At 40.1% G+C, this 288,358-nt stretch overlaps 5 protein-coding genes across 11 annotated transcripts; 4 read left to right on the forward strand and 1 right to left on the reverse strand.

Moving 5' to 3' along the window:
• The first annotated feature begins 2,350 nt into the window (after positions 1–2,350).
• On the forward strand, positions 2,351–32,596 carry gprc6a (G protein-coupled receptor, class C, group 6, member A). Of its 2 annotated transcripts, none has more exons than XM_052024794.1 (6): positions 2,351–2,621; positions 15,442–15,745; positions 18,201–19,049; positions 21,708–21,911; positions 29,139–29,262; positions 30,681–32,596. In XM_052024794.1, the coding sequence occupies exons 1-6, from the start codon at positions 2,410–2,412 to the stop codon at positions 31,760–31,762; spliced, it is 2,775 nt and encodes a 924-aa protein (XP_051880754.1). In that variant the 5' UTR covers positions 2,351–2,409; the 3' UTR covers positions 31,763–32,596. The 2 variants fall into 2 exon arrangements, with proteins under 2 accessions (XP_051880754.1, XP_051880755.1); XM_052024795.1 differs by having other exon boundaries at positions 29,139–29,269; positions 30,681–30,847.
• A 49,223-nt stretch (positions 32,597–81,819) lies between these two features.
• LOC127574832 (protein FAM162B-like) lies at positions 81,820–116,768 on the forward strand. Its single transcript, XM_052024261.1, has 4 exons — positions 81,820–81,996; positions 86,591–86,696; positions 114,438–114,546; positions 115,713–116,768. Exons 1-4 carry the CDS (start codon positions 81,831–81,833, stop codon positions 115,830–115,832), a joined length of 501 nt encoding a protein of 166 aa, XP_051880221.1. The 5' UTR covers positions 81,820–81,830; the 3' UTR covers positions 115,833–116,768.
• Positions 116,769–116,880: 112 nt separating this feature from the next.
• On the reverse strand, positions 116,881–148,862 carry kpna5 (karyopherin alpha 5 (importin alpha 6)). The gene is made up of 14 exons (XM_052024260.1): positions 148,729–148,862; positions 142,892–143,022; positions 142,697–142,801; positions 142,518–142,617; positions 137,696–137,790; positions 134,225–134,356; positions 133,588–133,676; positions 131,756–131,855; positions 130,752–130,915; positions 130,196–130,274; positions 127,765–127,890; positions 126,435–126,562; positions 122,135–122,313; positions 116,881–120,634 (listed from the first exon to the last, which is right to left on the reverse strand). Exons 2-14 carry the CDS (start codon positions 143,018–143,020, stop codon positions 120,447–120,449), a joined length of 1,614 nt encoding a protein of 537 aa, XP_051880220.1. The 5' UTR covers positions 143,021–143,022; positions 148,729–148,862; the 3' UTR covers positions 116,881–120,446.
• On the forward strand, positions 148,036–186,378 carry zufsp (zinc finger containing ubiquitin peptidase 1). 6 transcript variants are annotated; one of them, XM_052024254.1, is made up of 12 exons: positions 149,189–149,340; positions 154,172–154,210; positions 154,753–154,848; positions 158,318–158,971; positions 160,278–160,388; positions 163,234–163,343; positions 164,904–165,072; positions 167,087–167,275; positions 167,851–168,016; positions 171,214–171,377; positions 178,779–178,993; positions 185,500–186,347. In XM_052024254.1, exons 4-12 carry the CDS (start codon positions 158,347–158,349, stop codon positions 185,545–185,547), a joined length of 1,797 nt encoding a protein of 598 aa, XP_051880214.1. In that variant the 5' UTR covers positions 149,189–149,340; positions 154,172–154,210; positions 154,753–154,848; positions 158,318–158,346; the 3' UTR covers positions 185,548–186,347. The 6 variants fall into 6 exon arrangements, with proteins under 6 accessions (XP_051880215.1, XP_051880217.1, XP_051880213.1 ...); XM_052024255.1 differs by lacking the exons at positions 149,189–149,340; positions 154,172–154,210 and adding an exon at positions 148,036–148,144; XM_052024257.1 differs by lacking the exons at positions 149,189–149,340; positions 154,172–154,210 and adding an exon at positions 149,039–149,136 and having other exon boundaries at positions 185,500–186,378.
• Positions 186,379–213,238: 26,860 nt separating this feature from the next.
• On the forward strand, positions 213,239–258,905 carry LOC127575115 (amine sulfotransferase-like). The gene is made up of 7 exons (XM_052024780.1): positions 213,239–213,376; positions 237,553–237,716; positions 241,104–241,306; positions 248,960–249,086; positions 252,011–252,105; positions 253,016–253,187; positions 257,016–258,905. The coding sequence occupies exons 2-7, from the start codon at positions 237,575–237,577 to the stop codon at positions 257,129–257,131; spliced, it is 855 nt and encodes a 284-aa protein (XP_051880740.1). The 5' UTR covers positions 213,239–213,376; positions 237,553–237,574; the 3' UTR covers positions 257,132–258,905.
• The last annotated feature ends 29,453 nt before the right edge of the window (positions 258,906–288,358 follow it).

The raw sequence follows: 288,358 nt of genomic DNA on the forward strand, positions 1-288,358 counted from the left end.
GCAGAAATGGTGAAGGATGATATGCTTGATACAGGCGATAGTGGTGTAAAAGGTGAGGACCAAGGGAGCTCTATCTCTGTTTTAACTGGTAGGAAACAGGATGAGAGCAGATGTCCGAAAATGAAAGAGATGCAGGTGAGGGCACGATCAAACCTACATCTGGGACACCTCTTGTGCACTCCACCATTTTGACAAGTTCTACTTTCCTGATCCACACTGGTGCCCTCCACCATTTAGAAGTTTTCAAAATGGTGGAGGGCACAAAAGATGTCCTTGACGTAAGTGGGAGGGACTGGACAAGGGGAGAGAGCATAGAGTCAAGGTATGAGGAGTTAAGTTTGATAGGGCAAGAGCAAGCAGAAACACTGTCTCTACCAGGACAGTCCTATTCATGGATCTTGGTTAAGAGAGAGAAGTGGCAGTGTGGGATTGGGGTTTTATCAGGTTGGAGGCTGTGAAGTGGAGACCTCCTGAGGTGATGCGATCTGTAATGGTCCAGGAGACAGTGGTGGGATCATGGTCTGGGGGAGGTATGAGGATGTATCCAAGAGCTATCATCCACCCTGTCTTCTGACGTCATCTGTCTTTGTGGAATGTTTTCAAGTGTGAAGGATATTTTTGTACATGTGTGGGTGAATGCAGGTATAGATGAAAGATAAAATACAATGAGGAAACAATACATGAAAAATTAAGAAAATCATTCTACATTCAGGAACTAAAATTAAACTGTGTCATTGATTTTGATTCCTTGAGGCATCAAGCTAAAAGTTAATCCGGCAGATGCAGTGTAAATGGATGGTAGCAGAGATAAATGGCCTTTGTGCATCTACTGTTAGGTTCCTACATCAATGCCTCATTCAGGTCATACAACCTGGTATTGTGGTCCTGCCTGTGAAACTGACACCATTAAAACTGAATGGTTGGTCCACTTGCTCCTCTGACTAGGTATCCACAAGATTAACTTTGGAGTCATTTAATATTTCATCATTTCACTCTTAGTGACAAAAATGGAAGATTTTACTTTGTATGAGTGGTGAAGATAACAATGAAAGCTATTATAATATTAAGCAGAATAATTTCAGTTAAAATGACTCAGGTCACTTAGCCATGCTCACATCTTTTGGCTTTTGCCATCTTGTGACCTTCACTCAAGTTTTCTTAGGTTGAGGCAATGTCCGGTGCCAATGAGGACAACCCATTCTATATGCTGATAGCTGGTTTGTGTGGGACTGACACAAATGGGTAGTTGTTGGTCAGTGTTGGCTCGATGGCCAATGGGCCTGTTTCCATGCTCTGTGGACTTTATGACTATCTGGATCCTAATGCTAATTTTTCTTGGGCTTGATTAGCACATCTTGAGACCCTCATGGCAAAAAATATCAGGACTTACTAATAAGAAGGGCGCCACGAAAGGTAGCTTTAAACAAAGAAAAATCACATTTTTCCCAATCCAGCACTCACCAGTCCCTTTCCTTACCAAGGTAACCCAAGACTTCCCTTTCCTACACTTTTCTGCCCTAGTTCTGTCCAATGTCTTCAAGATTTCTTCAGAGCACAAACAGTGGGCTGAAGGGCCCATTTCTGTGATGTACACATCCAGCCTGATACAGAAAGGATATAGATAGTAGATTAAAGACTCCTGATATTTAAAATCAAACTGTAGCAGCTTGCTAAGGAGCCAACTATAAAACTATCAGCTCTTCATGGAAATTGGCTGATAGGTAAAACATCTGTGACTTGTTAAACACATATTTCACATGTTAGTGATAACAACTCATTTAAACAAAGTGAGAACATTATCGAGGCAGCCAAGAATTAAATTAACCATACAAGCTCCTCCCATACTGACAGTCACAGCACAAATGCTAACTATCCTTCCCTCATTGCAAATCTCTGTCCAAAAGAGAAGCCAGGTTTCTTACTGAAACTCCCCCACATCTGCCTCAGCACAAGCTCCAAACCCTCAGCTTCTCCTCAGCCCCCTCTTTCTTACTGGCAAGTCCTAATTGGGTTTTCCTGCCAATGAGGCCCAAATAGTCCACTGCCTAAGCCTGAGTAAACATGGCTTTAGAATTCAATTTATGTCACTATGGTCCTGTCAGCATATGGAGAATTTGTTCCTTGTTTGGCTTTGGGCGTTTTTATCAGTCTAAGAACAACTGAGTAAAACATGATATGAAACCATAATCTAATACCTGCATAATGCTGATCCACAGAGCACTTTTGATTGACACTAATGTTGTTTCTGCAATCCAGGAACCTACCTGTCACACCAATAGGAGAAGCTGATTTAAATAGGGTGTGTTTGAACATTTATAACTTGGTTTCCTATGTAACCGTGAGATACAAGGAACTGTTGAACTCTGTAAAAGCTTTTTCGCAATCCAAGCTAACCATTCCAATTAGAAAATGTCAAAAATACTCAGAAGCACACTTCTATTTCACATTTTCTTTGTGGTGTATGCCTCATCGATCAAAACATCAAGTACCTGTGAAAATATGTATGAATCTTACAATATCTGGGTTCCAGGAGATATCATCATTGGAGGTCTCTTTCCAGTACATGTAAAGATTGTAAATGTAGTTGATGTCAAAAAACCAGAGGGTGAAACTTGCAAAGGGTAAGTAACTGATTTAAGACATTAGTAAAGGATAGTACGCATTTTTGGTTAACTAAAGTCTGTATGCCAAAGGAAGTCATTGACCTAAATTAGTCAGTCATAAATTAATACAATGGCATAACACGAGGAGTGGTACAAACTTGTTTCCTATCTTACTTATTTGTTACAGTGTAAAGGGAAGAGGAAACTTTTTTGTGCATTGTAATATATTCTGTAATACAATTAATTTTTGTAGTTTAGAGTTGCTACAGTCTCTTTTAAAGTTAGTAATACAAAACTAGATTTGACTATTGATTATTTTACTGTGTCAAATCAAGGTACTAATTCTGCCTTATGATAGAAATAAAGATTTATAAGATTACAAAATTCAGGTCAAAACTATCAAGGTTCCTTTTGTGCTTATGGGTAGTTATAACCTTTCCTTGGCAGCACGGTTACATAGGGGAACGTACTTGCTGTGATCCTGTTAGAGCTTGTAACTAGCATGTTTAAGTGATATATCTGAACAAGCATGCATGAATGTACCATAGAGAGCTAAGGATACCCATCCCTAGCTTTGGCCAACGCTTATTATTTGTAAGTTCAATGAAACCAAAGGGATTATGGGGTCACTTCAGAGATACTTAAGTGTAAAACGTTTGGGTATGGGGCTTTTTCTGACTGTACCAACTTTGCAAGTTTTCCATCTTTATAATGAATTCTGTTATTGCTACTTTTAAAATACTCATCTTTGTCTTCAAATCCCTCCATGGACCCTTCTCTACATATTTCTGTAGTCTTTTCCAGTCTTACAGCTCTCTGAGAACTCTGTATTCCTCTAACACTGAGCTTTCTTATGTTCCAATTTTCTTCAGTCTACCACTGGCACCTGAACTGTTTGCTGACCAGAAACTAAACTGCAGAATTCCCTCTTAAGCTTCACTGATTCACCATCTCTCTCCAGCTTGAAGATCAGTCATAAAGCTACCTTTTTCATGAAATTATTGATTATCTATCCTATTAGATCCTCTGTGGTACTAAATGAAATTTTGGCTGAAAATGCTCTTTTGAAGCCCTGTGGTTTACTTTAGTGCATTAGAAGTAAGAAATATGAGCACAAGGATGAGAGTAATTAATCCAAGGCAATGTACCAAGGATCAACATGGCCCAGAATATCCTTCTGCAATCTCTGCATCCTTGAGCCATATAAGTATAATTACAGGTCAAGACACCTTCACATCACAATGTACATTACTGATGATGATGCAGCCATTCAGTCATCTACCTGTTTAGGTGTCCCTACAATGTGCCTAGAAGGTTTCCTGCATCACTGTGGTGTGAACTAAATTATATTTTCCATATTAAAATGAGGCTTGCATTTGGAAGGGTCAAGAGGGGAACTAACAGAAGACAGGCAGTGGTGACCTCAATGCTTTGAGGAAAGGGATTAGGTCATTGCTCAGTGAATGCACTGTGCTTGGACCTTGGCCCTGACACACAGCATCCCTATGCTTCACAATCAAGATTATTAGTCCCTTCTATCTGTATTAAATAATGTTCAAACATTCAGAGCACTTTTGTATCATGATGCTCCAATGAAACAGCAACTGATATTAAACTACTCTGATGAACAGAAAACACCAAACACAATGGCCTTGAAGTTCTAATGTACCCAAGAGGATACAATAGGTAGGCTTGAGTAGAGCACCAATGAACATTTCAATCATGGGCCCCCCTCTGCAAAATTCATGCGTCAGAGCTCATGCTGGGCTTGGGCTGGAGGGAAACACTTAGAGCCTGTCTCCGCTACTCAATGCAATCATGGCCAATTACCTACCTCAATACCTTATTCCCAATTTCTCCCCACATCCCTCGATAAGCTTGTGCTTTGGCTTGGGGTGGGAGTGGGATCATGCCAAGGATTGGTCTGATGAAGTAAATGGCTGAGGAGGAGGAAGGTTGATCCCAATTCAGCCATGTGCTCGGAAGACCATGTTGTCCCAAGAATCCCCAACAGTACTTGCTCCCAAGTCAACATGTTTGAGTTTGCCCTGCAATGATCCAAAAGGAGAGTTGTAGAGCTGATGGATTACAGAGGAGCGAGACCACGGAGGAATTTGAAAACGACAGGAATTTTAAAATTACCAAGAGGTGATGTAGATAAAGGTGCACAGAGGGAAGAGTGAATAGGATGTGATGTGAGGTAGGACATGGGCAGTAGAGATTGGATGTCCTCAAGTTTAGGAAGAACAGGACAGGAGAGGTCAGGCAGGGATGCAATGGAATAGTCAAACCTGGAGGTAACAACTGAGGCATAAAGTGAGCAAAGACCGGTGCAAAGTTTAACAATGCTAGGTGGAAAGTGTTCATGTGGCTATATGATTGGGATATCATCTTACTGTTAATAATAATTTCTAAATTTAGCCCCAGACAATTACCTGGGAGGAAGAGAAGGCCAGTGACCAGGGAATGGTGTTTGCTGTGTTGGTTGAAGATAATGGCTTGGGTCTTGCCAACACTTAGTGGCAAGAAATATCTGCTGATCTGATATCAGACAAGCAAACCAACAATTTAGAGAGAAGGAAGTGTTCAGAATGAGAGTGGAGCAATTCAGTACCATAATCCCAAGTAAACTCATCTCCAAACTCCTGACCTGGGCCTCAACACCTCCTTGTGCAACTGGATGCTTGACTTCCTGACCAACAGAACGCAATCAGTAAGGATAGGCAGCAACACCTTCGCCACAATTATTCTCAATACTAGTGTCCTATACACTCAATACTGCATGGCCAGATTCTGTTCTAACTTCATCCACAAGGTTGCAGATGACACCGCCATAGTGGGCTAAATCTCAATTAATGATGAGTTGGAGTACAGGAAGGAGATGGAGAGCCTAGTGGCATGATTCATGACAACAACATTTTCCTGAATGTCAACAAAACAAAAGAACTGGTCATTGACTTCAGTAAGGGGTGCAGTGCACATGCTCCTGTTTACATCAATGGTGCTAAGGCCGACAAGGTTCAGAGCTTCAAGTTCCTTGGAGTGAATGTCACCAATAAATAGCCTGTCCTGGTCCAACTATGTAGACACCATGGCCAAGAAAGCGCACCAGTGCCTCTACTTCCTCAGGACGCTAAAGAAGTTTGGGTATGTCCCCAATGATCCCTCACCAATTTTTATAGATGCACCATAGAAAGCATCCTATCCAGTTGCATCACAGCTTAGTATGGCAACTGCTCTGCCTGAGACCGCAAGAAACCACAAAGTTGTGGACACAGCTCAGCACATCATGAAAACCAGCCTCCCCTCCATGGACTCTGAATACACTTCTCGCTGCCTCAGTAAAACAGCCAAAATAATCAAAGACCCCACCCACCCCAGTCCTTCTCTCTTCTCCCCTCAGGCAGAAGATATAAAAAGCCTGAAAGCACATACCACCAGGCTCAAGAACAGCTTCTATCCCGCTGTAATAAGACTATCAAATGGTCCCCTAGAATGATATGGACCTCTGACCTCAAAATCTACCTCGTTATGGCCTTGCACTTTATTGTCTGCCTGCACTGCACTTTCTCTGTAACTGTAACACTTTATTCTGTGTTCCATTATTGCTTTTTCCTTGTACTTCCTCAGTGTATTGATGTAATGAAATGATCTGTATGGATGGCATGCAAAACAAAGTTTACCTCAGTACATATAACAATAATAATAAACTGAATCAAACCAATGAATTGGAATAGGTGTGAGCACCATTCTTGCGGAAACTGTTGCTGGATATTAGGAAAATGTTTCCAAGCTATTTACAACTTGCAATTAGAAATGAGAAAGGCATTGTAAGTGTTCTCCAACTATCACTGAATAGATAAAAATAGAATCATCCAGGTGTAGTTTCATTGAGCTGGATGACAGAAGAGGGGGAGTAGAGGAAGGTGGTGCAGTCAAAGATAGAGAGACAACTATTGTCATTGCCACATAAGATACCATTAGTGACTTTGATAAGGGCCGTTCAGTACCATGGCAGAAACAATTAGTGTGATTCAAGCAAGGAAAGATGGAAGATCAGAGTTAGGGCTGTGGGGAGCCAGAATATGTTGGCCCATTGGGCTTGGGGAAGGGAGGGAAGGTGTGGACAAGGCTGATCAATCTTAGTCTTAGAGACAAAGGAATATATGTGTACTGAACCACTCTTGTATTGGAAGTTAATGCAGAGGATGCAGGCAAGAGGGGTTAAAGAAGATGGCTTGCAGTATAGTAATGATTATCTTCATTTATGATCTTCTCCTGGACCTTGGAAATGGTTGTTAGGCTGAGAAATAAAATGCTGGCAGAGCTGGAAACCAACATAAGATCCAGAGTGAGCAAAGAAATGTATTTTGGCTCACGAGTGTGAAATCCTAACCAGGAACTAAAATACAGACGAGGCTGAAAAACCAGTTGAACCAGTCACAAATACTGGCAATGACAGTTTCTGAGGACTGAGGAAAGAACAATACTGGGCAGAGCAATAGGCTAAGAAAAATAACTCTGAAAGTTGAGCAACTAAGCAAGCAGATCAGAGGCAACTGGATCATGTGGAGTATTTACGGCAGTTCAGTGCAGAACTCAAAAACAAAAGTCTGCAGACTCAAGGAATCTAAAACAAATTAGAAAATACTGGAAATAACTATCAGATCAGGCAGCATCTTTAAAGGGAGAAACAGGGTTAATGGTTCCTGTCAATGAGCCTTTGTCAGAACTGATGTCATCCCCTATAACCCTCTCAATAATTACATTATATCTATGCATCCTATCTTTCTACTGAAAGAAATAGGCCATGATTGCTTACTCTGTATGGGCCTCTTATAATTTCATACAATTCAATGAAATCTTTCCTCAGAATCATTTGTACCAAAAAAAAGCAATCCCAGCCTAAATGTTCCATCCTCATAACTACGATTCTCAAGAGCTGGCAGCACCTTCATAAGTTCCCTCTGCATTCTCTCTGGTGCTAATACATCTTTCCTGTGATATGGTGAGCAGAACCATATAGAGCTCCAGCTGTGGTCCAACTAAAGTTTCATACAGATCTAGCATGACCTCTCTGCTATTGTGTTAAGGATATTAAATTGTTTAGAGTCTTGGAGTCATAGAGTTATACAGCATGGAAATGTTTCTTTGGCCCAACACATCCATGCTGATCAAGGTCAGTTCCTGAACAAGTCCCGTTTGCTTGCATTTGGCCCATATCCTTCTAAATATTTTCTGTCCATGAACCTGCCCAGATGTCTTTTAAACATTGTAATTGTACCCACCTCTACCACTTCCTCTGAAACTTCATTCCACAGGCCCAGTACACACTGAGTGAAAAACTTGCCCCTGAGATCCCCTTTAAATCTTTCTCTTCTCACCTTAAACCTATGCCCTCTAAATTTAGAATCCCCTGCCCTGGGAAAGAGACTGTGACCATTCACCTTACTGTATCTATGCCCCTCATGATTTTATAAACCTCAAAAAGGTCATCCTCAGCCTCCTTTGCTCCAGAGTGGAGAGTCCCAGCCTATCCAGTCTCTCCTTATAACTCATGCCCTTCATTCCCAGCAACATCAATGTGAATCTTTTCTGCATCCTCTCTAGCTTAATCACGTCCTTCTTATCGTATGGCGACAAGAACTGCACACAGTATTCCAGGTGCAGTCTCAGCAATGCCTTGTGTAGTTTTTAACACAATGTCCCAACTCTGTACTCAATGCTCCATCCAATGAAGGCAAGTGTGTCATATTTTATCTTTATCAGTTTCAGGGAACTATGTCAGAGGTAAGTTTTTTACACAGAGAGTGGTGGGTGCGTGGAATGCACTGCCAGCAGAGGTTGTGGGGGCAGATACATTAGGGACATTTAAGACTCTCTAAGATAGACACATGAATGATAGTAAAATAGGGGGCTATGTAGGAGGGAAAGGTTAGATAGATCTTAGAGCAGGATAAAATGTCAGCACAACATCGTGGGCCAAAGGGCCTGTACTGTGCTGTAATGTTCTATGTTCTATGTTAGCACCCCTAGAGTGTTCTACAACACTCCCCAAGGCCCTTTAATTTACTGTGCCTGGTTTAACTTCCCAAAATGCATCATTTTGCACTTGTCTGTGTGTAATTGCATCTGCCATTCCTTTGTCCATTTTGCCAGTTGGTCTAAATCCTGTTGTAAGCTTTGACAATCTTCTTCACTGTCAACCATACTACCACTCTCGGTGTCATCTGCAAACTTACTAATCACGTCACCTACACTCTCAGCCAAATCATTAATAAAACAACAGGGGACCAGCACCAACTCTTGCAGTACATCACTGGTCACAGGCCTCCAATCTGAAAAACAACCCGCCACTACCACCCCCTGACTCCTTCCACCAAGTCAATTTTGTATCCAATTGGCTAGCTCACTCTGGATCCCATGTGATCTCACCTTCCAAACCAGTCTCCAATCTTCTGGTATCTCATCCATGGCTAAGGAAGATAGAAAAATCTCTGCCAGGGCCCAATATTTTCTTTTAATGAGGCTGAAATGTCAGCAAGGGAGCTCTTTGGAACCAATGACCACAATTATAATAGTTTTAAAATACTTATGGAATAAAGATATGACTGGTCCACAAGTTAAAGTCTTAAATTGGGGCAAGGCTAACTTTGATGGCATAGAGAAACAAAGGACTGCAGATACTGGAATCTAGATGAAAAACATGATGATGCTGGAGGAACTCAGCAGGACAGGTAGCATCCGTGGAGAAAAGCAAGCGATCAACGTTTCGGGTCAGGACCCTTCTTCAGTATTGCATGCATTATGTACTGCATGTATTGTTGGCATTAGACAGGAGCTTTCAAAGGTTGATTGGGAGAGGCTGTTAGCAAGCAAAGGGATTTCCCAACATACTAGGACATACTTGATCAGTCCCCAGGGATTTATCCACCTTTATGTACCTCAAGACTTCCAACACCTCCTTTATCATAATATCGATATGTTTCAGGACATCACTGTTCTCTTCCTGGAATTCCTTACCTTTCTTGACCTTTTCTATGGTAAATACAGATGAGGTACTCATTTAAGACCTCACCCATCTCCTGTGGCTCCACACATAGACAATCATACTAATCCTTAAGGGGACCTATTCTCTCCATAGTTACCCTTTTGCTCTAATATATTTATAGATTCTCCTTTACCTTACCTGCCAAAGCTATCTCATGTCCTCCTTTTTCTGTCCTGATTTCCTTTATAAATGTACCCCTACATCCCTTATATTCCTCAAGGGATTTGCTTCATCCATCTGCCTCTAACTGATGTATGCCTCCCTCTTTTCCTGACTAGAGCCTCATCAGCCAGGGTTCCCTAATCCTGCCAGCCTTGCCGTTCACTCTAACTGGAAACACGTTGCTCCAAACTCTCCCTATCTCACTTTTAAAAGTCTCCCACTTGCCAGACATCCCTTTGCTGCTAACAGCCTCTCCCAATCAACCTTGAAAGCTCCTGTCTAATGCCAACAATACATGCAGTACATAATGCATGCAATACTGAAGAAGGGTCCTGACCCGAAACGTTGACCGCTTGCTTTTCTCCACGGGTGCTGCCTGTCCTGCTGAGTTCCTCCAGCATCGTCGTGTTTTTCATCTAGATTCCAGCATCTGCAGTCCTTTGTTTCTCTATGCCATCAAAGTTAGCCTTGCCCCAATTTAAGACTTTAACTTGTGGACCAGTCATATCTTTATTCCATAAATATTTTAAAACTATTATAATTGTGGTTATTGGTTCCAAAGAGCTCCCTCGCTGACATTTCAGCCTCATTGCACAATAGGAGGTCAAGTGTTGCCCCCTCCCCACCCCACCTCAAGCTGGGCCATCTATTATCACCAGCCTGCACTGCTTGAAACTAGCTTACACCTATTAAAGGAGGGAAGTGTTCAGACAGAAGCTGCTAGGAATTCTGCAACTGAATCTGGTTTGGAAGACTGAATAATAGAACTGGATATTCTAAGAATTTAATGCCAGTTGTCAAATGCAGAGGATATGAGTGCAGTACTGCAAGAAGTTCAACAACCTTACAACTGTGGTTAAAGTCAATGAAATTATCTTCACATTCCATTGCCTCACAGTTGAACTACCATTCTCATACATCTGTAAATACACCACATACCCAACAAACTTGGCAACAAGGAGACAAGATGCTGGAGGAATTCAGCAGGTCAGTCAACATCTGGGAAGTAAATGGCCAATCAAAGTTTCGGGTCGAGATCTTTCATTTGGACTCTATCAATCAGCATTGACACCATACACGATCTTGTACAATTTAAAAGGTGTAAGGATGCACCTCTCACATTTCACCCCTACCCCCTACCTTAACGTTGCTCTTGTGCATTTGACCTTTCAGGCACCCAAGAACTTCTAACATGGCCAGGATGCACAGGAATTGCAAATAAACAATGATAACCAAGAGAGTGCTGTTTCGTGTTGGAGACACACCCACCAGCTCATTTAAGGAGCAAATGCAAGAACAACAGCTATGATAGATTCATTTTTTGGCACAAGAATACCAAAGGGAAAATGGCAAACAAAAGAGGTTGAGGATGTTATTAGATCCAAAGAGGAGTCAGATAAAGTTGCAAGAAAGAGTCACAGGTCTGAAAATTGGAAGTAATGTAGAATTCAGCAAAAATTAACCAAGAGGTTGATTAAGAGAACAAAAATAGAATGCAACAGTAAGCTTGCAAGGAATGTAATAATGAACTGCAAACACTTCTACAAATATGTTGTAAACTAAAGATTGGTGAAGACAAATATGGGTCCCTTATGATCAGAAAGGGGAGAATTCGTAATGGATAACAATTGGAAGAGCAATTAAAGAAATACTTTTGTTTTGCCTTCATGAAGAAGACATAAATACTAGCTACCTGGAAAAGGATAACTTATAGGATATTAATATTGTAAAAAACTGTGCTGGAAAAATTAATGGTATTGAAAGCTGAGACATTCCCGGGGCCTAATAATCTGTGTATTCTAAGTACTAAAAGAAGTAGCCATGGAACTAGTGGACACATTGATTGTCTCTTCCAAAATTGTATAGATTATGGAACAGTTCCACAGATTGTAGGGTGGCAAATGTAACCGCATTATTTAAAAAAGGGGGGGAGAAAATAACTAACAACTGCTTCACGTGGCAGCATGATTTTTATCCTACACACCTAGTGATGCAAGAAATAGGAAGATGGTGCAGTTTAACATGTGGTTAATGAGATGGTGCAAGAGGGAGGGCTTCAGATTTTTGGATCATTGGGCTCTCTTCCAAGGCAGGTGGAACCTGTACGAATGGGACAGTTTGCACCTGAACTGGAGGGGGACCAATATCCTTGCGGGAAGGTTTCTAGTGCTGCTCAGAGGGGTTTAAACTAGAGTTGCAGGGGGTTGGGAACCAGAGGTGGCAGGGTAGCAAGTGGAGAAGCTGTGGGGACAGCAAATGTTAAGCCTAAAAGCAGAGATGGAAATCGACTGGTTGATGAGCATGGTGGATTAATGTTCTGAGATGCATCGATTTCAATGCAAGGAGTGTTGTAGGAAAGGCAGATGAACTTAGAGCATGGATCAGCACATGGAATTATGATGTTGTAGCCATTAGTGAGACTTGGTTGCAGGAAGTGCAGGACTGTCAGCTCAATGTTCTGGGGTTCTGTTTTAGACATGATAGAGAGGGAGGTATTAAATGGGGAGGACTGGCATTACTTATCAGGGAAAATGTCACAGCATTGCTCAGAGAGGACATATTGGAAGGCTCATCTACTGAGTCAATATGGGTGGAACTGAAGAATAAAAAAGGGATGATCATGTTAATGGGACTATATTATAGACCTCCCAATAGTCCAGTGGGATTTAGAGGAACAAATTTGTAGAAAGATAGTAGACAGTTGCAAGAAATATAAGGTTGTGATAGTAGGTGATTTTAACTTTCCACATTTTGACTGGGACTCCCATAATATAAAGGGATTGGACTGGATAGAGTTTGTCAAATGTGTTCAGGGAAGTTTCCTTAATCAATTTGTAGAGGTCCCAACTAGAGAGAGAGCGATACTGGATCTGCTCTTAGGGAAAGAGACAGGGTAGGTGACGGAAGTGTGTGTAGGGGAACATTTTGGATCTAGTGATCACAATTCCATTAGTTTCAAGATAATCACAGCGAAGGATAGGACTGGTCCTAGGCTTGAGATTCTAAATTGGAGTAAGGCCAATTTTGATGGCACCAAAAGGGGTCTGGCAGGCGTGGATTGGAATAGGTTGTTTTCCAGCAAAGAGATGCTTGGAATGTGGGAGGCTTTCAAAAGCAAACTATTGAGAGTACAGAATATATTTGTTCCTGTTGGAATAAAAGGCAAGGCTAACAGATTTAGGAAACCTTGCTTATGGAGGGATATTGAGGCCCTGGTAAAGAAAAAGAAGGTGGCTCATATCAGGTATAGATAGTTAGGATCAAATGAGGCACTTGAGAAGTATAAGAAATGCAAGAGAACACTTAAGAGAGAAATCAGGAGGGCAAGAAGAGGACACGAGGTTGCTCTGGCAGGCAAGGTGAAAGAGAATCCCAAGGGTTTCTATAAGAGCAAAAGGGTAGCAAGGGACAAAATTGGTCCTCTTGAAGATCAGCGTGGTCATCTATGTATGGAGCTAAAAGGGTTAGGGGAGATTTTAAATTAAATTTTTGCGTCTGTATTTACTCTAGAGATAGACACAAAGAGTATAGAACTGAGGCAAAAGAGTAGAGAGGTCATGGACCGTATCCGGATTACAGAAGAGGAGGTGCTGGCTGACTTGAGGTGAATGAAGGTGGATAAATCCCCAGGGCCTGACGAGATGTCCCCTCAGACCTTGTGGGAGGCTGGTGCAGAAATTGCGGGCGCCCTTGCAGAGATATTTAAAATATCCTTAGCCATGGGTGAAGTGCTGGAGGCTGGAGGATAGCTAATGTTGTTCTGTTGTTTAAGAAAGGCTTTAAAAATAAGCTGGGAAATTATAGGGCAGTGAACCTGATGTCAGTCATGGGTAAATTATTGGAAGGTGTTCTAAGGGAGAGGGTATATGAGTATTTGGATAGACAGGGCCTGATTAGGGATAGTCAACATGGCTTTGTACATGGTACATCATGTCTAACCAATCTTATAGAGTTTTTCGAGGAGGTTACCAAGAACGTCGATGAAGGAAAGGCGATGAACGCTGTCTACATAGACTGTAGCAAGGTCTTTGACAAAGTCCTGCATGGGAGGCTAGTCCAGAAGGTTAAGTCGCTTGGCATTCAGGATGAAGTAGTCAATTGGATTCACATTGGCTCAGCGGGAGAAGCCAGAGAGTGGTAGTAGATCATTGTCTCTCTGACTGGAGGCTTGTGACTATTGTTGTGCCGCAGAGATCTGTGCTGGGTCCATCGTTGTTTATCATCTATATTAATGATTTAGATGGTAATGTGGTAAACTGGATCAGCAAACTTGCCAATGACACCAAGATTAGAAGCGTAGTGGACAGCAAGGAAGGCTATCAAAGCTTGCAACGTAATCTTGACCAGTTAGGAAAATGGGCTGAAAAACAGCAGATGGAACTTATTACAGACAAGTGTGAGGTGTTGCACTTTGGGAGGACACACTAGGATAAGACTTACACAGTGAATGGTAGGGCTCTGAGGTGTGCAGTAGAACAAAGGGACTTGGGAATACAGATCCATAATTCCTTGAATGTGGCGTCACAGGTAGAGAGGGTCATAAAGAGAGCTTTTGGCATATTGGCCTTCATAAATCAGGGCATTGAGTATGGGAGTTGGGAAGTTATGTTGAAGTTTTATGAGACATTGGTGAGGCTGAATTTAGAGTACTGTGTGCAGGTTCTGATCACCTACCTACAGGAAAGATATGAATAAACTTGAAAGAGTGGAGAGAAAATTTACAAAAATGTTGCCGGGAATTGAGGACCTGAGTTATAGCGAAAGGTTGCTTAGGTTGGGACTTTATTCCCTGGAGCGCAGAGGAGTGAGGGGAGATCTAATAGAGGTATACAAAATTATGAGGGGTATAGATAGGGTGAATGCATACAGGCCTTTTCCCCCAAGGGTGGGTAAGTCTAGAACTAGAAGACATGGGTTTAGGGTGAAAGGTGAAATATATAAGGGGAATCTGAGGGGAAACCTCTTCACTCAGAGGGTGGTGCGAGTATGGAACGAGCTGCCAGCTGAAGTGGTAGATGCAGGTTCAATTGTAACATTTAAGAGAAGTTTGATTAGGTGCATGGATGGGAGGGGTTTGGAGGGATATGGTCCAGGTGCAGGTAGGTGGGACTAGGCAGAAGATTGGGTGGCATGGACTAGATGGGCCAAAGAGCCTGTTTCTGTGCTGTAGCATTCTATGAATCTGTGAATCTATGACCAGCAATAATAGATGGAAAATTGTGAGATGTTGCAATCTTCAGTTGCAGCTGAAAGGAGACTGAAGCATAAAAGCTCAAGGTCACAATTACCTGAGCAGCCACCAGCAATGTAGTCCTTGACCTATTTTGACATGGCAATTATGGTTGATTCTTGAGCCTGCCTGTTGAAAGATTTTCTGCCACATTAACTACATTATCACTGCACATCAAAAATACTTCATTGGCTAACAACACTTTGAGCAGTCCTAGGGCTGTGAAAGGTATTACACAACTGGAAGTTCTTTATGTTGATCAGAATAATAATCATCCTGGCCAAAGTAGTTTTCAGAATAAAAATAGAAATAACAGGGATTATAATAATAATACTGTACATCCACTGCATCATTTGTAAATTTTATTTCTATCTACTCTACTCTCTGATATTCAGATTTGACGTGCGAGGTCTGGTAAAAGTTCTTGCCATGATCCACTCCATTGAGATGATAAACAATTCAACTCTGTTACCTGGAATCAAACTGGGATACAAAATATATGACACTTGTACGGAACCAACAATGGCGTTGAGAGCAGTCATGGAGTTTCTTTCTAAAGCCAACTCTTCAGACAACTGTGTTGAAGTTCACTGTAATTATACAGATTACTTGCCAACTGTTAAGGCAGTTATAGGAGCTGCTACGTCAGAAGTTAGCATTTCAGTAGCACGATTGTTGAACATAAACCTTATGCCTCAGGTAATGAAATCTTCTTCATTGGATAGTGACAGTTTACATTTACCTGTAAAATATTTATTTATCCTCCTTCTCTCAACTCACAGTCTTGCTGCTTCATTTATGTTTGCAATGTAGCAGGGTGGCACATAGCCAGAATTCTGCCAGAATTTGGTAACATATGCATGTTCAGAATCAAAAAAGATTAAAATTAGAAAGAGGAAAGACCATTCGGCTAATTCAGCTATCTCTTTCGGCGGTCTCAAACCTGACAAATTTCTCAGTGCTTTCTTTTCTCCATTTTCCTCCCTCCTCTTAAAACAACACAATATTATTAGCCCCAACATAAGTTCTGTAACACGGTATCTTAATCTTGTGAAAGAGAAGACTGCTCTCAGTTTTGTGAAAACATACAAGAAACACAGAACATTTGATGGCTCAATCCTCAATACCACTTATAAGTAACTGTGTAAAGATACACTTTCATTCCATTGAAAACTACTCTTAAATAACATATCTGGTAAAATCTGCCAACTCAGTCACATACCTGTGCAAGAGATGTAACCTGTTGGTTTGAAGTACAACATACTTTGCTATCATACAGTGGGGCAGACATTCATCGTAGTTCACCAGTGTTAAGTACAGGCTATAACAGTGGCATTCTCCCACTATTTGGTTCCATTGACTTCAAAAGGCAGCTGATATCTTTGCATCTGCTTAGTGCTAGTGACCAAAATGAAATATTTCCCTCAAGAATTTATCCTGGTGACCTTTTTACACAGGGTGACCAATATTCATACTTCATGGTTGCATTTTTATTTGAAGCAACATAGACAACCTTTCTTTTGTGAGGCTTCAGACAACTTTTTCTTTTATGAGTCCAGCTCTGTATTTTGTTGACTGACAAAATAAAACTAAATAAAATCAGAAAATGGTGAAAATACTCAGCAGATCAGGCAACATCTGTGGAGAGAGGAAAAGGGTTAATGTTTCAGGATGATGCCCCAAAAGAATATGTACATTCCAATGAGCTCACCCCTCAGTCTTTTAAAGTCAAGAGAACACAAGCACAGTATGCTTAATCACTCTTCATGCAACAAACCCACCATCCCAGGAATTAAAATTGTGAAACTTTCACTGTGGTTCCTCAACCACAATTCCTTGGGTAGTGACACCATACCTGTGCACGATAGTCCAGATGTGATCCCATCAGTGACCTATATAATTGAAACAAGATGTCATTACTCTTGTATTCAAATCCCCTTACAACTAAAGGTCAGCATGCCATTTGCTCTCCTAATTACTCACTATACCTGCAATATAGTTCTTGTGCAAGGACAGACGGGTCCTTCTGAACACCAACACATTTCAAACTCTCACCATTTAAAAAAGGATATTCACTTTCTCTATTTTTATCTGCCAGAGTGGATGTCATCACATTTTTATACATGATATTCCATCTGTTCCTGTTTATATCTCACTGAAGCCTCTTTGCATCCTTCTCACAGCCCACACTACTATCCTGTTTTATAACATCAGAAAACCTGAATCTTTTATATGTGACCCCCACCCCCTCATCCAAATCATTGATATAGACTGTGAACACTTGAGGCCCCGGCACTGATTCCAGGGGCAACCCACTAGTCACATCCTCAACCCCAAAATGACTTGTTTATTTCTACTCTCTGTTTTCTCCCCATTAACTGATATTTTATCCATGCCAATATTTTATCCCCTATATCATGAGTTCTAATTTTGTTTAATAAATTCTTGCCATTGCACCATTTGGAGGAAATTCTGAAAATCCAAACACACCACATTAACTATTTCAGCCTTATTTATTCTGATAGTTATGATCTGAAAAGCTCTAAAATATTTATCAGAGATGACTTCCTTTTCATAAATCTATGTTGACTGCCAATTCTATTCTTATTTTTTTAAGTACACTGAAACTACTTCCTTGATAATAGGCTCCAATATCTTCCTTCTATTGACATCGAGCTAACTGGTCTGTGGTTCCCTGTTTTCTTTTTCCCTCCTTTTTTAAATACATTTGCTACCTACAAATCTGTGGGAACCGTTCTAGAATATATGGAATTTTGTAAGATAACAACCAGTGTGTCCACTGTCTCCATAGCCAGTTCTTTCAAAACCCTAGGCTGCAGGTTATTAGGTCCTGAGGAATTATCCTCTTTCAGTTCCATTAATTTCTCCAACACTAATTTTTTCACTAATACTAATTTCCTTGAGCTCATTCACTCGAGAGCTATATTTCACTGCCATTTCCAAGAGTTTTTTAGCATCTTCTGTGAAACAAAATACACAAATATATTTATTTTCTCTCTCATTTCCTTATTCACTAATATAATTTATCCTGACTCTGTTTGCAAAAGACCCATTTTAATTTAATCTAATCTTTTCCTTTGAAATATAGACTTCAAAGTGAGACTTTGTTTTTGACCATTTGAATCTTTTACAGATCAGCTACTCAGCTTCTGCTAAAATTCTGAGTGATAAGACTCGATTTCCTGCATTCTTGAGAACTATTCCAAGTGACACCTTTCAGAGTAAAGCCATGGCTATGCTGGTTCAAAAGTTCGGTTGGAATTGGGTGGGAACTATTGCAAGTGACGACGACTACAGCCGTTCCGGAATAGATAGCTTCATTTCTGAAGCTGAGCGCCTGGGCGTATGCATTGCTTTTCAAGAGATTATTCCATTTTATTCATCTGATCGGGTCACAACTTCCAGAATAAAAGAAGTAGCAAACATTATCATTAATCGAACACGAGTGAATGTCATTGTTATGTTTGGTAGAGCCTCTCATGTCGTTGAGCTGTTTGAAATATTAAGTACTCATAACATAAGCAAAGTTTGGATTGCCAGTGACAGCTGGTCAAGTAACAATAATATTACTCGTTTGGAAAAAATTCAGAACATTGGGAATATTATTGGATTTGCATTTAAAAAAGGAAATATTTCAAAGTTTGAAAACTATGTGAAAAATTTGTCATTTAATTTGACAAATGGAAATATATTTTTAAAGAAATATTACCTGCTTTATAACTTTTGTACAGCAGTTCTACGTGAAGATCTAGACACATGTATTTCAAATGAAAGATATCAAGGCAAATATAATAAATATCATGATGTCAGCAATGACATGGAACTGAAAACCCATGAAAATGACTTCCTTTTGAGTAATGTTGAACCAGGTGTTACTTCCAGCATACAGTGGTCAGTGATTGCTCTTGCACACGCACTTCGAAATCTACTAAAATGCAATGAAGGAATTTGCCAAGGATCATCAGATTTTGCACCTTGGAAGGTAAGCCTTTATCTTATAGGTCAATAATAAGATATTCCCACTTGGAAATTAATTTTGTAATTCATGTAGATCCTGTAAATGAGATCACCTTTTACAAAAGCATAGTGTTTTGCACCTCCCTTTTATATGATGCAGGAAGATTATCATTAGTTGCATGAGAAATAAAACCAATGATTAATATTCAACAAATATTTCCTATCATTACTGTACATTGACATTCTGACACATGGAGTAGTATAACAATGAGGTAGTTTATGGATGGTTTTACCAGAATTGCTTCAAGATTCAGGTGTGACTGGAATTATTCTCACTCCTTTCATGGCCTGCTGAGATAGTCCAGGTAATTTCTCTCCAAAGCAGATTCTCTGGTTCCAATTAAATTTCATTCTGCTAGGTCCAATGAAAAGACAGAGAATTTGAAATGTTATCACAACATTTGGACACATTGTGCCATTCAAGTTCTTTGAGAGTCTGATCATGTGTTCTTTACGCACTCATGCACATTTTCAAGCATTCAATCGCATCCTTCCATGACACACTTGATGTCAAACTGTGTACATTGTACAAATAATGGTAATCTTGTGATTTTGTATCATAAATACACTGATATTGGTATTGGTATTGGTTTATTATTGTCACTTGTACTAAGGTACAGTGAAAAGCTTGTCTTACAAACCGATCGTACAGGTCAATTCATTACACAGTGCAGTTACATTGAGTTAGTACAAAATGCATTGATGTAATACAGGTAAAAACAGTAACAGTACACAGTAAAGTGTCACAGCTACAGAGAAAGTGCAGTGCAATAAGGTGCAAGGTCACAACAAGGCAGATCGTGAGGTCATAGTCCATCTCATTGTATAAAGGAACCATTCAATAGTCTTATCACAGTGGGGTAGAAGCTGTCCTTAAGTCTGGTGGTATGTGCCCTCAGGCTCCTGTATCTTCTACCCGTTGGAAGAGGAGAGAAGAGAGAATGTCCCGGGTGGGTGGGGTCTTTGATTATGCTGGCTGCTTCACCAAAACAATGAGAGGTAAAGACAGAGTCCAAGGAGGGGAGGCTGGTGTCTGTGATGCGCTGGGCTGTGTCCACAACTCTCTGCAGTTTCTTATTGTCCTGGGCAGAGCAGTTGCTGTACCAAGCCATGATACATCCAGATAGGATGCTTTCTATGGTGCATCGGTAAAAGTTGGTGAGAGTCAAAGGGGACAAACCAAATTTCTTTAGCCTCCTGAGGAAGTAGAGGCACTGGTGAGCTTTCTTGGCCTTGGCTTCTACGTGATTTGACCAGGACAGGCTATTGGTGACGTTCACTCCCAGAAACTTGAAGCTCTCAACCCTCTCAACCTCAGCACCATTGATGTAGACAGGTGCATGTACACTGCCCCCTTTCCTGAAGTCAATGACCAGCTCTTTTGTTTTGTTGACGTTGAGGGAAAGGTTGTTGTCATGACACCATTCCACTAAGCTCTCTATCTCTTTCCTGTACTCCGACTCATCACTGTTTGAGATACGGCCTACAATGGTGGCATCATCTGCAAACTTGTAGATGGAGTTAGAGCAGAATCTGGCCACACAGTCATGAGTGTACAGGGAGTAAAGGAGAGGGCTGAGGACGCAGCCTTGTGGGGCACCAGTGTTGAGAATAATCGTGCCGGAGGTATTGCTGCCTATCCTTACTGATTGCGGTCTGTTTGTTAGAAAGTCAAGGATCCAGTTACAGAGGGAGATGTTGAGTCCTAGGTCTCGGAGTTTGGTGACTGTAAGCAAAGGCCACAGCCCTCAAATGTAGAAGTAGACCTCACTGGATGTAAAGGTTACGTCTGTGTTATTTAAAGAGTGTGCCCCTTCTGAAGTCCGTTGTACAGTCCAGCCATGAAGATTTCACCAAGATAAGCTGGTTTTCCTTTGAATAAGCTTCTGCATGCTTCTTTTTTTTCTTAGTATTCTAAGTGGTCCTGGACAGCACCATCCTTGTCCTGAGTACCTGTGTTCATACACTGTGTTCCAACCCCAGCTACTTGAGGAGAGTAGTAGCCACAGTAGATCAACCTTGGCAGGAAATAGTGGCAGCAAAGTTATACTTCATGAGCAACTTTGAGCCTTCTCTGCAGATTGTGTACACAAGGCCTGGGATTACATTGAAAGATGCTTGGCCCTTTGTAGATTGTGTAGGTTGTAGTATCACTCCTTTGAAGTCAAGCACCAAACTGATGCGGGTCCCCTGGGCAGCACTGCTTCACCATGTGCTTTCTTATGGAATTTCCAGGGAGGAATCTTTGAATTTGTAATCCAATTAATTGACTCATTTAACTTTTCTTAAAAGGTCAGATACCATTTATGCTGATTGTAATGGCAGGGATATCATCAAAAGTTACCAGTTTATTGATTTTTTTCCTGTCAAAAGTGCCTCTAATTGCTCGCTCTATAGTCCGTACTCTAATTATAAAGGAATAAAAGTTGTTCAATGCTTTAAAGAATTGTTTAGAACTTCAATGAAGGAATTTTACAGTCTTAATATTAATCTTGAAAGTTATAGCATGAAATTATAGCAGCAATTTGAAGTTGATTCATGTTATTAGAAAACAATATTAACCAAAGCAGAATTCCCTTAACAAAAAAAAGATTTTTATTTTATTCCTTGAATTTTCTTACAGTTATTGAAAGAACTGAAGAACGTGAACATAACTAAAGAAGGCAATAGAATCCAATTTGATTCTTCTGGAGATTTTGTCTCTGGATATGATATCCTCATGTGGAAATCAATCAATGGCAAGATGGCATTTGATCACACAATTGCAGAATATGATATACGGAGCAATAAATTTAAAATTAAGGATCCAAAGTTCAATGCTTTTCAGGTAATTTTCTATAGTTTCTAATTTTTACATTATAGATGTAAATCTACACCCCAATAACTACAGCTGATATCACCAAATATAAAACTAACCTGCTTATAGCTATTATAACAAATGCACGTGTTAACAGAGGGAATAGATGAATGGTTTGAATTTCCTAGTGCACCACTCTGAGCATCACCCATGCCATGATCACGGTCCCCTTGTTCTCTCTAAACCTTTCTATCTCTATAAACTGTCCAAGCAAATGCCTTGATCTTGCCACCTCCCCTGCCCATTACTTAAAAAACCAAAAAAATCTTTCTTATCTCTTTCTTTCCCTCCTCTCGCTTCTGTTTAGACAGTCCCTTGGGGTTGAGGATGAACCATAGAACCATAGAACAATACAGCACAATACAGGCCCTTTGGCCCACCATGTTGTGCCGACCTTCAAACCACTCCTAAGACTATCTAACCCCTTCCTCCCACATATTCCTCTAACTTAAATTCCTCCATATGCTTATCTAACAATCTCTTGAACTTGACCAAAGTATCAGCCTCCACCACCACCCCAGGCAGCGCATTCCATGCACCAGCCACTCTCTGGGTGAAAAACCTCCCTCTGACATCTCCTTTGAACTTCCCACCCATTACCTTAAAGCCATGTCCTCTTGTTTGGAGCATTGGTGCCCTGGGAAAGAGGCTCTGGCTCTCCACTCTATCTATTCCTTTTAATATCTTGTATACCTCTGTCATGTCTCCCCTCATCCTCCTTTTCTCCAATGAGTAAAGCCCTAGCTCCTTTAGTCTCTCCTCATAATCCATACTCTCTAATCCAGGCAGCATCCTGGTAAATCTCCTCTGCACCCTTTCCAATGCTTCCACATCCTTCCTAGAATGAGGCGAACAGAACTGGACACAGTACTCTAAGTGTGCCTTAACCAGAGTTTTGTAAAGCTGCATCATTACTTCGCAGCTCTTAAACTTGATCTCATGACTTATGAAAGCTAACATCCCATAAGCTTTCTTAACTACCCTATCTACCTGTGAGGCAACTTTCAGTGATCTGTGGATATGAACCCCCAGATCTCTCTGCTCCTCTACACTTCCCAGAATCCTGCCATTTACCTTGTACTCCGCCTTGGAGTTTGTCCTTCCAAAGTGTACTACCTCACACTTCTCCAGATTGAACTCCATCTGCCACTTGTCAGCCCAGCTCTGCATCCTATCAATATCCCTCTGCAATCTTCGACAGCCCTCCACACTATCCACAACACCACCGATCTTTGTTCATCTGCAAACTTGCTAACCCACCCTTCCACCCCCTCATCTAAGTCATTAATAAATATCACAAAAAGTAGAGGTCCCAGAACCGATCCCTGTGGGACACCACTAGAAACAGCCCTCCAATCTGAATACACTCCCTCTATACCACAACCCTCTGCTTTCTACAGGCAAGCCAATTCTGAATCCACATGGCCAAGCCTCCCTGGATCCCTTGGCCTCTGACCTTCTGAAGAAGCTCACCATGTGGAACCTTATCAAACGCCTTACTAAATCCATGTAGACCACATATACTGCACTACCCTCGTCAATCTGCTGGTCACCTCCTCAAAGAACCCTATCAGGCTTGTGAGGCAAGATCTTCCCTTCACAAAGCCATGCTGGCTGTCCACTAATCAGTCCATGATTCTCTAAATGTTCATAGATCCTATCTCTTAGAATCCTTTCTAACAGCTTACCCACCACAGACGTAAGGCTCACCGGGCTATAATTCCCTGGACTATCCCTACTACCTTTTTTGAATAAGGGGACAACATTCTCCACCCCCCAATCTTCCGGTACCATCCCCATGACCAACGAGGATTCAAAGATCCTAACCAACTGTTCAGCAATCTCCTCCCCACCTCACGAAGCAGTCTGGGGAATATTCCGTCAGGCCCCGAGGACTTATCTGTCCTAATATTTTCTAACAACTCCAACACGTCCTCTCTCTTGATATCTACATACTCTAGAACATTACCCTTACCAACACTGTCCTCAGCATCATCAAGACCCCTCTCCTTGGTGAATACTGAAGAGAAGTATTCATTTAGAACCTCACCCACTTCCACAGCTTCCAGGCACATCCTCCCACCTTTGTCTTTAATCGGACCTACTTTTGTACAAGATAAAAGCCTTGGGATTCTCCTTAACCCTACTCGCCAAAGCCTTTTCATGTCCCCTTCTCGCTCTCCTCAGCCCTTTCTTAAGTTCCTTCCTTGCTACTCTATATTCCTCACAAGCCTTGTCTGATCCTTGCTGCTTATACCTCATGTATACTCAAGATCACAAGACAAGGGAGCAGAAGCAGGCCATTCAGCCCATCGAGTCTGCTCCAAGGAAAGGGAAAAAAGAAATGAGAAATGGGGAATGGGGGAAAGAAAAAAAAAACCCAATTCTGAACCCCAGTTCTAATCCCAATTTCTGGCCTTATCCCCAAATCCCTTGATATCCTCACTATTTAGATACCTATCTATCTCCTCCTTGAACGCCCCCACTGATCTGGCCTCCACTGCTGTGCCTGGCAAGGAGTTCCACAAATTCACCACCCTCTGGCTGAAGAAATTTTTCCTCATCTCTGTTTTGAAACTGTACCCTCTAATTCTAAGATTGTGCCCTCTGGTCCTGGACTCACCCACCAAGGGAAACAACCTAGCCACATCTACTCTGTCCTTTCCTATCAATATTTTAAATGTCGCTATGAGGTCCCCTCTCATTCTTCTGTACTCCAGTGAGTACAGTCCAAGAGCCAACAAACGCTCTTCATACGTAAGCCCTTTCATTCCTGGAATCATCCTCGAAAATCTCCTCTGAACCCTCTCCAACGTCAGCACATCCTTCCTAAGATGTGGGGCCCAAAACTGCGCACAATATTCCAAATGAGGCCTCACTAGTGCCCCGTAGAGCCTCATCAACACTTCCTTACTTTTATACACTACACCTCTCGAAATGAATGCCTTCTGCCTTCTTCTTCCTAACTAGTTGTTCCACCTCTCTCGTCACCCATGGTTCCTTCCCCCTGCCATTCCTTCTCTGCCTTACTGGGACAAATTTATCCCTAACATTCTGCAAAAGATCCCTGAACATCGACCACATCTCCATAGTACATTTCCCTTCAAAAATGTCATCCCAATTTACACTCCCAAGTTCTCGCCTTATAGCCTCATAATTCGCCTTTCCCCAATTAAATAGCTTCCTGTCCTCTTTGCTCCTATCCCTGTCCATGACAATTCTAAAGGTTATGGAGCAACGGTCACTGTCCCCCAAATGCTCACCCACCAATAGATTTGACACCTGTCCCGGTTCATTACCTAAAACTAGATCTAATATGGCATTCCCTCTAGTCAGCCTGTCAACATACTGTGTCAGGAATCCGTCCTGGACACACTTAACAAACTCCACCCTGTCTAAACCTTTGGCACTAAGTAGGTGCCAATCAATATTTGGAAAGTTGAAGTTTCCCATTATAATAACCCTGTTATTTTCGCATCTTTCCAAAAACTGCCTCCCAATCTGCTCCTCAGTATCCCTACTGCTACCAGGGTGCCTATAGAATACCCCCAGGAAGGTAACTGCTCCTTTCTTGTTCCTAACTTCCACCCATATTGACTCTAGAGAGGATCCTTCTACATTATCTACCCTTTCCGCAGCTGTAACAGTGTCCCTGACCAGTATCGCCACCCCCTCCTCCTCTTCTGCCCCCCACCCCTTTTTAAAACACTGAAACCAGGAATATTCAATATCCATTCCTGCCCTGATGTCAGCCATGTCTCTGTAATAGCCACAATATCGTAGTCCCATGTACTTATCCAAGCTCTCAGTTCATCTCCCTTATTCCTGATGCTTCTTGCATTTAAGTAAGTGCACTTGGCCCATCCACCTTACTACTTTTATAGCCTGTACTCTGCTTCTCCTTCCTCAAAGCCTTTCTACCTGTCAGATCTGACGCTTCCCCATCCACTTCTTCCTCTAACCTACTCCTCCGGTTCCCTTCCCCCTCGCAATCTAGTTTAAACCCTCCTGAACCACCCTAGCAAACCTGGCTGCAAGGCTATTGGCCCCCCCTCCGGTTCGGGTGTAACCCGTCCTCTCTGTACAGGTACCACCTTCCCCAGAAGAGATCCCAATGATCCAAAAATCTAAAACCTTCCCTCCTGCACCAACTTCTCAGCCACGCATTTATTTGCCATCTCCTCCTATTCCTACCTTCACTATCTCGTGGCACTGGCAGCAATCCTGAGATTGCTACCCTTGAGGTCCTGTTCTTCAGCCTTCTGCCTAGCTCGCTAAACTCACTTTTCAGAACCTCATCCCTCTTCCTACCTATGTCGTTGGTACCAACATGAACCACGACTTCTGGCTGTTCTCCCTCCCGCTCTAGAATCCTGTGGACCCGATCAGTGACATTCCAGAGCCTGGCACCTGGGAGGCAACATACCATTCGGGATTCATGCTCACTTCCACAGAACCTCCTATCTGTTTTGCTGACTATCGAGTCCCCTATCACTACTGCCTTACTCTTCTCCTTCCTTCCCTTCTGAGCAGCAGGACCAGTCCCAGTGCCATAGTCCTGGCTACTGCTGCTAGGACCCAGCAGGTCATCTCCCTCAACAGCTTCCAAAGCGGAAAACCTGTTATTGAGGGGAACAGCCTTCAGGGTCCTCTGCTCTATCTGCCTGTTTGTTTTCTTTTTCCTTTTCTCTCCCCTGACAGTCACCCTTCTATCTACTTCCTGGACTCCAAAAGTACCTGCTCTAAGGGGGGGTGACTGTCTCCTGATGTACAGTATCTACATAACTCTCCCCGTCCCTGATGCCGCACAGTGTTTGAAGCTGTGCAGCATCAGGCACTTACTGCAGATGTGGCCATCGTGGAACGCAGCAAGGTCCACGATTTCCCACATCAAGCAGCTGAAGCACACCAGAATGCCCTCCATCTGAATTATTTCTTTTTTTTATTCTCCCTAGTTTTTCCTACTTAAAAATTTATAACAGATAACAGTTAGCAGGTAAAACCTTACCTTTACCTAGTTATCAGCTACTCAATCACCCGCCTTGCCCCTTTACGCCTAAGCCCCTTAAGCCAAAGCCCAACCACTCTGCTCCCTCTCACTCCGCTGCCCGCTCCAATGCTGCCCGCTGGATATGGCGGTTTGCTTTTTAAACTGCCCGCGCCTTACCTGCTGACAGCACGCGCCTGCGCAGTCCAGCCCCCACTATTCCCGATTAAAACTTATATAACAACTTTTAAAAAAGAACCTTAAAAAAACTAAACTTTATAATAAAAACCCTATTTAAAAAAACTTACCTGCTCCAAAGTCCTGACATCTGCTGAGGCGAAACCCACGAAACTTGCTGCCATTCCAGTTTTGTAGGTTCCTGATGCACAATTGACTTATCTTTCTCACATCAGATTTTGTTGTACACCCATCGCTCTTCTGAAAAAATTACCTGCTACTTCAGGATTATCCTAAAGAATAAAGATAATCTCTAGCAACTTTACTCTTCTACTAATTGTCTCCTTAAATCTATCTCCCTTGCACCTTCTGTAACAATTAACAAGGACCAAGAGATCATAGACTCTTTGCATCTATGATTCTATTTGGAATTTTTTTGAAAAAATAGCTACCAAACTTCAAAGTTAGTTCCCTGAGCTTCCTTAAATGGCAGTGGAAGTAGACCCTTTGAATATTTTTAAGGTAAAGGTAGATATATGCTTGTTATGCAAAGGATGAAAGGTTACCTTGGGTAGGAAGGAATGTCGAATTGAGGTTACAATCAGATCAGCCACAATCTTATTAATGGTGGAGAAAGCTCAACGGGCCAACTCCCTACCTCTGCTCTTATCTAGTTTGTATGCTCCTAAAATTTTAATGAATTATAAATAAGACATAATTTAGAAATCTACAATATACTACATCTACTATATATGTGTGTGTGTGTGTGTGTGTGTGTGTGTGTGTGTGTGTGTGTGTGTGTGTGTGTGTAAGACAATTTTATATAAAGCATAAAATATGTAAAACAGTAAAATAGTTTCACTTGGATATGGCAGTCAGTTTCTTTATAAATTGGGTGAAAATAACATTTGAAGATTTTTACCTTTTGAGTCTTTGTTTCCTCTGCTGGGGTTAAAGGTTCAAAATAAGGGATAAACCATTCAGGAGTGAGACGAAGAGATATTTCTTCACCTTACGGTGTTGAACCTTTGGAATTCTCTACCCAAGAGGGCCGTGGAAGCCCAGACACATTATATTGAAGACAGAGATTGATCAATTTTTAACTATTAAGAGAACCAAGGGATATGGGATTATTACAAGGTGGTGCTGTGGTAGAAGACCAGTTTTGATTTTATTGAATGCCAGAGCAGACATGAGGGCCCAAGTGGTCTACTCTTGCTTCTCTCTCTAATGTTCTTCCTAAAAGATCCCAGAAACTCAAGCGGCACTGATTGCAAATTGCACTTCAAATTTCACAATCACGTAAATTGCTCTGCTATTTAATAATATCACAGTTGACCTGATTGTAGCCTCAACTTGACATTCCATCATACTCTATATTCAAATACCCTTCTTCCAGAAAACTCAAGGGATTAGGCCAGCTTTATTTAGCCTGCAGCTTGATTGCTACAGTCTCAGAAGTAACTCCGATAAATTTGTCAAACACATTTTCCATTCATTAAATTGTGTTACTCCTGCCCTCTGAACAATAGAGTTCCAAACACTAAGGTGCCTAGCCCAAGCCTCAGAAGAAGGTAAAGCAATAAATGAAGCTATTTGGGTTATTTATTGATGATGTAAATAATGTTAAGAATATTACACTAATTTTTATTGAAAGGATGTGATAATCAATCTATGTATGATTTATTTTGTGAAAGTAAGTTCATAAATAACTGTTTATAGCATGCTTGCAATTCCTCAAAGGATATAAGTCACCATTTTTCATTCAGTGCTTAACATTTACTTATTTGTTTAAATTTTTCACTCACTCTACATAACTTAAACTATGCTGGCCAAATTGGTCTCTGTGTACTCCAAGCAGCTTTTACTGAAAACGTATAAAGTTATCTCTTTTTTGTTTTAAGATTATTATTAGCCAGTACGTATCACCCCTGGGCACATATCACCCTTGTTGATGGCATGATGAGAGATCACATTTTGTGATTATTGACTTTTCTGATATTTCTAAACAGCTGTTTTCATTTTTTTAAAAGAATGTGGTATCAAAATGCTCGAGCCCCTGCCAACTTGGGCAACTAAAACTGTCCTCTGAAGGCCAACACACATGCTGCTATGATTGCGTAAACTGCAGTTTAAATATGTTCTCCAATATAACTGGTAAGAAGTAAGCAGACCTATCTGTAAATTATTTGTCTATGTTGTCTATTTGTGAAGCCATACTCTTTAGCATAGAGTAATAGAAGTGTACGGCACAGAAATGAGCCCTTCGGCCCACCACATACATAAGACAAGATATCTATTTATTAGTCACATGTACATCGAAACACACAGTGAAATGCATCTTTTTGTGTTACTGAGAATGTGCTAGGGGCAGCCCGCAAGTGTCGCCACTCTTCCGGCACTAACATAGCATGTCCACAACTCCTAAGCTGTACATCTTTGGAATGTTGGAGGAAACTGGAGCACCCAGAGGAAACCCACACAGGCACACAGAGAGAACATACAAACTCCTTACAGACAGCGAAGAATTGAACCCGGGTCACTGGCGCTGTAATAGCGTTATGCTAACCGCTACCCTCTTTTGCCCACCTACACAAATCCTATTTGCCTGCATTGGGACTGTATCCCTCTACGTCTTGCCTATTTAAGTGTGTCTAAATCTCTCTTAAACCTAGTAATTATATCTGATTCCACCACCTCCTCTGGCAACATATTCCAGCTATCAACCACGCTCTGTGTAGAAAAAACCCTCAGATCACTTTAGAACTCTTACCTTTCACCTTAAACCATGTTTGTGAAGTACAAAAATCCACAGATAGGGACAAGATTTTTGAAGAACTGTTGTTCTAATAATGAATGTAGTGGAAGCAATGGATGAATAGTATATTCCTAATGATGTCCTGTACTTCTCCACCCAGAGCCATTGTGACATATTGTATTTCTAAGCAGAATGGTTAAAAAATAAAAATCATAACAACATTTGCAATGGAAACACTTTACTCCTGGGGATTTCATGCATTTCATTTTACTCTGACTTATTCTGATAAATTTTCTCCCATCCTTCTCATCCCATTGAAGCACAGTTGTTTGTGCCCATAATACCTCAACTAAGTGGGCAATGCCAATGACAGTGACTGTAGGTAGGATATTCAACTAAGGAAAGTATCACAGTCAACCACCTCCAAAAGCACACTCATTTGTTTCCCAGGAAGAATTGCAATTATGATCTGCCCTGTTTCCTTTTTGTAAAATGGGGGAACTGAAGCTTATAATTACATGTCAACCACTGTTGTAACTATCATCATCTTAGTCAGCAGGGACTGGAGATGGAGCCTGGAATTCTTTGTGCTTCTCCACAAGTATAATGAATTTTCTATTATATTAGCCCTTTGAATTGTCTATATCTTTCTAATAATTGCTACCTTTATCAAGAATGTGTGACTGAACTGTTTCTTAGGCAAGTTCATTCATCAGTAAATCCCTTGGGTGGGCTGCAACAAACTTTTTCCACTAAAGTGATACTTAAAAAAATAATTTAATATATTAATTTGTATCATTTTTTACCTTCATTTCAGATGCACAGCAATGTTTTCATTGCTCAGAAGATGAATGGGCTCCAACTGGAAGTGCCTCATGCAAAAAAAAATCCATTGTATTTCTTGAGTGGAGGAATGCATTTTCTATAGTACTGCTAATTTTTTCAGCCCTTGGAATAGTCTTAATATTTGTAATAATTGTTATCTTCATCAAGAACATTGACACACCAGCTGTTAAATCCAATGGTGGTCACCTATCCTTCATTATGCTCTTCTCTTTGATACTTAGTTTTGCAAGTGTCTACTTTTTTATTGGAAAACCAAGCAATGTCACCTGCAAAATTAGGCAGTGTTTATTTGGCATCAGCTTTACTCTTTCTGTTTCATGTGCTCTGACAAAATCACTTGCAATATTACTAGCATTTAACTTTAACCCGGCTTTTCAAAAGTCTTTGAAAAATTTCTACAATCCATGGCTCATCATAGGTTTCTGTACAGGACTTCAGGTTATCATTTGTACAATGTGGTTGATTTTAAATGGTCCAAGAGCTGACAGGGATGTTAGAAGACTCCCAAGAGAAATTTTGCTGGAATGTCATGAGGGTTCTTATGTAGCATTTGCTGTTATGCTTGGGTATATAGCATTCCTTGCACTGATTTGCTTTATATTTGCCTTTAAAGGTAGAAAGCTGCCGGAAAATTATAATGAGGCCAAGTTTATTACATTTAGTATGTTGATTTACTTCATTTCGTGGATTACCTTTGTACCTGTCTACGTAACCACTAAAGGTCAGTTTCTCCCAGCAGTGGAAGTGGTTACAATTTTATCTTCAACCTATGGGATATTATGCTGCCAGTTTTTCCCCAAATGTTACATCATTTTGTTTAAGAAAGAAAATAACACTACTAGTTCATTTTTGAAAAATCTGTATGACTACTCACTGAAAAGTGCAAAAATTATTTCAGACAGTAAAATTTCTCCAAACTCTTCATTTAGCTCTCTTCCTCCCTTGTCCCTCACAAATAACAGCTTACAAAACTCAGTTAAAATAAATTCCAATTCTTTCATAGAAAGCAACAAAATCAATTGGACTCCAAGGAAGAGATTTTTCAGTCTGTAAATGTTTAATTGATGAAATGGATTTCTACTCAAAATATTCACTTCATATTGAGGGTTAGTCATCTGGATTTGAGCATATATTGTGGTCATTTCACTTCTGACCACAGTAGCACTAACGCACTTTGTTACATTTGAGCCTTGGCTTTTAGGAACAATTGATTGTACCTTAAGTGGTAGAACCAAAATCCATATTTCATTAAGTTCTTTCATCCTGTTTCCGTGCACCTCAAATACAACATATTAGGTAAAGATGAGTAGCATTGCTGCAGCAATTCAAGAGATCCAACAGCACTCCCTCCAGATTACACAGGTTGGGTAAAAAGTAGGTGTTGGCCACTATCACCCACAACTGCAGACAGAGTATCATACTCCCATTACCTGATAATGGTGCTATTAGTTGCCTTAGGAGATTCTTGGAGCAGTATAAAGTGAATCAGCTGCTGATTCTCTATCTCTACTTGTCTGTCAAAGTGAACTAATTGCGTAAACAAATCTTACTGAGCAAACACTTTGAAAAAGCTCATCAGTGCAGCAACAATCTGTAGCACCAGATTATTCCACAACTTCTCTCTTGTTAATTATAGTTCAATGAGAGAAAATTTCCAGCCTAATATTCAAAATGTTCTGTTTATTAACAACAAAAACACATTGGCCATGGCAGGCAGGTATTAAAAACAGACATGCAATTTATTTCACCTGTTCGAATATCAATCAAAACTACTTTTAAGTTAATATATTGGGTGTTTTGTTTGTGTAATTATACAAGTAAACATTGACCGTTCTGTGTGCGAATTTTTTATACCCATACAAATATAAAAGACTTTACACTTCATAAGTTTCTGTCTGTTGTGTATTCTTGTACAATAGTTCTGTATAATTATTAATAATAGTTCTTCATAAAGGACAAACTAGAGCAAATATGTAATATTCTGGCTATTATAGCAACTCAGAAATTATATCCAAACATGGGTAGTTCAATTGGTTCATATCACACTTGTGAATCACATACTTTATTGATATTGATTTATTTTTATTTTTAATTCTTCAAGATTATAGCAAACATTTAAATACCTCAGGAAGTGACACTTAAACGTTTAATATTATAAATTATTTTGAATGTATTGCAAATTGTGGTTTAAATAAAACTCAACTCAAATTAGGGCCTTCCTTGTTTGTGGCATCCTTGCACAAGAACTATCTAATTAGAAGAATGTGTCAAATAATTTCCTGAATTGCCTTTAGAGAGACATTTACATCAATTTCCACAATGATTTTACTTTAAAAAACCATTTACTGCCATTATACCTTGTGGCATAATATTGTACTAACCAAGTTCTTCATTATCCAAACAACATCTAAACTACAAAGTCCTCTTTTATTGTCATTGGTTTTTGAAATGTGATTATTCTTTTAGTAGGTAAAACATTTGGCTATTGTAAACTGATAAACCTGTGGTGGGTGACAGCTATTGCAACAATTGGATAAGTCTTACCAGTACTCTTTAGACATGATTCTATAGCTGTAGACTTTGTCGTGACTGTCTGACTGTAAACTATGGATTGACGGTTAATTGAGCAGGCAAACAGCTGATAAATAGAGTATACCATGGGAAAATGTGAAGTTGTCCATTTTGTCAAGAAAAATAAAAAAGAAGCACATTATCCAAGTGGTGAGAGATGGCAGGGCTCTGAGATGCAGAGAGATCTGGATGTCACAGTGCATGTTTCACAAAAGGCAGGTAGGGCAAATGTAGAGCAAAGAAAGCTAAAAGAATATTATTGTTTATTGCTAGGGGAAACAAATAGAACAAGTAAGGAGGTTATGCTTCAGCCAGATAGTACATTGGAGACCTCACCTCTGCAGTACTACATAGAGTATTGGCATCCTTATTTAAGGGTAATTAATGTGTTGGAAGCAGTTGAGAGTAACTTTACTGGACTAATATCTAGAATGGGCAGGTTGTCTGTGAGGAAGGATTAGGCAGGCTGGCCTGAATCCGCTGGAGTTTGGAAGAGTGAGAAGGGACTTGAGCCTAATGTTTTGACTGGTTGAATGTGGAGAGATTGTTTCCTCATCTGGAAGAATCTAGAACTAGGAAGTCAGTGTTCAAAAGTAAGAGTCCAGCCATTTAAAATAGAAAGGAGGTGATTTTTTTTCTCTCTCAGTGAGTTGTGAGTCTTTGGAACTTTCTTCTTCAGTAGAACTATAATCTTTTTAAGGCTGACCTAGGTAGATTCTTGATAATCAGTGGGGTGAAAAGTTGACGGGAATGTGAATGACATTATAATCAGATAAACCTGATCTCCTTGAAAGGAGGAGCTCCTAATTCAGTTGTTTGTGTATTTGTACTGTCCTTTGTTTGCGATGGATAAAATTTCATGGCAGTCTTGAAGGCCATTTTCATTCTCACAGTAATTCTACATGCAAGTTTAAATGTCAGGTTTTGTGTTCTGAATGGCTTTGATTGAATTTGTTTATTTATCCATCCACACACAATCCCATTGTACTAGGCATTATCCAGAAAGCAGCAAAATTGCAATGCAAGGATAACTCATTTAATGAAAGAACATACTCACTAGTTGTCTCGTCCTACTTCTGGATCCTTGCTCTGAACAACAATTTTCAGCTTTCCTAAAGGTGTCAGATTAAATTAATCCTCTGGTTTCCACACGTATGTTTCAGACTGTTTAGTATGAAAAGACTTGCCAGCATGCCAAGTGCTTCTAGTCCAATCTTGAAGTGTATTGATCTTTTACAGTCATATATCAGATCAATTTGGGCTATTATAATCTCACCTTCTCCATCAAGCTCCAGGATTTTGTTTTCTTTAAAAATACAGGTTGAATACTTCTTATCTTTGGGCATATGTGCTCTCAATATACCAGTCAGGGCAGCTATGTTGTCCCTTTCAACATTTGACACTTACATGGCTAAAAATTGTTTTTGTAATTGATGCAGTGATGTCAATACAGCTGTTCTTTCCTCTGTGGTTTGCTATGTTACACATTTGAATCAGTATACAAGCAGACCTTAGCCAAATAAAATTTGATGCAAGTGGTCACAGGAAAGCATTGTGAAAAAAATTAGATTTGGTGTTGCAAACTCACTATAGAAAAATTATCAATGTTCTTCAACAAATCCAAAGGAAAGCTACTATCCACATTACTAATTTGCAATATCTCCATAACTGCATTGAGTGACAGCTTGTCCAAAGAGTAGAGGTCTATTTTCATAACAACATTGTGATTTTATTCTGGTGCCTGCACATAAACGATTGGATTGACTGGACACGGCCTGCCACTTGCAAAAGCTGCCAACACATTCCCCTATCTCATACTTACCAAATGCAGTCATGAGGTTTAGTTGCTATCAAGGCCCTGCCACAGCTCAGTGGGCCTCTGGACCCTGAAGCTGTCCAGTGAGTTGTGGCAGGGCCTCAATAGCAGTTAAATCTCAGGTGATGTAGTCCTGAGGTTCCACTCTAAGAATACCACTGAAAGGCTCTAAAAGAAAGCAATGATATTGGAATAGTTTGTCTCTATTCATAGGCTTCAAGGAATTCTTAAGAGATAATCAAGAGATAATTAAAAGTATTAAAATTGGTGAAGATATAATCAAAATTATTTTGAAAATAATAGTAAATATGTCACATTCATTTCAAATACAAAATCACTTACAAGTCATTAAAATATTGAATTAAATTATATTTTTAAAAATATCACCTTCCTCATTAAGAATCCCCAACATGACTGGAGTCTTCTATTAGACTCTATGTGGTGTCCAGCAGCAGAGTGTAGTGCCAGCTTACATTCAGTAAGTTTTGGGCTTACACCAAGCCTGTGCATGTGTGGGACTTCCTTCAGAACCATCGACTGCAACAAAGGAGACTCAGCCTATTATCTCAAGCTTCACATATTGCCGTGGGTAAACTATGACCACTTCAAACGTCCTTGGTTACTTACTTCTTACTTTTCTCTTGTACTTTAACACTAAGAACCTATGAGGACATAGAAATACAGGTAATAATTTGAAAGCTGCTCCCTCACCAACGCAGCCCCAAGCTCCTGAACTATGCGTCAGAACCAGTTTATAGAAATGGTTGATGTTTCTTTTTCACAGTTTGCACAAATATTTAGGTTTTGAGAACAGTGAACCTTCTTCACAGTGGTTCAGCTTCATTACTAATGAAACATTGGGCCAGGACGTGTTGTTAGCCCTTTGTACATTGCTCATTTGTTTAAGCTGAAAGTTAAGCAAATGCTAAAAATGTTGTACACGGAAAATCAATCTTGCGAGTGTGTCACACTGGGCTTTCATTGCACTGAAGTATTTATATGCATTGGAACAAAATACAAATGTTAGTTCTTACACTCTTGTACAGTACTGACAACCCAAGATCATTTCCCATGATCAAGGATGACTTGCTTCCTCTCCAGTTCTGTTGGTTCTAAAGTGGCTGATGAGTCCAAAAGTGAGATTCGCAGACTCTGTCACAGGAGTCAGGAGTTGCATGATGGGGCAGGCTGATTGTATTGTGAAAATCAAAAAAAAATTGCAGATGCTGGAAATTTGAAAAAGAAACAGAAAATGTTCAGCATATCAGGCAACATCTGTGGAAAGAAAAATATAGTTAACGTTTCAGGTCAGAGACCCTTCATCTGAACTGGAAAAGAGTTAAAAAAAAGTTAGTTTTCAGTTACAGAATGGCAGGTAGACCAAAGGGAATATCCCTGAAAGAATGAAACCAAATTGGTTAATTTGTTTAGAAGCAGCTTATACATCTTTGCCTGTGTTACATCTTGTTAATAAGCTAGTCACACAGCAGGCCAGGCAGTACCAATGAAGAGAGAAAATCTGAAACAAAATCACAGAGGGAGGACTGGTAGAAATGTTCAGTTCTGATGCAGACAGAAAGAAAAAGCAAGTTATATAAAGCTGGAGAATTCAATATTCAGTCCAGGAAGCTGTGATGTGCCCAGATGGAAGATGGGGGGTTGTTTCTCAAGCTTCCATTGAGCCTTGTAATAACAGTGCAGTAAGCCACAGGCAGATAAGTCAGAGTAGGATTGGGTAGGATGAAAAATAAAAGTGCAGGGCCACTGGACAGTCAGAGACTTTTTCCCAGTGCGAAAATGGCTAACACGAAGGGGCGTAATTTTAAGGTGATTGGAGGAAGGTATAAGGGGGTGTCAGAGGTATGTTTTTTTACACAGAAAGTGGAGGGTGTGTGGAATGCACTGCCGGCAGAGGATGTGGGGGCAGATATATTAGGGACATTTCAGAGACTCAAGCCACATGAATGATAAAGGTATTGATATTGGTTTATTATTGTCACTTGTACCGAGGTACAGTGAAAAACTTGTCTTGCATACCGATCATACAGGTCAATTCATTACACAGTGTAGTTACATTGAGTTAGTACAGAGTCCATTGATGTAGTACAGGTAAAAACAATAACAGTACAGAGTAAAGTTTCACAGCTCCAGAGAAAGTGCAGTGCAATAAGGTGCAAGGTCACAACAAGGTAGATTGTGAGGTCAGAGTCCATCTCATTGTATAAGGGAACCATTCAATAGTCTTATCACAGTGGGGTAGAAGCTGTCCTTAAGTCTGGTTGTATGTGCCCTCAGGCTCCTGTATCTTCTACCCGATGGAAGAGGAGAGAAGAGAGAATAACCCCGGTGGGTGGGGTCTTTGATTATGCTGGCTGCTTCACTGAGGTAGCGAGAAGTATAGACAGAGTCCATGGAGGGAAGGCTGGTTTCCGTGACATGCTGGGCTGTGTCCACAACTCTCTGCAGTTTCTTATTGTCCTGGGCAGAGCAGTTGCTGTACCAAGCCGTGATGCATCCAGATAGGATGCTTTCTATGATGCATTGATAAAAATTGGTGAGTGTCAAAGGGGATATGCCAAATTTCTTTAGCCTCCTGAGGAAGTAGAGGCACTGTTAGCTTTGTTGGCCATGGCGTCTACGTGGTTGGACCAGGACAGGCTATTGGTGATGTTCACTCCCTGGAACTTGAAGCTCTCAACTCTCTCGACCTCAGCACCATTGGTGTAGAAAGGTGCATGTACACCACCCCCCTTCCTGAAGTCAATGACCAGATCTTTTGTTTCCCTGACATTGAGGGGAAAAGGTTGTTGTCATGACACCATGTCACTATGCTCCCTATCTCCTTCCTGTACTCATCATTATTTGAGGTACGGCCTACTGCGGTGGTATCATCTGCAAACTTGTAGATGAAGTCATGACTATACAGGGAGTAGAGTAGAGGGCTGAGGAAGCAGCCTTTTGGGGTACCAATGTTGAGAATAATCATGCCGGCGGTGTTGCTGCCTATCCTTACTGATTGTGGTCTGTTGGTCAGAAAGTCAAGGATCCATTTGCAGAGGGAGAGCTATGTGGAAATGGAGGGATATGTGGGAAGGAAGGGTTAGACAGATGTTAGAGCAGGGTAAAATGTCGGCACAACATCGTGGGCTGAAGGGCCTGTACTGTGCTTAATGTTCTATGTTCTACGTTCACTCCTGCAGACTGAATGTGGATGGTCTACAAAGTGATCAGCCAATCTGTCTCCGATGCAAAGGTGATTACAGACAGTCCTTCCAACTGTGATAGCAATTCACTGCTATTTTTCCAATCTTGTGTACTGCATACAGTGTTCACAAGAGACTGCAGATGCTTGAATCTGGAGCAACAAACAATCTGCTGGAAGAACTCAGTGGGTCGAGCAGCATCTGTGGGAGGAAAGGAATTGTCGATGTTTCATTCGAAACTCTGACTCATCCTGATGGAGGTGGGGGACTATGGGAGGTAGCGTGCTCCTTCTAGCATTTTTGCTGGACTCCTGCTTGCTCCTGATGAAGAGGTTGAGGTTTCTCACCACCTTACCAAATGTTCTTTAAAAACATTAAAATATGTTTTCAATAGGTTGAGGTGCTTGACGTAGGTGACCCATGTCTCCAAAACATTCTGGAGAGAAATCAATCATTCCTATAAACTGGTTCTGAACAGATATCTAATGCATGAGCTTGGGGCATGCTGGAGATGATGGCGAATAGAACATAGAACATAGAACAGTGCAGCACAGGAACAGGCCCTTTGACCCACAATGTCTGCACCACACACGATGCCAAATTAAACTAAATCTCTTCTGCCTGCACATGATCCATTTCCCTCTATTTCCTGCATATTCATGTGTCTATCTAACTGCATCTTAAACGCCACTAGTATATCTGCTTCCACTACTACCCCAGCAGCCTGTTCCAGGCACCTACCACTCTCTATGTAAAAAACTTGCCCTGCATGTCTCCTTTAAACTTTTCCCCCTCACCTTAAATGCATGTCCTCCAGTACTTGGCATTCCTACCCTGGGATAAAGATTCTGACTGTCTACCCTATCTATGCCTCTCATAATATAAAAAATTCTATCAGGTGTCTGACACTCCAGCCTCTGACACTTCAGAGAAAACAACCCAAGTTTGTCTAACCTCTCCTTTTAGCTCATACCCTCTAATCCAGGTGACACCTTGGTAAACCTCTTCTATACCCTTTCCAAAGCCTTCACATCCTTCCTATATTGGGGTGACCAGAATTGCTTAAGAACCTTTCCCACAGTATAGGAAATGGTCCTCCAAGGTCTTACCATGAACCTTTGTTGTCAGACAGCAGTGTTGTGCAATGGGGACGATGGGGTAGATTTCTTCTGCTTTGTGGATGTTTAGTTCAAATCCCGTTTTCTTGTACACGTCAGTGAACAAGTCTAAGTTGATCCAGAGCTCAAAATCTAAACGTGTGCATATGCAAAAATCTTCTGCGTGCTTCAGATTTAGATTAGTTTATTCTCATACACAGCAAAGTGCAATAAAGTTCCTTGCTCACATATTGATGGAAACTTGGGTGATCTGCATTAAGCACTGGTGGTGATAGCTGAATGGTGGATTAACCCCATGTTTGAAGTGAGGTGCAGTATTTTGATGAGAACAGCTGAGAAGAGGGTTTGTATAAATTGCGAATGGAATCAAGGCCAGAGTCGCAGTTCTACATGTTTTGTTTTTTTGTGTATTTTGTCTAGTGGCACGACTGATTTCTAGACATTTCTTAATCAAACCTACTAAACCAGCTGACTGATTAATTGCAATGGCTTGTGTTGATAATGCACATTGCGAGACACACCTTGTTCTGCTCTAAATATCCATTGGCTCCAACCCAGATTTTGAGGTAAGGAGGAGACTTCCTTTAGAATAATAATATTTTCAACAATTCATCGACATCTACAAGAACTCAACAGATCATTGATGAGAAACAAACCTTGAGGTCCTTTTTCTACTGACAAGGATATGGGTTCCCATGTAACCAAAAAAAAGGGGAAAGTAGTAATAGTCAAACTACATATTGGTTAAAGTACAGAGTGATGGGAAAGCAAAGCTTCTTGGGGGGAGAAGAGTGATTCAAGGAGGGGCTGGTGATGGGAGTAAGGGTTGTTAGAAGAATGTGGGGAAAGGGGGTTATTGGGTGCAATGGTAGGTTTATTGGGGGGCTAGAGTGGGAGTAGAGCTGGGAAGGTCAAAGCCTTGCATTTGTACTCCACTCTGACCTCCTCTATCTTTCCTCTTCTAAATCGATCTGTTTCCTTCTCTCTCATATGCCTGTCTAGACTCCCCTTAAGTGTATCTGTATATAGGCTTCTATCACTCCCTGTAGAAGTGAGTTCCACATTCCAACCACTCTTTGGGTAAAGAAAGATTATTGCTACTAAATTCCCTATTGCAGTGGTTCCCATCCCTTTTGAATGACAGTCCTATACGTTCTCACTTAATAAAATATGCCCATTCATCATTAAGGCCTGAGGATTTCAAGGGGTGTGGACTAAGCTGGGAATTACCAGGAACTGCGGGAAACTTTATGACCAAGGCAATTAGTACACCAAATATATCTTTATTTGTTTTTATTGTTATTACTTTTCTGAAGTTTCTAACTAAATTACATCATTCCACTCCCTGTCTGCCCTCCACTAATTAATTACTGCTGAGTCAACCAGCCATATATTTTTATTTCGTGATCAGACTGAACACATGTATTGACAAATGTAACATGCAATTGTAAGTAAAATAGTGTTAAAAGCAATTGATATACTGTTTAGTAAAGTTTTCATTAGGTAGGTGCTTGATCCCATGACTGCATTCACTAAACAATATGTAATAGTTCTCAAGACTCTACACTACAGATTGACATTAAGTGACCTACAGTGGGATTTTTGTAGAAATAAATTTTCAATCTGGAAGTTCAGCCATATATTCTATTTTTAAAGTATTCTACTCTTACCAATTTATGTTTCAGAGTAAACAATCATTTCATCCATAACAACAGGATCCAAAAGATTCCAGACAGTTATTTATTCAAATATGTAACTGGATTATTGGCACCCAATTCAATGAATTAATGGAGACGATTTGAATCAATCAGTTTCAGTGCCACTGCGGATTCTTACATTCCATGCCCTACAAAGCAAGCATTTAAATTAAATCCCACTATCCACTGGATGACCGTCCTGAAGAAGGGTCCTGACCTGAAACATTGACTGCCTGCTTTTCTCCACGGATGCTGCCTGACCTGCTGAGTTCCTCCAGCATCATAGTGTTTTTCATCTAGATTTCAGCATCTGCAGTCCTTTATTTCTCAAAGCAAGAACTGTTATTTAGTTGTCATATGAAATTGGTGAGAATGGATACCATGTGGTGTAATAATTTAACTAAGTATTTGAAGCAATTGAGTCTCATGATGTTCTGCTTAATTAACATAACAAAATATAGAAAGAGAAGGTAAGGATTATTTCAAAACATGTCAGCAATATGATTTAAATAAGACTGTTCATGACTGGTAATTTGAGGGAGCTATGTAATTTGATATCAGGATCTAATGTCTATTGGTTTTTCCCAATCTCCAACCCAAAGTCATTATAATGAAGGTCTATTTATGTGCCTCAAAACAAGATGATTCATATTATATTTAACAAAATGCAGAATGTGCAACAACTTTCATTTACTTATGACCTTCACATAGAAAAAGCATCTGAGATTCTTACAGAGGAATGATCAGAAAGAAAAATGAATACTCAGCTCGAGAAGGTACTATTAGGAAGTGGCTAAAGAATTGGCTCAAAGAGGTGCTTAAAGGAGAACTAAAGGAGCAAGCATTCTGGGAGGGTGAAATTCAGAGACAAAAGGGCTAAAGGGAATGGTTTGCTCATTAGGAGAGTGCTTAGAAGATATGTAACTTGAAGGATGTTACTGAGATGGGGAGAGGCAAGACCAGGAAAGGAATTAATCACAAATAAGAGAATGTTATGTTAAAATGATTGTAATACCAGAATCTAACACAAGACAGGATTGGACAGCAGAGTCAATATGGTGAAATACAAGGGTTTAAGATGTTGGTTGATCAGGACAGTATTTGAATTGTTGAGAAGGGGTGCTTGAGGCTTCCTGCAACTGATAAGCAGTCAGATGATCGAGCATGCTACAGCGTGGAGGTGGACATAGGCAGTCTAAGAGTTATAGAGGGTAAAATTGGAAGTTCAGGTTGGTTAAGTAGATGCTGAGGCAGTAATCCTGACCAAACTGTGACAGTAGCTGGAAGTAGAGTGTTGAGGGGAAAGAATGGAGTCAGTGGTAAGGATATGAAATGTATGACAAAGGCAAAAGAAAATAATTTGAGTCTTCTCAAGTACTAACTGGAGGAAATGCAGCTGAGTCAAGACCATATGTTGGACAAGTAGTCTGACTTCATAGGCAGTGGTGATAGGCAACTGGAACTGGCTGTAGTCATTTTTTATAAGGAATCTGACCCTAAGCATAGGCTGATGTTACCAAGGAAACAATCAAGTCAATGATTGAAATGATGAAGAGGTCAAAGCAGGATATTTAGGGAGTTGGGCAGAAAATCCTTTTGCTGGAATGACCTTAGGTCTGATTGGGTCAGTGTTACCAACAGGACTATGGAACATATAAGTCGTATACTGCTTGAAAACGTTAGATTGGGTTTTGGGCATCATGGCATTGTTTACTTTTGTCATTTTGGCCTTGTTATCAGCTCACTACTGCTGTTGAGGAGGGACGTGAATTAAAGCCCACTATCCTCTGGATGCGTACCACACAAAATTTATTTGACCTGCCACACCCTTGGTTAATATTCATGAATTAGTTAGCTAGCTCCTATGTTTCTTCCTAGTTTGAGTGTGATAAAACAACTAATAGAGTCTAGAATTTCCACTGGAACAGCAAAAAAGAGACTAGCATTCTTTAATGTAAGTAAACTTCCAGTTAAGATTTTATTTTTGTGTAAGTGTGTGAAACTAGGATGTGAACTACATACAATAAACTGAAAGCTTCTGGCAAACAGAAATTTGATGTCAGAAGGGATAATCCATTCAGCCTTTATAGAACTTGTTCAGTTGCATTATCTTATTTGGCTATTACAAACCCTGGAAGTCAGGAGCATTTTCATTCACATGTTGAAAACTAGGTGAGAATTCATTCTAAAAAAAAAACTTGCCACAGATATTATCCTGCCCCAGTTCTCCTCGAAAATTGACAGACCTTCGGTGCATTTCCATTATCTTCTATTAATATTATAGTCGACTCTTGTTTGGCTTGTCATGGGTAGTTTTCAACAAATATTAAAGAGATGTTTAATAATCCCCTTTCCTGCTTTTATTCCCTTCTTGTTACTTATACAGACAGTGGAAGCAATGGTCATCAATGGCAACAATGACCCAGAGGCACAAGATCAAATTCCATTCTGGCAACTGGGGAAATTATATTCACAAGACAAAATTAGTCTGGAATAAAACAAAACTAATCTCAGTAATAGTGTTCATAAACCTACCTAGTTATAGTAAAAATCTATCTGGTTTACTAGTGCCCTATAGGGTAGGAAATATATCATCTCCACCTGATTGAGGCCATAAGTGACTCCAGACCTACAGTAGCATCATTGACCCTAAAGTACCCTTTGAAATGGCTTAGCAAACTGCTACTTCAAGGACAATTTGGGATGAACAATAAATGCAAGCTTTTTCAACAAGGCCCACATCCAGTGGAAAACTGGAAAGAATGGCAAATAGAAACAGAATTAAATAATTGGGATAGAAATTCAGTCTCAATTACTTACACTAAATTGGGGCTAGCAGTTTGGAAAATGGGCTCATAACTGAGGAGCTAAGTCAATTGACAATGTGATAACCCTGGCTGAATGCTAAAACATTGCCTTCTATTATGCTGATGGCCAACTATCACATTCACAGCTTACTGTATCTTGTACACACCCACCTTAAACATCCACCTTGTACTTTCCATCACTCCTCCCATCTGCAACATGTTGATTGAGAAGCAAGACAAGGGTGAAGATCAAGACATGCCACTTGGTTTACGCACCAACCGCCAGCTCAGAGAGTGACTCATGAGGTACTTTTGAAGCTAGCACTGAGACAGGATCCGCCCATGTTAAGTGAAGCCCATTACTGGGGCAGGGTGAAACATGAGCACAGCTCCCCAGAGGGCAGGGTTGAGCAGAAGTTCTGCTGCAGAAGGCTTGGATCAGGCACTTTCATGGTTCAGGTTACAGAGGAAGGCTGATGGGTGTATGCGATGAAATGCTTCTTGTGGCAGACTGAACTGTCACACAGAGTCTGATGACCAATGCCTCAATGTCCAAACAGAAGTTACCCAAATTCTGGGAGCCGCTGTGGAAGCTTGGAATGTTGTGGAGCTTGCCCTCACCCTGCTGTGCCATGAGTCATTCTGTAGGTGCAGACGCCTCACCTGCTCTGAGCTTTGGGGAAGATGTTTGTTCACTGATGGACTTGTCCCTAGCTGAGCCTTTATCCTGCAATCATCCTTAATTCCCCAACCTCCTCCCTTCTAGCAGCTTGGTCTGCTCAGTCTACCTCCTGCTCATTCTCAAGACAGTGGGGTTGATGAGAGGCTGTGGGGCACCTCTGTTTTCATCATGTGTGGAAGTAACTGAATTGTGTTGAAACTTGAAGTCAAACCAAAGATCTTCAAAACCTTGGAAATCCCAGCAACTTTAGAGATCCAAACCCTTGTAAAACAATAACTATAGTGATGGCGTGAACACTGACTTTTCTAACTTGCTGTAACGGTTACCCTCCGTCCCTCCTGATCTACTTGGCCCCCATCGCCATGTCTCTTTCCCCTCCTCCACCCACTCCATCTGCCCATCACCCACACACCCCTCCCACTGGTTCTCCTGCCCCACTATTCCCACCTGCCCTCCTCACCTCCTTCCCTTTATTCCATGCACCACCTTCCTCACCTATCAGATTCCAAGATCTTCACCCCTTTGTCACTTCCACCTATCAACGCCCAGCTTCTGGGTCACTTCCACCCCCCCCTCCCCCATTTGCCTATCACTGCTCCCTCACCTGAATCCACCTATCGGCTGCTAGCTCTTGGACCACCCCTTCCTTCTTCCCTCCACCTTTTTATACTAGCTATCTCCCCTCTATCTTTCAGTCCAGATGAAGGGGCTCGACCCAAAATGTTGGCTGTCCATTTCCCACCATAGATGCTGCCTGACCCACTGAGTTCCTCCAGCATCTTGTGTGTTGCTGCAGATTCCAGCACCTGCAGTCTCTAGTGTCCACAATAGTGACAGTGACTAATGCATTAATGCTTGACTATTCCCTTTAATTGTGCTGGTGAGGGATCTGTCTTGTTGGTGAGCACAATCAGCTGTGTGAAGTAAAGAGATGGCATAAGTGCTGGCACTAGTGCTCACGGATTGGTGCCATAGATACTCAATGTGGTTCGGAGCTGAATTTCACAGTGAATAAATAGAATAGTGGAATCATTCAATATTAGACAGAATCACAGATTGAATTACATATGGAAGCAAACCATTAATAAATAGAATTAGATTCATATTCTGAATCATGGCATTATACATAGAATTGTAAAATTATAAATGGAATCATGGAATCGTGGATGCCAGGTAAGGCTCAGGCACAGGCAAGTTCCCAACTCCCAATTGCAGCAAAAACAGAAAATGCTGGAAGCATCCAATATATTTGTTGAAAGATCTACAACAGAAAGGAAGTAACTAGAACGTTAACTAGGACTCCTTTTCAACAGATGCTGCCCGACCTGTTGAGTGTTTCCAGCATTTTCTGTTTCTGTTCAGATTACCAGCATCTGGAGTTTTCTTGATTCCCAGTTGCACCTTTGAGTCGGGTTCCCTGCTTCTTGGATGGTGGCCCACAAGTATGTACAGAATGGTACAGGAGAGGAATAACAGAAGAGCTGTGATCATAGGAAAGAAGCAGCTCCCAGGTGCACTATAAAGCCATGACCAGCTCTCTTCTTTATTCCACAAGATGTTAAAAAAATTGCTTTAGTTGAAGACAGTTAATTGCAGCAATCTCAGTAAAACTTGGGCAGAGGAGACCCGGTGCTGTTGGATTGTACCCTTAATACAATGTTGGAATCCACAGTACCACATGTAAGGATACCATCTAAGGTACACATTGGCAATTTAAGGCAGCTGATGTAGCGCATGAAAGCCATTCAAGGCCAATATGGCATTGGATATAAGTGGGATTAACTTTAACCAAAGTTAAAGCAACTGAAATGGAGAAGGTATGAGGAAATTCTTAGTAATTGTGTTGCAGACAAAATAAGAATTAGGAAGGCAAAAAGAAGACATGAAGTGGCTTATTATAACATTATATATTTATAAAAGCTTTTGGGATTCTCCTTAATCCTGCTTGCCAAGGATTAAGGAGAATCCCAAAACCTTTTATAAGTATATTAGAATCAATATGATAGCTAGGGAAAGACTATGTCCATTCAGGGACCAAAGGGGAAATCTATGTGTGGAGCCAGGGGCGATGAGTGGGATCCTAAATAAATACTTCTCATTAGTATTCACCAGGGAGAAGGATGTGGAGGATGGAGAGTTAGGGGAGGGGCATGCTGATATTCTGGAACATGTCTGCATCAAGAAGTGTTAGAGATATTGGCACACATTAAGGTGAATTTGCAGGGCCTGACAGGATCTATCCCAGAATGCTATGGAAAGCAAGGAAGAAGATTGCTGGGGCTCTAATGGAGATTGTTGCATATTCATGGACAAGTACCAGAAGAGCTAATGTTCCCTTATTCAAAAAGAGCAGGAAACTACAGTTGGGGTGAGCCTTACATCAATAGTAGGGAAATTACTGGAAAAAATCTAAGGCACAGCATTTTTGTTCACTTAGAAAGGCAGGGACTGACTAGGAGGAGTCAACGTGGTTTTATGCAGGGGAAATCCTGTCTCACAAATCTGAATGAGTTTTCTGAGGACATAACTAAAACTGATGAAGGTAGGGTAGTGGACATGGTTTATGTGGACCTTAGCAAGGCTTTTGACAAAGTCCTGTACAGCAGGCTGGCCCAGGAGATTAGGGCACAGAGGATCTAAGATGTGTTGGCAAATTGGATCCAAAATTGGCTTGGTGATAGTAGGCAGAGCATGGCAGTTAAGGGGTGTTTTTCTGACTGCACGTCTGTAACCAGTGATGTGACACGTGGATCGCTGCTGGGACCATTTTTGTTTGTCATTTATATAAATGACTTGAATGAGGATGTAGGTGAACTAATTGGAAACAAGCCCTTTGGCCCACTGAGTCCTCACTGACCATCAAGCACCCATTTTTTACACTAATCCTATCCTAACCGATCTTATCCTCCCCATATTCATTGAGCGTAAAAGTTGGCAGTTTTGTTGCAGCCATACAAAACTTCAGTTAGCCCACATTTGGAGTCTTGTGTGCAGTTCTGGTCACTGCAATACAGGAAGGATGTGGAGGCTTAGGAGAGGTTTCCAAAGAAATTCACTGGGATATTGCCTAGATTAGAGAGTATTGCCCATAAGGAGAGGTTGGACAAACTTGGATTGTTTTCTCTGGAGCTTCGGAGGATGAGGGGAAACCTGATAGAAGTATGTAAAATTATGAGAGGCATAGATAGGGTAGATGGTCAAGAGTCTTTTTCCAGTGGTGGAAATATCAAATAACAAAAGGCATAGGTTTAAGGTGAGGGCGGTAAGTTTAGAGGAGATGTGTGAGGCAAGTTTTTTACATAGAGAGTAGTTGGTGCCTTAAATGCACTGCCAGAGGAGGGGGTAGAAGCAAATATGAAAGTGATGTTTAAGAGGTATTTAATAAGGCACTTGAACAGGCAGAGGATGGAGGGATACTGACCACGTGCAGGCAGATGAAATTAGTTTAAATTGGCATCATTGTCATTACAGACGTCGTGGGCTGAAGGGCCTGTTCCTGTGCTGTACTCACTAAATTATACAACTCTTCTCCATACCTACCAACCCACCCTTTCAAGCTTCTCTAGGTGCCTTCAATTACATGATCATATATCAGTCTCTGTAAGCCTAAAGTTAGCAAGCCACCATAGCCTGTCCGTTTCCAAAGTAACTGGCTCGTGGGATATTGATGAGGGCTGGGACTCCCACTGCAATTTCCAGGTGAATGATCTGCCCATCCCACCGATTTGCTGTGCAGGAGTTAAAGTCCAGCCGACCCTACCAAAGCCCTACTCTCACTGACCAGCTCCCTTCATATCAGACAACACTTCTAATGTAGCAATCCAATGCTCGGTGTTATTGACTCTGAGGGTAAATTGCTTTGAGCCTTTACTGGCTGAACAGCTGTAGCTTAACTAAGGCAATGCTTTGACGGGACTGCTGCCAGACTTACAAGTTTCCTGGGAGAATTCCAAGGAATTTCATCCTTTATTTTACAAACTTGTAGAATTAACTTATTCACCAATTTAAGACAAGGCTGGATATATTAACCAAAATGGTGTGCCCTGAAGGAATAGAAGGTTCCTTATAAACAATGTCAATAAGGAAAAATGTATAAAATTGTGAAATTTCAATGACAATCATCTGGAAAAATTCTGAAATTGCAACATCATTGAAATTAAGTTTGGCTAGATTAATCATCATAAATTACCCAGCTATAAATAGACATTCAGTGTTTCTGTTTATAATTTATCACGAAAACCAGCCTCCCCTCCATTGACTCTGTCTAACTTCCCACTGCCTCAGGAAAGCAGACAACATAATCAAAAAGCCCCCCCCCCCCCACCCTGGTCATTCTCTCTTCTCCCCCTTCCACCAGGCAGAAGATACAAAAGCTTAAAAACACATACCACCAGGCTCAAGGACAGCTTCTATCCCACTACTATAAGACTCTTGAACAAACCTCTTGTACAATAAAGATGAACTCTTGATTCCTCAGTCTATCTCGTCTTGGCCCTTGCATCTTATTTGTCAGCCCCCTTTTCTGTAACTGTAACACTATATTCTGCATTCTGTTATTGATTTTCAACTTTTACTACCTCAATGTACTTTGTTTGGAATGATCTGTTTGGGTGATATGCCAAAAAAAAAGCTTTTCACTGTATCTCGGTTCATTTGACAATAATGAACCAATTGCCAATTACCAATGCACTGAACCAGAAGAGATACACGTGGATCATCGCTTCACCTAGAAATAGTATTTAGGTCCCTGGGAAATGGAAAGGGAAGAGATGAAAGGACAAGTATTGTATTTCCTGTGGCTGCACAGGAAGTTGCTGGGAGAAGGGAAATGGGTGTTGACAGAGGAAAGTGAACCAGAACATCTAGGAGCAAACGGTTACTTTGGAATACTGAAAGGGAAGAGGTAGGGAAGGTATGTCTGATAGCAGCTGTTCATTTAAGTTAGCAGAAACTGCCAGTGATGATCTGTTGAATGTGCCTGCAGGGTGAGGATAAGGAGAATCTGCTCTTTTCCCTGAATGGTATTTGTGGAGAAAGCAAACAGAGATGTGTCAGATTGATGATCTTTTTCTTTCTTTTTCAATCTTTTTACTGAATTTCAAATTAATTCAAATTGATGTACATAACATTAATAATTATACATATGATACAAAGAGATCAGGATAACAATAATAACAGTTAATATTTATACTCACAAGGAGTAAAATATATAATCTAGACCTCCCGCACTCTTGCTAAGCGTACATGATGGGAAAAAAAATTGAAGAGAAAACCCCCAAATCAAAAAAAAAGTATGGTGTTAAACAAAAGCAAACCAAAAACTTCAAAGAAAAAAAAACTGGACTGATATTACTTCAATTAAAAAAAACACATTATTATGTCATCAGCTCCGCTCCTCTATATTCAAAGGTTATTGAAGGGGATTTGAAAAAGGTCTGCTCATGTCGTATGGAAATATTGAATAAATGGATTCCAAACTTCCTCAAATTTAAGCGAAGGATCAACAGAACCACTCCTAATTTTTTTCTAAGTTTAAACATGTTATAGTTTGAGAAAACCATTGAAATGTAGTAGGAGGTATAAGGTCCTTCCATTTAAATAGAATGGATCTCTTGGCCATTAATGTAACAAAAGCAATCATACAACAAGCAGAAGTGGATAAATGGCCAGAATCCATCATTGGTAACCCAAAAATTGCAGTAATAGGATGGGGTTGATGATCTTTCATCAGAATTGAGAAGAGTTAGAAATCAAACATGTTTGATTAACTCTGTTACTCTCTCCACCGGTGTGGCCTGACTGTTGAGTATTTTTGACACTTTCTGTATCTTATTAAAGGAATGAAAATGCAGGAGAGTGGTCATGGAACAAGAACCAAAGGAATGCCCTGGAGGTGGTGCAAGTGAGAAAAGCAGAATCATTATCTGAAATTACCAAAGTAAAATGCTACCATTGAATCATAGAATTGATATGGCACAAATAGAGATCCATTAAGACTATTACAATTCATGGTCGAACAATCCCGTCAGTCCCACAGGAATTTTGAAATAAGAGGAACTGAGAATACTCATTATCTGAAATTGTTGAATTTAGCATTAAATTCAGAAGCTGTAATGTCATAAGTTGAGGAGCTAGAAACTCATTCCCACAACTGCAAAAAAAAAGCCCATTGTTGTGCTACAAAACTTGGCTAACCTGAAGTGGGACAACTTTGCCTACATTTCTGAATGACTTAACATGCATCAGGAAATTTGATCCCTCATATTTTGGCAGATTTTCATTCTCCCTATCTCTTTTTTACCATTTCAAAATTCCCCAAAATGAGATCAACGGTGATGCAACATGTAAAATTAGTCTACAGAGAGATTCTTAACCTCACTGGTCTGAACCACAATGGTTTTTATTTTCTCACAGAACCTTCAACTTTCAGTAATCCTGTTTCCAATGAAATAGTTTTAGTTAAAGAACCAACACCTAAACAGTACTGGAGGCACAAGAGACTGCAGATGCTGGAACCTGGAGCAACAAACAAGATAGAACACAGAACGGTGCAGCATAGGATCAGGCCCTTTGGCCCACTATGTCTGCACCACACACAATGCCAAATTAAACTAAATCTCTTCTCCCCATACATGATCCATATCCCTCAATTCCCTGAATACTCATGTGCCTAGTTACCAGATTCTTAAACACCACTATCAAATCTGCTTCCACCACTACCCCTAGGCACCTACCACTCTCTGTATAAAAGACTTGCACATCTACTTTAAACTTCCCCCTCTCACCTTAAATGCATGTCCCCTAGTACTTGACATTTCTACCCTGGGAAAAAGATTCTGACCCTCTCATAATTTTATAAACTTTGATCAGGTCTCCCCTCAGCCTCCAACAGAGAAATCAACCCAAGTTCGTCCGACCACTCATTATAGCTCATACCCTCTACTCCAGGTAGCATCCTGGTAAACCTCTTCTGCACCCTTGCCAAAGCCTCCACATCCTTTCTGTAAGGGGGCAACCAGAAATAAATACAATATTCCAAGTGAAGCCCAACCAATGTTTTATATAGCTGCAACATGACTTCCTTAATCTTGTACTCAATGCCTGACAAGTGCCTTCTTTACAACCCTATCTACTTGCATAGCCACCTTCAGTGAACTATGGTCTTGCGTTGTCTTCAAATTTACTAATCCACTCATCTACATTTTCATCCAAGTCATTTATATATGCATTCTATCATGAACAACAGAGGCCCCAGCACAGATCCCTGCAGAACACCACTGGTCACCGACCTCCAGCCAGAATAACACATTTCCACCAATACCCTCTGTCTTCTATGGAAGCCAATTCTGAATCCAAACTACCAAGTCACCGTGAATCACATGCATTTTAATCTTCTGGATCAGCCTACCATGAGGAAACATGTCAAATGCCTTTCTAAGGTATATGTAGACAACATCTACTGCCTTACCCTCAACAATCGCCTTGGTCACCTCCACAAAAAACTCCATTAAGTTTGCAAGACCTGACCTACCCTGCACAATGCCATGCTAACTGTCCTTAATTACAAAAGACGTACAGGTTAGGAAGTTGTGGGCATGCTATGTTGGTGCTGGAAGCGTGGTGACACTTGCGGGCTGTCCCCAGAACACTCTGCGCAAAAAGATGCATTTCACTGTGTGTTTCAATGTACATGTGTCTAATAAAGATAAAGATAAAAGATAAAAGATGTTTTTCCAAATCACGTAAATCTTATCCCAAAGAATCCTCTCCAATAGCTTCCCTACCACTGATGTGAAACTCACCAGCCTATAGGTTCCTGAATTATCCCTATTTCCTTTCTTCAACAAAGGACTCCAGAGGAAGGGTCTCGACCCAAAATGCCAACTGTTCATTTCCCTCCAAGATGCTGCCTTACCTCGTGAGTTCCTCCAGTATCTTGTTTGTGCACTTAAACAGTATTCTTTGATCTCACTGAGATCCCTGATTTCGTACAACCTCAAATACAATCACACATGTGTGTCTTGTATTAAAGAATTAATTAGTTAAAAAACATCCAGTTTAGATATATTGGGCCAGATCTTCCATTTCCACACCACCACTAATTCAGGACATACCAGTGATTCCTGCAGAAGTCCTTGTTTCCTGGTATGCCTAAGCTGGCAGCAGCATCTTCCCTCCACTCAAGTTGCTGTCAGGTGCCCTTGCCTTGCACCAGTGGTTTCCCCACAGAGACCAACTGAACTAGCACAGACTTCCCAACTATTAAACTAGGAACAGTGTCCATTGAACTATACATAGCCAGGTTAAACCTGGCCCACACAGAACCATCCTGACTGAAGTGAATGGGAGAAAAGGATATGGGGGCTTATTTTATTGTTAATTTCAATGTTTGAATTGTGTTATAGTGTCTGAATATGTCATTTTAATGTTTTAAGTGAAAAAAATCTCAGTTTGTATATAATACTATTACTTTTTGGCAGGTCACAGGTGATTTGGAATCATCCAATGACATTGACAGCTTTAACAGACTGTGGTCCTGGAGGTGTGGCTGCAACACATGTCAAAACCATTCTGTGCTGAGAAAGACCCTAGCCAATGTTTAGCCGTGTCTAAGTGCTGGTAGCTGGGCTGCCGGCAAAATACAGCAGCAGGAGATCCTCACTGGAATAAATAGTGTGGCCTAGGACAGGTGGACAGTGATTAAGGGACAATGGAAAATCTGCTTTCACTGTTAATAAAAGATGCAAGTATTAGTATTGTTATTCGTATTGGTGTATTATTCGCACATGTACTGACATACAGTGAAAAACAGTTTTTCATGCCATCCACACAGATCATTTCAAAACATAAGTGCATTAAGGTAGCACAAGGGAAAAGCAATAACAGAATGCAGAATATAGTGTTACAGATAAAGGTACTGAGAAAGTGTAGTGCAGGTAGACGATAAGGTCAAGAAATCGTCTTTAATGTACAAGAGTCTTATAACAACGGGATAGAAGCTGTCCTTGAACCTGGTGATGAGTGTTTCTAGTTTTTGTATCTGCTTCCCAATGGAAGGGAGGAGAAGAAAGAATGTTCAGGGTGGGAGGGTTAAGGTTAGGGTTAGGTTGACTGCTTTTCCGAGGCAGTGAGAAGTGTAACCAGAGTCCACGGAGGGGAGGCTGGTTTTCATGATGGACTGAGCTATGTCTACAACTCTCTCCATTTTCTTGCAGTCCTGGGCAGAGCAGTTGCCATACCAAGCCGTGATGCATCCAGAAAGGATGCTTTCTAGGGTGCATCTATAAAAATTGGTAAGGGTCAACAGGGATTGCTGAATTTCCTCAGCTTTCTGAGGAAGTAGAGACACTGGTGTGTTTTCTTGGTCATGGTGTCTACATGGTTGGACCAGGATAAACAATTGGTGATGTTTGCACCTAGGAACTTGAAGCTCTCAACCATCTCCACCCAGCATCATTGATACATACAGGGGTGTGTGCTCCGCCCGCTTCCTGAAATTAATGACCAACTCTTTTGTTTTGCTGACATTGAGAGAAAGGCTGTTGTCATGTTGCCACACCACTACGCTGTCTATCTCCTTCCTGTACTCTAACTTGTCATTATTTGAGATTCGGCCCACTACGGTGGCGTGAAGATTTATAAAGAAGTACCGGTCAAGTGAAATGGACTCTCAGCTCTTCTGATGGTGTTTGGTTTATTCCACTAATCAAATAAATGCACAGCAGGACTTGGAGGTATATTCTAAGTGTGACGTTTCATATCCAAGAGGAAGACATGGACCTGATCTACCATCTCAGCTAAAAGATAGTAGGTTTGATTCTGATTTGGACAGTATTGCTTCATGGCCAAGAAAGGTCTGCCATTCTTTTTCAACTAATGAAAATCAAAATCAAAAAAATTTTAAATGCTGGAAATCTGAAGTAAAATAAGAAAATGCTGGAAATGCTCAACAGGTCAAGCATCATCTGTGGAACAACATTGACTGTTTCTCTTTCCACAAATGCTGCCTGACATGCTTTTCCAGCATTTTCTGTCTTTATTTCTGTTTCAACAAAAGATGTGGGAATATTTATGCTCACCTAATGAAACAGACAGTGTGTGCATTTAACCTTCTAACCAGAAACCTGACAGTACTGTACTCGTTCAATTCTCCATTGAATTGCCTCATAAGGACATGAACACAAATATAAGGAGTGAGACTTGAATTCATGACCTCACTCAGAAATAAATACTACCCCTGGGTTAGAGTCCATGGATCTTTGAAAGTGCACTTCCATACATGAGGAAGACCTTTGGCTAAGGAAGCCAATGATGTTGAGAAAAAAGATAACATAAGCAAACAAGAGGTTAGAAAAGAAAAATAAATGTTAATAACTTGGCGTGAAAAATTGAGCAAAGCAAACTGAGTTTCCTATAAGAAGTCACAGCACATGTTACAAATGGCAAAAAGGCATTCTTTTTCAGGGAGACAAATGGACTGAGTCAGAGTAAACAGCAAGGTAGGGAAATTTAAGGATAATGTGCCCACAAAGGAAAGTAAAATGATCAGCTATTTCTTAGATAATTGACAATACAAGGGAGGAACCTGTGCTAATATTTGCAAATCATTTCATGGAAGTCTTGTAAAAAAAGCATGATAAATGATTCCATTACAGCAGAATTTTACACACCATTTGTTTGCTGTCTTTTCAAAAATGTGCTTTTTATGAATTTTTTGAGGTCTTCAATTTAAAGGACAAAATGCACTGGGAAATAACACACATCTGATCTCATGTACATTAGCTCCCTGTGGAGAATCCCTCCCTCCATCCTTTCTGAAACAGTCATGCTGGCTTAGAAAGGAATGTCTTCTCTGCTTGTGGTTGAGGCACATTATTGGGGTTGTGTACATGAAATCTTACTCTGCATGTAACAAGTCTATACATGGCCTTGTTACCAGGAACCCTCACCTTTGACGAGAACAAAATATATTTAAAACATGTATCTGCTTGTTTACTGGGATCCATTCCTGATTGTGCAGTCCTGATCCTCCTAACTCAAAGGTATTTAAAAATTGCTCATTACAAGAATCTATCTGAGCCTGAAATCTTTTACAATCCCCTTAATGTTTGCCAAAACTCCATTTCTGAATCGTCAGCAAATTTATATCTCTACCTTAACCCTGGGGAACAACATTTCTAATCCTTCACTAATGCAAACAATATTAAATAATCCCGTTCTTTTAGTTTCTGCTTGTGCATAGCTCAGTCTTTCTAGTCTGCTGCCTGTGGGACATCTACGGAATATCTATATAAAAACTACATTTACTGAATTCCTTCCCTCTAGCTATCAAAACTTTTATTTCTTCAAAATTTCTATTAACTTTGTCAAATGTGACTTGGTTTTCTCAATTTTATGCTGCTCAAGCTAACAATTGCTTTGCAAACTTGATATCAGATTCTGCATTCTAAGTGGATAATTTTAAACCCCAAGAGCAAGTGGGCTGGAACTGCCCACACAGCAGCTAATTGAGCATCGCTCATTGGTATTGGGGCTGGGGGGTAGAGGGGGTGTTGGGGGGATGGTGAGGGGACATGGAAGTCAGTCACTTAAAGCTCTTTAAAAGTTTCTGTACATCTTCATTTGATTTTTCATTTTTCAGTTATGTTAGCTGAGTATTCCAGGGCTCAGGAATCCCAAAAGTAAAAGGAGATGAGGAGGAACAGATCGTGGTGCACTGCTGGTGATACAGGAGGAGCAGGGAGCAGGACTGTTTCCTCCAGGCCATACAAGCTCACCTTCCACGGTCTCCAACCCCTTTCTCTCCCCAACCATCACACCTATATCAATCCCTGGCCACTTCACCCCTGAGAATTCCTTGCAACCTATTATTCTTACCCTTCACTCTGATCAGCCCATACACCCCTGGCCTCTCTTCCTACTGTTGGATGCCTACCACTACCATTTATTGATCTCTGACCACCACCCACCCCTTCCATCCATTCTACCACACTCCCAACCCAGCCCACTTACCCAGCTTCCACACCTTGTCTGCTTTCCTCCAGTTTGCCTATCAGTCAGGCTGGGTGTCAGGTAAGAAACAAGGGAACAAACTTAAAAGATGTCCTGCATTTAGATCCTGCAATCTGTCAAGGAAATCTTTATTTTTAGCTTTCCCTCCCAGAAAGCCTCCCTCACTCCACATTCCTGTTAACTTGACACCAGATGTAGACACCAAATCCAAGCTGAAATCTGAGTACCACACTGCAAATTTGATCAGTATCATCTCTATCTTGTGTTTTAACATTTATCATTTTAGCTGTTTTTTTCTCTCTTTATTAATTGGTACTGTGCATGCTACATTTCAAATCTGCTAAATTCTGCAAGATTACCTGTAGAACTGGGGTGCAGTTCTGGTTGCCCAGCTATAGGGAGGATGTCATTAAGCTGGAAAGCATGCAGAAAAGATTCACGAGGATGTTACCAGGACTGGGGTGCTTGAGTTATAAAGAGAGACACAATAGTTTGGGGCTTTTCTCCCTGGAGCATAGGAGGTTGAGGTGTGACATTATAGAGGTACATAAAATCATATGAGGCATAGAAAAGGTGTATGGTCCAGGGGAAGGTAGGGTAGGAGAGTCTAAAACTAGAGGGGATAGGTTTGAGGTGAGAGGGGAAAGATTTAAAGGGGACCTGATTTAAAGTTTTTCACACAGAGGGTGATGGGTATATGGAACGAGCTGCCAGAGGAAGCTCTAGAGTTGGATACAATTGCAAAGTTTCAAAGACATTTAGAGAGATACACGGATAGGAAAGGCTTAGAGGGATATGGGCCAAATGCAGGTCAATGCTCAGGTATACAACTTGGTCAGCAGGGATAAGTTGGGCCAAAGGGCCTGTTTCCATGCTGTATGACTCTATGACACCTATAGATTCACTTTTAGTATAGGCTTCTGAGACTTGATGATCCACAGCAGATACCTGAAAGCACTTAGAGAGATACCACCAATGCTGTCTTTGCAAAATCATTCAAATTCATTGTCAAGGTAAGAGAACCAGCATCACTGCCCTCTCCCAGACTGACATCCTCAGCACTGAGGTCCAAGGTACACACAATTGGTTACATTGGACAAGCCACATTATTCAATGGCTGACATCAGGTTCCTGAAACAGATGCTCTATGCAAAGCTATGTCACAGTGAGTGATTACTAGGTAGACAGAGGAAAAGGTTCAAAGATCTGCTGAAATCTTCCTTGAGATAATGCAACATTCCCACTGACTTCTGGGAATCCTTGGCCCACAGCCACTCAAAGTGGAGAAGGAGCAGTCGGTATAGCACGGAGATCCTTGGGTCCATGTTTGTGAGCCCTATTGGAAGAGTTATCAGCCTTCTTGGAAGAGTTTTCAGTTCCCACATTGACTGCATCAGTCATCCAGGAACCCACAGAACCACAATAACATATATGCTCCATGATGGTATTGCAATTGTTATATATTCTTCTAAAAAAAAGACTTAAAAGAGTTCCACATGGTAGGTTTCTTCAGAAGGTCAGAGGGCATGGGATCTAGGGAAGCTTGGCCATGTGGATTCAGAATTGGCTCACCTGTAGAAAGCAGAGGGCTGTGGTGGAGGGAGTGCATTCAGATTGGAGGGCTGTGACCAGCAGTGTCCCACAAGGATCGGTTCTGGGACCTCTGCTTTTCATGATTTTTATTAATGACTTGGATGAGGGGGTAGATGAGTGGGTTGGCAAGCTTGCAGACTACACAAAGGTTAGTGATAATGTGGATAGTGTAACGGATTGTTGAAGATTGCAGAGGAAAATTGATAGGATGCAGAGCTCGGCTGAGAAGTGGCAGATGGAGTTCAATCTGGAGAACTGTGAAGTGGTACACTTTGGAAGGACAAACTCCAAGGCGGAATACAAAGTTAGTGGCAGGATTCTTGGTAGTGTGGAGGAGCAGAGGGATCTGGGGGTCCATATCCACAGATCCCTGAAAGTTACTTCACAGGTGGATAGGGTAGTTAAGAAAGCTTATGGGGTGTTAGCTTTCATAAGTCAAGGGATCGAGTTTAAGAGCTGTGAGGTAATGATGCAGCTCTATAAAACTCTGGTTAGACCACACTTGGAGTACTGTGTCCAGTTCTGGTCACCTCATTATAGGAAGGATAGGCGTTGGAAAGGGTGCAGAGGAGATTTACCAGGATTATGCCTGATTTAGAGAGTATGGATTATGCAGAGAGACTGGGGGAGCTAGGGCTTTAAAGTAATGAGTGAGAAGTTCAAGGGAGATATCAGAGGAAGGTTTTTTACCCAGAGAGTGGTTGGGGCATGGAATGCACTGCCTGGGGCGGTGGTGGAGGCAGGTACATTGGTCAAATTCAAGAGATTACTAGATAGGCATATGGAGGAATATAAAATAGAGGGATATGTAGGAGGAAGGGGTTAGATAGTCTTAGGTGAGGTGTAAAGGTCGGCACAACATTGTGGGCCGAAGGGCCTGTATTGTGCTGTACTGTTCTATGTTCTATGTTCTAAATAATATAACAATTTCAACACATTTGCAGAATGTATGTCACTATCCTATCTAATGCATGTGATGCATTCAAAAGCATAAAATTTCACCTACTAATGTTCTACCCACTTGAACATTCTGTCCAAATCATTCTGTAAAGTGTCATCCACTTTATCCACTGATAAAGGGGCAGGGAAGTCAAACAATCAAAGCATCACTCAACACCCAAGTCCATTGCAGTTGTCAAAAATTTTATTGTTTTACACTGGTGGGGAGTAAGCTGCTGGATGTCCCAGAAAACTTCTCCTTTAAAAAAAGGAAATCATATACCTTTTATACTTTTAAAGACAAATCATGGTCTAATTTTATTACGTACATTAAGTTAATCAAATTAATAATGAGGCATCCTGTAGCTGCAGTTATACAAGAATGTGGTCAAGTCCCACAATGCCTCACACTCAGTCCACAATGCTCCATTTTATAACACAATGTGTGGCTATACTTCATTTTATAACTTAATATGTGGCTATAGGTAGCTGTCTTCATCATTGCCACCCCAACCACTGTAACCCCTCACAGTTTTTATAACATAGCTTTGATAAAGCTGAAATACATTGTTCCATTACACACTGGATGTCCTGAGCTCCCCATCAAATGATGCTGTCTCAGACAACCAAAGGGGCATTCTTTGGCACCGCACTTTCAGTAACTCTGCCCTTTTTCACCATTTATTTCTTGCTCTCACTTCCTTTTTAAATTTTGCAGGTCTGCAGCTCTAGAAAGAACTTTTCTTTGTAACATTGCCTGCTGGCAGTATAAATGACTGCACTGGGTCACTGAGTAAATTTTCATCCAAGAGTCAGAAGATTGTGATTCAGATTCCACTGCAGAAACTTGTGTGCACATTTTTAGCTGACACATTGAAAATACATCTTTCAGGTATGACATTGAAACAAGGCCCTTTTTTTCCTTTCCAAAGTACCTTGCGGCACTATTCCTAGTATTCTGGCCAATTTATCAACTAAAACCAGTTAAAAAATACGTATTGTCTCTTCATTGTTTACCATGGGAGAGTGCTGGATTCAAATTCATTCCTACATACATTACAAATGTTACTATGGTGTAGTAGCTGCAGAATACCTTGGGAACAAGGTTGCTAACTCTAGTTGGATCTATGCCAGGAGGCTTCAACATGTATTCTATTATGTCAGATGTAGTTACATCAGATGTGATGAAACTCCACTAACGACAGATCTCCAGCTAATGTCTGAGCACCTCCGACCCAGGAGGGCATTCTGACCAGGGTTTCAATATGATTTAGACATCGGTTTCCTTCTGTGACTCACCATCAGTGAGGGTTGTCTCTGTCTGTTGCAGCATCTGCCTCACCCACACCTTATGCCCCCGATCGGGGAGGAGGAAGGATATCTCTGCCCCACTGCAACTCTGTTAAGGGTCCTGACCCAAAACGTTGACCGCCTGCTTTTCTCCACGGATGCTGCCTGGCCTGCTGAGTTCCTCCAGCATCATAGTGTTCTTCATCTACTATTGTACTGACACATAACGTCAGATGGGAAAGTCCAAATTCCCAAAATGCACCAGTTTCACTGGTTCATTCCTTGCATGTGTCTCCTTGGGCAGATTCAATCCATGGCCTGAATGTCTCCTATACTGGCAGAGAGATTTATGCCTGGGTTGCTGTCAGTTGTCTGAGGGAAATTTAATTTTATTCCGGGAGATCCCAGACATCTGGAATGGTTGACAGCCCTACCTTAGACATCTTCAGGGTGTGAAAGATACTGTGTAATTGCAAGGTCTTCAATCGAGCACCAGCCGGAGATAGATGCAGTTGTGCTGGGTTTACGATGTGGAGGGCTCCGAAAGATTGTGGGTAATTGCAATCAGTCTGCAAATGGAATAATCCCTATGGAGCTACAGTGAAGGCAACGATGAAGAGGGGGTCAAGGATATTGGATCATTTTGAGATTCAAGGAAGAATAAAACTAAAGGAAATGACCAAGCTGATAGAGAATAAAATGTAAATGCATGGATACTGTATACAACATCCACTCATTATATTGTGGCTAATGTGTAACATTGTGAACACACTTACTGGATTTGTCACTGTTTAACCAACAAACAGTAACGAGAGGAGGATGAAAATGGCTCAGCTTTCACTGCAGGTGTTTTACTGCAGGAAATATTAGTGAGCAGTTAATCCACAGGCAAGTCTGCATTTTTAGATAGATCTTATGTATGTTTTGTATTTTAAATCTTCTCCCAGGCATTATGCATTAAAACTGTAACATCGCACTAAAAGAAAATAATCTTGATCAACTAGGTATGTGGGCTGAGGATTAGCTAATAACTTTCAATTCAGATAACTGTGAAGGTATTGCATTTTGTGAGATCAAACCAGGGTAGGACTTATACAGTGACTGGAAGGGCCCTGGGGAGTGTTATGGAACTGAGGGACCTGGGAGTGCAAGTACATAGTTCACTGAAAGCGGCATCACAGGTCGATAGGGTGATGAGGAAGACGTTTAGCACATTGGCCTTCATCAGTCAGGGTACTGAGTATAGGAGTTGGGAAGCTATGTTGCAGTTATATAAGACATGGGTGAGGCCTCACTTGGAGTACTGTGGAGTACAGTTTTGATCACCCTGTTATAGGAAAGATGTTATTAAACTGGAAAGAGTGCAGAAAAGATTTACCAGGATGTTGCCTGGACTTGGGGGCCTGAGTTACGGGGAGAGGTTGCGTGGACTGGGACTTTATTCCCTGGAGCATAGGAGACTAGTGGGGTGAACTGATAGAGGTGTGTATGATCATAAGGGGCATAGACAGGGTGAAAGCACACAGTCTTTTTCCCAGGGAGGAGGTACTAAAAACAGGAGGGCATGGATTCAGTATTAGAGGCAAGATATTAAAAGGGGACATCAGGGCCAGCTTCTTCATTGCAGAGGGTGGTGCATATTCGGAAGAGCTGCCAGAAATAGTGGTTGAGGTGGGCACGTTAGCAGTGCTTGGGAGTCATCTGGATAGTTACATGGATGGAGGGCTATGGGCCGGGCATGGGCAACACAGTCAGCATGGACGAGTTGGGCTGAAGGGCCTGTATGACTTTATGACTCTAAATTAGAAACAGAAATGGCCCCCATTCTGAAGCCTAAAATAGCCCACTAATTTTATACAAATCACCCAACCCTCTACTTGGATTTGTATGTAGTTATTACTCATGGATTCAAAACCTTATGCCATTTTCTTATCCATTTCCAGAAATCTATTTCAAGTGATTACTCTGAATCTTCATTTTTGAGTTTATTAATGACATTTTATTTAATACTTTGTGAAAAGTTTTTTGGAAATCAAGATGGATCAAATATGTGGTCTACAGTATTGAGGTGTTACCAACAAGTGATACAATATAAGGGAACTATTCAGCAGTTCTAGAACAGAATAATAAAATAACTTGAAATTCTACCTATGATCACCTTTTAACAAATAAGAAAATGTGATGAGCTGGAGTTGTTTTAGTATTTTTGGAAAGGCAGCATGAAAGTAAGAAGTAATGGAGGCTCAAACCATTTAATATCAGTGGAAGCGGACTCCACAATTGTAATAGTTAATTTTAAGGACCATTGTTAAAGGGGTGTTTAAATTTGTCTTGACAGACTAACTTTAGTATACCAAGCAAAAGCAACTTCATAACAGTTAAGGCAGGTCAATGGTGAGAAGCTGTTTTACAAACCTGGTGACACAACTTTTAGATATCGGCATTTAACCACATATCTAGCCTTGATCTGAAGTTACTTTATCAGATATGCAGAGACAGCGGAATGTGCCTAGCTTCACCGTTAAGTATTCTCAGGAAAATTAAATCCATTCCTTGCTATGTGGCTTGTATCAAATGTCCTCTGGTGACAGTCTCTGGAATTGATTTAAGTCATTAAAGATCCTACATAGGTGCAAGTTCTTGCTCTTTTGAAGCATGGAGAGAAGCCACTATGCAGCTGGAAAGAGAAAAAAAATTACAGGCAAAAGAATATATGGAAGGGTTGACTAAAGTTTTGGAAGAAAACATAACTGACATACTAGTGAAAGATGATGATCAATTATAACTGACCACAGATGTGCTCCTGTGGTAAACCAACATTTAAGAGGGACACATGGCTGCCAGAAGCTGTAGCCACCTAGCCATGTTTGAAAATTGATTGTATGAGTTTAAGCAAGAGAAAGACTTAACAGCACCACCATGTGATGGTGTGCAAAATTAGTATACTGCAGTTTTAACATCAGCTACTATCAGTTGTGACTGTGATCTTAGTAACCGGAAAGACACTGAAGCTGGTGAAATAAAAGTCTTCATTCGTCTCAACAAGCTTATTTATTTCAAAAATTGACCTTATTCATAATAAAAATAAATATAGAGAAAGAAACAGTGCAAAAAAACTTTTACATTCATGGTCGTTTCATTCAGTAGTGTAATCTTTTAAAGAAAAACACAAACAAACATAACACCACTGCCACTCATGTGGCTTCCTGAGGTGATACCCTTTACATTGTTCAATGGGTTTCCCCACCCAACTCCATCCCTCATGTGCAGTAGCAGAAGGAGCCTATACTGCAGTCCTTCCCCACAGAGCCTTGGCATTGTCTGCACAGAGCTTCAGTGCATCCCTCAGCACGTACTCCTGCAGCCTGGAATGTGCCAGTCAGCAGCATTCCCTTACAGACTTCTCGCTGTGCTGGAAGACCAACAAGTTTCGGGCAGACCAAAGCACGTCCTTCACCGAGTTGATGACCTTCCAGCAGCACTTGATGCCTGTCTCAGTGTGTGTCCCCAGGAACAGCCTGTAGATCAGCGCAAACAGGCATTCTCTTAAAGACCTTCTCAGTAGAGTCTCTCAAACTCAAAGTACATCAGATTTTTATATCCTTAAGATCAAAGGTAACAGCAGGTGATTCAATATAATTTCAATAGCTACAATGACATCATTTGCTTCAATATTTTGAGTCTAACAATGCTGCCATTGGGTTACATTTCTACAATGGGAGACATCTCTGAATGTCTAAGGACATTTGCTGGGACAAACTAATTCACACGAACGGTCTAAAAGCTTCTGAGGACAGAGGTCCCAGACACTCAAAATTAATATTGTGAGGGCTGACTCTCTGAGAACACAAATATCCCAACTATTGTTGGAGCAAACATGCCTGTGACCACGTTTGATGGGCTAAGTGACAATATCAGTCTGGTCTGCAAGCTTCCTTGAACTTGGTCACAATGGTGCAAAATAGCTTAGCCATAGTTGCCTGGTTTGATGTAGCCAATTAATATAGCCCATTGTCTTACATTTGGCTGATGCATTCAAGAATGTCTCATGGTCACATCACTTTACAAACCACATCTCTTGATCAACCAGTCCCCTGCTGTGGGTCAGCAGCCTGTTCTCTGTAGACAGCGCTGTTTGTTTACAAATCTGTCCTTTTAACTTCAAAATGATTAATGCTTGCAATTTACATTTAAGTACTGAAGACTGGTTCTCGTTTGAATTAATAACTGTTGTATTCACATAATTTCATAACTCCCGAATCCTTAACACTATCATGAACCTTTAACATTGTTGCTAAGCTAAATAATTTCATTGTTGGGATTTTAAAACACATAAGAGTGTTTAAACAATGGGTCTTCAACCAGAATTATTAACTGTGTTTCTCTTTCTGCAACAGCTGCCTGGCTTACACATTGTTTCTAGCAGTTTCTGATTTAACTAACCTTAGATTTTGTAATTTTATTCTGTCAATTGCTTATAGCTAGTTAATAGTGCTATATGACAGACCTACTGGCGACAAACACGTCTTAATAATGTTCAATCCAATCTATTGCACATACTTGGTATCCACACTAATCCCATGACTGCTCTTGACACCCACAGGATACGCTATGCTGGAGGTTTCCATTCCACAGCCCTTCCTTGAGGACAGCAGGCAACTAGACCTCAAGTAGCAGAACCTCTCGAACCCTGTCTCCATCCATGACAACCTTTGACTTCTTTCTTTATTTCAATATTGAAAGACATTTGAAATGAATTAAAATAATACAAATATAACAAATATTTTAATGATTAAAGGTAAAAATAATGGATTCATTTAAAACTTATTGCACTGTTGTCATTTTATTATATGGACAATGAAATAAAGAAAAGTTAACCAAAGCTGAGCTTTATTTAATTTATTTTTCTTTTTAAGGAAGGTCAGTGATTCCATTCAAAGAGTTGGGGTCATTATTTGTATGACGGCCATGAATGATGTAGATCTGAGGGGTCAGGCATACTCTGTGTCAGACTATGCAGCTCAGTCCAATGGAACAGTCACTGAACTCAACACTACATCCACATCTGATCTCCAGGGCACAGAATCACATGTCAAAGACACACTGACAAGAGGGGCAGAGGGCAGATGTATGGTGGCTCCCTATGGAACTGCCCCCCTAAGGAAACACAGCGAGGGTTTATATATTTGGACTGGGATTATGGAGGTTATCTTGAAATTAGCAGTTTGACATTATGGAGCCAATGGTGTGCATGAATGCTCCTTGTGCAAAGCCTCGCTCAACAAGACACCATGGGCTGCTGCCTCCGAAAGGTTTTATCCATCTAAATTCAGTCAACTGATATATGTGAACCAGCATACACAAATATGAACTCCGATCCACATTCCTCACAGTGATTGAAAGATTTGGGGGGAGGGGGTTGTTGGGGGAAACAAAATATATCTTCAAGTGAGTATATGTTGTGCAAGGGAATTGTGAATTCAGTTTTTTTTTAATTTAAAAGTCTGCAACCACAAGTAAAAGGCCCTTTCACCCCATTTGTTAAATTCAACACTAAGTTTCAGACATTAAATAGGATATGTTCGAATTCAGATTACTATCAATTCCCCTGGATATTAGTATTTGAAATCCTACCATAAAATCTGATAAATACTGAGTTAATTGACTACTTATATATTTATAACTGATAATAGAATACAGCAATTATCTTCATATAAATAGATAAACTGGATGTATCATTATTGCAACTATTCAGAATTATACATTTAATTCACTTTTGATTAATGTTATCTGACATTAAGGTTATAAAAACCTTATGGAAACTTAATTTATGCAAGAACTCATGTTTTTCTCCCTGGGTTTCACATTGCTTCTAAATTTCAACGGAAAGAAGGCGTGAACACATAATGCTAAAAACAATAAATTCTGCAATTCATTTGGACCTTGAAACGATACTTTAAATATGAATACTTAATGCTTTTGAATTATAGCTCATTACTTTTTAAAAAGATCAGTGAAGTTTTATTTTAAATGTGTTAAAACATTGATTGGATCAACAATCAATATAATATCTTATTAATGTCGCATGTTGATGAGTTGGTTTTAATATTCCAAAATTGTCCAGATTTGGGGAAAGTTCCATCAGACAGAAGAGAAGCATATGTAACTCCCTTATGCAAAAGGTGGGGGAGACAGAAAGCAGCAAACTACAGGCCAGTTAACTTAACATCTGTCATAGGGAATATGTTAGAAACTATTATGAAAAGCATTACAGCAAGGCACTTGGAAAATTTAAGGTAATCAGGCAAAGTCAACAGGATTTTGTGAAAGGGGAATCATGTTTGACCAATTTATTTGAGGTCTTTGAAGAAGGTAACATGTGCTGTGGATAAAGGGGAGCTGACGGATCTACTATATATAAGTAGATTTCCAGAGGTATTTGATAAGGTGCAGCCTCAAGGGTTACTGTGGGAAATAAAAGCTCATGATGTGGACAAATAATTGGCTGACTAACAGGAAACAGAACACAGGCATAAATAGGTCTTTTGCTGGATGGCAAGATATATACTGTGTGGTGTGCCATTTGGATCAGTGTTGGGGCTTCAGCTTTTTTCAATTTACATTAGTGACTTGGATGAAGGCACTGGAGGTATAGCTGCTAAATTTGTTGGTGATACAAAGATAGGTAGGAACATAAGCTGTAGGAAGGTGCGACAAGGGATATAGATAGGCTAAGTGCAGGTCTATCAAATGCATAAAGTATGGGAAAATGTGAAGTCCATTTTGGCAAGGAAGATGACATAAACCTTTTATCTAAATGGTGGGAGACAGCAGAGCTCGGAGATGCAGAATAGAAAACTTTTGCTTCAGTTACATCATTTTCTGAGGTAGCTAAAGGTGCAAATGTGGGAATATAGACTCTTCCACACATAGGGCAGATGGATGGAGAGTTTGTGAGACAGTGTGTTCCTTCCACCACTTCCACAGAGTTTCAGTGTGCTTCCAATACCATCTCAAATGCTCCTCCATTTCAAGTGGTCATAGACCCAAAGTTCCCAAGGGTCAGAGGGGATGTTGCATTTCTTCAAGGAAGCTTTGAGGACATCTTTGATCTTTTTTATCTGTCCACACAGTAATCCTCTTCCACAACAAAGGTCAAAGTTAAGTGTCTGTTTCGGAGTTTGATGTTGGCAAATGATGTGGCCTGCCTAATGTAGCCAACTGAGGGCCTCAACACTGTGGAAGTTGTGAGAGGATGGTGACATTGGTTCACTTATCCTTCCAGTGAATTTGAAGGATCTTGCGGAGACAGTGTTAGTGATATTTTTCTGTAAAATAAGGCACTTGTGAGACCACCTCTAGAGGACTGTGTATAGAATAGGTCTCCTTATTTAAGGAAGAATATACGGAGAAGGTTTACTGGACTAATAACTAGGATGGGTTGTTCATCTTGTGAGGAAAGATTGGACAGAGTAGGTTTGAACCCATTGGCATTATAAAGGTGAGGAGAGACAACTGATGCATATAAATTCTTAAGTGGACCTAATAGGTTGGATGTGGAGAAGATGTTTTCTCTTATGAGGAAACCTAGAACCAGTGATCACTGTTTAAAATTTAGGGATTGACACTTGAGGCAAAAATTAGACAATTTTCTTTTTTTCCTCTCAGAGCATCAGGAAGTCTTTGGAGTACTTTTAAGACAAAGATAAAAAGATACATAATAAACAAGGAGTTGAAAAGGTACTGTGGATAGATGGGTAGGTGGAGTTGAGGTTACAGTCAGAAGTGCCATGATCTAATTAAATGACAGTGTAGGTTGGGGGGGGGGGTGTGGGGGGGTGGTCAGGCAATGGTCTTCTCCTGCTCCTAATTCTTATGTTCATATGTAAGGCAAAGTAAGAGTGATATCAAAGCAGTGACATCAAGGCAGAAAGGTCTGGTCATAGAGGTGTAGAGTAATACAGCGCGGAAATAGGCCCTTCAGCCCAACTCCTCCATGCTGACCAAAGTGCCCACCTAAGCTAGTCCCATTAGCCTGCATTTGGCCCATATTTCTCTAGATCTTTCCTAACCATGTGATTATGCAAATGTCTTTTAAATGTTGTTATTGTACCTGCCTCAACTACTTTCTCTGGCAGCTCGTTCCATAAATGCACCACCCTCTGTCTGAAGAAGTTGCCTCTCAGGTCCCTTTTAAATCTTTCCCCTCTCATGTTAAACCTATGGCATCTAGTTTATGATTCCCTTTCCCTGGGAAAAAGACTAAAAAACTGAATTCAAATCTCATCAAGGGGAAAACGTTTTTAGTTCACATAAGGGAAGATGTTTGTGGTCAATCATTTGAACTTCCAAGAGTTCATCAGAGCAGCTTTCCAAGCTCAATGATTTTGTTTATTCACTCAATGGATATGTACATCACTGAGAAGCCCAACATCTTTTTTTAATTATCCATCTCAAATTCCCCTTGAATCTAGTAGCTTGCTAGGCCATTTCAGAGAACAGTTACGAGTCATACATTGCATACAGTGTAGATAAAATAAATGAATTTGAATGGCCTTTATGACAATAGTTTCAAGGTCAACAATATTTCCAATTAATCTGATTATTTGAATTTTAATCTCTCAGCTTCTACGATATTTGAAATAACTTCCTCCAAATCGATTGGCTGTGCCACCATATTTCTCATCTTCAGTTGTCTCATCCATGGTGTTTCTTTGTTTGTAAAGTCAGAACTCAGGATGTTTGCTGATGATTGAGCAATGTTCAATGGTATTCACAAGCCCTCAGAAAATGAAGCAGTCCTGTATGCAGCAAGACCTAGACATCATTCACAAATGGGCTGAGGGGTGGCAAATAACATCTGTGCCGCAAAAGTGGCAAGAAATGATCATCCCCAGCAAGAGAGAATTTGACCACCCATCCTTTACCATCAGCAACAAGAAAGATTCGAATCATGTATCACTGTTATTAAATGACATTGTTATTCCCAAGTCCTGGGATCACCAATGACCAGAAACTTGACTCTATTAGTCAGGTTAATAGTGTGGCTGTAAGACCAGATCAGAAGCTAGGAATACTGCAGGACTGCGGTGGAATTCTTGTTGCTTGCTTAGACTCATGGACAGCAGTACTCATGGAGTTTGATGCCATCCTGGATAAAGCTGTCCACTTAATTGGTACTTCATGCAACACTTGGATATTCATTCAGGTATTTATTATATTAACCACTGATGTGTGCCATTTATAAAATGTATTGCTGGATCTCACCAAGACTACTTCAACAGGACCTCTCAAACCTGCAACCAGAAGAATATAAGAATAGATGCAGGGGCAGGGGTAAACAATACCTGCTCTGCTATTCATCAAGATTATGGCAGATCTGCAGCACTACCTTCCTGCATCATTCCCTTATCTTTTGATTCCTTTAATATCTAGAAATCTATCAATCTCTGTTTTGAACGAACTCAAGTCTCTAACCTCCAAAGCTCAGGACTGGAGAATTCTAATGATTCACCACCCACTGAGTGAAGAAATTTCTTCTATCACATCAAATATATTTGATACATTTTGTATTTTCAAGTTCTGTCTGGATTTTAGTTCAATAAAAAATATAACAGGGTAAGATTATTCTTTGTTAAAAATGTTTGTGTTCAAGTCTTTGCCAGCAGATGGCACCATTACAAAGACAAGGAGAACAGTTGATCTTATTCACAAACAACTAAGACTGTCCTATAGTCCAGTTCCATGTTGGCGTAAAGTTTATAGTTCAAGCTCATTCAATTTTAGTTCATATTGAAGTTATAAGACAAATAACAAACCTTTCAAGGATTTTCTAAAATGCAATAAAGTCCCAACTGGTTTCACTGGTATGGTCAGTGGGATTTAGAGTACAAATCACTTGACCAAGAGCTTGTTAATAACTCCCCACAGATATTGTTCCAAGGGGTGAAAGCCCAAGTTATTTATTCATGCTCATTTTAATTCTCATTTATCTTCTAGATAATTAGGCATAACTTAACGTTTATAAAGCAGTACCTCCATAAAGCAATATTAACTCTCCCTATCACTTATACTTTTTTAAGTGTTCACTACTTCCATATACACTCATATAGCTTTACAATTTTCCTGTAATGTATTTCAAACTTGCAATGCCTTCTTCTCTTTTGAGTAATAGTATAATATTTTCTAATTCCTTTTACTTTGAGATGAGATGTACAGATTACGGAGATTACGGATGAGATGTACCCCAGGTTGCTGTGGGAGGCAAGGGAGGAGATTGCAGATCCTCTGACGATGATCTTTGTGTCGTCCATGAAGACGGGAGAGGTTCCGGAAGATTGGAGGGTTGCGGATGTTGTTCCCTTATTCAAGAAGGGGAGTGGGGTTAGCCCAGGAAATTATAGACCGGTGAGTCTTACTTCAGTGATTGGTAAGCTGATGGAGAAGATCCTGAGAGGCAGGATTTATGAACATTTGGAGAGGTATAATATGATTAGGAATAATCAGCATGACTTTGTCAAGGGCAGGTCCTGCCTTACGAGCCTGATTGAATTTTTTGAGGATGTGACAAAACACATCGATGAAGGGAGAGTAGTAGATGTAGTGTATATGGATTTCAGCAAGGCATTTGATAAGGTACCCCATGCAAGGCTTATTGAGAAAGTAAGGAGGCATGGGATCCAAGGGGACATTGCATTGTGGATCCAGAACTGGCTGGCCCAAAGAAGGCAAAGAGTGGTTGTTGAAGGGTCGTATTCTGCATGGAGGTCGGTGACCAGTGGTGTACCTCAGGGATCTGTTTTGGGACCCTTATTCTTTGTGATTTTTATAAATGACCTGGATGAAGAAGTGGAGGGATGGGTTAGTAAATTTGTAGATGACACAAAGGTTGGAGGTGTTGTGGATAGTGTGGAGGGCTGTCAGAGGTCACAGTGGGACATAGATAGGATGCAAAGCTGACCTGAGAAGTGGCAGATGGAGTTCAACCCAGATAAGTGTGAAGTGGTTCATTTTGGTAGGTCAAATATGATGGCAGAGTATAGTATTAATAGTAGGACTCTAGGCAGTGTGGAGGATCAGAGGGATCTTGGGGTCTGAGTCCATAGGATGCTCAAAGCAGCTGCACAGGTTGACTCTGTGGTTAAGAAGGCATATGGTGTATTGTTCTTCATCAACTGTGGGATTGAATTTAGGAGCCGAGAGGTAATGCTGCAGCTATGTAGGACCCTGGTCAGACCCCACTTGGAATGCTGTGCTCAGCTCTGGTCACTTCACTACAGGAAGGATGTGGAAGCCATAGAAAGGGTGCAGAGGAGATTTACAAGGATGCTGCCTGGATTGCGGAGCATGCCTTATGAAAACAGGTTGAGGGAACTTGGCCTTTTCTCCTTGGAGCAACAGAGGATGAGAGGAGATCTGATAGAGGTATATAAGATGTTAAGAGGCATTGATCGGGTAGATAGTCAGAGGCTTTTCCCCAGGGCTGAAATGGTTGCCACAAGAGGACATAGGTATAAGGGAGATGTCAGGGGTAAGTTTTTTACTCAGAGAGTGGTGAGTGTGTGGAATGGGCTACCGGCAACAGCGGTGGAGGCGGATACGATAGGGTCTTTTAAGAGTCTTTTGGATAGGTACACAGAGATGAGAAAAATAGAGGGCTATGGGTAAGCCTAGTAACGTCTAAGGTAGGGACATGTTCGGCACAGCTTTGTGGACCGAAGGGCCTGAATTGTGCTGTAGGTTTTCTATGTTTCTATGTTTCTAATATAACCTTGAATTACTAATACAAATCTTTCAGTTAAATTCTGACAGTTTTGAGAGAATTTGGGGGCTTTTACCTATAAAACTGTGCAAAAGTTTGGGATGCCCAAGTAAATGCGGAAGTCGCAGGTTTCCTCATAGCTAAGCAACTAGTGGCACAACCATGCTCTATCATTGGACTCCTCATGGAGATCAGCTGAAAGCCTCTGCTCATTTCCCTGCACTTAGTCAAACCTGCTCACTGAACTGCACGTGTGAACACACAAACATATGAGTTAGGAACAGGAATAGGACACTCAACCCCTCCATCACATTCCACCATTCAATATGATGATCTGATTGTAATTTCAACATATACCTGCCTACCATCCAGTAACCTTTTGCCCCATTTCTTATTAAGGGCAGGCATGGTAGTGTAGCATGATACAGCGCCAGCAACCCAGGTTCAAATCTGGACACTACCTGTAAGGAGTTTGTACGTTCTCCCCGTGTCTGCGTGGCTTTCCTCCGGGTGCTCCGGTTTCCTCCCACATTCCAAAGACGTACGGGTTAGGAAGTTGTGGGCATGCTATGTTGGCACCGGAAGCGTGGCGACACTTGCGGGCTGCCCCCAGAACACTACGCAAAAAATGTATTTCATTGCGTGTTTCGATGTACATGTGACTAATAAAGGTATCTTACCTCTGCCTATCCATACCTGTTGTTACAGTGAATGCAAATGATTCAATACCACCATTTGGATATGGATAGTATTTATCCCTCCAGCAACACCACTGAAAGATTATCTATGATTATTCATGGGACCTTGTAATGTGAAAATTGGTTATCTCTACATTTGAATAATAGCCAAACAGTAATTTGTCTGTATTTTAGGGTGACCTGAATTTAAGAAAAGCATAACAGAAAGGTAAATTGTTCCCCTTTTTAATATATCAAAATACTGACCTAGTACTTGGTTGCCCTGAACTCTTTTGAATGCATACAAACCTTCAGGAGTCTAGCACGGACTGAATTCAACCATGTGACTTAAAAGTAAAAGTACTTTCAACATGTATTTTCAATTAACTTTCATAATTGAATTTTGACTGCATACCTTAAGAATGGTACAAACAGAACATGCAATAACAATCTATTTGATATAATGAATCATAGTGATATTAAGAATTCAAATGTGATTTCATTAGAGGTGATTTATCAGGTCAACAAATTCATGGAACATAAATTATTTCCCAAGGCTTCTGATCAAATACTTGTTCTCAGTTTTGTTTTATTGTAAGATTGTTAATAAAAGTGTGTTCTGCATTGTATTCAATATAACTACATTTGTAATATTTTATAGACCTTGTCATCAGAACTTCAGATAAAAACTGCTACTTTTCTTGGTAGGACTAAGTCTGTCCATAGATTATTTAAATTGCTAATGTGCTTCTGTTATAAATGGTTCAATAGTATTGTACTTCCTACCTCCAAATCTATTATCCACTGGTTCACTTTGCTAAATAAATTTAATCTAAACTCAAAACAGAAACAATAATTGAAATGGTGGAATATTGGAAAAGGCAGTAAAATTGTTAGTGACTCTTTATGTCTTCCATGTTGCCTAAATAAATTAAGTAACCTTTGAGGTGCATTATATGTTCATCATTAAAGGAGAACAGAATATTTTTTCCACCTTTGTCAACAATTGCTGGCATCATACTCTTTCAAATCAGGCAGAAGCATGCTCTGTTATGGCCTCAATTTTGATGGGTAAGTAGCTGTAGAGGCATGAGATGGGGAGAATATCTGAGGAGTCCAGGGTTACAAGAGGGCCAGTTGACCGTAAGGCCAGGCCTCACTTCAGTGACCAGTGGTGTACCTTAGGGATCTGTTCTGGGACCCTTACTCTTTGTGATTTTTATAAACGACCTGGTTGAGGAAGTGGAGGGGTGGGTTAGTAAGTTTGCAGATGACACGAAGGTTGGGGGTGTTGTGGATAGTTTGGAGGGCTGTCAGAGGTTACAGAGGGACATAGATAGGATGCAGAGTTGGTCTGAGAAGTGGCACCTGCAGTTCAACCCAGCTAAGTGTGAAGTGGTTCATTTTGGTAGGTCAAATATGTTGGCGGAATATAGTATTAATGGTAGGACTCTAGGCAGTGTGGAGGATCAGAGAGATCTTGGGGTCCGAGTCCATAGGACGCTCAAAGTGGCTGCGCAGGTTGGCTCTCTGGTTAAGAAGGCATATGGTGTATTGTCCTTCATCAATCGGGGAATTGAATTTAGGAGCCATGAGGTATTGCTGCAGCTATGTAGGTCCCTGGTCAGACCCCACTTGGAGTATTGTGCTCAGTTCTGGTCGCTTCTCTACAGGAAAGATGTGGAAGCCATAGAGAGGGTGCAGACGAGATTTACAAGGATGCTGCCTGGAACGCGTAGTATGCCTTATGAAAGCAGGTTGAGGGAACTTGGCCTTTTCTCCTTGGAGAGACGGACGATGAGGGGGGACCTGATAGAGGTGTATAAGATGATGAGAGGTATTGATCATGTAGATAGTCAGAGGCTTTTCCCCAGGGCTGAAATGGTGGCCACATGAGGACATAGGTTTAAGTTGCTGAGGATTAGATATAGAGGAGGTGTCAGGGGTAAGTTTTTTACTCAGAGAGTGGTGAGTGCGTGGAATGGGCTGTGGGAAACGGTGGTGGAGGCTGATACAATAGGGTCCTTCAAGAGATTGTTAGATAGGTACATGGAGCTGAGTAAACTAGAGGGCTATGGGTAAGCCTAGTAATTTCTAGGGTAGGGACATGTTCGGCACAACTTTGCAGGCTGAAGGGCTTGAATTGTGCTGTAGTTTTTCTATGTTTTCTATTTTCTATGTTTGTTGCTGTTCTTAAATGATAAACATACTGGATCTGCACTCCCATGTGTCCAAAGATTGAGAATGTGATCTCATTGAAATGTGAAAAATTCCATACAGATTAACAGGGCAGATGCAGGGGTGATGTTTCCTCTAGATGGGGTGCCTGGAACCAGAGCTGGCCACTCAGTACTAAGATGATAAGAAATTTCTTCAATCAAAACTAGTGATTCATTGGAGTTCATTGGGTTGTGGAGTATATTCAATACAGTGATCAATAGATTTTCAGATGTTAAGAGCTAAGAGGTTAGTACAGGAAAACACTTCTAAGGTAGGAGGTCAGCCATGATTATGTTGAATGGCAGAGCAGGCATGAGGAGCCAAGTGGCCATATCATGCTTCTATTTCTTGTGGATCAGGCAAAATTTGGAATAACATTAGTAAATAATCCAATTATTGACAGCTATTTGATCTAAAATCATGGCAGAACATTTCCCTACTCTCCATCTTATAAATTACTTATTATGATTTCTTGATTTTTAGTAAAGGTGAAGAGAAAAAGGGTTGACTCAGTTCCTTTCCGAAAATGCCCAACTAGCCAATTGGTTGTCTCAAACCACAATCAGCAGTTCATATTGAATGCCTAACACCATCTTGTCAAAGCAGTTAAGATTAATGAATATCTTCTGATCTTGCCAGCAATGCACACAATCCAAGAAAGTAAATAAAAATCTCACTAATTCTAGTCTGTTGTGCTTCTTGTAGGATTTTTTGCACCATGAAGATCAAAACAAAATGTTAATTTTGTAATTCTACTTTATTTTTTATCAACCATTGTTGTGTCTAAATCTGTTTTAATAGGCCAGTTTTCCCATGTCTTATCATTTCTCTTACTATGGTTATAAATACCTTAGCTATTATTCTTGTCATCATCTAAAACATTCTTTTAGTAAGTACTTGTAAGCAAGCAACTATTATTCATTTTTATATATGGTGCATTCAGCAATACTAAACAGGGATCAACTTGAAGATAATGAAGATTGTAATGGTATGCGGAGGTGAAAATGACATTCAGTATGAAGTGAATGAACAGATGTACAGTATGTCTCACAATGTGACCATTATCCCTCAAAGTACATCTTCAAGTAAACCATTTACAATAAGTGCAAAGTTTCTTTGTAGTTGTCTTAGATTTTCTCTTCTTGAAAATGCTGAACTTCTTCATGAAATGAATAAAGCTCTGGTTAGTTTAATGGATGCTTAAAGGAAAGAAAACATTGTTTTAAAGGTCCTGAAATATTAGCAATACTTTTAGCAATTTGGTTTTCTTTTTTTTTTCCTTCTATACTTGACTATTCCAATGCCTTCCTGGCTGGCTTCCCAGGTTCTACCTTCGGTAAACCTGACATCATCCTTAACATCTTGTCCATGTTTTAATCCACACCAAATCTCATTCATCCATCACTCCAGTGATTAAACTAATTCCCAGTTAAGCAATGCCTTCTTTTTAGAATTCTCATACTTGCTTTCAAGTCTCTTCACGGTTTCATCCCCATCCTTCCTCTGTAATTCCAACCCTATAACCTTTAGTGATGTCTGTTCTCTATTTGTTTTGATAAGTTCATTACTGGCTGCCAAATGAGCTCAGCAGCCAAATCCTTAGCACTGGGATTTCTTCTTTAAGTCTTCCTTCCCCTACCTCTTCTTCCTCCTTTAAGATGCTCCTTAAAGTTAGCTTTTTGATCAGGGCTTTTGTTTTCTGCTTTAATACTTCCCACAAATAAATGATCAATCTTTTTGATAACATGCCTATGAAGTGCCTTGAGACATCGTGAGACATTAGCAGCAAAATAAAAATGTGAATTCATGTCATTGTTGTTGTTCGAACAGAACATGCAAAGACTTCAGTGGAGTAAGGCCACCTTTGCCATTAAGCCTTTCCCAGTCCATGGAAACCAGTGTATCTTGATCAAACACTTCACTTCCTTCCTCTACCTATCCTGTGAGCAGGTATTCTCTTGGGAGAAGGAAAAAGGTAGAAAATAATCAAGGGCAAAAAGGAAAGCAAGAACACTGAAAAAAATCCTTTTTAAGTTTCTCTCAGGCAATTAAAACCAGTGCAGGAGAACATGGGGACTAAGTATCAGCTAGTGTATTGTGTGCAGTTCTGCTCACCAGACTAGGGAAGGTGTGATTGTATCGAAGTGTACAGAGGAAATTTACCTGGATACTGCCATGGATAGAATGTTTCAAGTAATGAGGAGAGACTGGTTAGACTGGAGCAGAGGAGGCTGAGGTGGCATCTGGTATTCAAAATTATGAGGGACTTAGGTAGGGTGAATAGTGAGAAACTTTTCCCTATAATGGAGATGAATAAAACTAGAGGGCAGAGCTTTAAGGTGATAAATAAGAGAGTTAGAGGGGATCTGAGGAAATTTTTTTCACCCCGTGGGATGGTTGCAATCTGGAACGTACTGCCTGAGAAGGTGGTGGAGGCAGATATTCTCACAACATTTAAGAAATATCTGGACAATCACTTGAATCATCAAGGCACTGAAGGCTACAGACCAAGTGCTGGTAAATGGGATTTTCATAAATAGGTACGTGATGGTTGACATGGACATGGTGGGCTGAAGGGCCTGCTTTAGGTAGTATGACTATGACTTTATGACTTTTTGGCAGCTGGTCCAGGAGGAATTGGGCATGGTAGTGTAGTGGTTAGCATAACGCTATTACAGCGCCAGCGACCTGGGTTCAATTCCAGCCGCTCTCTGTAAGGAGTTTGTACATTCTCCCAGTGACTGTGTGGGTTTCCTCTGGGTGCCCCGGCTTCCTTCCACATTCCAAAGACGTACGGGTCAGGAAGTTGTTGACATGCTACGTTGGTGCCCGAAAAGTGGCAATACTTGCGGGCTGCCCCCAGAACACTCAACGCAAAAGGTGCATTTCACTGTGTGTTTCGACGTACGTGTGGCTAATAAAGATATCTTATCTTAGGTAGCCAGAGGAGCAGATGTGTGGGTGATTAATGAGGTGGTACAGGCAATATAAATAGACAGGATGCAACAAAGTACATTCATGTTGTAGTTATATAAAACTTTGATTCAGCCTCATTTGGAGTATTGTGTGGAATTCTGGTTGCCCCATTACAGGAAGGATGTGGAGGTTTTGGAAATGGTGAAGAAGAGGCTTACCAGGATGCTCAGAGGTAGGAAGCAGAGGGTGGTGGTTGAAGGTTCTTTCTCGGAATGGAGACCAGTGACTAGTGGTGTGCCACAGGGGTTGGTGTTGGGACCCCTGTTATTCATTATTTATGTAAATTATTTGGATGTGAATACAAGGCTTGATCAGTAAATTTGTGGATGACGCAAAATTAGGAGGTGTTGTTGATAGTGAAGAAGGTTATCATAGATTACAGAGGGACCTTGACAGAGGGAAGTAGGTCAAGGAGTGGGGATTTCAATACAGACAAGGGTGAAGTGATGCATTTTGGAAAGTCAAACCAGCGTAGTACTTATACTATGAACGGTAGGGCACCAGGGAGTATAATGGAACAGAGGGACTTAAAAGTACAAGTGCATAGTTTACTGAAAGCAGCGACATAGGTGGACAGGGTGGTGAAAAAGGCATTTAGCGCATTGACCTTCATCTGTCAGGGCACTGAGTATAGGATTTGAGACATTATGTTGCAGTTGTATAAATTATTGGTGAGGCCACACTTAGAGTACTGTGCACAGTTTTGGTCACCCTATTTTGAAAGACGTGGTTAAACTGGAAAGAGTGCAGAAAAGATTTGAGGATGATGCCAGGACTCGAGAGCCTGAGTTATAGGGAGAGGTTGGCCAGGCTAGGTCTTTATTCACTGGAATACAAGAGAATGAGAGGCGACCTTATAGAAGTGTTTAAAATTATGAGAGGTATAGATAAGGTGGATGGTAACAGTATTTTCCCCGGGGTAGGGGGGTCCAAAGGTTTAGGGTGAGAGGGGAAATACTAAAAAGGGTCCTCAGGGACAACTTTTTCCACGCAGAGAGTGGTGAGTATATGGAATAAGCTGCCAGAGGAAGTGGGTGAGGCAGGTACAATAGTATTATTTAAGAAGCACTTGGATAGGTACTTGGAGGGGCGTGGCTTGGAGTGATATGGGCCGAACGCAGGAAATTGGGACTAGATGGGTGGGCACCATGGTCAGCATGGATTGGTTGGGCAAAAAGGCCTGTATCTGTGTTGTATTTCTCTACGAATTTATGCTGCCTGAATTAGAAGGTATGAACTATAAGGACAGGTTGGACAAACTTAGTTGTTTTTTCTGGAGCATCAGAGGCTGAGGGGAGACCCGATAGAAGTTTACAAAATTATTAGAGGCATAGGTAGGTTAGACATTCAGAATCTTTATCCCAGGGTGGAAATGTCAAGTCCTGGAGGACATGCATTTAAGGTGAGAGAGGGAAAGTTTAAAGGAGATGTGCGGGGCTAGTTTTTACGTAGAGAGTGGTAGGTGCCTGGAACTGGCTGCCAGTGGTAGTGGTGGAAGCAGATACGATAGTGGTGTTTAAGAGGCTGTTAGACACATGAATATGCAGGGATGGAGGGATATGGATCATGTGCAGACAGAAGAGATTTAGTTTAATTTGGCATTGTGTTTGGCACAGACATTGTAGGCAAGGATCCTGTTCCTATACTGTACAGGAACATATGTTCTATGTTTTAATACTCCATACACACAATATAATCAGTTTAATCTCAACTCTAATAAAACTTGAGTCTTTTGACAAAAGATAGCATGCTGCTCTATAGCTGCTTCCCAGTTGGAACCATTCCCATGGTATCGCTCAACCTTATACTTGTTACCCTTGCAAGATAACAACAAAGGGCTACATGACTTCAGTAATGGTGACTAAAGGCTGGTAAAGCTTTGTTGGTGGCCCAGTGATCAGTAGACTAGGGCAACTTCACCCCTCCTAGTCACCATTACTTGCAGTCAGAGAGCAGACCTATTGTCTGGACCTGTTTTAAACTGTGATTAGAATGATAGTCAACGGCAGATACTTAGGAGCATTGATGTACAGAAGGTTCTTGGGCAACACAAGCGGATAGGGTGATAAAGAAGGAATGTGGCATGCTTGCCTTCGTCATTCGGGGCATTGAGTATAAAAGTTGGCCGTACAAAACTTTGGTTAGGCCACATTTGGAGCATTGTCTGCAGTTCTGCTCGCCACACTATGGGAAGAATGTGGAGACTTCTAGAGGATGCAAAAGAGGTTCACCTGGATGTTACCCGGCTTGGAGTGTATTAGATATAAGGAGAGAGAGGCTGGATGAACTTGGATTGTTTTCTCTGAAGCATCGGAGGCTGAGGGGTGACCTGATAGAACTATATAAAGTTATGAGAAGCATTGACATGGTAGATAGCTAGAGTATTTTCCCCAGGATGGAAATATCAAAAATCAAAGGGCTTAGCTTTCAGGCGAGAGAGAGAAAGTTTAAAGGAGATGTGCAAGGCAAGTTTTTTTAACACAGAGAGTGGTAGGTGTCTGGAATGCACTGCCAGAGGAGGTGGTAGCAGCAGAAATGATGGCAATATTTAAGAGGCATTTTATAAGATAAGATTTCTTTATTAGTCACGTGTACAGTGAAACACACAGTGAAATACATCTTTTGCATAGAGTGTTCTGGGGGCAGCCCACAAGTGTCGCCTCACTTCCGGCGCCAACATAGCATGCCCACAACTTCCTAACCCATACGTCTTTGGAATGTGGGAGGAAATCGGAGCACCCAGAGAAAACCCATGCAGACACGGGGAGAACGTACAAACTCCTTACAGACAGTGGCTGGAATTGAAACCAGGTTGCTGGTGCTGTAATAGCGCTGCACTATTTAGGCAGACATCTGAACAGGCAGTGAATAGGGGGATATAGACATTGTACAGGCAGATGGGATTGGTTTGATTGGCATCATAGTTGGTGCAGACATGTTGGGCTGAAAGGCCTGTTCCCCTTCTGTTCTTTGTTCTATGAGAGCATGATCAGGGTAATCAATGTATCAGGTACAAAAAATCTGAAACCTTGCTGATGCTGGAAACTTGAATGGACTTAATGAAAGATTATAGACCTGAAAAGTTACCTCTGATTCTCATTGAGATGCTAATTGCTAAATGTTCCCACCATTTCCTGTTTTTGTTACCACCAAAGTTTTGGAACACTATGACCACTTTGATCGCTTTGTGCTAAAATGGACTTTGCTTTTTTGTTCTAATTGTGTTCTTTGTTTTAAAAAATTGTGTTTAATTTGTTTAATGTATTTTTCTTGTGAATGCTGCTTATATGATGCAATGTGCCTGTGAGGCTGCTGCAAATCTTTTTCTCATTGCACCTGTGCATACATGTACTTGTGCATATGACAATAAACTCGACTTTGACTTTCTTTTTACGTTTACATATATAACATATTGATATTTTCCATATGGTCCGGCACGTCTACCCCTTCTATAACATTTCCGATTGAGTACCATTCTGGATAATGTACTCAGAAACGAGTTCACGAAATTGATTTATCATTGTACACCCTTTGACTGAATCTAAATTAGATTACCACAGTTGAAGAACTGTGATTACTTATTATCATCGCACATGTTTTCCGATGAGTATAATCAGCTACAGTGACATCGTGCAGATCTATTCTGGAGAGTAATTACTTGGGAGTGGGTTGTGTGATTGACAGCTTAGGATCTGTTTATATAGATCACTCCAATTGATGGGCGCAGTGTGTGTGGTGCGAGCTGAGGTGAAGGTGAAGATGATTCGCGCCGCGTCAGGTCGGATGAAAATAAGTTCGATTCTGTGCGGGCTGCACAGGACTAAACCAATAGATAGACGGGATCCGCTCGCTAAAAGTACAGGGAGTCTAGGGAAGACTTTCGCTCATGATTTGCAGATCATGACTGTGAGAGGAGTTCGCACAGGTAATTATGGTTTAATTTCTACCCTGCTGAGAATCTGCAGATTTCACTCCTGGGAACCATCACTGTTTTTTCACTATTTGCTTGTTGCATACATTCCCACTTCGTTCTAAATGGTGCAACTCTTTCCCCTGAAAATGTTTTAAAAATTTCAAGATTTTTCACTTAACGTCTGAAATGTTCTCTTGCTTGTCAGCTGATTACAAACTGTCTTTTTTTTTTAGCAATCTTTCTATTTTTCCCTGAGTTGAAGTTGGGTAAAACTTCCGTTTCGGCAAAGTTTACGCAGGCAGTGGAGTTGGGGGTATCTGGACAGAGTTTGATACAGCGTGCAATGTAACTTGGTTCAAGTGCCCAGAGTGTCCTTTGTACACCCCCGGACACTTTTAAAGACTGATCTGGAGTTAACGTAAATATGTCGTTACTTGGACGCTCCTAATTGTGTTTTTTTTCTAAATATTAAACATTCACTGAGAAAGGGGTTCTGCACACAAATATGGAACTCTTTCCTGAAGAAGTGCTTTGTAGTTTTAGACAGTAGAGTCCAGCACCACTGGTACGAGACTGCTGTATAAACGCATTTTAAACATGTTCACCTTATCAATCTAACATTTATGGACAGAATATTACAACACAGAAACAGGCCAATGAGAACATGAAATCTGTGACATGGTTATTTTTTAATATTTTCTAATCTTGCTTCTTGTTATTCCCATACATTATAAAATAACTGCAAGCAGCTAACTAATGCACTTTATAAAACAGCTTGCAACTTTAACTTTAAAATACTTACCCACAGACAATGCTATACATTCTGCCCATTAACTAAACAACAACATTACAACTTGCTCTTACATAGTGCTGTCAACACAGTGAAGAATCCCAAGGAGCATCACAATATTTAATTGGAGAAGTACTGGGGCTGGGGCCAGCAAGAATGTATTAGCATGGTGAGCAAAACCATGGACAAAGAGATGGGATTAAGAAATGGTAAATGGTAGAGAGGGTGGAGAGATAGAAAAACTCAGAGAATTCAAGAGCTTAAAGCTTTGAAAGTATGAAGTATGATTGATAAATGCTGGGGGGAAAAGAACATAGACCCTACAGCACAGGAATAGTCCCTTTGACCCATCATGTCTGCATTGGTCATGATGCCAATTTAAACTAATTCCATCTGCCTGCACATGATCTATATCCCTCTATTCCCTGTCTGTTCATGTGTCTATCTAAATGCCTCTGAAATATCTGCCTCTATCACCTTCCCTGGCACCACTTTCCAGGCACCTACCACTCTGTATAAAAAAAATTTGCTTCACACATCTCCTTTAAACTTACCCCCTCTCACCTTAAAACTATCCCCCTATGGTACTTGACATTTCCACCCTGGGAAAAAGACGCTGACTATCTACCCTCTCTATGCCTCTCATAGTTTTATTTACTTCCATCAGGTTGCCCTCAGCCTCTGAAGTTCCAGCAAGAACAATCTAAGTTTGTCCAACCTCTCCTTATAGCTAATACACTCCAGTCCAGGCAACATCCTGGCAAACCTCTTCTGCACCCTCTCCAAAGTCTCCACATCCTTCCTATGTAGTGTGGGGACCAGGACTGCACATGAGGATTCAGTATCCACAAGAGTCCAGAATCAAAGGAATAAAAAATCCTTGGATTATTTTGGGGCTGGAGGATGAAAATATTTAATTTGAGATATTGGTGGACATGGCATCAGCATAGCACAGGACACACATCTGAGCTTAGAGTAAAATAATGTATGACCTGCACCGTCTGTGTATACACATGCTTCAGTGACCTTCTGATGAAAGGTCATTGACTTAAGTCATTACACCTGTATTCCTCTCCATAGATGCTGCCTGACCTGCTAAATATGTTCAGCATTTTCTATTTGTATTTCAGGTTTCCTACATTTGCTTTTTTTTCGCTTTTTGAATAAATGGGGATTCCTCAGTCTGTTTCAATTTGAAATATTGGCCACCAGTGGACCTGGGTTGGAGGTAGCTGGTAGCTGCATTTAACAGCAGGAGCCAAAGGCCATTTCAGTTATGTGAGTTCCTTCAAAAAACTGATTGCAAAGGATAATTGGGAACATTCAGCACTTTCAGCATTCAGTCCACAAGGCCTTCCGTTTTCCTCCTGGGTCCTCTGTGCATTTGATGCAGTAGTGCATGGAGGCACCAGACACAGTCAGGTGCATCCTACTTCGCCAGTGCATGGAGAGCACAGGCCACCTATGCAGAGGCAGACTAGATCTGCGAGGCTAAGCTACAGCATAAGGTAAAGTACCCTGCCTGATCAGGTTCTGTCCTGTAGAGTCTGATGCTGGGTAATGACAAGAGGTAGGCCTATTTTAAATGAAAGTGCAACTTTCATGGCAGTCCTTTCTTGGGGCTCACAAAACTTCTTGTCATGACCTCAACCCCCATAGGCCAATCGTGATTCTAAATAAGTCCCAGCATCCAAGTATAAACCCTCCAATCCAATGCCCCAACACAGCCTTTATATTGCTGATCCCACCTCAACTAAGGCTGCCCCCAACTCCAGACCTCACTGTTCCATGCTCAGTTCTAGCCCAATAGAGCTTGGTTGGAAAAAGATTTCATGTCGTTGGAAGAAATTTGTCCAGTATCTGATGCCTGACAAACAGTCTAACAATACAGGCAAAAGTGGATTGAGATAGATTGTGAAGTTGCACATACATGTTAATTTAGTCAACCCTGATCATAACAAACAGGGCTTTTAAACTGCCTATTATAACAAACTTTCCCAGAGATAATGGATTAATCTACCACAACTGGAAAATTTATCCAAATTTAAATAAGGCCTGTTGATTAACTTTGAGTGTTCATCTGACTTGCTTTCAAATCTGGGTAAATAGTAATTGAATTTGAATCCACTGATGAAGCAATAAGTACCTTAGAATGCTACTCAAATAACTGATCCATACTTGGTATAGATGTTCCTTCTGGTAGCTATGTCTCTAAGGAAGATAATTTTCTCACTGGAGGTACTGCCACTAAGAACAAAGAGACGTTATATTTATTTAAAGGATTGAGAATTGAAAAGTTATATTTCTGTCTCATTAAATTGTCATTAATTCTCCCATTAGGAATGTAAAGTTGAAAAGGAATCTATTTATATTCTATTCTATACATTTGATTGATATATCAGTACTAAGAAGTTGTCAGACCTTCCTGTTAAACTACTGAAACCCTCCTATTATTGCCTAGGATTATATATATACTGCAGCTGGAACTGAGCATCCTCTTCTCAACTGTCCAGGATATTTGCTTTTGTAGTTCACACAAATATATGCCACAAAAATTCAAGTATCATGAGTATCAATTCCATGGTCTTGCACTTCCAGCAGGGATTGGTACCCCAGTAACAAGGGAGATCAAAATTTCCACCTATTAAACATAATTGTATTAGTCCAGGGTTTTGTTTAATTCATTGCCAGTCTACCCTCACATCACTGAATTCCACCCCAGATGGAGGAGAGAAAGTGTGGAATCCATTCTTAAATCTGTGTTGACTGGGTGTTGATTTATCCATCACCAAGGTAGCATCTGGAAAAAGATCTTTTTAAAATTGTCTGTCCATGAATAAGTGAATAAGAAATTTATTCAGCTACTTGAGCTCTGAAGAATGGCTCAGGGGCGACATGATGTATAATTTGAGCTCTTCTATCATAAAATATTTGCTGTTTCTGTGCTTGTAATTTAATTTTTTTTTACTTGTTCCTCCAACTCATTGGAATATTTAGTTAGTTATTAACTACTGTAAATGATAGTGGAATAAATTTTGTAATCTAGAGAGATTTATTAATAACATAGAGAACATGACTTCAAATCTTTCCATTGCATATCAAAAATTAGAATTCAGCTTTTTATATTTACGTTTAAAAACTCTGAAATGTCCAGAGGCTGCCAGAAACTCTGTATTTCAAAGCATTAAATAACCAGTTCCAAGTTTTTCCTTTAATTTGGATCCTATCTCAGACTGTGAGTCTGCAGCTTCGGTGTGACTGTGATATTGTGTCCTGCAAATTCCGTAGCCTAAAATTTGCAAAAAGAACTCTGGCCTCCAGACTGGAGGATCAATAACATATCAGGTTGTGCTCAGCTGCAGATCTGCAGTTTTACTTCCTTGTGCAGCTTGAATCCTGGACAATTGTCATAGCCTTGATTGCTGACAAAGTAGTGAATTTTTGGAGTTTTCAGAACATACATCTGCAACATTACCCTCTAAATACAATAATGATGCCGTCTTTGTCATTAACTTAAATGAAACTGAATATCAGGAGAGGGGTGCATTTCTAGAGAAAGAAGCTTGGTCACAGATCGGCCGTGATCTCATTGAATGATGGAATAAGCTCAAAGGACTTAGTGACCTCCCCTTATTAGTATCCTATAAAATATCTGGGTTCATTGAATGCAAACCATTTTGTTAATGCCACATAAATAAGGAGAGATTGTATTATATAAATTTATAATGCACTTCTATTAATTATATGAGTCACTTCTGTTTTCTCAATACATATTGAAAATATCACATTTACAAATTTTGCTTTGTTCTTTACCAGAATTTACCCAGAAAGTTCCAGGACACAGGCCCACAAAATTTGACAGAATGATTCTTCTCTGGTCTGGTCGTTTCAAGAACGAGGAGGACATTCCTGCCATAGTTTCGTATGTTCTTCTATTTCAATGGCTATAATTTTGAATATTGAAACTAAATTTCTACCAATATTTTTCACAATTAACCATGCCATCAAAGAAACAAAACTGAAACTCCATTTGTTTAGGGCTAATACCAATACCAACAGACACAATGCATGATACGGGAAGCACTGATATACTGTATATTGAAACAAAAACTTGCAATGAACAATGTGCTTCAATCCTTAATAGTGCCAATCTACGTCTCAATTTCAGCACTTTCTCCAGGAATTGCTCAATGAAACTTCACGTCTCCTTTAAGGATAACCTCATCTGGTAATCCAAATGACCATTTCAGTTCAGTGAGTTGTTGGGGGGAGATGGAGGCAGAAATTGGCTTTCAGTTGATCCATCTTCTGTTCTCTATCTACAATGCTATTAATGAATTTATTATTAAAACATGTATGCAACTAGCCAATGTAATAACAATCTTCTCTGGGCTGAATTAACATGAAAGGCAGTTGACTATTTAGGGCTAAACTATGGCACTTCTGACACCACTGCACTCTGATAAAGTGTTACAGCAAAATCCCTGTCTCTATGGATCTCCACTTGAATATTAAATCGCATCTACCTGCACCCAAGGTGACCTCGACAAATCCAAACCCAGCCTGAGCCCTAGGACTTAGCATTTTTTTATACTTTATGTGTCCCAAGTATTGGTAACTAGAAGCCAATTCCAGTCTGTGTAGGGAGAACATGACGCACAACCACTACGTATTGTTGGGGGAGGGGGGCTTCCACTGTTATATAGCACTGCGTTTCATTATAAAGTCCAGAGCACTAGCACATTTACTTCCAGATATCCTGCCTGGCCTGATCTTTGAAAAGAGGTGAGTCTGTGCGTGTGCTTGTGAGTTTCACCTTGCAGGAGTCTACAAGAGGCACATTTGCAAATTGTCATTAGTTGATTGGCTAAGTAAGAGCAGTGAATAAATAGGAGCTAGGTATAAGCGGAGCGGTCATTGTGTGAGTGGACGAGGGTTAGAGTGGAGCACTTGAGGCTTTGGCGAAAGGAGGTGGAGGCTAAGGTAAGTCTCTGGTAAGTTTCTTTCTTTCTTTGATTTTTCCTTTAGTGCTAGGCTAGAGTAGTTAGAATGGCTCCAGGGTCAGTGGTGTGTGCATCTTGTGAGATGTGGGCGTTCTGGGAGACATCCAGTCTCCCTGATAGCTACATCTACACGAGGTGCATCCAGCTGCAGCTCCTTACAGACCATGTTAGGGAACTGGAGCTGCAGCTGGATGACCTTCAGCTCCTACAGGAGAACGAGGAGTTTATAGATAAGAGCTACAGGGAGGCAGGTAGCTGGGTGACTGTCAGAAGGAAAGAGTATAGGCAGGGTACCCCTGAGGCCGTTTCCCCCTCAATAACAGGTATACTGCTTTGGATACTGTTGGGGGGAATGACCTACCAGGGGAAAGCCAGAGTGACCAGGTCTCCGGCACTGAGCCTTGTTGTGTGATGCAGAAGGGAAGGGGGGGAGAAGAGGAGAGTGGTAGTGATGGGGGATTCCATAGTAAGGGGGGCAGACAGGAGACTCTGTGGACGTGAAAAAGACTCCCAGATGATATGTTGTCTCCCGGGTGCTGGGGTCAGGGACGTCTCAGATTGGGTCCACAGCATTCTGAAGGGGGAGGGCAAATGGCCAGAGGTCGTGGTACATATTGGTACCAATGACATAGGTAGGAAAATAAATGAGGTCCTGAAGAAGGAATATAGGGAGTGAGGTAGGAAGCTGAAAAGCAGGACCTCAAGGTTAGTAATCTCTGGATTGCTGCCTGTGCCATGTGTCAGTGAGGGTAAGAACAGGATGATTTGGCAGATGAATGCGTGGCTGAGGAGTTGGGGCAGGGTTTCAGATTTGTGGATCATTGGGATTTCTCCTGGGGAAGGTATGACCTGTACAAAAGGGACAAGTTACACCTGAATTGGCGGGGGACCAATATTCTTGCGGGCAGGTTTGCTAGAACTGTTCGGGAGGGTTTAAACTAGTTTGGCAGGGGGATGGGAACCAGAGTGATAGGTCAGAGATTGGTGCATTTAGTGTACAAGTAGATGCAGCGTGTAGAAAGACTATGAGGAGGGATAGACAGTTGAAAGGGCAAAATTGCAGTCAGTTGGATGGGCTGAAGTGTGTCTACTTTGATGCGAGAAGTATCAGGAACAAGGCTGATGAACTTAGAGCGTAAGTAAGTACATGGAACTATGACGTGGTGGCCATTACAGAGACTTGGCTGTCGCAAGGGTAAGAATGGCTGCTGGATATTCTGGGGTTTAGATGTTTCAAAAGGGACAGGAACAGAGGTAAAAGGGGTGGGGGAGTGGCTTTGCTGATCAGGGACAGTGTCACAGCTGTAGTAAGAGAGGGTGTCCTGGAGGCATCGTCTGAGTCAGAGTGAGTGGAAGTCAGAAACAGGAAGGGAGCAATCACTCTATTAGGAGTATTCTACAGACCCCCCAATAGCAGCAGAGACAATGAGGAGCAGATCAGGAGGCAAATTTTGGAAAGGTGCAAAAATAACGGGGTTGTTGTCATGGGTGATTTCAACTTCCCTAATATTGATTGGCACCTCCTTAGTGTAAAGGGGATAGATGGGGCAGAGTTTGTTTGGTGTCCAGGAAGGATTCCTGACACAGTATGTGGACAGGCTAACTAGAGGAGAGGCCATACTGGACCTGGTACTAGGCAATGAGCCTGATCAGGTTTCAGATCTCTTGGTGGGAGAGCATTTTGGAGACAGTGACCATAACTCCTTGACTTTTACCATTGCCTTGGAGAGGGATAGGAGTGGACGATATGGGAAAGTATTTAATTGGGGGAGGGGGAATTATGATGCTATTAGGCGGGAACTTGGGAGTGTAAATTGGGAACAGATATTCTTGGGGAAGTGCACAATGGAAATGTTGAGGTTGTTTAGGGAGTACTTGCATGGTGTTCTGGATAGGTTTGTCCCATTGAGACAGGGTAAGGATGGTAGAGTGAAGGAACCGTGATTGACCAGAGATGTAGAATATCTTGTCAAGAGGAAGAAAGAAGCTTACCTAGGGTTTAGAAAGCAAGTATCAGACAGGGCTCTGGAGAGGTACAAGGTAGCCAGCAGGGAGCTTAAGAATGGACAGGAGAGCTAGAAGAAGGCATGAGAAGGCTTTTGTGAGTAGGATTAAGGAAAACCCCTCGGCATTCTATATGCTTGTGAAGAATAGGAGGATGACTAGAGTGAGGGTAGGACCTATCAGGGATAAAAGAGGAAATATGTGCCTGAGTCGGAAGAGGTAGGGGAGGTCCTTAATGAATACTTTGCTTCAGTATCCACCAGTGAGAGAGACCTTGATGTTTGTGAGGATGGTGTAAACAGGCTGATACACTAGGGCATGTTGACATGAGGAAAGAGGATGTGCTGGAACTTTTGAAAAATATTAAGATCGATAAGTCACTGGGGCTGGATGGGATATATTCAAGGTTATTACAGGAAGCGAGGGAAAAGATTGCTGTGCCTTTGGCGACTACCTTTGCATCCTCACTGGCTGCAGGAGTAGTGTCAGATGATTCGAGGGTGGCAAATGTTGTTCCTTTGTTCAAGAAAGGAAGTAGCGACAACCCTGGGAATTACAGGCCAGTGAGTCTTACTTCAGTGGTGGGCAAATTACTGGAGAAGATTCTTAGAGACAGGATTTATAGGAATTTGGAGAAGCATAGGCTGATTAGGGACAGTCAGCATGGCTTTGTGAGGGGCAGGTCGTGCCTCACGTGCCTGATTGAATTCTTTGAGGATGTGACAAAGCACATTGATGAAGGTAGAGCAGCGGATGTGGTGTACATGAATTTTAGTAAGGCATTTGACAAGATTCCTCATGGAAGTCTCATTCAAAAGGTCAGGAGACATGGGATCCAGGGAAATGTGGCTGTGTGGATTCAGAATTGGCTCGCCCATTGAAGACAGAGGGTGGTTGTAGATGGAGTCTATTCTACCTGGAGGTTGGTGACCAGAAGTGTTCTACAGGGATCTGTTCTGGGACCCCTGCTCTTTGTGATTTTTTAAATGACTTTGAGGATGAGGAAGGGTGGGTTAGTAAGTTTGCTGATGATACAAAAGTTGGTGATGTTGTGGATAGTGTAGAAGGTTGCTATAGGTTATAACAAGACATTGATAGATTGCAGACCTGGGCTGTGGTGGCAGATGGAGTTCAACCTGGATAAGTGTGAAATGATACGCTTTGGAAGATCAAATTTGAAGGCAGAATACAAGGTTAATGGCAGGACTCTTAGCAGTGTGTAGGAACAGAGGGATCTTAGGGTCCATGTCCATAGATCCCTCAAGGTTGCCACGTAGGTTGATAGGGTTGTTAAGGTGGCGTATGGTGTGTTGGTCTTCATTAGTCAGGGTATTGAGTTCAAGAGCCGTGAAGTAATGCTGGAGCTCTATAGAACTCTGGTGAGACCACACTTGGAGTATTGTGTTCAGTTCTGGTCACCTCATTATTGGAAGGATGTGGAAGGTTTAGAGACAGTGCAGAGAAGATTTACCAGGATGCTGCCTGGATTGGAGAGCATGTCTTATGAGGATAGGCTGAGTAAGCTAGGGCTTTTCTCTTTGGAGTGAATGAGGATGAGAGGTGACTTGATAGAGGTGTACAAGATGATGAGAGGCATAGATTGAGTGGACAGTCAGACTTTTGCCCAGGACAAAAATGGCTAACACAAGCGGCCATAATTTTAAGGTGATTGGAGGAAGCTATGGGGGGATGTCAGAGGTATGTTTTTGCACAGAATGGTGGGTGCGTGGAACGCACTGCCAGCAGAGGTTGTGGAGGCAGATACATTAGGGACATTTAAGAAACTCTTAGATAGACACATGAATGATAGAAAAATAGGGGTCTATGTGGGAGGGAAGGGTTAGATGGATCTTAGAGCAGGATAAAATGTCGGCACAACATTGTGGGCCGAAGGGCCTATACTGTGCTGTAATGTTCTATGTCCTGTGCAGGCTCTGCACTGCATCCATCTGAGGTCATTACTCTGTAAAAAAAAAAGGATTCCCATCCAGAATATGGTAATACTACTGATCTAATGAAATACAAAGGATCAAGGTGCGTCTGTAGGGCCGGCAGAAGTGTTACAAGAACCCAGGTTCATTCCTTGAAATTTCTGTGTCAATACTTTTTCTGTATTGTGAGATCACTATCCAAATAGACCATACAACTATATATTTTCTTATCAGTGTCTTGCATTATAAATCATGTTTATTTGTAATGCTTGTAAATAAGTAAAAATGAATGGAACATTTTTTCACAGACAAACTGCTTTAATGTTGTGGCTGGCTGGCAAAATGAATGTATTAAATTAGCATTCAAATAGATATATTAGTTATACTGGCTTAAGTTTACTTCAAATCAAAACAGTGCATGATTTGTGCCTTTGGTTTGTTGACTACGTGACCCTGTACAGAAATTGTATTTATGCAGCAGATGTTTCTATCAGCCTACTATTGATATTTTCCACTGGACATGAGCTGAGACTGCCAAAATCAACGTTCCCAAGAACTTTTACTTATTAAGTGCATCCTTCCATGTTCTGAGGTTGATTCTGACCCAGGGTAATGAGGAGAGTGAGCAGGGCCGTTGGATTAGTTTTGGATTGCTTTGGCAAAGATCCATCAGAGACACAATGAATCCCATGTCCCCTTTCTGTGGTGTAGAAGTCCATGAGTCTAGATTTCAAACTATTTATTTGGCTATTAACCATGTCTTTTAGAAATACCTCAAAGCTTTTCTCACGGTTTACGTTGTAAGCTGATGGCTACCGCAGCGATCTTCAATGTTATTAACCAGCTACTCACTTTCTACAATGGTTTTAACTGAGAAAGGGATGAGAGTTAAAATACATTTTCTTCATTCTGTATACTTAACAGGAATTGGAAAAGAAGCTTTTGTTATTATGTTTTCCTTCACAAGCTTGCAACATAGTGAACCTACTCTAACACCTGACTATAACAAAATACCCCAAAGAGAGTATAAATATTTTTTCTTTTTATGTACTATATTTCTCATAATAAAATCCTTTATCCTAGGATCTGTTAGCATGGATATTCAAAGTGCTGTTATATGGTTATGGATTTGATTCATATAGTAGTAAAGAGTTGTGAATGGATTCAGGTGGGGTGTTTGAACTGAAAACTAGATTGGACATTATGTTCCATGGGGCATTACTTAGGTCATGTGTAACTATTCACACATTGAGATGACTTGAATTCATCACACAGTAAGGATAAATTTCAGAAAATTTGGATGAGGTTTAATACCTAAAATCAAAATTAATGAATAGGTGGGAAAATCCATTTAAAAGTTCTGCAGTATCCAACAAAAATTATAGGAAACCAGGTTTAGCCATGAATTGGTGTTGAAGTACAGCAGCTTGGTTTCCCCAGCTAGACACTGATCCTAAAGGAAATTAAACTATAGATATTACATCTATCATGTGTGTTATGTTTGTTCTTCATCACAAGACAAACTTGGCGTGGGTTTAACATCCGAACATTTATTAAAACAACAACAACAGACTGCACAGACTTACAACAGACAGGCTGGCTGGCTTTTCCCGCTCTTTCCAGCCACTTCCTATTCCCCCATGTGACCCCTTGCATTGCCTGCTGGGAATTGTAGTGCTTTATTATAACTACATAATAACACACCTTCCCCCTTTAAAGAAAAAACAAATGCAATACTTTGTCCTTATAAACCTGCCAAGAACCCTTGTCCACTCAGCAGCTTTCATTCAGTCTCTGAGGTGGTTTAATGGTCCTTTTTGGTCTGGTACTGGGTGTAGTGTAAGTGGTTCTGCTTGCTGCTTTGGTCTGTAGTTAAGGCATATTTCACATGAAGCAGTAGTCCAGCTGATGTCTTAGTTCATTCTTGGCCAGTACATCACTTCACGTGCTCTATGTTTACACTTTTCCTCCCCAAGATGCCTTTCGTGTATCTTCTGGAGCATCTCCTTGTGTAGTGACACTGGAATCACAAACCTGTTCCCTTTGAAAATCATATCTTTCACTACTGACAGTTCAGCTCTGCATGCCCAATAAGCCCGAATACACATTGGACAGTTATCCTTTGCTGCTGGCCATCCTTTCCATATTGTATCCTTGAGTACTGTCATTGTTTCAGCTGCCTCTGCTGCTTTCCTAATCTGCTCTGTTCTATCCGGAGATACTGGAAGAGAGGTGACAATCATATCAACATAGGCCTGTATATCTGCATTAATCTGTTGGTCACTTTTTTCTGTCTTGTCGACTGCTCGAGACAGAGCATCAACAGCAAATATATTTTCCCGGTGTGTAGATCATCTTCACATCATATTTCTGAAGCCTTATCAGCATGCACTGTATCCTCATGGGACAGTCATTCAGTGGTTTGGACATAATTGAGACCAATGGTTTATGGTCTGTCTCCACTTCAATAGCTTGCCCATAGATGTACTGATGGAACCTTTCATATGCATGTGTACTGGCGAGAAGCTCTTTCTCTATTTGTGCATAGTTGGCTTCCACACTTGTTAAAGCCCTTGATGCATAGGCCACAGGTTGGCATTTGCCATCATGCTGCTGCAGTTGTACTGATCCAAGGCCGTGCTGGGACGCATCAGCTGATATCCTGATACACCTTTCTGCATCATAAAACTTCAGGACGGGCTCTGCAGTTAGGACCCTTTTCAACATCTGGAAACACTCTTCTTGCTCATGAGACCAAATCCATTCATTTTGTTGCTCAAGGAGTGATCTAAGTGGTGCTGACACTGTTGACAGTCGAGGGATGAACTTAGCCAGGTAAGTCACTATCCCTAAGAAATGTCTCACCTCGTCTTTGTTTTGAGGCCTCTCCATGTTTTTTAATGGCTGATGTCTTTCTTGGGTCCGGCTTCACGCCCTCTTCAGATATGACATCTCCTATGAAGGTCAGTGTCTTCACACCAAATTCACATTTCTCTTTATTTAATTTCAAATTGACATTCCTTGTCACGCCAAGCACTTGTCTCAGTCGAGTATCGTGTTCCTCCTTGGTGGACCCCCAGACGATGATGTCATCCATCATGGTCTCGACGCCAGGTATGCCCTCAAAAATCATGTGGATGGTTTTATGGTAGACTTCTGCTGTGGACAGGATCCCATATGGCAGCCGAAGATAGTGATATCTTCCTTGTGGTGTGTTAAAAGTATACAGTCTCGAACTTGCCTCATCAAGCTTCATCTGCCAAAATCCAGACGATGCGTCGAGCTTGCTAAACCATTTGGCACCTGAAAACCGGGACATGATCTCTTCCCGTGTTGGCAATTTAAAATGCTCTCTCTTGATGGCTTTATTGAAATCTCTTGGGTCTAGATATATCCGCAATGCTCCATTTTTCTTTTGCACAATGACCAGTGAACTAACCCAATCTGTTGGTTCTTCAATTTTCTGTATGATATTCATTCATTCCATGCATGCTAGTTCTTGTTTAAGTTTATTCTTCAATTTTCTGTATGATATTCATTCATTCCATGCGTGCTAGTTCTTGTTTAAGTTTATCTCCTAAGTTGAAACAGAACTTTCCTGCATGCATGGACAACAGGAGCCACTGTCTCATCAACGTGAATTTTGTGTACACCAGGTAAGCATCGGAGCCCCTCAAAGACATCTGCATACTCTTCCATGAGTGTTGTGTGGTCATCTTTGGTATGTAAAGCTACTATGAAAACGCTTTTCACTAAGTTGAGCTTTTCACGTGCACTCAGACCTAATATTGACTGTACTCTCTTTTCTACAATCAGTAGCTGTGATTTTAAGTGCTGCCCTTTGTGCTTAAAGGTCCCCATACAGCCCCCTTTTAGTGAAACTTTCTTTCCAGTGCAGCCTGTCACTTTTAACTTCACAGGGTAAATCTTACTCTTTACTGTGAGAGTCTTATAATCATCCATGGATAACAGATTCACCTGAGCTCCGGTGTCAAGCTTGAATGGAATTACTGTCTCATTCACAGTTACTGAAACAATCCATTCTGTTTTATCAGCAGCCACAGTCTGTACAGAATCCACAAAGAATTCCTCCATTTTCTCATCAACTGTGTGCACCTTTCTCTTGTTAGCCCCAGCTTTGCAGCACCTTGCAAAGTGATTCTTCTTCCCACAGCTATTGCAGGACTTCCCATAAGCAGGGCACATCTTTGGAACGTGTTTACCTCCACATCTGCTGCATTTGCTGGTTGATCTTTCCTCTTTGATTTGCTGTTGCTTTCGGAAATGCCTTGGGTGCTGCTTCTCTGTTTTCACAGCATGTACTGTTGTGTCTGCTCTGTACAGCTCCTTAGCTTGGGCTCATGTGGTTTCTGCTGACCTACACATATTCACCGCCTTTTCTGGTGTCAAGTCTTTTTCACGCAACAGTCTTTCTCTGAGTCCATTATCTGGAGTTCCACAAACTATTCTGTCTTTAACTAGTGAGTTTCTCAAATCTCCAAATTCACAAGACTTACTCACTGTGTGAAGCTCAGCTAAGTATTGGTCGAAGCTAACGCCTTGTTTCTGGTCACAGGAAAAGAATTTATATCTCTCAAATGTGATGTTTTTACTTGGGATAAAATACTCCTCAAATTTTTTTCATCAAAATGCCCAACTCAAAAGCTGTCTCATCAATTTGAAAGCTGTTATAGATGACCAAAGCATCTTCGCCAATCATGTGCAGAAAAATAGACACTTCCAATTTTTCATCGTTCCCTCCCACTCCACTAGCATCTAAATATATGTTGAATAGCTATTTGAAGCATTTCCAATTATCGGTTAGATTGCCAGTAAACTGCATAGGCTTGGGAGGACATAGCTTAACCATAATGGAAACTCTAGGCCTCTCACCTGAATCTCCCTTGGCAAATCCGGTGACTGCTGAACTTCAGGAACAATGTGCTCCTTCACCACGCTGGCCAGATTTTTCTCCGTCTTTTTACAGCTTTTCTTTCATACTCACTGAGTCTTTCTCAATTGCACACAGTATTCATTTACTTTCCTTGTTCAGACCTCACACCAACTTCCGACACCATGTTATGTATGTTCTTCATCATGAGACAAACTTGGCGTGGGTTTGACAACTAAACATTTATTAAAACAACAACAGACTGCACAGACTTACAACAGACAGGCTGGCTGGCTTTTCCTGCTCTTTCTGGCCACTTCCTGTTTCCTCCATGTGACCCCTTGCATTGCTTGCTGGGAACTGTAGTTCTTTATTATAACTACGTAATAACACATAATAACAGAATGTGGAAGAGCATAGTACATTACAGAGTCCAGAATCGCTACTTTTCCACATTCACATTTTCTACCTGTAGAACATTTGCAGATGTGTATGTGTAGGCCTTGTGTACATTTTCAGTATCAAGTTCTCAAAACAAAATGCATGAATTGTTATGTTTCTTGGATTATCCACCAAATGGGTAGATGTTGGAAAGTAAGAAGCATATGTTAACTTCCTGAGCAGAATTACATTTAAAATGTAGAAGGAATCTAAGCAAATGGGAAGTTGTGAATAAGCTGTACCAGATGTTTTATCTGTTTTACTGTAACTAAACCACATAAAATAGTATAAGATGTAAATAGTTACAGCAATCAATGTCTTGAACAAAAACAAAATACAAATAATTATGCTACATTCTCAGAACTCTCAATTTCATGGTTCTTATTATAAAGCTTGCTTTCCCTGAGGCTTTATTTCCTCCTCATTAATTTGCATTAGTTATTAAATCCTTAAGATAAAAAAAGTGATAAACTTCTGTGACAAAATAACATTCTTTATAATCTTGTGACATGGCTTCAAATATATTAACAGTTTTCATATTTAATATGAAAATAAAGTTTTTAGACAAGCAATCTTAGTATCACTGGTAGGAATATAATGGAATGTGTCATTTGGGCATGTGCATGAATGATTGGCTTCTGCATGGAGGCCAATGAGCATGCAGAGTGACTCAAACTATATTTCAGGATGATTGAATTCGCTGGGGCTCTTTTCTCCAGAAAGAAGGGGGCTGAGGAGCAACCTGACAAAGGTGTGTAATATAATGGAAGGGTTTGGCAATGTAGATATGGAGAAAATATTTCCATCTACAAGAAACACAAAGACTGGATGCCTAAAATATTATGCATTTAGAGTACCAGGGCTAATGGAGGAATAAGTCTTGGATGCTTGTACAGGTGAGCAAAGGGAACAAGAGAAGGCAACATAGGATGTTAATAGGATGGTGTCTTGGTGATAAGGAAATTCAGAAAGGTGGGAAGATTGTTGATCCACTGTGTGACTTGGAAGAGACAGCAGTAAGCTGGACAGGTTGGATGGGAAGCTGCTTGGAGGCCCTAATCCCGAGTGATCTACTGGGTGAAAGGATTGGTGAAAGAAGAGAATGAGCAAGTTTAACTGGCTGCTTAAAAGGAGACAGAAAACCCTACCTGTGTCTCTTCTAGACCCTGCATGAGAAGGACAGTTCATTGTGAGATTTTCCAAAGGGGATTGACACAACAATATCCTCATGGATTTAAAAATACTATTATGCTGGAGGACCTCAGCAGGCCAGGCAGCATCCGTGGAGAAAAGCAGGCGGTCAACATTTTGGGTCAGGACCCTTCTTCAGGACTGAAGATAGGAAAAGTGGAAGCCCATATATAGGAGGGAAAAGCGGAAGCCCAATATATAGGAGGGAAAAGCAGAGCAGCGATAGGTGGACAGAAGAGGAGGCGGGGTGGGCACAAGGTGGTGATAGGTAGATGCAGGTAAGAGATAGTGATGGGCAGGTGTGGAGGAGGAGGTGGGAAGAGCAGATCCACTGGGGAATGAGTCAGAGGTAAGGAGGAAAAAGGGGGTAGAAGAAAGAGAGGGGCTAGGAAAGGGAAGAAAAAAAGAGGCATGGTTGGGGGTGAGTATGAGGATTACTTAAAGTAGGAGACCAAACGCAGACTAGGTGGCCATCTCACAGAACACCTGCGCTCTGTTCGTAACCGCAATCTGCATCTCCCCATTGCCAGTCACTTCAACTCCCCCTCCCACACTATCACAGATATGTCAGTCCTCGGCCTCCTCCACTGCCAGGAGAATTCCAAGCGCAAACTGAAGGAACAGCACCTCATTTTCCACCTTGGAACCTTGCAGCCTAACGGCATGACTATTGAATTCTCCCACTTTATAACCGCCACACAACTCCCCCACACCCACCCCCATCCATGCCTCTTCTTCCCTTTCCTAGCCTATCTCTTTCATCTACCCCCTCCCTTTTTTTCCTCCTTGCCTTTGATCCATCCCCCAGTGGATCTGCTCTCCCCTCCTCCCCCACGCCTGCCTATCACTATTTCTTACCTGCATCTGCCTATCACCATCTTCTGCCCACCCCGCCTCCCCTCTTTTGTCCACCTGTCACTGCTCTGCTTTCCCCTCCTATATATTGGGCTTCCTTTTTTCCTATCTTCAGTCCTGCAGAAGGGTCCTGACCCAAAACATTGACCGCCTGCTTTTCTCCACGGATGCTGCCTGGCCTGCTGAGTTCATTGTGTTTTTCATTGAGATTCCAGCATCTGCAGTCCTCTGCTTCCCTCATGGATTTGTTACTCTTATCTAGGGGTACTCTGGAGTCTTTCCTTGGTGGTGGGGGGGGGGGGGTGGTGGGGGAGGTGGTGGTGGTGGTCTCCATGAATCTTGTGCCAAACTCTTCTTGAAGCAAAATAGGCAGAATTTTTGGAGTAACTTGATAAATTCCCAAGTCTTGTTTCCTATCCTTGACATAGGAGGGGAGTTTGGAAGATTTCATCCTCCCACATCAGAAAATGAAAAATGTAAAGAAATGTCAAAGAACCCTGTCAGGACCTGATCTTCTCGTTTTCTTGTTTCCATTCCACAAATCTGGCTTCCTATCTTGCTTTCCATTGATAATTCAGTTTTCCTGCTTATTTTGGTAGCTGGTAAGATTGTTGGATTCAGAAGAGAGACAGAGCATCACAACATAGAAAACATATGATCTCTCGCCCTAGTGTCATTGTGTTCAATACAGTTGCCATAATTGTGGCATTAAAATTGGTCTACATATAATCAGGTAAGAGAACAGAGGAAACTGTCTTTGTTCCCTTCTACAGTAGCTCTGCTAGAAAGAGCATGTGTGTATGTGCTGTGAGATCTGAAATTGGCTCAGCCATCAGTCTGGCTGTTGCTTTGTGCAATTGCACACCAGCATGAAAATACTTGCAATGAGAAGTCTTGCTTGCTTCTCTTTGACATTGATTATGAAATCAATTAGCCTGTGAAAAGTATATTTTAAAGATGGATATATGGCTACATATTTTCATGTGAAGAAAGGCTAAATTAACTGAGTTAAAAATCTCTGTTAAATCTCAAGTTTAATCTTACATTTATGACCCTCATTTTGACTTTTGGACCCTAAAGTCACTTGGAACAATTTATTGCTAACTATTTTGGCCTATCCATTCATACTTGTAAAAATCGTTCTATAATCTCCTCAGTTTTAAGAAAAGCGAACATAACTGCATAGTTCTGCAAGAATTGTCTGAAAAGGACAAAATGTCCTCAATGTGAATGACTCTTAATGTCAAACTTTCCCACACTCTCAGTCTTTGTGATATGAGATATTTAAGTGGCTAATGGGCCAATGAGGAAAACCACTTACTCGCTGCCAATTATTACTGAGTTGTGGAATTATATTTTTGTTGCTGTCATTTGTGTCTATGGGAAACTAAGTTCTCACTTCCATTGCTCTCTTCAGACAAACAAATGTTGGGAAATAAATAAAAGCAGAAAGTGCTGGAGACACCTAGCAAGTCAGGTAGCATCTGTGGAGAGAGAAACAGAATTATATGTTTCAGGACAATGATCTTTTGTTTAAAAACTGATACTGATCCACTGCTGAGTATTGCTATTTTGGATTTAATACTTCCATTTTTTTCATTTTCCAAATATTGGCAACAATGTCATCTTTCAGTCAAAAATGGATCCAGACCTTGGATGGTAAAAAAATTAAGTTGGTGTGCCGGGACATACCTTCAATGCTGCAAGTGAGAGGCCTGATCCACCAGGAAGGTTGGCCTTCACATATTATTGGCAAGTTGCCAGTGTATTTAAAGTACTGGAGACACAAGAGACTGCAGATGCTGGAACCCGGAGCAACAAACAATCTGCTGGAGGAACTCAGCAAGTCGAGCAGCATCTGTCGGGGGAGAAGAATTGTCGGCATTTGGGGTTGAAACCATGCATCAGGACTGAGTGATGCTAGCCTGTATAAAAAGCAGAAGAGGAGGTGAGACATGGGCCAGTAAGTGACTGATGGACCAAGGATGGGTGAGGCATGACGGGCAAATGGAGCCAGGTTGGGGCTGGGAAAGGGTGGAGCTGGCAGATGGATGATGGGTGGAGGCAGGCAAAAAATGGGCAGGTGGTGTCAGGTGGGTGGAGAAGAAGGTGAGGGTGGAGACAACTAAGTGGGTGATAAGTGAGAACACAAAGGCTGCTAGTGCTGGAATCTGATAAGGGAGGTGATAATGCAGGTCACTATGGGAATCATTAAAGGAGAGGTAGGCAGATGGAACCAGATGGGGGAGGGGTGATCCAGTGGGTAAGCAACAATCTGCTGGAGGAACTCAGCAGCTCAAGCAGCATCTGTGGATGGAGAAAAATTGTCGGTGTTTTGGGTCAAAACCCTGCACCAGGACTGAGAGTGGAGAGGGAAGATAGCCAGTAGAAAGAGGAGAGGAGGAGTGGTGAGACTAGGGCCAGTCAGTGATTGGTGGAGAAAGGATGGGTACTAAGTACTAAATGGTAGCTCCCTATCAGCAGATGGAATACATCAGTGTCCCACACTCAAAGTAAGTTTGCTTTGCTTGAAGTTGAGGTTCCTTCTGTTTCCTTTCTGTGGAGATGCTTGAGGCACGGTTTTTCATGTTTTCCAAGAGTGGTGACTGGAAGGACACCATTTTTCTGTAATACTGAGCTGGAGCAGTACATGATTTCCTTGCTATTGACTTAACAGATGCACCTGTTGCAATGATGCAATCACCGCAGCACCTTATCTGTAAGGTATTTTCCTCCTGACAAAACAATGACTGAATCATGAAGAAGCTGCACCTTTATTCCTGATAGGTGTTCCCAGCCAAGTAAGCTTTATTACAGGAATGTAATTCTGTAACATGATTAAATCCACATCTATTTAAGTATTTTCATGAAATGACATGTCAGATCCTTAAGCTTGAAATGGATGTATTTTCAAGTAGAATGATTGCACAGCATCTAAGTACAGAATAAACTGCAATTTACTTTTTAATTGAATCCATCCACAAGGTAGGGATCGGTTAAGCATTTATTCAAAGTTCATTTATCTCTTCAATAACCTATAATTCTCTTGAGCAAAACAATTCTTTGCAATTCCTTACAAGTTATGTGAAGGTCGAGGCAATATATGAAAAATTGTAATGTTTCTGAGAAATTTCCTGTTTTAAAGGGGCATTTTTAATTATTACTGGTAAGTAGTTGCTCATTTTTAAGACAAGTGATTATAAGATTACCATTGATATTAATGAACAAATGCATATGTTCTTAACATAATTGAATGGGTTAATGCCATTAAAACAGTGAAGAATATAATGCAGTAGGTTGTTTCTCCACTAATCACTGATACTAATTTCCCAGCTTAAAGTATATAGGAAGAAATAACATGAAGTAGAAAAGATGCTCTTTTCCAAATGGCGTATTGCCACAATGTTATTGTTGTTTCTGTCCAGAGCCATGGAATAGATTCTCTCAGACCAAGTAGCCTGTACATTACAAAATATGCAGTTAGAAACTTGCCTTTAAAATACTGTCAGTAATCAATACTTTAGTGGGGGCCATAGTTCAGACCCTTCTAGAAAGTAAATCCTGTATATATTTCACAGTTAAGCCAAGTTCTAGAATTGCTAATAGGCCTCCCAAATGTACGACCTCTACCACATGAAAGTAAGGGCAGCAGGTGCATGTGAACACCACCACCTGTGGATTCCCGTTCAAATTGTACACCATCCTGATTTGAAACTATGTCACTGGTTCTTCATTGGATCTAAATCCTGAAACTCCCTCTCCAATAGAATTGCGAGAACATCCTTACTGCAAGTACTGCAGTGGTTCAGAAGGGTTGCTCACCACCAGCTTCTCAAGGGCAGTTGGATCCCCAATGGCAATGGCAATGGATGATGGCCTTACTAGTAATGCCCATATCCAGGAGAAATGAGCACAATGGTACTGAGTAAGAACAAAAACTAGCTTGGCCTTTGCATGTTGGTGACTCATGAGCCATATGGTTGTAACAAAATCAGGTTTGCTGTAATGGCCTCAAGGCATGAATAACTTACTCGGGTTTGCAGTCTACAACAAAGCATAAAGAAAGGTCAAATAGTGAGGAAATCTATGGAGGCCTGGAATCACTCATGGGACTATATGAGCCAATGTTTGGTGGAGAACAGCTGAAAAAAAAAGTAAAAGTATAAACAAACAGAAAAGGTCCTGGGAACGCTAAAATATACTGAAAGAGGTGAACACTACTTAAATGTAAAAAAAAGCTGGACAGATCTTAAAATGTGAATGACATTTCAAACTCCATTGTTAAGATTATTTGAGCATATCAGGTCAATAAAGGATCAGTGGGCTTGAAGCATGTTTACAATGTACTTCAATATAAATTAATATTGCTCCAGCTTATTGAGATGATTGATATGAGGAAGTTTCTGTATCCACGATCTGTGATTCTTTCCCTAGGCAAGCAGTTGCCTTCTGGACTCACTGTTTTATAATGACCATTTCATGTTACAACTAATATTTTATTTTACTGCTGACAGCCTGTAAGTTGACAGAATTATCTTTATTACAAGAAACCTGATGTTTTAAAAAGCAGTAATATCCCTTCAGTAAATCAACTACTCTAGAATAGTATCTTTCTGCCAAGGCTATCTACCACAAAATGTAATTTCAAAGGTTTATTGCTTTGATGTAACTTTTCTTAAAAGCATTTTGAGGTGATAATTGGTGGATCCTGCATTAAGCCAGAATTGCTGGCTGGTTAATAGAAATTTGTTTACTCATTTAAATTGAATTGAAAAGAGAAAAATGTAATTAGTTATACAAAACGTAGAGATTGCTGTCTGGTACTTTCCTAACAGTAAGTGAAACAAAGCCATCTGTCAAATCAAATTGTGTATATAATCAACATATTAAACATTTTCAAGAACGTAATGTTTATTCTCATGTGGTTGGTCACCATTTAAATGTTCTGAGCAGTAGAGTATTTATAATAGGGCAAAACTAAAAACATCAGTACCGGTCAAAAATATCAAAGTTGAGTTTATTATCATATGCACAAGAACATGTATGCAGACGTGCAATGAAAAACTTACTTGCAGCAGCATCACAGGCACATATAATCAGATTCACAATATTCAGAAGTAAAACATAAATTTAGAACATAGAACAGTACAGCACAGTATGGACCCTTTGGCCCACGATGTTGTACTGACCTGTATAAACACCTACTCCTTGACCAATCTAACACTTCCCTCCTACCAGCCCATAACCCTCCATTTTTCTTACATCCATGTGCCTATCTCAGAACCTTATTCCTATTATCCCTATTGTATCAGCCTCTACCACCATCCCTAGCAGTGCATTCCAAACACCCACCACTCTCTGTGTTTTTAAAAATACTACCTCTGACATCTCCTCTAAACTCTACTCCTCTAACCTTAAACTGATGCCCTCTGGTATTGGCCATTGCCGCCCTGAGGAAAAGCTGCTGGCTGTCCTCTCTATCTATGCTCCTCATAATCTTACACACCTTTATCAAGTTGCCTCTCATCCTGTGTCACTCCAAAAAGAAAAGCCCTAGCTCCCTCAACCTTCTCTCATGAGACATGTTCTCTAATCCAGGCAGCATCCTGATAAATATCTTCTGCACCCTCTCTAAAGCTTCCACATCATTCCTACAATGAGGCAACCAGAACTGAACACAATACTCCAAGTGTGGTCTAACCAGAATTCTATAGAGTTGCAACATTACCTCATGGCTTTTGAACTCAATGCCCTGACTAATGAAGGCCAGTATACCATGTGCCTTCTTAACCACCCTATCAACTTGCATGGCAACTTTGAGGGATCTATGGACTTGGACCCCAAGATCCCTCTGTTCCTCCACACTGCTAATAATCCTGCCATTAACCTTGTACTCCACCTTCAGGTTCGTTCTTCCAAGGCGTGTCACTCACACTTTTCTAGCTTGAACTCCATCTGCCACTTCTCTGCCCAACTCTGCATCCTGTCTATATCTCGTTGTAACCTTCAACAACCTTCTACACGATCCACAAAACCTCCAACCTTTGTGCCATCTGCAAACTTACTAACTGATCCCTCCACTTACTCATCCCCAAGTCATTTTTAAAAATCACAAAGAGTAGGGGTCCCAGAACAGATCCCTGTGGAACACCACTAGTCACTGACATCCAGGCAGAATATTCTCCATCTCTACCACCCTCTGCCTTCTGTTGCCAAGCCAATTTCGAATCCACGCAACCAAGTCTCCATGGATCCCATGCCTCATGATTTTCTGGAAAGGCCTACCATGGGGAACATTGTCAAATGCCTTACTAAAATCTATATACACCACATCCACTGCTCTACCTTCATCAATTTGGTCACCTCCTCGAAAAACCAAATTATGCTCATGAGACACGACTTGCCCCTCACAAAGCCATGTTGACTATCCCTAATAAGACTATGCTTCTCTAAATGTTTGTAATTCTCTTCCCTAAGAATCCTCTCCAATAGCTTGCTTGCCCACCATTTAATTTTTTACAAGAAATTTTATAAGTCCATTATAGTGCAATGTGGTCATAGTGTTGCTGTACTGAGGTATTTAGGGTTGTGCAGGTTGGCTCTAGAACTGAATGGCTGAAGGGAAGTAACTATTCTTGAACCTGGTGGTGTGTGGGACTTCAGGCTCCTGCCCAATGGTAGCTGTGAGAAGATGGCGTGGGGACCTTTGACAATAGATGTTGCCTTCTTGATTCAGTGCCTCCTGTAGATACTCCCAATGGTGGGAAGAGATGTGCTCATGATGTATTGCGCTGAGTCCACTACTCTCTGCAACTGTTCCTGCACATTCAGATTGCCGTACCAGACCATGATGCAACCAGTCAGGATACTTTCATTAGTACATCTGTAGAAGATTTGTTAGAGTGTTTGCTGACAAGCCGAACCTCCTTAACCTTCTAAGTAAGTAAAGATGCTGGCGCGCCTTCCTTGTGATTGCATCTATGTGCTGGGCCCAGGACAAGTCATCTGATACGTTAACAGCCATGAATTTAAAGCTGCTGACCCCCTCCACTGCTGATCCACCAATGTAGACCACTGCATGTTCGCCCTCCTTCCCTTTCCTGAAGTCATCAGTTCTTTAGTTTTACTGATGTTGAGCGAGAGGTTGTTGTGGCACCGCTCAATCAAGTGTCCTATCTTGCTCCTGCAGAATTTTTGCATTGCTGCAGAAACAGGTTTTGAATACATTTCTGCAAATGTAATTTGATCCAAGTTTAGTTGTGAGGATGTGTCCATTAGAAAGTTTTACAACTGATTAGGGAGGTTCCCTCATTAACATTTCACTGCTAAGTGTATGCACCATTGTCAATTAGAGGTATATGCAACAAAAGAGACTGCAGATTTCGATCTGGTAATTCCGATTAGACATGTTCCTGAAGGTTTGATTTTGTGACATTGATCATGTAAGATTGGATCAGGAGATGTTACTTCCTGTGCTACATGCCCACAGTTTGAAAATGTTAATGTAATTTCCTTAAAAGATTGGGTCCTTAATACCAAAATTTCTTTGCTTGCCTGCAGGAAAAGGGAGTATGCAAGCACAATATTCTACTTTTACCCTGGTAAACCAGGATTTCTGCCATAGAGATTTATCTTGCATGCTGGAAGACTCTGGACAATCCAGGAATGTTCATTACCCTACTTATAAAGGCTGCAAATGATGTTGTGCAGTCCAGCTATTCAAATTAGCTCAAGGCCATTGTATGAGATTACAGGTCAAAAGGCTGAGTGAGTTCTTCTGGTGTCCAGTCATGACTTCTTTCATTCTGCTGCAATGCCACTTAGCCAATGGCAGGTGTGTGCTGGGGCACCTACGGATGTCCACAGGTAGCTGGTGTGTTAAAACTAAGGTGAAGTGACTCTTTGAATAGGATATAGACCACAAAAAATCTCATATGAAAACCAATCTGTCGTAATAGTTTTGCTTAAATTTACTAGAATATTACAAGGGAAATAGGATTTCAGTTATATGGAGAGATTAGGAAAGCTGGGGTTGTTCGTGTAGCAGGAAGTTTTAAGGGAGATTTTAAGAGAAGGGTTCAAAATCATGAATGCCTTTGATCGTGTAGATAAATAGAAACTTTCCAATAGGGAGAAGGGCAAGTACCCAGAGAACACAGAATTAAAGGAGTTGGTAAAAGAATCACAAAGGTGATGAGGAGAAATGTTTTTGCCTAGTGAGTTGTTAGAAACGGGAGTGCATGGCCAGAAATGGAGGTGAAAATAGGTGGTTCGATACTGGTTGGAGTTCTCCAGGGAAATTTGATTGCTCAGAAACTGCTGGTATTTCCATGCATCAGATCTCAGTAAATCTGGGACTTCTGTGCAAGTGACTAGACCTGCCACAGAGAGCTAGTCTTCATTGAAATAAATGGCTGCAAGGAACTTGGGAACAGTGGTTTAGATTTTTGTAATTGATTCTGTCTGACTTTATTCAGTTTTTAAACATATTAATACTTTTTTAAATGACTAATTTTAATAGCACATGAATATTTATCAGAATTATTCAAAGCTTTTGAGGGGTAGCCAGGCTAAGAAGGCTGGTACAATTCCAGTTCACTTGTTTCACAATTTGGCTTTGGAGGAATTTGAAATGGGAAGGGAAAGATCCAGTTGTTGTGGTCTTTGTGGGTTCCAACAATGTAGGTAGAACAAGGAAAGAGGTTCTGCTGAAGGAATATGAGCAGTTAGGGACTAAATTAAAAAGCAGACCCAAAAAAAGTAATAATCTTTGGATTGCTACCTGAGCCACGTGCAAATTGGCACAGGGTCAATAAGATCAGAGAGTTGGATGCATGGCTCAGAGATTGGTGTGGGAAAAGTGGGTTTGAATTTGTGGACATTGGCGCCAGTATTGAGGAAGGAGGGAGCTGTTTTGATGGGACGGGCTCCAAATGAACCATGCTGGGTCAGGGCTTTAAACTGGGACAGGGTTTTAGACCCTAGCACAGTTAGAAATTGGCAGGTATGACGTTGTGGGCATCACAGAGTCATGGTTGAAAGAAGATCACAGCTGGGAGCTAAACGTCCAAGGAAATGCATCCTATCAAAAAGACAGGCAGATGGCCAGAGGGAGTGGGGTGGCTCTGTTGGTAAAAAATGAAATCAAATCCCTAGCAAAGAAGTGACATAGGATCGGAAGATGTAGAATCCTTGTGGGTAGAGTTAAGAAACTGCAAGGGTAAAAAGACCCTGATGGGAGTCTTATACAGGCCTCCAAATAGTAGCGAGGATGTGTGGTACAAATTACAACAGGAAAAGGCATGTAAGAAGAGCAATGTTACGGTGGTTATGGGGGATTTCAATATGCAGGTAGACTGGAAAATCAGGTTGGCACTGGATCCCAAGAGAGAACTTGTAGATGGCTTTTTAAGAGCAGCTTGTGGTCAAACCCACTTGGGAAAAAGCAATTCTGGAGCCAGTGTTGTGCATTGAACCAGATTTGATTAGGGAGCCAGTTAGCCTGACTTCGGTGGCTGGTAAGATTTTATTTCATTAACTTACTGAATATTGAAAGGCCTGGATAGAGTGGACATTGGAGAGGATGTTTCCAGTAGTGGAAGTATCTCGGACCAGAGGGCACAGCCTCAGAATAAAAGGACGTCCCATTAGAACTGAGATGAGAAGAAATTTCTTTAGCCAGAGGGTGGTGAATCTGTGGAATTCATTGCCACAGATGGCTGCAGAGGCCAAGTAATTGGGTATATTTAAAGCAGATGTTGATAGGTTCTTGATTAGTAAGGATGTCAAAGGTTACAAGGAGAATGAGGTTGAGAGGCATAAATAAATCAGCCTTGATCAAATGGCAGAACAGACTCAATGGGTTGAATGGCCTAATTCTGTTCCTATGCCTTGTTCTAGTCAATTATCTCTCCCCCTTCCATTTCCCAGATGAAATTTACATTTCAGAAGACTTTACTGCCATGCAAGGTTTTTCTCTCAACATGTTCCCAGTAGAACTGAAGGCTCATTATAAGCCTTTGATCACACATTTTGTACAGTAGGCTCAATTGATTGCAAATTCTTGGTCAATCACTTTCAAAATGGAATAAGATAAATACCTGTAGGACGACTGGGAAAAAGACAAATTAGATGGATCTTTCAATAGCCAGCATAGACTTGATGGTCTAATGGTTCCTGCTGTGCTATTCTATTCTTATGATTCCATAATATCAGAATGTTCTGAAGAATATTTTTTAAAATATGATTCCATATTTTTCCACCAGTTTGCAACTCAAGTTCAGGGATTTCTAATAACAAAATAAAACTGCATTTCAGTGTCATAACATTCTGTATTTTTAATCAACCCAGTTAAGAGAGTTCCATCTCAACTCAAGTCCATGCTCTGTGTATTTTTGTTTCCATTAGATCACTATATCTGCTGGAGTAAAATCGAAGTAAGGCAATTGGAAGCCCTGTGTCATGACACTGGGCTCACATCTGTGTTTATAATTAAAATTTCCTTTGAGAGTTTATGGAAAATTCACATGTAATTAAAACAGTTCATGTGTGGTAACTGTCGGAGGCCACAATGGTCTTCATCTTTGTAGATTTCCAATCTACATTAATGATTTTCAGTGGGCTCCTTTGTTCAGTCATACTGATTTCAGATACCTCTCGTCTTAATGGAACCTTTGGGCATAGAGATGAACAAGACTGGTAAGGATGATGGCACAGATAATCTGAGTTCATGCAGCAGCGGCATACCACTATTTCAACTCAGCAGGTTTCTTCACGCAATCACTTTGCAGGATCCTAACTGAAATATGCAGAAACCAAGGAAGGAACAACAAAAGAAAAACATAAGTTGCATTTAAATGAAATATAGTAAACAAAATTAAGCTTGGAAATAATGGAATTAAGGGAGAAAGCAAAAATTTAGGCATAAATTCTGAAAATACTTTCCGTTTTAGATAGATGCCAAGCTCCCTCTTGAACAGCAACTTGAATCTACCTCTACTGTTACCCTAGAACTGCATGCCAATATCTATATTCTCAATGTGTAAACAAATGTTTTCCTCTGGCAGATTTGATTCTTTCCATCCTCATTAATTATTCTGACACCAGAAGACACCCTGGCTCATAACCTACGAGTTCAAATCTCTGGCAGGTCCCCTCACATCCACTTCATTTCCAAGGAGAACTACCCCAGCTTCTTTGGTCTATCCATACAAGTATAATTCCACATCTGTACAATTAACTTAAGTTTCTTCTATACCATCTCCAAAGCTTCAAGTGTCATGCACAACTGGATACATTTCAGTTGTGGTTGAACCAGCATTTTATAAAGGTTCGTAATTATTTCTTTGTTTTTATACTTCATGGATCTTTCAGCTGGGATCCTACATTATCCTAGAATATCTTATTGCAAACAAATTGTTGTTACCTGCCTCCAACTCACTCAGTAACAGAACATTAGAGCTTGTTCTGCAATTTGTCTGCTTTCAATGTTTGCAAAGCAAGCCAGCTTAGAAACTGTTTACTGATTAATCTAGGGACAACTCAATTATTCAATGATCATGATTTTTTGACTGGCAATCCCCGTAAGCAGTGGAAAAGTACAACTATTTACTCATTTTAGGTTCCTTAGTAAGGATATGCATCTAGCCCATGAAGAAGCTAAAATTTGAGAGGCACGAGGATGGATTAAAAAAGAACTAGGGTTCTTTTCATTCAAAGTAGGGTAGAAGATCTGATCAAATATTCTAAATTATAAATATAGTGGGAATGTAGAAGATATGATTAAAAGGTTTGCAGAAGACAAAAAAAACTGATGTTTTAGATAGTGAGGAAGGTTAAGGCTACAGCAGGATAGAGATCTGTTGGAAAGTTGGGCAATGGGTGTGAGATGATGGATTTTGGGAAGTCAAAGGGATAGGATATGTACAGTAAATGGTCTATTAATGAACAGAGATACCTAGGGGTCCAAGTCCATAGTTTCCTGAAAGTGGCAACGAGTCAGTAAGTTTGTGGAGAAGGCATATTTCATGCTTGCCTCATGGGTCAGGGCATAGAATACAAGGGACATTATGTTGCAACTTTACAAAATACTGGTTAGGCTGATAATTGTGTGCAGTTCTGATTGCCACACTATAATAAAGGTGTGATTGCTTTGAGGGTTAAGAGGACGGGCTTGTTTTACTTGGAGTGATAGAGGCAGAGGTGGGACCTGAGAACTATGCGAGGCAATAGATCAAGATGTTTTTTTTCCTGATATAGTGTCAAAAACAAGAGAGCATTGGTTTAAAGTGATAGTTTTAAAGTTGATTTGACTGGCAAGTTTTTTTAAAAAAATACAATGTTTCTTTTCTTTTTCAATCTTTATTAGTTTTCAAATTAATACAGATTAATATATAACATCAATATTTGTACATGTAATACAAAGATCAGGAGAACAATCATGGCATGGATAATCATGAAGAACAATAAAATATAAAAAAGTCTGTAGATCCAACGATCTCTTAGTAAAAGAATATAAAAAGGAAAGAAAAAGATTATATAAATATAAAAGAAAGAAAAAATCCCCAAATCAATAAGAAAAAATATAAACACTATATCAAACCAAACTAAGCTAAACAAAAAAATTTCAGAAAAAAAAGACAGGAAAAAAAAAACTGGACTAAAATTTCTCAATAGAAACAGAGCAATATTATGTCGTCAACTCCGTTCCTCTAAATTGAAAGGTTATTACAAGGGGATCTATATCAAGTGAAAATATTGAATAAATGAACTCCAAATATCTTCAAATTTAAGCGAAGGATCAACAGTACCACTCCTAATTTTTTCCCAAGTTTAAACATGATATAGTTTGAGAGAACCACTGAAAAGTAGTAGGGGGTATTGGATCCTTCCATTTAAGCAAAATGGATTGTTTGGCCATTAATATAACAAAGGTAATCATACAGTTAGCAGTAGCAGATAGATGGCCAGACTCTATCCTTGGTAATCCAAAAATTGCAGTGATAGGGTGAGGTTGTAAATCAATCTTCAATACATTTGAAATAATGTTAAAAATCTTTCCAATATTTTTCCAAAAGAGGACAGGACCAAAACATGTGTGTCAAAGAAGCCACATTCGATTTACATCTGTCACATATAGGATTTATATGGTGATAAAAACGAGCTAGCTTATCTTTTGACATATGGGTCCTGTGAACTACCTTAAACTGTATCAAAGAATGCCTGGCACACATTGAAGATGTATTAACTAAATGAAGAATTTTCTTCCAAGTCTCTGTAGGTAAAGATGTCTGGAGTTCACTTTCCCATTCATTCTTAATTTTGTCCAGTGGTTCTGGACTTATTTTCATAATTAGATGATAGATTATTGCTATCAAGCCCTTCTGACAAGGATTAAAACCTAAATTTTTTCCCGTAATTTCAGTTTTGTAAGGTGTCAGAAAAGAGGGTATAGTAGCTTTTAAAAAATTTCTAATCTGCAAATATCAAAAAAAGTGTGATCTAGGCAAATTGTATTTGTTAGACAATTGTTCAAAAGATGAAAAACAATTATCAATGAATAAATCACGAAAACATACTATTTCCTTTTCCATATGGAAAAAACTGAGTCAATTCTGGATGGATGAAAGAAAAAATTAGATTGAATGGGACTTGACAGATTAACTTTATTCAATCCAAAAAATTTACAAAATTGAAACCATATTCGTATTGTATGTTTAACAATTGGGTTAATCATATGTTTACTTAATTTGCTAAGTGCAAAAGGGAGTGAAGCTCCTAAAATAGAAACTAATGAAAATTCAAGTACTGATTGGGACTTAAGGTGTACCCACTTGGGGCATTGAATTATATCTGAATCTTGTATCCAAAAAATTAAATATCTAATATTGATTGCCCAATAATATAATCTAAATTATATTTAAAACTTTTTTAGTTTTTGTAAATATTTCTTACTTAACCTTGGGTTTTTATTCTGCCAAATATGAAAGAATTTTAGAATCAATAGTGTCAAAAAAAAATTTCAGGACAAAAGTTAGAATTGCTTGAAATAAATATAAAAATTTTGGTAAAAATATTACTATGTTCAAGAGGCATTTAGTCAGACACTTAAATAGGCAACAGATAGATGGATTCAGTCTTAATTTGAGCAAATGGGACTAGTGGGTAAAAAGGTCAGTATGGATATGGTGGGCTGAGGGGCCCATCTCTGTGCTGTACAACTATGATTCTATAAGAGGTTTTGGAAGCAAATCAGAAAAAAAAACTTTCTACTGGTTGGTGAGGCGGTAACCAGATGGCACAGTTAACATTACTAGAATGTTGGGTTGTTAGGATGTTCTACTACAATGGTAGAAGCAGAATTCATAGTTTTTTTTTAAAAAAGCAAGAGTAATGAGGAAAGAATTTAAATGGAAATCCCTTTCAAAAAATTGGGACAGACATGAATTGCATGGAGTTTAAAATCTAAGCATTAATTCAAAGGATAACTCAAACATCAACTTTTTTCAAAATAACAACTTGGGGAAAAGTAAAATATCATCACTCTATGGTTGACTGACACAACTTACAATAGTTGTTGGAATATACACCATAACTACATCTAAAATAATGGAAATAGCCACTCAAGCTGGTTAAGTAGGCATCACGACAAAATAAAGCTTGAAGAACAATATTGGCTAACTTTGATTAAATTACAGCATACGTACAGTTCCACAATCAATCAATGCAGGGCAGATTTCGGATCATGACTAGGAGTCATCAGGCCTGAATATTTCAGCTGTATACCATCAAAATCAGTTGTTCCATTTGGAAGACTACACTTGCCATCCTTTCGTAGCAGCAACCGTGACAGATCTCTTGCTTTGCAATTGCTGAAATCCAACTCTGGCAACTACACAAGTGGTTTTTGTTCTTGCAGAGTAAGCAAGTTTACATGTTATGACACTATGAAAGACTTTCAGAATCAAATTTATCATCACTGACTTATGTTATAAAAATTTGTTGTTTTGCAGTACAGTGCAAGACAGAAATTACTGCAACCAAAAAAAGTGCAAAAGAGGAATAACGAGGTAGAGTTTATGGACCATTCAGAAATCTGATGGCAGAGGGGAGGAAACTGAATAGCCCCTCTTTGAATCATTTGAATGCCTGTGATGATAGTGCTACCAGTCAGATTGATGAGATATCCAGGCTTCTGCTCTAACAACTGAAGGAAGGGCAACGCATCATTCTCAGAATGGCATATCCAGAGGGAAGGAAAGCTATCAAAGTAACTTCGAGATGGTACAGTGCATTTCCATTGAATCAAAGTGCAAGCTTAAAATTATCTTTCACTTTGATCTTAATAGATTTCAAATGCTGAATGCAGCAAGAAACAGGGCTCGAATAAAGACCTGCTACATCATGATTGGTTTGACCATTTTGGGCTGTTTTGCCATGATTGCATCTGGAAAACAGGTATGAAAGAAATCATTTAAGTTTTGTGTACTTATATGCTAAATTATGTATGGACTTCTGGTGAGAACTTCAGTTCCCCATTAAGATGTCATGTTCTGCCAATGGATTAGGCTAAAATTTCTAACATTACCCTCTTACCCCCTCCCTCCACCATATGAACTTAGTTCTTACATACAAAAACTTTAAACTCACCTGGCATCCTTCAGATAATTTGTCATATTCTTGCATTTTAATGGAATAGAGGAAATATTCTTTGTTACAGTCATGCTTGGATTTACTCCATTTCATTAAAGGCAGTCAGTAATTTCCTATTTTTGTCCAAGCTGCAAAATTTGAACTTCACTTTCATTTTTCCACTTTTGTTTGTACATTGATATTAAGGAAGGTGATAGAGACCATTTCTGGGTGTAGTCTATTTGCCCATTCCAAATATCACCTACTGGCTTCATACACCCCACTCCCAACATACACACACGGCATCAGGTGGTGACTAATAAGAGTTTTCAACTTAAGTATAAGCAAGCTCCTACATTATGTGAAGACTAGATTGGACAGCAAAATTCAGGTTGGTCTTATGTTTTTATACACCAAGTACAAAGAAATATTAAGAATGTGCACATTTGTATGCTAAAAATCTATCTAAACAAATTTTAAATGGTTGATGCCTTAGTTAAAATAATTAAGAAATTTCTCCAAACCCATTAGCATTCTTTGACTACTCCTCTAGCTATTATATAAGCAGTATAGACTGAGACATAGAACATATCTTTATGGGAGATACGAAAGTCAGAATTTAAAGATTCTCGCACTGAATCATGAAATTAAATACTAAACAACCATTCCACTTTCCCTACTGGCATACCTTCCCATTTCTTTTTGCTCATTTCTAACTTCTAAAATATAAAGTAATTGCTACCTTGACAACTTGTCTTCACCGTAATCACAGACATTACATCTGTCCTCTCCAACCTGCTCACGCCCTTGTTTTGTGTTCTAGTTCTGATAATGAATCATTGACCTAAAACATCGAGTTTCCCCACTGATGTTGCCCGATCTGCTGTACATTTCCAAAATTGTGTTTGTTTCTGATTTCCAGCAGCTGCAGTTTTTTTGTTCCACTGAACAATCGTTGGGTTTGTTCACCTTGTATTCTTTGCACTTTTCAGGCTGCTAAACGGCACGAATCACTTGCCAGCTGGAATCGAGCAAAAAAGGCAAAATGGAAAGAAGAAGCTCGACGTGAGCAGGAAGCTTCAATGGCTATTTCTGCTGCTAAATCCAAATAATCTTGTAAAAAGAAACTGTAAAGCAGATTGAAGTTCTTTCTCAATTCCAAGGTAGAAACTGGCAGCAGAGGTGATTAACTCAAATTTATAACCCAGATCTATATACGCTAGCCATATTTAATTACACTATTGCATTATGCCCCAAAAAATTCCTAATCCACAGGAGCAAATTACTTTTGATAGTCATTTTTTCCTTCCACGTATGGTGTTAAATTTATCTACCCTCAACACTTGCAAATCTTTAAAAGAACCCTTCACTAATATACTGTCCATAAATTGAATGGTCTTTAACCATGGGAGTAGACCATGGACCTACCAGTTAAAATTATTTTTTAAGTCTAGAAAAATCTAAGAAAATAACAGTAGGATTAATTGAGAATAAATAAAGCATATGTAGATAGTAACAACAAATGCAAATGCCAAGGAAAAACAAGTTTTCATTGTATAGCAAACCTTGCAATTTGAGCACATAACCTATGAGGACATAATGAGCACACAGCCCTCAGGAAGGGAGTGCTCCGTAATTAAGTCCTTTAAGGTGAGATGTTAAAAAATGACAGAATTAAGGTGGTCCCATGGTACCACTTAAAGAGCAAGAAATTCCCCATATTCCAGTTAACATTCCTTTCCTGAATCACCAAAAGCAGATCAACTGTTTATTTTGTATGTTGTTTGGGAGGTGTATCCAAATAATTGGCTGTTTGTATAAAGACTGCATTTAATTTGCCATATAGTCAAAATAATTGATAGCCAAAGAATTTGATAGAGACATTATACAAGGGCTTTTCAGAGACTACAAGGTAGGCAACCTGTTGCAAATGTAAGTTCAATAGGATCAGAATTAATCCCTTTTTTTTCCCAAAAATATATGCATTAGAATTAGTGCTTATATCACAAGTCAAAAATAAATATCTTTTGGCTTTTCCACACCTAATTGTAGAAATTTAGTCTCTTTCGTGTTTCTTTAAAAGATTAAACCACTGACATAACACAAAAACAGACATACTTAATTACAACTGAAAACATGGAGTTAAACACCAAATCAAAGTCATGTGAATGGATTTTATTTTTGCTTTCCAGATATTTTCCAAATCCAATACACTTCAATGCAACTGAATAATCAATTAGCTTGTGTATGCTTGCAAGATATTCACTAGAAAACTATTCCCCAGTCCAAAAGTGGAAGGAAAAAATGCAACATCCTTTGCACATATACAAAATGCACAAAACAGATTGGAAATCTTTTGCATGGTATTTACCCTTGCTGATTTTGACTTAATGTTTCTATTTAATTTTGTTCCAACACAAATTTCATAAATTCAAATTAGAGAATGGGGAGGATAGAATAAGGGGAAAGGGATTTCAGGACTGTTGGTTACAAGGCTGTTGCCAGCAACAGTAGAAATAGTAGTAATTCCAAATGAAAGAAAATAGATCCAAAAGAATGAATATACTCATGTCAAATTGTACAGCTCTCGTCATTGTAAAAAAATATATACACATACACACAAAAACATTAGCTTTAATGATGCAGATATGTTAATTTAGAACAGACTTTTCAGTTCTTTAGAAACTTATCATGATTTATGCAACTATTGCTGGTATAGATGTATTGTAATTGTTGTTTAATAAATGAAGCTTTTAAATACTTCTGCTGATACATCTAGCACAGTATTAGTTTTCAGGTTCACATTATTTTGTATAACAACATACATACTGCAAGATGCAGCAAGGTAGCTAATACAAAGTTTAACTCAAAGTCAGGCATTGAGTTTGACACGTGGCTAATGTAGCAAACAAAAGCTACAACACAATGCTACAATTTTTTTTTGGCTACTGCCAAATCAGCACTTGCATTGTGAATTCTCAATTCTATAAGCAGGGATACCAACTGGGGTTCTAAGCAAAACAACTCTATAAATGAAGCAAAAGGAGAACATTTCAGTTAAGACAAAATAGAAAGTATCCCTTTATAGAATTTTTTATATACATAGTTTTATCCCAGTCAGATTAATTCCTCATGAAGTTTACCATCAAATATCAACTTGGGGCAAAAATATTTTCAACATAATACTGTTAGAGATTTTAAGCTATTTGGTCATGTTAAATACTGTGCAAATGAAATATTTTTTAAGTAATCTTTCAAAAGCAGTGACACAACTGTAATCAACTTTATGCATGGAGCATTGGTGATCTGTAACTATACTGAAACAGCCATGCATAAAACAGTATGTGCAAACATTTCTGACACTGCAAGTTTGTATTGCTGTTCTATAAGTTTCTAGAGTTTAGCTGAATTCAAGCTTTCAGCTATAACTGCAATTTAAAAAAAATCCCCTCAACCAATGAATGGCATGTATTACAAATGACACTTTTCATTGAAAAGCATCAGCTGTAGTGAAAAACAATGCAAAGAAATCAAGACATTTACAGGAAACTGTCATTTTGATATAGACATGTCACTAATTATAACTATATTTTAGTAATGGAGCAAGGAGTATTTTAAGTTTTTCCAAATAATTATTTCTTTATATACACACTTGCCACTGTACAGCAGTTACATTTAATTATAATGCAACAAATTTGGCATGTTTTATACTTTCAAACCATACAGATTAGCAATCTGTTCCCTTTCTCTTTAGAATTACTGTTGGCAACATGTGAATGACTAATAACACATTTATGACACATGGGCTTCCTTCAAAATAGCAAGAGGGTGTCCCATTAACATGTTAAGCACTCATCTGCTAATATCACCAATCATTTTTAACTATCCTTCCTATTTTCAGTCTAACATGGTACAACAGTAAAATTAACTTTAAATTTTGATAAGCAGTAAAATACACAATAGTGAGAATTTCTAAATCAAAATCTGTGTTGAGTACAGGATAGAACTAAGTTATGAACTTAACATTTAATCAAAATTGTTGTCTTCTGAATCATTAAACAATGGAATCTCCCATTTTAAACAATGGATTTTAGTAGGGAAGAAACATGAAAGTAGTGATGTTTGCATATTTACACTGAACCTGCAAGGGCACAATTCAAAATTTTCTTTACAAAAAAATCAAAATCATTGTACAACATTCTTCACACCAAAGGTTGTCCATTGCAGGTCCTAAATATTTGATAGAAAGAAAATTTTAATGCTGCTGCAACACCGAAGGAATAGCATCTGAAACTGTGGCTGTGATTTTAAATTGCAGAATACAAATAAAAGATTCGAGGATCACTTTTGCCACCATTTTTCATTCTTTAATGTTAATGTGGTGACATGACCTTATTTTCTAATCAGCATTATTTTAAAACTTTATTAGGCACCTACTAACCAATTTAGTGATGAAACAATGAGTTATTCTGTACTATTTTGTACATAATTAAATGAACTGTATGGAGTATACAGAAATATCACCTCAAGGGACCATCAGTAGTAGTGCTATGAGAAGAAAAATAAAGTGAATATACAAGACCAAACAGTTTAGTTGTGAAATTCCACTTTATGCATTATCAATCAGTAATCAGCACTTATTTGGTTATTCAAAATCCTTATGTTAATACTTAGTTAATAAACTAATTTCACAAACTGGAAAATGATTACATCTCCCCTCAGTTTAATCCATTTTCCCTAACAGGCAAGGAGATGGAAAATGCAGGAGTGGGAAAGAGGGGGCAGGAGGAAAGAGGAGGGGTAGCAAAGCTTGCATATTGCTTCTGATCAGGTATTCCTTATTGGGTGAATCTATTAGGGAATTCTACACACACCTAATGAAATTATCAACATGATGTATAGTCAGCAGTGCTACAATTTCAAGTCTCCTGTTCAGAGTGCAATTATTAATTTTTTTTCTAGAAAGTATAAATAAATTTACAGGTTTTCATATTGAAATATAGACTAGCAAATGCTGATAATTACTGTTTTCATTCACATTAACTTGTACTTTTAACAAATATTTTGTCAATAACTTTTAAACAATTGTGTCCTAATTCAAAGAGGTAGATTTTTCAGCAGGGGGGTACCTATAAACTGTTTACAGACACTAGTGTTGAAAGTTGCTGTGGTAAGTTAAATTTGCTCGAACCATGCATTTTATAAATGTAAATGAGAGCAATACACTTTTAGGATTTTAGAAAGAATTTTGGTCAAATAGTTTTAGACTTCAATTCCATTATTCAACACAAAGGAAACCACACCCTGTAACAGTATTTTGAGGCTCTAGAAACAAAGAATAAATAAGTATTCTGCTTAAATTAGGGCTGTAAACAGTTAAATGAAATAGTACTATTTGGATGGCTGTAATTTCAGCTTAAATATTGATGCATCTGCTACTCCAATACCTTTTCTTCAGAGCAATTCAGATACATAATTCAGATCTATGACTCAAGATACCTAAATGAACATTAAATATGCAACATGAAAATCAACAGCCGCAGTTTAAATTACATCTTAAACTGCAAATAGAAAAGTGCATAAGCTGTCACACATTTTTGCTCTTTCAAAAATGTTCCTAAATTTTAAACTCAACTACAACAGCTTCTTAATTTTGGCTCTGAGGACTTTGTAGTTATGAATATGGTGCAATGGTGGCATCATAGACAATTTCACCAATCATGCATTTACAACTGGAAACCTTCCATTGGGGCCTCTTGTTGCTGGAAAATGAACTGTTGTTGATTCTCATCCACCTGTGGTGCAATACTCGAGTCCTCCTCCTCTATACCAAAATAATGCTCAATCAAATCAAAGGCCTTCTGATAAATCTCTTGGTTTTCATGACTTTGAAGAAATTCAATTTTGTCCAGACCTGAAATTACAAAGATCACAATGTCATATACAAGTAGTACTATTGTTTCAAGTAATTTTCATGGGAGAGATCTCACTGGCCATTACCAGTGGCTTTAAATAGAATCAGCGCTGAGATTCAGAAGGCTGGATCTGTCAGTTTGCTCAATCATTGGGCTTGTCAGACTGTGGTAGATGCCCACCTTGTTGGGATAATTCTTAGCATTGTTTAAAAAGATCACCTCTTGGATCCTCTGCCAGCTTAGACTTGCAGGATTTGAAACCTAATCAATTTCAAATGGGAATTGAAGGGCAAAGCATTGTGAGGCAAAGGGGAGAGCAAGTTTCTGTACATTATTTCACTTCCCTTTAACATTTTTAATCATTTACAGGTAAATTAAACATCTGTAAAAATGATTTCAAATTTAACAACCTTTAAATATTTGAATATCCGATTTAAAATTATAAAATCATGTCCAGTATTTAAAGCTAGGGGGAGGGCTTTGCCAACTGTTAGGGCATTTCAAGAACACTCTGGACAGCTGGAGGTACTGTAACAGAGACCACACTATTGGATTCCAATGGCACATGGGCAATGCAATTGGTCCATCACATCCAAACTAGGAAAGTACCACATTGCAAACAACCATTCAGTGAAGGGGAGGCCTGGACCAGAAAAAATCTGACCTAATGGAATGCTGTACACTTGGGTGAAATTGCGTAAAACCTAATTAAATTTTTCCAAAATAAATAGTACTTCCCTTATTAGGGATGGCAGCAACCAATTGCAGGATCAAATCTTCATCTTGGCAACAGGTAATTCTCAAGTAAAAGCAAATTTTCAACAAGCATGCTAGAAGCTATCAAAATAACTTATGCTGAGCAAAAGTGTATTTTCCCTAAAAAAAAATGGGAAGTACATTTGCAGCATGGTTCTAATTTTAATCACACTTAAATATATAATATGTAATGGTGTTACAAGCCGAGTGCAACCAGATTATTTCTGTATACAATTTCCTGCAATGACAATAGCTTCACATTACAACAGGTTGCCTTTGGTTACAACATGGTTATACTAACATATATACTGTCTGATGGATGGAAGCTGGTTCAGCAATGTTTTCATGCATCACTCTGAAGAACATTGCAGCACTATAGCTGTTCTTGACATTGAGTAACATGAATGACATTATGCAAAGTACAATTGTAATAATATTAGATAAAAATGTAATATTCAATTAGGCCCTTAATCTTAATTTGTTACTGACAATAATGCCTTTCCCTTCCCACATGACTGGAAGAACTTTTAAAAGATTGGTCTGTGATTGTCTGAAAATCAGATTCAAGACCTATTAAATATAGCTAATTCAGCAATGTTTGAAAACATATCAAGCTAGGAAAGGTCGAGGGAACACTCAAATCTGTTTGTGGTTTACATCCAGCATTAATAAGCAAGAATTATTTCTTTCAAGTGAGGCAGGTATGTATTTACTCTTCTACACAAATTCTGTAATTTTCTCACCATAGGCTTCCTCAATAAGAGCACAGTATGGATTGATACCAGTTCCATTCTGCTTGGCCTCTTGTTCTCCTAACCGTAGAATATTTTCTAGTCCATTCAAAGCAACCTGGACAATTTTGGAGTCCATGACTGTAAGTAAGTCACACAAAGGTTTGATACAGCCCAATTCTACCAAATACCTTAAAGGAAAAAAAGGTTCAAGTTAATAACTGCTTTCAGCAAACAAATCATACAAGCAAATCTGCATATCCTCAAACTGATCACAGGAAGACATTAACAACATTAATTTCAAAGTTGAGTTCTCAATCTAGAGTTCTTCCCCCTCTTCCCCTACACCACCCCCCCTCCCCCCCAACCTCAAAGTTCCGAATTTACCAGACAAGTAGATATCTGCAAATACAATCAAACCACTCATAACAAGCATTCACAACACTCCTTTTTGGTAATAACTTGAAGTTCAGGTCTGAAAAAAAAACACTAAATTATCCTACTTCAAGTTTTGTCAAGAACATGGACAAGGACAGGTTTTATTTGATTAACAATAAGAAATGGCTGTGTATTCAGGCATTTTATTTGATATGTGGAATTTTGAGTCAATTTGAGCTTGGTGTTACTGAAACACAAATGAAGACTAAATTACCCAAAATTACTGACTAGACAGTAACTTGATATATTCGCCTAAATTTTGCAGTCAGTGGCAAAATTACCAATAACCCATGTAAACAGTCTGTACTCCCAAAATCAAAGCTGTACAAAAACAGCTCTATTCTTGATGGTAAGACTAAGCCAAGCATTGTGGGCTGAAAACAGTTCCTAAATATTGTTGATACTCAAAAAATTAATCAAACATAAAGATGTTCTAAAATTTGAAGTTAAAATTTCAAACAAACAATTCAGAAACATGTATACAGGCAGTTCTGCTATAACCTGTTTATATAATGCAAAAATTGGATATAGCTCGACTGATAATTTAGGAGCACTATTTGTATTATGCAGGCCAAATTGGTTATAATGCAGTTTCGAGCAGGTACTAGCCCTATGGTAATCAGGCACCATTTTCTCTAAAGAACACAAGCTGCCAGTTTTAATCGCAGGAGGCCATTTAAGTGTATAAAATCATGAGGGGTATAGATAGGGTGAATGCACACAGTCTTTTCCCCACCCAGAGTTGGGGAATCAAGAACTAGAGGGCATAGGTACAACGAGAGGAAAAAAAATAAATAAACTTGAGGGACAACTTATTTTTAAAAGAAAAAATGAGGGTTGTACGTATATGGAATGAGCTGCCAAAGGAAGTAGTTGAGGCAGGTACAATAACAACTTTTAAAATACAGTTGGACAGGTACACAAAGGTTTAGAAGTTTATGGGCCAAACACAGGCAAATGGGACTATCTTGGTCAGCATGGAGCAGTTGGGCCAAAGGGCCTGTTACCGTGCTCTATGACTATGACTCTAGGAGAGTTACTTTGGAAATTGACAAGCAATTGCTTCTATTGATACTTGTACAACAAACCTCTATTAAACATAACATACAACCTTTAATATTTTTAGCTTGTAGTAGCAAAGTAAACTTATAGTTATTAAAACCACATTTTTGAAAATCCTGCAGGAAAATTAACTGTTATTGCGAATCTGAAACTCTAGCCCCAATCCCACTTTTCCCATTGATACAACTGCTTTTATAACATGATTTTCTATAAGATGAGATTTCTTAGGAACACAACTAACATGTTATAGAACTACCTGTATTACATAATGCTTACCTTAACCCCTTGCAGCAATTATTCTTCACTGAAATCAATGGTATTACTTCTTCCATACCAGATCTAACTTGGTGCAGATTCCACAGGTAAATCCCCTGGTTAAAGTTCATCTGCACTTGAGCTTTGCTATTGGTGCCAATGAAGGACCAGCAGAAGCATAGTTGACAAAATGTTAGCAGAAATTTGGAATTTTCACACACAACTAGGAACCCTGAACATTCTGGCACATAGTGAAATGCTGCCATTTCCATGTGGAAGTGCTGGTGTTTCTCTGGAACATCTGGGAACTTTCTTAATATCCAAAGACTCTACCTCCATTACCCTTTGAGGAAAAGAATTCCAAAGACTCGCAAATCTCAGAAGAAATTGGGCCTTACCTTCATCTCAAGTGGGCAACCCCTTATTTTTAAACCTGACCCTTAAATCTAGATTCTCCCATAAGAGTAACCATCCTCTCCACTGCCATCCTGTGAAGATGGGTCAAGATCCTATGTTTTGATTAAACTTCTTTCTTACTTCTAAATTCTAGCAGGCACAAGCCAACTTAACCATTCCAGGTATCAGCCTAGTAAACTTTTTCTTGAACTGCTTCCAATGCATTAACATCCTTCTTTAAGACCAAAACTTTCACCAATGCACTATAACTGAAGTACAACTTCCCTACTTTCATATCCAATACACCTCACAATATACAATAACTGATTGTTTTCTTCATTATTTTCTGTACTTGTATACTAGCCTCTGCATCTCCTTTTCTCCCCCATCAAAATGGACAATTTCATATTTTCTCACATTACGCTATTTGCCAGATCTGGCCTACTCGCTTAACCCATCTACATACATAGAACACAGTACAACACAGGAACAGGCCCTTTGGCCCACGATGTCTGTGCCAAATGTGATACCAAATTAAACTTATCCCTTATGCCTGCACATGATCCATATCCCTTCATATTCATGTGCATATCTAAAAGCTTCTTAAACACCGCTATCATATCTGCTTCCACCACCACCCCACGGCAGCATGTTCCAGGCACGTACCACTTGGTGTAAAAAAAAACCTTGCCCCACATGCCTCCTTTAAACTCATTTTAAAGCTATGCCCTCTAGTATTTTTCACTTCCACCCTGGGAAAAAGATTCGACTGTCTATCCTATCTGTGCCTCTCAATTTTATAAACTTCTATCAGGTCTCTCCTTAGCTTCCAATGCTCCAGAGAAAACCCAAGTTCGTCCAACCTCTCCTCATAGGTCATACCCCAATCCAGGCTGCATCCTGGTAAATCTCTCCTACACCCTCTCCAAAGCCTCCAGATCCTTCTTGTAATGGGGCAACCAGAAATGCACACAATACTCCAACTGTGGCCTAAACAAAGTTTTATACAGCTGCAACATGACTTCCTGATTCTCAAACTCAGTGCCCTGACCAATGAAAGCAAGCATGCCATATGCCTTTTTTTAAAAATCACTCTTTTCGACTTGTATTCCCACTTTCAGGGGATATGTGGACTTCAACCCCCAAGATCCCTCTGTACATCAATGCTGTTAAGGGTCCTGCCGTTAACTAGGTACTTTCCCCTTACATTTGAACTCCCAAAGTGAAACACCTCAAACTTACCCAGATTAAACTCAATCTACCATTTCTCCGACAATATCTACAACTTATCTATACAAGATATTTATTTATTAGTCACACGTACATCGAAATACACAGTGAAATGCGTCTTTTTGAGTTACTGAGAATGTGCTGGGGGCAGCCCGCAAGTGTTACCACTCTTCTGGCACCAACATAACATGCCCACAACTTCCTAACCCATACGTCTTTGGAATATGGGAGGAAACTGGAGCACCCAGAGGAAACCCGAGCACCCAGAGGAAACCCACGCAGACACACAGGGAGAACGTACAAACTCCTTAGACAGCAGCGGGAACTGAACCCAAGTCGCTGGTGCTGTAATAGCGTTATATGCTAACCACTACACTATATCCTGTATTCTTTGACAATCTTCTTCACTGTCTGCAATTCCACTAATTCTTGTGTTGTCTGCAAGCTTCGTAACCAAGCCATCTACATTTTTGTTCAAGTCATATATGTCCCAGCACTGATCTCTGTGGACCACCACTGGTCACAGACCTCCAGCCAGAATAACGTACTTCTACCACTAGCCTGTCTTCCATGGGCAAGCCAATTCTTAATGAAATCTAGACTCTTTTGCAGGCTCGTGCTCTTCACAACTAATTTTCCTACTCATCTCAGCAGATTTAGCAACTATACCTTTGCTCTTCTATTTACACTTTCTACAACACAAGCTGTTTTTTTCTGCAATAACCTTTGAGATGGCATCTCATTAAATACCTTCTGGAAATCCTAGTACTAGCTAGACTCCAAGCTTAACTCTGCACCAAATAATTTCCAGAAACTGTAAAACAGTGCTACAAATAACAAAAACACAATTTTCCATATGATTGAACTAAAAACTCAAAATTGTTGGGAAATGGCATGCACACTTAACATCCCACTTGTTGGTTAGAATTACCTGATCTGTTCTGGAGTCCCACCAGATGTTGCATTTGTGATAGCCCAAGCAGCCTCCTTCCTAGTGCGGAATTCAGCTTTTTGAAGAACATCAATTAGCACTGGGAAAATATTTGCATCTATTACTGCCTGTTAAGTATGAGACAGAATACAAATACCAATTAGGATGCATTACATAAACTATTAAAGAAATGCTTGTTCAAAGCAAAAATCTGACCTTTTCATCACTCCTCCTTAAGCGCGATCTGTGCAATTGCCAACAAATTTCTTTTTTGCAACCAGGAGTTTCCACAAAATGAATACATGGAACATATCCATCTTTCTTTGGAAATATTTGCTCCATAAAACTACTTGGTACCAGCTGATAAGATATCTGCGAAGGGTCCTCCAGCAGAGCATTTCATGCATTTCTCTTAATTCACGGGAAAGATACAAGAGCAAGTTTCCCCATTTCCTTAACTGGCCAGAAGTGGCAATTGACTGGTATGGTATCCTACGATAGTATTTTCCTAACTATATTAAGTGGTTTACTTGTGTCCTAGTTTCAAAATTTGCCTGATAATACTTGTATGAAACTTTCATTGCTTCACCATGTTTTTAAAAATGGTGCTCAAGTTTCTTTTGAGGGACAGTTAAAAACTTGTTTTACTTTGAACAGTGCAATTTGCAAGACAGCTGCACATTCCGAAACAACCTGTGAGCTAGTGTCAGCTGCAGCTATGTGGGGAGCCAACTTGAAGTTGGAAAGCTGAGATTTGCACTGTACACACAAGCACGAAAACCTTGGCTGATACTTCAGAGCAGCAGCAATTTTGAACTGTTGAAGATCCCAACATTAAGCAAAATGGTGCAAAAGATCCCATGGGTCTCTTTGAAGAACTGGGTCACTGATGTCCAATGCCACCACTTGACTTCCAATCATCTCTACAAAAAAATCTTGATGATATCATGTTACTATTTGTGGCAATTTACTGTACACAAACTGGCCACATTTTCTAAAGCCTCCATTTCAAAAATTAATTTACTACCTATAAAAGTGTTATAAAGCAATTCTAAGCCCAAGTACCATTTTGTTCCAAGTCCTTAACTGTCACTGGTGGGTTTCATTTGGTTCTTAACAGTTGTTAAATTAAAAGGAATGGATCGTATTACTGTGTAGGATAAATGGAGTTTGCTAATTTATCCCCAAACCTGCTCGAGTCACAATATAAAACAACCTTCAGTATCTTTCCATGGGGCCTGTTCCTGTGTTGAACTGTTCTAAGTTCTTAAAGGCTCCAAATTAAGCCAACATGTTAACAGGTTTTGCATTACCTTTGTGAGTACAATACCTGGATTTGTGCTCTGTTTCCTGCAGTAATGTTTGAAACTGTCCAGCAAGCTTCCTTTCTTATAGATTCTTTAGGGCTGCTCAACAAATGAAGGAGGCAGGGCAACGCAGAGCAGTTCAAAATCACCTAAGTGAAGCAATAATCAAAATATTTGTGAAGCATGCAAATAAAACCTTCTAAACCTATCAACTCTAAGGAGGTATAGAAAGAAACATGTACAAAATGAGTTACTTAGTGTCCATGTGTTAAGCCTACACCATAGATCTCATTTTCTTTTCCCACCCACAACTTTAGACAGCATTATTACATTATTTTGATACTGACTTAGAATAGAATAATACTTCAATACAATTCCATTTAAAAATAGCCTTAAGGAAAACTAGATCCTCACTTAAGAAATGTCATTGTATTAATCTTGCACCAGTCATGACTTCAAAATCATTTTTACTCCAAAATCTCCCAGCCAATTTGACCCTTCAGTAAATCTGTGTCTTCAACCCCATTTATGCTCAATTTGCCCAATAACCCTGATCCCCATCTGCAATTATACCATCTACAGGAATTTGTATCAACTAATTATTTTTCAGAATGCAAAGTAATGCATTAAGATAAATAGTAAATTTGGCATGCTGCTTCTCTGAAACTATTCATTTCTATTTTCAGCATCAAACATCACAAGCTTAACTGCATGAGTGCGTCCTTGCTGGATGCCAAACCTGCAATGGCATTTGCCTTTTGTGACTAACAGCAACATTACTTGCAATTCAAATAAGAACAATACAGTTTTATTAGCTATAAAACTGACAGAAATGGAAAATCCTCTCCATAAAAACTCACATTCCTTTAAGCATTTCATTACACTTCTCACTCATCTTAAACCACCTTTTGTATAATAGATTTTGAAGTGTAATTATTTATGTATGCAAACCAGGCAGCCATTTTGTACCAAATTCAATTGAGCAAAGAAATGAATGACATTATTTGCATGACATTGGTTGAGAAGAGGAACTACTAGCTAGAACACCAGGACAAAGATGTGTTCTTATTATAATCCCCCTTAAACAGAATAGACAGATATTGGCTTAATATTTCAACTGAAGCAAAATAACACAGAACTCCCTTAAACAGATACATCAGCCTAGATCATTTGTTTTTTTTAATAAAAAGATGCATTCTTTCTCAAGATTCAAATGTTTGTGGAATTGCTAGCAGTTATTGTCAACCCTATTTACCCCCTGAATTGTGGCAGTTAAGAGACATAGACTAGATCAGGTTAGGTGACAGATTTTCTTCCCTGAAGGGCATTGGTGAACCAGATGGGATTTTATGATAATATTGCTTTTATATAAAAAAACTTTAATTGGAGATTTAATTATTGAATTTAATTTCCTATTTGCCACTGTAGGAACTAAACTCTTCTCTATACCCACTATTTAATTGCACTGCTATTGTATCCAAGTGCTTAGGTATTGAGTTAGCTTTGAAGTCAATTACTTAAAAAAAATTACAGAACTACAAATAAATTCAAATAAATATTAAAAATGGCATTTGTAAATTTTGGGGCAAGGCAAAGAGCATATACTTAATTGGTATGGAAAAAATACATCTAGTTATTGCAAGTTGCAGTATAGTAAACAAAGTGAATCAAAGAAGCACTACAGCACAGAAGGTGGACATCCTTTCATGCCAGCTTGTTATTAAGCAATTTTTTTTCAGTTCTATTCACCTCACCATTTCTTAATGGTCCTGGAAATTATTTTCTTGAGTACTCATCCAGTTCACACATGAAAGCCATGACTGACTGTTTACACCACCCTTACAGACAGCAAATTCCAGATGATGACCAATCCTCTCCTTTTAAAAAAAAATTGACCTGAGTTTTCTCTCTCCTAACTATGACTTTTATCCATGAATTGGTGTACGCTGGTGCTCAAACCATTCGCTGATGGGAAATTCTTAATTTACCATTTCTAATCCAATCATGATCTTCTGCACCACTATCAAGTCTCCTTCTCAACCTTCTTTGCTTCAAGAACTCCAGATTCTCCAAATACTGTAGCTGAAATAGATCCTTGGAACCATTCTAGTAAATTTTTTATGCACCTTCTCTAGGACCGGCACATCTTTCCTCAAGTGTGATCAGAATGGGACAGAATACTCAAGTTGCAGCTTACTCATTATTTTGAAGTCTTAGCATAAACTCTTCACTTCTGTACTCTGCATCTTTATGAGCCTTAAGATTTTATTTATTTTACCCAACTCTCAACATGTCCTGCCACTTTAAAGCATTAGTCTAGATCCATCCAGATGTTCTTCAATGCACTTTAAAACTATTTTAGCTTTTATGTTTCCCTTTGCACAATTAGCTTGAAGATAAAAATAACAGCTGAATAAATATAGTGCCCAACTAAAGGGTTGATCTTTCTCTCACCTGTGTTTGGATGTCATCTCCAGTAACTATATTTCCTACAGCTCTCAGTGCAGGGGACACCACCTTATAATCATTATGCCTATTAAAGAAATGCAGCATAAATTTGCATAACATTCATCACCACATGTAAAAGCAAAACAGTTAAAAATTGCTCAGCAAGAATATATGCTTAAACAGATTTGAATATCAAAATCTTTCATGACTAAAAATCATGTAGATAACACAATGAACAGTTATATTAAACTATACATTTACACAAGATTAACATAACTTTAGCCTAATGTAATGACTACTTCTTACTACAGTTATCTGTGATGTGGTCATAAACTCACAATTATCTGCATATAATTCAAGAGCTGAATTTGACAAGTTGTGATTTCGTATGGGGAATAGGGATGTGGGAAGGAGCACATTCGACAATTCATTTTTCAGTGAAAACCAGTCTTATATGATTTAGATAAAAGTACATTTTAGATAGAAAATGAAAGTCAATGAAAATATTAAGGCAGCAAAAACTGAGCAAAGACAATTCAAAAAGCAAAATACAGTTGCTTACATCAAAAGCTCCACTAATCTCCTACAAACTCCTGAATCAATGACTATTTGTATCTTCTCATTGGGTCCATCAGAAAGATAAGAAAGGGCCCAGCAGGCATCAGCCAAAACATCAGGATCACTGCTGAATAACAGTCTCGATAACACATTCAAACAGGGCGATACCTAAAACAGAGTAACATAAATGGTCAGTGAGAGATGTACTGATTAAGCCACAACACAATGGAATAATTTTACTTTGGCTTTAAGTCTATTGAAGAGATTGAGATTCCTTTGACCAATTTAGATCCTGAGTCCGATCTAAAGGATGGCCAATGGGATAAAGGCATAGAACATGAACTTCAAGGAAACAGATTGATTATTTCTGGAAAAATGTGCTGCCTTCATCTTTGAAAATACCAGTAGAAATGTGGAGGCAGTACCCAAATTATACAAGGGTGCCATTCCTGAGAATTGTACACAAGCTGATTTCTCCATAAATCAGAAAATGTCCACTCTTTTGCTACATATATCATAATGCCCTACATATACTTACTATAATTCTTTCACTTCATTGAATATTCACCCTTTCCACAGATCCTGCTGAGTTTGTCAGCATTTTCTGTTTTCATTTCAAATTGAGCATCTGTGGTTTTGATTTTTGTTGTATTATTGATTGCTTCAAGTTATTTAAAATAAATGAATTAACATTTATCTGTGACCCTCCCTACTGAAATGAATGATGGTGCTTCAACTGCATCAGATCTAGCCTGGCACAGGTAGCTTAGGCAGATTCCTCAGCACAAGTGCTGGAAAAAAGCCCTAATTTTGTGCTGCTTCAGTAGACTTCGTTGTCAGAGAATTCTTGTTAAGTACTTTGCATAGCTGACAGTGACTTTGGGACATCTGCATTAGCATGGAAATCTCAAAGTTGCTGTCAGTTTTGTGGGAATATATAATTGCTTTATGGATAAGTCCCAGGCTTTTGTTTGCTCGCATAATTATAATAAACAAGACAAACTATACCTTTTCAAAATCTGGAGGTGGATTTTTGCCCCTGCACAAATTTGACAAAGCCCACACAGCGTTTCTTGTTGTAGTAAGTCGATTGGACTTTGTTAACAACCTGCAGGTAAAATAAAATTAGTTTGCATTAAACAGAAAAAAACTTTAATCAATTCCATTTCGCAAGAGCCACAGCAATGTATAACTATATATTTACTCGAAACGACTTCAATGTATACTGTGTAACATCACTAATCCATTACTTGCATTGAATATGAAATGAAATTACTGTAATAACAGATTTAGAATCATTCTAACATTCATCAAAAGCTGTGCAGCAACTACGTTGTGACGCAAGCTCTCACAGGTTCAAGCCAGTTTGAACCACAACAGGACCAAAAAGCCACCTTTAGTACTTGGATCAATTCAAATTGTTTATACAAAGCCACAAAATAATTCCACCAATAAGGTGGTGGTTCTCCAGGTTGCCACAAGTGCGTCATTTTCTTTGTCAGAATCTACCATAACCACAGTACAAAAATGCAATGTATATAAATGTTTTATACATTACTATTGTGAGTAATGGATCTAACTGTTGGATTTTTCTCAAATAAAAATCACCACAAAAGGTTATGAAAAGAACAAATCAAAAGGTAAATATGGAAAGCAAGGGCATTTGACCAATTTGGGTTTACATCCCCAAATGTTATCTAAAAAAATGAATTGATTGCCACACACCTGAGGGTGGTGGGGCGGGTGTGAGAAGGAAAAGTGCTATATTTAATCTAGCTTCCACTGTTGAGAAGCAGCAGCGAGTTTAAATGCAGAATGCCTCATCCACACATTCTGATTTTAAATGGGCTGGGTACAGAGAAAACAATTTATTTCATGTGGTCTGTAGAAATAAATGGCTTCTTGGTGAAACAAAGGACTGCTCATTCCAAATGTGCTCCTACATAAAATAGTTGCTTTTTACATTTCAAAATTGTTCACCAAATATTCCTTCATGACCAATTTCTTCATCCTAAGTCTGCAGAGCCTGAACATTGATAAAGATGTGACAGAAGATGAGAAGGCAAGCTCCTCTCTATGTCAAATCTAGACTGGTGCCCTAAGCTGCCATTTCATAGCACAGCTTTTTGTCCCTGACTCACATTCAAACAGTTTTGATGAGCAAGACCACTGCCTATTAGTGCAGGAGAACAAGGTGCACTTCTTTCTACACAAACCTAAACAGTTTATACTACAAGAGGGTTGCACTATTGATGTGTCAGAATCAACACATGGCTCTGTAGGATCTCAAGTAAAGAAAATAATCTATGATTAATTCAGCCATGCACTTCCCTTATAGCATTTGCCAGTCTAGTCTCATTTCCTCATACCAAAAAGTTGCTGCAAACATTGCTTCTTGATACTCTAAATAATTTATTTAGATCATGCCTTGACTGATAAAGCTGCAATATTCAAGAATCAGCACCATGCATGGAAAAGTTGTTTACTACTTCATTCCCTCTGGACTGTATTCCCTTGGATATATTACACTGCAACACTACATCAACAACACCCATTACCATTTTGACCACCAAAGGACAAAAGCAGCAATATCCTGAGAACTTGAGTATTCTCAACATGGTACCTTAACCTCAAAACCTGACATTTCTTTATCATTGTGGTGCCAATACTCTGAAATAGATTGCTAAGCTCTATTATGGAAAACACCACCACAACGAAAGTGAATGATGGTTTAGGGGACAAGTCCATCAATCAGCAATAAGGACTAAGTACAACATTGGCAGCAGTGAGAACAATAAATAGCTATGTACATTTTTGATGGTTAACTGCTATAAACTTACTGTAAAAGGGGTGGAAGAATTCCACAGTTTAATACAAAGTTTCGGCATTCAGCATTGTCACCTGCAATATTGCCCAATGCCCAGACTGCCTAGAAGACAATACAACAAAGGCATGTCTACATAAGTGACATTTTCAGTTAGAGTGATTAAAATATTATAAGCTATGGCCATTTCTAATGGAATTACTTCCTTAGTTTCTTTTTAAATATGCTAGATTATGCGATACAGATTCTTCTGGAACAAGTTTAAAATTTGAGGCACACAGTGTTAACATTGTGGGCACCAATAGAAGGATAAATAAACATGACAGATTATGCTGTCCTTGTCTTTTTTTTAAAAGCATGTTTCCTAATGTAAAAAGCAAAATATAACATCTGCTAGATATTACTTTTCCAATGATTAAAAACACTAGTGTTTTAATCCTGAATAGCAGAAATCTTTCAATACTTCAATTTCCTACCTACATGTATGTTCAAATTAACTACAAATTTATGTAATAAAGTTACAAAAAAAATTGGTTTTACTAATCTGTTTTACATTTATATATCAAGTTCAATTCCAGCCATATAGTAAAAGAACCAAAACAAATATCTGAAAATAAAGAAAATTGTACAAGAATTTAGAACAAAGGTAATACCTGCTCCTGCACATCCTCATATTCGGAATTAAGCAGCTGAATGAAAATCGGTACAGCATCAGCTTGTATAACAACTTTAGTATGGAGAAACGTTCCAGAAGCTATGTTTGTTAGAGCCCATGCAGCCTCAAACTGGGGATGTAAAATGGTGCAGGTTAATAATCCGCAGAAAGAAAATCAAAATATTTCTATCATATGAAACTTAAGATACAAGCTTTAGCTTCACTTTCTTTCAGATTACATTTATGGTGTTCAAGGCAGGATAAGCATTTCATTTGAATTATCTGCAACACAATGTAAATGTAAGAATACAAAATCTGTTGCATGAAAACAAATTTCTGAAGAGTACTGGAATTTTAAAGATCTAAATTCTATATTTTGGGTTGAACTGCTCACATGGAATTTAAAAATAAATCAAAGAAAAATTCAGGTTAGTGCAACACACATTGAAAATGCTTGCAACTAAATTGAAGAATGAAAATGCATATGTTTTTGTATACCTACAAGTAGACACGTGGCATATAATAAAAATGATGCTCCAGGCTTTTCCCTAGTGAGGCCCGCTGCTTGTGTTTCCCATTCCCGTACACTTTTTCCAGATCCAGAAGGATAACCTTGCCTGCCAAGATAGCCCTGGAATCAGGCAGTGAAGCCCCAGCGGGTTGCAGGGCCTTGAACAACACAACTGAATCAATGAGACAGGCCTGAACAAATTCAACCAAAGAAACCCTTTTGGTAGCCTTTTACAGCTATCAAAACCCCATGCCCAGCTTTAATGGGCATCAAAGCTGACAAGGTTTTAAAATGTTTCTGCACATCTGATAATCAGAAGCATTCAAAATTTATTAATATTGAATTTCTCTTCAAATTCAAAGGACATTAAAACACAAAGACTTAGAAATGCATCTCAACTTTCCTTTATGCAAAACTGAGCTCATGGATCTTTCACCAGGTCCAAACTGGCAAAGAATCCAAGAACAGATTCTCCAGTGTAATTATTGGGAAATTTCAGCAAACTTCTGATTTGCCTTTAAATTTCATGTTAGAGCTCAGCCAGTAGGTTCAGGACTTTAACCTTCCCACAGGAATCCTAAAATTTACTGGCAAGCCCATTTCTGTATGATGCTTGAAATTCTGCATGGAATCACTAATGAAACTTAGTAAAATCCAGACCACTTTATTCTTAAAAGTTTTATGCTTAGAAGTTTGAGCAATGATGAGAAACCACCTGATGATATTAATCAATAAAGCCACAGAACTAACATTGTACTGCTAACCCTTTCACTTGTTGGTGTAATTTACAATGAAACTATCCATAGCTGAAGACAAGAGACTGCAGATGCTGGAATCTGAAGTAAAAACAAATCTGGAGGAACTCAGCAGTTTAAGAAGGTGTGTGTGTGCGCGCGTGTGCGTAGAAGGGGGGAAGAAAGAGGAACTATTAATGATGCAGGGTTTCAACCCAAAACATCGTCAATTCCATTCCTCACTCCACCCCCACAGATCCTCCTCAGCCCACCGAGTTCCTCCAGCAGATTGTCCGTTTATCTATAGCTGATTTTTTCCCCCCATTCAAATAGCTAAAGTTGACCTTTAAGTTTACTTTAAAAAAATAATGTACACTTGTTTTCTCCATTCAAATACTTGGGATGGGTTTCATAAATAACTAAGGTGAAGTAACTTAAAAGCTTTCATTTGGTTTTCCTATATTTGTAAGTTTCATTACCATTATAAAATAGAAAAGCTGTGACAGTCACTGGCTGAGAAAAATCCATGTTTTTTTAAACAAAGCAGATCATATTTGATAAATTTGAAATTATATGGTTTGCTCTGAATGTTACATGAGTTCAGACAACATCTCATCTGCAGTAGTGAAAACCTGTACTCCATATCCATGCCTTTAGCCAAGTATTCCATTCATATTTACACAATACAAAAAAATTGCTTAGAAGTGCCCTGTCCATAAATCCAAGCCCCACAAATCCAAAACCCACTTACTATCAACATGAAGGAATATCTCATGATGCTATTAAGTGGCATTTACTGACCAATGTCCAGTCTGTGTTTCTCCAGGACTACTTGGCTCTGGACCTTAAAACCTTGGGCCAAACACACACAAGAACTGCATTCCAGAGATGAAACGAGTGACTGCCCTTGACATGGAATCAATGGAAATCAAGGGACAAGCACTCCACACAGCAAAAGGAAGTTAGCTGCAGTTTGAGGTCATTCATCACAACCCAAGGACACTACAGTAAGAATTCCTGAGGATGGTGTCCTTGACTGCCATTGTGCACTACTTTAATGAGCTTCCTTGTCATAAGGTGTTCACTGATGGATGTGAATGTGTGGTCTATAATTAGGATATGGGGTAAAGAGTTAGAAATGAGACAAGTAGGAATTTCGTCACAGGGGATGATGAATGAGTGGAATTCTCTAGCACAGAAAACACTGCAGCCCAAATCAGTGAATACACTTAAGTAGATGGATTTCTACACATTGAAAACTTCAAGGAATACAGGAAGAGAGCAGGAATATGATTTTGAGATAGAGGACCAGTGAATGGCAGAGTAAGCTCAACAGGCTGAATGACTTGCTCCTAGTTTAGTTTATTAGTTATTATTGTCACAAGTAACGAGATATAGTGAAGAACTTGTTTGCATGCCACCTAGGCAGATCATGCCATATACAATTACATTGAGATAGTAAAAAAGATGCACAATATATAGTGTAACAGCTACAGAGAAAATGCAGCGCAGGTAAACAAATAAAGTGTAAAGGCCACGACAAAGTAGATTGGGAAATCTGGGATTCATCTTCAACATACAAGAGATCTGTTCAAGAGTCTGAAAACAGCAGGATAGAGGCTGTCCTTGTGTACCCAATTCTCTATGTTTCTATGTCTACATCCATGCTTGCATACCACAAGATCTAGACAACATTTGGGCAAGGACTGATAACTGGCAGGTATATAGACACTCTTGACACTCAACACCGCTGTATCGTCACTTCTGCCACAAATCAACATCTTGGAGTCCCTACTAAATGGAAACTCAATTGGACCAGCCAAAATACAGTGGCTGCAAAAGCAGGTCAGAGACTAGTCTTCTGCAGTAAGGACCTGACCTCCCAACATCTGAAAATCTTTCCATTGTCAACAAAACAAATCAAACATTCTTCACTGCCCTGTATGCATATAGCTTCAACAATGGTTACCAAAAACTTAAAACCATCCAGGACAAGTCCATTTGAATAATAACCATGCACATTTAGCTCACTAAACTGGCAGGAGGTATTAAGATATAGTTGACCTGTCTGCAAAACAGGATGTACAAAATTTATGATATTACTTGTAATAATAAATGCACTCTCATGCAGCAGACTCAATAGTTCCATTCATGTGCCACATGGGACAGCATCAAGACAATAACTGGTAAAGGAAACAAATTTTGCATTTCAAAATATACTCACTTGGAGGGTAAAATTCTCATTCCGTTTCAAAAATTCCACAAGTCTTGGCACAATGCCAGGTGTATTTATAACCTCATCTATGGGAGGATTAGGCTCTAGAGAAAAATTACAAAATATCGAAAATTAAAATCTTGCTACTGCATCTTTCCACAATTTCAATTATTCTGTTTTGCAACTGATAGATCACAAATGTCAAATAAATAAAACATTTCTACATATTTGAAGAATAAACCTATTCAATGCCTTAAGCAATGAATTTATCTTGAAAGAATGACAGAATAATATATACAATTACAACATAGGAATCCTCATACCATATTGTATACGCATTAAAATCCATATATTGTACAATGGAACTAAGGCTTCTGTGAATCAAAAGTAAGTGGCCATTTCGAGCAATGGTCAAGAAAACTCAAAAACCCTTGCAAGCCATACAATTAGGGATCGACAATAAGTGCTGGCCTTGTCACTGACAATAGATCTTAAAAAAATGATTAAAGCGCACTAATGAAACAATTCAATGTCAAAAACGAGCTAAGATTTTATTGCTACATTTAGGGTTACATCTTAAATTTGCATAATCCACCTAGTGTATGGGAGAACTGTCCAATTACTATACAGAATGCTGTTTCCTCCATTATGGTACAGAAGAAGGTTTATGACAAATGTCAGGTACTGAAGGCCAGCTGGAAAATGCAAGGATAAACTGAAAAAGGATACAAGTAGGAAAGGACAGCATAAGAAAAAGCAGCTATTTCTGGAAAGAAAATGGAGGCTTTCATAAACATGAAAAGAATAATTAAAAGAATGGAGGGAAACAATATGTTTGAGATACTTAATGAGGATGAAGTTAGCGGGACAATGAGTTAGGACTGGGACAAGTAAGAGCCAAGAAAAAAAATAGATGGAAAAGAAGTGGATAAATAGGTTAGGAAAACTAGTAATCAACTGGTCCCAGGTGCATCCTGGGATGCCAAGGGAAACTAAGATTTCAAGCTGCCCAGGATATGGAGAAGTTCCAGATAGTGGTAATCAGATCTTTGCTCTGACTAGAGATATGTAGTGAGATCTCCCAGATTTAGTCAAGTGGACTATTGTACATTCTATAAAACAAGAAAAGCAATGGATATCCAAGTCCGAGTCAGTGTAAAATTTTGAAAATGAAGTAACGTTTTACAGAATGGTTGCTGACTTCAGAAAGACAAAGAACACAAAATAATAACTGTAGGCCATAAAGGTCCATTAGTCTGCTTTGTTATTCAATTAAATCATTTCACCTGCTTCTGCCCACCCACCCCATTACCATATCAAATAGTCTCCAAAAATTCATCTCAGCCTTGAATACATCTAACTAAACATGCAAAACCCAAAGAAAGACAACTCCGAGTGAAAAAGCATCTCATCACCTTCTATTTAACAAGAGATAATTGCTAATCCTGCTTAATCTCTCCTCTGAGAACTATCCCTGCAACCCAGGAATCAATCTAGTGAACCAAGGCAAGTAAACTGGACAAATACTGCCTAACTTGCATGTTAGGCACCTTTGTTAGAGGGTGAAACATTCTGAAGGGCATCAACATGAGAGTAACCATGTTTCTCTCTCTCTCCATAGATACTGTACATCATTGCAAAGATGAAGAGACTAAAATTGAACATGGCTGAAGACCTCACCAAAACTTTGTAGTGCATTGTTATTTTTGCACCTTCTCAGCAATGAAGGCAAAACATAAATTTGTTTCAATTGTTTGTTGCACATATTTGCATAGTTAAGTTTCATGAATCCACACATAATGCCTTCATACCACATTTAGTCACCATTTAATAAGTGTTCTTCTACTCAGAAAAGTCACTTTTCTTGGAGGAATATTTCATTAAAAATCTACAAGAATTGTGAAATACATCTTCAATTGTTTATCTAACAAGAAACCTTTCAATTCCACAATCTATGTTAAACAATTTGCCCCCACTGCTACAAATTTAAAACTCTCATTTGAATGAATAATGTCCCTCCAAAGTGGGAACTTTTATTATGACCACGTTTGTTAGAGATCTGTTATAATAAGGCTACTAACCAATCCTATCATTGCACAAAATCAAATCAGTCTGTTCCCTGGGTTGGTTCTATGTATTGTTTCAAGAAGCTGTCCCAAAAGCATATATTAAACTCATACTCCAAACTCCTTTTACAAATTTGATTTCCCTAGCCTGCATGAAATGTGGACACAAGTGGCAAATGAAATTTGATGCGAATCAGGAAAAACAAAATGGAGAGCATCTAAAAGCAAAGTACTACAGAAGCTGGAACTCTAAAAATAAAAACAGTAGAGGCCAAAATGCACTAGCCAAACAGCATCTGCAAGGAAATACAGAATTAACCTTTCAGGTAGACAGCTTGAAGCATTAACTCTTTCACCATCCATGACTGCTTCAAGTATCTCCAGCATTGTTTTTTTATTGGAGAGTCAGAACACAATCTAAGTGGCTACTTTTTCTTACCAGAACACCAGAGGAAAGGGAGCAGAGGACAAACATCTCCTCATCCTTTAAGACGGCAGGGAAAGTTGAGAAGGCAATTAAGGATATGTATGGGATATTTTATAAATTAGAGGCATTGATCACAAAACCAAAACATTAGAAACATTTAAAATTTACTGATAAGTCCTCAGCTGGAGTTTTACATGCACTGCCAGGTTTCACATTAAGAATGGTTAGCCAGGCTATGGAGAAGTTACTGAGGAGATTTAACTGTGATAATCAGAGACGTATAATTTCATCTATGTGGAGAAATTGAAGCTGAAATTGCTCTTAGACCAAATAGCTGACAGCCACTTTTGATATTCAAAACTGAGGTTAATAAATTTTTCCTACTTGCTCTATTACCTGAGATTGCAGATTTAAACTAATCACCAAGAGAGGGAAATGAAAAGAAATTAATGCATACAGAAGTTAATGACCTGGAACTCACTTCCTGGAAAGGTGATGGAATCAAACTGTAAATGAACTTTAAAAAGAAAATGGATCTGTATTTGAAGAAAAAAAATGAACATAGAGTTGCGAGGGAAAGGAACGAGAAGAATAAATTGTCTTGCTCTTTCAAAGACCTAACTTCAGGATAGACTTGCACTGTGTGGGATTCTGTAAGGGTGGTAAAATCTGCTGTACAGCATCATCTAGTGGCTAGAATATAATTGTGTACATTAACTGGAGAATCAGCAAGTGAATAGTGCTCACCACAGACCTCAAAACAATGAATCAACTCTGGTGATCCTCCCAGTGCAAATGCAGAAACCACTTGGAGGATTCTCATAGGTAGATAAGTATCACTCAAGTATGTTAGGTAGATAAATTATGTACCCCCCGCCCCAACAACCGAAATTATGTAATAAATATTCAAAGCTTAAAATACTTTAAATATTAGAAAAAGTTTTGAACACTTTAAAAAACTATATTAGAAATTGAAACTTGGAAGATTTGCTATATTTTAAAAAATAACCAAATAGTCAAGTCATTCCCTTCCATTCAAAGGAACACCACTTGCACCCCATATGCAGAATTCTCTGCTAAGTGGATAATGCAAGTGTAAGACAATTAATTCAAATTCACTCTGTTCCTGAACCCCACTGAGGAATTCAAGGTCAGAATGCAACCTGCTGACCAGCTGTCAGTGTAAAAACATTTCTGAATTGTGCATGTACATCTGCAGTTGCTGTCACATACGAGAAATCCTACAGCTGCCATTGCATATTCAAACATGCCCAGACTGCTGTTCATTATGTAGTGCAATAATAGTGAGCACTGACAATTTGCCATTACCACCCTTCAAAATTTGATCTTGTACATTTGAATCAAGTCACCTCTCACTCTTCAAAAAAAACTTCAGCATATATAAAGCATAGCTGTCCAACCTTCTCATGAGACAACCATCTCCCATTCCACATAGTACTCTAATAAATTTTCTCTGAACAGCTTACAACATGTTAAGATGAGCACAATTTACAGTACTCGAAATGTGGTCTCACCAACATTCTACCTTACTCAAGAATGATCTCCTTTCTTCTGTATTTAATTCTCCTAATAAATGATAACATTGTTAGCTTTAAGGACTAGCTATCCTTCCATCCTCACCTTTTGTTAATCAAACAAAGATCCCTCTGCATCTCAGAGCTCTATATTCTGTCACCATTTAGATAGCATTTTTTCTACCAAAATGGACAATTCCACATTTTCCCATATCATACTCCAATCATCAATTCTTCATCCACTCCCTTAACCCATCTATATCCCCTTGTAGCCTCATGTCCTCTGCACTACTTACTTTCCCATCTTTGTATCATCATGTTTAGAAACCATACCTTCATCTAAGTCATTTACATAAATTTTAACAAACTGAAGAGCCAGCATTGATCCATGTGATACAACACTCATTACATCTTCCAAAGAGACATTTCCTGTCAGCCATCCAATTTTCTATCCATATCAATATATTATCGCCGACACAACATGCGTTCTGAAACATTGTATTGACTCTTACATTGACTCATTCTAAAACATTGTATTTTGTTAGTTAACTGTACCAGAGGACATGTTTAAGACTTGGGCATGTAATGCCCCAGCCACTAATGGGATTTATGTCCAAAAGGCTCTGCAGCTGCACAAAGCCTCTCCCTTGAGGACAGGACCAACTTTATGTAGAAAATTGATCCTGATAAATCTGAACCAGGCAAGCAGACACTTTTCTCAAGGGCTGGTATCAATTACATGCACCTCACTACAAAATCCAGCTCAGAGTAATATGATTTCTCCACAAAACACAGATTCTTACCTTTTGAAAGTAATTTCCGAAACTTCTGCGTGGCTGCAAGCTGCTGATCTGGATCTTCTGAAAAGATCATCTGTACCATTTCTACTGTGATTACACCTTCCTAGGAATGCATAAGTGTTTTACTATTTTTAGTTCAAAATTATATCAAGAACAAAAATATTCTAATTCCTTTCACTTACCCCTGGCATAGATACCACAGTTGAACTTATATCAGGATCCTGAATGGGGCTTTCAAACATGACATCATCATCTCCAGGAACAGCCACATTTCTGCGTTTGAACAACTAGAGTATTAACCAGAAAAGCAAACTATTAGATGTAAAATGTGAATAAGCCTCTACATAAGTATTTTCAAAGCTTTCTTCCTTACGCACCTGCTCTTCCCTTTTCTGTTTTCGTAATTGAATTCCCTCTTCCTCTCGTCGCCTTCGCATTTCTTGAGTGTTTAATGCTTTGTTCTTGTAGCTTCGCATTCTGTAATTGTCTTTCACTGGGCTTGCCATGTCTGTAATGAAACATCCCCCAAATTATCAAACAACAGTTAACACCACAGTGTGGAAAAGGAAGAAAACCAGAACCAACTGCTTTCCCCTCAAACAGAAGGACAAACCTACTTTATATAAAGTTTAGTTCAACAAATTCTATTGAGGTACAAATATCAAATCCACGTATTCATTACCTGAAGCATTTATTCTTGCAAGTTTTGGATTTTTTTAAAAAAGATTTCAGACCTTTGTAATCATTTCCTTTATGTTAACAAATGAAACCCACACATAATAGGATTAGTTTTTTGCCTGACATTTTCCCAGTATCTGAACTTTCTAATCTGTATAATGATTTAAGCAAAATCAATAACAATTGCATTTCACAGAAAATGTACTTAAATTTATACAGTGAATTTGTTTAATACTTTAATGAAGTAGTACTTCATTCTGGACTCTAATTGCTCTAACGCCTTGACTTCAGCTAGACTTTTCAGTTCAACAAACAAAATCTTAATCTTGAGGATTTTGGAAAAATCCAATTTATTTCAAATACTTTTGGAAAAACCAAATTGTTATTTCATGAACTCTCCCTTTTTAAACTATTTTTAAAAAATTGTGGAATAATTGAAAAATATTTGAAATGAAGAAACCTAGTGTACATTGAAGCAACTTTTGTTTACAGAAATAACTGTTTAAGGCTGTAAAAGATAGAACAATCACTGAGAATACACCTAATTTTTTGATATGAACAAAGAATGAAACTCAAAAATGGGCATTACTGCCCACAATTTTCAGGACAGAGACAGCAAACTGCTAGAAAAAGCAGAGGTAGGGCTGATTAGGGATCAAAACAGGCCTACTCAGAGACAGATGGCAAGTCCAAGGTACCATTCAAGTACTTGGCATCATCTTCACTGTGGATGAGTGAAAGAGATAGCTCAGATGATGCAAGGTTTAAAAAGGGAAGCTTCAGAAAAGCTTGCAGTACAAAGTAGATAAGTCACCAGGTCTAGATGGAATGCATCCTACATTGTTGAGGAAAGCGAAAGTGTAAATTGGAGATATGGGCCAAAATCTTTAATGTTCCTTAGTTATGAGGATAGTGCCAGAGGAAAATTACAAACTTTATACCCATATCCTTAAAACAGGACAGTAATGTTAAACCCTACTCCTAAAGGCAGTTTAATCTCTACATGAGAAAGCTTTTAGAAATAAAAATCTGGATAAAATTAATAATGTCTTTATTAATGGAAACCAGGGAAGCTTTATAAAAGGCTAATGTTTATTCAACTGAAGTTTTTCTTTTGCTGATGACAGAATATTAATAAGGGCCCCCTTGCTAAATGGTACAAGGACTTAGCCATTTGATAAAATGCCACAAAATAGACTACGGTCAAGAACTTTGCTTAGGAATAAAAAATGGACTAGAGGAAGGTATCCCCAATTCTGAATCTCTTCTCCCATTGATATTGCATTTTACCTGTATCTCACTGGTCACACCAATTCACTGTACTCAGAGCACAAGAGTCCTTTAAGATGTTCACATCATGAACGCATCCTCAAAATACAGCGAGGAAGGAGGGCAGCATTTTGGTACAGCTAGTATCCCCTATCCATAATTTTTAATCAATAACAATATTGACTAATCACTAGGACTCTGCACATATTTCCATTTGTCAGCTCTGCCTTGACTCTGCCAGTTATCTACTTCATCCCAAAAAAAAGTACCTTCTGAATGTGTCAAGGATGCGAACTTTGACGCATAGCCAATAGTTACAGAATTAAATAAATACCCTAACAGTCCCAGTAGGACACATGATGTGTTACAACTGGGAACGTCGATGTTGATGGAGATTATTGAAATCTACATCTGCAGCAAGTGTCTGCATCTTGAGGACCTTTGACTCAGGGGAGTCTGAGATTCAGGCATTGATGCATCAGGGAAGGATGTGTTACCTGGATACTCGATCATGGTGTAATGACATTCCCTAGATTATGTACTATAGAACTGACTAGTCAAGAGGAACAGAAGGGGTTGACTACCGCCTGTGCCAATGAAAGCAGAGCTTACAGAGGTGGATAAGTAAACTGACCACAGCATTATGCTACATGGGGCCATTCAAATTTGGATAGGGACAAAGAAAGAATGTTGTGGTTATAGGTGACAGAATGATTATGCAGATAGATACAGTTCCCTGCAGCTGCGAGCAATAATCCTGAAAATTGTGTTACCTGCCTAGTGCAAGAACACGTCTCTGTAGTGTAGAGGAATAGAGAACAAGGGGAAGAGCTACTTGTTGTGGTCCATGTGGGAATTAATGTCCTGGGCAAGATAAAGGTGGCATTAATGCTCAAGAAATAAGAGCAGCTCAGTTCCACATTAAAAAGGACAAAGGCAATAACCTCCAGATTATTTTTTGGGCCATGTGCAATTAAGCACATGGTAAACCACATCAGATTCAAAGACTAATATGGGAGAAATGGGTTTTAATTCAAGGGGGACTGGGACTAGCAGTGGGGAAGAGAGTGAGCTGTACTGTTGGTATCAGCTTCACTTGAATCAAACTGGGATCACGATCTACCAAATCAAATAACTGGAGCTGCAAATTCAACTTTAAGTACTGAAGGGAAATTTAGAAACTTTAGAACCTTTGAAAATAAGGCTATCAACTTCTTGAGCCTGCTACATCATTCAATATCATAGATATCTAATCCTACTCCCAACACCACTTTCTGCTCTCCATGCACCCCTTGACTCTTGTACTTCAAATATCAATCCATCTCCACCTTTGATATATGCAATGATTCCACCTCCATAGGTCTTAAAGAAATTCCCCCTCACCTTCATTTTAAATGGGCAATGACTTATCCTGAAATTGTGAACCCTAGATACTCTCTCTGGCAGAATGGCCTCCAATCATCCATTCTGTTGATCGCTCTCAGAATCTTGTTTCATTATCATGTCATTTTTATAAATGCCAATGAGAACAGGCCCAACCCATCTTCATCACAGGAATCAATCTTATGAACTTTCTGTGCACTGCTTCCCAAAGCAAGTATATCTTTAAATACAGAGAACAAAACTATATACAACTAAATACTACTACAACTACAGGATCCTGCAATGATACACCAAAAAAAACTTTCCTACTTGTATACTCCATATCCCATGTCAAAGGCCAACAGTCCATTAAGCCTCCTAATTACGTGCTATAGCTGCATACTACCCCTTTGTTTCATACACCAGGACATTCAGATCCCTTGGTACTGCAACAAAATATCACTTCAGTTCAATAATAATTTGCTCTTTTCATCCTTCCAAAGTAGATAACATTACATCCCCATTTTATATTCCATCTCCCAACTTCTTGTCCACTCACTTAAGCTATACACCATTGCAAGCTCTATAACCTGGCACTGTCAGGAAGAGCAATGGATGCATACGTAAAAGTATACCTCCTATTACAGTCCGAATAGTAAAAAAGGAAAAGTTAAAGGCTCTTTATCCAAATACATACAGCATTCATAATAAAATATATAAATGGCATAAAAGCATGTAATCTTTGTGGTTGCAAAGTGACCAAGTTTGGGAATTAAACATTCCAAAATATTCCTCTTATGAAAAAATACACAAAATGGAAAAGGAGGCAAGTAGCTGTAACGTTAAGGAATGGGGTTAAGGTGGACAGAATGCAATATTGAGGGATTTAGAATAAGTTAACAGATAGGAAATGGTAGAAATAAATGGGAACTTGCAACCATTGGGATGCCACAGGAAATTGGTGCTGAGGCCCCAGCTGTTAACAACCTATTTCAATGATTTTGATGAGGACATCAAGGGTAATGTATTTACTGATGACGCAAAGATAAATGGCAGAGTTTGATGCAAGATGCAGAGAGGTGCTTTATGCATAGAAACAGGTTAAGTGAGTAAGTATGTGCATGGCAGAAGAATTAGCGTGCAACAAAAGGAAGTTCATTCTCTTTGGTAGAAAAGAAGGTTCAATAGAGAAATACTGAAAAATGTTGATTTTCAGAGGGACCCGAGTGTCCTTGTACATAAATCTTTAGAAGTTAACATACAGGAATGACAAGCAATCAGGAAGTTAAACAGTGTATTGGCTTTTACTGCACGATGATATCTTGTTCCAATTATATAGAGCTCTAGTGAGATCACATCTGGAAAATGGCCCCATCGAAGGAACAATGTGCTCGCAATAGAGGTACCAGACTAATTCTTAGCATGACAGATTTGTTGTTAGGTTACATAAACATTGAAAAATGAGAGAAGATCTCATAAAATTACAAATTCTTAAAAAACCTGACAGGATAGATGCCAAGTTGATATTTATTCTCAATAGGGTGTCTAGAACCATGGATTAGTCTCAAGACATCTGCTATATAGGTCTGAGAGCAAGTTTCTTAACCCAGAGAGTAGCAAATTCTTGGAATTTTCTATCCAAGGAGTTGTGGAGGCTCACTGACAAAACAAGAGATCAACAGAATTTTAGATATTATGAGCATCAATGGATATGGGGTAAGTGCAGTAAAATGCCAAGATAAAAGATCAGCCAGAATCTTACTGAGTGGCAAAACAGGCACAATAGGCTGAAAGGCCTTCTCTTGCCTTAGGTTATCTTAATGTTGTCTTTGTTAAAACAGGCAGTATTCTTAAACCCCCAACTCATCAGAAGATAAAATATTTAGCCCACTATTCATTATCAATGGTCTATGTTCTGGCCTCAGCTATTCTGTCCTCATGTTCTCTTCAAAAACTATCTTCAATAAAATTAACTTTTTAAAATTAGTATGTTTAGTTCCCTCAAAAAAATACTATCCTAGCATCCTTAGCAATGTCTAGACAGATTTCCAGTTCTTTGCATTACTAGCATATTCTCTTTTCATTTATTAACAGGTTTTAATACGTTCCTAATCATAACATTTTCGGGGCTTAATTCTATCAACAGCAGTGACTGAATCTCATCCAGATTATGCGCGCACGTTTCTGTAATTTAGATCTGCGCAGTCTTGAACTTTTATCAATTTACTGTCCATGTACATCCCGCGGGAAAGGTGACAACTGAGTAGTAACGTGGACGACTAGTCAAAAACAAAAGTGGGTCACCGGACCTCAAAACAAAGGTAAGAGGAAAGACGCAGAAAAGGGGTGAAATACCCCGCAACCCTAACCATTCAAAGGCCAGGACGGTGGATTCTCAGCGCCGACAGGAGGCCGCAGGAGTGACCACACCCATAACTCCAACACCAGCCCTCCACCTCGAACACCCATTCACCCACCGCACGTATACCGACCCTCCCTCCCCAAGCACAGACTCCAAACCAGAGCAGGAAAGCGGCAGATCACCGCACTAAAAACACACACACGTACCAAGCCCAAATTTGCGCAGTTCCAGCACCACCCGGTGACTCCCCCCAGACCCACCACCCAAAACACACACACACACACAGAACGGGAAGGATATCAGGGGAGAATCCCCTGTCTCCTCCCTCCTTCCCCTCCCACCCCAGAGTCCGCGCAGGACGAGGCCCAAGCCCGGACAGGCGGCCCGGATCCATTCCCCGAGGGGCCCAGCGCGCACGGCCGCCCGACGGCTCCCTCCGCACGACAACTCGCTTTCGCTTTCGGTGAAGGGCGGAGACACGAGTCAGTAGAGAGCAGGCCGTGCTATGCGCGGCGCGGCACGGCAGCGGAGAGCAGGCCCCACCTGGAGTCTGCAGCGCTCGGCTGTCAGTTACTGCGGGCGGACAAAATGGCGCAGGCGGCAGCGGCGGGCCGGCGGTTACCCTCACTCTCCCATCAGGCGCCTCGCCGCCCTCCCCTCTACGCCTGCGCGCCGCCTCACGCAAAAATTCCGTCAACTTGCTTAATATTTTAAAAAAAATATTTTCCCCTACTTCTGTACATGGGAAACAGAGTAGGTACAGTTAACGCAATAAGAATTATCATACGCTACGTTGTCCCGACTGTTGTAATAAAATAATTCCGATTTAAAAGAACATATCGGAAGTCGTTGTGGTTTTTGGGGGTCATTTTCGGTGTAACACAGATGTGAATAAGCTCTATCACCAAACGGGACGGCGATTGTACGCATGAGCGCTGGGTGTAGTTTGAGGTGAGCGGACGAGATTAAACGTAACATCGGAAGTAATGTACATTATGGGAATTGGAGGGATTGAGTGGACTGTTGTTCAAGGCTTGCTGTGGTAGTTCTGGCCCTGACAGGGATTCTTTAGGTGAATGGTGGAGCATAGTGACAGATGTAAAACTTTGAGCTCACGAAGCTTCTGTTGTGGTACTGAGACGGCGGTTACTGGTGGTGAGCTCACTCTCTTCTGATTTCACCCTACCTCCCCCTTCCACCTAACTCCACTTTCTTCGAGATCGACCTTCTAGTGCACGCTCTTTTCCTCTTGAAATTATAAACTCGGACGGAGCAACAAGGAGGGGTGTAACGAAAGAGTAATCGGACTTTCTGTAAAATCAATTTCTGTAAATGAAAATGAAAGCAAAACTGCTGGGAATGGAAGATCCGTCGTCAGAACTAGGAAGGAGAGAAACAAAGTTAGTTTCAAGTGGCAGAGACGATGGGGGAGGGGTGGAAAGGAAAAAGGGAGAGATTGGGCAGGGTGGGCTTGTTCTTTCTGGAGTGAAGGAGGCTGCGGGAAGACCTGATAGGGCTATATAAAATTATAAGAAGCATAGATAGGGTAGATAGTCAGAATCTTTTTCCCATGGTAGGGGTATAAAGAACAGGGAGCAAAGCTCTCTAGTGGAGATATGCTGTTAATGAAGCCATCTGATAGGTTAATGGCGGCAGTCAGAAAGGGGGAGGAAGTGGCAGGTGAGTGGGGGAAGTGGGAAAAGGGAGAATGAGAGAAAGCGAAAGGTCCTGTAAAACCTGTGAAATGCAGGTCAGAGCAGTAGGAAATGTAGAATAGGTCAGACAGTGTTGGTGGACAGAGAAGAACTGAGTTAATGATACAGAAGGATAACCTATAGCAAAACTGCAAACAGAAAATGTTGACAATGAAAGTTGGTGGTTGTGTGGATAGCAAGCAAGGTTCTCAAAGTCTATGCCAGGATATAGATTAAATGGAAAATTGGATGGAGTTTTAGCAGAGGGAACAGTTCTGACAGGTGCAAGGTGATGCATTTTGGAGAATCAAATAGGGGATAGGACATGTGCAGTAATTGGTCAGGCAGAGTTTTGAACCCTGTGCCCAGCTCTTAACATGGAGGACCAGGATGGCTATTTTGTCTGTCCCTCCTCCTCTGATCAATCTAGCATGGTTGAACTTGGCAGGAGTAAAAGGTGTTGCCAATGCAAACTCTGGGGATCACTTGAGCATGCAAGCTATCCTGCCACGGCACAAAGATTGGGAGAGGGGCAAAATTTAATGAGGGTGGACACATATTGCAAGTAAGAGCAATGGAAGCATGCACACTCTAATAATAGTGTTATCAATGGTGAAGTTGACGATGGTACTTGATGAATGTAATGTTTAATGTATCCATGCCATGCAGTGTAAAAACTAACAAAGCTCATATTAGATAATGAAAGGAATTCCAAGGAAGTCAACACCAAATTGTTATATTTTTGAGCAGTTTGATCTGATTAATTTGGAGCCTGGAAGCTAAACCTACAAAGCCAATATACTTCAGTATATTTATTGTGTGACTGGCATACTTGTTGTGTGATGCTCTTAATTTGCTCCCATGCTTCATCATAGTTTACAAATTCAAAATGCTTGACTGGACGTATTTTAAGTATTTCAATTTCACACTAATTTCCTAGCAGAAAGTTATAATTGTTCCTGGTTCTGAGTTATTTTATGTTGAAAATTCAAATCTAGATCATATTTCTGGAATATGTTTTCTGTACTATAATATTTGTATACCCACATTCTTTCTTGGTGTACATAATTTTTAAAAAATGATTGTCAGATTTTGAGAATCTAGTCTACAATCTTATTGTTCCCAACTTTTTAATCCTGTCCTTGAAATGATAACTTGGCAGACTTTCTGTATTTCTGTTGCTCGTCTGTGCAGGATCAGACTACAGGTGTATAAATGCTTTGCTCTACATAATCCCATGCAAAAGGATGGTGAGATGATAGAATTAATCTTTGGAAATATCATATTAAAAATTGATGTTAAGTACATGTTTTCAGGTGGGATGGGTGGATTCGAAGGGTGGCAGCAGAGGTGGGGTGGTTGGGATTCTGTATATTGAGCACTCCTGTGATGAGCTGCATCAGTTTCAGCTGAAATCTCTCTCTTCTAATTCTGATTAATGGTCATTGACCTCAAACATTTACTCTGTTTCTCTCCCAATGGAGGTCTCACATACGCTGATCAACTCCCCCTTAACCTCTTTTTGCCATTAACCTTTGCTCAGGGATAATTTACCATAGTCAATTAACCTACTAGCGCATCCTTGAGATGTTGGAGGAAACTGTAAGGTACCCCCGGAATGTGCCATCAGCACCTGAGGTCAAGATCAAAACCAGATCTCTGAAGCTGTGAGGCAGCAGTAGTAACTGTTGCACCATTGTGCCTCCCTGACTTGCTGAGTATTTCCAACACTTACAGCAGGTACAGTTTTTCACTGTACCTCGGTACAAGTGACAATAATAAACCAATACCAATACCACTTTCTTATTTCCGTTTTCACCTTCACTGGGAAACTTGGGATGAGAAATTAATACAAATCTGCCAATGTTATCTGCATCCTAGGTGACGTGCATTGTGCTTTAGAAAGTCTGTCTAATCATTACAAAACTAAGAAGAATTGTATTTTAAGAATCAAAATCATGGTATTGTTGTGAATGAGACCAAATGATACTGGAGAAATAGTTATGCCTTTTTTCAGTATCAATATGAGCAATTGCAAAGGAGATCAAATACTAGGTATATTATATCGCTTTGACACACTGGCAATGATTTGCAGCCCAGGGGAAGGGCTGAATACTCTGTTAGGATGTGGCTGGTGTACAGGTGGCTCTCTGGGGCATTTCATTGACTCATGCTCATCTTTAAGATAAAGAACTTCTCATGTTATTTCTCCCATTTGAACTTGCACAAACCTAATCGATTGCATTCAGTACATTGAGAAACAAAATGGAAATTGGATGACCACTTTGTGGAGCACTCTAGTTCAGTCCGCAGTAGTGACCTTAAGCTTCCATTTGCCTGTTATTTGAATTCTCCATCCCACTTTCTCTCTGGCTTATCTGTCTGTGGCTTCCTGCACTGTTGCAGTGAGGCCCAACATAAACCTGAGGAACATAACCTCATCTTCTGTCTGGGAACATAGCAGCCTTCAGGATTTTATCACATTCAACAATTTCAGTTAACTTGCTTTCTGTGTATGTATCAGAATTAGTCTGTTCTACTGTAGGTTATTCTGCTGCAACATTAATGCAGCTTTTATTCACTGCATAGACACTGCCTAATCTACTGGGCAATTTCAACCTTCTCTTTCTGGTTTCAGTTCTCTGCAGCAGTTCCGACCTGCACCTCACAGCTTTTGCATGTCCATTTGTCTGTTTCTTTTTCCCCTCTTTAACTGTCCTTCTCAAACTACTAGGGGCTGTAGCTTCAAAATAAGGGGTCATCCATTTAAGACCATGATAAGGAAGGATTTCTTAAACAGCATATCATCATGGCAGCCTCTACTTAATCTGTCAAAGATATTTCCTTTGTTTCCCCCCCTCCCCCTTGCAACTTAAAACTAACTTGTTTTCTTCCTCTTCCAGTCTCATGAAGGGTGTTCAAGCTGAAATGTTAAATTTTTCACTCTTTATTGATGCTTCCAGGCTTGCTGAGGGTTTCCAGAAGTTTCTATTTTTTATTTCTGGCTCTGAGTCTTGATGTATCCTTTAAGGTAATAATTTCCATTCTTGCTGCTGGCCTCTTTTCTATTTCTGGTATTTATGTCCCTTACTGTACATATTTTGGCCATGCATCCCATAATGTCTCATTGACATTTCACATTCTCTCTGATTAGGGGTCTGTGATTTGATTCCCAAGGTTCCTGTGTCAAAAGTGTGTGCAGCTTTATAATTTAGTTGGACAGAGGCTGTATAAGATCAATAAAGAATACAACAGAAGTAGATTGAAGGCTGATGTTTCATCATATTATTAATTGGTTCCAGACAGTAGTGCTTTCACAACCCCCTAACAATATGTAATTGGAAATATTTTCAACAATGATATAAAAAAAGCCTAAATAAAGGAAAATATCTAGATGCAGGATGTTGTTGGCCCATGTACGTATGCTTTTGGTATTGTTTAATTTGTTCTCTTATCCAAAGATTGGGCTGAATCATGGTAGTGATTCTGAAGGGAGCCTTTGGTAGTTGTGTGTTCCCACAAAAGTAAATCCTGAACCTCAGCAGACCCACGAAGTCCAGAACATACTGAGTTCCATATAGATGGTGCCACGATTGTCATTCTGGCCTGTTGCTGGATTCTGTATAGACTCCATGGGCAGAGCTCTATCTTGCTAGAATTTCCTAGCGTTACACCAGTCAGATCTGACGTAAGTTTGGAGACCCCGTTGATTTTAATGGGGATTTTAGGTCTAGAAAATGAAGAAGATGTTTTATTTTTGTTTAGATTGAATTTTCTACGGTTGAATGTTTTTACTGAGTGTTTTTGATTTCTCTTTGTTGTAATTCTTTAAATTATTTATAGAAATGTTAATAGTGTTCGAAATGTCTCTGAAGACCAGAGATCTTTAATGAATCTTTGGGGGAAAGAAAATAGCCTCTGATTTTGATAAGAGGCAAAGCTCCACCCCCAGCTTTGCCTCTTTGTGGGCCTTCTGGGGAAAGTACCTGAGCAATACACCTACTGAATCTCACAGCTGAGGCCTTGTACTACCTCACTGGATGCTGTCTGGGTGCAAATGCTCTGCTGGATCAGCCTTCTGTTCCTGGCCCAGGAAAGTGCAGGTGGGCAGAGTCAACAGCCTATGAGTGCGGGTGCTGGATGGACGTGATTCAGCCCATGATCTTTTGACTTTGTGTGCACTTGAACCATGTGCATTTGAGTGAAAATCATAATTATCTTCATCTATATTTTGTTATCGATTTCTTCTTTGCCAATAGGACTAACTTTATTCTTATAAATTCTAATCAAAGAGAGCAGGCTGCTGAAGGAAATTCTCTGAATGTTTGAGGGTAAGTATTATTAAGTGATATGCACTATATTCGATAGCTGCTGACTGTGTGTCATCACTGAGATTACCAGTTCTAACCCGAGCCCTAATGTCAAAGGTGACTAGAGAAAATTGTGATAGAATCTTTTTAAGATGGATTTTGAGCTTTTGGGTTCCTGGGTTTCCTTAAAAGTTAAGTGCCCACTTCATATTTACAAATCTGGAGTACAAAATAGTTAGGTTTTCATTGCAAAGTAAGATTGATGTTGCTGCTCGTAGTTTTGATAAGGAATTGGGATAGTAATTACATTTCCTTTTATTGTTTACTTTTATAAGATGGGATGAAGAATAAGAAATACCAATGCACTGGGAAAAGATTCAGATAATTATTATAATTCGATGTTGTTACCTCAGCAGTTAATGCCATGCCAAATTCTTAAGTTATTTAAGGACTTTGATGTTATGTGGGCTTTTCTGCCAGTCAAATGGGCAATATACTGGCTCTGAGGTGTTACCTGAATGGTTCAAGTTAGTTCCTTGATGTGCATTTTGTTATATCCACAGGATTGGGTCTTTGTGTCTGATCATTGGCTTCCAGCAATCTTGGAGAAAAATACATTGTTCCTGCTTCTGAAGACTATCCAGTGACTACACCAAAAGGTAAGCTATCCCAATAGGACCAAATTGAGTTAGCCTGTGAGACACCTATCAATGTCGCTTACTGTACATAGTTCATAAGAAACAGGAGCGGGGTAGGCCAATCAGCTCATCAAACAAAACTCAGCCATTCAGTAAGATCATGACTGATTTACTCTTGGCCTCAATACTGCTTTCTCCCGTACCCCCCATACTCCTGGACTTCCTTGCAGTTCAAATGTCTATTAATCTCTGCCTTAAGTATATTCAATGACTCTGCCACACAGGCTTGGGGAATTCCAAAGTGTAACAACCCTCGGATAGAAGCAATTCCTCCTCGTCTCTGTTCTAAATGGGTCACCCCTTATTCTGAAACTTTGGCCCCTAATTCTGGATGCCTGCACCAAAAGGAAATTTCTCTAAGCATTCCCCTTGTCTAGTCCTTACAGAATTTTGTATGTTTTAATAAAATTGCCTCTTATTCTTCTTGGCTTTAATGCTTATAGGCCCAACGTAGTTAATCTTTCTTTATACATGAACCCCTTCATCACAGGAATCAGCTAAGTGATTCTTCTCCGCACTGTCTCCAAAACAAGTGTATCCTTCCTTAAATATGGAGCTCAAAACTGTATGCAGTATTGAAGGTGCTGTCTCACTATCACCCTATAGAGTCATAGAGCAATACAGCACGGATACAGGCCTTTTGGCCCAATGTGTCCATGCCGACCATGGTGCCTACCCATCTAGTCCCAATTTCCTGTGTTTTGCCCATATTCCTCTAAGCCCCATCCCTTCATGTACCAATCCAAGTGCTTCTTAAATGATACTATTGTACCTGCCTCAACCACTTCCTCTGGTAGATCGTTCCATGTACTCAGCACCCTCTGTGTGGAAAAAGTTGCCCCTTAGGTCCCTTTTAAATCTTTCCCCTCTCACCATAAATCTATGCCCCCTATTTCAGACTCCCCTACTCTGGGGAAAAGACTGTTACCACCCACCTTATCTATGCCCCTCGTGATCTTAAATGTTTCTGTAAGGTTGTCCTTCATTCTCCAACATTCCATAGAATAAAGACCTACCTTGGCCAACCTCTCCCTATAACTCAGGCCCTCTAGTCCTCGCAACATCCTCATATATCATTTCTGCACTCTTTGCAGCTTAACCACATCTTTCCTATAACAGGGTGACCAAACTGTACACAGTACTCCAAGTGCAACCTCACTAACGACTTGTACAACTGCAACATAATGTTCCAGCTCCTATACTCAGTACCCTGACTGATGAAAGCCAGTGTGCTAAACGCTTTTTTCACCACCCTGTCTACCTGTGACGCCGCTTTCAACGAACTATGCGCTTGTGTGCCTAGGTCCCTCTATTCCATAACACTCCCTAGTGTCCTACCATTTATAGTATAAGTCCTATGCTGGTTTGACTTTCTAAAATGCATCACCTCACACTTATCTGTATTGAAATCCATTTGCCACTCCTTGGCCCACTTCCCTAACTGATTAAGACCCCCCCTGTAATCTGCGATAAGCTTCTTTGCTATTAACAACACCTCCAAATTTTGTGTCATCCGCAAATTTACTGATCAAGCCTTGTGCATTTGCATCCAAATCATGTATATAAGTAACGAATAACAAGGGTCCCAGTACTGACCCCTGCAGCACACCACTAGTCATTGACCTTCATTCTGAGAAACAACTTTCAACCTCCACCCTCTGCTTCCTACATTTGAGCCAATTTTAAATCCACCTAACTAGCTCTCCCTGGATTCCATGAGACCTAACCTTCCAGACCAGCCCACCATGTGGGACTTTGTCAAAAGCCTTTGCTAAAGTCCCAATAGAAAACATCTACTGCCCTACCCTCATCTACCTTTATGGTTACCTCTTCAAAAAACTCTAAAGGGTTCATCAAGCAGGACTTTCCAAACAGAAAGCCATGCTAACTCCCCCTGATCAGACTCTGTCTATCCAAATGCTGGTAGATCCTGTCCCTCAGAATTACCTCCAGTAACTTCCCCACTACTGATGTCAGGCTGACCAGCTTGTGCTTGTTACCCCTCTTAAACAACATTAGCCACTGTCCACTCTTTGGGAACTTCACCAATGGCTAATGATGAAGCAAGTATCTCCGCAAGGGCCTCTGCAATTTCTTCTCTAGCCCTGGGGATTCATCCATCTTAATGCACTGTAATGCTGCAAATACCTCCCCCTGGTAATATGACTTTCGTCCAAAAGGTGGCCCTGCTGATCTCTAACTGGACCTATTCTCTCCCTAGCCATCCCTTTACTCTTTATAATGCTGTAAGACCTCTTGGGATTTTCTTTAACCTTACCTGCCAGATCCAGCTGATTCCCACTCTTTGCTCTCCTGATTTCCCTCTTAAGAGTGTTCTTACTCTTTTTATAGTCATCAAGGGATTTACTCGTTTCCAACCTCCTAAACCCAATGTACGCTTCCTTTTTCTTGACCAGAGCCTCACTATCCCTTGTCAGTCAAGGTTCCCTAAACTTGCCAGGTTTACTCTTCACCCTAACAGGAACGTGCTGCTCCTAGACTCTTGATATCACACTCTTAAAAGCCTCCCATTTGCTTTTCATTCCTTTCCTTTCAAACAGGCTCACCCAATAGACTAGATCCTGCCTAATTCCCCCAAAATTAGCCCTGCTCCAGTTTAGGACCCTAGAATGATGCATCAAAACTTTCTATTTTTATACTCCATACCCCATGCTATAAAGGCCAATGTCCTATTAATCTTCCTTATTACTTGCTGTATCTGCATGCCAACCACTTGTTTTATGCACTTGGATCATAGATCCCCTTGTACTGCAACATTTGTAGTCTCCACAACATATTTTCTGTAACACATGGTTGATCAGGGGATTGTCATCATCATTTTCTTGGGCGATCCTTTTGGATTGAGGATGACATTCTTCTACTCTGGTTTGTGAGCTTTGAGATGGCTTATGAAGCCAATATGGCAACCAAAGACTCTTCTATATATGGAGCAGGTGTTAGCTGAAAGGGCAGGTGGGTGGGTAGTTTCCAAAGTGGTCCGTTCCTTCCACTGCTTGTTTAGAGGCTATTGATGCTCCCAATGCATTGCATTGAGGTGCTGAATGCCATCCTAAATGGTACTTTTCCACTTTGAGTGGAGAAGGGCCAAAGCTTCTCAAAGCCAGTGGGGATGAAGCAATTCATCTTTAAGTACAATCTCGAATCTTCTCCTCTGTTCACCTGGTAATCTCTTCTCTTGACAGAGCTCAGAAAAGAGTGTCTGTTTCAGGAGTCTGGTGTTATACATGCAAACCAAAGGATATGGATACTACAAATGTTGATAATGTTGTAGGGCCTAGCTAATTATTTTAATTTTGCAAATCTTATTTTTTTGGGCCATAATTATTGCAGGGTATGTTCGTATTGAGAAGCAGATAGTTTTTACAGTTTACAGATATGTCAATGTTATGATTTTTTTTCCTTCATTTAGTTGTGAAAAGGACAGAACAAAAATCCAACATGTTCACTTGTGATATCTGTGGGCAAAGTGGCCTATCAGAACCAGACATGAGGACGCACATTCTCTTTGTCCATGAAGAAAATGAGAATAGCTGTCCAATCTGCAACTTATCTGGAATCAGCTATGATGAATTAATATTCCACATAGAGACTTCTCATGGTGAGGTGAAACCTTTACACGATGGAAAGACAATCTCTTCTATTGAAGAAAAGGATCCTGATTCTTCACTTCGAATCAATAAATGTCATGAGTCTCCAGAACAAAAGGAGTTTAAAGTGAATGGGAAGGCAGAGTCAAAACCAGAAGAACTTCATATGCCTTGCTCTGCATCACCTTCTAACCGTGAGAGACTGTTTAAACAAAGCAGTAGAAAGAGAGAATCTAGAAGATTAATACCATCAGAAAATTTCAACGGCAAGTTTTCAGGGACAATTTGGTTTCAACCTGAGCAAAAACTATCTGATAAGAACCATGAAGACAATGAACTTTGTGGCAAATCTGATGAATCTGTAAACTTTGGTTTCCCTGAATGTCCTTTTTGTGGCCTGGTCGGAAGTTCAGGAGAAGACCTAAATGAGCATGTTAAAACCAAGCATGCAGCAGTGTTGGAAACTCCTCAAAAAGGTGCCAATTTTGTGTGTGTGGTAAAATTGTCAATATGTCATGAGCAAGTAAAATGATAAATTATTTATAAAATTAATACTCTAGGGTGGTTATCCAAGCCCTATTTAAGAAGGCAAATATTCTGACCTACTTCAAAAATTACAAAAATACATTAACTTGATTTCAAATTGGATCATTTTCCATTTGAGATCATTCTTTGTGTATCCAGGTCTAGATGATGGAATAATTATGGATTCCAATCAGCAGTGCAGTGCTTTGTACTACATTTCCAACCTTTGGTTATGGAATCTGCATTAGTCCCATGAGCTGCTTGTAAGTTAATGTACTTTGTAAATGGCCTCAGTGAACTTACTCTTTTTTTTGGAGTAAAACTGATTTTCTGTACAAATGTTTATCTAATGTACTTCAGAAAAATTAGTTCAGTATGACTGATAATTTCACTCCCCCTCCACTCCAGCTATAATATCCTTGCATTTATTGTACTGGAATAAAGCACAAAATACTTGAAATACTCAGCAAGTCAAGTAGTATCTATGGAGGGAGAAACAGAATTAATCCTTAAAGCTGCTGATCTTTCTTCAGAACTGTTGCTACCAGAATTGCTGAGTGTTTTCATTTTATTCTGTTCACAACTCAAATTCCAACCTGCAGTATATTCCTTTAATTTATTATAGCGGAGAATGTCAAATTTTGCCTCATGAAGCTAGCATATGAGCTGCTTTGATACGTCAGTTTGTTTTTCTATGTATTCTTTTTGATGAAGTGTTATGCACACAAGGCTTAGAATAAATTGATGAAATTAATGAGATAGGCAGCAAAAACACTGGAAAATTAACCTAAAATCCTCTGCAAAAGCTAGTCTCAATATTCCAGGTAGAATCATTGATCTTTTATTTTTGTGAATAATCCATGCTAGAAGCACTGATTTTGTAGTAATTAGGCTGTAATAGAAGTTGGTCGTATAGGTTAATGTTTACCTCTTTCTACATATTATTGTGACATCATCACATCACAAAAAAGTATTATGTTTGTTGAAAAGCAAAAAAAAATTGCAGATGCTGTGAATCTGAAATAAAAACTGAAAATGCAGAGGTACTAGGCAAGTCAGCCAGCGTCTGTGGAGAAAAACAGAGTTGATGTTTCAGATCAATGACCATTAGAACTATTCGGGTAAAAAGACATTGACTTACAACTTTAACAATATTTCTGTCTTCACAGATGTTGGTTGATTAGCTCAACATCCCTGCATTTTCTGTCTTTTTTCATTCACTGAGCTGGAGTTTGATTTTTACTTTGTGTTTATTAGATTCTGCAAAGCAGAGACTGTATTCGTGTCCCATGTGCAAACTGGTATTTGAAAATTGGCAGATACTTCAGGAACATGTTGAGTTGCACTTAACTGAGAGTAGAGCTGAAGGTAATACATTGTGAAAAGCTGTTCTTTTATAGTTTACTCCAACAAGTTCACTTTGTTATACACTAGGCCAGTTCTTGACCATGTTAAGACTCTTGGCAAATTTGTAAAGCTTTGGCAAAATTTATTTTTGTATGTTTGCTTTTGGTGACCTCCCGCAGAGTTTATCCTATTTCCTGCTTAGCTTGTCAACCGTTCTCCAGCTAAACTCCCTTGGGGTGTTTGTTACCATTAGTGAAAATGATTTTTTTGTTTTATTCCAAGTTTCTGGCATTTAATGTTTCTTGTTTTGCTAGCCTCTTGCGTGATTGATATTTAACTGATTTTCTCAAGCAGAGAAAAGTGAATTTTAGTATACATTCATTCTCTTGGCAAACACAGTATAAATTTTCAACACCGACATTTATTATTCACATCAGTTAGCAGGTATGAACGGCTTTGTAGTTGTACCTTGTATATTGACACCTTGCCCTCTTCCCTACTTCTCTGTGGCTTTCCCTTCCAATGTCACTTCATTCCCTTCCACCACTCACATTCAAGCTTACTCTTGTACTGTCCTCCAATGCCCACCTGGACTTCTTCAAGGTGCTGTCCATCCAGTGCTCCCTTATTCTCCATGCTTAAACTTAACTTCACCCTGTCTGTACTTATTCAGTCTCATTTGGTGTAAATTCTCCTGTTCACTCCCACAATTACCATCCTGATCCTGCATTCAATTGCAGCCTCCCCACTTTCCACATCTCAATTCCAGGTGAGGTTTCATTCCTTATCTCTCCTATTACCATATGTTCTTTTCCACCCACCCCTTTACTGTCATCATACACTTCTGGAGAAGAAAACTTTCTAGCCTCCAAATGAATTGGCCTTCAAGCTCCTAAACATCATCTCCCCAGATTTCAACAACTCTGCTGGTGTTGATCTGCTTAAATATTTCTCTGCTTGTGTGATCTACATCTTCATTCTGTTCATAAGCTTCCACACCACCTGTTTTGTCAGTTTAGCCTCCCTTAACATCTATCATTAACAGGAGTTAACATGTTCTCTTCAATTGCTTTCATGATCGTGGTCACTTCTATAATTCATTCACCAAAAGGGAAGGTAACCTTTAACTTACTTTCCTCCTGATGAGCCATCTCAAATCCCTCCTTTCTCTTATCCATTCAATTTTGCCTGCCTTGTAGTCCTTTGAACTGCTCCTAGTTGCCATACTAACTGTTAAATATCCTCCTTGGGCACCACATGCTGATGCTGTTGATGGCTTCTATTGATAATAACCCCTCCCAACCACATCTTCAAGAAACTTCATTCATCTCTATGATCTTTAACATTGCTTTCCCTTGCAAGATATTAGAGTGTCTCAATGCTTGCATGTGCCAAAACCACTGTCAATATCTTACAGTTGTTTCTGCCCAGCTGAACTCATCTATACCTTGATCAAGATCATGAATGACATTTTTGATATTTGATATTTATTCATTAGTAACGTGTACATCGAAACACACAGTGAAATGCATCTTTTTGCATCACTGAAAATGTGCTGGGGGCAGCCCACAAGTGTCGCCACTCTTCTGGCGCCAACATAGCATGCCCACAACTCCTAACCCGTACGTCTTTGGAATGTGGGAGGAAACCGGAGCACCCAGAGGAAACCCACGCAGACACTGGGAAAACATACAAACTCCTCACAGACAATGGCCGAATTGAAGTTGGGTCACTGGTGCTGTAACAGCGTTATGCTAACCGCTACACTACCATATCTTATGATCTTGAGCATAGTGCATCATTCCTTCATGCCTTTTTTTGACCTCTCAGATTTGGTAGACCATCGACCGCATGGCATTGTCTGGTTTCTTGAAACTGTCTTTATATAGTTCTAGTTGTATCTGCATGCTCACAATCATTGCATCTCAAATAATGGCTTCTGCTCTGCTTCAGCACTGTCACCTCCTGTCCCTAGTGAACTTAATTTTGACTTCCTCCACCTGGCCTCTTTTCCCCTTCTATTTGACAGTCCTTTATTGTGGTTTGCATGTGTTGGTTTCCACTTGTATGATGGTGAAACCTAGCTCCAGATTTCTTCTTCCTCTTCCACTTCCTTTGACTCCCACAATGATTTTTGTTATGTCGGACATCCCTGGCACTAAATTGGGAACATGTTGATATTTCCTTCAATTGACTGAAGGAAGGTGAACACCATTTTTTTTGCCCTCTGACATAAACTCTCTCTCTCTCACCATAGCATCTTGCCATAGCTTCAAAGCATTTTCCCAACCACCGAGGCAGTATCAGATCTTGCGGAGAACTGGTGTCCTGATCAACCCAGAGCGGAGCATTAAGCTATGCCACACATCTCAAAAACTGCTCATTTCAATCATTGCTGTCGTGCACCTACTTCATTCCCACATGGTTAACTACCAGATCTTCTCGGCATTTATTCAATTAGACATCTTTCTGGTGTTCTAAAGGCAGAGAATTCAGTAACCATAATTGATTTGATTAGAAACGTTTCTTTTTACTGTTTAGATAATTGTAAATTTTTATGTTTTTGAAACTGGCAGAATTTCAGAACAGTTACTTTGTCTCTTTTTAGAAGCAGAACATTTGATGGAAAATTTTATTGTAATATATGTTTAGGTTATAGTAATTTTGGGATATCAGGATAAAGCATTCTGACTCAATTTATATAAGGCAATATACAATTAATGATTATCCAGTAGAATAGATGTAAAAGATGTTATTTTTTTCCAGGATGTGAAAGTACATAGCACTAAAGATTTTATGCTATATGCATGCTTTTGGATATATATTTTGTGTGCAGATTTTGTTTCATCCAATGATTCATCTCTAGAACTTGCATTGGCTGATCGTCAGTTTGCTCAACAACTACAGGAAGAGGAGAATAGACAAAGCAGGTCATTTGAAAAAAAGAGAGAGCAAGAGGAATTTCAAAAACTTCAGGTATTTGTAGAAAGCTTCTATCAATGTTCAATTTGTTGAGAACATCTAGAATTTTTTAGCTATATAATGATGGAACTGTGTTCAACTATAATTATTTTAATGTGTGCTCATTTGCAGCTTTTTAGAACCCCTATCCACCTGGATTTTGTTTTAGTTAATAAGACATTACATATCACAACACTCAATTTTCTTCTGTCAAGCACCAGACCCTCTGCGAATTGGTGGACGTTGTAGCACCTGGCCTCTTTAAAAGCACAATTGCTATAATGATTCAATGTACAAAAAACATATCAAGGTCACAGATGTGACAATCATATAGGGCATTTACGTTTAGTTATACTTACTGTTTTCCTCCAATTTATCAAGAGAATATTCTTCTCTACCACTTGTTCAATACCATTTCATAGGTCAGTCTCACTCTGAGAAAAGTAGTATAATAAAAGATAGAATTTCACTGCCAGCTTTCTCTTTTAAATAACTTTAAAAAAAAGGTCGAATAAATTCAAACATTCCATCTACTTGTACGACCCCGATGCCCTTTATAATTGTAGATTTTTGATGTCTCCTGTATATCTGCACTTCTAGTAAATAAAAACTGAATACATGTAATCAGTTTGAATGGCTTAATTGTCTCAGTTTGGTATTATGTAGTTGCACTTCTGTACATTTTTGCTAGCTCGGTAACGTCCACTTAATTAATTCCAGATCTGCCTCAAATGTCCTCCTGGGCACTGCAGTGCATATCTGGAAGTAAGTTACCTTGCATATAAGACACTCTGTACTTCAGTATATTGAGACAACATTTTGCATGTGATAAAATTTATTGGGGTAGAAATTAAATGTTTTTAGGTTGGGAGGAAATACCTCTTTGATTACTAATTTGCTTCATCATTGGAGATGAGTTTAGTACTGAACAGGCAATTTTGAGCATTGTATGTTCTTCCTGACTTTCAGTACCCCAGAGAAATGGAATCTTATTGGAGGAAACCTAGTTTGCTCTCATTAGAGTTGTTCTATGCTCGGTTAATCTTCCAGATATATGTCTGGCCATAGAAATTTCCTATAAGTGAGCTCTGGTAACGATTTTTATACTGCTCTTGGCTGGTTTGATTCAAATATAATATTCTCAGTCACCACAAACAACTCTCCAAGGGGAGACTATAATGTAGATTAAATTCCTGAGTATATGTTTAAGTATCGTGCCTACCCACAGTTATCTTTCTCTTATCACCTTTATAAAGCTCCATATCCAGATTCAATATGAACCACTGAGTTACTTTAATCAGGGCACAAAACAGAAGGAATAATTGTCAACAATCATGGTATTTTAAAAGTTAAGCCCAAGGTTATAAATTGTTAAGATGCTATTCATGGATCCATTGATTCTGCTCAAGTATATGCAGTACTATTTCCTTATCTCCCATTGACATAGGAGAAGGCTATTCACCCAATTGAATCTGTGCCAGTTCACAGATTAATCCCTTGCCCCCACTAGAATTCTAAAGTTATTTCAAAGTTAATTAAATTTTAAATATTAGATTTTTTTTTTCCTTCTTGTAGAAGCAGTATGGATTAGATAATCGTGGAGGATACAAACAACAGATGCTGCAGAATATGGATAGGGCTGTTTGCCGAGGTGAAGTGAATCCTGCAGACTACCATCGAAGAAAAGCAGAAGTAATGGAAGCATTAGCAATGGGAGAAGATGATGGCAGAACTAAGACACTGGGTATGATTGGTTCACCTTTTGATGTTTAAATCCTAAGCAGTATCTTCATGGCTGCTTTGTGAAGCTACTACTGTAATAAAACAGGTTCGTTTCTAATGCATCACTTGAGTTCTAGGAACAAGGGGACAATTTTTCTGTCCTGGTGGCGGTATTTGTAATGGGACTAACTCTATCTCCATGGAAGTCCCAGTTCCAGCATGGGCCTAGCTTGTGGCAGCATATTCTGCCCTGCTGCCTTAGCTGACAGCTTTCTCTGTGCTGCTCTGGTTGACTCCTCATGGAGTTCCAGTGTGGAAGGTCTTCCAGATGAGATTGCACCAGTTAAACGTGGTGCAAACACAGCTGTCCCATGCAGATGAGTGGTAGAAGTCAGCTGAGGGACGATAGGTAAGTGGTCAGTATTTTATTTAAATTATTCAGTTTTTAGTGTCAGGATGTTTCTCACTTTTAATGTTAAAATTAGTAATTTCAATTCTTTTAACCTGTTATCCTTTATCTTGTTACTGGATATTTGTGAATATCGGCATTCATTGCCACTGATCCCACTGTTGGCTTTGATAGCCTTGACAGTCTCGGTTTGGGGGCAGAGAGTGTGGGGATGGAGACTCGCATCTGTTAAAGTGGCTCTCAATCAGTGGGCTGCCTGTGATGAGACGGTCTCTATGCTGCTGTCCACCATACCACATTGCCAGGAGCCAGACTTTCAGTGGAGTCGCACCGGAATAAATAATAGTCTAACACGGGCAGGTAGCCTGCAGTTTAGTTGCAATGGGACTTCTGCCTCAATATATTTCAAAGTTTCCATGCTTATTAAAACTAAAGTCAAAATATATTAATTCAGTCTACACCAAGGCAGAAATACTACAGAAACAAAGAACTGCAGATGCTGGAATCTAGATGAAAAACACGATGGTGCTGGAGGAACTCAGCAGACCAGGCAGCATCATGGCATGAACGTTGAATTCTCCCACTTCAAATAATCCCCACCCCACCTTCCCCACATTCCCCCCCCCCCCCCCCCCACACCATGCTTCTTCTCTTCTTCCCTTTCCTAGTCTCTTTTTTTTCTACCTTTTTTTTAAACCTCTCTCTCCTTACCTTTGACTCATCCCCCGGTGGATCTGGTCTCCTTTCCTCCCCTGCACCTGCCTATCACTATCTCTTACCTGCATCTACCTATTGCCACCTTGTGCCCACCCCGCCTCCCCTCTTTTGTCCTCCTATCACTGCTCTGCTTTTCCCTCCTATATATTGGGCTTCCCCTTTTCCTATCTTCAGTCCTGAAGAAGGGTCCTGACTCGAAACGTTGACTGCCTGCTTTTCTCCAGGGATGCTGCCTGGCCTGCTGATTTCCTCCAGCATCATCGTTTTTTACACCAAGGCAGAGATGGAATGGTGCCACAATGGAAGCTGTACGTTACTATGGGGTTGTCTATTGTTAACTTAACAGGACCAGCAGCTTTCATGGATGTCCTAAAGCCTTTTGTAGTGAATGAACATAAATATTGGACAGAAATCAGTAATCAGTCTTGTTCAAAATAGTGCCGTTGGATTCCTTTACATCCATGTGCGAAATCATACAGGACCTCCGTTTAACAACATCATTATGAAAGGTGATGATTCCTAAGACTGTGGTACACTTTCAGCAAAGCAGTGGAGTATCAGCCTAAATTCTGTGCTGAGGTTTCTGGAGAGAGAATTAAACCCACCAACATCCCATTGAGAGGCAAGAGCACCAACGTGGAACCTCAGTTAAAACCTAACGGAAGCGGGATGAGAATTTCCATAGCTTTAACTGCATGAATTGTATTTATTACATCATTATTTTGAACTTGCTTAAAACTTCCCTCAACTGTAATCACAAAATTATTTTGGAAAATGCTTGCTGAACTTGGTTATCGCTGATTTCAAAATTCCTTTAAACATTAAATTAGTATTAAAATAATTCATCTTGTCTGGTATAGGAATTGAGCTCCATTCTCTGTAATTACCGAAATGCATTTTTATTTTGCAGGTCTAATGAGGGTGCTAAATGAGTATTATCAGAGAAATGGCACAGATATAAAGCATGTATATCTGTGTGCAGAAACAGATCACTATCATTCCTCTGCAGGAGACAAAGGCTGGGGATGTGGATACCGAAACTTTCAAATGCTTCTATCATCACTTATGAAGATGGAACCATATAAGGGCAACTTACATGGTACAGATTTTAATACATAAAGGCATTAATGTTTGTAGCATGTTGAGACAGGTAGCAAAAAACATTTTGTTTTGAGAAGCAGGCTCCCATTTGTATTTGCTTGTAATTTGGTAATCTTTGATTATATTGTATTTTTTCACATTGAGTAGATCACTTTAAAATGTAGTGACTGCTGCATTTTGCGCAAATCTATCACAAGATGAATGACTACCTAATAAATATTTTGATGCTAGTGCTTAAGGGAAATACTATTTACCAAGCCACCAGGAAAACACTAATGGACTTCAAAGAGACTGTAGCTCCAGCAATATCAAAGTCTATTATGAGCTCTAGTTCTGGAATGGGATCTAAATTTACCTTGAGTCTGAAGTCTAAGTTTATCTATAAATGATACAAAACAACACATAAAACCTCTGAGTAGTAATTTTTGCTATATTCTCTTGATATCAGTTTTGACTACTGTCTACAAGACTGTGGAATGAAGAAATATAATTTGTATATTTTGAACAAATTTCTTTTGTTTTCCATTTGGATGGATAATTGCAAACAATTTTCAATTATTATTTTTCCTTTAGACCTTGTAATTCCTTGCATTCCAAAAATCCAGACCATGATAGAAGAAGCATGGAAGGATGGCTTTGATCCTCAAGGTGCTGCCTCTTTTGAAAACAAACTACAGGGCACTCGAGCTTGGATTGGGGCAACAGAAATCTATTCTTTATTAACCTTTCTAAGAATAAAGTAAGTATGTTGATTAACAATAACAAAACTCTTAAAGTAGCAATTACATCATTAGCTTTCTAACCAGTTGTTTGCTGTTTAGAGTTCCAAATAAAAACCCAATGCACACCAGAAAATGTCAGAATTATAATAGAACCATTAAAGTACCATTGAATCCCCAAATGAATAGACATATTCATTTCCAACAGATTGATAAATGATAATTGATAAACGTTGGTTCTGGAGAAGAAATTATTTTTAGTTTTCAGATCCTGTGCTCCGATTATGTAATTCTAATACCTCAAATAGATGTGGGTCAGATGTAAAGTAAAGTTAGTTCTGTTCTGCCTGTTATTGTAACACTTAAGGATAAGAATCTGTTACAAGCGTCTGAATTTGTAGTAATGGACCTTAAGTTATATTGATAACGTTGGTAGTTTTTGATCTGCACATTGGAAATTAGATTTGAGGACTGAAACATATTGGCTTCTAGCAGCCAAAAGGAGTACAAATTCATAAAAACAAAATCTTATTTACTCTGTTCTCTTCCCCCTTCTGCAAAATAGCATAACACTAGAAAGGACAAAACAGCTCACTTGATTGACATCTTATCCACCACCCTAAACATTCATTCACCTCTGGTTTATGGTGGCTGCAGTTAGTTGCCTGGGCTACTTCAAACAAAAACTCAAAACACAACCTGTGCAACAGAAAAGGACAAGGCAGCAAATGCATGGGAATGCACTGCCTGTTTCTTTCCCTTCAAGTCACATGCCATCTTGACTTGGGAATATATCACCATTCCTCCATCATCATTTGTCTAGCTATCATTAATAAGAGTATCTTTGCCAGAAGGACTTCAGCACTTCAAGATCACATGCCACTATCTTTTCAAGGCCATTTTGGCATGAATAAGCAATCCTGGCCTTGCCAGCAATGCCCACATCTCAAAAAATGTGTACAAAGAATTAGTCTTGCGTACATTAGTTTTTATACAAGAAACAGTTTTTTTTATGTTCGGTGCCTCAAAGGATAATAACAACATTTAATGAAACTATTCAATGCTGATGTGTTAAAGACTCAGGTCTGTGTATGCAATACATTGATATGATGATTTCAATTCCATGTTCCATTCTGCACAGTTCCATCTGTGTGAAAGATAAAACTGACCCCATTATCCCTGCAGAGGTGGTCGAGGGGGTGGGATACGTGGTGATGAAGAGAAATTGGGATTTCTATTTTAATTGATATCAAGATAGGATGGTAAATATACAGATATCATGTGAAGGCAGAAATAAAAGCAAATGTAATGCTCCTCAAGATCACTTGTGCTACCAGCACTTAGTCTCAATTCAAATCATAAATGGTCACTCAAAATGGAATTACTTGTACATGTGGAATCATTCCTCGTGTTGAATGATCATTTCTAAAAGAAGGACAAAAGAGAGAATTGGGGAGAATGTAGAACATTACAGCACATGGTGGGCCTTTCAACCCACCATGTCTGCATTGACTGTAATGCCAATCTAAGCTAATCCCATCTGCCTGCACATGGTCTGTATCCCTCTATCCCCTGATTTTCTAAATGACTATTAAATGTTGCTGTCTAATCTGCTTCCACTAGTTCCCCTGGCAGCATATTTCCAGTCACCTACCACTCTCTGTGTATAACAAAAAACTTGCTTCGCAAATATCCTTTAAATTTTCCCCCTCTCACCTTAAACAGATGTTACCTGGATTGGAGAGGATGTCTTATGAGGATAGATTAAGTGAGCTAGGGCTTTTCTCTTTGGAGCAAAGGAGGATGAGATAGCTGTGTACAAGATGATAAGAGCCATAGATTGAGGGGACAGCCAGAGACATTTTCCCAGGGTGGAAATGGGTAACATGAGGGGGCATAATTTTAAGGTGATTTTGAGAAAGATACAGGGGTCATATCAGAGGTAAGTTTTTTTACACAGAGAGTGGTGGGTGTGTGGAACACTCTGCCAGGGGGTGCTGGTAGAGGTAGATACATTAGGGACATTTAAGAGACTCTTAGATAGGCACATGGATGATAGAAAAATGGAGAGGTATGTGGGAGGAAATGGTTAGATTGATCTTAGAGTAGGTTAAATGGTCTGCACAACATCATGGGCTGAAGGGCGTGTACTGTGCTGTAATATTCTATGTTCTATCCCCTCTAGTATTTGACATTTCCACCCAGGGAAAAAGACTGTATCTACCCTATCTATGCCTCTCATAATTTTATATACTTCTATCAGGTCTCCCTTTGGCCTCTGATGCTCCAGAAAAAACAATGCAAATTTGTCCAACCTTTCTTTATAGCTAATGCACTCAGGTAATATCCTAGTGAACCTTTTCTGCATCCTCTCCAAAGACTCCACACTCTTCCAATAGTGTGGCGACCAGAACTGCACACAATACTTCAAATGTGGTCCAACCAAAGTTTTATACAGCTGCAACTTGAATTCCCAACTTTTAAACTCAATGCCCCGAACAAAGAAAGCAAGCATACCGTATGCCTTCTTTACCACCCTATCCATTGTGCTGTCACTTTCAGGGAGCTATGGTCTTGCACCTCAAGATCCCTGTGTACATCAATTCTCCTATAGGTCCTGCTATTTAATGCGCACTTTTCTCTTGCATTTGACCTCCCAAAATGCATCACCTTGCATTTATCCAAAATTAAACTCCATCTGCTATTTTTTCACTCACATTTCTAACTGATCTACATCCTGCTGTATCTTTTGACAACCTATCTTTGCTAACCACAGCTGCACCAATTTTTTATATCATCTGCAAAATTACTTATTGGACAACCTACATTTTCATCCAAATCATAATATATATTATAAATACTGTCAGTCACAGACCTCCAGTCAGAAAAACACCCCTCTGCCATATGACCAAGCCAGTTTACCAACTCACTGTGGATCCCATGTGACTTAATCTTCTGGACCAGCCTGTCATGAGGAACTTGGTCAAATGCTTTACTGAAGTCCACGTATACAGCAGCCACTACCCTATCCTCATCAGTCATCTTCATTTTTTCTTCAAAAAATCAATTTTGTGAGACAACCTTCCTGCACAAAGCCATGACACAATAGAGAGCATAGAAGACTGTTGTTTGCTGCTTTATGATTCTATCTCCCTAATAAATAACTATTCCTAATGGTGTTTTGATAAGTCGAAATTGATCATTTTGGTTTCTGCAGGTGTCAAATTGTTGATTTTCACCAGCCCACTGGACCATCAGGCACACATCCTCGTTTGTTTGAGAGGATAAGGCAATACTATTCTTCAGGCAGGGATGCAGCATTACGATTACAACCCAAGGTAATATGGACAAACAAACCACCAATCTATCTTCAGCATCAAGGTAAATTAACAAAAATGCCCATTGTAATGGCTTGAGTTTCTTAATTTTCTTTGTGATTCTTGCACCTGACACCTTGTCTCCTTATGCAAAAGTTGGGAATTGGAGTTTAAACTAATGGTAGGGCAGTGAGTACCAGGATTTACCCTTGAAATGAAGAAAAATTGTGCACTAGAGGAAGAAATAGTAACATTTTTAGAGTGCACCAGACTCAAAGAGCACAAGAAAGTGCAAGTTAAGTTTACAGAGCATGTCCATTGAAGCACATGTTGGATGTTGCAGGTATATTGGGCAGGATTGGCTTCTAAATGGGTACATGGCATTCAGGAAAGATTGGTAAGGAGAAGAACCTTGAGTGGGAGAAGGGTTGGTGGTGGTATTCATCAAGGAAGACATTAGCAGTAATGGAAAGATAAGATATCTTACAGTAGTCAAGAACGGAATTTATTTGACTATACTTAAACCATAGAGGTTCCTTAATACCACAGGGAGTATCCTATGGACTACAAACTAGTGGAAAGGATATAAAGTGGCAAATTTATGTGGACATTTTAGAGATGTACAAATGCCATAGAATAGTGATAATGAGGGACTTCGATTATCTTGATATAGACTGCGAAAGAAATGTGAGGGGAGAGACGGGGGGTCTTCTGTTTCAGTGTCTGGAGCAGATGGAAAACAGAAAAAAAAAATGAACTATGGCAAAAGGAAACAATGGCATCGGATGTTTAAAGTCTGAACTGCACTGGTGAGAGAGCAATGGAGGCCACTTTAATCATAGTGTACAAAAGGGAACCGGTTAAATAATTGGAAGGAAAAAGACAATTGCAGGGCTATTGGATGAGGACAGGGGAGTGGGACTCTTTATTATACTTGAATTGAGACATCAGGGACTCAATGGGCTGAATGGCCCCCACCATACTGTAACATTTTGGTGATTTTATGATTCAGTGGTGTGTACTTGGTGGACTGAGGGAAGCAAGGAAACACTTCCTTCTCGTATGTACATAAAAACAGTAGTAATCCTGTGTTGCTGGAAGGTGGAGCTGTCACTCTGTTTACACATGAGGGAGGGAAAGTGAAGACAAGGAGAATTTAGATATACAAGCTAGAAGATTTTATGAGGTGTCTTGGGGACTTTGTGGTTGGGGTTGAATACGTAATCTAAATGGAAAGCCAAGTGTTACAGTTGTTGAATTGTAATGTACTTGTTTGAAAGTTGGGAAGAGATGGTCAAATCTTTTAACTGGTACTTGTATGGATCTTTGCAATGCGTAAAACTATTTTTGATGCCAACAGTCATAAAGGAGGCTTGGGGTTTAAAGCAGAGATGGCAAGAAATCATAGTTTGTGTAATTAAATTGTTTATTTCCCTATTTTATGTGAAAGTACTTAGTAGCATTTCACTTTGTATCTCTGGCATGTTACGTGAATGTCTAAGCTGATATCTGAATGTGACCCTCATCAGGCTTGAGAAATCCACTCCAATTTCCTTGCAGGTTATATGTTTTATTCTTGCCAATCCAGAGGTGTTTTTAGTTGGTGGCTGGTTAGAGATAGTTGCACATCAGGCATTTCTAACCAGTGATCGTGTTACCAAAGTACTACCAGCACGTCTCCTGTCCCACCAGGGGCCCTATCACCCTTGACCATTGTTATACAACCATCAAAGATGCCTTCCGAGCCACCCCTCACCCTCACTTTGGTAAATCAGACCACCAGGCTGTGCTCCTCCCTGCATACAAACAGAACCTGAAACAGGAGGATCCAGTACAGAGAGTCGTGCAGTGCTGGTGAGGAAATAGATGAGCTTCTACGTGACTGCTCTGAGTCAGTGGACTGGTCCATGTTCAAAGACTCAGCTGCCAGCCGAGATGAGTATGTCACCACCATCACGGACTTGATCAGCAAGTGTGTTAAGGACTGTGTACCAAAGAGGACAATACTGGTGTTCCCAAACCGGAAACCATGGATGAACCCTACTGAAGTTGAGGACTGCTACATTCCAATCAGGTGACCCTGACCTTTACAAGAAATCGAGATACGACCTACGTAAAGCTATCAGAGATGCCAAGAGACAATACTGGTTCAAAATAGAGTCCCAGACCATCCATCAGTTGTGGCGGGGCTTACGTGCTATAACAGGCTACCAAATGAAGTCAGGCAGCATAGTCAATGACAGTGTGTCCCTTCGTGATGAGCTTAACGCATTCTAATACATGTTTTGAACAGAAGGGGATTGGTTTGTCACCACCCACCCTGACAGCCTCCAATGCAACTGAACCTGCGGTCACGTCAAGGACGTAAGATCAGTCTTCTGGAGAGTGAACACGAGAAAAGCATCTGCCCTGGATGGTGTCCCTGGCCATGTCCTCAGATATTGCGCTAATCAGCTGGCAGGGGTATTTGCAGACATATTTAACCTCTCCCTGCTTCAATCTGAGGTTCCCACCTGTTTTAAGACGACCACTATCATCCCAGTACCTAAGAAAAACAATGTAACATGCCTTAATGACTACTGACCAGTGGCTCTGACATCTACAATCATGAAGTGCTTTGAGAGGCTGGTCATGGCACACATTAACTCCAGCCTCCCGGAAAATCTCGACCCACTGCAATTCGCCTACTGCTGAAACAGGTTTACAGTGGGCGCCATGTCTCCGGCCCTACACTCATCTCTGGAGCATCTGGACAGTAAAGACACCTACGTTAGACTATTGTTTATTGACTACAGCTCTGCCTTCAATAGTACAATTCCAAGCAAACTCATCACCAAACTTCTGCAACTGGATCCTTGACTTTCTGACCAACAGATCGCAATCAGTGAGGATAGACAGCAAACCTCCAGCATGATTATTCTCAACGCTAGTGCCCTGCAAGGCTGCATCCTCAGCCCTCTACTCCCTTTATAATCATGACTGCTGTAACTTCATCTACAAATTTGTAGATGATACAACTGTAGGGGGCCGTATCTCAAATAATGATGTCAGAATACAGGAAGGAGATAGAGAGCTTAGTGGCATGATATCATGACAACAACCTTTCCCTCAATGTCAGCAAAACAAAAGAGCTGGTCATTGACTTCAGGAAAGGGGGCGACGTACATGCAGCTGTCTACATCAGCAGTGCTGAGGTCGAGAGGGTTGAGGGCTTCAAGTTCCTTGGAGTGAACATCACCAATAGCCTGTCCTGGTCAAATCACGTAGAAGCCACGGCCAAGAAAGCTCACCAGTGCCTCTACTTCCTCAGGAGGCTAAAGAAATTTGGCATGTCCCCTTTGACGTTTACCAACTTTTATAGATGCACAATAGAGAGCATCCTATCTGGATGCATCGTGGCTTGGTATGGCAACTGCTCTGCCTGGGACCGCAAGAAACTTCAGAGAGTTGTGGACATATCCCAGCACATCACGGAAACTGGCATCCCCTCCAGGGACTCTGTCTATACTTCTCGCTGCCTTGGTGAAGCAGCCAGCAGAATCAAAGACCCCACCCACCTGGGTCATTCTCTCTTCTCCCCTCTCCCATAAAGCAGAAGATACAGGAGCCTGAGGGCACATACCACCAGGCTCAAGGACAGCTTCTGTCCCACTGTTATAAGACTATTGAACGGTTCTCTTATACAATGAGATGGACTCTCAGCCTCACAATCTACCTTGTTGTGACCTTGCACCTTATTGTCTACCTGCACTCCACTTCCTCTGTGGCTGTGACACATTACTGTGTGTTCTGCTATTGTTTTTACCTTGTACCACCTCAGTGCACTGTGTAATGAATTGATCTGTACAAACAGTATGCGAGACAAGTTTTTCACTGTACCTCGGTACAAGTGACAATAATAGACCAATACCAATACCAAAAATGCAGTTTCCATTAGATAAGACTACAATAATTTGAAATCTGCAAACTCATGCGTGCCATGAATTAGAGACCATTGGAGAAATGATTATAGGTCAAAGGACATAAATTTGTGAGTAAAAGAATAAACCAAAAACATGCCTTGGTGATTCAAGTGCTTGTCTAGAAGCGTCTTAAATGTGAGAATATCTGCCTCCATCACCTCCTCGGGTAGTGCATTCCAGATTCCAACCACTCTCTGTGCGGGGGGGGGGGGGGGGAAATTTCCCCTTCAGATCCCCAATATATCTCCACCTTAAGCCAATGCATCTTATCTTAAACACCCCCATGACAGGAGAAAAATTCTTGCTGTCTACCCTATCAATCACTGTCACAGTTTTGTATGCCTCTATCAGGTCACCCCTCAGCCTCCTCTTCTCCAGGTAAAACAAACCCAGCCTATCCAATCTTTCCTTATTATGTGAAATGCTCCAATCCAGGCAACGTCCTGGTGAATCTCCTCTGCACCCTGTTCAGCGCAAATACATTATTCCTATAGTGTGGTGACCAGTACTGCACACAATACTCCACAAATGTGGCCTAACCAATGTTTTGTAAAGTTGTAACATGATGTCCCAACTCTTGTCTTCATTGGCCGTAGCATAGATATGTATCCCCTATGCTTTCTTCACCACGTTCTACCTCTGCTGCCAATTTCAGGGATTTATGGACATACCCAAGGTCCCTCTGTTCTTCAACACTCCCTATGGCCCTGCCATGTAATGTGTATGTTCTACCCTTGTTTACTCTCTCAAAATGTATCACCTTGTACTTGTCAGGATTAAATTCCATCTCTCATAGCTATGCCCAACTTTCCATTTGATCTATATCCTTCTGTAGCCTTAGACAACCCTCCTTGCTATCTACGACACTGCTAATTTTCTTGTCATCTGCTAATCCTACCTCTACATTCACATCCAAGTTGTTATTATATTCCTTCATAATATAAATATGTATGATGCAAGAAATTTTTTTTAAAAAGTACAATTGCTACAAGAACTGCAGAAGGGGGAAAAGGGCAGCTCATCAATGAGAGTCTCTTGGGGGCAGATGCAAGCATTGGGGAGGGAGAAAATAACCAACCTGTTTAACAGCTATTCACAGTTGAAGGTACGGTGTTTGGTGAATCTAATGAAGAGCTTTTTGAGCATGTAACCAGTGAGGCAGATGTAAGCCATCACCAGACATTAGTATACTTAGATTTCAAAAGGTTAATATGCAAGCTAGAGGCTCAAGATTGTGGAGAATGATACATGCAGACTAATAGAGAATTGACTAAATTACAGAACACAATCTGTGGGAATAAATAGATTTTATTCAGTTTGGCAAATTATTATTACTGGATGCTTCAAGAACCTTGGTCCTCCGATATGCAAGGACTAAAAATAAAGCTATCCAGACTGGCTGATGTTCTAAGGCAGGAGAGAAAGTAAGCCAGAGAATACAAAGAACTTACCTATATAAGTATTCATTAATTTGGCAAGAAAGTGACAGAGTATAGTGTGGGAAAATGTGAAGTTATTCACTTCGGTGGGAAGAATAGAATCTGTGAGTATCTGTAATCAGTGAGTTTTTTTTTAACAAGAAGCTTTTCACAGTGAACAGTGGGGCCCTGGGCAGTGTTGTAGAACAGAGGGACCAAGGGGTACAAATACAGAGTTCACTGAAAGTAGAGTCGCAGGTACAAGGGTGGTGAAGAAGACTTTTGGCCCGCTGGCCTTCATCAGTCAGGGTATTGAGTATAGAAGTATGGATGTTATGTTGCAGTTGTACAAGATGTTGGTGAGGCTGCATTTAGAATATTGTGTTCAGTTTTGGTCACCCTGCTACAGGAAAGATGCCATTAATCTGGAAAGAGTGCAGAACAGATTTATGAGGATGTTGCCGAGACTCAAGGGACTGAGTTATGGTTGAGCAGGTTGGGACATTTCATTGGAGCATAGGAGAATGAGTGATTATCTTACAGAGGTGTATAAAATCATGAGAGGCATAGATAGAGTGAATGCACACAGTCTTTTTCCCAGGTTTGGAGAATCAAGTACTAGAGAGCAGAGGTTTAAGGTGAGAGGGAAGAGATTTAATAGAAGCCGGAGGGGCAACTTTTTCCACCCAGAGGGTGGTCAGTATATGGAATGAACTGTGAGAGGAAGCGGTTGAGGCAGGTACATTAACAATGTTTAAAAGGCACTTGGACAGGTAAATGGATAGTAAGGGTTTAGAGGGATATGGGCCAAACACAGGCAAATGGAACTAGCTTAGGTGGGAATCTTGGTCAGCGTAGACCAGTTGGGCTGAAGGACGTGTTTCCGTGCTGTATGACTCTATGACTCAGCTACAAAAAACAATTACAAGTGGTTTGTTTTCCTTTATTGCCAGTGGTTTGAAGTTCAAGAATGGTAGCTTGCTGCAGTTTTACAAGGCACTGATAATAATTCACAACAGGAAGATCGTGAGCAATTTATGATATGTTTACCTAAGAGAGGTTATCTTGGAGATGAAGACACACGCTTGATTCCTGAGATGAGGGTGTTGTACTATGAGTGAGTGAGTAGGATAGCCATAAACTCAGTGGTGTTGAAAAGAATGAGAAGTGAACTCAATAAAACATACAACTAAGAGAGGAGTTGATATGGTTGATGCTGATTGGCTGCTTGCCTGGGTTGGAGAATCTAAAACTTGGAGTGAGGAGTCGAGGTGGTGGGTGCACGGCCTTGGGATGAGGACTTGGCTGCTTTGGACTGAGACGAAAAGAAATTTATTCACTGATGGTTGTGAAACTTAGAAATTCTCTGCTCCAGTTATTTGTTAAGTTTATTCAAGACTGTGTTTAAAAAGGATGATGATTTGGATGCTGAAGGATGTTGGGTTAGTGCTGGAGAGTGGTTGAGAATCATACATAATCTCACGATGCCATTTGGCTGACTTGGGCTCATTTCTCTTGAGGTAGGGACAATTGCCATTTATTTCATTTGACCAACCCATCCATGGGTTTCAGACTTCTAGATATTACAGGTTGTTCATAACTTTAGTCACTGAAGTTTTATTTCAGCAGAGGATTCACAATGCTGTTATTGCAGATCCTATAGAAGCGGTTGAAGCTTCATTCATAAGATTATTGATATTTTTATAGAATAGTTTTATAACTTAACTATTTGTGTATTTTGACATCTAGTAGTCTAATATATTTTTGGCTGGATTTGGTCTGCTTTATATAATAAACTATGGATAATTTCAAGGCCCCCTTACATATGAAGAGATGCTGATAAGTCATCAGGAACATGTTCCCATTGTAATAAAAAAGTTTTAAAACTGTAATTTTCCAAAGAACATTGAATTCATTAGCCAATTGAGCAGATTTTTTACACATATTAAAGCAATTTAATTTGTTCTTAATTTATTTTAAAAAAGTGAATTTTAAACTCATTGGAAGTCTCTGTTTCTAGTTCATTAACTTGTTGGGAATGCAAGACCCATCTTTGAAATAATGTATTAATCTTTGGAACATTAGGTCACAGTCGGACTATTGTGGGCATTGAAGAAAGGAACAATGGAACACTTTGCCTTTTGATTTTTGATCCCGGCAATCAAGAAATGCAGAAATTTCTGCGCAGTGATGTGACTGGAATGAATCTTAAAATGATTCGTAGGTTTATTGGGAGTATGAAGCATAAACAATATCAAATAGTGGCAATAAATGGTCTTTTATCAGTGGAAAAGAAAAATGTAAGTAATCTTTTAATAACCTTTGAATGATGTGTGTGCTGTGCAGCTCCTATTTTAGTTTGATACCTTTCTAATTTACTTTAACTGGCTGGTGTTGAGATCTTAGTCTAGATTTTGCAGCCTTCAAAGAAAGCTGCCCATGTGATCCTTCTGCATAGTCACCTTCTTTCCATTGTTGACTGATGTCAAGCATCCATGCTAGGCAGTTCAGCAACAGTGATATCAGCAAGCTGGCTGAGTGGCCAATCATTTTGAAGAATTTGCACAGGTAATGTTTCAGTGACTGTTTCATTTAAGTTTTGTAAACATTTTACAGAGCAGGAAATTACAATTGGAACCAAGTCTAATGTATTGAGAAATATTTTAAGGCAATGATACTCTTACTGGGGCTCTCAAATGTCGCTCTCTGACATGCAGCATGTGACTCTGCAAAACTTCTAATTTCTGTATTAGAATATGAAATTATATTATACTGGACTATAGCAATTATGTTATGTTTCCCATTATACACTGCTAACAACAGGACACTAGTTAAAATCCAATTAGAATTCTTTGAACACCCATGTGTATTCCTCTTAAGAATGTTAGCCCTCCCACTGTGGGCACAAAACCAAATATGGTGACAGCAACAAGAAAACAAAGGTGCAAGAAGGAATATAGATCTTTTAGGGAGGGGTGAGAACACAATTTATTCTTTGTACCTAATAGTTGAGATAAATGTTTCTGCTTAATATGTGGCAATATGATTGCCCAATTCAAAAAGTTCAAAGATTAAAACAAAAGGTAAAATTGACCTACTCTACAACATACAGAAGAGACTTTTTGAATTGCTGCCTTAAGCATAGAATCCAACATTACCAAGTTTGTGTCTTAGAGGGATATCCATACATAAAAGTAGAGCCAGGTAACGAAATGCATACGATAAATAAGTTTGCTAAACTTAGTTGTTATTACACTGAAAATTTATTTGGTGAAAACTTTGGAGGATTTGGCTATATCTATAATTGTACATTTAATATGATTGTATGTGTGTGATTGTGAGCAGGACATACAATAGGCCATGTGGTTGTCTTGGTTAATAGTGATTGTGAACATGGCTGTAGAATCACATAACTGAGTATCAATGTTCTAAGGTAAATATGATCCATGCATATGAAAATAATTTTTTTAAAGGCCAGAGAGTTTGTTAAATCACACTTGCGGCCTTGTACTCCATTTGTTAAAACTATCTTGAATCATTTATTTAACATTTTTGAGGTGTTTCCAACCAGCAATAGGTTGTAAATACTTGCATTTCTTACCAGATTACTGATTTCTAGTTGTGCGGGAGTAAACTGCAGAGCATTATCTCCCGAGGAGGAGCAGAATATCACTAATAAACTATAATTTTTAGATGAAATAAATGCACATCAAATAACCTGTTGTATCAAAGATTTTAAAATGTTGGTATCACTGTGAATACTAAAAATAAATCCCCACAAATAACTGGGACATAATGATGAAGTATGAGCATCTGTGGCGACTCACCGTCTAGTCGGGCGAACCGGCTCGGCAGTCGGGTCGTGCGGCGTCGGAGCGACGAGGCCCAAGATGGCGGCGGGCCTCGTCTTTCCGAGCGACAGGGAGAACCCGTGCGCGGGAAAGTCCTGATGACGTAGGACTTACGTCATTGCCGGTTGTTTTGGGCGGGAACATTCTCCCTTAAAGGGCCCGCGCAAGGCGGGAAAATAAACCAGTTCTGTTTGGCAATCCTCTGAGTAGAGTCTTGTTTTATTCCGCGGTAGCAACCGCTACACATCCATTATTAATGCAACTAAATTGGTAAGTTGGTTTATCATTGTCACATGTACTGAGGTACAGTGAAAAGCTTTGTCTTGCAAGCCATCCATACAGATCATTTCATTACAACAATGCATTGAGGTAGTATAAGGGAAAACAATAACAGAATGCAGAACAGTGTTACAGTTACAGAGAAGGTGCATTGCAGCAGTCAGTAAGGTGCAAGACCATAATGAGGTAGACTGTGAGGTTAAGAGACCATCTTATCATACTAGGAGACCATTCAATAGTCTTATGCCAGCGGGATCGAAGCTGTCCTTGAACCTGATGGTATGTGCTTTCAGGCTTTTGTATTTTCCATCCGATGGGAGGTGAAGAGAGAATGTCTGGGGTGGGTGGGGTTTTTGATTATGTTAGCTGCTTTACCGAGGCAGCAAGAAATATAGAGTCCATGGAGGGGAGGCTGGTTTCTGTGATGTGCTGAGCTGTGTCCACGACTCTCTACTGTTTCTTGTGGTCTTGGTTAGACCCTCTCGACCTCAACACCATTGATGCAAACAGGAGCATGTGCACTGCCCCTCTTCTCGAAGTCAATGACCAGCTCTTTTGTTTTGCCGATGTTGAGGGAAAGGTTGTTGTCTGACACCATGTCACTAGGCTCTCTATCTCCTTCCTGTACTCCAACTCATTGCTATTTGATATTCAGCCCAATATGGAGTTAGAGCAGAATCTGGCCGTGCATTCATGAGTCTATAGTGAGTAGAGTAGGGGACTGAGGATGCAGCTTTGTGGGGCACCCATGCTGAGGATAATCATGGCGAAGGTGTTGCTGCTTATCATTTACTGATTGTGGTCTGTTGGTCAGGAAGTCATGGATCCAGTTGCAAAGGGAGGTATTGAATCCCAGGTCTAGGAGTTTGGAGATGAGTTTTCCTGGAATTATAGTATTGAAGGTGGAGCTGTAGTCAATAAACAATAGTCTAACATAGCTAGAATACGCTAGTAAGTTCAATTACCTTGTAATAAGTGCAAGGATCACTGTTTGACAGCCTAAACTTTGAAGAGGTGTAAAGTTCCTTCACTAAATTCAACACTTTGGTGTCTTAATGTTGAATCACTAGTAATAGATTAAAAAACTAAAGTTGAGAGAACATACTGGACCTATTATTGGGAAATGAGCCAGGCCAGGCGACCGACCTGATTGTGGGAGAACATTTTTGGGAACAGTAACCACAACTCACTATGTTTTAAGATAGTTATGAGTAAGGATAAAATTGGATCTTGCGGGAAAGTACTAATTTGGGGGAGGGCAAATTCTGACAGGATAAGGCAGGAGGGGGCGTTGATTGGGAGCAGCTGCTGTCAGACAGGGCCAATCTGACATGTAGAAATTCTTTATCGACCAGTTGAGCAGAGATTAGGATTGGTATGTTCCATTAAGGAGTAAGGGCAAGGATGAGGGAACCTTGGATGACCTGATAAGTCCTAAATTTAGTCAGGAAGACTAAATTTATACATTCATTAAGATAATGGGTCCACTCAATGATAAAGGAGGGAATTTGTTCTTGGAGTCAGAGCAAGTGGCTAAGTATTAAATGAGTACAAGGAGAAGGATTTGGAGGATAGTATAAACAGAGTGGAGCATGCTTTTGTGCTGGGCTATTTTGAGATTAAGGAGGACGTAGTGCTTGGTCTTCTGAAAAGCATTAAGGTGGATAAATCCCCAGGGCATATATCCCAGAATATTGAAAGAAACAAGTGAGGAGATTGCTGGGGCTTTGACAAGGATCTTTGTATCCTCACTAGCACAAGGCGAGATCCTGAAGAACTGGAGAGTAACAAATGTTGTTGTTCAAGAAGGGAAATGGTGATAATCCAGGTAATTATAGGCCAATGAGTCTCACTTCGGTGGTAGGGAAGCTATTGAAGAGGATACCAAGGAATAGGATTTATGCACATTTGGAAAGGCATGGCCTGCTTAGGGACAGTCAGCATGGCTTTGTACAGAGCAGGTCATGCCTTACAAACTTGATTGTGTTTTTTGAGGAGGTGATAAAGGTGCTTGATCTAGGTAAGCCAATGGACGTTATCTACATGGACTTTAGTAAGGCATTTGATAAGGTCCCTCATGGTAGGTCGATTCAGAAGATAAAGATGCATGGGATCCATGGTGAATTGCAAGTTTCGATTTGAAACTGGCTTGCCCATAGAAGATGGAGAGTAGGGGTGGAAGGCTGTTATTCTGGCTGGAGGTCCCTGACCAGGGGTGTTCTGCAAGGATTGGTGCTGGGATCTCTGTTGTTTCTGATATCTATCAATGATAAATATGAAAATGATAGGTGGATTAGCAAATTTGCGGATGACACCAAGATTGGTAGAGTTGTGGACAGTGTAAAGGACTATCAGAGAATACAACGGGATATAGATCAATTACAGATATGGGCAGAGAAGTGGCAGGTGGAGTTTAATCTGGGCAAGTGTGAGGTGTTGCCCTTTGGGAGGTCAAATGAAAGGAGAAAATATACAGTTAATGGTAGGCCCCTTAATACCATTGAGGTACAGAGGGATCTTGGGGCCCAGGTCCATAACTGAAGCTAGACAGATGGGACTCGAACCAGGATCTGGGAGTTAACAAATGACTGGAAAAGAAGGGAAGGAAATGGCTGGTAGTTTGACAAGACAAAGGTCAAGGATGATTTCTCTGAGAGTCAGTTAGTAAAGCTTTTGAAGAAGGAGATGGATGATGCCTAAGAAATGAAAGCCATTGACAACTGAGCAATTCATAGTGTCATTTACCATATAGAACATGATACAAGTAATTACCACAGTCTTGAAGCCAAGGACTTAAAAAAAAGGATGTTATCAGCTTTTCCTGACTAATGAGTCACTTAGTTAAACAATGGTACTGAAATGAGTTGGGGAAAAAAAACTCATGCTATGGTTCGAAGAGGAGTAGTGATTGTCTCTGGTATTTTGACCCACACTCCCTGCACAACAAAAAAAAGCTACCAAAACTAGATTACTTGTTTGTGTGTCTCATTTGAAGTTTGAGAACTTAATCAAATTAGTCCATGTATCTTCTAAAGTTAACTTCTATCCTCTCTCAGCACTTATTCTAAAACTTTTTTCATCTCAGAAAACGCTGTGAACTTTTATTTTAGAACTGCTGCACTCTCTCTCCGCTTCTTCAGTGTCACATCATAATAAGTACCCACTGCAGTTTGTTCCAACACCATACAACTGGTCTCCTACCCTTTGTAAGCTGACTGTGCTAGTCTAAAGTCCCAAACTAGAAATTGTGATGTTTGGAAATGTGATGGCATTTTCTACTGAGGTGAAAATATTCCCTGCTGTCAGACCTAACTTCTTTGTGATCCCAGGCACACGAGCTACTATGCCATCATCAGACTGACTGAGCAGTCAATCACATTGAACACAAAAACACAAGAAAACAGGACCAGGAGTAGGCCACTCAGCTCTCAAGCCTGCTCCGCCATTCACTATGATTATGGCTGATACAGAATGCTTCGACTAGAGATTTGAAAGCCACTTTGATATTATGCCTACAGCACTGCTCTCAGTACTTTGTTCACAGTGTCAAAGTAAATTCATTACTTATCTTCATAAATTCATAAATAAATTATCTTCAGTGCTTTTCTCCTTCAGACAAATGAGATCTATTGGACCCAGTGGTTCATTTTCTGCACCTCCTCTCAATTATTTATATAGTAATGTTTGCCAGTGTAATTTTGAAGTGTGGTTTCAGTCTCCACACAAATGTCAAGGATACCAAGATCTACCTCTTTGCCTTTTATTTTGTTGATCCAGAATGTGTTTGTGTATAGCCTGAAGACCTGGATTCACCAAAATGTCTTGCCATAGAGTCTTACAGCAAAGAAACAGGACCTTTGGCTCACCATGTCTATGCAAACCATCAAGTACACTTAGCCCATTTACAGCAGCTGGTCCATAGCCTTCTATACCATTTAAATATTAAAGGTTGTGAGAGTACCTGCCTCTACCACCCCCTCAGGCAGTGTGTTCCAAGTTCCAATCACCTGCTAGGTGAAAAAAATTCTTCCTCAAATCCCCTCTAAATCTCCTTATCACTTTAATCCTGTGCCCTCTGCTCGTCAACTCCTCTGCTAAGGGCAAGAGTCTCTTGCTATCTACCCTATCTATGCCCAGCCTAATTTTGTATAGCTCTATCAGGTCCTTCCTCAGCATCCTCCACTCCAAGGAAAACCAGTCTAACCTATCCAGTCTCCCCTTGTATCTGAAACACTCCATCCTAGTAATCCTAGTGAATCTCTACTGCATCCTCTCGAATACAATGTCAACCTTGCTATCATGTATTCTCATTGTATCTTAATGTGTTTATGAACTAAGTCTGTCATTTTGGTTCATATTTACAATTGTACAGTTCTGTGTTTGAGTCCATTAACTTCCCTTCCTGTGCTTTTGGACTACATTTGAATTATCTTCTTGCAGCCACAATGCTCCGACATGCTGGAACTCCCACTGACTCTCCACTTTGCCTTCAGTTCTTTCCTCAAAACTATTCCCTGCAGTATCATCTTTAGGATCCTACCTTGCCTCCCAAGTTTCTTACCTACCTGCTCTCTAACAAGAACTGCTTTACAGAATATTCGTATCAGCAAAGCAGTTTATGAGTTGATAAATATTTAACATTTACTATATATGCTATATATTTGTTTCCTTTACAGACTCGTAAGCATGCATCTTCAGTGTTGACAGCAGAAAAGGTACCTTAGTGCAATTCTCTGCACAAATTCAACATGCAGGATATCTTTCAGGTCCATGTTCTTTACATATCCTTTTACCTGAGTCGCATGTAAATCTCAGTTCATGAATCTTTGCTCTTTTATCTTTAAATTGCAAAAATGATGAATTTAATGAGATCTAATATATTTCTTCTTAATTTTATGCATTTCATCTAACATTGGGACTGTTGCCTATGATGGGTAAAATGGGATACAACTTGTCTGTTGCTAGTGTGCCACGTGCTGATGAGCATTTATAATAATTGATAATAATTTCACAAGTGTGGTTCAACATCTGACTTATTTATGGTTTTGGTCTTAGTCCTGCCTTGTTCTCAAATGGAAATATGAACATTACTTTGAGTTCCCTTGTGTAGATACAAGTAACAAATTAGGCTATAGAAAATTGTGTCTCTAACAGCAAAGAGTAAAAGGCCCATATAACCATCTCCCAGATTGTTTCTGTGCATGTTCTTTCACTCTTTTCTACCATGTAAATTATTGCAAATAAACATACTTGAAAGTATCCTTAAAGTTGAAAGTTAATTTTCATTGTAGTTATACTTACATAAATAAACATTTGCATTAATTCTACTTGAGATTCTTACCATCTTACCATCTCCAGTAACCAGCAATATGTACTTCGGGTCTCGTCTTTCACGTGTTGACCTGTACAGTTAACCATATATCTTTTATGTTCACTAGAAAATATCGGTTGATTGCCTTGTTGTCAAATTACAGTTTTCAATTGGTGAGAGTAAGTGCTGCAAGATTTCTTGATGTAATTTGTTTTCAAGTATTAAAAGCATTTTTTTAAAAATTCATAAAGATGTTAATTGTTAATTCTCTAGTGTCAGTGTAATAAGGTAACATGGCTTAATCTAGAATTCCATTCACTTCAAGGACACTATAGTGGCACATACTAACATGGTCTTCTTGGACAACCATAAATCATCGGTTTTACTTCAGTCCCTTAAAAAGGAATTGATTATCAGGTGAACATAAATAATCAACAACAGCCAACATAGATTCAGAAGTTGGGGATCTCTTATGATAAACTCTTCCTTGGCTTTGAAGATACAACATCTTTAGCTGATGTGATACATGAGCAGTAAAAGCAGGAGTATGTACATATGAACATACAAAGTAAGCCACTCATTCTTCATGCCGGCTCCACCATTTAATAAGTCATTGCTGATCTGATGGCAACCTCGATTTTAAAATAGTTATGGAGAAGGAAACGACCAGTTCACAGGCTAGGGTCTTGAACTGAGGCAGAGCAAATTTTGGTGCCACTAGAATCAGAATCAGGTTTATTGCCACTGACTTCTATGTTGTGAAATTTGTTGGTTTGTGGCAGAAGTACAGTGCAAAGACATAAAATTACTATAAGTTACAAAATAAACAAATAGTGCAAAGAAAAAGGAATAACAAAGTAGTATTCATGGACTGTTCAGAAATTTGATGGCGGAGGGGAACAAGCTGTTCCTGAATAGTTGAGTTTGGGTCTTCAGGCTCCTGTACCTCCTCCTTGATGGTAGTAACTCAAAGAGGGCATAGCCTGGATGGTGAGGGTCCTTAGTGATGGATGCTGCCTTCTTGAGGCACCGCCTCTTGAAGATGTCCTCGATGGTGGGGAGGGTTGTGCCCATGATGGAGCTGGCTGAGTCTACAACCACCTGCAGTCTCTTGCAATTCTGTACATTGGAGCCTCCGTACATTGGAGCCTCCATACCAGGCTGTGATGCAACCAGTCAAAATGCTCTCCACCGGACATATATAGAAATTTGCAAGTGTCTTTGGTGACACCATTTCTCCTCAAACTCCTAATGAAGTAGAGCTGCTGGCATGCCTCCTTCATGATTGTGTTAATGTGTTGGGCCCAGGATAGATCTCTGAGATGTTGATGCCCAGGAACTTGAAGCTGCTCACCCTTTCCACTGCTGATCCCCTCAATGAATATTGGTGTGTGTTCTCTGACTTCCCCTTCCTGAAGTCCACATTCAATTCCTTGGTCTTGCTGATGTTGAGTGGAAGGTTGTTCTTGCAACACCACTCAACCAGTCAATCTATCTCACTCCTCATCGTCATCCAAGATTCTACCAACAACAGTGGTGTCATGTGCAAATTTATAGATGGTATTTGAGCTGTGCTTAGCCACACAGTCATGAGTGTAGAGAGAATAGAGCAATAGGCTAACCATGCATTCTTGAGATGCACCTGTGTTGATTGTCAGCGAGGAGGAGATGTTATTATCAATCCACACTGACTGTGGTCTCTCGATAAGGAAGTCAAGGATCCAGTTGCAGAGGGAGATACAGAGACTCAAGTTTTGAAGCTTGTTGATCAATACTGAGGGGATGATGGTGTTGAGCACTAAGCTGTAATTGATAAACTGCAGCCTGACATATGTTTTGCTGTTGTCTAGGTGTTCCAAAGCAGAGTGGAGAGCCAGTGAGATTGCATCTGCTGTGGACCCATTGTAGCGGTAGGCAAATTGCAGCGGGTCCAGATCCTTGCTGGGATCTTGCAGAGGTTGATTGGGCGAGATTGTTTGCAGGGAAAGGAATGTCTGCCAAATGGGAGATTTTTAAAAGTGTGATATCAAGAGTTCAGGGCCTGCACGTTCTTGTTAGGGTGAAGGGCAAGGCTGGCAGGTTTCGGGAACCCTGTTTGATGAGAGATATTGAGGCTCTGGTTAAGAAAAAGAGGGAGGCATAAAATGCACACAAGCAATTGGGAACTAGTGAATCTCTTGATGACTACAAGAAGTGTAGGAATGCACAAGAGAGGTTAGGAAGGCAAAAAGAGGATATGAGCAGGATCTGGCAGGCAAGGTGAGGCAAATAGGCATATTAAGGGAAAAAGACTAGCTAGAGAGAGAATAGGGCTACTCAAAGACCAAAGGGGACACCTTTGTGTGGAGTCACAGGAGATGGGCAAGGTTCTTGATGAATATTTCTTCTCTGATTTTACCGTGGAGAAAGACATGAAGACTTCGGAATGAGGAAAAGTAAATGGAGAGGTCTTGGAGATAGTCCGCAGTAGAGGAGGTGTCTTAAAAGGTATGAAGGTAGACAAATCTCCAGGTCCTGACCAGGTATATTCAAGAACACTGTGAGAGGCCAGAGAAGAAATTGCAGGAGCCCTGGGTGAGATAGTTGCATCATCGTTATCCATGGGTAAGGTGCCAGTAAACTGGAGGGTAGCAAATGTTGTGCCTTTATTTAAGAAAGACTGGCAAGAAAAACCTGAGAACTATAGGCCGGTAAGTCTAACATCTGTGGTAGGTAAGTTATCGGAGAGGATCACGAGGGGTAAGATAATCTGGAAAGACCGGTTGATTAGAGGTAGTCAGCATGGCTTTGTGCATGGGAGATCATGTCTTATGAATGATTGAGTTTTTTGATGATGTACCAAGAAAGTTCATGAGGGCAGGGCGGTAGACATGGTTTATATGGACTCCAGTAAGGCCTTTAATAAGGTTCCACGTGGTAGGCTGCTTTAGATCGCATGGAATCCAGGGAGAGCTGGTAATTGGATCCACAATTGGCTTGATGGTTGAAAGCAGAGGGTGATGGTGGAAGATTGTTTCTCAGACTGGAGACTGTGACTAGTGGTGTGCCTCAGGGGTCAGTGCTGGGCCCGTTGTTGTTTGTCATCTATATCAACGATTTGGATCAGAATGTACAGAGCATGGTTAGTAAGTTTGCAGATGACACTAAAATAGGTGGTATAGTGGACAATGAAGAAGATTATCAAAAATTACAGGGAGATCTTGATCAGCTGAGTAAGTGGGCCAAGGAATGGCAAGTGGAGTTTAATTCAGGTAAGTGTGAGGTGTTGAATTTTGGAAAGTCAAATCAAGGTAGGACTTTCACAGTGAATGATAGGGCCCTGTGGAGGTTGTAGAACAGAGGGACCTTTGAGTTTAATTACATGGTTCCCAGAAAGTCGAGTCACAGGTAAACAGAGTGGTGAAGAAGGCTTTTGGCACACTGGCCTTTATCAGTCAGGGCACTGAGTCTAAAAGTTGGGAGGTCATGGTGCAGTTGTACAAGGGGCTGGCATTTGAGGCCACATTTGGAGTATTGTGTTCAATTTTGGTCATTCTGCTATAGCAAAAATGTTAGGAAACTGGAAAGAGTGCAGAAAAGATTTACAAGGATGCTGCCAGGACTCGAAGGACTGAGTTATAGGGAGAGGTTGAACAGGCTAGGTCTTTATTCCTTAGAGCTTAAGAGACTGAGAGGTGATCTTAATGAGGTGTTTAAAATCATAAGGGGCAAAGATAGGGTGAATGCACTCAGTCTTTTTCCCAGAGTTGCGGTATCAAGAACTTGAGGGAATAGGTTTAGGGTGAGAGGGGAAAGATTTAAGAGGAACTTGAGGGGCAACCTTTTCACACACAGAGTGGTATCTATGTGGAATGAGCTGCCAGAGGAAGTGGTTGAGGCAGGTACAATAACAACTTATAAAGGACAGTTGGACAGGCACATGGATTGGTAAGTTTTAGAAGGTTATGGGCCAAACGCTGGTAAATGGGACTAGCTTGGATGGGGCACCTTGGTCGGCATAGACCAGTTGGGCCAAAGAACCTGTTTCTGTGCTGTATGACTCCATATTCACTGGACACTGTTTAATTACAAGAGTGGTGCTGTCACTAGAATGGGTGCTTTCTGTAAAGCTTCTTTTAACTGTTTCAGTACAGGCTGATTTCCTCTTCAAAAAAAAGCAAAGGATTTAATGTTGCAAAGTTTTTTAAATCCAGCACTGTTCGAGTCTTACTTAAACAGTTGTAGATGAGCATAATTTAATCAAGGCCTTAATCTTATTGTTATCAATGCACATCCTTCCTTGATAATATTTTATCTCAGAAAAGTCATGTTGTGCTATCTCTAACAGTTTTGGAATAATCATTAAACCCCAGTTCAATAAGTTTAAGAATCTTCATAATGATGTTAATTGGCTTTCCAAAGTACCCATACTTGACGAAACATCTCTTTGAAGTTGTTGATCCTTAATAACTTACCTCATATGAACGCAATTGTATCATATTGGCTTCTCTAAATCATCATCTTCCCAGTTTTATAATTTTATTTGATGGTTTAGATTATTTTCTAAGCCTTTTGCAGCAAGTTGCTTGACCAGTTGATCCCAGAGTTGAGCACCTCAAATATGGTAAACGAGTGGTTTAAGTAGGCCAGAATAAGCCCAGTCATGAAAATCCTCCTGAAACCTTTGAAACCAAAGTCCTGCTCCCAACTATTAAAAATCAATTTTAAAAATTAACTGAAACACTTAAGATGCCTAATCAAACATCAAACAAATCACAAATAATTAATTATTGAAATAAACTGATTTTTTTTTTATTTCTCTCCTGTCTTAGAACACCGATTGAAATCATTAAAGATTAACCTGGTTCAGGGTTGGAGTGTAGATTCTCTGGTATAAATATTCTCAGTAAGTTATTGACCTGCAGCTGAAGTCTGTGGGGAGTTCAGTGGCCATAGAGTTATACAGCACGGAAACGGGACACAGAGCAATACAGCATGGATACAGGCCCTTCAGCCCAACTTGTCCATGTAGACCAAGATGCCTGCATTTGTCCCAGATCCCTCTAAACCTTTTCTATCCAAGTACCTGACCAAATGTTTTTATAAATATTGTAATTGTACCCACCTTTACAGCTTCCTCTGGCAGCTCGTTTCATATATCCACCACTCTCTATGTGGAAAAAGTTGCCCCTCAGCTCCCCTTTCAATCTTTCACCTCTCACTTTAAATCTATGTCCTCTAGTTTTAGACTCGCTTACCCTGGGACCTTACTCGCGTGACCATCCACCTTATCAACATCCCTCATGATTTTGCATCTCTCTGTAAGTTCAAGCAAAAAAAATCCCAGCCTATCCAGTCCCTCCTTATAACTCAAGCCCTCCAGTCCTTGTAATGTCCTTATGAATCTTTTCTGCATTCTTTCCTGCTGAATGACATCCTTCTTATAGCTGGGAATTGATTGTGGACTTCAGGAAGGGGAAGTTGGGAGAACATACATCAGTATTCATTGAGGGGTCAGCGATGGATAGGGTGAGCAGCTTCAAGTTCCTGGGCGTCAACATCTCGGAGGAGCTATCTTGGGCCCAACACATTGATGCAATCATGAAGAAGGTATGCCAGCAGCTCTACTTGATTAGGAGTCTGAGGAGATTTAGTATGTCACCAAAGACTCTTGCAAATTTCTACAGATGTACAGTGGAGAGCATTCTGACTGGTTGCATCATCACCTAGTATGGAAGCTCCAATGTGCAGGATCGAAAGAGGCTGCAGAGGGTTATAGACACAGCCAGCTTCATCATGGGCACAACCCTCCCCACTATCAAGGACGTCTTCAAGAGACGGTGCCACAAGAAGGTGGCATCTATCATTAAGGACCCTCACCATCTGGGACATGCCCTCTTCACGTTACTACCATTGGGAGGAGGTACAGGAGCCTGAAGACCCACCCTCAAATGTTTCAGGAACAGCTTCTTCCCCTCTGCCATCAGATTTCTGAACAGTCCATGAACCCATGAACACTGCCTCATTATTCCTCTTTTGCACTATTTATTTATTTTTGTAACTTATAGTAATTTTTAAGTCTTTGTACTGTACTACTGCCGAAAAACAACAAATTTCACGACATATAAGTGATAATAAACCTGATTCTAATTCTGACCAGAATTGCGCACATTACTCCAAATGTTGTCTCACCAATGACTCATACAGTTACAACATGAGGACCAAACTCCTGTATGCAATGCCCTGACTGATGAAAGCAAGCATACTTGTCACAAACCAGCAACAAAAGAAACACACTGAGCATGATTCAGTGTTAAAAACTATTTTATTAATCACTACTTATGATAATACGTAAAATAAAAGTAAAAATGTTAGTATGTTAGAATTCAAAAATGTTAAACCTCGAACGTTAACCCCAAAACTAAACTCTTCGTGTGTGTGTGTGACAAAGTCCAAAACTTTCAGTTCCGGAATGGTTCTTAAAGTTCAGTTCCGCAAGCCATAAGGTGAAACATGAGCAAGGGCTTCTTCAACAACCACCGTTGTCTGAAGATAAGATGTAGATGTAGAAAAACATAGAGAGAGTACATACGAAATCCAAATGTTCCACGATGGAACCCAAACGACACTTCAGTGTTTACTCGGTAGTGACTTCCTCACCCCGAAAAGCATCCGAACCGTGGTCGTCCACATACAAATACCTGTTTCCTTCTACAGGTCAGCAACAAAGTGAACTCCACCGGATTACTTCCAACTTCCATACATGGATTTCAGTGGCAAACACAGTTATTGTTTCTCATCCATCGATAGAGAAAACAAGCAGGCTGGTGTCTCTCTCCCTTCTCTCTCTCTCTTTCTTCTTCTTCTTCAACAACGTCATTACGTCCTTTATCTTCTATTGACGTAAGCACGCCCCACACACACATACACACACACTCTCTATCTTAAAGGGACTTTCACTGAGTCCGTAACACCTCCCACCTAAAAAAAAAATTTCCCAAGAAAATTTTAACCGCGCATAGTTAATAATGTTAATAATTATCATGCTACACAACTACAGACTATCAGATTAGTACAGATACATGTTTCCCATTTAACATCGGGAAAGACAATCAGCAATCACATTATCTTTGCCTTTAATGTGAGTTATCATGAGATCAAACTCTTGCAAAATTAAACTCCAGTTTAACAGCCTTCTGTTCTTGTTTTTGACTCGGCTCAGAAACACCAGTGGGTTATGATCTGTATATACAGTCAATGGTTTCTGAGCGGTGCAAACATATACACTGAAATGTTGCAAGGCTAAAACAAGCGACAGTAATTCTTTCTCTATGGTGGAATAATTCTTTTGATGCTCATTAAATTTCTTTGAAAAGTAAGCTACAGGATGGTCAATATCATCAAGGTCACCCTTCTGCAACAACACAGCTCCTGCAGCTTCATCACTGGCATCTACTGCTAATGAAAATGGCTTTTCAAAGTCAGGTGTTCTGAGCACAGGATGGTAGCATAAAATGGCTTTCAGCTTCTCAAATGCTTCTTGACAAGAATCTGTCCAAACAAACTTTACTCCCTTCTTCTGAAGATTAGTTAGGGGAAGAGCAATATCAGCAAAATTTTTACAAAATTTTCGGTAATATCCAACCATTCCCAAAAATCTTGTAACAGTCCTCGTACCTGTGGGAATAGGGAACTCAGATATTGCTTGAACTTTTGCCTGAACAGGAGCTTGCTTGCCTTGACCTACAACATAACCAAGATATGTCACAGTGGCATGGCCAAATTCACTTTTAGCCAAGTTAACTGTAAGGTTAGCCTTGGAAAGTCTTTCAAACAACCTTTCTAACGCAGAGATGTGATCCTCCCATGTATCATTCCCAGTCACTAAGTCGTCAATGTAGGCATCTGTATGTTTTAACCCATGAATCACTGAATTAATCATTCTTTGAAATGTTGCCGGAGCATTTTTCATTCCAAATGGCAAAACATTGTATTCATACAATCCAGAAGGGGTTACAAAGGCTGAAATCTCCCTTCCTCTATCTGTTAATGGAACACACCAGTACCCTTTTAACAGGTCAATCTTTGTAAGAAATTTTGCCTTTCCCACTCTGTCTATGCAATCATCCACCCTAGGAATAGGGTAAGCATCTGACTTTGTTACAGCATTCACTTTCCTGTAATCTGTGCAAAATCTAACAGTTCCATCAGGTTTAGGTACAATAACACAGGGCGAACTCCAATTTGAAGTAGAATGTCTAATAATATCATTTTCCAACATGTATTTTATTTCCTGATCAACAAGTTTACTTTTTCCCACATTCATTCGATATGGGTGTTGTTTGATTGGTTTTGAATCCCCAACATCAACATCATGGGTAATTACCGATGTTCTGTTTGGAACATCTGGGAACAGATTTTTAAATTTTAAAATTAATTCTCTCATCTGTTGTCTTTGTGAAACTTGTAAATGGTCCAACTTCGTTTCAAGGTTCTCCAGGATATTTTGGTTTTTTAGTTTCGATGGAACAATATTTGGTCTAAATTGGCCTTCCTCAACATCAACATCAGGCATTCTAGAAACAACCTTTACATCATCCACCAAGGCCACAACTGAATCCCTCTCATAATAAGGTTTTAGCATGTTTACATGACAGAGTTGTGTTTTCTTGCGTCTATCTGGTGTTTTGATTATATATGTTAGATCAGTCACTCGAGATTCAATAGCATAGGGTCCAGAAAAATGAGATTGCAAGGGATTATTTTGGCTAGGGAAAAATACCAACACCTTTTGCCCCACTGCGAATGTCCTAGGCCGAGCACGTCTATCAAAATATGTCTTCATTCTTATCTGGCTTGTTTTCAGATTCTCTCTCGCTAGCTGGCAGACTCTCTCCAACCGAGTTTTAAATTTTTGGACATGGGGAGATCTCCACTTCCTCATTAACACTCCGTTTTTTGACATAATATCCAATTGGTACTTTTTCAATCTCCTCACATGAAGGTGCTTTTTCTTTCAATTCTGTCAACTCAGGGTCCTTTGTCTGTTCCACCATAAAATCCTTCCTCGACAAAGACAAATCTTTAAATTCAGGTTCACTATAAGGATGTTGATCCTCCAGTGAAGACAGAAAAGTCTCAGATAAGGCATCATAATTTTCTTCCTGTTTAGGACTGTCACAAGGAACCACATCAGACTGCACCGGACTGTCTGTCTTGGCTAATTCTCTAGCTCTAGCTCGAGTCACTGCACATGATGGGTAAACATCTGGATCATTCTCAGACTCATCAATCCTTGGTTTGGTTGTTAACCGTACCACAGGATCACTTTCTCCATTTGCAAGGTCATTTCCCAATAACAAAGAAACTCCTTCCACTGGCAAACTAGGTCTTATCCCTATCTCGACTGGTCCTTCTACGAACTTTGACTTTAAAATCACCCTGTGAAAAGGGACAGACATGGTCTCACCTGTAACGCCTCGTACTAGATTTACTTCACCAGTGTCACTTTCTTCACCAAAATTTAAAACACTGTCCAGCAAGAGAGATTGACTAGCCCCAGTATCTCTAAGAATTTTCACTGGCACCTGGGGTGACTCATCATTTAGTGAAACAAAACCCTCTGATACATACGAACGGAATTCTTTTCTCACCTCCTCCACTTTTTCCGCTTTTCCCTCTTGCAAGGACTGATCTTTAACAGCATCCCCTAAAGCTTTTTGATTTTTAATTGCCTGAAAGCTAGCATTGGGCACAGCTTCCTTCCTTTTCTTCAAAAGGGCACAATTAGATATCACGTGGCCAGGTTTCCTACAGTAATAACAAGTACGCTCAACAGGTTTCTCCAGCCCTGGCTTCTTTTCATCTTTTCCTTTTGATTACCTCCCAATTTAATCTCCGGTTTACCTGGATTGTCTTTGTAACTCTTTTGAAAGGTTTTAGGTTGTCCCCATTTGGATTTATGGGTTAAAGCATAATCATCTGCCAACCTAGCAGTTTCTTGTAAAGTTTCCACTGCCTTTTCATTTAAATATGTTGTTAATTCAGCTGGAACACATCTTTTAAAGTCTTCCACTAGTATCAATTCTTTCAATTTATCAAAATCCCCATCTACATTTTTAGCCATGTACCATCGTTCAAAACATATTCTCTTTCCATTGGCAAATTCCATATAAGTCTGATCTGCAGATTTCCTCAAGTCTCTGAATTTTTGTCTATAAGCCTCAGGGACCAATTCATAGGCCTTCAATATAGCTTGTTTTACCTGGTATAATCAGCTGCATCCTCAACAGACAAAGCAGAATAAGCTTTTTGAGCTTTACCTTTAATCACACTCTGTACCATAAGAAGCCCATCCTTTCCTTGGCCAGTTTGAACTCTCAGCAACCTTTTCAAAATGTTGGAAATACTGATCAACCTGATCTTCTTCAAACGGAGGGACTAATCGAACCTCCCTGCTGGCTGAAAAACCATCATCAGAATCAGATTCCGAACTCCTACGCTTCATTTGTAACTCATGCTGCCTCTGTTTTTCCTTCTCCTCACTATCCAGCTCCATCCTCTTCAATTCCATCTGCTTCATTGCTAGATCAGCCTCTATCTTCATCTGAGTTAGCTTTTGTTCAGCCTCTAATCTCTTTTCTTCTCGTTCAGCTTCTAATTTATTTTGCTCTCGTTCAGCCTCTATCTTTGCCAGCTGCACCTGTGCCTCAGAAATTGCTATTTCACTGCCAGGAAACTGTTTTAACACTTCCTTCTCAAACACTTTCTTTTCCACATAATGGCCAGCTATCAGTCTCTGAATATCTGCCTTTCTCATAGACTGCTTTACTTCTGTAAGGTTTAGCCTTGTAGCAATCTTTATCAGATCATCCTTTTCGCCACCTCCAATCCCTTTTGGGTGGTGACTCCAAAAATGCCTTAATATCCATTGCTGCTGGTTTCCACACACACAAGCCAATTAAAAAGAATTTATCAGACCTCCCTCAAAAATCTTTGGATTGAATCTCGAACAAATTTCGTCACTCTGGGGAACGATCCCAGATGACACTCGTTAACCTTGGGAACTATCCCGGACGAGCCCCCAATTTTGTCACAAACCAGCAACAAAAGAAACACACTGAGCATGATTCAGTGTTAAAAAACTATTTTATTAATCACTACTTATGATAATACGTAAAATAAAAGTAAAAATGTTAGTATGTTAGAATTCAAAAATGTTAAACCTCGAACGTTAACCCCAAAACTAAACTCTTCGTGTGTGTGTGTGACAAAGTCCAAAACTTTCAGTTCCGGAATGGTTCTTAAAGTTCAGTTCCGCAAGCCATAAGGTGAAACATGAGCAAGGGCTTCTTCAACAACCACCGTTGTCTGAAGATAAGATGTAGATGTAGAAAAACATAGAGAGAGTACATACGAAATCCAAATGTTCCACGATGGAACCCAAACGACACTTCAGTGTTTACTCGGTAGTGACTTCCTCACCCCGAAAAGCATCCGAACCGTGGTCGTCCACATACAAATACCTGTTTCCTTCTACAGGTCAGCAACAAAGTGAACTCCACCGGATTACTTCCAACTTCCATACATGGATTTCAGTGGCAAACACAGTTATTGTTTCTCATCCATCGATAGAGAAAACAAGCAGGCTGGTGTCTCTCTCCCTTCTCTCTCTCTCTTTCTTCTTCTTCTTCAACAACGTCATTACGTCCTTTATCTTCTATTGACGTAAGCACGCCCCACACACACATACACACACACTCTCTATCTTAAAGGGACTTTCACTGAGTCCGTAACATACTAAACAATGCCTTCACCATCCTGTCTACCTGTGTTGCCAGTTTCAGGAAACCCAAGGTCTCTCTAGGGCCCTACCATTTACTGTGTAAGTCCTTGCCCTGGTTAGCTTACCAAAATGCAACACCTCACCTCGCCCTTGTCCATATTAACTTCCATCTCCCATCTCCCATTCATAGAACATTGAGCACAGAATAGTTCAGTACAGGAACAACTCCTTTGGCCCACAACGTCTGCGCCGAATACAATGCCAAATTAACTAATTCTCTTCTGCCTGTACATTATCCACATCCCTGCAGTTCCCTGTATATTCATGTGTCTCTCTAAAAGCCTCTTAAACACCATAGATCATAGAAAAAGTACAACACAGGAACAGGCCCCCTTCGGCCCACGATGTTGTGCCGGACTAGTTAAACTAGTATTAAATGTCCAACTAAACTAATCCCTTCTGCCTACACAATGTCCATATCTCTTCATTCTCTGCACATTCATGAACGCCTCTATTGTATTTTATTATTATGTCATCAACTCCGCTCCTCTGTATTCAAAGGTTATTGAAAGGGATCTGAAAAAGGTCAGCTTATATCATATGGAAAAATTGAATAAATGGACTCCAAACTTCCTCAAATTTAAGCAAAGGATCAACAGTACCACTCCTAATTTTCTCTAAGTTTAAACATGCTATAGTTTGAGTCATAATCTTATAAACTCCTGTCATGTCTCCGCTCAGCCACTGCTGCTCCAGAGAAAACAACCCAAGTTTGTCTAACCTCTCCTTATAGCACATGCCCTGTAATCCAGGCAGCATTCTGGTAACGTCTTCTGCACTGTCTCCAAAGACTTTACATCCTTCCTATAATAGGCTGATCATAATTGAATGCAATACTCCAGATGCGGCCTAAGTAGAATTTTATAAAAGTTGCAATGTAACTTCCCAACTCTTGAACTCAATGCTTGCCATATGCCTTCTTTACCACCTATCAACCTGTGTAGCCACTTTCAGGCAATTATGGACTTGGACCCCAAGATCCCTCTGTATATCAATATTGTTAAGGATCTTGCCATTAACATGGTACTATTCTTTTATATTGATCTCCCAAAGTGCAACACCTCATATTTGGCCAGGTTAAACTCCATCTGCCATTTCTCCACCCATACCTGCAAACTGATCTATATCCTGCTGTATCCTTTGGCAATCTTCTATGCTATCCACAACACCACTAATCTTTTTACCATCTACGAACCTACTAACCAACCATCCACATTTTTCATCCAGGTCATTTATATATATCACAAACAGCAGAGGCCGCAGTACAGATCCCTGCAGAACACCACCGATCACAGACCTCCAGCCAGAATAAGTCCTATCGACCACTACCCTCTGTCTTCTATGGACAATTCAATTCTGAATCCAAACAGCCAATTCCACGTGGATCTCATGCATCTTAATCTTCTGGATGAGGCTACCATGAGGGACCTTGTCAAACTCCTTGCTAAAATCCATTTAGACAACATCCGCAGCTTTACCTGCATCGATTACCTTCGTCACCTCCTCGAAAAACTCAATCAAGTTAGTAAGACATGACTTGCCCCTCATAAAGCTATGCTGGCTGTCCCTATTTAGGCCATGGTTTTCCAAATTCTCATAAATCCTATCCCTTAGAACCCTCTCCAATAGCTTCCCTACCACTAACATGAGACTCACCTGTCTATAGTTTCCAGGATTATCCCTATTTCCTTTCTTGAATAAACAGAACAACCTTAGCTACTCGCCAGTCCTCTGGGACCTCATTTGTGACTAGGGAGGACATGAAGATCTTGGTCTCTTGCTTCCTCAATAACCTGGGAATATCCCATCTGTCCCTGAGGACTTATCCACTGTAATGTTCCTTAAGAGATCCAACGCTACCTCTTTCTTTATCTCAAAGTGCCCTAGTATATTAGCACGCTCCACACTGCTCTCACTATCCTCCACGTCCTTCCCCTTAGTAAAGCTGGTCAGATGTGCACTTGCCCGATACGATTGTTTCCAATTAACTCCCCCTAGCTCCTGTCTAATAACATTTTAATTTGGCTTCCCCCAATTTAGTACTTTCCCACAAGGCCCAGGCTTATGCTTATTCATAACTATCTTAAAACTTAAGGAGTTGTGATCACCATTCCCAAAATGCTCTCCCACTGATAGGCCAGTCACCTGCCCTGGCTCATTTCCCAAAACATGGTCCAGTTCAGACTCTCACCACTGTTGTCAGTAGAGTCTCAGATGGTGATGAGGTGGCTTACAGGAGTGAGGTAGATCGACTGGCTGAGTGATGTCACAACAACAACCTCGCACTTGGCATCAGCAAGACCAAGGAACTGATTGTGGACTTCAGGAAGGGAAGTCAGGATAACACACACCAGTCCTCATTGAGGGGTCAGTGGTGGAAAGCGTGAGGAGCTTCAAGTTTCTAAATCTGATTCTGTTTCTGATTCTCCTCTAGTTGGACTATCCATGTACAAGACATTCTTGACTCTGGCACAGGGAGGCAACACACTATCCTAACTATGGAGTCTCCTATCATTATCACTCTGTCCTGACTTCACCTTTCCTGCTGAACCTCAAAGCTGGTCACACTGCTGCTGGCCTGGCTGCTGCTCTTTCCTCTGAAAGGTCCTCCCCTCCAATGGTATCCAGAGAGGTTACTGAGGGGATGGCCACAGGGGAACCCTGCACTGTCTGCCTTCTCCTTTACCTTTCTTGGTGGTCACCTAATGACCTACAGCCTGCACTTTGGGTGTGACCACCTCATTAAAACTCGTCTAAGATGGTCTCAGCATCCTGGATAATCTTAAGTGCATCCAGCTCCGGCTCCAGCTCCTTGACGCAGTCAGCCAGGAGCTGCAACTGGGTGCATTTCCTACACTGTAAGTCTCCCTGATCTCCCACATGCTGCAGGAGGAGCATATCACTGCCCTAATTGCCATTCTGACTGCACGGAGTTTGAATAATAAAGTTTACCCGTTCTTGTCTGTATTCTTATCTCCACTCAGCCTGTTTGCCAAAAACTCACAACCAAAGCCCCAGCACTTACAACACAAACACGGGCTCACAACCCAGCACTTGAAACTCAAACACATCCAACCTCAAACTGGCCGCTCCTCTAGAGCCTGACTTCCTTTTATTCGCTTCCCGGGGCTGTGACTTAATGGTCCCTTTTTAAAATCTTCCACCCCTCCTCCTCATTTACTTGCTCAATCGGGCACTGCTGAAACCAAACCATTCCTTGGCCCACTTCCTCAGTTCATCTAGATCGTGTTGTATTCTTAACTTTCTTCATTGTCCACTACATCACTAATGTTGGTGTCACCTGCAAACTTACTAACCATGTTAACAATATTGTCATCCAACTCATTAATATAGATGACATACAACTATGGACCCAGCACCAATCCCTGTGGCATGCCACTGGTCACAGGCCTCCAATCTGAATAACAAACCTCCTCAACCACCCTCTTGTCAACTTCCACTGAGCCAATTTTGTATCCAATTGGCTGGCTCATCCTGGATCCCATGTGCTCTAAACTTCTAGACCCGCCTACCATGCAATATCTTGTCAAAGGCCTTACTAAAGTCCAGGGAGGTAATATTTACTGTCCTGCCCTCAACAATCTTCTTTATTACCTCTTCAAAAAAACAGTAAAATTTGTGAGACACTATTTCCCACGCACAAAGCCATGCTGACTTTCCTTTGTCAGTCTTTGCCTTTCCAAATGCTGGTAGATCCTGTCTCTCAGAATCCCCTCCAGTAACTTTCCCACCACTAATGTTAGGCTCACGGGCCTGTAGTTCCTTAATTTGTTCTTGCAGCCCTTCTTAAATAAAGGCATAAAGGCACAACATTAACCATCCTCCAGTCTTCCGCCGGAGCAAGGCTAGTAAGTCTGGGACTTTTGCATTAAGCTTACCCATTCTTGCACAGAGAAATGCTGGCATTTCCCAGCAAAATCCAAACTAGTGTTTTTCTGATTTACATTTTGTTTGGTATTTGTATTGGTATTGGTTTACTATTGTCACTTGTAACGAGGTACACTGAAAAACTTGTCTTGCGTACCAATTGTACAGGTCAATTCATTACACAGTGTAGTTACATTGAGTTAGTACAGAGTCCATTGAGGTAGTACAGGTAAAAACAATAACAGTGCAGAGTAAAGTGTCACAGCTACAGAGAAAGTGCAGTGCAATAAGGTGCAAGGTCACAACAAGGTAGATCGTGAGGTCATAGTCCATCTCATTGTATAAGAGAACTGTTCAATAGTCTTATCACAGTGGGGTAGAAGCTGTCCTTAAGTCTGGTGGTACGTGCCCTCAGGTTCCTGTATCTTCTACCCGATGGAAGAGGAGAGAAGAGAGAATGTCCCGGGTGGGTGGGGTCTTTGATTATGCTGGCTGCCTTACCAAGACAACGAGAGGTAAAGACAAGAGTCCAAGGAGGGGAGGCTGGTGTCCATGATGCGTTGGACTATCTCCACAACTCTCTGCAGTTTCTTGCAGTCCTGGGCAGAGCAGTTGCCATACCAAGCCGTTGTTTGCATCCTTAACCAGAGTATTCCCCAGAAAATATCAGTGTTCTTTTAGGGCTTCTATTTGTCACATTCTGACCAAGCCAAAATTTCTAAATTTGTGGATGACGCTACATTTGGCAGTACTGTGAATAGTGAAAAGGATAGTGATAGATTGCAGCAGGAAGTAATGGGCTGGTGGAATGGGAAGGCGTATGGCAGATGCAGTTTTATGCAGAGAAATATGAAGTGATGCATTTTAGTAGGAAGAATAAAGAGAATAATGGATACGGTTCTAAAAGCAGTGCAAGAGGAACCTGGGGGTAAGTGTGCACATTGAAAGTTGCAGGGCAGGTTGAACAATTGGATAATACAACTACACTTCTGGATTTTATCAATGAAGGCATAGAGTATAAAAGCTCAGAAGTTTTCTAAACTGTTATTAAATAGCTGGAGTACTGTGTTCAATTCTGTTTGTCACATCATAAAAGGAGGCAAGGGCACCAGACAGGGTCCAGAATGATTTATGAGAATGGTTCCCAAGATGTGAGACTACAGTTACAAGGATAGATTAGAGGTTATTTCCTTTGCATGGAGATTTGATAGGCATATGTAACAGAATGAAGGGTCTGAATAGAGTGGATAGTGGGAGGCTGTTTCTTTTGGTGAAGCATTCAAGGACTAAAGGTCACTAGCATAAAATAAGGTGAAAGAGAATCAAGACATGAGGAAAGACTATTTTATGCAGTGTATGATTGGAATGTGAAATGCATTGCTTGCAAATGTGGGCAAGACAGGTTCCGTCAAGAGGGATTTGGATAAATGGTAGAAAAAAATTATAAGAGTATGGAGAGGGAGCTGTGAGTGGAACTAGAGAGCTGGTGCAGACATGATGGGCTAAATGGCCTGATGTGCTCTAACAATTCTACACTTCTGTATTCCCTTCATGGATAAGATATCCCTCACATAACATTGAGTTAGAGCTGTATGAAGCATTCAGAATGGAGGGGGAATGGTGCTTACGACAAACTATCCATTTCTGGAAAGTGCTTACCTCAATATGCTATTGTTTGTTGACTGTGTTGTTACTGTTGTGGCAATGGTATTTCTCAATAAATACACCTCCTCCCCAGTCAATCTCATTGTAACAAATTTCAAGAAAATTATACAATGTGTTGGATACTGCTGCTGTTTCCTTCCATAACTACAAGAACTTGCAACTCTTTGCATAAAATTACATTTAATTTTAGGTCCAATTGCCCACTGACAATTTTTTTTTAATCTTATGCATTATTTGCTGTACATTTCTTTTAATGTTGTCCTGATTTTTAAGGAATTTACAATCAATTTCACTTGCAAAACTAATTTTACCAGCTTCCCTTAGTACAATGTTGCAAGGATTACAAGGGTTAGACATTGTGTGTTTCATTGTGGGAAGAGTCAAGCTTCCCCTTTTTGACCTGTACGTGCAAGTATCTGAATGGTAAATCCTTAATTTGATTCCCACTGCTGTCTGTAAGGAGCCTGTACGTTCTCCCCGTGTGTCTGCATGGGTTTCCTCCGGGTGCTCTGGTTTCCTCCCACATTCCAAAGACATACAGGTTAGGAGTTGTGGGCATGCTATGTTGGCACCAGAAGAGTGGCGACACTTGCGGGCTGCCTCCAAAACATTTTCAGTAAAGCAAAAAGATGCATTTCACTGTGTGTTTTGATGTACATGTGACTAATAAATAAATAAATATTTTGCTTTAAACAGATATTTTTCTCCATTTACTGCTTTCACTGTGCTTTACAAGTTAGTATCTTCTGGACTTACCTGCATCCTTTGTCACAATTGGCCATATTATGACTGTGAATGAGTCATACGGAGACCGGAACTGTAGACGTAAAAGAACTTTATTCAGTAAAAATCTTACTGTAACTCGAATCCCTTCCCATGGCTGTTTTCCCGACAAAGAACCAGTCTTTATTACAAAATACAATTACCCATATTTTAGCACTTCGTTCACTTGTACATTTTAGTGCTTCCTTCAGGAGTAGTCAGATGAGAAACAGGAGCTGGGTGTTATATTTGATTTTCCTGCAATCAATGTTAGTGTGCTGACTGGGCCTCTTCACCTGCCTATGGTCGGCAACTCATTGCTGCTGTTTGGCCTGGTCCCTGATCTAACCAGAATCCTCATTTGCATTTCATCAGACATGCTGAACTTCCTGTACTTTACACATTTGCATTCTAGGGGTCAGGTATAACCTGAATCCTGGCAGCTCAGTTGCATTTTTGTAAGACAAAGCACCATAATTAACATTAAAAACAAGCTCTCTAAAAGAACTCTAAAACTCAATCAGTATGTTAAAAATTCTTGAGCAATATCTTTTAACCTTCAAGAAAGACATTCTTGTTAGGAAAAGCAATATTTAAAATTACTCGCCAATTGTTCCAATCTATCTCCCAGCAGCATTGGCCAAATACAAAACAATGGGCCTATGTTAATTGGCCTACATCTGAACTCTCCAGCTTTCCGCTTTGTTAATATAGTTAACTAGTTTAAGAACCTGTTCTGATTGTGCAGCCCTGCTGTGTGCAAATCGGCTGGCTGATTTCTTTGGCTTTGCTTGCAAAATCTTTGAATGCCTTGAAAGATCTTGCAGTTGTATCTTTTACCTCCTCCAACTTGTTTTCTATTACTTTAGTTTTATGTTCAACATTCCATTGGTTATGTTAAGTAGTACATCTACTAAGGTTCCTAAGTTTCGTTCAGATTGACTTCCATGTATGTCACTCATGGAGTAATTCTGTTAACCATTCCCCTTCTGAAGTTAAAGGAACAAGATTTTGAGAAATGCCATTCTTGTTTCATCAGGAGCGGAAGGAAATTGCCTGATAAAAAATATCTTAAGTCTCAACCTAATATCTTTCTTCTTCCTAGGCAGTTCCTCAGGATTGGGGATGACTTGCTTCCACTCTGGTTTTTGAGGGTTCTGACATGACTTTTCACAGATGGGGTTTGTCGAGCTTCTGCTTCTGAGTGCCAGAGACCAGGTTCCAATCCTGACCTGGAGCTCTGAACTTCCTCTGCAGCCCTGTTTCAAACAGACAACCCCTTATTTTGAAACTACACCACCCAATTCCAAATTCCCTTACATTCTCAAAAACTGTAATAAATTGGTCAAATACAATTTCCCTTTCATAAAATCATATTAGTTCCACTTAACTGTATTAAATGTTCTTAATGTCCTGCTACCAATAGTAGTTTCTATAAACAGCACATTGACATGACAATGCATCAGGAGTTGATAAAACTGTCATTCTTCTGATTCATAAATGGCTTTGTCAAACATTTTAATCCTCTTCAGAATTAATTTAAATTAGGAAGAAGAATTGCAAAGTATAGGAGATCTTGTGAACAACAAGGAGTGGCACTAATACATCATGTGAACTGGACAAAATAATTCATAGCCTGACATGAGATGTTGAAAATGTATAGTAAATTGTTAGACTGGTATTTGAATCAAAAAAACTTACAGCACAAATGGACACATCAGTTAGTTTCTACTGGCTCTCTGAAACTGCCTGGTTCAATACCTTGCTTTCAGTCTACATCTTCTTCATTTGATCCTCAGTCTAATTCTCTTTCCTGACAACTCTGAGTGTAAAGAATTCTGCTCATCTCCCCTCACAATCTTTTGTGAATGTTTTAAAAGAGCATAAGAACAAAAGAAGTAGAAGCAGGAGTAGGCCATCTGGCCCGTTGAGCCTGCTCAGCCATTCAATAAGATCACGGCTAATCTGGCCATGGACTCAGATCCACCTCCCTGCCTTCTCCCCATAACCCTTAATTCACCTACTATGCAAAAATCTATCTAACTGTGTCTTAAATATATTTAATGAGGTAGCCTCTACTGCTTCCCTGGGCAGAGAAATCTACTTATTGACCTGCTGCTGGAGAAGCTTTTAAAGGCACATTCATTATCTCAAAAGCTTCACCTTTTATTCTTTTCTGTTCCAAGGAGACCTTTCAGCTTTTCTAACCTGTTCTCAAATGGAAAGTCCCTCATCGCTTGGAACAGCCTAGTTAATTCCTTCTGTACCCTTTCTAAGGTCTTTGCATCTTTTCTTAAATTTTTGCGCAGGATTGTCTAAAATAATCCAGTTGAGAGATCTATAACGTTCTAGAATGAGAACTTTGCTTTTAAATTCTTTCTTTCTATATACACTCCGAAAGTACCCTTGTGAGATTTAGCCACTGTATCAATTAGTCCCGGCCCTTTTAAGGATTTGTGCATATGGATACTAAGGTACTCTCATGTATGGCATGATTTTGAAAAGTATGCAAATCTAGTACTGTCTTTCCAGATCAACTTCACAATTCTAAATATTTAACACTATCTACTATCCCTCTGCTCTATTTCACCATCTGGCCTATTTCATTCTCATCATTAAATAAAATATTGCCAAGTTCTGTATCATCTGCAAACTTTACAATGCATCTAACTACACCCGTGAATACATCAGACGTTCCTCTCCCTCCATGTGCGTCCTGTACATATTGGGATAACTGACGTCAACATTAATTTTTGTTACACTGCCCTGTTTGGATGCCTACATATTTTTTAAAAAAACACAACAATAGAACATCCCTTAAGTGCAATATATTCAGTTCTAGATCCATACAATATAATTTCTATTTAGAACTAACAACATGCTTAATCTGCCACACACCCTTTTTTGTTACCATAAAAACAGGGATACTAAAAATTCACCTCCAGCCTTATTAGTTACATTAAAGGAACTGACATAGCTACAATTTTCCTGGTCCCTGGAAAATTTTACTGCAGTTATATCACTCGGTCTAAAAATCTCAATTGCTGCTCCTTTTTAATTTTTTTGGTTCTCCTTCTGCCAAATTAAACTCTCCTGAACATTGGTACTGGTATTGGTATTGGTTTATTATTGTCGCTTGTACCAAGGTACAGTGAAAAACTTGTCTTGCATACCGTTCATACAGATCAATTCATTACATAGTACATTGAGGTAGTACAGGGTAAAAACAATTAACAGAACACAGCGTATAGTGTCACAGCTGCAGGGAATGTCACAGCTACAGGGAAGTGCATTGCAGGTAGACAATAAGGTGCAATTGGTAATTAATCTCTCAGGAAACAATTGGTCTATCATAACTGCAGTTTACCTATAATAAGTGGCTTAGAGTTCTTTGATTCATGTATTTCGTCTTGCAACAATTGAAGATCACGTTTGCTAGATTAAAAAAAGACCAGTTTTGCATTTCCAGCCCCATCCTCTCAATTCCAATAGTTGGGACAAATATTTGTTTGTTTAACTTCAATTTTGGATGTTACCATTGTGTTCTTTATCCCTAGATTCTCACAGAGTTTAGATGTTTGTACTAGTTAGTGTGTAATCAAATACCAACTTACAGCAAGTAAGCTGATCCAGTATTATACATTATTTCCAGATATCTCTGTTACAAACCGAGGGAAGATTTTCTCACTGCACTTTGAGTACAAAATTGTAACCTATTAATATGGAATTAGTTGCAACTTTTATTCCACAAAAATTTTAGAAATGAATGCAATTGAAAACTATATTTCTCAGTTCATTGTGAACATCATCGCACATGTGAATAGTTGTTAAGCAGTTTTGTAATATATAAAATTTCTACCCAACTTGTTCCTTTAATTAATTCTGGGGCCTGTAGTTTCAGTTATCTTACTTTTACTTAATACCTTTATGAAATTAAAAATCTCAGCTGCAGATGAAATGTTGTGTTACACTTTAGCTCTTTGCATCATCCATGAAGAGGAATGAAATCAGAGCGGGGCAAGATTTTCTCAACAAACTTCAATGGTGCAGGTGCAGGTGCAGTTCCTTATACACTATACAACTCTAACTGTGGATAAAAATGGGGTAAAGATATCACCCTTGTCAGCATGTGCTAAACTGATGATGCAATAGTATATGTGCACTGTACTCTGGTTTTCAAAATGTGGTTCCATCGACATCAGTGGGGCTGAATTTCAGAAATGGAGTACAATACATAACAGCTACTACATTGCAGATTATCACATTTGCTCAAGGGCAAATTTCTACAATTGCAAATCTTCCTTAGAGTTGAGATAATCTAGAGATTTTGAGTCAATTGGTCCTGGCAGAGGGTGAATGGAGCATCAGCAAATCAATGACTGGTACTAATCATGGTGTTGATGATTCCATCCATCACTTTACCGATGACTTAGGTTAATACACAAGGAAGGCATGCCAGCTTCTTTACTTTCTTAGAAGTTTAAGGAGGTTCGGCATGTCACCAAACACTCTAACTTTTACAGATGTACTCTTGAAAGTGTCCTGACTGGTTACATTATGGTCTGGTACAGCAATTCGAATGCACTGGAATGCAAGAAGCTGTAGAAAGTAATGGACTCAGCTCAATACATCATTGGCACATCCCTCCCCATCATCGGTAGTATCAACATGAGGCACTGCCTCAAGAGGACAACATATATCATCAAAGATCCCCACCATTCAGGCTATGCCATCTTCTCACAGCTACCACTGGGCAGGAGGTACAGTAGACTGAATTCCCACACCACCAGGTTCACAAACAGCTTCCCTTCAACCATTCAGTTCTTGAACCAACCTGCACAACCCTAATCACTACCTCAGTATAGCAACACTATGACCACCTTGACCACTTTGCACTACAATGGAATTTGTTTTCTTTGTTCTAATTGTGTTCTTTCTCATGTAATTTTAGTATAATTTGTTTAATTTATGTTTTCCTTGAATATTTTATATATCTGATATTATGTGCCTGTGATGCTGCTGCAAGTAAGTTTTTCATTGCACCTACACATACGTGTACTTGTGCATATGACAATAAACTCAACTTTGACTTTGCTGGATTAGATTTGTTCTGACTTCTGTGGAGACAAGAAATTTAGTCAATTTCCAACCTTATCACTTTGAAGTCAGTGTGTTAGATTTATGGCTTATCTCAATCTTGCTTAGCAAACAAGACAACCTTTGTTGTGAAATCTTATTTTCAGTATGTGTGATTCTGATCTTCAGCATGATCTTCCACAGAGCCTCATGATCCATAGTTAATCATTTGACACAATAGTGTTAGAAGGTTAAGGAGAGTGCCAGGTCAAATCACTACAGATAATGGTGATATAAATGTCTACTGCTGTTGATGGTTCGTATGCCTCTTGAATACCCAAGTCTGAGCTGCTGGATAGGTTTGTTTTTGGCAGGTCGGTAGTATCAAGGACTTTTGGTCTCTGCATGGAGTGCATAGTATTCGTGCTATCATCGACAAGTGCATGTTGCCAGAAAGTCATTCTCAGTAATGGACAGAAAACCACACATTAAAACACAGATTTTGGAAAGGTAATGTTATAAAGGTTATTATATTTTCATTTTTGTGTAATGTGGAGTACCATGAGTGGTTCTCCCAATGACACCATATGACTGTAGGCAGCTGCCAGCTTTGCCCTGGCCTCTGCATTTCCTCCATATAATAGAGCTTGCAATGCTCCTGAGTATAGTAAGTATGCCTAATCTTGTTCCTCTTGTTCCTCATTTTCCTGTTAGTAGAAATAGTCTTTTATTGATTTCCCGCAATATTATTCCAAGTTTTCTCTTACTTGGCTGCAAGTTCTTTCATACTGTTTGCACTCACCATGTGACTGATGCTGCTTCTCCTGACTCTGCTGGAGATCTCATCCCCCACACTGACCACACACTGTTCTTTTTTCCTTGTCCTACCAAAATGGTAATCCTTTCCCATCACTGCAGTATCTTTCCCAAACCTATCTGTATTTCCTAGACACTCTCTTCCCTTGTTTTCCTTTACCAGTGTCTGACCCCACCTGGCCATCTGATCTCTGTATCCTTGGAAGCCCCATCCTCCAACTCCAGTTTCCATAACTCTAACTACTATTCCTTTTGCTCTCTTCTTTCTCTGCCTGACCAAAGCCCCAACTTCCTAATTCCCCACCTAGCAATTAGTTCCAATCTGTCTCTATGTGCTCTACCACACACCTTGCACCTGCTTCACCTTAAGTTTCTCATGTCAATATGGCTCTCACTGTGGTCTCAGTTCCCGACAGAATCAGGAAATATAGTGAGAGAAAATACCTAATTCCACACTGTGATCAGAACCTGTAGGTTATTAACAGTGCATATTGAAATGGCAACGGAAGGATGAGTCATAATGAATTTAAAACTTGCTTTGCAGGTAAGGAATTTTGTTTTTGAGACTTGAGCAGAGACGAGGAGCCAGAGTTTAAAATTTGTTTTGCAGGTACTAAAGGGAGGTAGGCTCTAGTGGAGTGGCACTTTGGAGTAGCTCTGTTTGACCTAAAAGTGCGATGTTTGAGGTCAAACTGTTGAGGCTTTGGTAGTGAGGCTTCAGCAAAGAAGCTGAGCAAAGCTAAGAGTCAAAGTAAGCACAGATAAGGTTTCTCAACCTTAATCTCTGTACACAGAGCATCAGGGTGGCACTTAGGGCAGTGATATGCTCGTCCTGCAGGGTTTGGGAGATCAGGGAGACTTCCAGTGTCACTGAAGACTACACCTCTAGGAAGTGTGTCCAGCTGCAGCTCCCAGCTGACCACATTAAGGAGCTGGAGCTGGACGCACTTAAGATAATCCGGGATGCTGAGAGCATCATAGACAAGAGTTTTAGTGAGGTGGTCACATCTAAATTGCAGGCTGCAGTTAGTTGGGTGACCACCAGGAAAGGTAGAAGGGGTAGACAAATAGTGCAGGATTCGCCTGTGGCCATTCTCCTTGAAAACATGTATACTGTTTTGGATACTGTCGGAGGGGGAGGGAAATGAGCATTCAGGAGAAAGCAAGAACAGCAGCCAGGTCTGTGGCACCAGGACTGGCTCTGAGGCTCAGCAGGGCTGACAGGACAATAGTGATAGAAGACTTGATAGTTAGGGGGGTAGACAGGAGATACTGTCGCCACAAAAGGGACTCCAGGTTGGTGTGTTGCCTCCCAGGTGCCAGGGTCGAGGATGTCTCTGAGCAGTTGCAGAACATTCTCAAGGGGGAGGATGAGCAGCCAGAAGTCATTGTGCATGCTGGCGCAATGACTTAGGTAGAAAAACGGGATGGGGTCCTGCAGAGTGAAAATAGGGAGATAGGAAAGAGGTTAGAAAGCAGGACCTTAAGGATAATAATCTCTGGATTATTCCCTGTGCCACGTGGAAGTGAGTGTAAGAATAGGAGTATATGGTAGATGAATGCATGGCTGAAGATTTGATGCAGAGGTTAGTATTTCAGATTTTTTGACCAATGGGATGTCTTATGGCACAGAGATGCCCTTTACAAGAGGAACTGGAGGGGGACCATTATCCTGGTGGGCAGATTTGCTAGTGCTACTGGGGAGGGTTTAAACTGGATTGGCAGGGGGGAGGGATCAAAATCAGAAGTGAGACAGATGGGAGGCTGGAAGGTCAATAGACAAGACAAGCAGCAGCATGGCGGGCAGCAAGGAAAGACAGTTGGATTAAATTGCAATTATTTCAAAGCAAGAGGCCTGACAGGTAAGGCAGGTGAACTCAGGGCATGAATAGTTACGTTGGACTAGGATATTGGAAGCATTACAGAAATATGGCTAAGGGAGGGACAGGACTGGCAGCTAAATGCTCTGGGGTACAGGTGCTTTAGGTGGGATAGAGGTGGAGGAAAGAGAGGAGGGGGAGTTGCATTTCTGATTAAGGAGAATGTCACGGTTGTAGTCAGAGATGAAATTACCGAAGGATCATCCAGTGAGGCTTTATGGGTGGAGCTGAGAAATAAGAAAGGGATGATCACATTGTTGGAATTGTACTATAGGCCCTCTAACAGTCAATGGGAATTAGAGGAATAAATATGTAGGGAAATTGCTGGGGGGGGGGTGGTGGTGCAAGAATAATGGGGTTGTCATAGTAAAGGATTTTAACTTTCCTAATATAGACTGGGACTGCCATAGTGCTTTTGGCCTGCTGGCCTTCATCAGTCAGGGCACTGATTATAGAAATTGGGATGTTATGTTGCGCAGTTGTACGAAATGTTGGTGAGGCTGTATTTGGAATATTATGCTCAGGATTGGTGACCCTGCTATTGGAAAGATGTCATTAAGCTGGAAAGAGTGCAGAGAAGATTTATGAGGATGTTGCCAGACTCCAAAATTTGCTCTGGTGGTAATTATTTGCTGGTGTCTAACAAAATAATTTAAAGAAAAATAGCAACCATATTTGGTGAAAGTATTCATATTACTCCAAGTCTTGTGGAATATCCGAGAAGGAGCAAAGCCAAATTGAATGAAGTGTCCATGGAAGAAGAAAGTTCACAGCAGCTGACCTGCAAGAGACAACAGCCAAACCATAAAACGACTATTTGCAGAAGAATATAAACAACTAATTTTAAAAATGATTTAGCACTTGGTTAATACTTCATCTAAATCTCTTATTCTTGTTGTTCTTTTTTGGAGCATTTCTGGTGGGTCACTGTTCCTTTCCAAGTATGTTGCCCAAAGCCAACAAGTAGACGGGCAGAGAATGGAGGGATGTAGCCCACGTCGACAGATAGGTTTAGTTTAAACTGACACTGGGGTCAGCACAGACGTTGTGGGTTGAATGACATGTTCCTGTGCTGTTCTATTCTATGTAAATAAAGATGAAAAGATCTGGGAGTAGAAACGAAGCAATGTTTCTGAATGCATAGAGGGTGAGGTGGGGAGGCGGAGATAAAGCTGACCAATAATCTCAGTGGTGGAACTGGAAACTGATATAATCGTCCTATTTTCACAACTCGTAGTCCATCTGGTGGAACAGGGGTTACTTCCGAACACCGGGCAGAAGTGATTTCGGAACCGAGGTGGATTTGCACTGCGGATATTAACCGTAGATCAGTGAGTACAATCGTATGCAATTGTATGCTTGCAAGAGTAAACTGCACCATTTAACTCGTTTAACTATTTACTATGGGAAATAAGTTACAAACAATCCAGTTGTTCTGACTTCTATACTGTTTGAACAAGTGTATTTTGCGACACTGTTGCCGAAGAGGCAATCCGCAATTTAATTTCAACATCACTTTGTAATATCATGAGAGATGGATAGGGGAGGAATTTATGTTTTAACTTTAACCGTGCACCAACTGATTAGAAGAAGTGTAACTCTTCGCTTTATGTGAACCAGTCTTTGTAATTCTTTAAAATGTCCCAATTTGCGTCCCACTGGAGGATTTATCTTCCTACCAGCAATAGCCGTGAACCCGGAAAAGGGCTCGCTCCCCGTAATTCATTCTCCAGCCCTGTCGGGGTATGCTAGTGATCCGACAGCTGATTCCATTTTCCTTCAAACCCCTCCCTTTCTGCAATATTTCAATTTCAAAATCTGATTCTACTATTCCCGTTTTGCAAACTCAATCCCCTGGCAATGTTATGATCTATGCTACGAAGGCAAATTGGTAAAATTTAGATTAATTACCGCTTGTCCCCACCTGGTCTGGTCATCTGAATCAGAGCACAACACCACTGATCCGCGAATCAACAGACAACTGCAGGTGCTGGAAATCCTCAGCAGGTCAAACTGTCTGTGGCGACAAAAAGAGCCAACCATTCAGTTCTGACCTGAAACATTGGGTCTGTTTCTGACCCACAGTTGCGCCCTGACCTGCTGATTGTTTCTGGTGTGGTTTGCTTTCACCTTTATTGCTCCGAGTGTAGGATTCGGTCTTAAAGAAGGCTGTACCTAACCTTTCTCACCTGGTTCTTTTTTCTAAGTTCAATGATCTGTCAATCTAGAGGTTTGTGGGCGCGGCTACACGTTCTTTCCTGACAAAAAAAAACATTTTTTTCCTGCACGGCAGGCAAAATGATGGAGAAGGTCATCAGTTGCATTTCAATATCTTTCCCGCTCTTGCCCTGGTTGCATTCGCCTGGTGAGCCTTCGGATATCTGGGGCAACAATTATTTATTTGTGCTCGGGAACTGATCTGGCGCTATGGAGAGAGAGATTCGTATTGTCTATTTTTAACTAATATATACAAGAAAGCATTTTGTTGCTTCTGTCATCTTGCCTTTACTTCTGCAGCCGTCTGCATGATTAAATATCTAAAATTGTACTAAAGAATGGTTTGCTACCCGTACGTAAAGAATTTACATTCAACTGCAATGAGCTTCTAAGGCTTCTATGCGCACTGACCCTTGTGTAATTGTTTATTCCAAACAATTTAATTCACCTCCTCAATGAATCGTAATAGTTTCCTTACATATAATAGCCGGCAAAATAGATTGCGAAATTTTCTGTCAGGAAGTACAGTGAAAATGCAACCTGAGGCCTGAGTATTGTTTATCTGAGTTTAATCTTACAATGATAACAGGGGCAATTTAAATTCAAGAAACTATATCAGGAATTTAAAAACAAAATGCTGATTGTGAAATTGCAGGATCATTGCTAAAAACAATCATGTAGTTCACTAATGCCCTTCAGTTAAGGAACTGCCATCCCTGCGTGATCTGGCTTGTAACATGAGTCTATATCCACTTCTTGACTCTTAAATGCCCCCTCACTTCAGGAGTGATTAAAAATGGATAAACTGAACTTTTTTTGAAAGCCGAAGTGTAGAGTCTAAGCTTTTCCTTTGGGGTAGTTAAACAATAAATGTAGGACTTGAATTTTAAGTTTCAATGTAATTTTTTTTTAAAAAAAGGGAGAAGCATACCCAGGCCTATCTGGAAAATATTTTCACCAACAAAATAAATGTCAAGCACACAGAATTTACATTTTCATTCATTTGGTTCAAGAGTGCCTTGTATAGCTTTAAAAAGGTACTCGTATAGCTACTGACCAAATCCATCTGTTTGTGAGATGTACTAGTGGGTGGTTTAAAAAAAACAGAAGTGCTGATGGTGACATGAAAGAACAAAAGACATTTGTGATTATATGAAAGAAAATGAAAACTTTGTCAAAAATTTAGGGTATAGATCAAAAACAAATGCATCCCTTGCATGGATTTTTTTTAATGAACAAAATATCATATTTTCGCCAAACACTAATGAAGACTGAAGAAACACCTCCAAATTGAACCAAAAGTAAAATTCAACCCCTAATTCTTTTGCTGTAAGAGTCAGAGCATAAATTCTGAGATATTCCACATGATTGTTTTGATTCATGTGAAGAGCATTAATGAACCATTTCTGCATTACTCAGCTGAGACCTGACATTGAGGTTTGGTATAATGTCTATGTAATACTTGCTTCTGTACTCTGCCTTTATTGTAGAAAGCCAAGTATCCATTTTTTTTTTGTTAACAGCCTCTTTGGTTTGTCGTGCCGTCTTCTCAGTTTTGTGCATGTACGTCACGTGGCTCTCTATTCCTGAGCCTGTTTTTGTAATTCTGACATTTATAAACAGATTGTATCCATGATAGCTCTGAGTAGAATTGGCTGGGTCAAATTAAAATTCTTGTTTAGGATTGCAGTACAGTGCTGATGAGTACTGTCTGTCTGCTGATAAGTTGTCACCTATGGTCTTGTCTGCCCTGTCAAATGTACACAACGATACCATAACACTACAAGTATAAGTAATGAAGTTCACTGGGCCTTGGTAAATATTCTAAAACCAATGCCAATTCTCATTATTGTTTTGTGGAATCTTGTATTGCAAAGACATACAGGTAGGTTAATTTGGGTTTAAAATGGGCCGACGTGAACTCATTGGGCCAGAAGGGCCTGTTACCACGCTGTAAACAAACTGAATATAAAGTAAAATAAGATCTGCATTTTTAAAAAATATTTTGTGGTGTACATTTCATACTACTACTTTGAGCTATGGTTTCCAATAATCCTGCACCTTGAGCATATTTAAACCACAGTAAGCCAAATCAAACTGACTGGCAGCCAAGGGTTTAAGGAATCTTCATCTGTTAGTCTTTCACAGCTTGGCTCATTTTAGACTTGCTTCGATATTTGACCAAAGTCTCACATGGACCTGGAATTTGAATATTGGCACATCCTTTTTCCAAAAATATACTTTATTCATAAAATATACAATAATACATTTAGGAAATGTAATTATTTTCACTCATTGTGCCAATCGATACAAAACATTCATTTATAAACTGTTACCATCGCTAATGTTTCGTGCCCAAACATTGCATTGTTTAAGAGGCTGTTACGCAGGTCTGGCCCTCAGTGTTCAGACTTAAGACTGTGGTCTTTAACATAAGAGCATAAGAAATAGGAGCAGGAGTAGGCCATCTGGCCCATCAAGCCTGCTCTGCCATTCAATAAAATCATGGCTGATCTGGCCGTGGACTCGGCTCCACCTACTTGCCTTTTCCCTATAACCCTTAATTCCCCTACTGTGCAAAAATCCATCTAACTGTGTCTTAAATATATTTAATGAGGTAGTCTCTACTGCTTCCCTAGGCAGAGAATTTCACAGATTCACTGCTTTCTGGGAAAAGCAGTTCCTCCTCATCTCCGTCCTAAATCTATTCCCCCGAAACTTGAGGCTATATCCTCTAGTTCTAGTCTCGCCTACCAGTGGAAACAACATTCCTGCCTCTATCTTATTTATCCCTTTCATAATTTTATATGTTTCTATAAGATACCCTCTCATTCTTCTGGATATAGTCCCAGGCGACTTAATCTTTCCTCATAGGCTAAGCCCCTCATCTCCAGAATCAATCCAGTGAACCTCCTCTGCACCACCTCCAAAGTCAGTATATCTTTTCTCAAGTAAGGAGACCAGAACTGCATGCAGTACTCCAGGTAGGCCCTCACCTGTTCCCTGTACAGTTGCAGCATGATCTCTGTGCTCTTAAATTCAGTCTCCCTAGCAATGAAGGCCAACATTTGCCACCTTGATAACCTGTTGCACCGGTAAACCAACCTTTTGCAATTCATGCAAAAGCACTCCCCAAGTCCCTGTGCACAATGGAATGCTGCAGTCATGCTGGTCCTCAAAGAACTCCAGTAAGTTTGTCAAATGGGACCGACCCCTCCTGAATCCATGCTGTGTCTGCCTGATAGAACCACTTCTATCCAGATGTCTTGCTATTTCTTCCTTAATGAGAGTTTCGAGCATTTTGCCTACAGACGTGAAGCTAACTGGCCTATAGTTATCTGCCTTTTGCATACATCCTTTTTTTTAAACAGTAACATAAACATTCACTGTCTTTCAATCCGCTGGACCTGCCCAGAGAATTTTGATAAATTATCACAAATTCCTCTGCTATAACTTCTGCCATTTCTTTCAGTACCCTGGGATGCACTCCATCAGGACCAGGGGACTTGTCTATTTTTAGGCCCACTGGTTTGCTCAGCACTACCTCTATAGTGACAGCAATTGTATCGAGGTGCTCACCTCCCATCACATCCATAAGATCTCTCTTTGGCATATTAGCCTTTCCCATGGAGTCTTTGCAATGGCTGCACCAAGTTTCAGTGCATCCTTCAGCATTTTCTCCTTTACCTTGAAATGTGTCACTCTGCAGCATTCGCATGTGGACATCTCCTAGCACTGGAAGACCGAGAAGTTTCAGGCAGACCAAAGTGTATTTTTAACCAGTTAATCTTTCAGCAACATCAATGTTTGTCTCAGTGTTTCCCTGGAAGCAGAGCACAGATTTCCTGTTTTAACAGCTGCTTAGGACAAACCTCGACTAAGGCTTTTCTATACTTTCTTGCCTGACTTTGACTGTTAAAGCAAAACGGCATAAATTTAGGGCTTGAACCCATAGCTCACAAGGAGGTGGATGACCATCTCAGCAGCACCACAGCCACCTCAAGGGCATCATGCAGTAAGATTGAGACTCCAGCTGTGCCTTAAAGATTTGACTCTCCACTATCAAGCAAGGTCTTATTCTTGTTTTAAGGTTCTGGCAATAAAGAATTCTGCAAATGAATATGACAGTCTGCTCAGCGCAATGCTGTCTTAACTATCAATATTAACTATCTTCTCTTGCTGGGCCTGACTGACAAATAGATTATGGCCTCACCCTGAGCCAGGTGGACTCTGAGAGCACCTTGGTGTCCTGATAACCAGATTCTTGCTCTCCATTGAGAGGGATTGCTGCTCCCACATTCCTAACTTTTGTTTTAGCTTGGCTGTTTGCACCAGCCAATTCTTGCCGCACACCCCAGCTTCTCTGAACCAGATTCCCATAATCTTCAGCAACGCACAAGGTTCTAGAGGAACTCAGTGGGTCAGGCAGCATCTATGGAGGGAAATGGATTGTCGATGTTTCAGGTTGAGACCCTTCATCTGGACCGAAAAATTAGAGGGGAGATAGCTAGCATGAAATGGTGGAGAGAGGGGTGGTGCAAGAACTGATAGGTGATAGTGGATCCAGGTTGGTGGGGAGGGGGTGATAGGCAGATGAGAGAAGGAGGAGAGTAGGAACGATATCAGAAGCTGGGAGGTGATAGAAAGAAACACAAATTGAAAGGTGTCAGGGCACTTTTGTAAGGGGGGAGGGGATAAAATAACAGAGACAAAAGCAGAATTAAGATGGTAACCAATCAGGAAAAAACTGTTTCCCTACAAGAAAAATCTTGGGTTGATTTGATTTGATAGCTTCTAAGACTTATGAAGTGGTTTTGTAATGTAGATGGAAAGATGCTTCCACTTGTGGAAAAGGTTAAATGAGCAGCAATTGATATAATATGGTTGTTAATAATGAATTGTAGAATTTGGGAGAAACTTTCTTTGGAGAGTGTGTGGAATGTGACATTTACTACCACAGGGAAGCAACTAGTTTAGAGTGCCACTTAAGCAATTGCTAATAAAGCAGAACAGATTAGAAAATATTTCTGGCTTTGGTAGACAATTGAGAGAAAGCTCTTGTGAACCTGTTTATCAAGTTAAGTATCATTTGATCGGCATCAAATGCCATGTGATTTAAAATCTTAAACATTAAGCTAGAGTTGGCGGTGCTGCCTTGGATGTTGCATAGTTCATGAGCCTGTTTGTAATCTGAAACTGGTAAACACCTTTTTCAAGTGAGGCTAAGCTGATAGCTCTAATAAGGACTCTAATCAATTTTTTAAATAATTTTTTGCAGTATGGGCTTTGTTGGCAAAACCATTGTTTATTGTCCTTTCACAATTGTTCTTGAATGATTGTAAGGCATTGCTTGAACCACAATGTGGTGAAGATATTTAAGCAATGTTGCTGGGTAGAGTGGTCCAGAATTTAAACCCAATAATGAAGAAATGAAAATGTATTTCCAAATGAGGGTGGTATGTTACAAGGAGGCCAATTAGGATTGATGGCATTCCCATCACTCTGCTGCATTTAACCATCTAGGTGAAAGAGGACTGGCATTCAAATGTTGTAACTGACTAGTGTAGCAGTTAGCATAACGCTATTAGCACTAGTGACCTGGGTTCAATTCCGGCCGCAAAATGTTGTAACTGACTAGTGTAGCAGTTAGCATAACGCTATTACAGCACCAGTGACCTGGGTTCAATTCCGGCCGCTGTCTGTAAGGAGTTTGTACAGTCTCCCTGTGTCTGCATGGGTTTGCTCTGGTTTCCTCTCACGTTCCAAAGACAGTACAGGTCAGGAAGTTGTGGGCATGCTATATTGGCACCAGAAGTGTGATGATATTTGCAGGCTGCGCCCAGAACACTCTATGCGAAAAGATATAAGCTATCTTAAGAAATATACATTATCTCAACTGAGTCACACCGAAGCTGTAACTGGGAGATATAGAAGGTCTTTATTTTCCACAGCAGATCTGCAGAGAATCTTAAAAACCTCTGTTCACACAATGTTTTATATTTTTTTAAACACAAAGACAAGAATCGAGTTACTACAGTTTCAATGGCTATAATTACCTACTTAACTTTAACATTTTGAATGGTCACTTTGCAGAATTACATCTTTACTATGGTAGCACATCCTAACTAGCAGGACCACTTTGAATATTCAATTCTAATAGCTGGTCTGAAAGCCTCTGAGCACAAAACTCCAGACACCCAAAGTATACCTCTTTTGTTACAGTGTAGAGGGATGGACCCTGAATATGCAACTAGCCAGAATATTAAGTGACAAAACAGAACTGTCATGAACTGTGCAGTCTTGTGGTGGCAGGGATACACCTTTAACGATGAGTTAATATAGGAGATAGCAACTTAATGCCTTCCCTGATCTCGTCTTGAAGTTTTCAATGAGAACCAGTTAACGTGAACATTCATCTATTGTGTTTGCCTGCATAGTTTCAATAGGACAGAATCAGAATGTCCCACACCCAATGATTAGTTTCGATAGCCTTAACGTATCAATTGAAGTTAAGTTATGAACAGGTTTCATTTCCTGAAGATTGGTCCTGCAGTTTTTCATGTCCTCATTTTAATTAATATCTGCTATTCATAATTTCATAACTCCAGAATAATCCCTAACTGGGGGTGCGCTCAGAGTTTGGTGATTTGAGCCATGCATTATATACAGTAGATGGCACACTTGGCAACCTCTTCACAGTGGAGATGTGAGTGGATGTTTACAGTGGTGAATAGGATACCATTCAAGCAAGTTGCTTTGTCCTGGTTAGTGCCAACCTTCTAATATGTTGTTAGAGTTAAGAAATAGAAATGTGAGTTACCTATTTGGCTACTTGTTCAAACAAGTGCAAAGTATTCCATCACAGTTCTGATCCGTGGCTTAATGATGGAAGAAGGTCCACCCAGCCAGGATGGTGGATGATTTGGTGATGGCAATGTCAAGGTTAAGTGATCAACACTAAGACAAAGGAGTAACTGATTGGACTAACAGCAGAATTCTGGGATATTGTTCCAGAAATGAATTCAAATCACACCATGGCAACTAGGGAACTTGAAATGTATTTAATTACTTAAGTTTGAGTTTTTTAAAATAGCCAGACGCTAATTGTATTTATGAAACTAATGGACCATCATTTAAAATACATTACTGATGTCCTTCAGCTGTCATCCTTGCCTTCAATTTGCTTGACTCTTAACTATCTCCTCGGTTCAGAGACAATTATGATTGGCAATGGTAGAATTTTATTGCCCAATCTTATGAATTTTTAAAAATCCTGGTACTTGCCAGTTCTCAAACCAGGCCTGAATTTGTCCAGAATTTCCTGCATGTGATTGCCAACATTGTGGAACACTGATTCTTCCAAAGAGAAGTAGATGGTAAAATAAAAGGTGTTTCATTGTCATATTTGACCTGGGGCCTTGAAACTTTGTGGGAACATTCAATGTTCAGGACACCAAAAAGCTATTCCCTCCTAAAGTGTGGACAGCATCTGGGACCTCTTTGTTTGTCCTGTGATGTGTCCTGGGATTGTGAAGAAGGAATCAGGGAAAACTGATTGTAAGTTTGATTTTGTGTTGTTCTTGTGGGACAGTTCCTCAGTTTGGGTCAAGACAAGGTTATTGTAGAGGATAGGTGCATGTCTTGCTGTGTCAGAATCTGTGGCTGAGAGTTTTAACGTAGTGTTTGATTTAACTTTAATGACTTGCTAGGGCACTTAAAAGAGTCATGCACAAATGAGCCTGTAGGCCAGAGAGTGCAAGGATAGGAGCTCCAAGTATGGCCTCCTCTACAATGGTAAGACCCAAACACAGACTAGGTTTCGCAGAAAACGTGCGCTCTGTCTTTAACTGCGACCTATATCTTCCCATTGCCAGTCACTTCAACTCCCCCTCCCACTCCATCACTGATATGTCAATCCTCGGCCTCTCTCCACTGCCAGGAGAATTCCAAGCGCAAACTGAAGGAACAGCACCTCATTTTCTGTCTTGGAACCTTGCAGCCTAATGGCATGAACATTACATTCTCCCACTTTAGGTAATCCCCACCCCCCCCCTCCCCCACAAAACACCACCCCCCCCCACCATCTCAACACGATGCTTCTTCTCTTCTTCCCTTTCCTAGCCCTTTTTATCCCTGTCTCTCTTCCTTACCTTTTACCCATCACCCAGTGGATCTGCTCTCCACTCCCCTTGCATCTACATATCACCTCCCTGTGCCCCACCCCGCCTCCCCCTCTTTTTGTCCACCTATCACTGTTCTGCTTTTCCTTCCTATATATTGGGCTTCCCCTTTTCCTATCTTCAGTCCCTGAAGAAGGGTCCTGACCTGAAACATTGACCGCCTGCTTTTCTCCACAGATGCTGCCTGGCCTGCTGAGTTCCTCCAGCATCATCATGTTTTTCATCTAGATTCCAGCATCTGCAGTCCTTTGTTTCTTAAGGATAGGAGCTCTCCTTCTCTGAAGATGAGCTCTCCTTCCCTAACATGAAAGACAGTGGTGGTGCAATTACATTGACCCTTGCTTGAGAGGATATTTTGCATTATGGGCTTTCTTACAAAATGCACAACAAAGCCAAATGCTAGACAATGTAGGCTCAAGAGATACAGCATTTGTGGCATTGCACAATCATGTTACTGTGAGTTACTACAATGTTTTCTGTACAATGATTCCAGTTAAACCCATATAGAATGGAACCAAATAATCATAGTGTTTCTAATTAATATCCTAGCATTTGTGCAGCTACAGTCTAACTTACAAAATGGTGTTCCCACACATTGGGGAAAATTCTGGGTGTTGTATTTAAACTTAGGAACATTTTATAAGCAATATTCATAAACCATTCCTACACTTTCTGTCAATAAGCCTAAAGTGTAGCATGTGTCACAAATTGTATGAAGATCTGAAGTTGTGTTTGAAAAGAATTCACCTGTTTGTTAAGGAGAAGAAAATTGGGCTTGAATGCATGCACTAATGTGTGTATTTTTTTCTCTGCAATTTCCAGGTTAATTCACTACACGCTACAGTTACATTGAGTTAGCACAGAGTACATTGAGGTAGTACAGGTAAAAACAATAACACTACAGAGTAAAGTGTCACAGCTACAGAGAAAGTGCAGTGCAATAAGGTGCGAGGTCACAACAAGGTAGATCGTGAGGTCAGAGTCCATCTCATCGTATAAGGGAACTGTTCAATAGTCTTATGACAGTGGGGTAGAAGCTGTCCTTAAGCCTGGTGGTATGTGCCCTCAGGCTCCTGTATCTCCCTGATGGAAGAGGAGAGAAGAGAGAATGACCCTGGTGGGTGGGGTCTTTGATTATGCTCGCTGCTTCGCCAAGGCAGCGAGAGGTAAAGAGAGTCCAAGGAGGAGAGGCTGGTGTCTGTGATGTGCTGGGCTGTGTGCACAACTCCTGCAGTTTCTTGTGGTCCTAGGCAGAGCAGTTGCCATACCAAGCCATGATGCATCCAGATAGGATGCTTTCTATCGTGCATCGATATAAATTGGTGAGTGTCAAAGGGGACATACTGAATTTCTTTAGCCTCCTGAGGAAGTAGAGGCGTTGGTGAGCTTTCTTGGCTGTGGCATCTATGTGATTTGACCAGGACAGGCTGTTGGTGATGTTCACTCCCAGGAACTTGAAGCTCTCAACCCTCTCAACCTCAGCACCATTGATGTAGACAGGTGCATGTACACCACCCCCTTCCCTGAAGACAATGACCAGCTCTTTTGTTTTGTTGATATTGAGGGAAAGGTTGTTGTCATTACACCATTCTACTAAGCTCTCTATGTCTTTCCTATACCCTGACTCATCGTCCTTTGAGATAAGGAGCTGGTGCAGGAAGGAGGGCTTCCGATTATGGATCATTGGGCTCTCTTCCAGGGCAGGTGGGACCTGTACAAACAAGACGGTTTGCATCTGAACTGGAGGGGCACCAATATCCTCACCAGGAGGTTTGCTAGTGCTATTCGGGAATGGAAGGGGAATGGGAACCACATCAGCAGGGCAACAGGCGGTAGGGTTGAGGGCAAGAAAGATGATATGACAAGTAAGACAGAAAGGAAGGACAGCAAGGAACAGGCTAATAAACACGGTGGGACTGATGGGCTGAAATGTGTTTATTTCATGCTGTGGGTAAGGAGGATGAATTTAGAGCCTGGATCAGTACATGGGATTATGATGTTGTTGCCATTACAAAGACCTGGTTGCATGAGGGACAGGACTGGCAGCTCAATGTTCCTGGGGTTTGTTGTTTTAGACATGATAGGGGGGGTTAAGGAGAAGGAGAGGTTGCACTACTACTGGAGGGCTCATCCACAAAGGCAATTTGGTGGCACTCAGAAAAGAGAGAGGTGCAATTACGCTGATGCGATTATACTATATGCTCCCAATAGCCACCGAGAGTTGGAGGAACAGATATGTAGGCAGATTATGGAAAGGTGCAGAAACAATGGGGTTGTCATAGTAGGGGACTTTAACACCCCCAGTATTGATTGAAGCTTCCCTAATACAAGAAGCTTAGATGGGGTGGAATTTCTTCAGTGCATCCAAGCAGGGTTCTTGAAACAGTATGTGGATAGTCCAACTGGAGGAGAGACCATCCTGGACCCAGCTTTGGAAAGGAGCTAGGCCAGGTGACAGACCTGATAGTGGGTGAATATTTTGGGAACGATGACCACAACTCATTATGTGTTAAGATAGTTATGAGTAAGGATAAAATTGGATCTTGCAGGAAGGTACTAAATTGGAGGGGGGGGGGGGGGGGGGGGGGATGGAGGGAAAGTCATGACAGGATAAGACAGGAGCTAAGGGGCATTGATTGGGAGCAGCTGTTCTCAGACAAGTCCACGTCTGATGTTTGGGAGTTGTTTAAAGACCAGCTGAGCAGAGACAAGGATGGTAAAGGGAACCTTGGATGACCCAAGAGGTCCTAAGTTTAGTCAGGAAGGAAAAAGAAGCATAAGTAAGTTTAGGAAGCTAAAAATCAAACTGGGCCCTTGTGGAATATAAAGATAGCAGGGAAGTACTCACACAGGCAATTAGGAAGGCCAGAAGGGGTCATGAAATGTCCTTGATGAGCAGGGTCAAGGATAATCCCAAGGAATTTTATACTTGCATTAAGAAAAACTTGATGGTCCACTCAAGGATAAGAGAGGAAATTTGTGCTTGGAGTCAGAGGAAGTGGCTGAGGTACTAAATGAGTACTTTGCATCGGTATTTACCGAGGAGAAGATATTGGAGGATGGTGAAAACAGTGGGGCATGCTAATGTACTGGGACATTTTTGAGAGTGAGGAGGAGGTAGTGCTGGGTCTTCTGAAAAGTGCTGAAGTTGATAAGTCCCCAGGGCCTGATGGCATATATCCCCTAATATAGAAAGAAACAAGTGAGGAGATTGCTGGGGCTTTGACAAGGACCTTTGTGTCCTCACTAGCAACATGCAAGGTCCCGAAGGAATGGAGAGTAGCAAATATTGTTCCTTTGTTCAAGAAGGGAAATGGAGATAATCTGGCTAATTATAGGCCAGGGAACCTCACTTCAGTGGTAAGGAAGCTATTGGAGATGCTTAGAGATAGGATTTATACATATCTGGAAAGGCATGGCCTGCTCAGGGACAGTCAGCATGGCTTTGTGTTGGGCAGGTCATGCCTTACAAACTTGATCGAGTTTTTTGAGAAGGTGACAAAGGAGCTTGATGAAGGCAAAGCAGTGGACGTTACCTACATGGACTTCAGTAAGGCATTTGATAAGGTCCCTCATGGTAGTTTGATTCAGAACATAAAGATGCATAGGATCCAGGGTGAATTGCAAGTTTGGATTCAGAACGGGCTTGCCATAGAAGACGGGTTGGAAGACTGTTATTCTAGCTGGAGATCTAGAACTGTTTGTCCACCTTGGCTTAGCTGAAACCAGATTACATGCTAATTTATTTATTTTTCTTTTGCAGTAATTTTCAACTGTATTATTTCTTCACTTAACATTGCTTGAGTTTATTTTATCTTTTGCCTTGGATGATCATTTAAGTGACATTGAAAAGATCAAATTTACATACTAACATATGAATCGGGAGCAGGAGTTTAAAAAAAACACATGGCCCCTTGAAACTGATCTGCTACATAATAAGTTCATGCCTGATTTCATTGTAAGCTCATTTCTATATTCCTGTCTACCCTCTGTAACCTCTCACTTAAAAAGAATCTATCTATATCTGCCTTTTAAAACAAAAAGACTCTGTTTCCACCACCTTTTGAAAAAGAGTCCCAAAGACACATGAACTAAAAGAAAAAAAGTCACCTCATCCCTGTCTTGTACAAAAAGTGCTGGAGGAGCTCGGCAGGTCAGGCAGCATCTATGAAGGGAAATAAACAGTCAACGTTTCGGGCTGAGACCCTTCATCAGGACTGGAAAGGAAGAGGGCAGAAGCCGGAATACAAAGATGGGCCCTTCTCCCACTTTCATATTCTGGCTTCTGTATGTCCACTGGATAGAAGCCTAGCCTGTCCATCCTTTCCTCTGAAGACAAGCTGCCCATTTCCAGATATTTGTTAAGTAACCTTCTCTGAACTCCTAATGCATTAATTTCCTTAAGTAGGGAGACCACACTGTACTTGGTGTACAGTACATTGATCTCACCAATGCCCTATGTAACTGAGAACAACTTTCCCTCCTTCTGTACTCAATTCCCTTCACAATAAGCAATAACTTACTGTTATCCTTCCTAATTACTTGTTTCACTTGAATGACTAGCTTTCTGTATCTCAGAGCTCTGCAATCTCCCACCAGGCAGATAATACGGTTTTCCGTTTTTGTTGCCAAAATGGAGAACTTCACATTTTCCCACATTATACTCCGTTTCCCAGATCTTTCCCCAATTTGCACACCTTTGCAGCCTTATTATATCCTCTTCACAACTTGTTTTCCTATTTATCTTTTGTGTCATCAACAAGTTTAACAACTGTACCACCAGTCCCTTCATTCAATTTATTTATATATGAATCATAAAAAGTTCCCAGCACCAATTCCTGCAACAAATCACTTGTCACATCTTACCGATCAAAAAAAGACTCATTTACATCTACTCTGTTTCCTCTTAGCCAGCCAGTCTATGCCAATATGATACCTTCACCATGAACTTTCATTTTCTGCAACCTTGTCAAATGCTGTCTGGAAATGAATGGTATACTTAATGGTTTCCTCTTTATCTTTACTTTAGCACATATTACTACTTCAAGTTTTAGTTAGACTTTCTCAATGTGATCTATGTCTTTCTCAATGAATATTTCTAGGATGTGATTTGTGTATGTTAATGTTCTTCTGTATGCATTTGTTTGTGGGTTACACCAGGCAACCTAGTGTAAGCACTATCATATTTAAGTCTCCAAATTAAATCATTAAGAAAGCTGTACTAAAGTACAAAATTTCTGGTTACTCAATCACCACAAAATATCTTCCATTAACCCAAGCTTGAAAAAAAATCATAGTTTGGAAGACTTGGCATTTAGGAATCTACACACATGGTTAACCAGCTAAACCTTGCCAGAGCTGCCACCCAGTTATTTGAATGGTTGAAGCTACTCTGTTGCATTATTTCCTTGGTAGGTTATTTGGAGTTGAGTGAGGGGGAAAAAAAGTTCAGGTTGTAGTAACCAGTCTAATAGTTTGGATTGGATGTCATAACCACAACCAAAATCAGATGCTTCTAAGGATAGTTCTTGAAAGATTAGTTAGTTTGGGGAAAATAGGTGAACACCACGATCAATTGTTTCAACTCTTTTCAGCTTAAGGGAGTTCAGTTCTTTAATCCATTATTGTGCTGAAGGAATTTCATATAGTTGAATTTAGCTTTTCTCACCGGTTGTTCTAGTTCACTCTGTATTTGACAGTCTCTCTTGCACACATCAGAGCTTTATTTTTTTGTCTCTTGGGTGGTTTCTTGTATTTGTCTCTTGCAGTGTGGGATTTGGTAAGCTTCCATTGCAGGGGTACAGTCAGCTTTGCCTTATATTTACTATACATTTCCATACATACACAGATTTTATGATGGGAAAATATTTCCTGATATGAACAGTCAAGTAAAAGCTGGCATACTTTAATAAGATAAACATGACAGTAAATGGTGTGATTTCTCTCATTTCTGCCCTAGTACTGAGTGCTGGAAGTGCCAGGATTTGAGGATGTTTTCACCAATGTATGTTGGTTGCCTTTCATGAGTTTTGGGGGTTCTTCCTTTAGACCTTGAATCAATCTGTTTTACTGCAACTGAGCTGAGTTTCATTGATTTAGTCTTTTGAAGTTGTACCAATTGCATTGTGGTATGGCAAGGTGACCACTATTGGTAGTTTCAGTTGTTCATCGGAAACCATCCAGTCACGAGGATGGAAGACACTTTTGCTCTAAACAGCAATTCAGAAAGAAAGTAGTAATACATTTCCCTCTCAGTTGTAGGTGCCAAGAAACAAAGTTAATTAAATTTGCTGACTCTAGGGAGAAGTTGGCCAGGCTAGGTCTTTATTCCTTGGCATGTAGGAGAATGAGGGGTGGCCTTGTAGAAGAGTTTAAAATTATGAGAGGCATAGATAAGGTGGATGGTAACAGTCTTTTCCCCAGAGTAGGGGAGTCCAAAACTAAATGGCATAGGCTTAGGATGAGAAGGGAAAAATTTTAAAGGGTCCTGAGGGGCAACTTTTTCATGCAGAGTGTGGTGAGTATATGGAACGAGCTGCCAGAGGAAGTTGTTGAGGCAGGTACATTAGCACTTGGTTAGGTTCATGAAGGGGTGGGGCTTAGAGGGATATGGACCAAATGCAGGAAATTGGGATGAGCTGAGTGGGCACCATGTTTGGCATGGACACATTGGGCCAAAGGGCCTGTATCCATGCTGTATTACTCTGTGACTAGTCCTGGCAAGGAACAAAACATTTCGAAGAATTTGGTTAAACTAGCTGGGAGGCTCCACCTCCAAAAGTAGAGGACTATTATTTAACAGCTGAAGTCAATACCTGGATGAAACAGTTGCAGACCTTGTCAAAGATTAGAGATGGACAGGCATGGTGCAATAGAAGCTTGGGAATGATGTTGTGTGATCACAGATTTTGTGGATTCCAAATTTAGCACACGAGGCTACTCAGTATGGAGAAACTGAATTTTAAGTAGGCATTTGATGTTACCCAAGTAATGGATGTGGCAGTCAAGAAAGCTCGGAATCTACAATATTATCTGGTGAAAGCTCAGTGTTGTTAAGTTGAGATGAGCTCTGCTGCATCTTCTGGAACATGGAAGAGCTAGCTGAAGGAATGATATTATTGTGACATACAACATTGGACTAATGAGTACAGATGCAGATATTTTGCCACAATCATGGAATTAAGGGATTCTGTCAACATTTTTTTGTATGTGAAAACAAGACTATGGCAAACTCGAGCAACTAAGCATTGCAAACAGAATAGAGTATCTTACATGAATTATTTGAAAGGTTGGTGATCTAGATGGATTGTTATGCCGTCCAATGTCTAATGGACCTTTCTGTACATGATACACGTTGAAGGAAAGAAATTCAATGGAAATTACCACTGCTGTTTCATTGATTTTGGCCTGAAGTGTGAGGAGGTATCTGCCTTTCTTTGTGCCTGCAATGGGGAAAGGATCAAAGTGATAGAAATGTGTATAACTACAATGAGAAGCTGTGAAAGTGAAGCAAAGATGCCTTTTATTCTTCAGAGGCTAAGATCCAATACTTAATAAACTTGATTTTGATCAAGTTTTATCACTGACATATGTCGCAAAATCTGTTGTTTTGTGGCAACAGTACAGTGCAAGACATAAAAATTACTAAAAGTTACAAAAATAAATAGTGCAAAAGAGCAATAACAAGGTAGTGTTCATGGACTGTTCAGAAGTCTGATGGTGGGGGAAAGAAGCTGTTCTTGAAACATTGAGTGTGGGTCTTCAGGCTCCTGTTTTGGGAGAATTAAGAGCACAAAGAACTTGTCTGTCTTAGCTGTACTTGACAAGTAACTGAGATGGTTTGTGATGACTTTGGTATTCAAGGTATAGAGGCCAAGGTTCACCTGAAGGAGAATATTACACCTCAGTTCATTTGAAGACTAACTTGTACTTGTAAAGAATGACGACCATAGGGAAACATATCAGTTAACCAGTTGAGTTTTCTGATAGGGCTGCTCCAATCATTCCTATAGATGGCACCATTTAGCATTTATGGGAATAATAATTAAGGGAAGCAATGTAGACAGATGCCCTTTAGCTTGAAGAACAAACTTGACATGCCATATGCTTACAGGCAGATTGAGTTGAACAAAGGTTCAAACGAATACTCAACGATAAATACTTGCTATGGATTCTCTTTCATTTGTCATTCGCATCATCTCTGGACAATATGCAGCAGACAGTGGATAATTTGATCCATGTCTATGAAGAGTCATAAGTTGTGTAATTGATACCTTGATCTCAAGCATGAGAGAGCAGGAACACAAGAATCTGGAAGGTGTACTTTGATTCCAAGAAATAGGAATATGTTTGAGGAAGCACATGCAATTTTGCTATCTTAGTAGTCTGTCTTAGCTATGAGATTGATGTTGAAGGGCCCTACCTAATTGAGGACAAGGTCAGAGCAAAGTTGGATGCAGCTAGTCTGGCCTAGTGTGGCTTCTCATACAAGGGTGGACGTTATAATTGGAATGCAGAGGCACTGAGTTGGCTACCATGTGAGCAAACATTACTATGTGAGGTTGCTAGGATAGACTCTGTTATAATGCAAGGGGTTGCAAGCAAAATATGTGACCACAACCTTTCATGGATATATAGATATCATAAATGTGATGGCACATTGTCACCAAATTACAGAAAAAGGGAGGATTTATGAATGACATGGCTCTTCTGGGGATTCAGAGCTTTTCCACTATGGGGGGAAAAGCAGCCATTCTGAAGTAGTTGCTTGAAGGACCTCCAGGTGCATCTTGTATCAAGCATGTTGTCAGAAGTCATGTCTGGTGGTCTGGATTTGAAGCTGGAAGTCATTGAAGGAAAGTAAGCTACGGCAAGAACATCGCAAGAGTAGTGCATCAAACTATGATTTGGGCTGAACAACGTTTGCAGGTCTGTTTGTGGGGGAAATGTTTATCATCATCGATCCTTGTTCAAAGTGGATAGAAGCAGTTGCTATAGGTATGTGTCCATCTCAAGCAGCAATTTCAAAGATCAGAATAGTCTTTGCTACATATTGTCTGTCATGAGGAACCCTGGAAGAACATGGTAGTAACTTCAGTTGTACTGAATTTGCCCAGTTCCTCAGAAGGAATGAAGTCAGTCCTACGCACAGCACTGCTACCTAGCCTCCAATGGTTCAGTGGAAAAGGCAGATCAGACTGAGCAAGACTGAAAAATATGAAAGGAAGTGAAATTGAGACAAGTTGCAGATTTCATAATGCACCACATAAAACCACAGGATAGACTCTGGTAGATTTACTGCTGACACACAGGTCAGAATGCATTTTGATTTCCTACAGCCAGAACTTGATTGCTCTTCAAAGCAGTTGATTTTGTATTTGTTCAATGAATCACACAATAACTCTGTTGCTAGGATGAATTGATTGCCCTGAACAAGGACCATTTGCAGTTTCTGGATGATTGCTACGTGAAGAAACATCGTCAAGACCACCTAAAAGCATTGGTGGATCTAAGGATATACTTAAGATGAACTTGGTCAGAGTGCAGAGATGGGCGTTAACAATTACGTCTGGAAGTAAAAGAGTGTCTGCTGTAATCATCAGTTTCATAGATGAGTATTTGCCAAGACCAAAATTTTTCTCACCATCTATTGAAAATGATGTAATGAAGAGAACACCCTCAAAAGGAAATGTTACTATCCAGTGATTCTGTCTCAGCACAGACTGAGGCGCATTGTTTGCAGAAGTGAGTTTGTAGAAAGAGAAATGGTAGTCAAGGTCTAAAGTTACTTTTTTTTGTATCCATTTCCATTCAAATTTAATGGGGAAGATTTGTGGTAATCATGTAAGGGCATTTTTAAAGAATGGTGAGAGCTTGTGTTGCAATCCTATTATTGTCAGTACCCTCTAGTGGAAGACCATACAAAATAAAAACGGCTTTGTACATAAAGCTTTCACATTTTGTTTAACTGCCTGAGTTGGTGAGTGAGTTTTTCTGTACTTGGTGCTTGAATACAATGAGCAATACATTGTATGTTAAGTGTAGCATTGGTTAAAGGCAACAAACCATAGCAGGTCTCCTGGGGAATTGGAGGTGTCTGTTGTGCCTACTCTCTCACCCTCCACTCCTTTGCTATTAATGCATTTTTGAGGGAGCTGGAGGGAGGTCTGCCTCCACTCTCATGTCTGCGATTCCTCCAAAAAATGTTCAGTCCTAGCTTTCTAACTTTGCAAGGTGCAGATGAAGTCACACCATTTACCAGGTAAAGTTAATCTTGTCAGAACTCCTGTCGAGAATATTGATCCACAGAATGGCTGGCGTTATCATTGGTGGTGGCCTATTCTCAGTAGGTCTGTTGGGTACTTGTTGAGTACTCTGGCCAAAATTCAGGCCTGGACCCCCTCTGCCAGAAAATCAAACCTGATATTAATAATCGCTGAAAGTTAATATACGAGGCCAATGATCAATGAAAGAAGACAGCAGTCTGTTGCAAGAGCAGAGATATCCTGCTCAAATTATAGAGAACCTAGGTGAAGCTGCATGTGGAATATCATCTGCAGGTCTGGCTTCCCTGCATCATAAAGGCTAAACATGTAATCGAGAGAGTGCAACAAAGGTTCACCAGGTTGATTCCTTGATGGCAGTGTTGACCTTTTGATTAAGTAGACTGGGTCTATGCTTCCCAGAATGAGAGGTGATCTCATTAAACATCGTGGCATTGACAGGGTAGATATGGGTATGACACTTCCCCTGACTGGTACTAGTTCCAGGAGTCACAGTAAGGAATTGGTTATTCAATACTGGGGTGACATGCAATGATTTCACCCAGAGGATAGTAAATCTTTGGAATTACTTAATCAAAATGGACCATAGGGGCTCAGTTGTCCTATATTTTGTAGCTGAAGAGACTTGTAGATTAAAGAGAGAGATCATGTATCACAACAGTCTCTGGGAGTGGAGCTTCTCCAGTCAAAGAATGGCTGAGTTGAAGAGTTCACACTCAGAGCTATAAGAAACATGGAGAAGCGACCACGGATAATCAGTGCTGCATGATAAAACAGATTGAGTGTGTTATTTGCCTGGAAGTGTTGTCAGTGATGAGCAACAGTATTCAAGGTACAGATTGAGAGATTTTTGGATGTTAAGGCAATCAAGTGACCTTGGGTCAGTGCAGGAAAGTGGTAGAGCAGGCACAATGGCCTACTCTATTATTATGATGCTGACTAGTTTGTCTCTGCTTTGGTTGTTGATGAAGATCAGAATTTGCATTTGGCTTCAAGTTTGACTGATTGAAAGGGATATGCTAAATATTGCCATTTTGGTTTCTGTGTGGGACACAGATTAGAATTAATCACTCCAGGAAATGGCAAGCAGAATATTAATATTGATGATAGCAGATTGGTGTAAATATCTGTGGTGTCAGGCATTTCTGACAGTGTGTCCCTTTGTACTCTGGCTGCATCACTTGGAATAATCTTTTGAAGATGGTTTTGTATGATGTGGTATTTGTTTGTGGATGGGCAGTGGTGGTGGGGTGGTTCAGTGGAGAGGAGGTATGGATTTGGTGGTGATAATAATATTAGTCAGTTTGCTGAAGCTTTCTTGCATGAAGTTGTTAGCTGTTGCAGGTTTCATAAGTAAATTAATACCACTGAGAAAACAAGTGTCTTACGAGTTGGCCAAGAGCTCATGTAATTCTTTGCACTCCTCCTGAAAAGAATGACTTGTATGGAATAGAAGTTATTCTTGTTTTTAAATACTGGATGTCTTTATGTACTGTGAAACCTACACTTCTACCAGAGCAATCACTGAAAGTACAACTTGCATCCATGAAGTGCTTCCAGCATGTTGACCAGATACGTTTGTATGCAAAGGCTGACTGATCATCGTTGTGTGCTTCACTGTTAAAATCTGGACACTAAGTCTGACCACCTGCTGGGAGCAGCAGGACAAACTTGTAGAAGAGGTAATTGTGAAAGCACCATTAAGACCATTTGAGCTTGGCACGTTCAGTTTCCCCTGAATCAAGACACCTTATTGGAAGTTCTTCCACTTTCCTTCAAAGAAACACACTGAACCTGAACATTTGCAGTAACTGCACAGTTCTACCATGCACCTTTCTGATTTGAGCTTTGTATCACGGGTTGTATTTGGATAAAATAAATCCTCATGAAAAATGTTGCCATTGTATCAATATCTCTCCAAGATACTGGAGGAGACCCAGTAAATTAAACCAACAAAATGTTTCATTAGGCCAAAGAACACGAGGCCAGAGCATTTCTATGTGACTACTTCCAGCCAGGCGGCCAGTTCAGTACACATAATTAACTTGGACAGGTGCAAAGTAATGCATTTTGGGAAGTTAAACCAGAGTAAGATGTACACTGTGAATGACAGAGCCCTGGGGAGCATTGTAGAACAGACAGACCTAGGGGTGCAAGTACATGGTTCCCTGAAAGTGGTAACACATGTGGACAATATGGTGAAGAAGGCATATGGCATGTTTGCCTTCATTGGTCAGGGCATTGAATACAAAAGCTAGGACATCATGTTACAGCTGTACAAAGCATTGGTGAGGCATTTTATATATAGACAGCAGTTTGTCAAATGGTACAGTTGTAAAGGTATACACCTAATATTACATAAGCTTTTGCCATCTGAAATTATTTTGAAACTGTACAGAATGGACAGTCAACTTTTGAGAAGTGGGTCATTTAAGAGCCAGTTGAATGCAGCAATTGAAAGTGTGGTGATGGACCCTCCTTGATCTGGAGGGATGAGAACAAATTGTCCAAATCAGAAGGGTTTTTCAATATATTTCACCACCCGTGTATTGTTGGCAAGGCCAGCATTTATTGCCTATCCCTAATTTATCCTTGAGGAGGCCCTTTATCAGTAAGTAACTAGCAACTTTGGGGGTGAACTTGCCCTATGAAGACTGAACTCTTTCAGATCCTCTGCATTATGGTTGCCTCTACAATACCAGGTTGAGAATTAAGATTGACTTTACCTTGTGTTGCTATTTGCCCTAAATGGAACAGTCTTTGATTCCACTGAGACATCCATGGAGATAATTGTAAATGCATTTCCATCAGGATTTCCCCCATCTGCCCATAAAGGAAGACTGTTGTCCTGTCATGGTATTTGAGTTCTAACACAATCTTTTGAAAGAACCAATTAAAAAGTTAGAAATCTACTTATTTAACCATGAATGGATCAGATGCAAGTCATTCTTCTTGGCTATCTTTTGGCCCAAAACCTGGAGGATACTGTTAAGTAGTATTTATGCTGCTTTTATGCAGGAGGAAATTCCAAAAGCACTTGGCAACAGAACAATCAGGTGAAAATAATCTGTTAAGAAAATTATATGTTAAGAAAGCTATATGTGAGTCTTGCAAGAACAAAAGTGGAGAGATTTAGGTAGGGAGTACTAGAGCTTGGGCAGTAGATGACTGTTGTCCGAGGAACATTGGTGAGAGATAACCTACTTAACAAATAAAAGCAGAGCTAGACCATTCAGACCCCATGCTTGTCTTTCCCATTTAGTAGGATCATATGTTTTTTTTAAATCAACCATCACTTTCCTTCTCTAAACCTATATGCCTTTCCTTAATATTAAAACTAATTTTTGTCTCAGTTGTTGGCCTCTTAAGCAGAAATTTCCAAAATTCACTGCCCTCTAGGTGATGAAATGACTTCTCACCTTTGTTGTAAACAACTGACCTCTTATTTTGGGACTGTGACTCTTGCTTCCAGATAGCCCAACATGGGATAATACCATCTCAGTGTCTAACCTGTCAAGACACAAAAATAGTGTTTTTTAAATGAGATCCCCTCTCATTCTTCTAAACTTTAGAGAGTATAGGTCCTTGGAGGACAAACCACTCCCCATCACGGGAATCAATCTGGTGAACCTTCGTTACATTGAAAGTTATCTATTGCAAGTTATCTTCAAGAGTTGAGACCAGATATGTACACAATGAGTCCCAAAAGGGAGTTAAATAATTATAGGTCTTTATTTTTGTGCCAAAACCCTCTCGCATATAAGCCAACACACCATTTTCCTTGCTCGTTGCTTTTTAAATGTGCATGTTAATTTTAAATAATTAATGTACAAGGACACCTTGGCTCCTCTGACCACCAACACCTTTCGATCTCTGTCCATTTTAGAAAGTATTCCATCTTTCTTCTACCAAAGTGGATGATTTCCTATTATTCTACTTTATATCTGCCATGTTCTTGGCCATTCACTTGGTATGTCCATAGCTCTAAGAAGCCTCTGCCAATAGATTTGTCAAACGTAATTTCCCTTTTCATGAATCGTTTAAAATCTGTCCAGTTCTATTTTTATTTTAATAAATTCTGGCATTTTCCCTACCACTGAAGGGTTAACCAATCTGTTGATCCCTTTCCTCCCTCCTTCCTTCCTTAAATAGTTTGACGATTTTGCTTCTGTTTTTATAAATAGGATATTGATGTGGAATTGGATGAGCATGCCAGAGGTTTGGATGAGCATAGTTCATGGAACATGGGAACCTGGTCAGGATAGTGTTATTGAAGATAAAAATGTGTCCACCATGTGAGATAAAGTAACATTGACTTCAACTACATTTCAGAAGTGGAGTTCAGAGTGAATTTGGCACACACAAGGGTTGTGTTTTATCCTTTGAAGCTCCTGAAAGCAACCAATTACTCTGTTAAGGATTTGGCATTGGATGCTCATTCGGGGGTCAATTAAGAAGCAGAGTTTGTGAGCAGTCTGTGACTAAGGAAGGAAACGACTTTACATTCTGTTGAGGAATAACTTCAATATCAAAAAACAAACTTCTGGAAGAACTTAGTGGGTCAGGCAGCATTTGTGGAGGGAAATGCAAATCAGCTTTTCTGGTCAAGACCCTTTATCTGGACCCGACATGTTAACGGTCCATTTCCTTCCACAGATGCTGCCTGACCTGCTGAGTTCTTCCAGCAGTTTGTATTTTGCGCCAGATTCTAGCATCTGCAGTCTCTCGTGTCTTTAATAACTTAAATACAACTTGTATTGTTATAATTTTTTATCTGATTCAAAATCTGACAATTGGATGAGTATTTTTGCTGTTTGTCTTTTATAGCTTTCTCAATTGTGCAAAAAAAATGTCCATGGATGATGATTACTATTTTCAGTACAAAGGCTGTAACTTTGTTGCATCTATCTACAAAAAAGACTACTTGGAGCAACTGGAACATATTGAAATACGGGATTCGGATGTCTTCATTATGACATACCCTAAATCTGGTAAGAAACTTCTGGGTAATTTCTGAAAGTACTCAAGCACCAGGTTTCTGTTGGCACTGATCTACCCTCCACCCCTGCCACCAACATACAAGGGATTTTGTTTTAAGCTACCTCTTCCCTGGCTCTGTGGGCACTGGTTTAAAAACTATACACCTGCCTTGGTATTCTGCTCTTTAGCATCAAATATTTCTCGGCAACAGAGTTGATAATTTAATGACCAATATGAAAAAAAAATTGCATCAAATCATTTGAGAAATTGAGGCAGATAATCAAAAGATTGGTCAAACATTTAATACTTCTTTTTAAAAAAAAGGTAGAAAAATTGAAGGAGGTAATTGGTCTATCATTGGTGGTTGTCCCTTCAATTCCTGGGATCTTGGCAACTGAAAGGGTGACCATCAATGATGGACCAATGAAATTTGAGAATGGCCAGGAAGCCAAAATTGGGACACAGAAATGGAGCAACAAAGTCAATAAGGGATTTTGAAAACTAGGATGAAAATTTTAAAATTCGAGGTTTTGTGTAACTAGGGTAGGCACAGAAGTTGTACTGTGACTTAGATTATACGGTGCAAGTTTAGAGCTTGGAATGGGAGAAGCTAAGAGGCTGTTGGAAGAGTATGGGTTTCTTCAGCTGATAAGCTGAGGCAGGGGTGGAGTTTGATGTTAGAGAGGTGACAGACGGTGGTTTCATTGATATGGAATGAATAAGTAGTCCATAGCCTACTTCTGTCACATGTTACTCTTCGTTCACACAAACTGATTCAGCTTCAAGTAGTTGACAGGAAGTTGGATGGTGTAAGAGGATTGGGAATGGGGTTTGGGACAGATCAAAAGGTGCTTCAGTCTTTCCAGTGTTTATCTGTAAAAGACTTTTACTCTTCTCATATGCCTGATGAGAAGTTAGTTAGAATGGTTTGCAGATGAAGTCTAGAGGGTTGATGGGGAGGTAGGACTGGATGTCATGCAGAAACTATCACCTATTGGAAGTTGATGTTGAGGCTCGGTATATAGATGTGAAATAGGAGGATAGATCCCTATGGATGACAGAAGTAATGTTGACAGAAGTAATGTTGCCAGAATGTGAAGGGAGACCATTGCAGCTGATTCTTGGGCTAGGTTGGGATAGATGAGAATATACAGTTCCACTCAGCAGGACATAGTGTAGAAGAAGATGGAATGGTCAACCACATAAGATGTATTGAGAAGGATGTGGCCAGATAGTCTACTTTGCCAGTTAAATAGCACATTAATATGTGACTCAATGGGGACAGTTTTTTGATAAATGGCAAGAGTGGAATTCTGTAGAATTTAAACATGATTTTTGTTTGGAATGTTTGGCAGGGAATTTTGACATAGAACAATGGTTTTCAAGGCAGATGGGTCAAGGATTGGTTGAGGATGGCAGGCTTGAAGGAGAGGGAGTTGGTGCTTGAGGTGAGAGAACTATATTTGCTAATGACAGAGCCAAGAGAAGAAGATGGGTGATCAATGGTTAAGGGAGGGGTTGAGGGAGTCTGAATTGGGGCTTCAGAGCAAGATGAGCTTGGAGAAGATGTAGGGGCTCAAATTTTCTGCCATGTCCATCCAAGTCCACCTCCCCTAAATATTTATCTCCCTGAGGTATACACAAGTGGAATTGGGATTGGAAAGGAAGGTACTGCGGAGTACAATTATAATGAAGTAATCAAAGATTTGTGGTTATGAATAGCAAGGCCATGTGAGATGGCAAATGCCATAAATATGGTTGGAATTAATTGGAGTAACTAAAGGAAGAAAAATAACTCCCAAGAGAGCAGCATGATTTAAGATAAAGTTCAAATTGCTGAGAATGAACATTATTTAGTAGAGAGGCTGAAGGAGAAAAACATTTAAGGTACCTCAGTAAGGAATTGTTTTGTGTGGTGTTTGGGTTGGTGGTAGAAGACAAAATGTTGGAATGTGATACTTAGAGAGAAGTGCCATAGAGTAGATGTATAAACTTGAAAGCTAATCCAATTTCAAGGAATATTTTTGATACTTGACACAACTAGTGCCAAGTGCATGTGGCCAATGCTCCTATATTTTTTTTTGCTAAAAATCTAAGTCATTCCCTTTAATTCAGAATCTTGGTGTTTTTACTTAGGTAAATTATTTGTTTCGAAGAGCGAAGGGTATGACATTACCTTCCCAGTATCTATGTTGGTTATTTTTTTTGAGTTCAGGGGAATTCACTTCCATGAATGTGCACTGCATGTTCTCATAATGATCATTGTCATTTGGGAAGGTGTTGAATGAACACTTTAATTGACTGCAGCATAGGTTCTAAACTGCCACAAGTTTGTTATGGTAACTCTGACCCTGACTTGTTGATTCATTTTTATTTTCTCAATCCATGGTATGATTTTCTGCATCCTTTTTATAATGTTGGGAGGCAAATAATTTAAAATTTACTGGGGTAACAAGAGGTCCCGAAGTAAAATTGGTTGAAGCTTGGATTTCATTGAGTCCTACAACTGTAATCTAAGGCTTTCTCCGTATCATCGCATTCTGGTTTCCATTGTAAAACAGTTGACAACTTCAGCTACCAACTGCAGGCCCCATTTTAAGTTTCCCATTTTTGAGACCATTGTCACCTCCTAAAACTAAATGTGGTCATTTAAAATTGGTCCATTTGTGTTTATAAATGAAGAAAAGTGCTGCATAAGAGGTGTAGGTTGCATGCTGCAATGTCTGAAGACGGCAACAACATTCAATAAGACCATGGCTCAACTCTACCTCCTAATTTAATTTTTCTATTCATATAGACTTCAATAGGCACTTAAATATCCTCCAACAGTAGGTAATTCTAAACATTCACAGTCCTTGAGCACAGATTTTTCACCTCCACCACAAGCAGCCAAACTGCTTCCATTCCTACTCTGCCACCACTCCATCCCTCCACCATTCCAGCTCCTTTTGAGACTGCTTTCAGTTGTAGATTCTTCAGTTAAAGGGATCAGCCCCTCCACTTGCACCCTGTCAATCTCTCTCAATATCTCATCTCCATTAATTTGCACACAATTTTTCCATACTCCATTTTCAGCCCATTCCCCTCCATATCCCCTATTGGGAACATTTGTGGAAAGAGAAGTGGTTAACGTCTCGTAATCTGAGACCCTTTTATCAGAATAGATCAAGTTTTGATGAAAGGTCTCAGATCTGAAACACTAAATGTTTCTTTTTCCATAGGTACTGTTTAACCTGCTTAGTTTTTCCAGCATATTTTTCCTTCAGATTTCTAACATCTGCAGATTTTTTGATTCTCCTTATGGGAGTTAGTTTTCCCACCACTGAAATGTGATACAAGGTGTATGATGAGCGATCTTGTGTATCTTTTTCTCATTGCTGTTCTCTCCTGCACACCAGGTACCATATGGATGCAACATATAATGAGTTTAATTTATTCTGATGGTGATATAGCTGCTGTAGAGAGTAAACCAGCACTGGCACGTGTTCCTTGGATTGAAGTGCACAGCACAAATTTTTCAGCACGCCCATCGCCTCGACTGAATGCCAGTCATTTGCCCTACCATCTAGTTCCTAAAGCTTTGAAGGAAAAGAAAGGAAAAGTAAGATTGTTTGTTTGTTTCTACTATGATTTATTGGATAACATGCCCAAATTTTAATCACTCCAACTACATGCATGCCCCTTCATATCCATCAGCTCTGGAATCTGTCACTAAGCCTCTCCAGCTCGATGCCTATTTCCTCCCTTCTTACTACTTTGACTGATCATCATCTTCTGGGGCATTGCCTTGTGTGTCCTAGCATTTCATTACGTCAAATACTGTTTGATCATTCCTATGAAGCATCTTGTTACTTGTAGGAAATGAAAGGTACTGCATAAATGTAAGTTGTTGTAGCTGCTAAATCAGTACAACTGGAGTCAGGAATTCATTCTGCCAGATTCCTCCATATACTTGTAGTGTTTGATTTTCTTTTCTATGATTAGTAGCAGATATTTAATGTATGAAAACAGCAAATGTGTATCACCCAGTCAGAAAACCAATCCGATTTCAAAACAATATATAGTGTCAGACTACATATGTTGAATGTGATACTCTAATGGAACCTTTGCAGTATTAAAAATGATCAATCCTTGCAAAAAAATGTTTATGTAATTGGAATTTAATCACAAATTACAATTTGAAGAACCTATCTAAATCTATATTGTTTAAGTCTTTACATTTGCATGAAGGTACAAGGGGTGAATCTTGGAGCAACTATGGGATTTCAGCTGCTGTGTATTCTTTAATTTATCTCTCCCCAAAAGCAAATTAGAGGTTTTAATCTGATTATATTTGTTTTGTAGTTGCTGAGAAAAAGAATGTTACTTTGATTTGGATTGTGTTGGAGTGTGCAAGTTACACTTGTTTATGATTTGAGTCTGAGAGCAAAACTGACTTTGAAATGCAGTGTGTCTAGGACCTTTGGGGGGGTGCGGGGAGGGGGAACAGTGCATAACTTTTCATTGTGGAAATTAGATATTAAAGGGATTAAAGAATTGAAAAATAACTAGAGGCACGGTAGTGTAGTGGTTAGCATAACGCTTTACAGTGCCAGCAACCCAGGTTCAATTCTGGCCACTGTCTGTAAGGAGTTTGTACGTTCTCCCCATATCTGCGTGGGTTTCCTTTGGGTGCTCCGGTTTCCTCCCACATTCCAAAGACATACTGGTTAAGAAGTTGTGGGCATGCTACGTTGGCGCCAGAAGGTTGGTGACACTTGCGAACTGCCCCCAGAACGCTCTACACAAAAGATGCATTTCACTGTGTGTTTTGATGTACGTGTGACTAATAAAGATATCTTAGAAGAGGGACTGACTGTGATTTGACCTCCGTGTTTAAAATCTGGTACGGAGATACATAAGGAAGGATGTTTGGTTTCAAGGGGAAGGTGATGAAAGAGATGGGGGGGGACGGGGGGAAGAAAATGAAGCACCCATGAGGGTGATGGTAGATTGTTGTTTTTGTGATTGGATGCCTGTGACTAGGGGTGTTCTGCAGGGGTTGGTGCTGGGGCCCTTGCTGTTTGTCATGTGCATGAATGATGTGGATGTAGGTGCATCTTCAGTAAATTTCCAGATTACACTAAGATGGATGAAGTTCTTGACAGTGTGGGGGGTAATCTTAGGCTGCTGGAGGATAGTGATGTAATGGTGAAATGGCAAATGAGGTTTAATTCTGATAATTGTGAAACGATGCATTTTGGTAGTACTAATAAGGCTGGGACATATACCATGAATGGTAAGGTCGTAGTGACTATTGACTAAATGAGTGACCTTGGTGTGCAAGTCAAAAGGTTCTTGAGGGTGGTAGTGCAGGTAGATGACATGGTTAGGAAGGTATCAGTCAGGGCACTGAATGCAGGAGCAATGGAGGTTATGTTCCTACTTTATAAAATGTGGGTCAGACGTTAGCTTGAGTATTGCATGAAGTTCTGGTCACCACACTGGAAAGATGTGATGGTGCTGGAGAGGGTGTAGAAGAAGATTCACCAGGATGTTGCCTGGGAAGGAGCATTTTAGTTATGAGAAGAGATTGGAGAGGCTAGGTCTCTTTTTCTTGGAGTGAGGGAGGTTAAGAGGGGACATGATTGAGGTACAAAAAATACATTGGGTAGTCTGCAGGAATCTTTTCCCTTTGTCAGAGGTGAATAAAACTAGAGGACATAAATATAAGGTAACAGGTAAGAGACTTAGAGGGGAACTGAAGGGGTCCTTCTTCACCCAAAGATTAGCGAGTACCTGCAATGCACTGCCTGGAAAAGCAGAGGAAGCAAAGTCACTAACAGCATTTACAGTAAGAGGTGTCTAGATGAACACTTGAACTGCCTAGGCACTGAAGGCTATTAGGCCAAGTGCTGAAAGATGATATTAATACAGATGGGTGCCCATTGGTCAACATGGACACGGTGGGCCAAATGCCCTGTGTAACAAAAATATTTTAAAATTCATTCCTTATTCTTTCCTGATTCAGCAACAAGAGGTATTCGCAAACAAAGGAGGCACTGTACACATGTTAACAGTTATAGAAACTACTTTATGAAACTATTTTATGAAAAATATAATAAACAAAGGAAGAAGAATACTTAATGATTCCATATGGGTAATAAATCATACGATATAGGGGAGGCCTGGCACTGCAGTCGCCTAACCTCTCACTTAAGGTAGTAAGCTAAAATAAAATACACTACAAGCACAATTAATATTACAGTTACAGCAAGATGCATGCTGGAGGGTTTTCACATCGGAGGATGTCTCCTGTTTCTTATTGGGGCATGAATCCTGTGTTCTCTTCCTACATATCCAGATGGTATTCTCTGCCCGGAGGGGAGACAATGTTGTTGATAAGATTACATCCAGCACTCCACTCACTTCACCTAAAAGAAAACAAAGCATCTGGTATTATCAGTTTTGCAGAGATTTGGGGATTACTCTTGTTTTGTCAATTTTTCCCTGTTTAAACACAGGATGGTCTTGACCTTGTACTGATACCCAGTAAATGTTACCGTCTCCGTCTGCTACAATCTCCCCCTTGCAAGCCGGTGAATTTGGCATGTGCACCCATACTTTCCCACCCACTGTGGGAGCCCTTTCTTCAGTGCCTGCTTCCTCCTCAGGTTCTGGGCTACACTTGATCATTCTGGTCATGTGATCCTTGGGGTAAGGGTCTGTTATTCAGGTTGTACAAAGCTTGATTCAGCACAGCCAGCCACCCCTGTAGGGTGTGGGTTGGTGTTAACAGACAGATTTGTTGCTTCAAAAGTCCATTCATCCTCTCAATCAACCCTGATGCTTGGGGGTAATAGGGTATGTGATACACCCAATAAATGCCTTTGCTGGCAGCCCAGTCTTTTACAGCTTGTCCTGAGAAATGAGACCCATTATCTGATTTGTATCTCCTGTGGCTCCCCATAAGAACTGATTCACTTCTGCAATCCCTTCAGAGTCTGGTCCTGATCAGCTTTTGTACAAGGAATTGCCATCAGAAGTCCCTAATAGGTGTTGCCCATAGTGGTATTGGTATTGGTTTATTATTGTCACTTGTACAGTGAAAAACTTGTCTTGTATACTGTTCGTACAGTGCGCTGAGTTAGTACAGAGTGCATTGAGGTAATGATTATAGTAAAAGCAATGAGTAGATCTGCAGAGAGCAGCTTGTATCGAGTCACCACGCTCCAGCGCCATCTTGCAGCAAGTATTTAAATTGTTGCTGCTGTGACAGGGGTCCAATGTAATTGATCTACCATATCTGGATGAAACCAGTCCCCCTTTTAATGTGGTCAGCTGGTCTTACAGGGAGAGTTCTCCTTTTAACCTGCTGACAAACATCGCATACAGTGACAACTTCCTTAGTCATGTCCACTGGTAATCGTATACCTTGTTGCTTAGCCCGTTCAATGGTACCACGCACGCCCAGATGGCCAGCCATGTTATGTGCCCATTGTCCCATCGCATGGGATTCGGGGGTGTTTATACCTGAACTAGCTGGTCCACTGGATTATTAAAGATGGTGGACAGAGAGGAGTCTTTCTGGTGGGTGTCTATGTGGAAAACAGATCTTCATTCATTGGGCTGCCTCCCAGATCTGTTCCCAGTGTGTCCGCCCCCACAGGCGCTTTCCTTGTATCTGCCAGTTCCTCTTCTGCCACCCTATCATCCACATGGCTGTCCCATTCGCCACTGCCCAGGAGTCTGTGTGTATGTACAGCTGATCTGCTTTGTGCTACAGTGGCAGGGTGACTGCCACCGGTTCAGCCGGCCCGCTGCAACCACCCTCTCCCTACTGCTGCAGCAGGACTGTTCCTGTGACTGGGTCCAGAGCAGCAGCAGCTCTCCACCCCTGTACACCAGCTCTCCAGCGGCTGGAGCCGTCCGTAAACCAGGTGCGGCGTTTGTCTGCTTTGGGCACCTGTTTGTATGGCACTCACCACATAACAGGTGAGGGAGGCACTGGGATGGGAGGGTCGAGGGTCACTGTTCACTCATTCACAGCTACATGGGCTACATGTTCGTGTAATTTACTGACTCCCTCTGGACCCTTACTTACTCGTTCTGCAATCTACTGCTTCCACTTCACAACAGAGGCTTGCTGTGCCCTCCCCACCCTGCTGGCAGAGCTCTCCGAGAGCACCCACGTCATAATGGGGAGGGCGGGTCTCATGGTAACCCTCTGTGGAGGCTTCTGTCTCCACTAATGCCCAAGAGCAGGCTAGCGGTTGTCTTTCAAAGGGTGTGTATCATTCAGCTGCATTGGGCAGGGTACGGGACCTGAATCGCAGGGGAGTGTTCACTCCATTCTGTTTTTGCCATAAACTCCATACAGCAGTGTTGTGGTGTATGGATACCTGTAACTCAAATGGCAGCCCGGGTAAATGAGGGGCCAGGGGCAGGGCCTGAGCCACTGCTTCCTTGGCAGCCTCGAATGCTTGTTGTTGCTCTGGACCCCATTCAAAAGCTGCCTTTTTTCTATTTACAGTGTATAGAGGTCGTAGCAGGACAGTTAGGTGTGGTATGTGCTGCCTCCAGTAGCCCAATAGCCCCACAAACCTTTGTGTCTCTTGCTTATTGGTGGGGGTAGCCATTTCAGCTATCTTGTTTCATTCTTTATCCTGGATTACTCGATGTCCTGAGACCCACTGGATACCCAGGAACTGGACTGTCTGACTTGGCCCCTGTACCTTCTGTGGATTAACCACTCATCCTCTGTCCCTCATGTGGCTTACCAGCACGTCCAGGGCTTTGGCTACCTCCTATCTGGTGTCATCGATATAGTGGGCTGCCTGTATATCAGGTGAGAGAGTACATTCATCGAGGTCCTAGGCTATCAGTCCGTGACACAGGGTAGGACTATGTACGTGCCCCTGAGGTAACCTGGTGAAGGTGTACTGCCTGCCTTCCCATGTGAAGTCAAATTGATCCTGTGACTGTGGCGACAGGAGGATGGAAAAGAATGCGTTGACCGGATCTATCACGGTGTACTATTTCTTGTCTCCCGGTGACATTCTTTCAACTAAAGTCACTATGTCCGGGACAGCAGCAGTTGACAGAGAGGTGTGTTTATTTAGCTGACGATAATCAACTGTCATCCACCAGCTGCCGTCTGATTTCCTCACAGGCCAAACAGGACTGTTATACTCTGAGGTTGCATGCCTGATCACGCCTTGTTTTAATAACTGTGCTACAGTGACAACTCTCCAGCATGCATCATGCCGTAACTGTAATATTAATTGTTTTTGTAGTGCAGTTTATTTTAGTTTACTGCCTTAAGCGAGAGGTTAGGAGACTGCAGCACCAGGCCTCCCCTATATCACATGCTTTACTACCCATATGGAATTCGCATTAATAATAACCCCACTGTTTAACATTTATATTATAATCGATTTGTATTTAATACAGTGTTTTATTTTTCCTTTTTTAACGTACTAATGAGTAATCAAGGGGTAGAGTGTAAGGAAAGAGTTAAACAAGCCAAAAGTCATTGGTCTCCTCCACGGTCAGAGGCACTGTGCCAGCACCTGTATCCCACAAGCAAGTTAACCATGAGGCAAAGCATTCCCCAGTCTTTTGCGCATATTTATCTTGCAGGGCCCCCTTTTCCTCAGCCTTCCACGCCCTGGTCGCTCTCTCCTCTTGTGTTGTCTGCCTGCCTCCCGGGGTTGTTGTAGTCTTGTGACTGTGGACTCTTGTGTAGAGACCCGCTCGAACCTCGGTGGGAGATCCTCGGGATCGTCACCATGACACGTGTCGGGGTCATACCATATATTGCCATCCCAGCTGTTAGGGTCCCAACCCTTAGTCATTAATGCCCTTACTCTGACGGGATCTGGATCATGATCCATCAGCCTTGCCCAGTCTTCCTGGCGTGCTTTAATCAGTTTGCAGGCCAGGGTGGTTTGACGGGTTTCAGCTTTATTGGCCCGCTCATGGGCTAACTTAGCTGATTCAGTTAAGGTGACATTTTGCTGTTCTAGGGTTACCACTTTCCCACTGAGGGTGGCTCTGCTGCCTGTTGCAATTCATGCTCCTTTTCCAAGGTGCACAGCAAGATCCAATAGGCTGCACCCTTACTCTCCCTCTGTTTGGGAAACCCTACCTTATTTAACAGTGTGGCTACTATACCCGGGATGTCACCACTCCTGCTTTCCACCTCTGCTCTCCAACACGTGGGTAAGCAACACGTAGACAATGTGTTGGCCACTGCTCCAAAACCACAGGTGTTATCTGTCCATCCCGGTGCCCTAAACTCAGTCCTGCCTGTGGGAACATCCTGTTGTTTGCGAAACATTGTGCTGAATCCTGCCAACTACCCCAATTTTGTAACGAAAAATATTTTAAAATTTGTTCCTTGTTCTTTCCTGATTCAGCAGCAGGAGATATTTGCAAACGAAGGAAGCACTGTACATGTGTTAAAGGTTATGGAAACTACTTTATTAGAATTATATGAAAAATAAAATACTGAAAGGAAGAAGAATACTTAACAAAATATAGAAGGAAGCAAAGTAATACTTATCAACCAATCAATGAACTGATCTATATAATGCTGGAGGGAACCTCAGGTGTCCGACAGCCTCTCACACAGCCTTCTGTCTGTGTCTTAGCACTGGTCACAACCCAGCCTAAGGGGGGGTCCCAATTTGCACAAAGAAGGTGCCCCCTTATATACCCGTCAAACTTAACATAACTTTTACACCAGTACTTTTCCATTCCTTAGTGGTACCAGCCTGTACCACCTTATTACTCACTGCCTTCGGCCTAAACAACGAATTTAGAAACGGAGACAACAGGTGTGCCAAGAAGAGAATATTCTTCACCAGTATCTAATCTCAAGGACGTGCATCTGTACTTTCGTAAACTCTCAAAACACTCCCACAGTCCGAGCTGATACCATTTTGTGTTACATGCTACTGCACGTACTAAGGAGGAATCAGAAATGACTTTTGGTTAATTTAACTTTTTCCTTACAGCCTGTTTGCAGGCTGTGTGACTGTGAGTCTGTGAAGCTCATTGTGTTGGTTAGAACAAAGTGATTTGGCAATTTGCAGTTAAAGGTGATTTGCACATTAATAAAACCAATTATTTGATTAGCAAATGAGCCCATATTAATAAAGAGCAATGTTAAACTATTTGCTGCAACGCTTAATTCATGTACTCTGTCATTTTTTATGTTTTGTATAATTTTAGTTGCTCTGCATTTCATGCTCTGGTTCTTTCCTTGTAGGTTATCTATGTTGCACGGAATCCTAAGGATGTCCTGGTCTCTTCTTATTATTTCCATATCCATTTTGCCCTGTATGAATCACCAAAGGATTTTCAAGACTTCTTTGAAAAATTCATTGATGGTAGAGGTAAATTTGTAAGCTTTATGCAATTGTCCATTTGTTCATCAAACCTCTCCCCTTCTGCATAGTTATAACCTGGTTTTATTATATTTAAGTAAATAACAGTGATGATGGGGGTGGTGAATGAAATTTAGAAAGTTAGAGAGAAGACAACACAATTGTGCAAAATAACAAAACAGTTATAATAACCAGTGTGTATGGAAGGGACAGTCTATATGAAAATGTATCTGCAAATAGATACAAAGCAGGGAAATGTAGTGCAAAAACAAAACTGAAGGCTCTTTACGAAAGCTGCATACATTCAGATAACATGATTGATGAATTAATAGATCATACCTGTTTATTTCTACTTGTGCTAACAGCCATTGCAGAGACGTGATTGCAGTGTGCCTGTGTGGTGAGAATTAAACATTCTAGGATACTTCAGAAGAGATAGGAAAAATGGAAAAGGTGTTTGGGAAGTCTACTTCTAATTTTCTTAATGTTCTTACATACAAGTCACTATTTCTCTGACTACTGATGTCCCTTTGTAAGATTATGACTGATTGACAACCAGAATGCACATCCCTTTCTCTTCTTCCCCCTCCCCCATTGCAATATTCTTCGAATGTAAAAAATTCTATCAATTTCAGCCTTGAATATATTCAATGCCTGAGCACCCACTGGTTCTTCCTACCTCTTTGCAAACTAATTATTATTATGTCCAGTAATGTATGCACATTTGGCCTTTCCAGTCAGGTACATGAATCAATCAGAGATCCTGTTTCATATTTGGATGACATCAGGTTTCCAAACCAATATATTTTTAATATGCCAGTTATTTCAATGAAATAAATTGATACCTCTAATACACTTCTGTGCTAAACATAAATTTTACTAATGCACATTAACAAACTCCATTTAAAAATAATGTTCTATATAATTTGTGCCATTAACTAATCAAAACTTTTACTCCTAGTTTTGCAAACTTTTTGCTTCTTGATAACAAAAAGTGATAAACATTTTTGACAAACATTTTGCTTCTTGACAACATCCACCGCTTGTGAGTTGGGGTTCTAATGTTGTTAAGCAGTCTAACCAGGCTGAATTTTCTTCCACTGTAATATAATGGACCAAAACAGCCATGCTGCTTTAACGTGGCTGCCTCATAGTTCCAGGGACCCAGGTTCAATCCTGACCTCCATGGTTGCCTTTGTGGAGTTTGCATGTTCTCCCCATGACTCTCACAAATACAGAAGCAGTGAACTATTGATTTGGTTTTTGATGGCAACTTCCAGGTGGGGTTCCCATATTGGACTCCATGTGATAAATAAACTTCTTGAATTCCCAGCTGTTACTGGATAATCCTGACCACTCAGCCTGCACCAGTTGGACTTGCTCAGGAAAACCATTCATTTGAATGGAGTGGAACAGTTGTGAAGTAGTTTACATCTTTGTAATTGCTTGCATTAATGTTTTAGTTTTTAATTTTAGTTGGTTTTAATTGTTTTTGAATGGCTTTGAATGTAGGGTATATACAGAAGTAGTCATAATATTTGACACCCAAAAATCTGGGGGATATGGCTTGTTACAACCTGACCATAAGATGGCATTAATTAATACAAGCAGGTCATTATCATTTTGTGTCCATACTATGCTAGAACATCAGCTTGGGATATGTTTAAAAAAATAAGAATTACTTCCTTCCTGCTATATCAGTGGCAAGTGTCAATCACCAAAGACAAGTTCTGGGCCACTGTGAAAACTATTAATGTTGCAGCAGAAGTTAATTTTTAAGTGGGTGGCAGAGTCATCCTCGTGTCTGGGACATTCAGTTCACCAGTGGGTGTTCCCTTCCTCGGCCATTCTATGAAACTGAACCAGAATACATGTGACATTGTTGTCAGGTCTGACCTGAGATGAGCTTTGGACCTCGTTTGGTCTGTACCTTGTTCCACCTCCAAGATTAACTGACTTTGTTCCATGCCCCAGCTTTTCTTGCTGCCTATCTGTGCCTTTGTTACTTCTAGATTTGGCTATTCCATTCCTGACTCACTTCTTTCATGCTTCTGTCAATAAACCTGAGGTCATCCAAAATTTGAGTGTTTGTCATTGAACTTGCATCAAGCCCTATTCACCCATCACCCATGTGCTTAGTGATTTGTACATTTTTCTCTTGTACCGGAAGGCTTCAGTTTTAGTACTCTCAGCCTTTAAAACCTCTCTAACCACCCCCAACCCCTCCCCCTCCCCCCCTCCCCCATTCCTCTCCATAACATCTTTATGATCCCTTCTAGCTCCACATTCATCATCCTGAAATTTAATGGCTCCATTACTGGCAGCTGTGCTTGGCTGCAGAATTCTTTGGGGTATTTTCCCAAATTTCTCTGCACCCCTTTCCTCCATTATGGCTCTTGTTAAAACTTACTTTTTAGACCAAACGTTTAGTTATCTGCCTTTGTTGGTGGTTTGGTGTCAGTTTCTGTTTTTAACCCTGTTGAGATGCGGTGGGTTTGTTGTTATATGAAAATCACAAAGACTTCCTCCAAGGCATATGAATTAGATTGAATTATCACTTTTGCTGGTGCAAATATTTAATTAATAACTCATTCATTAATCATGGTTGGAAGGTTATATTCTAGGAAAGTACTTGCTTTTTCACAATAAAATGTCTGTTCTAGGCAAGGCCACACAAGTTCATACATAAATTTATGTCCCTGTAGCCACAGTCTTTGTACATAATATGGGACAATAAAGTGAGATAGCCTAGTTTCATCATCATCAAGACTCTTTATAGTTGTTATATTGAAATTACCTGCAGTTCTACATCCTTGTAGAAATATGCTTACTTTCATTTTTTTAAAATGCATGCTGATTAGCAAAAATAATTTTTCTATAATTACTAAAGCAGCTGAAATTGAATATAATTTGAATTTTGCTTTCTCCAATAGTGGAATTCAGCTCCTGGTTTGACCACATCAGGGACTGGTATGTTCACAAGGATGAGTTCAATTTCTTGTTCCTAACCTATGAGGAGTTGCAGAAGGTATAGCGATTATGCAAATATTGCATTATTTGTGTTTATTTGCACTAATTGACTATAAGCAGCAGCGTAATAATTGAATATCTGTTGAATCTTCCATTTCCACCAACTGTTCCTCTTCTTACGGCACTTTACCTTGCAAACACGGATGATGCTGCACTCGTACTTTTCACTTCTTCCCTTCCCACCGTCCAAACAGTCTTTTCAGGCGAAGCAGTGATCCACTTGCACTGCTGATCTAGTGTACTCCATTCGGTGTTTACAATGCAGCCACTTCTACATTGGAGAAACCAAATGCAAGTTGGGTGATTGCTTGATTGAGCACCTGCATTCAGTCTGCAGGGGTGACCCTGAGCTTCCTGTTGCCTGTCACTTCAATTCTCCATCCCACTCCCAATCTGACTTGCCAGTCTGTGGTCTCCTGTACTGTTACAATGAGATCCAATGCAAGCTGAGGAACCAGACCTCATTTTCTGTCTGGGTACATTGCAGCCTTCTGGACAATGACGTTAGCCTATCAAGCCATATGCCCTTGAAATGTGGGAGAAACTGGAGCACTGGCAGGAAGAAAGTTTAAATTCCACACAGACAACACTCGAGATCAGGATTGAACCCGTGTCAATGGAACTGTGAGGGAGCGGCACTAATTTCTGTGCCTCTGTGTCACCTTTTATCTGAAGTAAATTTGTTTAATGAGGCAGGTGGAGGGGCGATGGAAGAGATGGGTGAATAACGTGGCATCAGGTCAGAATTTAGAAATGACAGAATGTACTAATAATAACATAACCTACTTATTTAGCAGGTTATAGAATGATTCATTACTTAAACAAGTTAATCGGTGAATTGCAGGGGGAAGATATAACTTTGTTTCACAGAAGCTGTTGCTACTCTTAAGCTATATCTATGTTGACAGGATCTTGCAGCATCAGTACAAAAAATTTGCAACTTTGTTGGAAGGCAATTGGATGCTGAAAAACTTGACAGCGTGATAAAAAACAGCACGTTTGATAAAATGAAAAAGAATCCAATGGCTAACTATGAAGGAATTCCCACAAAATGCTCAGGGGGATCATTTCTTCGTAAAGGTAAATAATATGAATTTAATTCAGATTTGATGATTCCATGTGCTGCACTTTTCATTGTGGAATGTACATCAAAAGATTGGAAGAAAATAAAATTAATGGATCACTGGAATTTCTGACACAGAACAGGCCACTTAGCTCTATGTCCATGCCAGCCACAAATGGAGTTATTTATGTCACTCCCACCTCCCTGCTCTTAGTCTCTGGTCTTGTGGATTTTGCAGTTTTAATTGTACATTGTTACTTTTTATATGTGGTGAAGGTTTCTGCCTCCACCACCCTGTGAGGTGGTGAGTTCCAGACCCACATTACTCTAGGGGTGATTTTTTTTTTTCTTTTCACCTGATTCTTTCAATGATGTCCCACATTTATTGACCTCTCTGCCAAGTAAAATAAATCATCTATATTCACCTTCAATTTTTGCACACTTCCATTAAATTTCCTGTCAGTTTCTTTTGTTCTAGAGAAAACAAACCCAGCCTGTTCAGCCATTACTTGTTGCTATAGTTCTACAGCCCGGACATCATTCAAGTCTTTCCTATACCCTCAATGGTGCTTTCACATTTTCCTGTGGTCTGGTGACCAGAACTTTACACTCTAGAGATTGCTGGAATTAAACGAAAGGGAATACTCTGAAAGCTAGGCAATGTATTTCAGAATTCTAGCACTTTTGTTTGTTTCTCTCTCCTCTGTATTCCCATAGTAACATAACTAGGCTATCCATTTCTTGAAATCTATTATGTCTTTCTCTTTGTTATGCTCTTCCCCTTCACACATTTATTAAACAAATAGTGCTTCTCCTTGATTTTACCTGCCAATATATATTTCATTTATCCTCTTTTTTCCTTCCTACTTTAATTGTTGATTTCCCTCCTGTAACTCCTACACGGGCAGCCCTAGGTTATGCAAGGGTTTATTCGTGAGGACTGTCTGTAAATTGATATTGTTTTTTCTGTAAGTCAAACAATTTCCCCCAAAACCAGGGAAAAAAAAATTGACCAAAATAGTTGAGCTTAAAAGTTCCTGATGTACTACTTCTTCCTTTTTTCAGGACTGCGTCTTGAAGTCATCTGTTTTCTATAGCTACCCATATTATCACTCTGCATATGCTTCCTGTATTTATTTCATTTCATTGAATATCATTCATGTTCAGCCTAACACTAATAAATGACTAATGGAACATGTACTGTATTCAATTGTTAATGAATACATATAACTGGTTTGCATTTCTGTAACTGGAAAAATTCTTTATAAATTTATGGGAGAATTTCTGTAAAGTCTTGTATCCATAGGTCAAATCTTCCGTAACCCAGGGAGCCACTGTATTTGACTTTCTGCAACTTTAAGTGCTTAGTATTTGTTATAGGTTTTCCCTTTTACTTTCTGTCTTGTCTTATCCTGTATGTTCCTCAACATCCATGAGGACTTAAATTTGGTGTTTGATTTTGTTTTTATTTTTTTGGAAATGTATTTGGTCTGAACCTCTCTTTTTTTCTATGAATGTTCCTTACTGCTCTAGCACTGATTTACCATTACAACAGCAGATTGCTTTTCTTATTAAATCATATTTCAGCTTGGTTAAGTTGAACTTTCTCCACTTTAAAACTTTCTCCACTTTTTCCATATTCAACTGGTTAATAATTACTGCTTCAACCTCTGCCACCCTTTCAACTTGCCCAGTTTCATTCCCTAAAACCAGTACTGCCACTTCTAATGGTATGGAAAAGTACATTGGCATGGTGATGTCAGTGTCCAAATCCTGAAGAGTCTCCCCCTGCTGCACCAAACCTTTCCTATGGAGTAGAAATTTGTAGCAGCGACATCATGTAATAGACTTTCCATAGAACTGTTAGTATTCCATCAGTAAACTTCTAAACTGGTTAGGAATCTGGTTAGGAACAGCTGTAAGTTATGAAAGTGTGAATGGAAGGAATAAAGTACTGTGTGGCTAGAGTGGCATGTAAACTGGAGGGAACAAGTTCAAGATCAGGAACAAAGATCAAGTATGATTTGGCAGGATGAAAAGATAAAATGGTTATGCTACGGGTTTATTGAAATAGCTTCAGAATACTTTCCTTTCTGTGCCAAGTTCTTTTATGAACTATAAATTTTACGTAAATGAATATTTCAGTGTCTAGAATATGATTGTATGAAAATATAAAAACTGAAATTCCTTCTGCCTTTAGTTTCCTGCTGGTGTTATAGTGGAAATTCTCTGCAAACTGAACTGCAATGTGTTACTACAAATATCTGATTTTCCTTTTGTAAGACAGGGATCTCCCCCACTCTTTGCAAAATAAATGGTGTTAAGAGGCTGGGACTAAGGTTGGGGACTCTCTGCACTGGAAGTCCTGCTCAGTGTTTTCTTTGCCATGTTGGTGAATGATGATGTATGTGTGACGTGAGGCTTTCTAGGTTCCACGTGAGTAGATGTGGACAACACTGAACAGCTTTTGGTCATAGAAGTGGCACAAACCCTTAAAAGAATGCATTGTTTTAATTTTTCTTTGCTGCCTGCCTTCATGCTAAGGGACTGAAGAGATTAGCTGGAGTCAGAAGGTGGAGCCTGGGTGACTGATACCGCAGGAAGGCATCAGTGTTGCTCCCATGGTGCTGCTTGTGCCTGCCTTTTGCATTCCCTATTTCATAATCAGACTCCCTATCCCTGTCTCTGCAAACTGTTGGGGTCAATGCTGGAGGGCATTGACAGGTACAACTTCAGCAACGAGTCTCCAAAGGCATTTTGCCTGAATATGGAAACCCAAACTAATTTCATGAAAAGGAGTATTGAGGTAGTTGTAGATAAGAATGACCAGTCAGCCAGTTATCAATTCGTCTATCAATAATGGTCTTTTTCTCACAACCCCTACTTACCCATCACCATCATCACAACAGCAGTTGTTTCTTAAATTACCCTAGCATTTTACATTTTAACATTTACCATGCCAATCTGCCAGTTCATTTCAGCTATTGATAATCTGTGTATTATCTTTTCCTATTGTTTTCCATGTTGTATAACTCAATGGGATTACATAAATTAATTTACAATTATTCCTGCCAAGATGGATTTGCTACCATTATTAGTGACCAATTTTACATTATTATTGGTGAATGGAAAGATAAATCAGGCAGCATATAAAATGGCTGAATGGCCCATTCGATTACAATTGTTTTATGATATCTGCACCTCTCATTGAGCCTGCAAATCCTTTGTTCCTCTAATCTTTTCCTGTAACTCAGACCATAAAGTCAAAGAATAATGCTCATAGATTGATGCTGCTTTCTGTGCTTGAATATCTTTCTCTCTGTAACCAGAATTGGGTTTATTTGCCTTGTGGTCTAATCAGAGTATTGTATAAATTGATCATGAATTTGGTTTGATAGAGAAATTAACTGTTTAGATTGTTAAAACTTCAAGGTGTCTTCCAACTTCATTTTAAGCACCACTAATGGAAAACATGTGCTGCCTATTTATCCATCCCATCTATTACATGACCTTTGGCCTCTTTAAATATCATCTCCCATTGATATCATCTCTTAACTGCCAGTTTTGATTCCACTACTCATCCTAAAAGGAAATCATCTGCAAATTTGAACAATTTGCTTTTGAATTGATGAATCCAAGTCGATGCAAATTGACAAAGGTATCTGATCTGAAATGTTAACGGATTCTCTTTCCACAGTGCTGTCTGACCTGATGAACATTTCCAGTATTTTCTGTTTTTATTGGAGTTTGTACATTGCTGAATTATTTTCTAACGATTTGCTTCCCTCAATTTCCCAATTTTTGTTTTCACTTTTGATATGATTCTTCATGTATTTTTCTTTCAGGGACAGTTGGTGACTGGAAAAATCACTTCACAGTAGCTCAATCTGAGATGTTTGACAAAATTTTCCAAGAGAGAATGAAGGATGTGGCATTGGAGTTCATCTGGGATAAAGAATAAGTTAAAAAAAAAAGGATAAGAATAAGTAAAAGGCAATAACTTGTAGAATGCGATGTTCCAGAAATAATAGAAAATATTTTCAGCCCATACTTAAGCTTACCTTTAAGCAGGTTATGGTGAATTTATAGACGTTAAACTAATGAATATCTATACCACTCAATGTATGAAGGGTTGTGTACATGTATGTACCAGCTGTTTTACTGTTAACCATAAAAACATTTGGTCCTGTGAATTGGAAAGAAAATTTGACAGTTGGGACATCTTTCCTTCTATGGTTGGAGAATACCCTTTACTTTCAAATACGGGACACAAATATTTAATGAGGCAGAAACCCATCAACCATATTCAAAATGACTTAAAATTAAATATTTCCTTGGACAAAAATACAAATGTTTAATCTAAGTTCATGTGAGCCGAGGAATGATGTCAGTGATTCTTTAGTCTAACCTCAGTCTGGATGTGGATAGTTCCTAATAAAGATTCTTTCAGGTTTTATTTTTCCATGAAAGGTTGTATATATTAAGCTGTAAGATTCAAGTATGATTTACCAAAAGACACTTGCATATCATATTTCATTCCGAACGTAGAAACAGCTTGATTATTGATGGTGCTGGTATACTATGCTGCACAAGAGTCTTTTACCTTCACTTCTAAACCTCTTCAACATATTTTCCTATTCCTTTTTATTCCTTGTGTTAGATGTGTTAAATATTATTGACATTTGCCTCAAATATTTCATGTGGTAGTAAGCCCCGAGGTTAGTACTGACCCACAATCAGTTCACTTATCAGTTTCCTGTGGAATAGTAGCTATTATTATTTTGTCAGTGTCGGTATATTTTTGTTTTACTAGCATTGAATTGTACGTCCTGTAGCTGTAGACTGGGGATAGATATCAATTCCTTGAAACTAGGACATTGATCTCAAGTACTCCAAAGTGGATGATATTGAGTTTCTAGAATATGGTGTGGCTATATCCATTTGGTTATGTATTGACTATTCAGTTAAGTGATGAGTATACTGTTGCACTAAACTTTATTGATGGGATTTTGAGGGAGAGAGAGCATCTATTGCACAGGCACAGTACTGATAATTTTCTGATATTGAAATCTATAGATCCTGATAAATGGGGATCCTGACTCTGTGTAGTGAAGAAGTGATGGTTAAGCACTTGCATTTTGGAAATAATCATTTAACTAGAACTTAATTATTACCTTACATAGGTTAACTGAAGCCTGGATGTTGTTCTGGTTCTGTTGTAGGCTGGGCTAAGCTGTTTCACCCTGGAAGTTGAGGAAGTTGGTGAATAATACCTTACTAGAAAGTTGATCTTGACCTTGTGATGGAATAAATGAAATTGATTCAACTATTGAGTACACACTGAGAATCTTTGTCTGTTTATTTTCCCAAGGCACTTGCTGCCCCAATTGGTTTCCAAAGGCTGTTTATAGGGTTGCATTTTTACATCTGGGAAAGAAAGCAAATGAGACGGATAATGTGATTAAATGCAAGTTATGCCTTTGAAATTACAGTATCGGTTAATGAACAAGACTCATTTTTCATGTAAATAATTGTTTTCTATATTTTAAGGGAAATAGCCATTCAGTTTTTTTATTGTGGTTTACTCTGATTAAATGAAAAATGCACACTTTTATAGCATGTATAAACTAAATTGTATTTTAATGTTAACACATGGTTTTATCTTGATTGTAATTGATTAAAATTAGATGGTGTATTGGATATGCTGATGCTAGGAAATAAATCTGATTAATCATTTATAATTGTCTTGAATTATTATTTTTTTAAAAGGTACCATGCTCTTTATCCCCACCCTTTAACTTCCTGCTTCCATCACCCTCAACTTTCCAATGTCTTTGCCAGTCCTTGAATTAATTTGTACGAAAGATAGAGATGAACCTCTACAGGCAATGGGAACCTTCCAGTTTAGCAAACTGGCAGGTTTATATGGGCAGAGGTGGTGGCAACTGAAATGCAAGGATTTTTTTTAAATGACAAAAGATGGTGAAACAATGAATGTTAAGGCATGTTGTCTTTAGCAATCAGAGACTTTTTGACCCACCAAGGGAGTCCTAACCTGACAGATGTGAAATCCAGCTGTTCATCACAGTGTCCTTCAGCTAAAAACATGATCACACAAACGGGCTCATTTGTGCTTTTGGAAAACAGACGTTGAGAGATTTTTGCTTTTCTACTGTTCAAAGATGTTGGCCATTGAAGATGAAAGAATAGGCCTGCGTGTCAATTCAGGTTATCGTGTGACATCTAGGGAAATCGGAAGTGATGTTGATCCTACAACATTACTATTTTCCTCTTTGTTTAAAGTGTGTTGATATTGCTGATGCACTTTCCTCAGCCACAAAGGGCAGACCTGGAAGCTGTGGGGAAATGTGGATTAGGTTGGCTAAAAGGCAGGGTCGGTGTAACAATAGTCGTTGTGCCTAGTGGAAACATAAATGGCTAAGAATCCTTCAAAAAGAAATTGTCTAAATCCATCTTCTACCAGGGATGAAGAAATGGCTGGTTTTGTGACAACTGGGTTTCTCTCCACCTTCAACCCTTTAAAATTATGCAAAGCATAAAGCTACTGCTTTGTACGAGACTTAGTTGGGAGGCTCTTCAAACAGATATTAACGCCACTAAATTGTTCAGAAAGGGAATTCTGACCTTTAGCAGCTATATAATTTATCAGCAACCATTTGAGTTGATGAACAGCTCATTTTATTGCAGTCTCCCTTTTATCTGCTCTAACCATTTATACAAAGACCATAATCATTTATAATTGTCTTCAATTATTAACCCATTTTAAAAGATAGCATTTCCCCCCCCCCCCCATCCTAAGCTATATTGCACACAAATCTTTACTCTGCCCTGAACTGATCAGGGAGGCTAGAATTCCTGAACAGGTATTGTGGAAAATGCTTACACACTTTGCATTGATTTACTGAATTGTTTTGAACTCATCGCAAGTTATTTGCACACTGCATTGTATGTGTGTCCTTCCCTGCTGGGCAGATCAGAGGACCATAAATGCCACATTCTAAGAAACTAGTGTTCAACTTGCTCCCATGGGTTTTCTATGGGTTGCGTTAAGTTAAAATATCGTCTTTTCTTTTGGCCATGCAGATCCCAGTGAGGGGCTCCTCACAAGCATGGGCATGAGTAGAGGTTATTGGAGTGTTCCACCAAGATATGCAAACACAATCACCTGCACCATGTAATAACAAGGACGTCTTAAGTATTAATATGTCTTCATATTACAATTCATTTGTGTGGTGACATGGAATGGAGTGAGGTAGCATCTGATGAGGATGTGGTCCAGCAAATAATAACCTGAGAAATTGGGTTACACTGGAGAAACCAAACACAGATTGGCTGACTGTGTTGCAACATTCCCTTCAGTTCACAAGGGTGATGCTAACCTTGCAGTTGTCTGTCACTGTAATTCTCCATCCCATTCTCACTCTACCGTGCTGCCAGTTTCCCAACAGGACGGGTTGGGTTGTGTCAGGCAGGCACGGTAGTGTAGCGGTTAGCATAATGCTATTACCGCATCAGTGACCCGGGTTCAATTCTGGCAGCTGTCTGTAAGCAGTTTGTACGTTCTGCACATGACTGCATGGGTTTCCTCCGAGTGCTCTGGTTTCCTCCCACATTCCAAAGATGTACGGGTTAGGAAGTTGCGGGAATGATATGTTGGTGCCGGAATTATGGTGACACTTGCGGGCTGTCCCCAGAACAGTCTACGCAAAGATGCATTTCACTGTGTGTTTTGATGTACATGTGACTGATAAAGATATCTTAAATATCTTGACTGGATTATTATCTGATGGGAATGTGAGTAGGGAGCTGGATTCACTTGACCTCAAGGGGATATAAGCAAGCTAAGTGAATGGGCAAGAACATGGCAGATGTAATGTGGAAATATGTGAAGTTATCCACTTGGAATGCACAAAATCTAAAAACAAAAGTATAATAATTTTTAAATGGTGAGAGATTGGATAAAGTTGATATTCAAGGGGAACTAGGTATACTCATAGATATCATTGAAAGCTAATGTACAAACACAGCAAGAAATGAGAAAGGCAAATTGTATGTTGGCCTTTATTGTGAGAGGATTTGAGTGCTGGAGTGTGACATCATGTTGCAACACGATGGGGCTCTGGTGAGAATGTACTCTGTTGTGTAGGGGTTTCGTCTTGTATAAGAGAGGATATGCTTGCTATGGAGAGAAACTCACTAGACTCGTTCTGGAGGTGGCAGCTTTGCCACACAAGGAGCTTGAACAGATTAGGCCTACATTCTCTAAAGTTCAGAAGAATGAGAGGGGATACTGAAACTTACAAAATTATTCCAGGCCTTGACATTATAGTCTCAGAATAAGGAGTAAGCCTTGTCTAAGAAATGTCTTCATACAGATGGTGGTGAATCTTTGGAATTCTCTGGCTTGGAAGGCAGAGGAGGCTTGGTCATGGACTTCATTCAAGATAGAGGTGGTTAAGTTTCTGCATAGCAAGGGAATCGAGGGATATGGGGAAAGTACAGGAAAATAACTGAGATGGAAGATCTGCTATAACCTTAATGAATGGCAGAGCGGGTTAAAGGGATGGAAGGCCTGCTCCAGAAATTGTAATAAGGAAGTGTATATCTATAGGTAAGAAATTATTAATTTCTGCTGCTGCAAATCTTTTGATTCTCAGTGTTTCAGATGAACAACTATTTCTACAGAAGTGCCAAACCTTCAAAACTGGACATCGTTCTAAGGAGTGTATTGCAGGCTGAAGATTGCACACAATGCAGCACTCTTATCATTGCTGGTAATAAATATGTCTTATCTTATATTTAATCTCACTAACTGCAGGGCCAGTTTGGTCCAATTACATTACCTACCTCTCAATGAGTTTCCACCCGAATTAGAGCAAGCTGAACTAGAAATGACCTGTGTGTAAAATGAAATGGAAATTCCTAAAAAATAATTCCTCCCCAGAATGAAAGCACAAAGGTCATTCCAACATTTTTTTACAATCCCACAGATAATGAGTAAATATGCCCTTACCTATGCCTGCATGCTCAGCTTGAATAGTGCAAGTGGGAAGAATCAGGCAATCACTATGCAGTCACTGACTTTGTGCAACATTTACATGTGGATAATTTTAATTCCACCACAGACACATGAGGACTTCACAGATAGATAAATGTCAGGATCTTATGATGTGATCCACTAAAAGCAAAAATGGGCAACCACTGTTGCTGGCTTTTCTACCTCTCAATATAAAATCGTCACGTACACAAACCCACAATGATTCCAATTCTTCCGTGAACTTTCTATGGATCCAGACCCTGAGTTCCACTGATGGGTTGTGGTGTGATATCCCTTACTTATAATTGACCTGATATTTGAATGAGGAAACATAAGTTCCCTCTACTTTTTTGCTGGAACTATCATCAGCATTCCCTTCCATTCCAGGCCCTGAACATTGCAATCTAACCACTCGTTAAAATCAGACTCGCCTGAATCTGGAGAGGTAGGATTGCAAATAAGTGTTTCAATGGCTGGGTTCTAATACAAGTCAACTTTGGAAGGAGGCACCTTTAATATGAAGTCATAGGGAAAAGTTAAATTGAAAGAAACAGGAGATCACAGTTGAAATAAAAAGGCAAACAATTAATATATCTGAAGGTTCTTATTTACATAGGGGGATAAACACATGGAGCTTTTGATAATAAATAAGTGCCCTAAAATAATCTAAATTATCTGAAACTTCAAATACTCCTCTAGATAATTACAGCTATGTATTGGTCCTACACTGAACGTGTTTTTGGATATTTCCCTTATCCAGTACCTGAGTGTAAAACTTTGTAGCTCTGCTATTCGCCTCATCTGTGCATTTGTCTGAAGAAGTGGAATTCTGCCAGTCTTTGTGTTTCCTGCTGTTTGAAATGAATTCCTTGAAATTTGTATCCATGATACAGCTGAACCAGGTGAGCTATACTGTGCAAACAATCCCTTTGTCATACAGCATCTTTTCTCACCTGCTAACTGACTTACTAAGCCTCCAAAATAGTAGGCAACAAGCATGACACATTAATAGCCTGAAACGCAGTAATCACCAAAATGGAGAAAGATAAAAGATGACCTTTGCCAATCCATGAAATAGGCGAGTTGCCTTTTCCTTATGTAAAGAAGAATCTGTCAAATAATTGAGGCCCCTGGATTGGTCTTGGGGAGTCAAGGTTATTGGAGGCTCTTCTATCAAAAATTCATTTCTGGATTGTGCATTACACTGGCAAGGAAAGTAAATAATGCTGGTTGCTTGTTGTGAAGGTAGTGGTAAACTACGTGTGTTAACCTCTGCAGTCCTTAAGGCAAGGGAACTTTTACACTGTTGGGTAGGGAGTTCCAGGAATTGGACCAGTGATGCTGAAGAAATGACGATATATTTCCAAGTCAGGACAATGTATACCTTGGAGGTGAATCAGCAGGTTCCCATCTGTTCCATGTGTCTGCTGCCTTTATTCTCCTTGGTGGTAAAGGCTACGGATATGGCAGGTGCTGTCAGAGTGGTAGTGAATATAAATGACTCACAGTCTGCATCATGATGTACCGTTGACAGAGGGAGTGAGTGTTCAGGGGTATGGATGGAATGCCAATTAATTAAGCTGCTTTGTCCTGGATGGTGTCAAGCTCTTTGAGTATCGTTGACCTGAGCTGCACTTATTCAGACAAGTGGAGCGTATTTTGTGACACTCTTTAGTCACTTGCAGCAGGAGATTCAGCTTCTAACCTACTCTTGCAGCCCTAATATTTATATGTTTGACCAATTTAAGGTTTTGGACAAAAGTGAGCCACAAGGTGTTGGGGAATCACTGATAGTAAAAGCACACAGCATGAGTTGGTTCTTAGATACTCTCCAGCTGGAGATTATTATTGCCTTGCACTTTTGTGGCACAAATATTCCTCACCACTTATCAGACTCCCATCTAGCTCTTGCTGTGTAGACAATTTCATTTTGCGGGCTGTTGGAGAAAATGTATTGTGCAATCATCAGAATCAGGTTTATTATCACTGACTTATATGTCATGAAATGTGTTGTTTTGTGGCAGCAGTGCAGTGCAAAGACAAAAAAACTACTATAAATTAAATAAATAGTGCAAACAAAAAGGAATAGCAAGATAGTGTTCATGGGTTCATGGACCATTCAGAAATCTGATGGCAGAGGGGAAAAAGCTGTTCCTAAATTGCCGAGTGTGGGTCCTCAGGCTCCCGTACCTCCTGCCTGATAGTAGTTATGAGAAGAGGGCATATCCCGGATGGTGAGGGTCCTTTGTGATGGATACCGCCTTCTTGAGGCGCCGCCTTCTTGAGGCACCACCTCTTGAAGATGTCCTCGATGGTGGGGAGGGTTGTGCCCATGATGGAGCTGACTGAGTCTACAACCATCTGCAGCCTCTTGAGATTATATGCATTGGAGCCTCCATACCAGGCAGTGATGCAACCAGTCAGAATGATCTCCACTGTACACCTGTAGAAATTTGCAAAAGTCTTTGGTGACATACCAAATCTCCTCAAACTCCTAATGAAGTAGAGCCGCTGGTGTGCCTTCTTCGTGATTCTCCTGTTCACCCTTTCCACATCTGACCCCTCAATGAGGACTGGTGTGTGTTCTCCTGACTTCCCCTTTCTGAAGTCCACAATCAATTCCTTAGTCTTGCTGACATTGAGTGCAAGGTGGTTGTTGTGACACCACTCAACCAGCTGATCTATCTCACTCTGTACGCCTCCTCAGTGACCTTCTGTATTCTGAGAAATAGCTTGAGAGACTGGTGCCAAGCAAGAGATTAACTGATTATTGAACAAGGAGGAGGACTGCTCTCCCAAAACCTCACAATAAGGGACTTAGTCACTTTTGTTATTTTCTACCCTGGCATTTAATTTGTTATTGTGACAATTGCATTAGATTCGTTCATTTATTTAAGTCTGTATTGGCCAATCGCAATTCAAATATTGTACATAAATATGAACATAGAATATAGAACATTACAGCACAGTACAGGCCCTTTAGCCCACAATGTTGTGCCAACACTTTATCCTGCTCTAAGATCTATCTAACCCTTACCACCCACATAGCCCTCCATTTCTCTATCATTCATGTGTCTATCTTAGAGTCTCTTAAATGTCCCTAATGTATCTGCTCCCACAACCTCTGCTGGCAGTGCGTTCCACACACCCACCACACTCTGTAAAAAAAAAACTTATCCCTGACATCCCCCTTATATATTCCTCCAATCACCTTAAAATTATGTCCCCTCGTGTTAGCCACTGTTGCCCTGGGGAAAAGTTTCTGACTGTCCACTGGATCTATGCCTCTTATCATCTTGTAGACCTCTATCAAGTCACCTCTCATCCTCCTCTCCAAAGAGAAAGGCCCTAGCTCACTCAACCTATACCATAGCAGTTACCAAATAAACCTCAATCCAATCATTTTAAATAAAAATAAAGGGGAGGGGGCTCACGTTTCCCAATTTGAGATAATTTAAATGACTAACCATCTTTTGCCGCAAAGGGAAACCTTGTTGATGGGGAGAGGTGCAGTGAACAACTTAGGCCCTGTTACCTCCCACTTCTGATCTCACTGCATTCCCACTGAGTTTCAAACTTAACCTCTTTGTTTTAGCAGGCAATCGGACACCTGCAAAAATGCAGTGGGTTCTTCTTTAAATATGCAGAGCAGTTCAAATGATGCATTCAGGGCTTTAAACTTTATTTATACAGCATGGTAACAGGACCTTCTGGCCCAATGAGACTGCGCCACCCATTTAAACCCATGTTAACCCACCTGTACGTCTTTGGAATGTAATTTTAAATGCAGGCCTCTGAGGAACAGAACCAGCTCTGCCTAAGGGGCCAAAGGTGCTATGAGGAAGTCTTAGAATCATAGAGAAAGACAGCAGGAAACAGGCCCTTCAGCCCATTGAGTGCATTCCCACCATCAACCACCCAGTGTACACTAATCCTACATTAGTCCCATTTTTATTCTCCCCACAGTCTCATCAATTCCCCCAGATTCTACCACTCACCTACACATGAGGGGAAATTTACCAATTAACCTACCAACTCGCATGTCTTTAGGATGTGGGAGAAAACTGGAGTGCCTGGAGGAAACTCACACAGTCACAAGGAGAATGTGCAAACTCCACACAGACAGAACTGGAGGTCAGGATTGAACCCTGTCTCTGGCACTGTGACTGTGGCCTGAAGAAGCCCAACAGTTATGTTTTAAAACAGAAATTTATCTTATTTTGTATGAGAGAAAGGTAAGATGTAATAACATGTGAGTGGTGAATTCCATCTGATATTAGGTGGAAAGTATAGTCAACAAGAGTCAAGAGAGCTGTTCCGGGTGTCACAAGAAAACTCTGAGATTGTCTTCTGTACCGTTTCGCCCACCCCTCCCTCCTACTCTGCATGATCACAGCCAGAATGCTCCAGTTATCTCTACCTATCCTGGACCCAATTGCAGCTAAAATCTTGCTTGATTGCTTTCAACACTGTCACAGACACCTGGAGCATGTTACCCACGGGTGTCCAGAGTCACCTTCCTATTGCTAATGACCTGTTCTACCAGCTGATGGCCAGTAAGTTGATCTGGCTAGGTAAGGAATGGGCCTCTGGGTAATCTTATGTAAGTGAGGCCTGGCCTTATGGTCAACTGGCCCTCTTGTAACCCTGGACTCCTCAGATATTCTCCCCATCTCATGCCTCTACAGCTACTTACCCATCAAAATTGAGGCCATAACAGAGCATGCTTCTGCCTGATTTGAAAGAGTATGATGCCAGCAATTGTTGACAAAGGTGGAAAAAATATTCTGTTCTCCTTTAATGATGAACATATAATGCACCTCAAAGGTTACTTAATTTATTTAGGCAACATGGAAGACATAAAGAGTCACTAACAATTTTACTGCCTTTTCCAATATTCCACCATTTCAATTATTGTTTCTGTTTTGAGTTTAGATTAAATTTATTTAGCAAAGTGAACCAGTGGATAATAGATTTGGAGGTAGGAAGTACAATACTATTGAACCATTTATAACAGAAGCACATTAGCAATTTAAATAATCTATGGACAGACTTAGTCCTACCAAGAAAAGTAACAGTTTTTATCTGAAGTTCTGATGACAAGGTCTATAAAATATTACAAATGTAGTTATATTGAATACAATGCAGAACACACTTTTATTAACAATCTTACAATAAAACAAAACTGAGAACAAGTATTTGATCAGAAGCCTTGGGAAATAATTTATGTTCCATGAATTTGTTGACCTGATAAATCACCTCTAATGAAATCACATTTGAATTCTTAATATCACTATGATTCATTATATCAAATAGATTGTTATTGCATGTTCTGTTTGTACCATTCTTAAGGTATGCAGTCAAAATTCAATTATAAAAGTTAATTGAAAATACATGTTGAAAGTACTTTTACTTTTAAGTCACATGGTTGAATTCAGTCCGTGCTAGACTCCTGAAGGTTTGTATGCATTCAAAAGAGTTCAGGGCAACCAAGTACTAGGTCAGTATTTTGATATATTAAAAAGGGGAACAATTTACCTTTCTGTTATGCTTTTCTTAAATTCAGGTCACCCTAAAATACAGACAAATTACTGTTTGGCTATTATTCAAATGTAGAGATAACCAATTTTCACATTACAAGGTCCCATGAATAATCATAGATAATCTTTCAGTGGTGTTGCTGGAGGGATAAATACTATCCATATCCAAATGGTGGTATTGAATCATTTGCATTCACTGTAACAACAGGTATGGATAGGCAGAGGTAAGATACCTTTATTAGTCACATGTACATCGAAACACGCAATGAAATACATTTTTTGCGTAGTGTTCTGGGGGCAGCCCGCAAGTGTCGCCACGCTTCCGGTGCCAACATAGCATGCCCACAACTTCCTAACCCGTACGTCTTTGGAATGTGGGAGGAAACCGGAGCACCCGGAGGAAAGCCACGCAGACACGGGGAGAACGTACAAACTCCTTACAGGTAGTGTCCAGATTTGAACCTGGGTTGCTGGCGCTGTACCATGCTACACTACCATGCCTGCCCTTAATAAGAAATGGGGCAAAAGGTTACTGGATGGTAGGCAGGTATATGTTGAAATTACAATCAGATCATCATATTGAATGGTGGAATGTGATGGAGGGGTTGAGTGTCCTATTCCTGTTCCTAACTCATATGTTTGTGTGTTCACACGTGCAGTTCAGTGAGCAGGTTTGACTAAGTGCAGGGAAATGAGCAGAGGCTTTCAGCTGATCTCCATGAGGAGTCCAATGATAGAGCATGGTTGTGCCACTAGTTGCTTAGCTATGAGGAAACCTGCGACTTCCGCATTTACTTGGGCATCCCAAACTTTTGCACAGTTTTATAGGTAAAAGCCCCCAAATTCTCTCAAAACTGTCAGAATTTAACTGAAAGATTTGTATTAGTAATTCAAGGTTATATTAGAAACATAGAAACATAGAAAACCTACAGCACAATTCAGGCCCTTCGGTCCACAAAGCTGTGCCGAACATGTCCCTACCTTAGACGTTACTAGGCTTACCCATAGCCCTCTATTTTTCTCATCTCTGTGTACCTATCCAAAAGACTCTTAAAAGACCCTATCGTATCCGCCTCCACCGCCGTTGCCGGTAGCCCATTCCACACACTCACCACTCTCTGAGTAAAAAAACTTACCCCTGACATCTCCCTTATACCTATGTCCTCTTGTGGCAACCATTCAGCCCTGGGGAAAAGCCTCTGACTATCTACCCGATCAATGCCTCTTAACATCTTATATACCTCTATCAGATCTCCTCTCATCCTCTGTTGCTCCAAGGAGAAAAGGCCAAGTTCCCTCAACCTGCTTTCATAAGGCATGCTCCGCAATCCAGGCAGCATCCTTGTAAATCTCCTCTGCACCCTTTCTATGGCTTCCACATCCTTCCTGTAGTGAAGTGACCAGAACTGAGCACAGCATTCCAAGTGGGGTCTGACCAGGGTCCTATATAGCTGCAGCATTACTTCTCGGCTCCTAAATTCAATCCCACAGTTGATGAAGAACAATACACCATATGCCTTCTTAACCACAGAGTCAACCTGTGCAGCTGCTTTGAGCATCCTATGGACTCAGACCCCAAGATCCCTCTGATCCTCCCCACTGCCTAGAGTCCTACCACTAATACTATACTCTGCCATCATATTTGACCTACCAAAATGAACCACTTCACACTTATCTGGGTTGAACTCCATCTGCCACTTCTCAGGTCAGCTTTGCATCCTATCTATGTCCTGCTGTGACCTCTGACAGCCCTCCACACTATCCACAACACCTCCAACCTTTGTGTCATCCACAAATTTACTAACCCATCCCTCCACTTCTTCATCCAGGTCATTTGTAAAAATCACAAAGAATAAGGGTCCCAAAACAGATCCCTGAGGTACACCACTGGTCACCGACCTCCATGCAGAATACGACCCTTCAACAACCACTCTTTGCCTTCTTTGGGCCAGCCAGTTCTGGATCCACAATGCAATGTCCCCTTGGATCCCATGCCTCCTTACTTTCTCAATAAGCCTTGCATTTGGTACCTTATCAAATGCCTTGCTGAAATCCATATACACTACATCTACTACTCTCCTTTCATTGATGTGTTTTGTCACATCCTCAAAAAATTCAATCAGGCTCGTAAGGCAGGACCAGCCCTTGACAAAGTCATGCTGATTATTCCTAATCATATTATACCTCTCCAAATGTTCATAAATCCTGCCTCTCAGGATCTTCTCCATCAGCTTACCAACCACTGAAGTAAGACTCACTGGTCTATAATTTCCTGGGCTATCTCTACATTGCAAGCTATTGTTTGCTAGAATATTGATTGTTAGTTCAAGTTCTTGTCACAGGCATACATACAGAGGGATTAAATGCCAATGATAATGAGCTTTTTGCAGCAGCATAGTGCATGACAAACATAAACTTAAAATGACATAAATTATAAATAACTTACATGACAACATAAACATAATGACACTGGTGCAAATTGAGAGAGAGAATAAGAAATGTTAATTATTGTTAGTTAGTAGTTATATCCCTTTAAGTCAACTTGGTTTTAATATTTTAAAAAGTTATCAGCATATTTTCTCAAGGATCTTCTGGGAATGACATAAATAATTTTAATATCATTATTTATTTAAAGCTGGTTTCCACAGTTATTTGATGTTGTCAATCAACTCATTACAAAATAATTGCTATCTGTCACATAACTGATGATCCTTCGGCATTTGTAAGATAAAACAAGCAGATGATTGTATTTTCCAAAGCAAGCTTAGTTATGTTCTTTATAGAATATATAAATAATGAATTTGAAGGTTCTATGACTTGATATTTAAAATGAACCCTGTCAGGCAAATTGTTCTTGCTGTTTATAAAGTTGCATTCTTCTCTAGGACTATATAACTCACTTTATTGGCTCCTGTTCTCCACCTTAAATGTACATTCCCCCTCCCATTAACACTAAAGATGCAGTGTGTAACATTCAGAGTATACAAAACACCAATTTACCAAAGGCTTCCTTGCCATTTTCTCTCAAAGCCATGAACTATATTGCCGAGAGGACAAGGGGAATATTGTAAGACTACCTTCACCAGCTCCAGAATTAGCTTCAACATTAGCAACATTCTCTGTAGAAGGCCTTTATTAAATTTCCTATCTAAACTTCAATCAGCTCTTTAACAAAGAAAAATCAAGTTCATATTGCATGATTATCCTTTACAAATACATGTTAGGTCTCTCTAATAGGCCAAATTAGCACAGATTTGATGTAATTTGAAGCAAAATGTAGAAAGTTCTTATAATCTTGATTAGACTACCTGAAGGTATGGAATTGGATAAAATACTTTAAAATGAAAAAAAATTGCAGTATTGGGGAGAAAGAATGGGATGGGGGAAGGGTACTGTTGAGTGATTCCATGATTTTGTGAAAATATCTTTTTAAATATCCTTATAACATGCATTCTAAGCCAAAGAGATTTGAACATAATTCAAGAACAATGAACTTGTCTTGAATGTGTTCAAGTAGAGAATGTACTTTGAGCAAAATTGTTGCAATTCCTAGGTCATCTTGAAAGCATTTGTGATAATGCATGAGAAATACCATATGAACAGAAACTTTGCAACATTTTATTCAATAACAGACAGATCGCTTCTGACTTTGAAGTATTTTTTCACTGCTCATTCACTTTCTAAGGATTAGCTCTACCAATGTTTTTCACAGATAGGACGTTTCTTAAACATTTTTGAAGCCCAACCTAAATTTAAAATATTTGTAGCTGAGCTGAAGACAAGACAGGTAGAATTATGGAAAAGTAACATTTAATTTTATTAATTGTGATAACTTGTAAAAGTCAGCTTATTTGTTTCAGTCGGGGAGTGGAGAGGAGCCTAAATTACATAAACACTTTTTTACTTTCTTAAAATGTGTAAATCTTGTCATTAACTCACATCCATGCAATGATTTGCCTCGGTAGCCATGTTTTTTTATTTTCAATATGCCTTTCTTGGTGCACAGCAGTTCATCGCTCCTAGCCAAGGGTGTAATTGGTTGGTTTGCAGGTCTGCTGCAGAAACAGATGAAGTCTGAGATTGATTAGGCAAATTGCATACCCTGAACACTGGCTCCACTTTGCCTGAATGAGTGCAGCTTTAACAACACTCAAGAAGCTTGATGCCATACAGGACATAGCAGTCCACTTGATAGGCACCCCATCCACAACCATTCACTTACTCTTACGCTGATGCACAGTAGCAGCAGTTTGTACCATCTACAGCATGCACTGCAACAACTCACCAAGACTCCATAGACAGCATCTTCCAAACCCATGACCTCTACCAGCTAGAAGGACAAGGGCAGCAAAAGCATGGGACCACCAACACCAGAAGTTGCCCTCTAAGCCACACACCATGTAACTTGGAAATATGTCGTCGTTCCTTCACTGTCACTGGGTCAAATTCCTGGAACTCTCTCCCTAACAGTATTGTGGGTACACCTACTCCTCAAGGACTGCAGCAGTTCAAGAGGCAGCTCACCACCACCTTCTCAAGGGCAATTTGGTTTGGGCAAATTAATTGCTGGCTCAGTCTGTGAAGCCCACAACCCTTGAATGAATATTTAAAAAATGGGTGGCTAAAGACCCCTGGAGCAACTGGAGCATCAAACCTGGAGGCTGGAGCCTCAGGAGTGGCTGAGAGGAGCATCAAACCTGGAGGCTGGAGCATCAAACCTGGAGGCTGGAGCCTCAGGAGTGGCTGAGAGGGAGGTCCAAACCTCAGGAGTGAGAACTGTATGGATAATGCTGCCTATTATGCAGGGTCAACAATTTCTGTAATATCAGAATTTAGATGGGGCCTTGAAGTATGTGAGATTGCCAGCAATGTGGTATATTTCTTCCTATTTTTCATCTAACAATTATGGTTATGGTAGTGGGGACCTCAGGAGGAAGTGAGATGCATCATTTATTCAACACTTCTGGATAAACATAGCTGTAGATATTTCCAGTTTTTTTTTCCTTAGCACTCACATGCCAGCCCCTGTTGCAATTACGGATAGGAGCCTCCTCCTCCAGTGGCTATTTAATGGTCCACCACCATTTTTCACTAGATGTAATAAGACAGCACTCCCTTTTGGGATGAATTAGGGAGTTGAAGATTTCCAGCCCACTATTGCCAAGAAAACAGCATCTTGTGTATAAAGGAGAATCACATGGACCTTTTATTTTTAGTGGGTCTTCACAGATGGTGCTTGGAGACTTTTACCACAATTTGGGGAAATAAAGAAGTAACCTTATCATTGTGCTGCCCAGCTCATTTCCTTTCCAGCCAGAACAAGAGATTTGGAAAGACAGCTTCCCTGTTTAGAATTACTCACACGTGCAGTGAGCAATTATAGGACTTCATGTGACACTCAAAGTTGCTTTGGATAAACCCTTCAATTTCATGGGCAAGCTCGGCTTTAGTCTATTAGAATGTGTTATCATGCATTTAATACTGTATATCTCTTCACCAGTAAAGTGCCCTGATGGTTTTATTGTGCATTAATCCATCTGTACTAGACTTTATGAGTTGGAGAACATATAAGGATGGGGTTAGTTTTTCAGAATTAGTTCCTACAATCATGGATCCAAACTTCGTAAGGACTCTGCAAAAGAAGGGGGACAGCATATATAATGAGCACTATATAACTAAAACCCATTCTTAAGAATGGCACTAAGTGCTTTGATAAATATGGAGAAGCTCTGTAGAACAGTATTGCTAGAATCTCCAAATCATTAGAACATATTGAGGCAATATTATTGTGAAGAATGGTCCATTCATTCTGGAAACCAAAGTACAATGATACTGGGGAGTGAAATACCCTCTACCCAGAATAAGGAGGGTGCAACGGAAGGAGAGGGGAGAAGACCTGTAAACAAATGTGGCCAGCAACCTGAAAAAAAAGAGAGCCCAACCTCTGGCCTAGTATCTTCAAGTAACAGAAAAAGAGAAAGGAAATCCAATTACTTCATTGTCTGACTGATGTCTGACAATGTCTGACACAAGAGATTCTGCAGATGCAGGAAGCTGGAGCAACACACACAAAAATTGTTGGTGGAACTCAGCAGGTCAGGTAGCATCTATGGAGAGAAATAAACAGTTGACGTTTCAGGTCAAGACGCTTCATCAGTCCTGATGAAGGGTCTCAACCTGACATGTCGACTGTTTATTTCCCTCCATAGATGTTGCCTAACCTGCTGAGTTCCTTCAGCATTTTATGTATGTGTTGCTTCATAAATGTCTGTTCTTGATTTTCAAGAACCTTGTAACTGATAAAGACTTTGGTCCATTTCTTCGTAATGCAGAAACACTACCATTCTCTACCAGAGAGTCAGAGTGTCATAGAGTTAAATTGCACAGAAACAGGCCCTTCAGCTCACCTTGTTTGTGCTGGCCATTGAACACCTATCAATGCTATTTCCATCTTTTCGGCACTAGATGCTTCATCTTCTATGTGATGATATTCCTTGTGCTCCATCTAACTAACTCTTAAATGTTTCAAGAGTGCCTTCCTTCAATTCACATCAGGCAGCACCCTCAAATTCTTCCTGAATTCATCTCTAAATCTCCCACTCTTATCTTAAAGCTATACCCTCTGGTCATAGACATCTCTTGTTAAGGGGAAATTTTTCTCAAAATCAGCACCATCTATGGTGTATAGTTCTGTATACACCATACCACCATAATTTTGTATACCTCAGTCAGGTTACCCATCAGCCTTCCCTGCTCCAAGGAAAACAAATCCAGAATATCCAGTCTCCCCTTATATCTGAAACACCCCATCCCAGGCAACATCCTAATGAATCTTCTCCTCATCCCTTTCAGTCCAATCTCATCCTTCCTAGAGTGTGGGAAAAATAACAGCACACAGAACTCCAGCTGTGACCTAGCTAACATTTTATAAAGTTGTACCATAACCTCCCTACTTTTACGTACTATGAAAGCAAGAACCTTGTATGCTTCCTTAATCATCTTATCTACCTGTGCTGCTGCCTTTAGGGATCCTTGGATATGTACACCACAACCATTCATTGTGTATATCCCAGCCTTACTAGTCCTCGAAAAATGCTTCACCACAAATTTTTCAAGATTAAATTCCATCTGCCATTGCTCTGCACATCTTGCAAACTCATTAATATTTCTCTATAGTGAAAAACTACCCTTGTCACTATCAATAACAAGTTTTGTGTCATCTGCAAAATTACTAATCATACAGTACCTCCTACATTCACATTCAGATTGTTAATGAATATAACAAACAGCAAGTACGCCAGCAGTGATCCCTGCCGTACACCACTAGTCACAGGCTTTCAGTCGTTAAAGCAATCCTCCATCATTACCCTCTGCCTCCAGTCACCAAGCCAATTTCAGAAACCAATGTACAAATTGCCCTGGGTCCCAGGGTCTCTTACTTTTGTCATTGTCTGAAAGGGTTAAAGAGAACTAAGCTTAATTTGCAGGTGTCAGAAATGGTTACTCTTCATTAAAAAAAGGCTGACCGTCTTACACCATATCCAACCACATCAACTAATATATTTGTTTCAGCTCTTAGTCTACTTTAGCCAAAGGTGTTCGCAGGAAAATAATTTTGACTATTTTAGTGGACATATTAAACATACAAATATCATACACATATATGCAGACACATGCTTCCTTAACTTGAGCAATAATTATGGGGGGTGGGGGCAGGGCAGCTGTGACCCATTAGAAACTAATTAGCGCATGGCACTGTCTCTCTTGGGAAGTACTACCTGATTGAAATGAGGTTGAGAAAGTTTCCTTGCAGTGTCAGGTATACGATGGCTCGAGTTACTAAAGCCCCTGTCTCAGAACAATCAGTTCACAGCTGTTTCTACATGTAGCTGCAATGTATAACAGGCCCATGGTTGGTGCAGGTGATGGAAGAGATCAGAAGGAAGCAGCATATTGAAGCACTCTAGAGGCAGAGTGATATCTTTTGCCACTCCTCACAGTTATCGGTGCTGGCCACGTGCTCTAAGATGCTTCTGAATGGTATTATCAAATACTTTCAACCAGGTCTTAGAAACTCTCTTAAAATGTTCTGTTCAAAACTTTTATTGCAGTTTTATTCATTATTGTCAGATGCCACCTCAAAAGCTACTCAAGCTCTTCCTTATGTCCTGATGTCGCCAATGCCTTCCAGGTAGTCACTCTTCATATCATGAGAATCTGCTGAGGTATGTTTATAGGAACTAAAAATGCAAAACAAAAAATATTTCATGATGGTGTGGTTTGTTTGGATTATAATTGTTGATCAGGGGAGTTTTAGCAACCGAGTATGCAGGATATTTATGCAGGGGCTATAAAGAGCCCTCTGTTGTTCAAGTTGATAATACAGTTCAGTTATTCATTGTGGAAGAGTTAATTCCATTTTCTTTACAGGGAATTTTCTTATAAGGCTTCTGCAAATATTTTTGTTGCTCAGCATAATTTCCATACTTGGCAAAATACTTCATCTTTTCTCTATTATGTCACTTGTGTTTCAATGTTGGGACAGAACAAAACTCTTCTTGAAAGTATCCTGTGATAACTTTTGACAGAAGTTAGTACATTTCAAATCTTTATGCTATGTGCAGGAGGTGCATTGTAATGTTCAGATTGAATACCGTTCAGTCTGTCCATTGCGGATCTTCTTTATTGGGATCTTCTACTTGTACTGAAGCGTATCAGATCACTCACTTAGACAAGGAGTACTGGGGGGAATAACGTTTATTAGGGACATTGATACACTACTGTCTGAAGATGTGATGTACAATGTGGCATTTGCTAACTATATGGCCTGAGAGTCTTAACTTCATAGTAATCCCACCAACCTTGAAACATCCCCTACACTTCACATTAATTCAGGATCATTGGAAATTGCAAACTAAATATGCTTCTCTCAGTGCCTGAAAGATAAGACAAGATTTCTTTATTAGTCACATGTACATCGAAACACACAGTGAAATGCATCTTTTGCATAGAATGTGCTGGGGGCAGCCCACAAGTGTTGCTACGCTTCCAGTGCCAACATATCATGTCCACAACTTCCTAACCTGTACATCTTTGGGATGTGGGAGGAAACGGGAGCACCCGGAGGAAACCCACACAGACACAGGGAGAACGTACAAAGTCCTTACAGACAGCAGCCGGAATTGAACCCGGGTCACTGGCGTGGTAATAGCTTTACGCTAACTGCTACACTAACGTGCCACCCTCTACGCTACTGAGATTTTTTGCTAGTCAGTGTCATAACCTTAAGGATGCAGCAAAAAAGTTCAAACCACCAAATAATTGCAAACATAGTTTGTAATAAAGCTATTGTGCAAGCTTTCAAGGAATCCACTCTAATGAATATCAAGATGTATTTTAACTTAATCTGATTGTGAGTATTATAAATGTTAGGTGTTTAGTTTGATGGACCACCACCACCCCCCCCCCCCCCGCCAAAAAAAAGCAAGCAAGAGAATAACACTGGTGGGCTGCATGCTGTTGTGATAGCAGCCAGCACATTTGGGCTGTTCCTTGGCGACAAGCTCAGCAGGGAGTTTGGTATTGTTACTTCCTAGTATCATCATAGCATGGCAGGGGATTAAGGAAGCTGGACCATCCACTGCCCGTGTGCCTGGTGTGAGTCATTAAGCATCATGAAACAAAAGTCCTCTACTAAACTGGCCCTCTGTACAACACTACTCTGACCCACCCCCACCAAAGATAATAAAGATCCTCAATGAAATCTTGGAAATTGTGGACTGCTTTCCATGTCTTGGGAAGAACCTTTCAATGAAGGCCAACATCAATGATGAAAGTCAGTGCACCTGCAGAGGATAGAAGGGTTTGAAGATCAAGATCTCAAACCTGACACAAAGCTCATATATACCATGCCCATCCTGCTGTACATTTCAGAGACATGGGCTACCTGTAGCAGGGACATCAAAGCTCTAGAAAGGTATCATATATGTTGTCTCTTCCAAATCCACTGGTAGGATAAGCACCAATGTCAGGCCCCAGACCAACATCCCCAGCATCAAGACTCCGATTACAGTCATCTGGCTTGGATGGGTATGCCACGTTACTCGTACACCCAACACAAGGCTCCCAAAACATGCAATCTACTCCAAAATCTATCACAGTAAGAAATTAGAGGAGAGAGGAAATCTCTTAGGAACGTATATAAGAATGAATCTTGGCAATCACTGGCCCAAGGTCACTCAGAATAAAGGAGAGGCATCCTGGATGGCACTGAGAAGCTCAGATCTCTTCACTGGAAGATACAAAGATGACATGAGGAACTCACCACTTCCCATCTTATTCAACCTAGCAAGGATCTCTTGCCCTACCTGCGACTAAGGCTGCAGGTCCCACAATGGCCTCCTCAGCCACCATCAAACCCATGGAGTTGGAGTGGAAATCATTGCTGTCCCTGAGAGAATGCTTTATAAGAAGATTGGTAGATAACACTTCTCAGCCTGTAGCTGCCCTTTGATTTGCCTTGAACCACCTGGCACTAATTGAATGGTTCATGATATTTGCCAGGAGCTCAGTCTTCATGATGGATGCTGTGACTTTGAATGAGTCACCCAGAGAATGGAGCTGTAGATCTAATAGATCTTTATTCAGCACAAGCAAGTAGACACGGTGGGGGAGTCTCTTGGAAAAATCCCCCGAATCCAACGTACATAGTTTTTATACTCTGTACACACAAATCTAACAGCAGATGATTGAATACGATTTCAATGGTTACAATTGTATTATTTACTTCAATATTTTGGATGTGGACAAATGGTTCCACAGAGTTAAATATTTAAAATGGGAGCGCATCCTAACTGACTGGACCAACTCTGAATATTCAAATACCTTTGGTGGGACAAAGTAATTTACAAGGATGGTCTAAAGGCCTTTGAGGACAAAAACCCAAAATAAATATGATTATGGCCATATTAGATGAAATAGGTGGAAACATTATTCAGTAATTTCTTTCGTCTTTTTCATTTCTTTCATTTATCAAACAATATTTTTGGGCAGGGGCTCTTTTTCCACTTGATGACACAATTAGGTTCCAAATTTCACCAGATGGTTGGGGGTGTTAGGGGAAGGGGGCATAAGTGTAAAAAAAGTATGCCAACTTTGTTTGTCAGTGTGGGCTAGACAAGTGCAGCCATAGAGCCTCTGAATCTAACATAAACGTGAATGCTCCAAGTAATTTGCATTCACTTTGAATTATTGACACCAACATATTTGATGCTCTTACTTAGAATAAATTGTGTTGAAAATCTCTTCATCATAAAATTCCAATTCCGTACATCCACCAATGCCTCAGAAACATGATGTCCCCTGAGAACCTCCCTACTTAACCGCGACACCCTCATTTGCCTCCTTACTCAGTTACACACCTCTTCAATCTACTGACTCTTCAGCTGCTCTCACCATCCATGATCACTTCTATCCTGTTCCACCCCTGGCTCCCCTCATCGTGCTTCTCATGCCATAGATTTTGTTGCCATGGGGCCTTGCACAAGATGGACGGGCCACATTAAAATATCTTTTCAGGCATGGAACGACCTATAGTTCAAGCAGTATATCTTAAGGATAGAGTGAAAATTGTACACTTTGTTCTGATTCAATGCCAAGTCTAACTAAAAGCAACTCAGAAAAGTGTGATGTAAACTAACTTTTTCTAATTGTTCACAAGCAAATACTATCCAGGTCATGAATAAGGGAGTATTACAACATCTCATTTTTGGGATAAGATTTGACAAGGGCTCTCCCAGTCTTTCACCGTGACTTCAGCAGAAGTTTGTCAGGTAAGTAGAAAAATAATAGCAGTATCTATTGATGCCCTGTGTACCCAAAAGTAAATATCTGATCCCAAGGGATGCAAATTCATCTTCTTAGGTAGTTCCTTAGGATTGAGAATGAGTAACTTCCATTTAAATTTTGCAGGTTCTGGGCTGGCAAATGAGGCTGAAGTGGGTACCACAGACTCTTCCACTGATGGGGCAGATGGTGGCTGATAGAGTGGCAGGCAGTCAGGTAGGTACTTTGTGAAGTGATTTATTTCTCTGCCTCTGTGTGCTCCTGATGCATGGCCTTGGGGTTCTCAGTGCCATTCTGAATACTCTCTCCACATTGAGTGTTCATGGGCCAGAGGTTCCCAGGAATCAGTGGAGATGTTGCATTTCTTCAAGGAAACTTTGAGTATATCCTTGAATCCAGGGAGATAGAGGACGCAAGTTCTCTTACGGGATGACTCCTGAAGTCAACCTGAGAAAATAATTAAGGCTAATCCAAAATTTGCCTCAGCCATGAAGAAAGTTTCAGGGGAGGTAGAAGCTGGCAGTATTTTGATAAAGAGCCAGACATTCAGCTGAGGCTTGACTAGAATGAGAAGGTTGTCAACAGTTTGTTTCAGCCTGTGAAGGAAAGAGAAGGATTCCATTGTGAAAGCACAGTATTAGTGGCAGACAATGGCTTCAGTGTGCTTAATGTTTAGCTGGAGAAAAATTGCAAACATTCTAACATTACAGAGGCTGTTGATGGGGTCAAGAGTAGTTCAAATCAGTGAACAAACCTAACTTTATATATCCATCCACACTGCCAAGGTGTCCCAAAGCACATTATATTGAATGTTGTCATCTTGAAGTATAGTCACAATTGTAAGGCAAAAATGTCAACCCATCCATGTCCAGCAATATCCCACAAATAGCACTGAAATAAATAATCTGTTTGAAAAATGATATTGGAAGATAATTGGGTGATGAAAAGCTTGACACTGTTGCTTCAAGAGCATGAAAATTAACCCAATGGTCAACTATGAATCACTGCCAAGTAAAAATCCCAAAGAGGCACTTCTTCAAAAATGTACAAAAACAAATGTATGAACGTGTAACCTTTCATTAATATTGAGTCTATAACACTCTACCCAATTTGTTACTTTTAAAGCATATAAATGAAGTATTTCTTAGTTTTCTCTTTTCCTAATTCATGCACTGGATATGGACTGCCAGCATTTATTGTCCTTCCCTATTTGCCACGATTTGAGAGGTTGTAGGTCTGGAGGCACATAATGGCCAGGATGGGTAAAGATATGAGATCTTGTTTCCTGATAATTTTCTCTGTACTGTCTCCAGTGCAATCATATCCTTCCTATAGCGAGGTCCAGCTGTGGTGTAACTAATACTTTATAAAGTTATACCTCAACCTTCCTGCTCTTATATTCTATGCCCCACTAATGAAGGCCAGCATTCTTCACCACCTTATCTACCTGTGCTACCACCTTTGGGCAGATATGGATTTGTATGTCGGAGTCCCTCTGTTCCTCAATACTTCCCAGGGCCCTACCATCCATTCATTGTGCATTTCTTACCCTTACTAGTTCTCCTAAAGTGCATCACCTCAAACTTATAACAATTAAATTCTCTCTGCTCTGCTCACCTTAACACCTGATCAATATTCTCGTAGAAACTAAGACAATCCTCCTTGCTCTCAACAACACTGGCAATTTTCACGTAATCAGCAAACTTACTAATCATACCTCCTACACTCAAATCCAAATTGTTGAATGGCGTCACACTCATAGTTTTCCCAATCCACTGGTACCCTCCCAAAAATCAGTGAGTTTTGAAAAATTTCATCTCTAACCTTATTCATGCTGTCCCCCACAAGATGCCAAATCTCCATCCATTTCCCCTAGGCCTCAATCTTCAAAGTCCTGGGCCTTGATGGGCCTCTCCCCTTCTCTCACATTTTACACTTCAGCCCTGCTGCATAATCAACCATAAAGTGTATCTTTTGTACCTTTTACAGCAGACTATAATTTTTAGGCTGATGTATCCAACTAACTTAAATAACTGCTCCCCTACCCAATGACTACAACAAAATATTTTGGAATATCATGCATTAAGTATCTACATTTCAGTTTGTGCTGCAATTTCTAAAGCCGATTATTCATCTGCACCTAATGAGGAAGTTTACTGGACTATTCCTTGACTACAGATGTATCACCACAAGTTTGTTATTGCTGGTGAATGAAACTTCATTGTGTCATGTTTAATAACTTTGAAATAAACAAACATAAGTGACTTGGGTAATGTAAGATAATAAGTGATAGTGATAATATAGGGTACCTTTAAGTACTGAGTGAATTAACCAGTCTGACCCTGTTGTACCAGCCACTGATGGTTGATTAAGAGCTTACTGTCTTCAATAAAGGATATTCCGGTGACAGCTCTACCTTTGTTATTTGGCTTTGCACAGGGCAACACTGAAGTGTTTACAAACTGTACAACAATGAAGGCCTAGACTTAAATATACATTTCAATCCATCTGCCTTATATTTGTCTGATTTGAGTCAATGAAAGTTATTGTCTTCACTGCAGATTCAGTTTCAGAAGCACCATGAAATATATTTTTGCTGCATCAGGTTTGATCAAACTGGATTTGATCAATCTTATATAATTTGGGCAACAAATTACTCCCCTCACACATGTGTAGCATTTCATATCCTTTTAATTATTTTGTACTCAGTTTACTTATAATTACTGAGATATATTCCTCTGATTTTGTGTTAGTTTTCAGGGATATTGAAGATTGGAAAAAATCATTTCACTCTGGCATATTTGTAATGTGCAGGTCTTTAAAGAAATCTTATTAAAAGAAAATCTGGGCTTTTATATGTTAGAATGTTTGCAAGACATTAAATTTTGAGAAGTATCAAAATCTGAAGCTTAAAGTTACATGATAATGTCACCTATACCACATGATCTTTACGTGCCTCCATATCATGATAAATTCTCTAAAATAATTAAATCTGAAACCAAAATTGAGAGAAATTATAAATCACAACAAATTAATATACTTTCTGCTGCACAGAAAAACAACATTTGAAATTAGAATCTGTAGTCGGAAGAGAGTTGCTTGTATTGTAGGTAATTCCTTTTCAGAGCTGGTTGCAAAGATGAGACCTTTGAGGCTAAATGCCAGTAGCTGTGAGAACGTGCAACAGACCAATAGAACATGATTCACTGAAATTAACACAATGTGCTGCTACACAGGAAAGCCCAAGAACACTGCAATCTTTAGAGGACTTCACAGACAACATCAGGGTAACTCACAAAGCTGTGTTGACTGCATTAAAAAGGCTGTGGAACAATTTTTAGGTTATTATCTTCAATAGCCCTCTCTATTCTTACATTAAAGTGCCCAAGCAGATTATTCAGACACTGTCTTTAATGATGCATGCCATCTCTGCTTCATTAGTCCATGCTGCTCCAAGAGAATTGATTTGTCCTTGATGATGATATCCAGCAGATTTCTATAATGAGATTAAACTGGTTGTCCTGCAATTATCAGGATTATTCCTCTCCCCTTTTTTGAACTGAAGTTTAACATTGCAATCCTCTAGCTTTCTAGAACTACCGCAGTACCATGAAAGGTTTTTTCAATCTTTATTTCAACTTCCCTCATCAACCTAGGAAACAACCCATATGGAGTGGATGATTTGTTAACTTTGAGAGATGGCAGACTTTTCAGAATCTCCTTTTTAATCCCATCGTCCACTACCTTGACACCTATTCCTGCTTCCCCAATACATGATAGCCCACCTCTTTGTACAGGAGCAGGCATATATATGGGCTGGGGTTATGGCAGTGTGGGGTGGTATGAACGTTAGATAGGGGGATGGATGTTGTATGAGGAAGCCCGAGACACTAAGTTAACAGTGGGTTAAATGGGTAAACATTAGGCAGGAAGCAAAATCAGTACTGTTGAGAAAATGCATGCCAAGTTGAGGGAAAAGGGGAAGAGTGGATGAGCTGGGGCATTAAAATAGAGGGCAGCAGAAGATGGAGCAGATAGGCAGAGGAATGAACCCAACTGTCAAATTTCACCCTGAGAATGGGGATTAACAGCAAACTAGATTTTGAAGAAACTTATGTAACAAAACCTCTAATTTTCAGAAAATGTAGCAGATGTATGTTGGAAATATGATGAAAAATATGCAACGTTTCCACCTACTGACTGGATAATGTATTACCAGTCTTTATATAAATGCTCATGTAAATTGGCAATGACAGGAAGATTGATACTGGTGGATAATAATCTAAGAAGCTCATCTGCCAGTGGGGCTGCCCAGAGAGTGGGCAGCAAATCAGAAATATCTGAGTGTATTATACTTGGGTTCAAGCCATTGATCTCAATAAACATTGATTTATGTAACAAATCATATTTTGGGAGAGCCATACTCTGCTCATTTATTGAGGGAAATAAATATCCTAACTTATCAAAGAAGGATGTCATTTATTTAGGACGTAAGGGGAAGTCTATTATTTATTTTACAGGGAAAGAGTGACACCAGTATAATCAACTATGCTCGAGCAACTCTCAAGCTCCAAACTGGAGAGTGTCCAAAAATGAGTGCAGGGTTTGGATGCCTAGATTGAGACTGGGTTCACCATCAGTTTAGGTCAGATACTGCAGTTTCACACTGGTGCTAAAGAATGTAGTCAGAATGGAATTAAGCTCAGTCAGCAGATCATGATACCAGTTGGTATGCAATAGAGATGTAATGTCAGCACTGCCAAAATGGGGCAATGATAACATAGTGCTTTTATAATGCTTTTTCAGTCTCAGTCTCAGTGATAGGCAGTCTCTGCCAAACCCCTGATTCCATTCGCTCAATGCAAGTCTTCACACAAGAGACATATAACATGAGACATATTGTCACAAGCAGCACAAATGAGCAAACAATTGGTGCATTGGAATGTTAAGTCTTCAATCCACCTCCTTACCCTCTGCATTCTATTCTGATGAATATATTATAATGTCCATTACACTCAGTCGCATTGCCTCAAATAATAATCGACTTCTATCAACATTGACATATAGCCCAAAGTATTAAGGCATTATACAATGGTAAATCTGTGAGGAATCTAAAATTGGTGCAGACTTCAGAGGGCTTTTAATGGATATGTATTTTTGTGGGAATAAGTGAAATGCTTGTGCAAAGCGTGTAAGTTATTACAGCAGGAGTTGTTTCATCAGCACAGGCAGATATACACAGCATATTTGAGGGAAGGTGATACTCCGTCCTGGATCATTCAGAAGTTTTGACTTACTTGCTATTGGCAAATGAACGATAGGTATGAAGAGGATGCAAAGGAGAATTTATTGATGATTATTATTACTACTGACTTAAATGACATGAAATTTGTTGTTTTGTGGCAACAGTACAATGAAAAGACATAAAGTTACTACAAATTATAAAAATAAATAAATAGTCCAAATAAAGCAGGGAGTTTTCATGGGTTCATGGTCCATTCAGAAATCTGATAGATTCTGGTAGGATTCATTAACAACATGCAGACTGATGTACACAGTGGAACTTCAGCTTGAGTAGGCTGTTGACTCAGCTAGAGAGATCAGAGTCTTCTAATACCCATCCTTCGGGATGGTGCATTTTTTAAAAGTGACTGGCAAAGCAAGCATCCAAAGGATGATGGAGTTCTGTGCACTTCTAGGTACATTGCATTGACACTGAGAAATGTTTTGTCCTGACCAGCAACTACTTGGATATTGAGTGAGTAACAATCCTCCCTATTGATGAGGGTACCTGGACTTCTGAGGAGACCCTTGTTTTAGCAAGCAGAAAGTATTAAGTCAAAGAGTTGACACTTAGCAACCTCATCTGAATTTGCAAACAACTTATTCACACACATGCAAGGAAACAGCTCAAAGGCTTTTCCACAGTTACAAGTAGTCATAATTTTTGTTCAGGAAATACAGCCATGTGTCCCATTTGGGCAGACACTGACCTTTAATACATTTATCACTGACATTCTCTTAGACTGTATATGCCAGATTATCAGATTGCTCAACTGGTCACTTGCTCCCCAGATGCAAACAGTTTTCCAAATGGCACTGTTTATCCTGTCGCCTGTCCTGGGCTAAAGTTTAAATGGAATATGTGTTCTTCCAGTACTCTCTAGAACAGTCAGTGCTTCCATGCTCTGTTAACCCATTCATTCTCTGTTTAGATGAAGCGGTTTGTCAGCTTTCACTCTCCCCTCCCCCTATTTAGTCATTCTAGTTTGACTAACTTGGCAACATCAGTGTAGTGCTTAGCACAACACTATTACAGCGCCAGCAACCCGGGTTCAATTCCGGTCGCTGTCTGTAAGGAGTTTGTACGTTCTCACCGTGTCTGCATGGGTTTCCACCGGGTGCTCTGGTTTCCTCCCACATTCCAAAAACGTATGGGTTAGGAAGTCGTGGGCATGCTATGTTGGCACTGGAAGTGTGGTGATACTCGTGGGCTGCCCCCAGAACACACTATGCAAAAGATGCATTTCACTGTGTGTTTCGATATACACGCGACTAATAAAGAAATCTTCTCTTCTCTTCTTCTTCTCAATAACCCCTTGCAGGAGATGTTGCTACTTTCTTGCATCAATTTTGCCTTTGTTTTGATGGCCCATCATTATATGTTCTATGGCCCAAGCTATAGCTAAAAGCAGCTAAATAACTACTAATATGTGGGATATAATTTTAATTTACGATGGATCTCAATTGTTAACCTCCAATTTCAAAATCACTCCCACCATGTTTCAACATGTGCATCATTTGTTTCCAACTTGGTCACCAAAATGTGGTATTGTCTGAATTACCACCTTCTGCAAATCACATTTCAGTTCCCTTAGATGTTATGTAGATGTCGGATGGAGGTTTCTCTCTTTTCCTCAGAATCAGGGATTCCATAATGCAACTCATCTGTGGCAACTGATAGAAACTTGATCTCAATGATGTAGGTAGCTGATCATTGCCAAGTATTAGAAAGACAGAAAATGCTGGAAATACTCAGCAGGCCAGGTGGATCTGGTATCATTAGCTTAATTAGTTTGGCACCACATTGGCACACCATGGTGGACTGAAGAGCCTGTTCCTGTGCTGTACTGTTCTATGTTCCATGTCAGGCCACATTAAACTATAAGGAGGGTGGGGGAGGGGGATGTCTCTGATGGTATAAAACCGGGGTGATCATGAGGATAAGATGTAAACAAGGATATCTGCTTAATGAGTGAACAGGGACAGTTAGAGAGTGAGGATGTAGATAAAAGAATGTTGGAGCTGCAAAATGCAGAGCAGGAGACATTGTTGACCCTTACCTTGGTCAACTAACTTCAGTTGGGTCAATGACCGCACAAAACTTAATTAATTCAAAATTCACACTTTATTGTATCAACACAGATATCTATGTAAATTATGTTGGCTCCTGGCCACCAACTTAGGTTTCTGAATGCTATTTTTCATTTTGTACCAGTGCTCACCCAGACCCCCTGCTCCAACTTGTAACACCAAAATAGGGGATCTCCTGTTGGCCAAATGATTGATCCTTCTTCTCCCTGCCCCAGGCACGGGACACTTCCTTGCGATTGCTAGTGTTCAGAGTTTTCACTGCCCTAAACCAAAATTCCTTCATTATTATTCTCTTTTTTTTTATATATGTTCTGCCCTGTTATGTTTCATTTCCATTAGTTCTAACATCTGGCTAGCCTCTGTCTACTTTCCATTTGCTCTGGCCCAAGGCTACAGGTAGCATTACCTCATTGCTCTTCTCCCAAATAAGGACTTGCCTCTGGTGTCATTCCCTTGCTTCTCCCTGAGTCAGGCCACTTTAAACCAGTTACAGCCAGTTCAAGACTGGGCTCAGGCTACTTCGGTTCAGACACAGACTGCTGTTCTGTAAACCTGAAGCAAGTTATCAGTAGGGGCTTTGTTATGTTCACTTTCGATTGCTGTGATCCAGCCATCCCTGAGCAAGAACCATTGTTCACAAAACAGTTCACAAAATGGTGGTCATAAGAACAGTCTCCCAACATTTCCTGTCCTCTATCACGGAGGTGCTAGAAAACAGCAAGCGGGAGAGTCTGGATCAGTCACTGCCCTGGAGGAGCAGACTGGCTCCATCCATTCCCTTGACACAAATAAAACTCCCGGAAGTGACAGCTTACTGGCAGAGTTGTACTAGGTTCTGTGGGATTAGATGGGCCCAGACCTGCTGGAAGTATATAACACTATGCTTCTGGCTGGCAGGATGTCAGACTCCATGAGGAAGGGCATTATTACCCTCATCGACAAGTAGAAGGCAGAGAGGGAGAACATCAGGAATTGGAGACCCATTTCACTGTTGAAGGTGGACTATAAGATCCCATCCAAGGCCATCGCCAACCGGGTTGTCTGCTCTGGGACAGGTGATCCACCCAGACCAAACCTGTGCTGTACCTGGCAGGAAAATCTCTGACAGCTTTGCGCTGCTCAGGGATACCTTCGCTGACATGCAGGACAAAGGGGTGGACACCATGGACCAGGAGAAGGCCTTAGACAGGATATCACACATGTACATGTTGGATTTGCTCTCCAAAATGGGTTTTGGGGAGGGAATCAGAAATTGGATCCAACTGCTCTACACAGATATCCGTAGTGCAGTTCAAATCAATGTGTGGGAAACAGATAGTTTCCCCATCAAGTCTGGAGTCAGGCAGGGTTGTCCACTCTCCCCTGACTTGTT

Source organism: Pristis pectinata, chromosome 10 (genome assembly GCF_009764475.1).
Source record: "Pristis pectinata isolate sPriPec2 chromosome 10, sPriPec2.1.pri, whole genome shotgun sequence".
Classification (NCBI taxonomy): Eukaryota; Metazoa; Chordata; class Chondrichthyes; order Rhinopristiformes; family Pristidae; genus Pristis; species Pristis pectinata.

What these genes read in the sequence shown, in the direction of transcription:
- zufsp (XM_052024255.1), top strand. Translation starts at nt 158,347, where the DNA reads ATGTTCACTTGTGATATCTGTGGGCAAAGTGGCCTATCAGAACCAGAC. An exon ending in GTTGGAAACTCCTCAAAAAG is followed by an intron (nt 158,972 to 160,277) that starts GTGCCAATTTTG and finishes TGTGTTTATTAG; the next exon opens with ATTCTGCAAAGCAGAGACTG. An exon ending in AATCTATCTTCAGCATCAAG is followed by an intron (nt 171,378 to 178,778) that starts GTAAATTAACAA and finishes TTGGAACATTAG; the next exon opens with GTCACAGTCGGACTATTGTG.
- LOC127574832 (XM_052024261.1), top strand. Translation starts at nt 81,831, where the DNA reads ATGATTCGCGCCGCGTCAGGTCGGATGAAAATAAGTTCGATTCTGTGC. An exon ending in TGTGAGAGGAGTTCGCACAG is followed by an intron (nt 81,997 to 86,590) that starts GTAATTATGGTT and finishes GTTCTTTACCAG; the next exon opens with AATTTACCCAGAAAGTTCCA. An exon ending in TGATTGCATCTGGAAAACAG is followed by an intron (nt 114,547 to 115,712) that starts GTATGAAAGAAA and finishes TGCACTTTTCAG; the next exon opens with GCTGCTAAACGGCACGAATC.
- kpna5 (XM_052024260.1), bottom strand. Translation starts at nt 143,020, where the DNA reads ATGGCAAGCCCAGTGAAAGACAATTACAGAATGCGAAGCTACAAGAAC. An exon ending in AACAGAAAAGGGAAGAGCAG is followed by an intron (nt 142,802 to 142,891) that starts GTGCGTAAGGAA and finishes TTAATACTCTAG; the next exon opens with TTGTTCAAACGCAGAAATGT. An exon ending in GAGATGACATCCAAACACAG is followed by an intron (nt 127,891 to 130,195) that starts GTGAGAGAAAGA and finishes TGCTTCACTTAG; the next exon opens with GTGATTTTGAACTGCTCTGC.
- gprc6a (XM_052024794.1), top strand. Translation starts at nt 2,410, where the DNA reads ATGTCAAAAATACTCAGAAGCACACTTCTATTTCACATTTTCTTTGTG. An exon ending in GAGGGTGAAACTTGCAAAGG is followed by an intron (nt 2,622 to 15,441) that starts GTAAGTAACTGA and finishes TCTGATATTCAG; the next exon opens with ATTTGACGTGCGAGGTCTGG. An exon ending in CAGATTTTGCACCTTGGAAG is followed by an intron (nt 19,050 to 21,707) that starts GTAAGCCTTTAT and finishes ATTTTCTTACAG; the next exon opens with TTATTGAAAGAACTGAAGAA.
- LOC127575115 (XM_052024780.1), top strand. Translation starts at nt 237,575, where the DNA reads ATGTCCATGGATGATGATTACTATTTTCAGTACAAAGGCTGTAACTTT. An exon ending in TGAAGGAAAAGAAAGGAAAA is followed by an intron (nt 241,307 to 248,959) that starts GTAAGATTGTTT and finishes CTTTCCTTGTAG; the next exon opens with GTTATCTATGTTGCACGGAA. An exon ending in GGGATCATTTCTTCGTAAAG is followed by an intron (nt 253,188 to 257,015) that starts GTAAATAATATG and finishes TTTTTCTTTCAG; the next exon opens with GGACAGTTGGTGACTGGAAA.